The following is a 252024-nucleotide window of genomic DNA, read 5'->3' on the forward strand; positions in this document are numbered from 1 at the left end:
GTCTTCCAGGATGGCCTCTCATTCCAGGCAGGGGTTTTCTTTCCTTTTTCTCTGCTCCCACAGCTCCAGGTTTGTACATTTTTTGTACATCTCATTAAATGAGATAATGTAACCGGAAGGGCCTGTCCTAGAACAGAAACATACGCACCCTGTCTCTCCCCATGAGTTTGTTGTTTAGCTGCCTAAGAGTTCTCAGAAGGGCTGGCTAAGTGTCTGACTCACTCTGATCAGTTCAACCCAGGGCTGGGCACCAATGGGTAGGCTCTATTTATGTTATTCTGGAGGCAACACCCAGACTGGCAATTCTGGGAGGGCCCTGCCCAGCCGCAGGAGCAGTCCATGACCTGCTTCCCTATCTCCCTGCCTGACTTCCCACCCAGCACCCCAGCCAGGCTGGTGAGGAATTCACATCCCTAGAATTCTCTCCCTGGCTGGCCACTGTCTGGTGAGTCCTCCAACTTCCAAAGACTGAGCCTCAGTTATCCTATCTGTGAAATGGGCCCAGTAGAGCTGACCCCCCAAAGCTTAAAAGTATTGCAGCACCCTTCAGAGGGGTGATGCAGGGTTGAATTCAGAGCAGTAGTATCCCCAAGGGAGTAGTTAAAGCCCTTCTGTAATTTATCAGTCACCCCAGATCCTCACTAGGGGAAAATGGTACTTTTCATATGACTGCTACTTCAAGACAGGTGTCCCGCCTCTCCCCACCTTCCTCACCTAGGTGGGAGCTTACACAGGAACTTTTTCTTCTGAAAAAGAGATCTCAGGGTATCTGGCCCCCAGGGACTCTTGATGGAACATAAGGTGGCCCTAGGGGCCACCTGAGATGCCAGCCAACCCACCACCAGCCATCTCAACCCATCTTCCAGAACTGAACAGGGACTCACATTCTCAAACCCCCCTCATCTCCAGGATCCCGGGTTGGGGGGTGCTTACAAAGGCTGTAGACTGTGCCAGCCAGGCCTCTGGAGAGGTAACTCTGTCACCTGTCCAGCATCCGGCATCTGACCCTGCCACTTACCTGGAGCTGTAGCCACAATCCCCATACTTTCCAAATGGACTGGCCACTTCCTGTTGTTCTGAGAAATTTGATCTGAAACTGGCAGAGGGTTTGAAGTCTCCTAGGACAGCTCCTGTCAAGGAACCAGAGGGGGAACGGTGGCCCAGAGAAGGAGTGTGACCTGCTATAGGCCACTTAAGAGAAGAGGGCAGGCTCCTGAGTGCCCAGACCTGGGCTGTCATGTGGGAAGGGTCTCACCTTTCTCGCGAGATTGCTGTACAGCTAATCAAGTTGGCTGTGTAAGGCACTTGGTATCATTCCTGGTACACAGCAGGTGCTCAGAAAAAGATTAGCCACTTCCCCTTCCCCTGACCATTTTCAAGACAAACCAATAATCATTCTTGCCAACTCCCTACATAGTCTAGCGCCCATGGGATGCACACAGCAGGTGCTTCATAAAGCCAAGCAGGAGGATATTTTCTAAGATTTGTTTATTTTTGGTGTGTTGGGCCTTAGTTGCCCCACGTGGGATCTTTTGTTTCAGCCCATAGGCTCCAGAGTACATGGACTCAGTGGTTATGGACCGTTAGCTTAATTGCCCTGCGGCAGGTAAAGTCTTAGTTCCTGGACCAGGGATGGAACCCGGGTCCCCTGCATTGGAAGGCAGATTCTTAACCACTGGGCTACCAGGGATGTCCCCTGAGCTTAGCGTTTAAGAGCAGAGGTTTTAACATTCAGCCAACCTGGGGCTGAATCCTGGCATCTACACTTATAAGCTGGATCCTCTTGAGCAAGTGAGTTACCCTCTCACTGCCTCAGTTTTCTCACCTGGAAATTGGGACTAATACTAGAGCCTACCTCATAGGCTGGGTGTGAGGATAGGATGATTAAACATCAAACATTCAGCTCAGCCTGGCATACAGTAGGTACTCATAAGTATCATGACGATTATGGAAACTCCCGATCCCACCACTGTGCCTGACATTGAGCCCCACTGAGAGGGGGGTGACTGAGCTCTGAGGCTGGGTCCTAAGGACATGGCTAGGGCGGAGTGCCAGGCCTAGCCCTGAATTTCAGGGATGGATGGAATGGCCACCCTTCAGTGGACTGTGGTCACACAATCTACACAATCCACTGAAGTGTGGATTCAGCTCCGGGTTGCTGAGCTGGGGGAATCTGAGGGTTTGCATCCCAGCTGAGAAATCTGATAGTGAGATCGGAAGGTTGGGCTCCCGCACCCCCGGTGGGCCCCACTGCCCAGGACTGGCTGAGTCCCACCCTTGCATCTGAGATGCTGAACCTGGGGCCCAGGGAGGCTCACAGACACAGAGTAAGAGAGGGTTCCTCCTCTTAGAGGGGATCAGGCTTCGACTTGGGCAGGGGGTGCTGGAGGCTGCTTCTGCTGGCTCCTCAGAGCCGGCCACGCCCATGCCTTTCCAACCCTGTGTTCAACGATGCCTTATCTGGAACTTAAATCAACCATGGTAGGAGAATTTGTGCCATGGAAATCAGCAAATAAACACAGATTTTTTTTTTTTTTAATTTGAAAGTCAGTTTAACAACACATTCCTGGGCCCAGGCTGTCCGCATGGCTGTCTAAAAACTGCTCCTAAATTCAACACTTGTAAGATTTTACTCACATTCCCCCCCACTCCCCACTGTCTTTGCCCCGTCTTTCCACCAGGAAAGTCTTTACATTCCTTTTACGATCTACTTCCTGGCTTAAGTCCTACAGATTCTATTTAAAAAATATTAGGAGGGGTGGGGTGAAATAAAGTGCAGACAATGTAAGAGCAATGTCATGGAACACTATACAGCTGTTTAAAAGAATGCTCTTGAAGACTTAAATGACAGGAAAAGTACTTCAAAAAAAAAAAACAAGTCATAGAGAATTCCCTGCCAATCCAGAAGTTAGGACACCATGCTTTCTCTGCTGAGGGCCCATGTTCAATCCCTGGTCTGGGATCTGAGATCCCACAAGCTGTGCATCATGGCCAAAAACAAGCAAACAAAAAACCAAGTCATGGGGAACACGCAGTGTATGCAACCATATATAAGCATAAGCATGATACTGACGCCATAAAGTATTTTATCTTTTTATTTTTGGCAGCAGCACGGGGCATTCGGGATCTTAGTTCCCCAATCAGGGATCAAACCCATGCACCTCGTGCTGGGAGCATGGAGTCTTAACCACTGGACCACCAGGGAAGTCCCCATGAAGTATTTTATATGCATAAAATTCTTTTCATATATATAAGATGTTTACATATTATATATATATATATATATATAATTCTTTTCTTACTTAACAAAAGTGTATAGGGCACCTACTATATACTAGGCAGTGGAAATGCAGTGAAGTACAGACAGCCCAGGCCTGTTCTCTTGGGCCCCTACGAGGATGATAAGTAAGAGGCAGCCAGGAACAGACCTTCAGTGGAAAGCACGAAGTGTCACATAGCCGATAAAGCATGCATGGAACCGGAGGGCTTTCTTTGACATAATGACATGTGCTTCTTTTTAATCAGAAATTATAATCAGAAAATACTTCCCACGTCCTCTGATCTCCGAAAGCCCGCTGCCCCGCTGTGTGTGTTGTCGCCCTGCTGGCGGCCCCCCGGGGAGCCTGGCCAGTGGCACAGGTGGCAGCAACGACCAGCCCCCCTCCCCACTCCCTGCCAGTTGGCCCTTCTCCGTGACCTTGGTCTCCTGTTCTCTTGTTTTGTGGTGATTTACATGCTCGTCTTATCCCCTAAATGTCAGGGACAATGTCTGATTCATGCGGTACCTCCCACACCGCTTGGCACATAAGAAAAACTCAAAACACACTCTCTGGATTAAGTAGAACTCAGTTCCCCTGGAGGGCTGGAACCTGGCCTGTCTCCTGTGATATTGGTCATATTATTATGTATTTCCTTTCTCCCCACAGTGCCTTCACCTCTCTGCTGCACCCCCAACCTCCGAGCGGGAGGCAGATTCCTCCTCTGGTTCTGCAGACCTGCGCATCTCTAGACCTCAGTTTTCCCTGCTGGGAAGTGGCCCCATCTCCTCTGAGGCCAAGACTGGGGCAAAGCGGACCAGCCGCGGGCCAGGTTGGGGGTGAGGAGCGCGTTCTTTGTCTCAGGAACACAAAGTCCCGTTTGTGAGCGCCTGGCACGACTCTGGGCAGGGAGCCACGTGGGACAGGAGGCAGCACTGGGCGGAGTGGGCTGGATTTCCAAAGCCCCATTGTGGGCTGGCTGCCGAGGAAGCAGGCCACCATGTCCCCTCCTCCCATGGCCAGAAGACAAGGTGTCCGTCTGTCAGGCCACACTGCGGCTTCCTTCTTCCTCAGTCCTGCTCCACCAGGTGCCCCTCCCCTGGCCCCCTGCCTTGGAATGGAGAAGTAGAAAGGGGGAGGCTGACCAAGCGTGAGACTGGGGGTGGGGGAAGTGGATATTTCCAGAGCCTGTGGCTTTGTGGCCAAGAGCAAGGCCGGCTGAGAAGCTATGTCTTGTCCTCTGTTGCTCAGCAGCCTCTCCCCGTCCCCTAGGACGTGGGGACAGAGACAGGGGTGAGTCCTACCTCAGCAGTGTGGCAGGGGATAAACCCCAAAAGGAGGGAGCAAAGCCAAAAACCCCAAAAGGAGGTGGGAGCAATGTCCCCATTTAACAGAGAGGAATGCTGAGGCCTTGGCTGGGGGTGGATCCACCGGCCACAGAGCTAAAGCTACAGTTCCAGCTTTCTGAGGACTAGTGTTTGTGTAGGGACTCTCTCCCCACCTCCAAGCCAGGGAAGTTCCAAACCAGAGATGGGTTATCTCTCTATTAACAAACCCCAGGGCCCTGCACCTCTCAACCTGTGTGTCCTTGGAGGAGTCACTTACCTCCTCTGAACCTCCGTCCCTTGTCTGTCACTTCTAATCCAGATACCACCCTTCCACGGCCCTATGCAGTCCTCCTGACAAACTTTGTTTTTTTTTGCTGTGTTGGGTCTTAGTTGTGGCACACAGGCTTCTAACTGTGGGGTGTGGGCTCAGTTGCCCTGCAGCATGGGGTTCTTTGTTCCCTAAGCAGGGATTGAACCTGCGTCCCCTACATTGGAAGGCGGATTCTTAACCATTGGACCACCAGGGAAGACCCCAATCAAACTTTACAATACAGACTTTTGTTCTCTTCTAGGCAGGACATATCCTCCTGCCTCAGGACTTTTGCATGTTCTGTTTTGAAAACTTGGAATATCTTTCTTCTCCTCTACTCATCCCGTCTTGCCCTTCAGGCCTGGATTTATATGTCACTTCCTCAAGGAGGCCTCCCTGCCCCCTTCCTTGCCCTCTGCACCTCTCCTGGCAATCCTGTCAGAGTGTAATGATGTATTTACAGAGTGATTTGACTCATCTGGCCTCCACATTAGCTTCTAAGCCCCATGAAAGTGAAAGTGTTAGTCACTCAGTCGTGTCCAACTCTTTGTGATCTCATGGACTGTAGCCCGCCAGGCTCCTCTGTCTATGGGAGTCTCCAGGCAAGAACAATGGAGTGGGCTGCCCTTCTCTAAGGGATCTTCCTGACCCAGGAATTGAACCCCAGTCTCTGGCATTGCAAGTGGATTCTTTACCATCTGAGCCACCAGGGGAGCAAGCCCCATGAGGACAGTTTTCTCTTATCCACCGCTGTATCCTCACACAGTGCCTGGCACCTAGAAGGTGCCCCCATAGACACTGGAGGAAGGGAATAGACCTAAGAAGGGAAAGATCCAAAAAGGGGCTCAACTTGGGACTTCCCTGATGGTCCAGTGGCTGAGACTCCTCGCTCCCCATGCAGAGGGTCAGGGTTCAATCTCTGATCAGGGAACTAAGATCCCACTTGCTGCAGCTAAGGATTCCTCATGCTGAAGCTGAAGGTCCCCCATGCCTTAACTAAGACCCAACACAGCCAGTAAAATAAATAAATATTTAAATAAAAAGGGCTCAACTGTCTTTGGAATGTTGTGGTTAAAGAGGAGGGACTCCACATACAGATGGCCTGAGTTCAAAACCCACCTTTGACTTGATACCACAAGCACACTCCATAAAAGAAAATGTGACAAAGCAGGACTCATCCCAATTTAAAACTTTACAAAAGACCATCTGAGGAGAATGAAAAGAGGAGCTATAGGCTCGGAGAAGATATCCAACAGAGGACTCTCTGGAACATCTCGATGTATATCTAGAATATTCAGAGAAGTCTCAAAACTCAGTTAAAAAAACCCAGTTAGGACACGGGCAGCAGACAGGAACAGATATTTTGCTGAAGAGGATATACAGATGGCAAATAAGTGCATGAAAAGATGGTCACCATCATTAGCCAGTAGAGAGATGCAACGTTAAACCACAGTGAGATATTGCTACACACCAATCAGAATGGCTAAAACAAAAAATAGTGATGGCAGTGAGGATGCAGAAAAAAACTGGATCACATACATTGCTACTGGGAATATAAAATAGTGCAGCCATTCTGGAAAATAATATGGCAGTTTCTTAACTTAAAAACAAACAAAACTAAACAGGCACTGGCCATATGACCTAGCAATTGTAATCTTCGGCATCTATACTGGAAAAATGAAAACTCATGTTCATACAAAAACCAGGAGAGGAACTTCACTAGGCCTTATTCAGAGTAGCCAAAGTCACAAATCAACCCAAATATCCTCCAACATGAGTGATTTCTGTTTTGGCTCCGCCTCCTCTCAGCTTGCAGGATCTTAGTTCCCCAAGTAGGGATGGAACCTGGAGTCCCTGAAATGGAAGCTCAGGGCCCATTCCTAACCACTGGGCCCTCAAGGAAGTCCCATAATGTGAGGTGCATCCGTCCCATGGAATTCTTCTCAGCAATCAAAAAGAATAAACACCTGTAACAAGCAGCATGGATCTCAAGAGAATGATGTTGAGTGAAAAAAGTCAGTCTCAAGCAGTTACATAGCATATGATTCCAATTGCTGTATAACAGCCCTGACATGACAAAATAATACAGCTGGAGAACAGATGAATGGAAGTAGGGGTTAGGGAGGCAGGAGGGAGAAGGTGGGTGTAGCTATAAAAGGTTGGATTGAAGCACTCTTGTGATGACTGTTCTGTATTTGGACTGTGGCAGTCATAGGAATCGACATGTGATAAAACAGCATAGAATGAAGGAATTCCCTGGTGGTTCAGTGGTTACAACTCTGATCTTCCACTACTAGGGGCCCAGGTTTGATCCCTGCTCAGGGTACTAAGATCCTACAAGCCTCGCTATTTGGCCAAGTAAATAAACAATAGATAACACCACCCTTATGGCGGAAAGTGAAGAAGAACTAAAGAGCCTCTTGATGAAAGTGAAAGAGGAGAGTGAAAAAGTTGGCTTAAAGCTCAACATTCAGAAAACTAAGATCATGGCATCCGGTCCTATCACTTCATGGCAAATAGATGGGGAAACAGTGGAAACAGTGGCTGACTTTATTTTTGGGGGCTCCAAAATCACTGCAGATGGTGATTGCAGCCATGAAATTAAAAGACGCTTACTCCTTGGAGGGAAAGTTATGACCAACCTAGATAGCATATTAAAAAGCAGAGACATTACTTTGCCAACAAAGGTCTGTCTAGTCAAGGCTATGGTTTTTCCAGTGGTCATGTACAGACATGAGAGTTGGACTATAGAGAAAGCTGAGCGCAGAATTGATGCTTTTGAACTGTGGTATTGGAGAAGACTCTTGAGAGTCCCTTGGACTGCAAGGAGATCCAACCAGTCCATCCTAAAGGAGATCAGTCTTGGGTGTTCATTGGAAGGACTAATGTTGAAGCTGAAACTCCAATCCTTTGGCCACCTGATGGGAAGAGCTGACTCTGCTGGGAAAGATTAAAGGCAGGAGGAGAAGGGGATGACAGAGGACAAGATGGTTGGATGGCATCACCGACTCGATGGACATGGATTTGAGTGAACTCCGGGAGTTGGCGATGGACAGGGAGGGCTGGCGTACTGCAGTTCATGGGGTTGCAAAGAGTTGGACATGACTGAGCGACTGAACTGAATTGAAATACACGCACACACACATGCACACAAACAAGTGCATATAAAATGAGGCAGTCTAAATAAGGTGGGAGGATTTTAATCAGTGTCCGTATCGGGTTGTGATCCGGACTGTAGTTGAGTGAGATGTCACCACTGGGGGAAACTAGGTGAAGCAGTATGGCTTCTCTCATTTTATTTCTTAAACTGCACAGGAATCTACAATTGTCAGTAAATAAAAAAGCTGTATCCATTTAGCTATCCATCTTTTAGAATGACTTTCACAAACGTAAAACTGACAGTTCCAATTGCTGGCTAGGAGATGGAGCAATCCAAACTCACATGCATTGCTAGTGTGCATATAAAACAGTGCAGCCCCTTTGAAAACCAGGTTTGCAGTTTTTTGTACAGTTAAACATGCACTTACTATATGGCCCATCTATCATAAGCCTACATATTTGTGCAAGTGAAATGAAAGCTTCTGTTTGCACATAAGCCCTGTGTGTGAACACGGGCTATATTTATAATTGCCCAGAATTAGAAATAATCCAAGTGGAGGACAAATAAACAAACTATAGTATGTTATCAAATACTACTCAGTAGTGAAAAATGCATGTCAATATGTACACGTCAGTATGAATGAATCGCAGATGAATACTGCTCTGTGCAAGAAGCCAGACTTAAAAGGTTGATAATGTATACAAGTCTACTGAAGATATTCTGGAAAAGGGAAATCTACAGGGAAAGGTAATAGTGGTTTCCAGGGGCTGAGTGAGGACAAGGTGGATCACAAAGGGACATGAGGACTTTGGGGGGGTGATGAAAATATTTTGTATCTTGACTGTGGTGGCTACACAACTTTATGCATTTGCTAAAACCCATAGAACTGTATGCTCCGTATACATGGTGCTAGTGGTAAAGAACTTGCCTGCCAATGCAAGAGACATAGGAGACTCGGGGTTCAATCCCTGGGTTGGGAAGACACCCTGGAGGAGGGCATGGCAAGCCACTCCAGTATCCTTGCCTAAAAAGTCCTATGGACAGAGGAGCCTGGCAGGCTACAGTCCGAAGGGTCGCAAAGAGTTGGACACGACTGAGCGTGCACGCAACACAGCTGATCACACAACCGTGTTAGTGAAGTCCTGCCCCACCCATCCGGGAGGAGGTTTGACTAGCCATGGTGCACCAACAGTAGCAAATTCTTGGCCAAGAGACCCACGTCCTGTTCATTGCACCCCAATTTAGATTGGGAGTTCAAGGCTCCTCCAGAAAAGGCAGAAACTGCCCCCTCCCTGCAGCCCCCTCCCTCGTGGGGGGGGGGGGTGATGCGGGGGCGGATTCTCCAGTCCGGAGCTGGCAATGGAATGTTGTGTCGTTGGTTGCCCAGGCGACCAAGGCCTGCTGGGTGGCTGCCTTCCGGGAGTACTGAGCGTGAAAACCGTCCATCAGAAGCCCCCAGGGCCTCCGAGACTTGCGCAAAATTCCAGAAAGCAAGCAAGCCCGGGACAACAGCGGGAGAATGGCAGTGCCCTGGGAGGAATATTTCCAACTGGTTTTGGAAGAGAAGCTGTCTACGTGAGTGGTGTGCAGGGCACACTGAAGCAGGCAGGACGGGTGGGCAGGAGTGGGTTGGTTGGCCCCTTCCTTTCCCCCACCCCTGGATCCTGGCTTCTAAGGGCAGTTCTTGGTAGGGGTTTATGGCCCCACTTCCCAGAGGAAGACACTGAGGCTTGAAGGAAATGGCAATTTTCCCAAGGTCTCAGGGGTAGTTAGGGCAAAGCTGGGTCAATAATCCCGGTCTCTGATCTGTGCCTGAGCCCCACTCCTAGCTGATACTCAGTTGAGATGAAATCGTTTGACCCAAGGTGGGAAGGAATTACTCTCGTACCCTCTCCTTGCAAGCTGCATTTTAGAGGAAGATTGGAAGAAGCTTGTCAGCCTTGTTCAGCACTGTGGCTGGAGGGGGTCCCAACTTCAGTATCATTTAATATATTATTATATATATATATATATATATATGCAGCATGTGAGATCTTAGTTCCCCTACCAGGAATCTGCCTGCAATATAGGAGACCTGGGTTCGATCCCTGGGTCTGGAGGATCCCTTGGAGAAGGGCATGACTACCCACTCCAGTATTCTTGCCTGGAGAATTCCATGGACAGAGGAGCCTGGTGGGCCCCAGTCCTCGGGGTCGCAAAGAGTCAGACACAACTGAGCGACTACTGCTTTCACTTTCACCAGGAATCAAACCTGTGCTTTCTGCAGTGGGAGTGTGGACTCTTTTTTAAGATTTATTTATTTAGTTATTCCTATTTTTTTGGCTGTGGTGGGTCTTTGTTGCTGCACGTGGGCTTTCTGTAGTTGAGCTGAGCGGGGGCTGCTCTTCGTTGCTGTGCGTGATCTTCTGATGGTGGTGGCTGGCTTCTCTTGTTGCGGAGCACAGGCTTTAGGAGTGCAGGCTTCAGCAGTTGTGGCTTGCAGGCTCAATAGTTGTGGTGCAAAGGCTTACCTGCTCCAGGGCATGTGAGATCTTCCCAAACCAGGGATCAAACCAGTGTCCCTTGCATTACAAGGCAGATTCTTAACCACTCGACCACCAGGGAAGCCCGAGTGTGGACTCTTAACTTAGGGGAGTCCCCCAACTTCAGTCTCAGAATCAGTAAAATGGGAGGGTTTCCCCTGGACCAGAGCTGGGCAATCCGAGTATAACTGTAGGACATCCCTCCTGCTCCTGACACAGCTGACCCTGTGCGGCTGGGTCCAGCCTCTCCTCTCTCCTGGAAGCCTGGCTCCAGAGCTCAGTCTCCTAGACCCTCCCCCACAGAGATCAACTTGCAGCTCAGTCTCAACTTCGCCTTACAGAAGAGCTGACCTCCCTGCTCCCCACTCAGCCTGCCATCAGCAACATCCTTCCAATGTCGAGGTTCCCCTTTGAACTCCTCTCTCACCGCCTCATCACCGCATCTGCTCTGCTCTCCAGTGATACCCAGAACCCACCACTCTTTACCTCTCTACAGAGCCACCCAGACCAGAATTGCATCCTCTCCACATTATCCTGTGATCTGTCCTGGGTCCCCTGCAGCTGCCCCACCCCTCTTATTGGCCTTGCCCCCCACAACAGCCAGAGGGGTACCTCCTCTGCTCCAAACCCTCCCATGCTTCCCATCTCACTCAGAGTCAAAGCCAGAGACCCCCTTCATTGCAGCCCACTGCAGTCTGACCCTCGTAACATCTCTGATCTCAATTCCCATCACTCTGCTCCTCCCTCCCTTCCCACCACACTGGCCTCCTGGCAGCTCTTTCTACATACCAAGGTCCTTCTCTTGGGGTCTGGCATTGACTATTCCCTCAGCCTAGAATCTGTTCCCTGCAGCATCAACATGGCTCCCTCCCTCTTCCCCTTCAAGTCTCTGCTCAAATGTCCCTTTCTCAGAGACTTTTCTATCTCCCTATTGAGAGATTTCATTTAGTCTGCTGACTTTCATCTCAGTCCCTACCATGTCCCAGCATTTATTATTTTTTATTTTGGCTGCACCACACAGCATGTCAGACCTTAGTTTTCTGATCATTAGTCAAACCTGTGCCCCATGCTTTGGAAGCCTGGAGTCTTAACCACTGGACTGCCAGCGGAGTCCCTCAAAGTGTGAAAGTGAAAGTGTTAGTCGCTCAGTCGTGTCCAACTCTTTGAGACCCCACAGACTGTAGCCAACCAGGCTCCTCTGTCTATAGGGATTCTCCAGGCAAGAATACTGGATTGGGTAGCCATATTCTTCTCCAGGGGATCTTCCTGACCCAGGGATCGAACCTGGGTTTCCCACATCTCAGGCAGATTCTTTACCAGCTGAGCCACCAGGAAGCCCAGGGAAGTCCCTAGCATTGTTTGTTGTTTGTTAGCTTTCTTTTCTGTGTTCCCTAGTGGGATGCCAGCTCCTGGAGACCAGGGATCTGTCTGTCTTGACCAAGGCTGCACCCCCCACCCCCACTCCCACCCCCCAGTGCCGAGAACAGTGCTTGGCACAGAGTAGATTCTCGAGACAATTTGCTGAATGAGTAAAAAATTCCACAGCCAGGAGGTGGCTAAGAGAGGCATGTTAGGCACCACTGGAGAATTTGGGGGCCCTACCTCTTGCCTCCTTTACCCCCACTTCCTTTTGCACTTCTAGGAAGATCCCAGAGCAGAACACAGACCACGTCCCCCCGGTCCTGCATCTCTTGGAGAAGAGGCAGGAGCTGGTGGATGCAGACCGGGAGCTTCAGGCCCAGAAGGAGGTGAGCCACTCAATGTAGTCCCTGAAACTTTTGGGGGACTCCAGACCCCTCCAAAAAAAGATGAGAAAGTGATGGAGCCAACTTATTACTACAAGGTCTGAGACAAGGCACTGTGCTGAGCCTTGCTTTCCTCATCTGTCAAATGGGGGTCAGATGAGATCAGTGGTTGGTGCAAATCAATGCGCATTGAGCAGCTACTGTGTGCAGGATATACCCTGGGATCTAGAAGTCTCACCACAGCCCCTGCCTTCATGGGCTCAGCCTAGAGAAGAGAACAGACAAGTGTCCGGGTAATGACTGCTGTGAGGGGGGAAGCACTGAGCAGGGATGGCGGGAGCCCAGAGAAAGCCCCTGTCTCTACACAGCAGTGGTCACGGAGGACTTCCTGGAGGAAGTGATGTCTTAAGGATGGCTGAAGGGCAAGTCAGCTTTTCCAGCAAAGAGGGGTAGGGTGAAAAGGGGGAAACACACAGAGGGGACAGCATATTCAAAGACAGGAAGGTGAGGACAAAACACAGGTGAATAAGAGTCTGGAAAACAGTGTTGAAGGAGACAGGGTGAGATGAGGCCCGAAGGAAGAGCAGGGATGCTGTCATGTAGGGGCTACTGGAGGGAATTTGGGCTTCATCATGGATAGTGGGGGGGCCACAGGTAGATATGAGCCAGGGTGCAGCAGCAAGATTAAAGGCAAAAGATGAGCAGAGTTAACTATGAACCTGAAAGCGCTGGATGACTTGAAACCCCAAACACACACAGATACCTACTGCTTACTGGCCAGGTGTTCGAGATCACAAAGGCCTCCCTGAAACAGCGATGGGAACAGTTGGAACAGAAAGAGCAGGAGCTAAAGGGGTCATTCATCCGCTTTGAAAAATTTTTGCAGGTATGTGGAGACTGGTGAGGGAAGGCAGGGCAGAGGTCACAAAGTCACAATCCTATGAGCCAGACCGGTCACGGAAACTTAAAAAGTGGGTTTACCCAATTAAAAAGAATAAAATAAGACCATCTGCAGCAACATGGATGGTTGTCATACCTAGAGATTGTCATACTTAGTGAAGTTAATCAGGCAGAAAAGGAACATTGTATGACATCCCTTATATGTGGAATAAAAAAAAAATCATACAAATTAAATTACTTACTTACCAAACAGAAAGAGACTCACAGACTCAGAGAAGGAATTTGTGGTTTCTGGGAAGGCAGGGCAGGGATGGATGGAGAGGTTTGGAAATGGGTGGGGAACAGATAGTTAGGGAGTTTGGGATGGACATGTACACACTTCTATATTTAAAATGGATAACCAACAAGGACCTACTGTATAGCATAGGGAAATTTGCTCAGTGTTACGTGGCACCCTGGATGGGAGGAGAGTTTGAGGGAGAATGGATACATGCATATTTTATGGCTGAGTTTTTTCGCTGTTCACCTGAAACTATCACAACATTGTTAATCTGCTATACCCCAATACAAAATAAAAAGTTTCGTGTTTTTTTTTTTTTTTTATAAACTGGGCTTACCAATATAAAAGGGACCGGTGGGAAATACACATGCACTGCCTGAAGCATTTTAAAAAGGGTGGGAGAGGAGTGAGGGGCCGAAAAGATTCTAGTTGAATTTGGCCCGCGGACCATCTGTTTGCAACCCGTGACTCAACGTGTGAATATTGGGACGGAGTGGCTGCGGCGAGCTCTGCAGGCTCCCAAGTCTTGGGATTCGTGGCCTTCTCTCCATCCCTCTTTCCCAGGACGCCGAGGCCCGGCGCAGCCACGCACTGCGGGGAGCAGCGGAGGAGCGGCACCTAGCGGGCCGCCGGGAGGCGGAGGCGCTGCGGCTCCGGGCTCAACTGGCCGAGCTGCAGCGGGAGCGCGCGCGGCTGCAGCGCAGGCTGCAGCGTCTGGAGCCCTGCGCGCGTCTGCTGGGGCAAATGTTGGAGCTGCTGCCCGAGGTGAGCGCCCTGCAGGAGGTTTTGGGGTTCAGTGTCACGTGCAGCCCCGGGGGGCCTCAAGGACGGCTTTGGAAGTGTGCACTAGTGAAGCGCTGACTGTATGTCAGGAGTCACCACTTACTTAGCACAAACTGTATGCCAGGAACACGCTTTGTTCTTGAATTCTCCCTAAGGTCTAATGAAGTGAGTCTTATTGTCAACCCCATTTTACAGACGGTGCAACTGAGGCTGAGAAAGATAACCTACTGAAGGACACACAGGCATGTGGGGGAGGGGGAATCCAGGAACTCGGTATAGTTCAACGAAACAATGAATTAACATTAATCACAGGCAGTGAAACTTAGATGGGTTTAACGGTAGAGGTGGGGAGTGAAAGTCGGTTCAGTCGTGTCCGACTCTTTGCGACCCCATGGACTATGCAGTCCATGGAATTCTCCAGGCCAGAATACTGGAGTGGGCAGCCTTTCCCTTCTCCAGGGGCTCTTCCCAACCCAGGGATCGAGTCTAGGTCTCCCACATTGCAGGCGGATTCTTTACCAGCTGAGCCACAAGGGGAACCCAAGAATACTGGAGTGGGTAGCCTATCCCTTCTTCAGCGGATCTTCCCAACCTGGGAATCGAAACGGGGCGGGGAGGGGCGAGAGTAACTAACACTTGGGGCGCAGCGATGTGTGATGCCCTGATTTCACAGTTGGGCTAAGGAGGCGCGGGGTTTGGGCGTGGGGAGGGGAGGGAGCCGCAGGCCGGGTGAGTACCCGCTCCCTGACCCCATCCCAGTTCCAAGAGGTCCCCGAACTGGTGGCGCGCTTCGACGGGCTGGCGGACATGCAGGAGGCGCTGAGGCTCACGGAGCGCCAGCGGCTCGCGGAGCTGGAGGAGGCGCGCGCGCGGCTGCAGCGGCTGCGGGACTCCTGGCAGGACGAGCTGCTTCTGCAGGGCCAGCGGCGAGCGCATCTCCTGGAGCAACTGGAGTCGGCGCGGGAGCGCACGCTGCACTGGGTACCGAGGCCGGAGGAGGTGGGCGTCCGGGACCCCAGGCTCCCACCGCCGGGAGGAGAGCCGGGGTTAATAACAGGAGATGCGGCAACCCTTCTTTCATGGGCAGTTTTCCTTGACAGCCTACTGGGATCTGACTTGTGGGAAGCAGGGGGCAATGGGGCTCCAGCCCTTTTCAGGCCGGCTCACACCTTAATGGGGCAGGGGGCGGGGTGTTCTCCAGGAATCCAAGTGGATTCAGATCCAGACCACGGCGGCTGAGAAGACCTTGCTCCTGGGACGCACCAGGATGGCAGTACTCAATATGTACCAGCTAGTGTGTCAGCATCAGAGACGGCCACCCGCCCTAGACATCGAGGATGCCGAGGGGCAGCTGGAGCAGGTGAGGACCCCTCTGCAGGTCACCTCCAGCCCCCCAACCTTTGGGAACATACGGTACCTGCAATCCCACCTTCTCTGGATTGAGCATGACCCTCTGTGATCAGAGCCCAGTCTCTTAGCTGCATGCCTGCCTAGCCCCCTGCCTGGGAGCCTTGGGTCAGTCTTGACTCTGCTGCTGCGAGGACAGAAGGAAGTCGGACCATCTCTGGCTCTCAATGGCTTCACTGTGCACTAGGCCAGGGTATACTGATGCATACAATACATTTATGCCAAGAGGTCTTTTGTTTTAGGATCAAACAGCGCAAACAAGTGACAACATCGATAAAAACCAGGAGATGGAAATTCACTTTTAATTAGTCCCTGACCCTCTGGCTCCCGCAGGGACAAGCCTTAGCTTCCCCTGGGGAGTGTGAAGACAGGGTTGTACAGTGGTTTTTCTTTCTGCACAGTGGCATCACAAAGGTCATTGTGTCCAAGGATGCCCGGTTTTTCTATTCACTCAGGTTTGTAAGGTGGTAGAACACGTGACCTGGTTTACACTGGAGGGCGGGGGTTTCTAACGTTGGACCCTTCTGTTAGGATTCTAGTGAGTCCCCAAAGCATAGCCCCTTTGAGAAGTGGAGGAAACAAAGTGAGGCACCCTGCCTTTGCCCCAGCCCACCTCACTCCCGTCCTGTACCCAGAGGCCAGAATTCCAACCAAATGCCCAGAACTGGGTCCCCAGAGCCTACCTTAGTGCCACATCCTGAGTCAGGCGGATTCATGTGTACACCACTGTTCTCTCAAGTGTGGCCCAGGTACCCCAAGGGACAAAAGAAGACTCTAGGAGGGACAGAGGCTCCGTATGAAATAACAGGCAAAAGCCAGTCCCTTTTCAACCAACTCTCTGATCTTCCCAAGGAGAAAGGTTCAGTGGGGTTGGGGGGAGTGCGGGGGTGACAATATGCCTTTAACGCCTGGAATACCCCTGGTCTCCAGGGCCTGGGACTCACATTTTTTTGTGGGCAACTGCCAGAATTCAGTAACCTGGTTTCACTTTCATTTTGTTATTCTTCCAGTTACCCCCACTTATGACAAGGGGTAATTTAATCTCTTTCCATTTTTGATGGAGACATAGTTTCCTTGTCAGATGTTTATTTCAGTAACAAAGGTGAAGGAAGAGCCCAAGGTGAGATTACCATCACGTTCTAGGTCTTGGCAGTGGATCCATGGGTGTTCATTAAGCTCGTTTCAATAAACAGGTTAATTTAAACAAAATAAAGGTGAAGATGAGAGTAGGTCAGACACTAATGAATATGACTGATCAAACTAAAAGGAAAAAAAAAGAACTGATGGTAAGTGAAAATACTAGCTCAACTATAATACAGGTAATAACCAACTAGAAAACTGAAAAGTGCCTGTGAATGAATTGCTTGGAAGGCTTGGACTGAGATGTTGGACTGAGGCTTAAAAAACCCGGAAGTGTTTAGACCAGGTTCACTGCCCCTGGGGAGCCAACATCACTGCTATCTAATAGGAGTCCCTAACCGCCACCCCTGCTTTGCATCCTCTGGTGTTTTGGGGGGCAGGGACTGGGCACTCAGGGGCTGGGCTCTGACTCTGGCTGTGTTGGGACCCCAGGTGAAGCTGTCCATTCTGGACCTCTCCGCCATACTGGCCAGACTCCGTCAGGCTGAGTCCACTGCCCCCACCTCCTAACCCTGACCCAGGTGAGCAGTGGGAGAGGGACCCGTTGAGGGACCCAGCCTGAGGACAGGGGGGGTACACATCTCCTGTGGGGTGTGGGCTGAGTGGCTCTCACCAGAAAGATGGGAGGGCTGTGCCCGCTCAGATGGCAGTGGGGTGTACACAAGAGGCACACAGCAAGTACTAAGTAAATGTGAGCTACATGGGGGCCCCAAAACCACATCCACTATGTGGCCTGGTACCTGGTCCTCCCTCCCAGAGCAGTGGGGGCATTTGAACCAGCTGATGTTTGTCAGGTTAGAACGGGGCCTGGCACAAAAATTCTGGGGAATTCTAGATGAGTGTTTGGTAAGTAAAGTAAAATAAAGGACCAGCAAGAGGGTCACATGCAGACACCATTCCCAGGGTGTCTGCTCACAAAGGCTCCTCCATAGTGGACTGGCGTTGAGGGATGGCCAGTCTGAGAACCCAGCTGCAAGATGCAGCCCATGACCTTCCCAGGGCCCCCAGCAGGGGCTGAGGAGCACAGGACTTAGAGGAAAGCAGAGGTCAGGACAGGTTTTGACCTCTGGGTATGGGGTGGACTCTTCACAGCCAAGAGGAGCACTGCATGCTCTGATCCTTGACCCCACATCCCATCTGCCTCTCACCGTCCAGTCCCAGCTGCAAGCCTGTCCTGGTGGGAGGAAAGGGACCCAAGGGCCAACTTCAAGGTCCTCAAACCTTGGCAACCTACCCATCCTCTGAGCCTGACTTTTCTCATCAGCAAAATGGAGACATTGGCAGAACCCACACAGGACCCACCCACACGCTCTCGGCTCATCGGCACTCCAGCTGAAATTCCAGCACCCTGGTCTGTCCCTTCCAACTCCTCAAGCAGACTGTGCTCCTGGTCCACTGGAGATGCTCAATAAAGATTTATTACATTAAAAATACATCACTGGGCCTCAGGCACTCAGGGCTCAAACCCATGGGGCCACCATCTCTGAATCTGGAACACACGAAAAGCAGCAGCGGCTGAGGTGCCAGCTCAGGTTGTGGCCTACCTGGCAAACTCCTATGAACCCTTCAAGACCCTACTCAAATGTGCCCTGTGTCAGGCAGAGGCAGCTGCTGCCCCTCTGTGGCTGTGTGGCACTCCTTTGCATGGGCCAAGGGAGCTCCCCCAGTGCTCAACTCAGGGCCAGGCACACAGCGGTACACGGGGAACGCTGCTGATGTCCACGCCTGGGCCAACTGAGGAATCGCAGGGCTGTGTCACCTTCTTACATCCTCTTCCTCATCTTGCCCTTCTTGGAAGGGGCGCCCCGCCCGAAGGCGCCCTGCTGCAGCTCCTGTGCGCGGCGCCGGTTGCGGGCAGAGAGCTGCTTCAGGCCCCCACGCTGCAGGAAGCGCATCTTCTGGGCTCGGCGCCGCTGCTTCAGGATCTGCTGCTTGGTCTTGAGCTCTGAGCGCACGCGGCCCGCGGGGGTGCCAGGGGTGCGGGGCTGGGATGCACCTGCCAGGACAGAGATGCCAGGAGCTCAGCTTTTGGGTCGACTCCCACTGTCTTCTCCTCCCAGAAATTCCCCTGTCCCCACTCCCATTCTGTGTTCAAGCCCCAACATCTGGGAGATGGTAACTGCTGAATAAGGCTTAAGTTGTCCACTGTAACGGGCAACAGCATGGACCCTCTAGCCCAAACTGCCGAGTTCAAATCCCAGCTGTGACCTCATGGACAATGACATAACTTCTCTGTGCCTCAGTTTCCCCGCCTGTGAATTATGAATAGCATCTACCTCCAAGGTCCCAGAGAGACATAAATAAGTTATTATGTGAGCAGTGTTCAGAACAAGGCCTGGTCCACAGTAAGGCCTCCTAAGTGTAACTATCACAATCAGAAATCACTGAACAAAGGCTTTTCAGCACCTCCTCTAGGCTGGGCACTGGAGACTCAGGCAGACTCCAATCCCTGTCTCTATGGACTGTATTGTCTAGGCTGTAGCTTAACCTTCTTCTGGAAGAAGAGAAATCAGAGGAGGTCAGTGAGGAGAAGGGACTTGTCCATGGTCACCCAACAAAGTGGTGGTGGCGGGCAGGAGCAGTCAGGCACCTGCCCCAGCCCGCTCTCCCAGGTCTCTGGGAGGGCACTCTTACCCCTTGCCCAGGGCCTCCCTGGTGGCTCAGAGGGTTAAGTGTCTGCCTACAATGCGGACACCCGGGTTCGATCCCTGGGTCGGGAAGATCCCCTGGAGAAGGAAGTGGCAACCCACTCCAGTACTCATGCCTGGAAAATCTCATGGACGAAGAAGCCTGTTAGGCTACAGTCCACGGGGCCGCAAAGAGTCGGACACTACTGAGCAACTTCACTTTCACTTTTTCTTTACCCCTTGTCCACCTTTGTCTGTCACCCGCTGGAGGACCCAGGCCGCGCCAAGAGGACCAAGTACCCGAGTTGACCAAAAGTACTACTTGGGAGCCTGGGTTTTAAGGACGACCCTCCCAGGGCTCTTACCTTGCCCTCGGCCACGCTTCCCACCTCTTCGCTCTGGGCCGCGACGGTCAGAAGTTCCTTCTTCTTCTGAGTCACGGTCATCGATTTTCTGTTTCTGTTTCCACTTTTGGTAGCTGGGGGGCTGCATTAAGGAGGCTACTTGCGGCACAGAGACGCCCCTGGCGCTCCTGGGGTGTGACCATGCTCCCCTCCCCAACCAGGACACAGGCCTCACCTAAAAGGGGCCGGGGTGGTTGAGCTAGGCCACGCCCTCCCTGACCCCGCCCCCCCTACAGTGGCTGTGCCGATAGAAAGCGCTTGGGCCCGCCCCCTCTGGTCCCGCCCTCCAGGATACAGGTCCCGCTTGTAAGAGCTGCTGATGTAGCGGCCACTCTCGGTCTTGATCTTTTTCTTGTCCTCTTGTCCTGACTGTCCCACAAACCGCTTCTTCTTCCGGTCCCTGTGGGAGGAGTTGGGAGGTGTGCCGCGGAGGGAGGTGGCCCGCTTCCCCTCCGGGCCTGTGTCCCTCTGACCTCTCATCGGGTTGTTGGGAGGATTCAAGGAAAGCGGCATGCCAGCGTCTGGCATGCAGCAGGTGCTCCGTTAAGGCCCGTTCCCTGACCTTCCTCACCATTCCCTGGCATCCCAGGCCTCCAAAAACAGTGTGGGGGCGTCTGGGGATTAATCCAACCTCGGAGTCTGGGTCAGGGGCACGGGCCCCCTGGGGGGGTTCCCGACCCCTACTTTACCACCTCCTGGCTCTGTGACCCTGGACTGAGTCACATCACTTCTCCAGAACCAGAGTTCAAATGGGCAAACTGGGTGATGAGCCCCTGTCTAGAAAGACTAGCCCCCCAGAAGGGCAGATGACCACATGGGGATTCCAGGGGCAGGGGTGGGGCGGTGTCATGATCTGTGCTCCACAGGATCCAGTGAGGGGTGGGAGGTGACATAATTCTGGCTCTAGGGGATCCAACGGGAGTCAGGACAGTCAGGGGGTCACGTCTGTTGTGGGGACCAAGTGGAGGGCAGGTGAGCATGGAGGGGTGTCCAGCTGGCTCACTCACCACTTGAGCTGCTGCCGGCCCCTGGTCAGGCTCTGGGCTTCGTCTCCCATCAGGTCCAGCACTGCGCCAGCCACCTGCTGCTCGAAGGCGCCCCCATCCCCGCTGATGCTCAGGCTGCAGAGGGAGGGTGGAGAGACACCCTGAGGTTGGGAGGGGGGCCCAAATGCCCACCCCACTCCACCCCCGCCAGGACCAGCAGCCACTCACCCCCGCTCGCTGTCAAAGTCCTTGGGCCGGTAGGGGATGTAGAATGCCTGGTCCCGCTGCCGGGCCTCCTCCCTCCGCCTCTTGGCTCCCTGGTGGGGTCCTGGCTGCTGCCGCTTCCGGCTGACAACTTCTGTGAAGACGTCCTGGTGGACGGAGGCCCAGTGTCACCTGCAGCCCCCAGGGAGCAAACTGGCCTCCCCACTCACCAGCCCAGCTGGGGTCTAGGGCCAGGAGCTTCTGGGACCCTCCGCATCCTCATCAGGACCTGGACTGGTAGGGTGGGGGCGGGCAGGGTGCCGACCAGGGTGAGCCCCACCACGTGCCGGGTCCAGCTCAGGCCTCCAATCACATGACCAAGGCAAAGCCCCCACCCCTCTCTGGGTGGCCTTGCTCTCTATGATGTGGACTAGTCCAGGGGTCTTCAAGCGTATTTTTTGCCTACTGGACCCTCTGTCTGAATCAAGCATTAGAAGAGTAGGCCCAAGGCCTTATCCACCAGGTGAATGGGACACCCTGGACCCCTAGCCATGCCTTTGGCCATGAAGGCCCAGTGCCTGACTCTGTCTGAATCATGCCTCCGCTGCTGCCAACTCGGCCCCTTCCCACCTGCCCGGACCCCAGGCTGAGACAGACGGAGATGACAATGACACGGCCACCTGGGCCTGTGGGAATCCTCCACGTGCCGTCTTCAATCTGCCCAGTGGACCCAGAACTGGGTACCGCGGTCACATGACTGCAGTGCCCTCGACTACCACATTCTGGAAATGAACCTTCCAGAGACTCACTTGGTGGCAAAAGCCGCCCTGAGCCGACAAGAGGCTGTGACTGTCCCCTCAGCATGGGGACCAGCGCAGCTCACTGTGGAAACTGAAGCATTTCACGGCAGTGACACCCCAGACCCTGCTGAGGGTGTGACATCATCCACAGGGGACCCACCGTAAAGACTCGAGTCCTGAAACACACTTGGTGCCCTGGGCTTCAGGCAAGGGATGGTGGATGAGACCATGACTCCCTTCCGTAGATAGGGAGGCTGGGGCTGGGCCACTGGTTCCCCCAAATGTCGGAGGTGACTGGAATCACTGCCTCCACCCCTAGCAATGGCTCAAAGCCCTGAGGTCAGCCCCATGGGCTGCCGGGACTTGACCCTCCTTTCCCCGACCCCAGGCCAGATTCCAGGGTCCCCCGTATGGGGCCTGCACCTCTACACTCTCTCCTGCTGCTTCCTCCTTCTCAGCCTGCTCCTCCTGCGGTGCTGGGAGGCTCGGGGCCAGGCCCGCCAGGCCCTCCTGCCGCTCCTGCCGTCCCTGCTGGAAGCTGGCGATGGCTTTGCGGTCCTTCTCCCGCTTGGCGCGCATCACCTGGCTGCTCAGGTCGCGGCTGGAGGCGTTGATCTCAAAGATGGTCTGGAGAGGGGACATCCGAGGCCCTGACCCACTGGCCGCGTCCTCCCCAACTCCAGCCTCCCCAGCTTGGCGTGCGCTCCCTGGTATTCCTCCCAGTTCCCTTCCATTCATTCCTGGCTTTTCACAATCGTGGAGGGAGGCCCAGAGAAGGCGAGTAACTGGCCTAAGGTCACACAGCTGGGACATGCCAGATCTGGGATTTCAACCTAAGTTCACTGGCTCCCAAACCAGTGCTTTTAGCCATGCGGGTCTCCTGCTCCTTTTTTCCAGGCACCAGCTGACAGGCCTTTCCTCTTTTGTGGGCGGCATCCCAATGGGAGTTAGGAGCTAGGAGCTATGGAAAGCCAGCTCCTCTAACAGGCCTAGGGCGGGTCCCTGCCCTCTGTGAGCCCCAGTCTGCCCAGCTGTATGGGAGGCAGGGATGGTGTACTGGGCCTTCTGCTCTGCATGGGAGGCCTGGGAAACGCGCTGCTGCATACAGGGGTGGTTCCAGAACCAGCAGAACCTTGGCTCTGGAGGTGCTGACACAGCTAGAGCCACGGACTGAGGATTCCCTGCTCGGGGAGTCAGTCCCGCCGGGGAGTCAGGTGCTCAGCCAGACCCAGGCCCCGCACTCACGGCCCGGGAGCGGTAGTTCCTGATGCTGTCCACCAGCCTGAGCCGCTGCAGCTCCTCCTGCTGGAAGCGAGAGCCTGGCAAGCGGGAGGGAGGGAGGGAGGCAGGCGTGAGGTCCGGCAGGTTCTGCGGGGTCCTCCGTCTCCACCCCACACCTGCCCGGAACAGGGACTCACTGAAGAGGGGGTGTAGGCCCAGCCTGGCGAGGTCCAGCTCCTTGGCCCTCTTGATGGACTCGGGCGAGGGCGCCGGCCGTGAGCGCACATACTGCTGCTGGGCGTTGTCAGCCACGCGGCTCAGGCCCCGCAGCTCCAGCGACGCCTCCAGGCTGGTCCGCAGGCCGCAGTCCTCGTCGTCCACCACACCCTGCGGCACCCGGCCCAGTACACCATCCCCGCCTTCCGTGCCTGCTGCCCACCAGGAGCCCCGGTCAGAGACCATCCTCTGCCCATGACCCCTCCGCAGCCCCGCTCTGGGTCCCGAGTCACTAAAATCAGCCCCACAAGGGAAACCATCACTTATCGAGCAGCTCCTCCTGTTTTTATAAATACAGATTTACAGATCACACCCCCCTCTACTCAGGTCTGTATTGTCTGGGGCTAATTTCACACTACAAGGGCACAGGTGTGCAGCTGCCGGGCCTCAGGTGACCTGCAGGGCCCAAGATGTTTACTATCTGACTTTTCAAGTGAAAGCGTTAGTCGCTCAGTTGTGTCTGACTCTTTGTGACCCCACGGACTGTGGCCCACCAGGCTCCTCTGTCCATGGGATTTTCTAAGCAAGAATACTGGAGTGGGTTGCCATTCCTTTCTCCAGGGAATCTTCTTGACCCAGGGAAGGAACCCAGGTCTCCTGCTTTGCAGGCAGATTCTTCACCGCCTGAGCCACCAGGGAAGCCCTTGTCTAGCGCTTTATCTGCCTTTCAAATACAGACATCTTCCCTTGGGGTCAAATTCCAAGCCAGGACAGCGTGGCCCACCTCCACCCCGCGTCCACATCATGAACTCCAGGGGGACCCGGTCCCGCCCCAGCTTCTACTCACCTGAGGGCTCCTCAGGGGGCCGGGCAAGGGTCAGAGCACGGCCCAGGAACAGGTGTAGGTCCAGCAGGTAGGGGACCTCGTCGGGGGCCACCAAGGAGTAGGCTGTGCCGCTTCGGCCGGCGCGGGCCACACGACCTGCAGGGGAAGGTGGTCAGACAGGGACAAAGGCAAAAGACCCCAGAGCCCAGCCCGAGCCCCACGTGCCCAGCCGTAAGGGTGGAGCCACGCCACGGCCCCACCTTACTGAGCAGGGGCCCACCTAGGAAGGGGGCAGGGCAGCGAGTCACTGGGGCTACCTGCCCGAGAGGTTGTGAGCCCACACAGTGCTCTGGGAGGTCAGCAGAAAAAGACGCAAGAGAGACTTCCCTGGCGGTCCAATGGTTAAGAATCCATCTTGAGATGCAGAGGACACAGGTGCAATCCCTGGTCAGGGAACTAAAATCCCACATGCCAGAGTAACTGACTAAGCCCATGAGCTGCAAGAAAAGACCCCGCATGATGCAGCGAAAGACCCTGGGTGCCACAACTGAGACCCCATGTGGCCAAATAAATAATAAGATTTTCAACAAAGAAAGACACTGCTCTTCATCGGTATCAGAGGTCTTCAATCCCCATTATGGGCGATTTTTCCCAGAGAAATAACCCAGGGTGCAAAGATTCAACCGCAGAGACCCCTACTCCCTCTGGAAGAGCAGCAAACTGGAAATCACCTAAAAGACGTAAGGACAGAGGGCCAGTTAATTAGCTGATGACCACCTGGTGGGTACTACACAGCTGAGGAAAGAGGCTGCAAACTGTGGTCTGTGGCCAAACCCAGCCCCAGCCTAACTGTGTAAAGTTTTATCAGCACACAGCTGTGCTCCTTCATTTACATATTGTCTGAGACCGCTTTCGGGCTACCAGAGCTGAGATCTGTAACAGACTACATAGCTCCAGAGCTCCAAGAAAAAATATTTACCATCTGGCCCTTTACAGAAACAATTTGCCAACCCCTGTCACAGAATGGTGTTTAGACGATGAATGAAAAACATGCATGATGTACAAAGAGATAAGAATAAGGTTATAGGTAAGAAGGGCCAGTGTGGGGACTTCCCTGGTGGCCCAGTGGCTAAGATTGCACTCCCAATGCAGGGGGCCTGGGTTCAATCCCTGGCCAGGGAACTAGATCCCACGTACCATAACTCAAAGTTCACGTACCACCACTCAAGATCCCGCATGCCACAACCAAGACCCAGTACAGCCAAATAAGCAAGTTTAAAAATAAGTTGTTTTTTTTTTTAAAAAAGGAACATCCAATGTGATTCTAATTTTGTGTTAAGTAAATCCATGGAGAACATGACACTTTGGCTTGTTTCTGCACCTTGCAAAAACCACATATCACCATGTACAGAAGATTTCGTTTGTGGTGGTCTGATTCACACTGCTGGTCATGTAGCACTTGAGAAATTCCCTTTGGGGGTTTGGAGGTGCCTCAAGGGATGTGCAGGGCCAGCCCTCCCAAAGCAACGGAATCAAGGGTACAGCATGCAGCAGCCAACAGGGGAGGAAGTTCCCTTGAACCCCAAAGGTCCACCCATGGGCAGCCCACCACGGGCAACCAGAATTCACCCATTCGACAATATTCAATTATATGCAAGACAACTGAAACAAACCAGCCCACCAGACACTTCTCTCACACGAACTTACTTACTTGTATTTATAAATATAACACACATATTCACGAGTTAAAAGAAAAAAAAGGGAAGTAGGCTGATGGTTACCAGGGTCTGGAGAAGGGGAAGAAGGAATTAGATTAATGGGTACAGGGTTTCAGTTTGTTAAGACAAAGATGTTCTAGATAAAGAAGGTGGGTGATGGTTACACAACAATGTGACCATACTTAATGCCACTGGACTTACACCTGAAAGTGGTTAAAATGATCACTGTATGTTTATGTATATTTCACCATAATTAAAAAAAAAAAGAATCCTAGACACCCCGCTTTGCTATGTGTGTGACACCTGGCTAGTTCTGAACCTCCCTGCCTCGGTCTCCTCATCTGTAAAATGGAGCCAGTGTGGCTGGTACCCACTGCACAGGGCTGTTGCAAAGACAAAAAGAGCAAGCAGAACACCTGGACCAGCCTCACATGATGAGCACCTGTGGCCATCACATCACCAGTGGGGGTGGGGGACTTCCAGGAGGGGAACGTCCTGCCTTCTAGGTGTTTTGCTCCATTTTCAAATTTTCCTACAACGTGTGGACCTTACTTTTATAACAGAAAGATGGAATGGAATGAGTTGGCCTGGGTGGACTGGGGCCTGACAGGCTGCCTAGATAAAGTAGGGAGTCAGGAGACCCCATCCACAGTTGATGGAGCAGGAGGCAGACAGGGCAAAGGTTACAAAGTTCCCCAGGAGTTTTAGGGAGAAGACTGTAGGGAAGAGGGGTCACATCATCAAGGACCCTGAAGGCAAAGAGAAGCAGAGGACTGGGAAGCCCAGAAAACTCGGGAGCATCACCTCCTTGAGAGTCTGAGGCTGCCGGACAGATCCGCTCCCCAGAGAATCTGACTTATCGGTCCCCTCCTTGGGCCTTGGTTCCCCAGCAGTAGGGTCAGGAGTCGAGTCCTGCGCCCTCAGACCTTGCCAGGACTTGGCACCCCCGTGGGGTCCAGTCCAGCCATGGGCTCCTTACCCACGCGGTGCAGGAAGAGCTTGCCCTTGGCGGGGAAGCTGTAGTTGATGACATTGTCCAGCAGCGGGATGTCCAGGCCCCGGGCGGCCAGGTCAGTCACGATGAGGGCTGAGCACTTGCCGTGTGTGAACCTGGCCAGGTTGATCTTGCGGGCCGTCTGGTCCAGGGCGCTGTAGATGTGGGCACAGCTCACCCCCTGGGTCGCCAGCAGCTGCTCGGAGTGAAGACCGGAGAGAGGGAGAGGGGCTAGACCACGGGCTCTGGAGTCAGGGCCCTCAGTTTGAACCCCGGTTCAGCTGGGTGACCTCAGTTTGGCATCTTCATCAGTATAAAGGGGACTCGTATCACCTCTCACATCTGCAAGGTTGTTTGAGTGTCAAAAAAAGATGACACGTGCAGAGAGGTCTCCCTCAGGGAGGCTGCAAGTGCCGCTGTAAGACACACAAGTCTCATCCTAACTGTGCTAACAGGCTGTGTGACCTTGCCCTGGTTTCCTAACCTCCCTGTGCCTTCCCTTCCTTCTGTAGAACGGGGACAGTAAGCTTCCTCTCTGTAATTTTGTTACGAGGATTAAGTGAGCTACTTTACACACAGTGCTGAGAACAGGGCCCACAACAAGGAAGCACTGTGAAAGTGGGAACTGCTCTTTAAAAACGATTTTGGTTTCATTCATCAGTGACTCCAGCAGCCATAGGGAGGAAGCACCGTTAAATGTGTCATGTGAGTGAAACCCAGTGAACTGTGTCCTCAGATAACAGACCCCAGGTGTGGCTGACCCGAGGCGGCTGCATTGACTCGGGAGGGGCCTGGGCATCCTTGCGGGTTAGAGGACTCCCTCCCTAGGAGGGTGACAGGTGTACACGTGCAGAAAAGTTCATCAAGCTGCTCACATAAGATTAGGGCACTTTATACAGCTTACAGGATGCAGGTTATTTCTCAATTTAAAAAAAGAGAAACATGTGGGATACTAAAACTTATAGAAAAATGATGGGACAGCTGAGATACACTTCAAAATACCCCAGATGGAGTGAGGAATATTAGAGATGAATCAAGGCTGGGTATGAGTTGATAACTGAGTACCTGAGAGTTCATTATGCTATTTTCTGACTTTGCAGTGTGTCTGACATTTTACGCGTGTGTGTCTGTGTGTGTGTTTAGTCACTTCATTCGTGTCTGACCTGCGACCCCGTGGACTGTAGTCCACCAGGCTCTTCAGTCCATGGAATTTTCCAGGCAAGAATATTGGAGCGGGCTGCCTTTTCTTTCTCCAGAAATTTTTCATAACATCTTCAAAGAATAAAAAAAAATGGACAGCGCTCTGGCCGGGCCCGAGTCCCGCTCTGGTGCTGCTCTCTAGTGGCCGAATCCGGAACTGCAGCTCCGAGCTGGCGCTGGAGTAGGTGTTGGTCCCCAGGACAGGAGGGAGGGGATGGGGGCGTCCCTGCTCACCTCGCTGAGATACTCCGCGTGGTGCTTGGTGGCCACAAACACGACCGTCTGGTCCTGGGGCCGCACCACGTTGCGCAGCACGTGGAGCAGCACCGCGGCCTTGGCGTCCTCCCGCACCAGGAAGAAGGAGGTCTGTGGAGAGACGCGGGTTGCTTGGGTTGGCTGGCGGGGGTAGGGGGATGGGGTCCTGGCCCCGCGGGCTGGGGGAGGGGCACGGGTGGAGCCGGCTCACCTTCAGCTGCTCATTGAGTTTAGAGTCCACGTCTAACCGGATGAGCACGGGCTCCGTCAGGCCTACGGTGGGCAACGGAGGAAGATGGGTGGGGAGCTGGTGAGTCAAGACTGCCCACCCCCCACCCCCCAGGTACTGATGAGTTTCCCAGCCCCCAGCCCCGCTCCTGCGGCCCCCTCACCAGCTCGGGCAAACTCCACCAGCAGCTTGGGCAGCGTGGCAGAGAACAGGACAGTCTGGTGGCCCCCCGGGAGGCGGCCGATGATTTCCTGGAGCTGCTCTGCGAAGCCCATTTCAAAGAGCCTGGGAGGGCAGAGGACAGGGCAGGGTCAGGAGAGGGGCTTCTGGTCCAGTGAGTTCCAAATCTGCCATCCTGCCCTCATCGCTGTCACCTGGGCAGGTGCTTCTGTAACTCAGCTCACTTTTTCTCTATTTGACAACCTTATCCTCAGCAGTCATGACCTTGGTACGTGGGGCCTGGTCTCCTTATGCTTTGTTTTGTTTTGGCTGCACCGTGAGGCATCCAGGATCTTGGTTCCCCGACCAGGGGCCAAATTAGGACCCTGAATTAGAAGTGCAGAGTCTTAACCACTGGACCACCAGGGAGGTCCTTGTTGTTTCCTACAAATTCAAATAAATGATAGCAGCCCTCACTCTGGGTCAGGCATGGCTCTATATAAATAAAACTTCCCCTGTGAAGTGCGTGCTCTTTTATTCCCACTTTGTAGCTGAGGCAGGCCACCAAGGTCCACGGATCCTCAAGGATTTGCCCAAGTTCATGGAGCTGGGATCAGCTCCCACCCCTGTCTGGCTCCAGACTGTGCTCTCAGCCTTGTGCTACTTTTTAATCTCTTTGAAATCATGTGTTTGTTGTTTTAACCTTTTCAATATTCCTAAAAGCAATACAAAAGGAGAACTGTTGGTCCAGGGAGCCCCATCAGCTCTCACATGACCTGCAGTCTGTGGCCCACTTTGGGGAAAACACTGCTTCAGTCTGGGCTGCGTAGGTCTCTCCTGGCCAACCCTGACACGAGTTCCCGGGAATGCTCCTGCAGCCTTACCTGTCAGCCTCATCGAATACCACGTACTCCACACTCTGCAGCTTCAGGTTCATCTCCACAGCCACATGCACCAAGCGCCCAGGGGTAGCGATGATTCTGGAAGTAGTTGTGCCGACCAGGTTACCTGGGGCCAGGGTCACCAGCATAGCCCTCCCCTCAGTCCCCAGGCCCTGGCCATCAGGGAAGGGACCCCAGAGCCTCATCCCCAACCCACAAACTCACATGTCAGGATTTTCATGCAAGGCTGCAAATTGGTCTTCCATCCTAGGAAGAAGAGGGGGTATCTGTCAGCTTGATTGAACAGGTTTCTTTTGTCTCTCTCCCTTCCCATCTCCAAATGCCTAGATGAGTCCCACACCTTGACCCCAGGCTTGGAACTGGGAAAAAGCTATTGCTGAGGTACTAGGCAAAATCATTGACCAGACAAGGGCTACAAGTTCAAACATACAAAAGGACTGATAACAACAAAGTTCTCCAAACAGAAGGACTCAACCACAGAATCCATCTTTTACTCAGTTCAGATTGAAACAAATCTGCCTTTGACCCACAGCACCACCTAGCAACTAACCCTGGAACTCCCAGCTCCACCAGGAAGCAGGTTTCCTGGATCTCTATGTCCTTGTTCTCACACCATTTAAGCATACATCCCTAACTTTAGTTCTCCTCTGAAAACACCTCGGGACACCTGTAGGAGCCTGGAGGCAGAATTCTGGGCCAGGTCCAGCTTATGGAGGTATTTCTGACAACCACAGCAATAGAGATAATAAATTATAATGTAGGCAAAAGAGTACTGAAAAGCAAAACATTCTCTCAGTGAGAATCAAGAGTGACTGGTGACAGTGACATCCTGAGAGAATAAAGAAGGGGCTGGCTGCCCTTTGAGGGAGAAAATGTGGGACAGGGGTAGGGACTCTAATCTTAGCTCTACTTCTAGACCACCATGTGGCTCTCTGGGCCCATCACTTCCTCAGTTGGCTCATCTGTAAAACAGGTGTGGTGCCTGTTACCTGAAAAGGATGATATAAGCACATCAGGAAAAATATAGTGTTTTGTAAATTTGAGCTATCAAAAACATCCCTTGATTTGTGTGCATTCCACCTGAAACAGCCCCAAATTAAGCATATTAAAACATATACAACTAAGCAACCCATTTGGGTGACCCTGGTGCTTCCAGCTCTCCTTTAGGAACACTAGAACCTGTGTCTGAGTTGTGTGGGAAATTTCTTTCTGTATTTTACTGGATGTTTCCCCTTGCTGGTATTTCAGGAACGTGTGGAGACACTGCTGTTATTAACAAGCAGCGTGGGCTCTGTCCATCTGATGGGAAAGCCCAGGCAGGCTTGCTTTGGAGGGCACCACGCAGGGCACCGAGGGGGCTCTTACTTGTCCCCACCCAGGATCAGGGCAGTCTTGAGGCCAGTGAACTTGCCGAGCTGCGGGGGGAGAGAGAGAGAGAGAGGGAGAGAGACTAAGAGCTGGTGATGGGAGCTGAGGCTTCCCTGGTGGCTTGGTGGTAAAGAATCCCCTGCCAGTGCAGGAGAGGAAGGTTTGATCCCTGATCGGGGGAGACACCCTGGAAAAGGAGATGGCTACCCGCTCCAGTGTTTTTGCCTGGGACGTTCCATGGACAGAGGAGCCTGGCCGGCTACAGTCCCTGGGGTTACAAAGAGTCAGACACGACTGAGCAACTGAGCATGGGAAAGGATGGGGGCTGACTCTGCCCACTCAGGCCTTGCTGACTGGTCTCAGCTCAGTCTAGCCACCCTGTCCCCCTGCCCAAACACACCTCCTTGGTAAACTTCATGGTCTGCAGGGCCAGCTCTCGGGTGGGCGAAAGGATGAGGGCACGGGCCCCAGTCTGGGCGCTGTGGGTCTTGAGCCGCTCGAACATGGGGATGAGGAAGCAGGCGGTCTTGCCGCTGCCTGTCCGGGCCATGGCCACCACGTCCTTGCCGTCCAGGATCATCGGGATGGTCTGCAGGGGAACAAGCGGGGCAGGGGAGGGTTCAGTTCCTGCACCCACGGACCATGCGATCCGGAGCGTCAGGTCCCAGCAGAGAACCTGGGCATCTCAGCAGAAGGGGCGGGGCCTGTCTCCCAGCCCTGATCCCACTCTTGTTAAAGCCTGTGTGCACAACTCCAGGAGTGAGCGGCCCGTTACCCCCAACTCTTTCGACTTTGGGACACCTCTCTCCTTGCTAAGCCAGGCTCCACCTCCCTGTCTGGTCTTCCTCCTCAGGACCCCAGAGAAACGCTGTCTCCCTCTTGGCTAAATGTCTGAGGACAACTATCATGAGATGACAGTGGGTGATGATGGGGTGTCTGTGAGCTGTCGGGGCAGGGACAGAGCAGGCAGCAACTTAAGTGGCAAAGAGGCCCCAAGTCGGGCATCTGCCCATGCTGGGCCCGACTTTTCTCTGCTTGTGAATGAGCAAGCTCGTGGGGCTTCAGCCAGAGTAAGAGGGGACAACAGATGTGATGGCTGGGACAAGGGGTGAATGTCAAGAGGCCAGATGGACGGGTCGGGTTGGCATCCCCTCCTTCTAACCCGCAACAGCGTCCCCACCCCATACCTTCCTCTGGATGGGTGTCGGCACCTTGTAGCCCTTCTTCATGATGCCTTTGAAGACTGGGTAGCTCAGGCCTGGGAAAGATATGGGAATAGCCAGGGAGCTGAAGAAGCCCCTAATGACACATGGCTGAAAACTACACGGGACAAATGACTGTCTCATCAACAAATAAACAGCAAGGGAAAAAAAAGCAATAGAACAAAGCTGATGGATTAATAGAGACTGAGAAGACAAGTTTACTGATTGTGGGGTATGAACTGCATTTGGATTCTGACATGAACACTCAATGCCGTGGGCTTCACTGGTGCCTCAGACACTAAAGAATCTGCCTGCAGTGAAGGAGATCTGGGTTTGAGCCCTGGGTTTGAAAGATGCCCTGGAGGAGGGTATGGCTACCCACTCCAATATTCTCACCTGAAGATTCCCATGGACAGAGGAGCCTGGTGGGCTACAGTCCATGGGATCACAAAGAGTCAGACATGACTGAGCAACTAATACATATATATGTACATACATAATGCCGTGAGACAATAGGGGTCTGAACACTGATGGGGCCTGGAATGACACCGAGAAACTGGGTTTATTTTAGGCGGAGGAGGGTCCTGCATCTCTTGGAGGCAGGTGGGAAGTATTTAGGGACAGGAGGAGATGGCTTATTTCTTTGCCCAGTTCTCTATCTGGGTGACTGTCTTTTTCTTATTGATTTGTAAAAGCTCTTTATATATTAAGGTTATTAGCCCTTTGTCTCACAGTTGCAAATACATTCCAATATAGCATTTACTTTAACTTAGCCTACAGTGTTTTTTGGCATACACATGTCTAATTACCACTCAGCCCCCAGATATCTTTGCCTGTTCCTGCAACAGCATCACCCAGAGTCTTGCTCTAACTGTTCTCTCATTCTGTCAGGCCCGCTGCCCCCATAAGAAGGCCGTGACTGGCTTGGAGATTATCTGCTGCTTCCATCCACCCAAGCCTACCATAGTGCAGTCTGGAACAGAGCATGGAGGCCATGATGACCCCCTGTGGCTCCCCCGACCCAGGTTCCCAGATGCCTGGCTCACTCACCCATGGACTGGAAGCCTCCTGATTTCTTCTTCTTCTTGTTCTGAGCTCGCACCATCTCCCGCATGTCTGGCTCCACGTCCGAGGTGCATTCCGAGGTGGGGAAAGTGGGTAGGGGTCTGCCAGGCGCCAGCTGGGAGGGAGCAAGAGAGGCAGCATCACTCCAGGTATAGTCAGACCACTAGGGGCAGGGAAGGGGGCTGTCCTGCTGCCAGGCCCCTCCAACCTGCCCTCATTCGAGGTGTGTTGCTCCTGTGAGATCACGTGACTTCTCTGCCAAAAGGCTCTCCTTTGACTGGACAAAGACAGGGCAGTGGGTCTGAGAGTAGGCTCTACAGACTGCCTGTATTTCAGTCTCAACTCTGTCACTTGCAGCTGTGAGACCTCAGGCCAGGGGACCTCCTTGCCCAAAGCCTGTGTTCCCGAATCACGAAAATGGGGATGACAGGAGCATATGTCTTATAGGGTGTTGTGAAGTCTAAATGGGTGTGTGTAAAGCTTAGGACAGTGCCCAGATGGTGGTACCATCATTATTATCATCCAGACCAGTCATTCAGAGCCCTTAAAACTTTGGGAAGCCAATCAAAACATCTATTAAGAATGAGGGAGACTTTTCCAATCTGTCCTGCACCCCTGTCCCTCACCCCATTTCTGATCCATCACCCCTCCCCAGATCTGTTCTCTCTCATTCCTGGCTTCCTGTCTCTGCCACCCACTTGTCCTAGCACAGCTAAATCAAACCCAGACACCTCCCCTGGGGAGCCTTTTTGGACTACAGCACTGTCTTCTTCCTCTCAGAAATAACATTTATAAAAACACTAATTCATAATAATGGCCAAAACTTATATGGCACTTACTATAAGCCAGGTGCTGTGCTGAGCATTCATATAAATTAACTCACTTCTCACAACAACACTGTCAAGCAGCTATTATTATTTAGTCTCTTTTACAGAGAAGGAAACTGACACAAAGAGAGATGAAGTGACCTGGCAAAGTCACACAGCCAGTAAGGGATATGAACCCTGGCTTCAGAGTTTATGTTCTTTCCTATGTGCTCCTCTGTGGTCCAACACAACCTTCTACGTCAGACCTGTACCTGTCTTGTACAGTCCCTGAGATAAGAACGGTTTTTAAATTTTAAAAGGTTGTAACAAAATCAAAGAAGACAGTTATATGACCTTGTATGACCTTGCAAAGCCTAAACTATTTACCATTTGGTCCTTTACAGGGAAAGTTTCCCAACCTACCCCTGCTCTAGATGGACACATGATAACAAAGTGCCTGTAACACACTGGTGCCCCAGCAATATTTGCTTAAGAGTAGAATGTCTGAACACTGTCATTTCCTCCTTTCCACAGTGTTTGAGGCACATAGAATCAACTACTTTCTACCCGTGCAGAAGTTGAGGCACACACAGAGGTTAAGCAATTTCTCCCTCGTGTACTCCCAGAGCCAGTACAAGGTGTTGAACACCTGGCCTTGGCCCATAGTTACAGGGTACCTACTGTGTGAGGCTCAGCTGAGATGGAATAAGGTCCCCATCTGGTCCCTACTTCTGAGGAGCCTAGAGGGCTCTCTTCATATGAATGCCCACTCATTCATCTCTTATATCGAGTCTTCCCTGTGCCAGACATCCGCTAAGTACAAGGTTGGGAAAAACAATAGGCTACAGCTCTTTTGCCCCCTTGGGGCTCACACCTGCCCCCCCCCCCCCCATTTGCATACACTTGGCACTCAGTAGTGGAAATAGCACAGGGCCTGGAACCATGCAGTCCTGGATTTGAATCCTGGCTCTCCCACTCACAAGCTATGAGGTCTTGGTCAAGTTGCTTCACCCCTCCAGGCTTCTGTTTCCTTCTCTGGAAAATGAGGATAAGTACTTAGCTCGCAGGGTTGATGTGGGGATTAAATGATAAGGCTTATAAAAGCTCTTAGCACGGAGCCTGCACACAGTAAGTGATCAACAGACGAGAGTTTAATTTATTATTAGTTTCCCAGAGGTTTGGGGGCGTCGCTGTCTCAAAGCCACGAGGTGCAGCCTTCTCCTAATTCTTCCTCCCAAGAAACCCCAACTCTCAAAAGTCCAATGTTCAGCACCCGCACTTTTCATTGGACGAATGGAAAGGAGGATCCGCCCCCCCTGGCTAGGAGGAAGCCAATGAGAAGCGCTAGACCAAGCGTCAGCCAGGAAGGCCCGCAGGCCCCCAGCTTACCCAGCACCGAGGCTTCGGACGTCTGGACCCGGGGTGTGGGGGGTCCTGGGACACGTGCTCAGGCCGGAGGTCCTGCCCTGACCCCCCTGGCCAGCCGATCTCTCCCCATCCTCAGCCGTGCCCGCTCCCCACCTGGGGGAACTGCCGGGCACCGCGCGGAGCCGGAGCTCGGGCTCCGACGTGTATCCCAGCCCTGCGCTCCCTACCTTCTGGGCCCGGGCGTCATCTTCTGCCCGGATCTCAAACTCGCCGTCCTCCGAGTCGCTGCTGCGGGACTGGGACGCCGCACCCCGGCGCTTCCGGAGCCCCTTCTTCTTCTTCCACTGGGCCATGTTAGCTCTGGACCGCTGTGCGGCCGCCGGGAGCGTGCCGGCAGCCATGCGGGCCCCGGCTCCGGGAAACGGGAGGGGGCGGAGCCCGTGGGGACATACCAACAGCGCCGCGGGGGCAGGGGGGACGCCTCCACGCGGCCCCGGCTGCGTTCCCGCTCCTTCTGCTGCTTCTGGAGGCTTGATCCACATGCACGCACACACTTCCCTTGCTGGCGCGGAAGGTCCCCCTTCCGAAGCTTTGGGGAGCTCCGGGGGGCGTCCGGAATCGGGGGCCTTAACTCACCCCCGAGGAGTGAATGGTTCAGGCCGCCCCGCCCCATCCTGTCACTCACGGGTTGCTGTTGGACGCGCGCGCGCGCGCGGAGCACACGTCGCTAGGGCCGGGCTGCCGGCGCTGAGTCGTTCCGCGCAGAGTCCCCAGCTTGGGCTGGGGCTGGGGGCGGCCTTGGAACTTCGCGGGCTCCCGGAATTCAGAGCTGCCGATTCTGATGTCCGGCGCGCGCCACCGGTGCCCTAGGGCCCCCGCGAAAGAGTCCAGGCCTGGGAGCAGGGGACGCTGAGGGTAACGACCGACGTCAGTGAGCCAAGATGCTCAGGTAGGAAAATAACTCTATAATGCGGGCACATCAGACATCTAAGGGACGTGGACTTGGGGATCGGTGAATGTGGGGCAGCTGGAGGACTGGGTGTGATTCCCTACTAGTGGAATGGTTAAGTGCACGAGCTTTAGACCCTTAATCAGGTTCAAATTCAATTTCCACTGTTCTAGCTTTATAGGTGTGACTGACACTTGTGACTACACCTTTTGAAGCCTCAGTTTTGTCATCTGTAGAATGAAAATAATGGAAGCTACCTCACAGGAGTGTTGAGAGGATGAAATGAGACAATGCTTGTAAAGCTCTTTGCAGGAGGTAGGCTTGGGATCAATCAATGCTGGTTATTATTTCTGCTCCATAAATATGTACAAGATATAGAAAACTGCCCTGTTTCCCCCATCCCCCACCAGCATAGTTGACTTTCTGTTTGGTGCCAGAATAGGCACAGGCCCAAATCTCTTGTTCATCCCCCTAGCGTTCTATAAATATTGACTGAGCACACACCAGTATGCTAGGAATGCGTATTTACTCATTAAATATTTGTAGCACCCCTGTCCCCGTCATTTCTGTGTGCTCAGTCACTCAGTTGTGCCTAACTGCGAATCCATGGACTGTAGCCTGCCAGGCTCCTCTGTCCATGGGGATTCTCCAGGCAAGAATACTGGAGTGGGTTGCCATGTCCTCCTCCAGGGGATCTTCCCAACCCAGGGATCAAACCCAGGTCTCCTGCACTGCAGGTGGATTCTTTACCATCTGAGCCACCAGGGACGCCCACCCCTTAATTACAACAACTCAGAGAAGGTCAAATTTCTGAAATGTTCCCTGGGATTGGCAGCTCCCCTTTGAGGAAGACTGGTTGAGGGAGAATGTGACCTTTTTGGCCTGGGGACAGGGACTTAAGCGATTGCCAGTCTTTTCTGATGACAGATGTTGCCACCCTGACCCCTTTTCATAGGGAGCCCTGGAGGCAGGGCCTGGCAAGCAGAGCACCCCTGCTGTCACCCAGGACTACGGAGAGCATGAAGACCCCGGTGGAGCTGGCCATCAGCGGGATGCAGACCCTCCACGTTCAGCACCGTGACCGGGGTGGCTACCGGGTCAAAGTTAGGCCATCATACGTGGATGAGACTTTGTTTGGCAGCCCTGCAGGCATACGGCCTGCACCACCAGACTTTGACCCACCGTGGATGAAGAAGGCCAACAGAACCAGAGGAGTGGGGACAGGGGTGTCACAGGCCTTGGGGGCCAATGGGAGCTGTGAGTCCACCTCTTCCAGTGGCAGCACCCCAACCCTCACACCAAGGAAGAAGAACAAATACAGGTAATAGGATAGGGAGGTTCCCTGCCGATCACCTTCCGTGTGACCTTGGGCAAGCAGTTTGACCTCTCTGAGCCCCAGTTTCCTCACAGTGGAAAGTGGGATGTAGTGGGGTTATTGAAAAGACTTAAGGGGGTGAGACATGTACAGTGGTTGGCATGGTTACCTGACACTAAGGGATCAATAAATGGTAATGCCATTAGACCGGACTTCTGAGGCCCAGAGGGGTGAGCTGATTTGTCCAACAGAGAGAGAGTGTTAGTCGCTCAGTTGTATCCATTTCTTTGCGACCCCATATACTGTAGCCTGCCAGGCTCCTCTGTCCATGGAATTCTCCAGGCAAGAAGAGTGGAGTGGGTTGCCATTTCCTTCTCTAGGGGATCTTTCCTACCCAGGGATTGAACCTGGGTCTTCTGCACTGCAGGAGAATTCTTTACCTTCTGAGGTACCAGAGAGTCCTTGATTTATCCAAGATCACAGAGCAATTTGCATAAGATTACTAGTGTGCTTAATCCATCAAATGACATAGATGTGGTGATTCCAAACTTAAGCAAGTCATTTTGAAAATGGTTCTTGCTGCATTTCCACCAACAAGTTAGAAAAATGGAATCTAATGCCAGTGGTTATTTTGTAAGGATTATTTAAGTTATTTCAATTAATAGTCTGGAGGGAGGCCACAGGGCTCTATCTTATTGATTGTCATCAGTGTCTTGAACAGAGATATGAAAGACTAGTATATTAATCAATCAGGTTTGTTATATATATAACAAAATACTATAGACTGGGAGGCCTAAACAGCATAAATTTGAGTTTTCACGGTTATGGAGGCTTAAAGTCGAAAGTCAAAATGCTAGCAGGGTTGTTTTCTCCTGAAGCCTATCCTTGGGTTGCAGATGGCCAGCTATTCCCTGGGTCCTCACATGGACTTTTCTTTGAGTGTGTACATTCTTGGTGCCTCTTCCTCTTCTTATAAGGACACAAATCCTATTGGATTAGAGCCTCACCTTTGTGGCCTCATTTGTGTGTGTGTTAGTCGTTCAGTCATGTCCAGCTCTTTGCAACCCCATGGACTGTAGCCTGCCAGGCTCCTCTGTCCATGGATTTCTCCAGGTGAGAAGACTGGAGTGGGTTGCTATGCCTTCCTTGAGGGGATCTTCCCGATCCAGGGATCAAATCCAGGTCTCCTGCATTGCAGGCAGATTCTTTACCACTGAGTCACCAGGAAAGCCCATGGCCTCATTTAACCTTAATTTAATTCAACACAGATTTTGGGAGGAGGCAGTTCAGTCCTTAATAACTAGCCAGTCCTATTTGGGATCCATTCTGAGCCAAAAGGCATGTACGCTAACTGAGAGTGGGAATAGTGCCTATTTAAGAGGATAAAATTCAACAGAGATGAAAGCAAGACCCCATTATTGTCACGTCTGCTTGACAGTTCCCATGGAGCACGGGGCAGGCTCAGGTTGACATTAGCGGCACTGACATCTACAACGTGGCTGAAAGTGCTGGTGTTACTGTAGGCTGCACTAACAGAAGTCTGTGCCAGGGAGGCACCAGCCAGCCCTGTGCTCGCCCGGAGGGTGGAATTTCGTGCTGGATACTGACAGGTAGAGGGTGTCAAGTTAGACGGTGCATAAGAGGTAGAGATGCTATTAAGCAGAAACTTTGGTACCAGACAGACATAGGTATCAACCAAATCTGGGTTTGAACAGTTAAATCAAGTGGCCAAAATGTTGACTTTCCAAAGACTTGCAGTTTGGGAATGGGGAGCACTTTTAGTTCTGGCCTAAAGTCATGGACCTCACATCTCATAGATATGCCGTGAATATTTGTGGGATTAATAAAAAAAAAAAAAATTGCTGAATGAATCTAGTCAAAGGTGAGAGGCCCTTAAGGCATTTAAGTCTGGCTTAGTGATCAAGAGCTTGGGCCCTTGAGTGGGGAGGGGGAGGGGCTGGATTTGAATCTCTGTAAGCCTTCCTTGTTTTCATCCCTGCCTCAGTTTTCTTGTCTATAAAATAGGATTATCATATTGCCATCCTGTGGGTTTTGTGAGAAATAATGAGATAACACAAGTGACAAGCTGAGTCCTGGGCCTATACAGGAAAAGCCCTGAGTAAATAAATATTCAAAAATTTTAAAAGCTACTCTGGTGGTGTGCCAGCTCACAGCACCCTCTACATGCCAGGTGCTTGGCTGTGCAATTTCAAATGCAGTTAGAAGGGCCACATGACTGCAGAGGGTTCGGCTGACAGGGCCACTAGGAAAAAGGTGAAGTGGTGAGTTGAAAGAAAAAGTGAAGGTGCTGAAGACTAAGGTTATATTAGTGTTGGTTGCAAATAAGAGAAGAATTGGGCTTGGAAACAAGTTAAACGGGCCTCAGCAGACAAAGGGCATTTGGGACTTATATAACAGGGGCTCAAAATGTTGTTGGGATTCTTTCCCACACATATTCCAGGTGAGATGGCCACCAGCTCTTTTGCCCTTATATCCTTCCTGCTCTTTCTTAAGCACTCAGAGGAGGAAAGACATTTTTCTCCTAGTAGTTTTCGCAAAGATTCTAAGGAAAACTCCCATTGGGCAGAATGGGTCATGTGGTTAGTCCTGAGCCAATCAGTGTGGTCAGGAGGATGGGGTATGCAAATTGGCCTGGCGTAGGCCAATTGGGCACATGCTCAGGATGGGATGGGGAGGATGCAGGGGGACTGGATGCTCAGCAGGGGGAAAATAGAGTTGAGGATAGTGGCACATGAGGGCTGTGGCTTCCCTGTGGGTACCACGCTGGGATACAAGGACTTCTGGGATCTACAGGCAATCCTCTCGTGCTGCAGGGGCCTGGCCGGGGCAGGGGGAGGGGGCGGGGGGGGGGGGTGAGAAAAGGTTACAGGGCTTATTTCCCCTGCTCATTGTTTCTCTTCCCTTCCCAGACTGATCAGCCACACTCCTTCTTACTGCGATGAGTCTCTCTTTGGCTCCCGACAGGAGGGCGCCGGCTGGGAGGCCAAGTGGATGGCGAGGGGTGATGCTGCAAAGCTCCACGCCCTCTTCTGGACACCCCCGGCTACCCCTAGGGGCAGCCATTCTCCCCGCCCCAGGGAGACTCCAGTGCGAGCCATTCACCCAGCTGACCTCTCAAAGACAGAGCACAGGGTAGTGGCCAGCTCCCGGAGGCTGTCCGCGGATGGGTTAGACACTCCACGCCCTCTGAGGCGGGAGCATTCCCACTCCCTCACCCACCTTAATGTCCCCAGCACAGGTCGCCCACCCGCCAGCAGCCCCTGCACCAGTGGGCCCCGAGATCCCAGGCCTGCCCCATCAGGGGTGACCTTCCGGAGTCCCCTGGTGACTCCCAGGGCGCGTTCAGTCAGCGTTTCAGAGCCAGCTACCCCCCAACAAGGTGGGGCTACCCAGAAGACAAAGCCCCCTTGGAAATGAGTTTCTTGGTCCTTTGTACAGGTGTGCCCATGGGGTCCCAGCGAGGGGCAGAGTTTCAGAGAATGGTGCTGGTGCGCAGGCCTCTGGGGAGAACACAAGGCATTGGTGGAGCACTCCCGGGGACAGAGCGAGGGTGGGCAGTGCCCCCATCTGACCACCTCTGGTTGCTCCCTGTTTTCCCTGCTGATACGGATTGGAGGGTCAACCCTTGACATACCTGTGTCCAGTCCTGTCATGGCCACATGGCCTGTCAGTGCCAACCCAGGGGGTGTCTCCCGGGAGGGTCCCCCACCTCCTCCATCACACCCACAACATTGTCTCCCCACCAAGTGTGAATAAATGGTGTGATCGCCAACCTGGAGGGCTCTTCCTCCCTCCCTTCAAGCCAAGTTCCTGCTCAGGATAAGTTTCCAGCTGAGTCTGGAGGCCTCAGGAATTTTCCCAGGCACCATGTGTGGACCAGCGGGGTACACGAGGACCTGGGTGATATGTGGGTGGACATTTAAAAATTTTAATAGTCATGTATTTATTTTCATGTATTAAATATATCAGTAGCTCATCAAAGCCATGAGTTTTGTTAATTTCTTTTTTCCCTGTAAGGTAAAGACCAGTGTTAGGCCTGAATTGATTTAAGTAACAAAATTAATAATGTTGCAATCACAACCGTGGCAGTGGGGCAACTGATCCTCCTCCCATCATGGGCTTCTAGCTAATGCCACTGATTGGTGGGTTGGCTGGGTCTTCCTGAGTTCAGAATATGGGCTACAGTTGTTTTGAAATCAGATATATAAACATGTATCTGATGTACATTTCCTACCTTTAAAAATGCAGGTCAAGAAGCAATAGCTAAGACTGGACATGGAACAACTAACTGGTTCAAAATTGGGAAAAGAGTATGACAAGGCTGTATAGTATCACCCTGCTTATTTAACTTATATACAGAGCACATCATGCGAAATGCCAGGCTGGATGAATCGCAAGTTGGAATCAAGATCGCCAGGAGAAATGTCAATAACCTCAGATATGCAGATGATACTGGCAGAAAGGGAAGAGGAACTAAAGAGCTTCTTGAGGAGAGTAAAAGGGGAGAGTGAAAAGACTGGCTTAAACTCAGCATTCGAAAAAGCCAAGATCATGGCATCCAGTCCCATCACTTCATGGCACATAGAGGGGGGGAAAGTGGAAGCAGCGACAGATTTTATTTTCTTGGGCTCCAGGATCACTTTGGACAGTGACTGCAGCCATGAAATTGAAGGATTGGAAGAAAACTGCTCCTTGGAAGAAAAGTTATGACAAACCTAGATAGCATATTAAAACGCAGAGACATCACTTTGCCAACGAAAGTCCATCTAGTCAAAGCTATGGTTTTTCCAGTAGTCCTGTATGAATGTGAGAGGTGGACCATAAAGAAAGCTGAGCACCGAAAAATTGATGCTTTTGAACTGTGGTGTTGGAGAAGACTCTTGAGAGTCCCTTGGACTGCAAGGAGATCAAACCAGTTAATCCTAAAGGAAATCAATCCTGACTATTCATTGGAAGGATGGATGTTGAAACTGGAACTCCAATGCTTTGTCCACCTGATACGAAGAGCTGACTCATTGGAAAGGACCCTGATGCTGGGAAAGACTGAAGGCAGGAGAAGAGCAATCACCAACTCAATGGACATGAGTTTGAGCAAGCTCCAGGAGTTGGTGATGGACAGGGAAGCCTGGCATGCTGCAGTCCATGGGGTCACAAAGATTTGGACACGACTTAGCGACTGAACTACAACACGAAAGTTCTTAAAAAGCAAAATCCACAATGATTGGACTTTGCCCAATTGAGGGGTCCAGTAAGACCACAAAGTTACACATGGCACCTGGAGAGCATTCAGGATGGAGCCCTAACTGGTCAGGGCCCACCCTTCCCTGCTCTGCACTGTCCCGGGTCAGGCACCTTAGGAAGAACAGCAAAGCCTTTGCCCTGATGGAGTTGCACCCAAAATTGCAGCATCCCAGTGGGTTTGGTGGAGGCCAGACTTCCAGCTTCTCCTTGTCCCCATTTTCCCATGATGCGCCTCCAGGAAGCACAGAGATTCCAGATAGGCCAGCTGGAGGCCACATCTTGGGTTCTATACCTCTACGCTGGGGGAAAAGATGCGCAAACACTCCTGGGGAACTGTGGGAGGAGCCGACAGTGACTAGGACCAGGGGCCCATGTGCAGATGCCTTTGCAAGTTGGGTGGGCCGTGAGGGAAGCCATCAAGCTGCGCCTTCAGCACAAACACAGCATATTAAACACGGATGTTTAAATTTCCTAGAACTCTAACAGAATTAGTACCCTCCCCTCCTCAGTTTTACTTGAAACTCATTTGCCTTCATTTCCTCCCCCTATGTTTTAACAGACATTGGCCACAAATACCTCTTTCCTCCAAACTGTACTAAAAAAAAGGAAGCCACTGCCCAAGTATGATGAAAAGAGGCAACTGACACTGACGCGGTGAGGGCTGGAAGACAGTTGGGAGTGGAGGGGACTGGGGCAACCTGTCCCTGCCATCCATAGGCATCTATAGGGGGCGCTGCTGCCCATCTTTTGAAGACATGGAGGCCCAGGATATCTGGATGCTGAGTTGTTTCTTTCCAGAAAAGGTATTTCTAAGCAATAGCCTCTGTTTTTTTGTTTTTTGGTGTTTTTTTTTAATGCCAGAAGTGTATTAAAAAGTACATTGTTCGACCCCCCCTGGATACCAAATAAGGCCAATGTGAGGTTGCTGGTTTTTGACCTTGCGCTTTCAGTTTTAAATGGGGGCGAAGTTGTAAACAAATACCCAGAGCAGGAGCTGAGGGCAGCCAGAAACCCTACCTGTCCCTCTAAGAGTTCTCTGCTCGCCCTGCCTGCCTTTGTCGGTGGCTATGACCCACACCCAACTGTCCTGGCCGGTGATGCGTCCATCACAGTCATGGCAACTTGTGGTCTGGCACCCAGGCGGGCAGAAAAGGGGTTGCAGCCTGGGGTGTTCCCCGCCGCACCCTCCCCCGACAATGGACAAAGCATCTGCAGCGTGGACACACACCCAGGGGCCCGGGGAGAATGAAGTTTATCTGTAGGCTGTGTTTGACAATGGTTTTTAATTTTGAAAAGGCGTGAAAGTCATAAACTACGGGGCTTCCCAGGCCAGCTCTCGAGTGAGAGTTCAGATTATGGCGAGCGCGGAGGGAGGACTTACTTCTTGCCCTTCTCTTTGCCCTTGCCCTTCTTCCCGCCTTTGCCCTTGCCCCGCTTCTTCTTGGACTTGAGCATGGAGCGGACCAGGTAGCCCTTCCACAGGGCCTGGATGAGCGTGGCGGCCCGCACCATGCGCACCATCTCCTGCTCGTCCTCCAGCCTCTTCTTGGTCAAGATCTCGCGCTCGGCCTGGATCTGGGAGAACTCTTCCACCAGCACGTCGTACCGTTTCTTCAGCTCCTCCAGCTGGAGCTGCTCCTCTTTGTGGATGACGTCCAGCTCCTCATACTCGTCCTGGGGCGAGAGGCAGGGAGCGGGTGGGCCATCGCCAGGCTCAGAGCTCCGTCTCCACCCTCCTGTGCGCATGCTCCCCGCCTCCCTGCAGGCACTGCCGCCCCCAGCCGTGGCCACCAATGCTAAGCTTGTCTGCATCCCAGGCCCGGATGGGAAAGGGAGAGGTGACGGCGACGGTCCATCCCTAGCTTGCGGTGGGAGGCCCGGCTTAAATAATTTCAGGAATGAGGAAAACACCCAGCTTGTGAGCTGGGCTGACTGGGCTTCTAATCGCTTGGCCGTGTCTTAAGGGGCTTCACCTTGTTCCAAGCCTTCCCTATTTCCTCATCTGAAATGTGGGGACTATTCCAAACCCAGGAGCAGGGGTGGGAACTATTTCCCTGATTAAATGTTGGGCTGGATGCAACATCCTAGATGGTGGTGCCAGGCACACAGTGGGGATGTTTAAAAGAAATGCCAGCCGCTGCCATCCACATGGTCCGTGTCACAAAGATACCCAGAGAGGACCTTCCTCAGGTGACCAAACCCCACAGTTCTTCCCCACCTCTAACTAACCACAGCCTCTCCTGCTGTATTTCACACCTATCTCCCTCCCTCCCTCCTTCCCACCAAGCATCTATTAGAAGCAAAGCACTTCCAGAGGAGGCAGAGCTAAGTGGACACTGTCTTTGCCATCATTAACCCACCACCCTCACTGGGAACAGAGAAATGAGCACAGCCTCCAGTCTCCCCCTTCCTAGAGCACTGGGGATCAGACAGACCCCGAGTGGCCCTTCTCTTGACAGCACGCTTGACGTTGGACCACTCAGAAGCTGAGGTCCTCTCCAGTACTCACCAGGCCTTCCTGGCCCCAAAGTTGGGGCTCTGGGCCACTGATGTTAGCACAGAGCTGAGTGGAGGCCTCAGGACACCCCTGTTTTATAGACTGCTGTTCCCTGAGCACCTACTCCAGGCCAGATCTTGTGTTGTACGAGCTTCACTGAATCCCCACCATGGTCCCAGCCTAGGTGTTACTGCTTATGTTGATCACATGCAGAATCCAAGGTCAAGTCCCTTGCTTAAGGTCACACAGTGACATAAGTGCCACTAGAGTAGAACCTCCAGATGACAATGAGGACTTTCTTCACCACCGGAGGCTGGCACCCGGCCCATCTCAAGCACTTGGTAGAAAGTTCCTGGGCAACTGAGTGAAGTGGTGGAGGTGAACTCGTGCTTGAATCCAGCACAGATGAGTCCTGGCTGGCAGGGCTGCTGGAGGGAGCTGAACAGGAGGGGACAGGGAGCCTGGGATGTTGACCTTAGATGGAGCCGAGATCTTTGGATCTGGTGCCAAACGCCACTTTGTGGCTGGCAGCTTCTGTTTCCTTCCTTTGCCACTGCTCCCCTCACTGCCCCAGACTAGACAAACCCTTGAGCCTAATGAAGGGACAGGGAAGTCACTCTCGGGAGGCCCAGAACTAGGCGTAGACCATGGACCATCCAAGGGCTTCTCTTCCCCTGCCCCCTCATCCCGATTCCTAGAGGATCTTGGGAAACACACTTGAGACAGAATTAGGCAGACAAATACCTGCTTTTCACTCATCTCTGAATCATATTTCTGGATCCAGTTCTCAATTTCTGTTTCCAATTTATATTTTTTCTGGAAAAAAAAATTCAATTAGTCATTGCTTGATGGACTGAAAGTAACAATGAACGGCACCGAGTCTGCTCTGCGTCAGCAGGCAGTCTGTCACGCCTCGCCTACTCGCCTACTCGAATCCACACCACAAGGTAGGTTCTCCATTTCACAGATGAGGGCATGGAAGATCAGGAGTACTGACTCACTGGACCCAAGATTACAGAGCTGATGGGTGGTTAGAGCTCGGATTTGAAGCCAGCTGTCTGGCTCCAGAACATTCTAGGCAGATGGAGCAGCTGGTGCAAAGGCCCTGAGGTGGGAACAATCTTGTGATGTTTAAAGAATAGGCACCTGAGCCTATGTGGCTGGGATGGCATGGCCGAAGGGGAGCATGGTCCCGGTGAGTTCCGAGTGAGAAGCTGTGTCACAGAGGGAGGGTCTGCAGCTGAAGGAGTTTGGTTTCTAGTGTAAGAGGGAGGGGATGCTCGCTGTTGCATGGATTTAGACACAGCAGAGGAATGTGCTCTAATTTTGTCTTTAAAAGATCAGCTCCTGTACATACAATGGAATGTTTAGTTCAGTTCAGTCACTCAGTTGTGTCCAACTCTTTGCAACCCCATGGACTGTAGCATGTCAAGCCTCCGTGTCCATCACCAACTCAAACTCAAACTCATTGCCAACATCCGCTGGATCATTGAAAAAGCAAGAGAGTTTCAGAAAAACATCTATTTCTGCTTTATTGACTATTCCAAAGCCTTTGACTGTGTGGATCACAACAAACTGTGGATAATTTCAAAAGAGATGGGAGTTTACTCAAACTCATCTCCATTGAGTCGGTGATGCCATCTAACCATCTTGTCCTCTGTCATCCCCTTCTCCCACCTTCAATCTTTCCCAGCATCAGGTTCTTTTCCAGTGAGTCAGTTCTTCACATCAGGTGCCCAAAGTATTGGTGTTTCAGCTTCAGTATCAGTCCTTCCAATGAACAATCAGAACTGATCTCCTTTAGGATAGACTGGTTGGATCTCCTTGCAGTCCAAGGGACTCTCAAGAGTCTTCTCCAACACCACAGTTCAAAAGCATCAATTCTTCAGCACTCAGCTTTCCTTATAGTCCAACTCTCGTATCCATACATGACTACTGGAAAAACCATAGCCTTGACTAGATGGACCTTTGTTGGCAAAGTAACGCCTCTGCTTTTCAATATGCTGTCTGGGTTGGTCATAACTTTACTGCCAAGGAGTAAGTGTCTTAATTTCATGGCTGCAGTCACTATCTGCAGTGATTTTGGAGACCAAAAAAATAAAGTCTGCACTGTTTCCACTGTTTCCCATCTATTTGCCATGAAGTGATGGGACCGGATGCCATGATCTTAGTTTTCTGAAGTTGAGCTTTAAGCCAACTTTTTACTCTCCTCTTTCACTTTCATCAAGAGGCTCTTTAAGTTCTTCACTTTCTGCCATAAGGGTGGTGTCATCTGCATATCTAATGTTATTGATATTTCTCCCGGCAATCTTGATTCCAGCTTGTGCTTCTTCCAGCCCAGCGTTTCTCATGATGTACTCTGCATAGAAGTTAAACAAGCAGGGTGACAATATACAGCCTTGACGTACTCCTTTTCCTATTTGGAACCAGTCTGTTGTTCCATATCCAGTTCTAACTGTGGCTTTCTGACCTGCATACAGATTTCTCAAGAGGCAGGTCAGGTGGTCTGGTATTCCCATCTCTTTCAGAATTTTCCACAGTTTGTTGTGATTCACACAGTCAAAGACTTTGGCATAGTCAACGAAGCAGAAATAGATGTTTTTCTGGAACTGTCTTGCTTTTTTGATGATCCAGTGGATGTTGGCAATTTGATCTCTGGTTCTTCTGCCTTTTTTAAAACCAGCTTGAACATCTGGAAGTTCACAGTTCACATACTATTGAAGCCTGGCTTGGAGAATTTTGAGCATTACTTTGCTAGCATGTGAGATGAGTGCAATTGTGCGGTAGTGATTGGATTGGAATGAAAACTGACCTTTTCCAGTCCTGTGGCCACGCTGAGTTTTCCAAATTTGCTGGCATATTGAGTGCAGCACTTTAACAGCATCATCTTTCAGGATTTGAAATAGCTCAACTGAAATTCCATCACCTCCACTAGCTTTTTTCATAGTGATGCTTCCTAAGGCCTACTTGACTTCACATTTCAGGATGTCTAGCTCTAGGTGAGTGATCACACCATCGTGATCATCTGGGTTGTGAAAATCTTTTTTTGTACAGTTTTTCTATGTATTCTTGCCACCTCTTCTTAACAGCTTCTGCTTCTGTTAGGTCCATACCATTTCTGCCCATTATTGAGCCCATCTTTGCATGAAATGTTCCCTTCGTATCTCTAGTTTTCTTGAAGAGATCTCTAGTCTTTCCCATTCTATTGTTTTCCTCTATTTCTTTGCATTGATCATTGAGGAAGGCTTTCTTAGCTCTCCTTGTATTCTTTGGAATTCTGCAATGTTATTCTGCCATAAAAAGGAGTGAAGTGTTGGCAGATGCTATGTGGGCGGGCCTTGAAAAGAAGATGCTAGAAAGACCACATATTTTATGATTCCACTTCAATGAAGAGTCCAGAATAGGCAAATCCGTGGAGACAGAAAGTAGATTAGTGGTTTCCAGGGGCTGGGGGAAGGGGAGTGAGTGAGAAAGTGCTTAATGAGTACAAGGTTTGTTTGGAGGGGATGAAAGTGTTTTGGAACTAGAGAGAGGTTGTGGTTGTACAACACTGTGAATACTAAGTGCCACTGAATAAAATGGTTGTATTTTTTTGTTATGTGAATTTCACCTCAATTTAAAAAAATCAGCTCCTTAGTTCTTACGGGCTTCCCTGGTAGCTCAGATGGTAAAGACTCTGCCTGTAACTTAGGAGACCCGGGTTCGAACCCTGGGTTGGGAAGATCCCCTGGAGAAGGAAATGGACAGTATTCTCCAGTATTCTTGCCTGGAGAATCCCATGGACAGAGGAGCCCGGTGGGCTACAGTCCATGGGGTTGCAAAGAGTCCAACATGACTGAGCGACTAAACACACAGTCCTTAGAGTGCAACAGTTCTTAACTTGCGTACCACACACAGGTTGGCTTCAGGGAGCCTGTGACCCCAGAATTGCCCATCCCCGTGCGCAGATGCCTTTTCATGGGGGAGAGGCCCAGGGCTTCCAGCAGATTCTGGGAAGAGTTGTGATAAGGAAAGGGAGTCCGCAGCAAACTGGGTGCCTGCGGGGCCTGGGTCCTGGCTGAAATGAGGGAGAAGGCGGATGAAGAAAGGATACTTATTGAGCACTACTAGGCACCAGCTCTCCACCCACCATCTCATCTAGTTCTCGTAATAACTCATTAAGGCCTATTCAATCACGATCGTCTTCAAGATGTGGAAACTAAGGCTTGGAGGGAGCGGAGGGATTTGCCAGAGGTTTCCGTGTGCCTTCATTTCCTTTGCAGGATGGGGGGGGGGGGGTGGGGGTGGGTGTCATTCTCTTTGCGGGTCTCAGAGGAGCGTGGGAGCATGCTCAAGGTCACAGAACTGGCATGTAGTGGGACCCCATGCCTCTGCCCCCAGCCCCCTCCCGGCTCCTCTGCCGGGCACCTGGTCCTCGCTGTGCCCCCTCCCGCCCTGGTGGCCCCACTGCCCCCACCGTCCCGCTTCCCCAGGGCACCTTCCTCAGCGCCTGCTCCACCTCCCTGTTCTCCATGACCAGGTTGTGGAACTGCGACTGCAGCACCAGGATCTCCTGCTGGATCTTGGCCACCCTGGCCTGCGAGGCCCGGAAGTCCGCCTTCTGCTGCTTCTCCGCCTCCTGCTTGGTGCGCTGGAGGCTGTTCTCCGAGAACTTGAGCACCTGGTGCAGGTGGTTTTTCAGCTCTTGGATCACAAAGTTCTCCTTCTCCACCTGGACCGGAAAGGGCAGAGACTCTCAAGGGTACCCCCCGCGGTCACGGATCACCGTGGCAGGGGAGGCTGGCGTGCCTGCAGCTCTCAGAGGTGGGGGGGGGGCATTATTATGTCTCCCAATTCTACCCCCAGCCCTGGATGAAGACGGGGCCGCCTGCCTAGAGACGGGAAAATGGAGGGGTTGAGTCTGTCTGGGGTTGTGCAGCTTAACTGGAATTTGAAGCCAGGTCTGTCCCATCTGGAGCCCGCATCTGTGGCCACCACCCTCTATTTCCTGGCATGAGCCAAGGGCTCAGCGTGCCTGAGACAGCTCCATGCTCCTGCCTGAGGCACTATGGGAAGTAGCCAGTTGGCAGAGATACCTGGCGTGATGAATGAAGGTGTGAGATAAACACCCAGCACAGGGAATGCCACCCGGTTCTCCCCTTGAGGGCCTGGCTTGGCTCCTGCCCTCAGTGGGTTCTGAAACAGGAATTAGGGTTGGGGGTGGGGGAGTTGGGGCTGTTCCATAAATAAGCTCCAAAGGCTGATTACAAGCACTAGGGTTTCCCTCTGAACACGCCGGTGCTGTGGCTGGCTCAGCCAGCAGCCTGAGGCTGGGGGGCGGCTGGCAGTGGGGTCGCGGTGGGTCTGAGCTCACTTCCTGGACTCAGGGAGTGGCAGGTGGGGTTGGGGAAGGGGTTTGAGGCAAGCCAATCCTGTGGGCAAGTCTTCAATCTTCAGGTGCTGGGTTTGAAGGCAGGAGGTACCATGAGGAGTCAGAGCTTCTCGTGTGGACCCCGAAACCTGCCTTATTGGTGTCACTCCCTCATTTTACACTGAGAACCGATGACCTGATGAAATCTGCCCACCTGGCAGAAATGAAATTTGCCCAACCAGAGCTGTCCAACACGGCAGCCCCAAGTTGTTCTCCACCACCTGAATGAGATCAGCAGACACTTGGCAGGGTGGGGTCTTGTCCTCGTCCCTAAGTCACACCCCTCCAACCTCTGAGTGACCTCCTCTGACTGAACTCCCGGGAGCCTGTCATCTCTTCACTCACCAAATAATCAGCATGTCTGCTTTTCATGCCAGGTCTGCTGGGGACACAGCGGGGGGCTGAGAGAGACGAGGTCCCTGTCCTCTTGCGGGAGACCCAGACCCCAATCATTTTCATCACACAAGTAGTCATCAACAAGCCCTAGTGAATGCCGAACAGGACCAAGTCAGGAAACCAGTGCAGCAGGGAGGGAGAGTGGCCTTGGTCTCTCATCTGTCACAGGGCGATGAAAAGGTGGCAGCTGTCCCCCAGGACCCCCTCTCCCTGGCAAGGCTGTAGAGCAAAATGTTTTGCTGGGAGCCTGGCCCCAGTTCCAGACCACTTTCCCAGCATCTCTAGCGCTGGCTAAGAACTGTATGAATGCTGCTTCTAGGTGGTGGCCCAAAAGAGCACATCAAAGCCCCCTTCTCTGCTTTCCTCTTTCCTGCTGGCTGGACCAATGATAACATGACTGGGGGAATCTGGAACAGCCTCTTGGGTCCACAGTTTGAAATCTCATGTGGGGGATGTCAGGGAAGCCAGCCAGAAGGAACTTGGGCCCCTGACAAGTTTATGAAGCAGAACTTCCATGCCGGCTCTCTGTTAAACAGAAATCCATCTCCAGCTTGACTAAGCCCCTATTATTTGGGGTCTCTTTGTTTTAGCAGCTAAACCTATACTTATACATCACCTCCAGGGACTTTGTAATATGTTGGTGAGAAAATGTATGTAAAAAAATAACACATAGGACTTCCCTGGTGGTCCAGTGGTGAAGAATCGGCCTGCCAATGCAGGGGACATGTGTTTGATCCCTGATCTGGGATCAAACATGCTGTGGGGCAGCTGAGCCTGAGCGCCACAGCTTCCCAGCCTATGCTCTGGAGTTTGTTCTTCACAAGAGAAGCCACCACAATGAGAAGCTGGCACACGGCAAATAGAGAGGAACCCTGGCTCGCCGCAATCAGAGAAAGCCCGCAGGCAGCAACGAAGACCAAGCTCAGGCCATCAAAAATAAATAAATAGATGAACAAAAATGATTTTTAAAATAAAATAACACAGTAGGTGTACCCAGATGGTTATTAGGTGGGATCATGTTATCTTTTCCCCTCTTAAAAATTCTTCTAGAGAGCTTTCACCCCTCCCACCTGCCCTCAGGACAAGGTTCACATTCCTTGAATAGGCCTCAAAGGTGATCTGTCAGCAAAGTCTTAAACATTTATTATCCAGCCCTGGCCTGGAAGGTCCCTCTCTATTTCACCCGCTTGGTTTACACCCTCTCATTCTTCAAGTCATGGCTTCCATGGCTCTGAGTTCCAAGTTCAGGCCTCCTATAACATTCTCTTATAGCACCCTGTACTTAACCCTTCCTTGTACTTCTCAAGGCTGTAATTAAATCAGCTCTTTAAGACCTGCCTTCCCTCTCATGAACTCCGTGAGGCTGGGACCATGTGGACTCATCATTTGTAAGACCTGGCACCTGGTGAGTGCTCAAAACAATATCTGTGGAGCAAATGAATAAAAACAACTATTTAAACCGCGGAGGGAAGAAACCTCAATTGCCAAAAGACGTGGGGCCTCTCCCCCGGGGCTCCCACTGTAATCTGACCAGTACCGTGTATTCATACCTCCGCATTCCTGTTCCTCACACAGGCAGCCAGTTCATTTTCCAGGGTGTCGATGATCTCTTGGTGCCTCCGATTCCGTCGGGTGATGTCCTGGATGAACTGGATCTTGTCTCTGGCTTCCATGGGACTGGTGAGTAACTTCTCAAATAGGAAACCTCGGAGTTCTACCAGGCTATCGATAAAACACTGGGCTTCCTCGCTCCTGCCCAGGGTCTGCGCTTGCAACAGACTGGCGGCCTGGGGGTTACTGAGCAGGAGTCTCACGACGTTCTTGGTGGATTCTTTGATCTCCTGCATCAGCTGCGGGAGCTGGGATTTCTGCTCGTCCATGGCGAAGAGGCGCTCTCGGAACCACGCTTCGTCCTCGAACTCTTCCGCCTCCTGCAGTTTCCTTTTTTCCTCCTGCAGGTAACTGACTCGGTCCAGGAGGACCTGGCAGAGATCCTCGTGTTCCTTCACTGCCTTGGTGACGTCCGGCCCCAGCGTCCCCTCGGAAGTCTTGGACTCGGAAGCCCCGTGGGACAGCAGGCTCACCAGCTCCACCTTGTGGATGGTCTCATCCAGGACGGACATGATCCTCTTGGTCTCGATGGTGGTGAGTTTGGTCTTGGCGGGGGTCAGGGCTTTAGGTGGGATGGTGGATTTTTTGGTTGTCTGGGCTATCAGCCTTATTTTGTTGATGTCAGGACCTTTGTAGAGGGGGGCCACGGTGAGGACATCCAGAGCCATTTTATGAGCTTCGCCTCTGCACGCCCTGAGAGATTGAGACTTGGGTAGTCTCCCTGGGCCTCTTGCTTTGATTATGTCTGGCTGCCCTGAATAAGGAAGGAGAAGGCAGTCAGCAGGGTCACACTGACATCGGGATGGCTGGCGTGGCCACAGCAGCTGTAAACTGTAAAGTGCTGTTGTGTAAACTATTGATGTGGAGAGATCGCCTTAGATGTTCTGCATCTTTGACCCAGAACCTCTCACAGAAAGTAGTTTTTAGCTCCGTGACAGTGTCAGGGCCCCAAGGATAAGGGGACCAAATGAGGAGGTGGGTCTCAGACACGTGTGTCAGGCAGGGACCAAGCAGGAATACAGATACCATTCTAAGTATTTAAACACACCCTGGGCTTACCAGGTGGCTCAGTGGTAAAGAATTCGCCTACCAAAGCAGGAGACGTGGGTCAGATACCTGGGTCAGGAAGATCCCCTGGAGAAGGGCATGGCAGCCCACTCCAGTATTCTTGCCTGGAGAATCCCATGGACAGAAGAGCCTGGCGGGCTACAGTGCATGGGGTTGGAAAGAGTCGGACATGACTAAGCACACACACCTGTGACATGGGTGATGGAAGAGCTGAGCGGCCAACCAGGGGCAGGGGAAGCCACCCAGCAATTGTCAATGGCCGGAAGTCACAGAGGAGGAGGAGGAGGGGCGGGTCTGGGGATCAGGGTCCCCCGGAGGAAGCTGGAGCCACAGCCATTTCCTGCCCGGGAGTCACTGTAGCCCCAGTGGAGCTGTGGCCTTTGCTGGAATGCAGCCCAAAGCAGAGAGAAGAGGCGGAAATCTGGCTCCTCCCTTCGTCAAGTCTTCCAATCTAACACCAGCACCTCCTCTTGACCAAATCCAGGGGGAAACCAGCTGACTAGGGAGCCTGGGCAATGCGGCCAGCAGGGGTGGACAGCCAGAGACAGAACAGAAGAGAGACAGCAAATAATCGTGCTGAGAGCAAACAGCACTAGGACAAGCACAGTGTATCTTCATTGGCTTTTAGGAATGTATTTTAGAAATTGGGGTGGGGATGATCGATGACTTCAAAGCACAACTTAGAAAACTGTTTTGCTACAGTAACAGACTCACAGACATAGAAAACAAACTTCGGTTTATCACAGGGGAAGGAGGTGGGTGTGGGGATAAATTAGGAGTATGGGATTTACAGATCCACACTACTGTATGTAAAATAGATAAACAAAAAGGATTTACTGTACAGCACAGGGAACTATATTCAATATCTTGTACTAACTTATAATGAAAAAAAATCTTTAAAGTTGTATGTGTATATATATGTGTGTGTATATATGAAACTAGACCACTGTCCCATATGCCTGAAACTGACAAATATTGTAGGTCAAGTATATGTCAATCTTTAAAACTATATTAAAAAAAAATACTGTTTCAGGGACTTCCCTGGTGGTCCAGTGGTTAAAAATCCGCACTCCAATGCAGGGGACTCAGGTTTAACCCCTGGTCGGGGAACTAAGATCCCACATGCCAAGGGGGCAACTCAGCCCATGCCACAGCTAGAGAGAAGCCAGAGTGCCATGATGAAGACCCTGTATGTCACAACCAAGACCTCATACAGCCAACTAGATAAATACTTTTTTAAAAAACGAAAAACTTTTTGCTAGGTGCAACAGAGTATACTGAAATGGCTCCTGGATCACAAGAATGACATTAGTAGGAAAACCGATGATAGGCAAATAAAGTTGATAGTTTAGTTCCTAGCATTATATCAATTTTAATTTCTTAGTTTTGACAAACCATGGTTATGTAAGATATTAACATCTGGGGGAGCTGAATGAAGGTTACAGGGGAATTCTCTGTATTATCTATGCTACTTTTCTGTAAATCTATAATTACTACAAAATTAAAAGCTTAAAAGAAAAGCTTAAAAGCTTTCAGGAAAAAAAATACCTATGGTGGCAGTCAGAAATCAGTCATTGGTGTTGCCTATATGGCTGGATGGCTAAGAGTACTAAGCTTTGCAGCAACCCCATGTGAGTTTCATATCCTGGCTGTGGGACCCTGGGCTGTCTATTTAATCCCACTAAGCCTGGGCTTCCTCAGTCATTAGACAGGTATCCTCACAGGGGAAGTTTCTGGCACAGATCCTGGACATTGTGAATGCTCAATAAATAACAAGTATTATTTTCTGGGGGAAAACGAAATCCTACGCTGAAGACCTCAGTGGTTTCCCAGTCTGCATCTCCCACCACCCTGCCGCTCCCTGGAGATCCAGATGGCCGGGATTGGCTGGACCTCCCAACATACCGTGTCGAAGATGGACCCCACCACGTCTCCACTCCTTGCGTTGTCTATCCAGTACCCCTTGTCTGGATGGTCAGCAATTCTGCCACCCGAATTGCTCAAGCCAGAAACCTGAGTGTCACCCGAACTCTGCCTCCTCTCCCACATCCAACGTACCACCCAGGTATCTGTGTTCACCCTTGAGAGCTCCCAGCCTGTTTCCTTCTCAGCAGCCTCTCTGCCACTGAGCAGGGGCCTTGATGTTGCTTGTTTGATGATTAAAGTGTTCTTTAAGTGGTCTGCTTACATCTGTTGCTGCTCCCAGCAAGAAAGATCGTCCAAGGGGTCACCCATTTGGGTATTTATTGAGCCCCCAGGGCTATTAAAAAAGATGCAAGGTACTTCCTGTCCTCCCAGAACTTATAACCTAGTTTGGGATATGGAACAGACACACGTGAAAGTTCAGCAACTATGGGAGGCGGGGATGAAGTTGTGTTGTCAGTTGCCTAGCTGCCTTTCTTCCTGTTCTTTGGCCCTTTAGGTGTTTCTTGTTTCTTGTACTCCCTCTGCTTCTCTCTGTTTACTCTTTGCTTTGCTGAACAGGAGGTATCTGTTCAATCCTCTCTCTGGTTTTTCTTTTTTTTTTGGCTTCATGCTGTGTAGCATGTGGGATCCGACCCGATTTTGAACACGTGTCCCCTGCACTTGGAGCTCGGAGTCTTAACCACTGGACTGAAAGGGAGGTGCTCCATCTTGCATCTCTTTGATTCCCACCCACTTTCTGCTCCACAAACAATCTTGTGAGTTGCTTCAAGCTTTTCCTGAAAATAACATTTTAGGGATATCCATGGAACTTCCTCAGCCTCTCTAGGGATGAAGGATATCTGCACTCCCCCTCCAACCACAGGATGGATGTGAACAAAGTGTTTCATGAAGCCACGTCTCCCCATCGCCCCCCCAAAGCTTTCAAGCATAAATCAGAACGGTCGAATTCTTTAGTGTGTGGCATCGAATGCAGTGTTGAAGAAAATGTTCCCAATTTGCTTTCAGCCAAATTACCTCTTTTGCTTTAAAGGGCAAACTTGTTTTCTTTGATTATGATGATGCCCATCAGTTCCTGACAGCTCATTTGGGTGAACAAGAAAAAGTCAGTGGAACTGGGACTGGGGGAAACATGTCTGACTTCTGATGACAAAAATCACTAGAGAATTTCTTTTCCTTGAATTCTAATGTGATCACTTCATGTCCTTTTTAATGCCACCAACCTTAATATTTAAATCGCTTCCAACACAAGCCTCTCCTTTTAAGATTCCTGCCCCAAGAGTAAAGCACTACTGTTAATGGAGGGGGAACCTAAATTGGATCATCCCTTTATTTGTCATTAATTCTGCTGCTGAATTTTATAAATGGAAATATATCTTAATCATGCAAATTATACCTCATTTTCATTCAAATGGGCTTGTTGGATGTTGTATTACTTTCCTTCTCAGAACAGTTTGGAGTTTAAAAAAAAAAGGTTTGAGGTAAATTATGTATGTTTCCCCCTGGGGAGAAAAAGGAGAAGAAAATCCAGCACCTATAAGTACCCTCAAATCCAGCCCTAGTCTATGGAGAAGTCAAAGGATGTGAAAAAACAAACTTGAGAGAGAGAGACAGAGTGTTTGTGTGTGTCTGGGTGTGGGTGGGTATGAGGGGCATCTCATTTTAAGGAATGCCATTTAAATACTAACTAACTCTTAGGAACTCCTTGGCAGTCCAGTGTTCAGGACTCGATGCTCTCACAGCCAGGGGCCTGGGTTTGATAAGTGGTCAGGGAACTAAGATCCCACAGGCTGAGTGCAAAACAAAAAACAAACAAACAAACATAAAAACAGCAGGTGAGGGAGACAGACTAAATCAGGGTAAGCTCTGAATCACCTCTTGTTGGTTTTTCTATTTTGGAGTCAAGCGCTCACATGCTTTGGAAACTTTTGTGGTTGTTGCTGTTATTCAGCTGCCAAGTCTTGTCCGACTGTTCGAGACCCCCATGGGCTGCAGTATGCCTGGGTTCCCTGGCCCTCACCATCTCCCGGAGGTTGCCAGAGTTCATGTCCACTGAATCAGTGAAGCCATCCAACTAGCTCATCCTCTGTTGTCCTCTTCTTCTTCTGCCTTCAATCTTACTCAGCATCAGAGTCTTTTCCAATGAGTCAACTCTTCACATCAGGTGGTCAAAGTATTGGAGCTTCAGCTTCAGCATCAGTACTTTCAATGAATATTCAGAGTTGATTTCCTTTAGGATGGACTGGTTGGATCTCCATGTAGTTCAAGGGACTCTCAAGAGTCTTCTCCAGCACTACAATTCGAAAACATCAATTCTTTGGTGCTCTGCCTTCTTTACTGTCTAGCTCTCATATCCGTACATGACTGCTGGAAAAACCATAGCCTTGACTATACAGACTTCTGTTGGCAAAGTAATATCTTTGCTTTTTAACACACTGTCTAGATTTGTCAAAGCTTTCCTGCCAAGAAGCAATGGTCTTCTAATTTCATGGCTGGAGTACCATCTGTAGTGATTTTAGAGCCCAAGAAGAGGAAATCTGTCACTGCTTCCACCTTCGCCCCTTCTATCTGCCATGAAGTGATGGGACCAGATGCCATGATCTTAGTTTTTTTAATGTTGAGTTTTAAGCTGGCTTTTTCACTCCTCCTTCACCCTCATCAAGAGGCACTTTAGTTCCTCTTCACTTTCTTTTTTAAGTTTTTAAAAATTAATTTATGTTTTAATTGAAAGATAATTGCTTTACAGAATTTTGTTGTTTTCTGCCAGATATCAACACTTTCTGCCATTAGAGTGGTATCATCTGCATATCTGAGGTTATTGATATTTCTCCTGGCAATCTTGATTCTAGCTTGTGATTCATCCAGCCTGGCATTTCGCGTGATGTGCTCTGCATATAAGTGAAATAAACAGGGTGACAACAGCCTTGTGGTACTCTCTTCTCAATTCTGAACCAGTCAGTTGTTCCATAGAGGGTTCTGACTGTTGCTTCTTGATCCGCATACAGGTTTCTCAGGAGACAGGTATTATCGGTGAATTACAAAGACACAGCATGTAACTGATGATGACACGGGGAGCACAGGGCAGCCTGATGCCGCAGTGATGGTAACAAGAGATACCTTCATGCCGGCTGGTTCCAACTCCGTGGTGCCCAAATCCCTCTCGCTGGAATGTCAGCTTTGTGATTTCTATCAGATCTCTAGACCAGGCTGTGCTATTATCAACTCAGTTATTTTCTTTAAGTACACTTTCATTCTTAAGTACTTCTCATTAAAAAGGGAACTTTTATATCTTTGCTGTAACTGGAAAATCTGTTTCAACTCATTGAACAGAAGATAACAATGTCTACCTTCTGACGTTATTTCATTCCAGCTAGATACTGGGACCCAGGCAAGATGAGTTTGAGACCAGATCGCTGTCCTTAAAAAGCAAGATTAACAAGCAGTTGTTGTTGTTTAGTCACTCAGTTGTGGCCAACTCTTTTGCAAGAGAAAGTTCCCGTATGGCCATTTTTGAAGGATTACTCAGTCCTCTCTCGTCCTTTTTGAGAACCTGTGTTCCCTGGATGGCTTCCGGCTTGCAGAAGATTCCCGGGCTGGAAGCGGAGCCGTGAACACCGGAAGTAGTAACAGACTGAAACTCATCAGTGGCGATGGCTCCAGTGTTACCCTGGGCCTTGGAGACAGAGGACTCTGAATAGTGTCTGCGGTTGGGACGGAATGCGCTCCGCGGGACAGATTTCCAAGCTGCTGGTTAGGTTTATAACGAATAACTCTCTAGTGGCTACTGGCCACAGCTATAGCCCTGGGCAAATTCACTTAATTTTCTGGGCCCTTATCTCTGAATCTGAACAGGAAAACATGAGCCCACTGCATGGTGATTAAGTTTGGGGGTTCCCATGTCAGACAAATTTGAAGTTCGGTCCTAGGGGGATCACCACTTCCTTGCTTCATGGCTTTAGGTAAGTCTATTAATAGAAGCGCGCCGGCTGCGATGGACCGCGCACAAGCGAGGCCGTGAGGAGCTACCCCTCGCCCAGGGTCGGGGGTAGCAACAACCGAGAGCGTCAGGCTGCCACAGCTCAGGAGCTGCGGCCGAGAGGAGCTTCCCCACGCCCGAGGGCAGGGGCGGCGGCCGAGAGGCGCTACCACACGCCCGAGGGCAGGGGCGGCGGCCTAGAGGCGCTACCACACGCCCGAGGGCAGGGGCGGCGGCCGAGAGGAGCTACCACACGCCCGAGGGCAGGGGCGGCGGCCGAGAAGAGCTACCGTAAATACGCCTTAGGACAGGGGCGGCAGCCGAGAGGAGCTACCACACGCCCGAGGGCAGGGGCGGCGGCCGAGAGGAGCTACCACACGCCCGAGGGCAGGGGCGGCGGCCGAGAGGAGCTACCACACGCCCGAGGGCAGGGGCGGCAGCCGAGAGGAGCTACCACACGCCGGAGGGCAGGGGCGGCGGCCGAGAGGAGCTACCACACGCCAGAGGGCAGGGGCGGCGGCCGAGAGGAGCTACCACACGCCCGAGGACAGGGTCTGTGGCTGAGAGGAGCAACCCCAGTTCCAAGGAGCGGCTGCTGCGGGGCGCAGGAGGGCTGAGAGGAACTACTCCACGTTCAAGGTCAGGAGGGGCGGCCATGAGAAGATACCCCTCCGCCAAGGTAAGGCGCAGCGGCTGCACTTTGCTGGAGCAGCCATGAAGAGATATCCCACATCCAAGGTAAGAGAAACCCAAGTAAGATGGTAGGTGTTGCCAGAGGGCATCAGAGGACAGACACACTAAAACCATAATTACAGAAAACTAGCCAATCTGATCACAGGACTACAGTCCTGTCTAACTCAGTGAATCTAAGCCATGCCGTGTGGGGCCACCCAAGACGGTCGGGTCATGGTGGAGAGGTCTGACAGAATGTGGTCCACTAGAGAAGGGAATGGCAAACCACTTCAGTATTCTTGACATGAGAACCCCATGAACAGCATGAGAAGGCAAAATGATAGGATACTGAAAGAGGAACTCCCCAGGTCGTTAGGTGCCCAATATGCTAACGGAAATCAATGGAGAAATAACTCCAGAAAGAATGAAGAGATGGAGCCAAGGCAAAAACAATACCCAGTTATGGATGTGACTGGTGATAGAAGCAAGGTCCGATGCTGTAAAGAGAAATATTGCATAGGAACCTGGAATGTTAGGTCCATGAATCAAGGCAAATTGAAAGTGGTCAAACAGGAGATGGCAAAGCTGAATGTTGACATTCTAGGAATCAGCGAACTAAAATGGACTGGAATGGGTGAATTTAACTCCGATGACCATTATATCTACTACTGTGGGCAGGAATCCCTTAGAAGAAATGGAATAGCCATCATGGTTAACAAAAGAGTCCGAAATGCAGTACTTGGATGCAATCTCAAATATGACAGAATGATCTCTGTTCGTTTCCAAGGCAAACCATTCAATATCACGGTAATCCAAGCCTATGCCCCAACCAGTAATGCTGAAGAAGTTGAAGTTGAACAGTTCTATGAAGACCTACAAGGCCTTTTGAAACTAACACCCAAAAAAGATGTCCTTTTCATTATAGGGGACTGGAATACAGAAGGAGGAAGTCAAGAAACACCTGGAGTAACAGGCAAATTTGGCTTTGGAGTATGGAATGAAGCAGGGCAAAGGCTAATAGAGTTTTGCCAAGAGAACGCACTGGTCATAGCAAACACGCTCTTCCAACAACACAAGAGAAGACTCTACACATGGACATCACCAGATGGTCAACACCGAAGTCAGATTGATTATATTCTTTTCAACCAAAGATGGAGAAGCTCTATACAGTCAGCAAAAACAAGACCAGGAGCTGACTGTGGCTCAGATCATGAACTCCTTATTGCCAAATTCAGACTTAAACTGAAGAAAGTAGGGAAAACCACTAGACCATTCAGGTGTGACCTAAATCTAATCCCTTATGACTATACACTGGAAGTGAGAAATAGATTTAGGGGACTAGATCTGATAGACAGAGAGCCTGATGAACTATGGAAGGAGGTTTGTGACATTGTACAGGAGACAGGGATCAAGACCACCCCTGTGGAAAAGAAATGCAAAAAGGCAAAATGGTTGTCTGAGGCAGCCTTACAAATAGCTGTGAGAAGAAGAGAAGTGAAAAGCAAAGGAGAAAAGGAAAGATATTCCCATTTGAATGCAGAGTTCCAAAGAATAGCCAGGAGAGATAAGAAAGCCTTCCTCAGTGATCAATGCAAAGAAATAGAGGAAAACAACAGAATGGAAAAGAGTAGAGATCTCTTCAAGAAAATTAGAGATATCAAGGGAACATTTCAGGCAAACATGGGTTCGATAAAGGACAGAAATGGTATGGACCTAACAGAAACAGAAGATATTAAGAAGAGGTGGCAAGAATACACAGAAGAACTGTACAAAAAAGATCTTCACAACCCAGATAAACACAATGCTATGATCGCTCACCTAGAGCCAGACATTCTGGAATGTGAAGTCAAGCGGGCCTTAGAAAGCATCACTACGAACAAAGCTAGTCGATGTGATGGAATTCCAGTCGAGCTATTTCAAATCCTGAAAGATGATGCTGTGAAAGTGCTGCACTCAATATGTCAGCAAATTTGGAAAGTTCAGCAGTGACCACAGGACTAGAAAAGGTCAGTTTTCATTCCAGTCCCTAAGAAAGGCAATCCCAGAGAATGCTCAAACTATCGCACAATTGCACTCATCTCTCACGATAGTAAAGTAATGCTCAAAATTCTCCAAGCCAGGCTTCAGCAATACGTGAACCAAGAACTTCCAGATGTTCAAGCTGGTTTTAGAAAAGGCAGAGGAACCAGAGATCAAATTGCCAACATCCGCTGGATCATTGAAAAAGCAAGAGAGTTCCAGAAAAACATCTATTTCTGCTTTATTGACTACGCCAAAGCCTTCGATTGTGTGGATCACAATAAACTGTGGAAAATTCTGAAAGAGATGGGAATACCAGACCACCTAACGTGCCTCTTGAGAAACCTGTATGCAGGTCAGGAAGCAACAGTTAGAACTGGACATGGAACAACAGACTGGTACCAAATAGGAAAAGGAGTACGTCAAGGCTGTATATTGTCACCCTGCTTATTTAACTTCTATGCAGAGTACATCATGAGAAACACTGGGCTGGAGGAAGCACAAGCTGGAATCAACATTGCCGGGAGAAATATCAATAACCTCAGATATGCAGATGACACCACCCTTATGGCAGAGAGTGAAGAGGAACTCAAAAGTCTCTTGATGAAAGTGAAAGAGGAGAGTGAAAATGTTGGCTTAAAACTCAACATTCAGAAAACTAAGATCATGGCATCTGGTCCCATCACCTCATGGGAAATAGATGGGGAAACAGTAGAAACAGTGTCAGACTTTATTTTTTTGGGTTCCAAAATCTCTGCAGATGGTGATTGCAGCCATGAAATTAGAAGATGCTCACTCCTTGGAAGGAAAGTTATGACCAACCTAGACAGCATATTAAAAAGCAGAGACATTGCTTTGCCAACAAAGATCCGTCTAGTCAAGGCTATGGTTTTTCCTGTGGTCATGTATGGATGTGAAAATTGGACTGTGAAGAAAGCTGAGCGCCGAAAAATTGATGCTTTTGAACTGTGGTGTTGGAGAAGACTTTTGAGAGTCCCTTGAACTGCAAGGAGATCCAACCAGTCCATCCTAAAGGAGATCAGTCCTGGGTATTCATTGGAAGGACTGATGCTGAAGCTGAAACTCCAATACTTTGGCCACCTCATGCAAAGAGTTGACTCATTGGAAAAGACCCTGATGCTGGGAGGGATTGTGGGCAGGAGGATGAGGGGACGACAGAGGATGAGATGGCTGGATGGCATCACCGACTCGATGGGCGTGAGTTTGAGTAAACTTTGGAAGTTGGTGATGGACAGGGAGGCCTGGCATGGTGCAATTCATGGGGTCGCAAAGAGTCAGACATGACTGAGCGACTGAACTGAACTGAACTGAACTGATTAATGTCTCTAAGCATCTTTGGCTTCCTCACCTGTGACATTCCCCGGTGGCTCAGATGGTGAAGAGTCCATCTGCAATGCAGGAGATCTGGGTTCAATTCCTCGGTTGGGAAGAACCCCTGGAGAAGGAAATGGCAACCCACTCCAGTATTTTTGTCTGAAGAATTCCATGGACAAAGGAGCCTGGCAGGTTTATGGTTCAGGGGGTCACAAAGAGTCAAACATGACTGAGCTAGAGTTTCACTTTCACCTGTGACATGGGGACAGTAACAGACCCCACTGTTGGGAGCCATTATGGGAGATCCCACCCATGACAAGGTCATGAAGAGAAGACCTGAAACGCAAGGCTGTTCAGGCTACAAGGGACCCTCCAGGTTGACCCCGGCCTCTACCCCACCCTGTAGCCTCCCCCTCTTGCTGTTGTCCTTGTCCGCCGTCCTGTTGCAGATCTTTGCGTTGCCTGCCGAGAGCTCTCCTGCTCCTCTTTCACTAAATAAAGACCAACATAGAACCCTAATTAATAAATCTCCTGGACGCTGGTTCCCTATGAAGGGGCCAGGAATGAAGGAAATGTTTCAAGTAAAACCCTTTTGCTGGCACTCTGGCTTGTTTGGCAGATGCGTACTAATGCACATGACTGCTCACAACACCTTAATCATAAACAGCATAAAGAGCCTGATCACAAAAGGCCCTGATAGACACAGAGCCCTTTGGGGGGTGAGAAAGCCCTATTAGAGAATACAAAAAATATTATTCTAAGAGTGGTCATTAGATCAACGTTTGATTGCTGTTAATGTGCTGAGGTTGTGCAATAAAAACTATTGTTAATATAGTTAAGGATTTAGAAAAATAAGAGTTTAGCCCTAGTGTGGAAACAATAAGATAATTGTTAATTTTAATCAAGAGTGCTAAAACAGAGGCTGCCTCATCAGAGCCACAGAGTCTTTGTGTGCTAAACCCTTTAGATAAATAGCTGAGAACTTTTGCAAAAAAGGCTGACATTTGCATTAACAGGATTGTATTTCTACTATGTTGCAACCTGCTGTACCATGAGACTGCAACTTTTCTGTTTTCTGCTAAACTCAAGGCAAAATAGAACAATAAAGAATAGACTACGGAAAACAGTTTTGCCTTCACCTAGGTCATAAAATGTTAATAGGCCCCAAGGCCAGAAGATAATGTACAAAGATCCACTATGAAAGAAGACTCTCATGAACAAAGAAGTATGCAGAAAACACCCTGGTTTTGTGAAGGACAAAATTGGTGTAATATTAAACTAAACTTTGTATGCTTATCTTTTACCTCCCCTTGGAAATGTACTAACTTAGGATATAAAAGCTATGGTAAAAAATAAAGCATTACCAGACTCTGCTGCACACCCCGGTCTGGTCTCTTCTCTCTCTGTCTCTCTGTCTCTCTCTCGCACTCGCTGATGCTGTTCATCCTGAGGGTACCCCTGGATCCTGCTGAGGCTGGACCCTGGCACCCCACGCTTGATAAAACTGTTGTGAGCATGACATGAAGTCCGGACTCAATCATGTTGGGCTTTTAGGTGGACTTCCAAAATGATATGATTTAATATTGACATTTGAATACTTCTTAAAACAATGTGCGTTTTTCCTCAAAATAATATATATTTGATTTTGCTCAGAAAGGTTTATAAACAGCCAACATGGATCCATTTTTTTACTCCTTTTTACTATTTCTGTTTTTAATTATGCAGGCTTCTGCATTATTCATGACTTTCTGCAAGTAATGGAGGAAGACAGAGACCGATTAAGCCACTCACCATTTTCCAGGCTCTTCCCCCTTACAAATTAAATCATCACAATTTTTAATTCCTCTTTTGGCAATGTAGCTTTCAAAGTGTTTATTTCTGGTTCTCTGCAACTGTGGATAGTATCACTTTGGTTGTTTCAGACAGAAGGAAGAATTTCTTAGCAGTGAATTTGGATTTTTCTAAAATAGACTTCCCCCACTGAAATATATGTATACATTTAAATTGTAATCTTATCAGATGCAAAATACTGGCTTATCCTGACTGACACATGTTGCAAAAGAGTCTTTTTAAAACTGTGACCCTTTAGTGAGTGGTGTAATCAGTTTGGCTGTTGAGACTAGCATTAAAAATAAATGAAATAGAAAATATCAGAGCACACTGCATGTAGTATCCTTTTATATTTAAACAAGCTTGTGCTGTGTGCAGGGTTGAGGAGGAAAATGTATTTCTTTGTCTGGCTTGTGGATAAAAAAAAACAACCTGCATCCAAAAGCCCATATGTTAAAGGCATTTGATTGGCCATAGGATATAACCTGCTGCTAGGGACTTCCCAGGTTGCTCAGTGGTAAAGAATCTGCCTGTGAATGCAGGAGACACCAGAGTTGCAGGTTCAGTTCCTGGGCTGGAAAGATTTCCTGGAGTAAGAAATGGCAACCCACTCCAGTATTCTTGCCTGGAAAGTTTCATGGACAGAGGAACCTGGTGGGCTACAGTCCGGGGATCAAAAAAGAGTCAGATGGGACAAATAATGTATGCCATTATTTCAAAGCTAAGGTCAAAGAGAATTTCCTCTGATGTTCTGTATTTCAAATGATCTTGATTTTTAATCCCTTTTGCTTTCAGTTCCATTAACTAGGGCTTGAAGGGAAAAGGTAGGGGTGTGTGTGTGTGTGTGTGTAGCATTGTGTGAAAATAACAGTGTAGCACAGAGTTTTTCAGTCTCCACACTATTGTCATTTTGGGTCAGATAATTGCTTGTTGTGGAGGCTGTCCTGTGTGTTGTAGGAGGTTTAGCATCATTCCTGGCCTCTATCCCCTTGATGCCGCTAGCATCCTTCTCTCGCCATTAGCTTCAATCATTTGCAGATGCAGTGCCCCAGTCATTGCCCCATGTTCCTGTGGGGTGGGTGCAGGACTCATTGAGAACCACTGGTTTGAACCACAGTGGCCTGGCTCCCCTGTAAAACTCTTGCCCTCCCATACGCTAAGCCCAGTGCTCTATCCAGAGTCAAAGGAAGGCTTGCTCATGCCTTGCCCACTTGGTCTGATGAGCTGACCTTGATGCCATCTCAAACCACCATCAGTTACAGGATCAAGCTGGGTCTTAGGAGCCCAGGAGGCAGGATCCGCCCCTGCCAGGGGCTCTTGGAATAAGTCTGGGCAAGACCCTTATCTCTTTTGCATGTGGGAACACACACCTGTCACAGGCATCAAATGGGAGCTGGATGGTTTAACAGATGGGAAGGACCTTTGGAGGGTTGAAAGCTCTCTCTCAAGTGGAGTCATTATGATTATTATTATATGCTGAGGGTTAAATCAGGTTATGTATTGACCTCACTGCCCAGAGCTGTTTTCTCCCAGGGAAAAAGGGAACTGTGTAGAGGTGGGGAATTTAGCAATTGAGTAGGGAGAAAGACTTACTTCTTAATTCTTTTTTTTTTTTTTTTTTCTTGTAGCTGCCCTGTGTAGCTGGTGGGATCTTAGTTCCCCAACCAGGGATCAAACCTGAGCCCGTGGTAGTGAAAGTGCTGAGTCTTAACCCCTGGGCTGCCAGACTATTTCTAATTCAATCTGTTTACTCATTATGGGTCTATTGAAAATTTCTCTTTCTTCTTGGGTCAATTTTAATAATTTGTCTTTTTATTTTTTATTTTTTTATAATTTGTCTTTTTAGACCTGAGTGTTCACTGGAAGGACTGATGTTGAACCTGCAACTCCAAAACTTTGGCCACCTGATGCGAAGAGCTGACTCATTGGAAAAGACCCTAATGCTGGGAAAGATTGAAGGTGGGAGGAGAAGGGGAAAACAGAGGATGAGATGGTTGGATGGCATCACCAACTCAATGGAGATGAGTTTGGGTAAACTCAGGGAGTTGGTGATGGACAGGGTGAAGGAGCCTTTGGGGCCTAGAAAAGAGAACAGCAGTCTCACAGGCCCCTTGCCGGATCATCGAACTTCGGAGAAAATAAGCATAACTTTAGTTCCACCCTGATGCTCCAGGCTGGTTGCATCTATCTGGGACTTGTCACCCCCTGTCCGGAAACCTGCCACCCCCTACACCCGCCCAGAAGACTGATCACTTCCTGCCCAACTACAAATGTCATCTCAACAAAAGAATACTCAAAATAACCTGCCTGACTGACGTTTCCCTTATCGCTTCCGCAAACCTCCCTATAAGTATGAAGCCTCCCTGATTCCTCTCAGCTCTCAGCCTGGTGGTTAGGCCAACTGTAGCCCCTCGTTGCCTAAATAAAAGTAACCTACTTCTGTTGAGCTCATCTTTCCTTTTCTGCCTCGCCGGAACTGTACCTTACATTCTTGGTGCCGAAACCCGGAGGGGGCGAGGCACGCGTCTCACTCGCTCACTCTCCCTCCCTCTCATTGTTTTCCCCTAAACAACACCCCCCCCCCAGCCCCCCGAGTCTGGGAGCACAAACTTGTCCTCCATCCTCCAAGCTCACTTTTCTGCCAGGGCTCTTAAGTTCCCCTCAGGGACACCTAGTGGCTCCGTGAGCAGTGCAAGCCTTGAGCTAAGGCTTTACTGATGCTTTGCGTACCCCCAGGCCTCGGCTTTACCCCCTTTTCTCTCTCTCTCTCTCTGACGACTTTCAGAATAGGGACCTCTTGCCATTCGACCGCTCTATATGCTACACTCCACTCAAGCCGGCCCCAAGATTAAGGTAAAATCCGATCTGGACGGAGTTCTAGAGGCGCCCTAGAGCTCAGTCCTCTCCGGGTCCCAGGCACCCCCGGCCCAGGGCCACTCTGTAGGCGATGGTGGGGGACGCTCCACCTCGACACAGAGCTCTCTTCTCATAACTCCTATTGCGACTATGGGTGATGACTTGAGTTCCCAATAGGAGCCTCTGCTTGCCTTTCAATTATGAGGTCTGGCCAATCTGTCCCAAAAGATTCCCCTCTAGCCTGTGTTCTCAAAAATCTCAAACCACTCTCACTCACTGAACTCAAAGCTAACCGTTTAAAGCAACTCTGTACACAGATTTCGCCTCAATACCAATTAGACAATCAAGATTGCTGGCCTGAGGTCAGCACATTTGACTTTAACATTCTCCAAAATCTCACTGACTTCCTCAAACGGAATGGCAAGTGGTCAGAGATCCTCTATGCCCAAGACTTTTGGGCCCTTCGGAGCAGGCCCTCCCTATACCAGGCCTGCTCCACCCACGAGGTCCTTCTATGCACCTTGCCTCCCAAGCAAAAGGGCTCTTCTTCCTCAACTAACTGCAGACTGTGACCTTCCTCACCCTCAGAGTTCAACCCCGTGGACAAGCCCCCTCCCTACCCACCACCCCGCCGCCCCTCTCCTTCCCCTTCATCCAACTCACCTACTGGCCCCAAAACCTCTCCTGACTCCCCCTTGGCCCCGCTATCCCATCTCCCCGACGCTCCTTCCCCACTTCCCTCCCCCTCTGCCACACGGTCACCTACCCAAGCACATGTTTCCCCTGAGAGAGGTGGCAGGACGAGAGGGCCCCACCCGAGTCCATGTGCCATTTTCATTGTCAGATGTGAGCCAGATGGAAGAAAAGTTGGGGTCATTTTCTGAAAATCCTACCAGATACAGAAAAGAATTCCTGAGACTCTCCCAGGCCTATAACCTCACATGGAGTGACGTATATTATATCCTAAACACCACTCTCACTCCAGATGAAAAAGACCATATCTGGCAAGCGGCAAAAGCCCATGCTGATCATTTACGTAACCAAGACTGAGACAGCCCAGTTGCTGATGAGGCGGTGCCTCAGTTAGATCCCCACTGAACTTACCACCCGGGTGACCCAGGTATCAGGAGACTCAATCATATGATCACCTTCATTCTGGAAGGAATGCAGAAAAAGACTCATATCCATGTCAATTATGATAAAGTCAGAGAAATTACCCAAGGGGCAGACGAAAATCCAGCCTTATTCTTGGCACGCCTCACAGAGGCAGTCCAGAAGTATACCAGCCTAGATATCACTACTCCTGCTGGGTTACTCTACCTTCAAGTCCAGTTCATCAGCCAGTGTGCCCCTGATATCAGACACAAGCTTCGGCAACTAGAAAAGGGCCCTGAGAATCTCCCAAAGAGACCTTCTAGAAGTAGCCTTTCAGTAGGTGTTCAGTAATAGAGAGGAGGAGGCTAAGAGAGAAAACGAACATGAGAGAAAAGCTAAATATGCCTTTTTGGCAGCAGCAATTAAGGAAAGAGATCAGCCTGGCCCAAGTCATCCAGAATGGGGCTTAAGACTCCCCCCGGACCGTGCTTCTGATGCAACCAGTCAGGACACTGGGCAAAGGCATGTCCAAACCCGCGGCCCTCCCCAAAAGCATGCCCAACCTGTGGAAATGGGGACACTGGGAGATGGACTGTTCCCAGGGATGCCCTGGCGCCCTCCCAGACCTGGAGAGTGGAATGTCCACAGGGACGCCCTGGCGCATCTGAGGAGATCCCCACTTCTCCCCAAAACCCCAGCCCAACTCTACGAGAGTTGTTCCAATGACGGGGCCTGGGTTCCAGCCCCCCAGCCCTTGTCCTAAACACGAGCTCGGAACTTACGGTAGACATGGTAGTGGCCGAAAAAAAATCTCTTTTATAGTAGACACAGGAGCCACTTTCTCTCTCTTAACTTCCTACTCTGGCCCAACTCAAGACTCAGAATTCACAATCAAGGGGGTCTCTGGAGTTCCCCTAAGGCCAAAAATCAGTCCTCCATTACTCTGTCAATTTGGAAAAGCGACCCTTATACACTCATTCCTCATAATGCCTCAGTGACCAATGGCACTCCTAGGGAGAGATTTGTTATCCAAATTGGGGGTCTTTATTACCATACCCCACCTCGATACAGTCTCTATATTCTGCATGCAGATGGCACCTAGACAGTCCCTATCCCTCTCCCCTGACCTTCCCTTGGATCTACCCACCGTAGACCCCCAAGTCTGGGACACTGATCACCCATCCATAGCCAAACATCATCCCCCAGTCCACATTATCCTAAAAGACCCCTCGACTATAATCACCCAACAACAGTACTCTCTCATCCCGGAGGCCCACAAAGGACTTAAGCCTATCATAGACCATCTTCTTCAAGCCTCTATCCTAATTCCTACCCATTCACCACACAACACCCCTAATCTGGCAGTAAAGAAGGGACCAAACTCTTGGAAACGGGTCCAGGACCTGAGAAAAATCAATGAGGCCATTATGCCAATATTCCCAGTAGTCCCTAACCCTTATACCCTTCTGTCTACCATACCCCCGACTGCAACCCACTTCACAGTATTAGATCTCAAAGATGCTTTTTTCACCATCCCCCTCCACCCCTCTCCCAATCCCTTTTCGCCTTCACCTGGCAAGACCCCGAGACTCACGTGTCCCAACAGCTAACATGGACAGTTCTCCCCCAGGGGTTCAGAGACAGTCCCCACTTTTTGGACAGCTTTTACAAAAGGACCTACAGACACTCGACCTGGCCCCGAGTCATCTCCTCCAATACATCTATGTATTGGATGTACGTATAGGTATTGCCCAAGAGGTGGCCTCCCTGCATACAGGCCATGGCTGCTGTCGCAGCCCTCCTACCCAAAGCAAATAAACTCTCTAGACATGCCCCTTTAACAGTCTGTTCTCCACACACCTTCCGAGACTTGCTATAACATCGGGCTTTCCTCTCCCTCCCCCCTTCCAGGATACAGGTCCTACATGCCTTTCTTCTCGACCCTCAGCTCTCATTCCCCCCCTGCTCTCCCCTTAACCCCACCAGCTTATTACCTATGTCCTCTACAACAGACTCCCTCTTACATAGCTGCAGCCTAACAGTAGATCTTACACAAAACCCCTTCCAACATCTAACAGATCAGCCCATCCTAGACCCAGACACCCCACACTGGTTCATTGATGGTAGCTCTCAAAAATCCCCACCCTTTGCAGCAGGATATGCCATCATCCAGGGACACCTTTGTCACAATCATGGAACCCAGACAATTGAAGCTTCACCGCTGCCACCTCACACCACTCTCAACAGGCAGAACTGATAGCTCTCACCAGAGCTTTAACTCTAGCTAAAAATCTAAGGGTTAACATCCACACAGACTCCAAATATGCCTATAACATACTTCATTCAAACGTCCTAATATGGAGAGAAAGAGGTTTCCTAACCCAAAGGGGATCCCCCATTATTAATTCAGACCTGATCCACAAACTTCTAGAGGCAGCACTCTTACCAAACAAAGCCACTGTCCTCCACTGTAGGGGACCTCGTCCTCCACTGTAGGGGACATCGAAAGGGAAGTCTCATATCAGCCTACAACAATGCCACAGACCGGAAGGCAAAGGAGATAGCCCTGTCCCATGCTTCCCTCCAGTCCCGTCATCTTATCTTTGACTCCACCTGACCCTCCCACCACCAGAGAAATCCTCTCTTATCTACACTCACCTTTTCATCCCTCATCCAAGACACTCCAACAGTTCCTGGGTAACCACTTCCCCATATCCAATGCTGACCAACAATATTTAGATAACCTCACCCGCTCGTGTCAAACATGTCAACGTACTAACCCCAATTCCAACCTTAACCCGCCATCCTTTCCAACCCATCAAATGCGAGGCAGCCTCCCAGCACAGGATTGGCAGATAGACTTTACTCATGTGCCCCGAGTCTGGAAAGTCAGATGCCTTCTAGTCCTTGTGGACACCTTTTCGGGATGGGTAGAAGCATTTCCCACTTCAAACAAAAGAGTCCACACCGTGTCCCACATCCTCCTCACAGAAATTATCCCCAGGTTTGGCCTGCCTGCATCCCTACAGTCTGAAAATGGCCCGGAATTTACATCCAAGGTCACCCAACAACTTGTCCAATTCTTACAGATACCCTGGAAATTTCACATTCCATACCGTCCCCAGTCCTCAGGAAAGGTAGAAAGGATGAATAGAATAATCAAAGAAACCCTTACCAAACTAACCCTCGAGGTATGTCTGGACTGAACTAAACTTTTACCAATGGTTCTCCTCAGAATACGGGCTTTGCCCAGAAAGCCCCTGGGCCTGAGCCCCTTGGAGGTGATGTGTGGAAGGCCCAGGCTCCCTCCTGGACCCCCGCTGAACCTCCTCCCATACCAAGCTTCCTACACTCCCCTCTGCTGGTGGAACTCCGCGATGCCCTCTGGAGATACGGAAACCACAACTTGCCTGCCCCTGACCCCCAAGCCTCCCTGACCCCTTTACAAACTGGGCACATGGTTGATCTGTCTGATAGTCCCCAGGGTGACCTAACCCCAAAGCGGCAGGGACCATTCAAAGTCATCCTCCTTACCCCAACTGCAGCTAAACTTGAGAAGGTCACTTCCCGGGTACACTTCTCTCGCCTAAAACAGGTCACCTCCAATCCTGCGCCGCCCTCCTTAAATGACACCTATCAGGTGTCCCTCACAGCACCCACCTCCTTAAAATTCACCCGGCGACAACCCCTGTCACCATCGGAGAGGACACAGAATGACCTGGACTCTCTTCAACCTACAACTGTTCCTGACCCAACTACTCCAAGACCTCTGGACCAGCACCCCAACAGGAACCTCCTTCAAAGACCTGACTACACTGGTGTCTCAACTGTGGCTCCGGGGAACCTTCTCCAACCTGACTCCACACGAAATTAATTTCTTTACTCTCATTCTCTACATCACTCTACATCCTAATGAGCACTGTTCCTCCTCAGATTCAAACAACTTGGGGCCTTCTGCCCCTCGCCCTGACTGGCCTCTCCCTGTCTCTCTAACTATAAGTGCACTCCTAATCTTAATCCTTGCTATAGGCCTAGTAACTGTCTCCCCTCAGGACTGGCCACCTATCCTTCGTCTTTCCATGGGTATCGCCTACATTGCTAGCTGGGTTCCGCTCCTAGGGCGCTATTTCCTCTGCACTGCCTAACTAACAGCCCATGACTCCCCTGCTCCTTATCCTTGCTGCACTGCCCAGCCTCCTGGCTACTCCCTGCCCCCGCTCAGACATTTATTCCCACGTACATTCCTCATGTTATAACACAGCTCCAAAACCATGCACCATGAACCTCGGGGGCGGGAAGTCCAAATCCCTACTCACTGTCAAAGTTCAAAAGAGAGGGAGTTTCCTGAGTACCTGCCATAAGCCAAATGGAAGAAACATATGTTTCTATCCCATTACCCACTGGGGGTACACAGACGGGGCTGGGGTACTAGATCAAAATCGGGAAAAGAAACAAGAACAAGTCATAAAGAACATAATTTCCCAGTTGCCTAGACCTCCTTTCCCAATTACGGCCTCTCCTAAAACCTCCCTCTGGCAACCAACACCTTACCCGCCTTCTCAACTCTTCCTTCCAATTCTTCCAGTATGCACAGCACCCATCCCAGTGTTGGAGATGCATGTCACTGTCTCCCTCACCACACAGAGCCATTCCCTGACCCTCAACCTGGCTGTCACAGGGCAACTGTACTTCCCCTTCCCAACAGAAAACTACACAACTCATGGGCCAGTCTCTGACAATGTCCTACTCTCAGCCTCTTCAAACCTAACCTGTATTGACTACTCTAGTCCCAACTACACTGGTCTTACAAACTCCACTCCCTCCTTCTGTTCCACTTGGGTTCTCTGGAACAGCACAAATAATTGCACCAATCCAGGAATCTTCATTCTCTGTGGGACCTATGCATTTTCATGCCTCCCCTTAGACCCCCCTGGACCCTGCATCTTGGTCTTCCTGACCCCAGGCCTAACATTCCTCGAAGAGGGAGAGATAGAACAAATAGTCTACCCCCAAGGGAAACTTTCCCACAGAAAAAGACAGGCTGTCATAGCCGCCCCCCCCCCCCCCCCCGCCCCGTGATTGGGACTGGCATAGCAGCAGCCCTAGGTGCCGGGATGGGGGGCATCTCGCCCTCTGCCCGTTTCTACCACATGCTGTCCCAGGAACTTAATGAGGGCATGGAGCGGGTAGTGGAGTCCTTCGTTTCAATCCAAAGACAAAAGAGGCGAGCCCTGGACCTTCTCACTGCAGAAAACGGAGGGACCTGCCTTTTCCCGAAAGGACTGCTGCCACTTTGTTAATGAGATGGGCATAGTCCAGCGCAGAGTCAAAGAACTTAGAGACAGAATGAATGCCGCAGAAATGAGTTTCAAAACCTTTACCCTCCCCAAAACCTGTTCCAACAGATCCTCACTTGGTTGCTCCCTTTCCTGGGACCATTGGTACTTATCATTCTATTTCTCTTATTTGGACCCTGTCTCTTCAATCTCTTTCAAAGGTTTCTCCAAGAACGGATTCGGGCCATCTCTCGAGATCAGGTCAAGACCGTCCTTCTTCTTGAGAGCCTCACCTCAAGCTCAGAAAAAAGAGACCGTGAGCCCTAAGACGATCCTCCATTCGAGACCCAAAACCGTCGCCCCTATCCAGCAGGAAGTAGCCAGAGAGATACGGTGCCCTTTTCCCCATTTTTTTTTATGATTTCAGGGTCTGGAATGAAGGAGTCTTTTGGGCCTAGAAAAGAGAACAGCAGTCTCAAAGGCCCCTTGCCGAATCATCTAACTTCGGAGAAGACAAAGCATAACTTTAGTTCCACCCTGATGCTCCAGGCCGGTTGCATCTATCTGGGACTTAACCTACCACCCCCTATACCTGCCCAGAAGACTTGTCACCCCCTGCCCAACTACAAATGTCATCTCAACAAAAGAATACTCAAAGTATTCCACCTGATTGATATTTCCCTTATCGCCTCCACAAATCTTCTTGTCAACCCCTGCCCAACTACAAATGTCATCTCAACAAAAGAATATTCAAAATATTCTGCCTGATTGATGTTTCCCTTATCGCTTCCACAAACCTTCCTATAAGTATATAGCCTCCCTGATCCTTCTTGGCTCAGCCTGGTTGTTAGGCCAGCTGTCGCCCCTCCTTGCCTAAATAAAGGTAACATACTTCTGTTGAGATCGTCTTTCCTTTTCTGCCTCACCGGAACTGTACCTTACACAGGGAGGCCTGGAGTGCTGCAGTTCATGGGGTCGAAAAGAGTCAGACAACTGAGCGACTGAACTGAACTGAGGAATTCATTCATTTTATGTAAGTTGTCTTTTTTTTTGGCATGAAGTTTTTCATCATTTTCCTTATAATTCTTTAAGTTTCTGCAGTTTTGATTTTGGCAATTTGTGCCTTTTATTTTCTTGGTCAGTCCAGCTATATCTTCCTGGTGTATTAGCCTTCCTATCAATATCAAATGGTCCCTCTTTGTTCTAGTAATATTTTCTTTTTGCCTTAAAGGCAATTTTGTCTGATAGTAGTTTAGCCTTTCCAGCTTTCTTATGGCTACTACTTCCATGGAGTCCAATTTTTTTAATCTTCTATGTCTTTTAATCTAAGATGAATTTCTTGTAGGCAGAATGTATTTGTCTCACTTATTTATTCACTTATTTTAAAGCAGTTCTTTCTCTTTTCTTTTTTTTGACTGTGCCACACAGCTTATTTCCCTGACCAGGGATTGAACCTGCACCTTTGGCAGTGAAAGCACTGAGTGCTAACCACTGGACTGCCAGTCTCAGTTTTTATTTTATTTTATTTTGTTTTCCAGGCTCATTTTTAAAATCTAGTCTAGCAATCTCTATTTTGATTGGAGTGGTTTTTTTAAATTTAATAATTTACATTAAATTATTCATATAGTTGGATTTACATCTGATGTTTTACTATTTTTGATTTATTTCATCTCATGCCTTTTATTTTTTGTCCCCATGCTATTTACTGAATGCTTTTTATTTTGTTAAATGTTTTTAGTCCATTCTTTTGATTATTCCATTGATTTTTAAAATATTTTTTGAGGTTTTTTTTTTTTTAGTGGTTGATTTAGGGATTATAATGTACACCTTAATTTATCATAATTTATTCTGGGATACTAAATATTTTCTATTTGATGAGTCATTGTTATCTTGTCTTCTTTCAATTATTTAAACATGGTTTCCTTAGTTCTTTGATGGTATTTATAACAGGTTCTTTGAAGTCTTTGTCTGCTGAAACCAACATCTGGGGATACATAGAGACTTTCTGTTGACTGCTTTTTTCCCCTGAGTATGTTTACACACATCTCACAATTTTTATTGAACACTGGAAATCTTAGACAGAAGAATTTTTTTTGGTAGCAACACAGTATTTTTTTCTTCCTAATGATTGCTGTTTTTGTTTTGCTTGGACAGTTGGTAATTTACTTCCTGGACTAAATCTGTCAAGTCAGTCTCCTCCACGGTGTGCAGCTACTGATATCTCTGCTTAGTTTTTTAAAAAAATATTTTTATTTTAAAACGTGGCTTCCTAGGGGTCACCTATGTGTCCACATAGTTGAATATTCAGCCAAACATCAGTCAAGGGTTGTGCTCAAACTTTGAACCAGTAAGGCTCCTATTCTTGGATGGCAAGTACTATATACACTCAGTACACCTGTCTACACAGGCTTCTACAGCCAAGGATGTCTAAGTCGCTGGGGCCCAAGCAGGTCTCTGCTGCACATGCGCATAACCTCTAGTCAGTCAAGGTAAGACAGAGAGCTCATCAGGTTCCTCATGGATGCCCCATTCCCTGTAACTCTGAGCCTTCGGTCCACTGTTGGCGCCGAATAGAACCACAACCTTGGACTGCTACACCCGCCGGCGTTCCCTGGTCTTATCCCACCAAGACTGCTACTTTAGCCAACAGTCCTCCAAGTCAAGTGAGCCCCATCAGACAGCGACAGTGAAGCGCTTGGTTTTCAGGGGACTACCCGCCCTGGTTGAACTATTAAACGAGATAGAACTGAGTATGGGGAAATCAGAGAAGTCTCAGGTAAGTACAGAACGAACCTGAAGTTCGGTGGTTTTATTAATAAAAGCTCTCAGTTTGTTGTATGCCTTTGGCTGATTTTCAGAGTGCTAATTTAGCAATAGATGGTTTTGTCTAGCTTTATAGTTGGTTTGAAAAATTATTATTGTGTTAAAATATACATAACCTCAGAGGTAAAGAATCCACCTTCAGTGCAGAAGACCAGGTTGGAATCCTGGGTTGGGAAGATCCCCTAGAGGAGGGAATGTCAATCCACTCAGGTATTCTTGCCTGGAAAATCTTATGGACAGAGGAGCCTGGCGGGCTACTGTCCAAGGGTTTGCGGAGTCAAGACACAACTGAAGCGACTGATTTCGGTTGAAGCAACTGAGCGCGCATGCAGGCAACATAAAGTTTACCACTGGAACCATTTTAAATTCAGTGGCAGTAAATTGTTGCATTCATATCTATATGCAGCCATCACCACCATCTGCCTTCCAGAACTTTTTCATCATCCCAAATTGAAACTCTGTACCTATTAAGTAATAACTGCTCCTGTCCCACTACCCCAGCCCCTGGCGACCATTATTCTACTTTGTTTTAGTCAATACTTGCAACAAACCCTTCGTCTTGAGTATGTAAATGAAATTATATTTTTAAGAACAGGGATGGAAGTTAAGGTCTAAAGTTATTATAGCACAAAAGGCCAACATTGGTACAAAGGTACATAATTTAAACATTCACTTTCATTGCATGCTCACCTTGGGATGTATAAGCTGTTGATGGAATGGTAGGGGGCTTGTAAAACTACTCTCTCACCCCTAGCACCTATGTGTGACTTGAAAGTAGTTTAACTCTGGTGTGATTCCACTTGGCTAGTATCATCCGCGTTTTACGGATGAGGAGGTGAGCCGTGAAGTGGACAAGAGGAGGGGCAGAGTAGAGGCAGAGACACCAAAGAGGATGCCCAGTCGTCTTTACAGAAGGCCGAGAGGGAGGTCCAGACTGAGGAAGGGGCTGGAGATCAGGCTCCTGAGTTGGGGACTCGCTCGCGGTGGGGGCGGGGGGGCGCTGCTGATTCCTCAGAGAGTCAAAAGATATAGGGCTAGACCCCATTCAACATCTCCCCATCATCTCCAGCCCTTCCCCGCATGATCACTCACTTGCTCGGTGGTCTTTAGGTTTTTCTATCGTTGATTACCACAGCTGTACCTGCGTTGCTAGGTTACCCATCAATCTCAGAAGGCGGGACTTGGTGTCTGATTAACTTTCTTTTTCACCATTCGATTCCTTATTCTCCTCGGTTTGGTCCGCCTCCTGAGAACTGGCCAATCAGAAATACGGTGTGTGTAACTCTCCACCAATTGGAAGAGCCGGGCCTCCCTCAGGGTTAAGCCGAACGAGTAAGGCGGGGAGAATGGGAAGGCAGGGCGGGCAGGGAGGCTTGCATTAACTGGGGAAGGACGTAAGAGCTGGCCAATCAGAGGTCATCATGACGGCCGAGGTAGCCAATGGGGCGCGGCGAAGGGGGGAATGGGGCGGTGCCGGCCAGACGGAGGGGACAGTAGGCGGTGGATGGGAGAGCTGGCGCAGCTGCCGTGGTGGCAGCGGCTGAGGTGGCGGTTTCTGCGGCGGCTGCTGAAGCTGCAACAGCTCCAAGCTCGGGGCTTTGGCGGCTGCGCCGGCGGGCTGTGCTGGCTGTGCGGACCCCGGCGGTCGGTCCGGGTTGCTGGGGCGGCGCGTGTAAGAATTCGAGGCGTGTGAGGGATGGCCAGCGGAGAGGGCAGGGGTCAAGGGGCAGGGGGCTCGGAGTGAAAGGTTGCGACTGGGCGTTTGGGTGTGGGAAGCGGGCAGGTCGGGCCAAGAGGGGCTGCGGGGTTCATTGCTGCGCTTCTCTCCCTCCAGTCCTGGTCGGCGCGCGGGGCGGGGGGGCGGCAGTGTGGGGACCGACCGAGGAAGCCCGGGGCCGGGAGAGGGGGCTCAAAGTCGAACACGTGGAGTAGATCCCGCACGCCTCTTCGCTTCTCCTTTTCTCTCAAATGCTCATCTCCCTGGCGCCCTCAGGCCACCCCCCCTGCAAGAGACTCTTGCCTGATCAGTCTGCCCGACTGGACAGCGGGACGGCCTGCCGGCTTTCCCTGGGACCTTTCCCTAGGGGTGACCCTTCCATTCTGGGTCCTCTCTAGAGGGAGAAGCACTGTGACCTTAAGTAAGTCCCTTCTCTTCTCTGAGCCTCAGTTTTCCCTCTCTAAAATTATGGGTTTGAATTCAGATGAGGAGACTGGTCTGGGAAGAGAGGAAGGGTAATGGTTATCAGGGAGTGTCAGACTGCCTGGGTTGAAATCTGGGCTCTATTACTTCCCTGCGGTCTACTTACCAGAGGTAGGTTAATTTAACCCCTCTAAACCTCACTTTCCTCATCTGTGAAGGGGGGACATCAGCTAAGTAAATTTTCCTAACAGCAACACTATTTACATTTTGAGCCACATATGTCTCTGTTGTGATCACCCCCGCTGAGAGCCACAAAACTAAGGCATGCATTACAAGCAAACAGTCATATATTATACAGCTAAAATAAAAGCCAGTAGCTACTATAATAGCAATGATACAATTTTAAAAAGCTCTTCTTGATGAGTTGAAAAAGTTAATAGTCTCTCCAGCCTACAAAATAAATACTGGCTGGGACAAGATGTTAATAATTGTCAGGGCTGAGTGATCAATACAAGGAAGTTCATTTACATATTCTCTCTACATTTGAGTATATTTGAAAGTATCTGTGATGAAAAGTTAAACCAGAAAGAAAAAAAAAAAGACATAAAATGCTTTAAGACAGCCAAATGGTAGCATCTCATTTGGAATTTCCTTTTCTGTTTTCCCACTACTGAGATTTAAAAGTAAAATGAATCCCTAGATCTGGAGGAAACTTAAAAAAAAATCTCACAGGAAGTTTGCTGAGCAGAGCGCTGCAGGCTTAGCAGCAAAGAATAGTGCTCACTTTAAACTGCCTACTTTTTAAGAAGCTATTGATGCACAGGGCCCCGCCTTAAATGGTCGTGGAGGTTTCTGAAGGAGGTAAATTGCTGGGTTGCCTTTCAGTGGGTTGGTTTGGAGGAAAACTTGATTGAGACCAGAACACTGCAGTTTGAGGAAGGAACCTGCTGCTGTTTTCAAGTTCAAAGGTCTGCTGTTAGATCTGCTGAGTGCTTGCATTTCTTTTGGTCCTCCTCAGCGGAAACGGGAATGTGTATAAATAGGAACTGTAAAAGGCTAGTTCTGACGGTTTTGAAATGGAAGTTCCAAATAAGCATTTCACTTAAAAAAATATTCTAGTCTCTTCCCTTTCCTCCCCAAATACCTAAATCTAGGAGAGCAGTGCCTCTGTTAGAATGATATGGGTACGTTTAGATGACCTGGCACACTATTTATAGGTTATTGGAGCTAAGTGCTGCCTAAATGCCAGGGCTGGACTTGAAAGAATTGTAGCATGGTGGCTGGGAGCACAGGTCTGGAGTCAGATTATGTAGTTCAAAGCTTGACTTTCCTGCTGTGGGATCTTGGACAAGTTACTTAACCTCTCTGAGCCTTAAGTCTCCCCTTCTGTAAAGCGGGACAATAATGCTACTTACTATTATTGAGTTTCAATCAACTTTATGTAAAAATTGCTAGAAGAGCCCCAGTATATAGTAAACACTCACTGAGTACTAATTACTATTATATGAACGGTCATATATGTAACGTACAGTTCCAGCGAGGCAGAAAGGAAAGACGACCTCAACAGAAGTAGGTTACCTTTATTTAGGCAAGGAGGGGCGACAGTTGGCCTAACAACCAGGCTGAGCGCCAAGAGGGATCAGGGAGGCTTCATACTTATAGGGAGGTTTGTGGAAGCGATAAGGGAAACGTCAATCAGGCGGAATATTTTGAGTATTCCTTTGTTCAGATGACATTTGTAGTTGGGCAGGGGGTGACAAGTCTTCTGGGCGGGTGTAGGGGGTGGTAGGTTTCCGGACAGGGGGTGACAAGTCCCAGATAGATGCAACCGGCCTGGAGCATCAGGGTGGAACTAAAGTTATGCTTTGTCTTCTCCGAAGTTAGATGATTCGGCAAGGGGCCTTTGAGACTGTTGTTCTCTTTTCTAGGCCCAAAAGACTCCTTCATTCCAGACCCTGAAATCATAAAAAAAATGGGGAAAAGGGCACCGTATCTCTCTGGCTACTTCCTGCTGGATAGGGGCGACGGTTTTGGGTCTGGAATGGAGGATCATCTTAGGGCTCACGGTCTCTTTTTTCTGAGCTTGAGGTGAGGCTCTTGAGAAGAAGTATGGTCTTGACCTGATCTCGAGAGATGGCCCGAATCCGTTCTTGGAGAAACCTTTGAAAGAGATTGAAGAGACAGGGTCCAAATAAGAGGAATAGAATGATAAGTACCAATGGTCCCAGGAAAGGGAGCAACCAAGTGAGGATCTGTTGGAACAGGTTTTGGGGAGGGTAAAGGTTTTGAAACTCATTTCTGCGGCATTCATTCTGTCTCTAAGTTCTTTGACTCTGCTCTGGACTATGCCCATCTCATTAACAAAGTGGCAGCAGTCCTCTCCTAGGAAAAGGCAGGTCCCTCCGTTTTCTGCAGTGAGAAGGTCCAGGGCTCGCCTCTTTTGTCTTTGGATTGAAACGAGGGACTCCACTACCCGCTCCATGCCCTCATTAAGTTCCTGGGACAGCATGTGGTAGAAACGGGCAGAGGGCAAGATGCCCCCCATCCCGGCGCCTAGGGCTGCTGCTATGCCAGTCCCAATCACAGGGCGGGGGGGGTGGGGCGGCTATGACAACCTGTCTTTTTCTGTGGGAAAGTTTCCCTTGGGGGTAGACTATTTGTTCTATCTCTTCTTCTTTGAGGAATGTTAGGCCCGGGGTCAGGAAGACCAAGATGCAGGGTCCAGGGGGGTCTAAGGGGAGGCATGAAAATGCATAGGTCCCACAGAGAATGAAGATTCCTGGATTGGTGCAATTATTTGTGCTGTTCCAGAGAACCCAAGTGGAACAGAAGGAGGGAGTGGAGTTTGTAAGACCAGTGTAGTTGGGACTAGAGTAGTCAATACAGGTTAGGTTTGAAGAGGCTGAGAGTAGGACATTGTCAGAGACTGGCCCATGAGTTGTGTAGTTTTCTGTTGGGAAGGGGAAGTACAGTTGCCCTGTGACAGCCAGGTTGAGGGTCAGGGAATGGCTCTGTGTGGTGAGGGAGACAGTGACATGCATCTCCAACACTGGGATGGGTGCTGTGCATACTGGAAGAATTGGAAGGAAGAGTTGAGAAGGCGGCTAAGGTGTTGGTTGCCAGAGGGAGGTTTTAGGAGAGGCCGTAATTGGGAAAGGAGGTCTAGGCGTTTATAAGGCTCAGGGGTCGCCTGTAACCGGGAAATTATGTTCTTTATGACTTGTTCTTGTTTCTTTTCCCGATTTTGATCTAGTACCCCAGCCCCGTCTGAGTACCCCCAGTGGGTAATGGGATAGAAACATATGTTTCTTCCATTTGGCTTATGGCAGGTACTCAGGAAACTCCCTCTCTTTTGAACTTTGACAGTGAGTAGGGATTTGGACTTCCCGCCCCCGAGGTTCATGGTGCATGGTTTTGGAGCTGTGTTATAACATGAGGAATGTACGTAGGAATAAATGTCTAAGCAGGGGCAGGGAGTAGCCAGGAGGCTGGGCAGTGCAGCAAGAATAAGGAGCAGGGGAGTCATGGGCTGTTAGTTAGGCAGTGCAGAGGAAATAGCGCCCTAGGGGCGGAACCCAGCTAGCAATGTAGGCGATACCCATGGAAAGACGGATAGGTGGCCAGTCCTGAGGGGAGACAGTTACTAGGCCTATAGCAAGGATTAAGATTAGGAGTGCACTTATAGTTAGAGAGACAGGGAGAGGCCAGTCAGGGCGAGGGCCAGAAGGCCCCAAGTTGTTTGAATCTGAGGAGGAACAGTGCTCATTAGGATGTAGAGTGATGTAGAGGATGAGAGTAAAGAAATTAATTTCGTGTGGAGTCAGGTTGGAGAAGGTTCCCCGGAGCCACAGTTGAGACACCAGTGTAGTCAGGTCTTTGAAGGAGGTTCCTGTTGGGGTGCTGGTCCAGAGGTCTTGGAGTAGTTGGGTCAGGAACAGTTGTAGGTTGAAGAGAGTCCAGGTCATTCTGTGTCCTCTCCGATGGTGACAGGGGTTGTCGCCGGGTGAATTTTAAGGAGGTGGGTGCTGTGAGGGACACCTGATAGGTGTCATTTAAGGAGGGCGGTGCAGGATTGGAGGTGACCTGTTTTAGGCGAGAGAGGTGTACCCGGGAAGTGACCTTCTCAAGTTTAGCTGCAGTTGGGGTAAGGAGGATGACTTTGAATGGTCCCTGCCGCTTTGGGGTTAGGTCACCCTGGGGACTATCAGACAGATCAACCATGTGCCCAGTTTGTAAAGGGGTCAGGGAGGCTTGGGGGTCAGGGGCAGGCAAGTTGTGGTTGCCGTATTTCCAGAGGGCATCGTGGAGTTGCCCCAGCAGAGGGGAGTGTAGGAAGCTTGGTATGGGAGGAGGTTCAGCGGGGGTCCAGGAGGGAGCATGGGCCTTCCCTACATCACCTCAAAGGGGCTCAGCCCCAGGGGCTTTCTGGGCAAAGCCCGTATTCTGAGGAGAACCATTGGCAAAAGTTTAGTCCAGCCCAGATGTACCTCGAGGGTTAGTTTGGTAAGGGTTTCTTTGATTATTCTATTCATCTTTTCTACCTTTCCTGAGGACTGGGGACGGTATGGAATGTGAAATTTCCAGGGTATCTGTAAGAATTGGACAAGTTGTTGGGTGACCTTGGATGTAAATTCCGGGCCATTATCAGACTGTAGGGATGCAGGCAGGCCAAACCTGGGGATAATTTCTGTGAGGAGGATGTGGGCCACGGTGTGGACTCTTTTGTTTGCAGTGGGAAATGCTTCTACCCATCCCGAAAAGGTGTCCACAAGGACTAGAAGGCATCTGACTCTCCAGACTCGGGGCACATTTGTAAAGTCTGTCTGCCAATCCTGTGCTGGGAGGCTGCCTCGCATTTGATGGGTTGGAAAGGATGGCGGGTTAAGGTTGGAATTGGGGTTAGTACGTTGACATGTTTGACAGGAGCGGGTGAGGTTATCTAAATATTGTTGGTCAGCATTGGATATGGGGAAGTGGTTAACCAGGAACTGTTGGAGTGTCTTGGATGAGGGATGAAAAAGTGAGTGTAGATAAGAGAGGATTTCTCTGGTGGTGGGAGGGTCGGGTGGAGTCAAAGATAAGATGACGGGACTGGAGGGAAGGATGGGACAGGGCTATCTCCTTTGCCTTCCGGTCTGTGGCATTGCTGTAGGCTGATATGAGACTTCCCTTTCGATGTCCCCTACAGTGGAGGACGGCGGCTTTGTTTGGTAAGAGTGCTGCCTCTAGAAGTTTGTGGATCAGGTCTGAATTAATAATGGGGGATCCCCTTTGGGTTAGGAAACCTCTTTCTCTCCATATTAGGACGTTTGAATGAAGTATGTTATAGGCATATTTGGAGTCTGTGTGGATGTTAACCCTTAGATTTTTAGCTAGAGTTAAAGCTCTGGTGAGAGCTATCAGTTCTGCCTGTTGAGAGGTGGTGTGAGGTGGCAGCGGTGAAGCTTCAATTGTCCGGGTTCCGTGATTGTGACAAAGGTGTCCCTGGATGATGGCATATCCTGCTGCAAAGGGTGGGGATTTTTGAGAGCTACCATCAATGAACCAGTGTGGGGTGTCTGGGTCTAGGATGGGCTGATCTGTTAGATGTTGGAAGGGGTTTTGGGTAAGATCTACTGTTAGGCTGCAGCTATGTAAGAGGGAGTCTGTTGTAGAGGACATGGGTAATAAGCTGGTGGGGTTAAGGGGAGAGCAGGGGGAGAATGAGAGCTGAGGGTCGAGAAGAAAGGCATGTAGGACCTGTATCCTGGAAGGGGGAAGGGAGAGGAGAGCCCGATGTGATAGCAAGTCTCGGAAGGTGTGTGGAGAACAGACTGTTAAAGGGGCATGTCTAGAGAGTTTATTTGCTTTGGGTAGGAGGGCTGCGACAGCAGCCATGGCCTGTATGCAGGGAGGCCACCTCTTGGGCAATACCTATACGTACATCCAATACGTAGATGTATTGGAGGAGATGACTCGGGGCCAGGTCGAGTGTCTGTAGGTCCTTTTGTAAAAGCTGTCCAAAAAGTGGGGACTGTCTCTGAACCCCTGGGGGAGAACTGTCCATGTTAGCTGTTGGGACACGTGATTGTCGGGGTCTTGCCAGGTGAAGGCGAAAAGGGATTGGGAGAGGGGTGGAGGGGGATGGTGAAAAAAGCATCTTTGAGATCTAATACTGTGAAGTGGGTTGCAGTCGGGGGTATGGTAGACAGAAGGGTATAAGGGTTAGGGACTACTGGGAATATTGGCATAATGGCCTCATTGATTTTTCTCAGGTCCTGGACCCGTTTCCAAGAGTTTGGTCCCTTCTTTACTGCCAGATTAGGGGTGTTGTGTGGTGAATGGGTAGGAATTAGGATAGAGGCTTGAAGAAGATGGTCTATGATAGGCTTAAGTCCTTTGTGGGCCTCCGGGGTGAGAGAGTACTGTTGTTGGGTGATTATAGTCGAGGGGTCTTTTAGGATAATGTGGACTGGGGGATGATGTTTGGCTATGGATGGGTGATCAGTGTCCCAGACTTGGGGGTCTACGGTGGGTAGATCCAAGGGAAGGTCAGGGGAGAGGGATAGGGACGTCTAGGTGCCATCTGCATGCAGAATATAGAGACTGTATCGAGGTGGGGTATGGTAATAAAGACCCCCAATTTGGATAACAAATCTCTCCCTAGGAGTGCCATTGGTCACTGAGGCATTATGAGGAATGAGTGTATAAGGGTCGCTTTTCCAAATTGACAGAGTAATGGAGGACTGATTTTTGGCCTTAGGGGAACTCCAGAGACCCCCTTGATTGTGAGTTCTGAGTCTTGAGTTGGGCCAGAGTAGGAAGTTAAGAGAGAGAAAGTGGCTCCAGTGTCTACTAGAAAAGAGATCTTTTTTCGGCCACTACCCTGTCTACCCTAAGTTCCGAGCTCGTGTTTAGGACAGGGGCTGGGGGGCTGGAACCCAGGCCCCGTCATTGGAACGACTCTCGTAGAGTTGGGCTGGGGTTTTGGGGAGAAGTGGGGATCTCCTCAGATGCGCCAGGGCGTCCCTGTGGACATTCCACTCTCCAGGTCTGGGAGGGCGCCAGGGCATCCCTGGGAACAGTCCATCTTCCAGTGTCCCCATTTCCACAGGTTGGGCATGCTTTTGTGGAGGGCCACGGGTTTGGACATGCCTTTGCCCAGTGTCCTGACTGGTTGCATCAGAAGCACGGTCCGGGGGGAGTCTTAAGCCCCATTCTGGATGACTTGGGCCAGGCTGATCTCTTTCCTTAATTGCTGCTGCCAAAAAGGCATATTTAGCTTTTCTCTCATGTTCGTTTTCTCTCTTAGCCTCCTCCTCTCTATTACTGAACACCTACTGAAAGGCTACTTCTAGAAGGTCTCTTTGGGAGGTTCTCAGGGCCCTTTTCTAGTTGTCGAAGCTTGTGTCTGATGTCAGGGGCACACTGGCTGATGAACTGAACTTGAAGGTAGAGTAACCCGGCAGGGGTAGTGATATCTAGGCTGGTATACTTCTGGACTGCCTCTGTGAGGCGTGCCAAGAATAAGGCTGGATTTTCGTCTGCCCCTTGGGTAATTTCTCTGACTTTATCATAATTGACATGGATATGAGTATTTTTCTGCATTCCTTCCAGAATGAAGGTGATCATATGATCGAGTCTCCTGATACCTGGGTCACCCAGGTGGTAAGTTCAGTGGGGATCTAACTGAGGCACCGCCTCATCAGCAACTGGGCTGTCTCAGTCTTGGTTACGTAAATGATCAGCATGGGCTTTTGCCGCTTGCCAGATATGGTCTTTTTCATCTGGAGTGAGAGTGGCATTTAGGATATAATATACATCACTCCATGTGAGGTTATAGACCTGGGAGAGTCTCAGGAATTCTTTTCTGTATCTGGTAGGATTTTCAGAAGATGATCCCAACTTTTCTTCTATCTGGCTCACATCTGACAATGAAAATGGCACATGGACTCGGGTGGGGCCCTCTGGTCCTGCCACCTCTCTCAGGGGAAACATGTTCTTGGGTATGTGACCTTGTGGCTGGTGGGGAAGGAAGTGGGGAGGGGGAGTCGGGGAGATGGGGTGGGGCTGAGAGGTAGTCAGGAGAGGTTTTGGGGCCAGTAGGTGAGTTGGATTAAGGGGAAGGAGAGGGGCGGCGGGGTGGCGGGTAGGGAGGGGGCTTGTCCGCGGGGTTGAACTCTGAGGGTGAGGAAGGTCACAGTCTGCGGTCAGTTGAGGAAGAAGAGCCCTTTTGCTTGGGAGGCAAGGTGCATAGAAGGACCTCGTGGGTGGAGCAGGCCTGGCATAGGGAGGGCCTGCTCCGAAGGGCCCAAAAGGCATGGGCATAGAGGATCTCTGACCACTTGCCATTCCGTTTGAGGAAGTCAGTGAGATTTTGGAGAATGTTAAAGTCAAATGTGCCGACCTCAGGCCAGCGATCTTGATTGTCTAATTGGTATTGAGGCGAAATCTGTGTACAAATCTGTTGCTTTAAGCGGTTAGCTTTGACTTCAGTGAGTGTGAGTGGTTTGAGATTTTGAGAACACAGGCCAGAGGGGAATCTTTTGGGACAGACTGGCCAGACCTCATAATTGAAAGGCAAGCAGAGGCTCCTATTGGGAACTCAAGTCATCACCCATAGTCGCAATAGGAGTTATGAGAAGAGAGCTCTGTGTCGAGGTGGAGCGTCCCCCACCTTCGCCTACAGAGTGGCCCTGGGCCGGGGGTGCCTGGGACCCGGAGAGGACTGAGCTCTAGGGCGCCTCTAGAACTCCGTCCAGATGGGATCTTACCTTAATCTTGGGGCCGGCTTGAGTGGAGTGTAGCATATAGAGCGGTCGAATGGCAAGAGGTCCCTATTCTGAAAGTCGTCAGAGAGAGAGAGAAAAGGGGGTAAAGCTGAGGCCTGGGGGTACGCAAAGCATCAGTAAAGCCTTAGCAGAAGGCTTGCACTGCTCACGGAGGCACTAGGTGTCCCTGAGGGGAACTTAAGAGCCCGGGCAGAAAAGTGAGCTTGGAGGATGGAGGATGTTTGTGCTCCCAGACTCGGGGGGGGGGGGGGGGGGGGGTTTGTTTAGGGGAAAACAATGAGAGGGAGGGAGAGTGAGCGAGTGAGACTCGTGCCTCGCCCCCTCCGGGTTTCGGCACCAAGAATGTAAGGTACAGTTCCGGCGAGGCAGAAAAGGAAAGATGAGCTCAACAGAAGTAAGTTACCTTTATTTAGGCAACGAGGGGCGACAGTTGGCCTAACCACCAGGCTGAGAGCTGAGAGGGATCAGGGAGGCTTCATACTTATAGGGAGGTTTGTGGAAGTGATAAGGGAAACAGGCGGGATATTTTGAGTATTCTTTTGTTGAGATGACATTTGTAGCTGGGCAGGGGGTGACAAGTCTTCTGGGCGGGTGTAGCGGGTGGTAAGTCCCAGATAGATGCAACAGGCCTGGAGCATCAGGGTGGAACTAAAGTTACGCTTTGTTTTCTCCGAAGTTAGATGATTCGGCAAGGGGCCTTTGAGACTATTGTTCTCTTTTCTAGGCCCAAAAGACTCCATACATATATATACATATAAAAGTATTTAATATCTTTATGAAACACACGAACAAGGGTTAAGAAGGGTGGAGATGGAACATATTAGCCATAATCTCAATCTGCAAACATAATTACGCTTAACTTTTTAGTATGTGTTCTTTTAAAGTTCCCGCCCCATCTGCCATATTTCAGTGCTATTATTGGCTCAGACAGTAAAGAATCTGCCTGCAGTGAGAGAGACCTGGGTTTGATTCCTGGATTGGGACAATCCCCTGGAAGAGGGCATGGCAACCCACTCCAGTATTGCCTAGAGAATCCCCATGAACAAAGGAGCCTGGCGGGCTACAGTCTATGGGGTCGCAAAGAGTTGGACGTGACTGAGCGACAAAGCACAGTACAGTGGCACATCCTGGGATACTCTTTTTTTTTTTTTTTACGATTATTAAGATACAATTTACATTACTGTAAGATCCACCATCTTAAAAGGTACCATTTTTAGTATACTTGTAAAGTTATGCAACCATCACCACCATCTGATTCCAGAACATTTTCATCAGTGGTTGTATTATGATAATTGTCTTTTTCTTTTTTTTAATTCCCCACACCCTAGAAGATGCCACTGATGGGGGAGTTTCTGAGAAGCACCTCGGGGCCAGTAGCTTTGACCGGGAGCTCAAAGGAGAGACTATTTAAAGCCTTGGACATCACCTCCTGAGGGCTGCAGAAGAGAAGAACATGGCCGTGAGTTTAGATGAGGACGTTTCCCTCATCCTGACCTTGGATGAGAGTGGCAGCACCTCACTGGCTCCCTCTGACGACCTGGGCCCGGATGATCTGCCCAGCAGAAGTAAGATGGTAGGGTGGGCTGGGGGAGGGGGAGAGTGCATCTTTTCTGTTTTGTTGTGGGCTTGGTGGTCTGATGGTAGATGCATGTACCTGAATGCCTGACTCCACGTTTGACCCCCAAGTTCTGACACATAAGCTAGTGGGAGACTAATTCTTTGGGGTCCTTATCCTGCACCCCCAGTTTAGGGATGTTCACCAGGACTAGCCTGCCAGGCTTCCCACAGCCCTGCCCCTCCCTTGCCACCTGCGGTACTCTGGTTCTCTTCGTGGATGCTTCGTGGAGACCTCAGGCAAACCTGCTCCTTGGCTAGCATCCCTGTCCCATTCCTTGTTAAAAAAAGAAACAGATTTCAACATCAGCCTCCGTCTGCCTGATCTTTGGCAGGAAAGTGGCGTTGACTGCTTCTCCCCGCTGGCATTCAGTCCCTGCACCGCCCAGGACAGCGTGGAGTGGAAGAGGGCAAGCATTTGTCATAATCCATTGATCAGAGGGTTTGGGGTTTCACTTTGTCTTCCTTTAAACCAAAGCCCAGAAGCACAAAGTGAACCCAAGAGAGGTGATGAGGTTTAAATTTTTTAGATTTTAAGTGTGTTTCTGGCGGGAATGAGAGGTCTTAAAAAGCCTTTCTTGTCCCAAAGGCATTTGTTTCATTTGCTCAGGCCTTGGGTCCAGGAGAGCTTAAAATAACTTGCCTTCTGGAAGGTCCTAAGATGTCAGGGGCTAGTGCTTTAGGGTCTCCTTAGCAGATGGGAGTTCTACCCACCAGGCATGCTCCTCAGCCAGGACAGAGGGGTACTGCTTGGGTTCAGGGAAAGGCAAGCCTGGCTCACTTATCTCCTTTGTCCAGAGAGAATACAGTTGGCTCATAGGGAACTTAACAGCCTGCATTTGGAAGTGGTGAAGGACAGCATTGTTCCCATGGATGGGAGTGCAGTGGGAGGCCTGGCTCCTCTAAACTGGCCTCTCTCCACTTTAACCCGTTCACCCATCTAGAGTGGCAGAGCTGGGTGATCCAAGAAGCTTAGAATAGAGACCAGATTTTTCCCTAAGTGCCATTCAGGGCCAAAAATATCAGTGGCTGTGATTTCAGGCCCACTTCTTAAATACCCCAGAGTCAGCAAGCTAAGTGTTAGGCTCCTTCTCACCTGTTATCTGAACTAAGATCCTCTTGGCAAAGTAGGCAGTATTATCCCTAGTTTACAGAGGAGAAAACTGTGAGTCAGAGAGGTTAAGGAACTTACCTGACATTGCATAGCTGAGTAAGCAGTTTTGCAGAGATTTGAACCTAAGACTGTTTGACCCCAAAGTTCTTCCCTCCCTCTTTTTCCCTTTTTCCTTCTCCTCCCCTCTTCCCTCTTCTTTTCCTCCTCCTTTTTTCTTCACAAGCCCTTAATAAATGTAAGTGCTGGCCCTCAGCATTTACATAATTATTTCATCATATAACCTTAGGATGGAGTTATTGTTATCATCCATATTTACTGGGGAAGAAAAGCTTCAGAGAGGTTAGGTAACTTGTCCAGGGTCACACAGCTAGCAAGCAGCAGTGCCTCGCTGATCTTTCCCCATCACCCTGTGTAAGGTGCCTTGGGGAAGGGGATGTAAATGAATGTGACATAGTCTCAGCTTCAGAGTAGGTTGCCCACTAGAGAGGGAAGTGGTTACATCCATGGCCAGTGAGGGACTGGGCTGGAGGGAAAGTGGTTGACATCCGAGGGTGTGGATCATTCTGAAAGTAGCCAGGTTCAAGGTTCTGAATTGGACTCTTGATTATTGTTGCGGGTGCCACCTTTAAGTCCTCCCAAGTGTTAGAGCTAATGGCAGGGTGTCTAGCTCTCCTGCAGGATCAAAGTGGGAAGAGTGGCCTAGTTCTATGTCACGATCAGGTTTTGAAGCGATGGCGGTGCTTGATGACTAGGAAATAGGCCAAGTAGACAATAAAACTAACCTTGGATCAGCTGCTAGTGAGGCTGTCCCTTTCTTGGCAAAGTTGGTGGCTTGTTTTAGTTTGTTTAAGAAAAACAGGATAAACTGACAGGGTCCAGGGAAATTATGCTTTCTGGGAAGTGCGTTGGCGCATCGGTTTACTCTCTCACCCTCTTCCTGGGATATTTGCTAAAACCTCTAAAAACTAATGGGTGTAACCCGCCCAGCTTGGCTGAGAAAAACAACATCGCCTCTTGGAGAAAAGGAAAGATTTCAGAGGAGGCCTGCGTGCTCCACCTCCTCTGCATGGGTTTTTCTTTCTCTCTCTCTCTTTTTTTTTACCTTGTTAAACATCAATTCCTCTTAATATTTTTACTTTTTTTTTTTTTTCCAACTTTAAACTTTTTATTTTGTATTGGGGTATCTTTCTTTTTTAAAAAAAATAGTTTATATTTGGCTGCACTGGGTTGTGGCATGCAGGATCTTTCACTAGGGCTTCTCCCTAGTTGCGTCATGCAGGCTCAGTAATTGAGGTGCATGGGCTTTGCTGCTCCATGGCATGTGGGATCCCAGCTTCCTGACTGAGGATCGAACCTGTGTCCCCTGCAGCGGAAGGTGAATTCTCAACCACTGGACCACCAGGGAAGTCCCCGTCTGGGCCTTTCTTATTTCATGCTTGGATCTTGGCACTGACTTTCTTCTCAAAGTCCGCCTCCCACTTGTCTGAGTGGTCCATCTAAAACACAAATCCAAGCAGGCATGGTGTGGGCATACTTGTTTTACTGTACTTTGTGCATACTTTTCTTTTTTCCCCACAAATTGAAAGTTTTTGGCAGCCTTGCATCAAACAAGTCTCTCAGCACTGTTTTCCCAACAGCATTTGCTCACTTCCTGTCTCTGTGTCACATTTTGGTAATTCTTGCATTATTTCAAATCCTCCACCAGCAAAAAAACATTGTGGTTCACTGAAGGTTCAGATGATGGTTAGCATTTTTTAGCAATCAAGTATTTTTTTAAATTAAGGTATGTACATTGGTTTTTATAGCAAAATGTTATATAATGCTTTATAGCATATATATACACACATACACACATATATTTTTCAAATTATTTATTTGACTGTGTCAAGTCTTAGCTGCAGCATGCGAACTCTTAGTTGCGACATGTGGGATCTAGTTCCCTGACCAGGGAACGAACCTGGCCTCCCTGCTTTGGGAGCATGGAATCTCAGCCACTGGACTACTGGGGAAGTCTGTAGAAATAAATTTTTTATGCACTAGGAAACCAGAAAAGTCACGTGACTCACTTTATTGCCGTCTTCACTTGATCATAGTGGTCTGAAATTGGACCCGCAATATTTCTGAAGTCTACCTGTGATTTCCCCAGCTTGCCCAGGTTCTCAAGACCTTCCTGTGCCCGGCAGGATTCAGCTCCTTAGCCAGCATATGCATGTTCTAGCGTCTTCTTGCCTGACCAGTTCCATTTCCTGTTTTACCCCACACTTCTAGTTCTCTGAATCCCCGGTACATTCTCAGACCTCTCTGCCTTGCTGGTAACTGTCTGGCATGCTTTTCCCAGGCGCTTGTTTACTCATGAGCTTCAGTTCTGTCTTGATAATCCTGCTGATAATCCCATCACTTTGAAGCCTTCACTGAACCACTATTTCCTGATGGAGCTGACTACTTACCACCCTTTTATGCTGTGGTATCTGATCTAGGCTTCCATTATTATTACACCAGCTTACTGTGCGGAAGCGACAGTTTAACCATCTGATCACCTCCTAGGCCCTGAGTATTCATTCATTGACGTATCACATAGCTCAGTGCCTACTGTAGGTAGGCATTCAACAAGCATGGTCTATGGAGTAGGAAATGGCAACCCACTCTAGTATTCTTGCCTGGAAAATCCTATGGACAGAGGAGCCTGGCAGGCTACAGTCCGTGGAGTTACAGAGTCAGATGTGACTAAGCACAAACAAACAAATAAATGCCCACGGTAAATCCAGGGTGATCTCAGCTCAAAATCCATGGTCACATGTGCAAAGATCATGTCACCAAACAAGGTCACCTTTGAAGGTTCTGGCGGTAACAACTTGGGCATACCTTTGGGGGCCACTATTAAGCCTGCTGTAATCTGGTAAGAAAAACAAAAAAGTCATGGTCCAGATAAACCTAGTTGGGTTTCTGGAACCTCAGAGCTCATGGGAGGGGCTTCCCAGGTGACTCAGAGGTAAAGAATCTGCTTGCCAATACAGGAGCCATAGGAGATGCAGGTTTGATCCTTGAGTCAGGAAGATCCCCTGGAGGAGGAAATAGCAACCCGCTCCAGTATTCTTGCTGGGATAATGCCACGGACAGGGGAGCCTACTGGGTTACATTCCATGGGGCCTCAAAGAATCGGAAGTGACTGAGCAACTAAGCACAATAGGTGTCTCAGGTCCCAGGAGTGGAGGGGCTGTCTGAGGATCCCATCAGAGATAAGTGGCATCCCCTCCTGCCTCTGCTCGCCAGTGGTTGGGGCAGCTACATGGGCACAACAGCCGCTGAGAGCTAAGCCAGCTGTCTGAGGTTGGGAGCCTTGAGTGAGCCTGGGCCTCCACCCCGACCCGGCAGCTGTTCCTAGCGCCTCCCCCCAGCTGTGTCCCACACCCCCTGTCCTGTGCACTCGGGCTGTCAGGACAGAATTCTGTGGCAGTGAGATTGTATGGGCTCAGAGTTCTGGAGGCTGCAAGCCCGAGAGCAACGTGTCAGCAGGGCTGGTGTGTCTGAGGCCTCTTCTCCTTGCCTCTTTGGGACAGCTGCCGTCTCACCGCGTCCTCAGTCTGTGTCCTGATCTCTTCGTATAAGGCTACCCCTCCTGTTGGATTAGGGACCACCCCTATGACCTCATTTTGCCTTAATTACCTTTTTAGAGGCTCTGTTCTTTGAATACCATCACATTCTGAGGCCCTAGGGGTGAGACTTTCAACACAGAAATTTTAGGGAGACGTAAGTAATTCAGTCCATAGCACTCCTGCCCTTTCCTTAGATGAGGTCCCCAGGAGTCTGACTGTGCTGCCTGTGACCTTTGACCCTATGCTAGGGATGCTCCAAGCTGGGGAATTGTCTCTACAGGAAACCAGGGGGCTTGGATCTTTTTTTTTTTTTTTTGGGCAAGGATGGATTGTATCCAAGACTTAAAACTTCTCTGGGCTATAAACATAGCAACTGAAATGCTAATGAATGACTCATAGGCAGGAGATGTCAGGTTGATAAAGGAGGCAGGTATGAGCAGAGGTATTTAAAGCCTAGAAATTAGGAGTAACCTTGAAAATAGTCAGTGGGGTTGGCATTTGACAGTGTGGTTTAGAGATAGCCTGCTGTCTGCACTGCGCATCAGTCAGTGATCTGGACCGTCCCTGGACTGTAGAGTATGAATGTGGTGGGCCATACAAAGTATCTTCTTGGGGAGTTCTGTTCACTCTTAGCTTTCACCTTTTTATTGCCTTTAAGCCTGACCGCTGCCTAAGATGGGCCTGTACTATCGGGTGATAGTCTGGGTGCTGAAGGGATTGTGGGCAAGGCTGGGGCTGAGGCTGGAGCAGGGTACTTTGTCTCATGCGATAGCTTGGCACTGGGTGGTTCATGGTTTCCTGGTGACAAGTCATGTGGGGATAAGACCTAAGGTGATAGAGTAACAGGACCCCTCTGCCTCCTTCACCCTGATTCCTAAGACTTCATCGGCACTTACCCAGGACCCAGTACAAGGTGGAGGACCACTGCTCCCTTGCAGGGGCCGACATACAATGGGCACCCTGGCTCCCTTTCCAGAGTTTTCATGCAGCCAGAACCAGCTGGCACCCATTTCCATCATGTTGGCCCCAGGGCAGACATGGCCAGCCTGAGCTGGGAGAGAGCGGTGGGGCTATATAGCCAGGGGAGACCTAACCCTGAGGCAGGCTCTCCATCACAGAAATCAGTGTCTGTGGTTCTTTCTCTGACCGAGCTTCCCCAGCACACTCGCCAGAGAGAAAGTAAAGCCCAAGGACCCAGGTAGCTTTTGTCGCCCGTGATACCCTGGGCGGTGGAGTGGTTAAGCGTTTGGGCTCTGGAGTTGAACTGCAGGCTTCCTGTCCTAGGCGAGTACAGGACTTAGCGTCTCCGAGCCTCAGCCTCCTCATCTGTAGGGTGGGATCACGATAGCATCTTCCAGTAGAGCTGTTGTGGGGACTTAGTGAGATCACAGGTGTGACGCCCATGGTGGGCGCTCGGCCGGTTCTAGGCGTTATTGTCATGCCCAGAGACTGGGCCTCTTGGGGTCCTGAACCCAGGCCAAGAACTGAGTCCTTTGCCTTGCTGCTGGCCCGGCAGGTGGCCACCACCAAGCGGGGAAGGGGAGGCAGCACAGCAGCTGGAGACCGAATAGCACTCAGGTTTTCCCAGCCTCCCAGGGAGCTCGGGCATTTGGCTCTGCTGGAGTCGGCCCCCTGGCTTTCCCAGGGCCTCGCTGAGACGGGATGTTGTGTCTCCAGGCCAGCGGAGGCACCAATTAAAACGCGCAAGCACCCAGCACGCCGGTTTCCAGCCAAGCCTTTCACTTCCTCCCCTCTCCGAGTCTTGGTGGGGATCCTGTCTGTTGCCTCGGGCCCCCTGCCGTGACATGCCATCTCCGCGCTCTGCACGCAGAGAAGCTGCCGCGTCGGAGTGGCAGCAGTGGCAGCTGGGCGCCGGCTGGAGCCAGGGCTCCGTTGCTCTTTCCCCGTCCCCTTAGGGGGCTTACGTCCACATTTGCTCCAGGAGCGCTTGGTGAGGCGGAACAGTCAGCTTCTCAGCTTCCGAGTCAGGGAGGGAGCAGGGGCCGTGGGGCTCTGATGGCTCCTGGCTGCAGTGTCCTGCCCGGGGCTGCCTCACAGATCCCGGCTCGGTGGACCTGGAAGGAAACCCAGACGAAGCACCAAGGGATCACCTCTGCTCCACCGGCCCATGCCCCCCCAGGCCCCTGGAGGAAAGTTGGTCCCCAGGCCGCCCCATCCCCCCATGAAGGGAGCCCCCTGGACTCCCTTTGCTGGCTGAGTTCTCTGATTGTTTCCTGACTCTCCCTTCTCTCCCCCTCAGTCCAAGCTGCGCAGGGTCGTTCACAGTAAAAATAACAGCTCGCGGGTACTAAGCCCCTATCACGTGCCGGGCAGCGTCTGAAAGCACTTTGTGCTGTCTGTCACTGGGTCCTCCCAGCAGAGCTGTGCTGTTGGTTCAGCATCTGTCTCTGACAGCAGCGGAAATGGACACCCCGAGAGGCTGAAACTTACCCAGGACCATGCAGCCGGGAGGTGTCAGCCGCGGCTCTGGAAACTTGCGCTCTCCTGATCGGGGAAACTCAGGTTCTGGGTGCCGAGAGATTCAGAACTGGCTGGGGGCTCTCATCCCTGCCTCTTGGTGCTTCACAGAAGAGAGACCAGATTTCATTCAGCTTTACAATCAAGCCAGATTGGGCATTTTTCTCTTTTTCTGTGTCTGTCTTCCTGCATTGGCAGGCGAATTCTTAACCACTGGACTGCCAGGGAAGCCCTTGCATCTTTTTTTTTCAAGGCAAGATTTAGGGGCTTTGTTTTTCCCTGGAAGAATCAGTTATGTTCGGGGAGTCTCCCAGGTGAAGGTATGGTGGCTCAGCCTGCATTGGGACCGACACATGCAAGTATCTCCCTTTACTGTTCTGTGGGTGCCACCCCTGCGTCCTGGCTCAAAGATCCAGAAGCTGCAAATCAGGGCATCTATTGTACCACCTCAAAGTAGAAGTCCTCCCCAGAGCCAGTCTCGTTTCTCTCTTGTCGTAGGCAGCAACACTGTAAACCTATTACAGTTTTAAAAAATATTTTTATTTATTCATTTGACTGTGCCAGGTCTTAGTCGCTGCATGTCAGCTCTTAGTTTCGGCAAGTGGGATCTAGTTCCCTGACCACGGACCAAACCCAGGCCCCCTGTATTGGGAGCATGGAGTCTTAGCCGCTGGATCACCAGGGAAGTCCTAAGCCCTATTACAGTTGATTGCAATTGGTGACTGTGTGCGCAGTAATGTTTACATAGATGGTGGCTCCAAAGAGCCCTTGTGAAGTGAGAGTATCCCCATTTTTCAGATGTGTAATTCAGGGGTGGGGCGGGAAGTGACCTTCTGGGGCGGATAGTGGGGCAGTGGGCCTCGTTCATCGTCGGTGTTACTGGATTGCTGCGTGCCCAGTGCATGTCTGGGCAGGCGGGCCCGTGGTGCCCTCTTGGTCTCGGATCACAGACCTGCCATTTCTATTTTCAGGCCTTGCCCAGAAGGAATGTTCCTCCCTCCAAGCTCTCAGGTCAGTCACTCAGTTGTGTCCAATTCTGCAACCCAATGGACTGCAGCATCAGGGTCTCCTCCTCCTCCTACAATCTTTCCCAGCATCAGGGTCTTTTCCAAGGAGTCAGTTCTTTGCATCAGGTGGTGAAAGAAATGGAGTTTCAGGTTTAGCATCAGTCCTTCCGATTAATAGTTCAGTTCAGTCGCTCAGTCGTGTCTGACTCTTCGTGGCCCCATGAATCGCAGCACGCCAGGCCTCCCTGTCCATCACCAACTCCCGGAGTCTACCCAAACCCATGTCCATTGAGTCAGTGATGCCATCCAGCCATCTCATCCTCTGTCATCCCCTTCTCCTCCTGCCCCTAATCCTTCCCAGCATTAGGGTCTTTTCAAATGAGTCAGCTCTTCGCATCAGGTGACCAAAGTATTGGAGTTTCGGCTTCAACATTAGTCCTTCCAATGAACACCCAGGACTGATCTCCTTTAGGATGGACTGGTTGGATCTCCCTGCAGTCCAAGGGACTCTCAAGAGTCTTCTCCAACACCACAGTTCAAAAGCATCAATTCTTTGGCACTCAGCTTTCTTCACAGTCTAACTCTCACATCCATACGTGACTACTGGAAAAACCATAGCTTTGACCAGATGGACCTTTGTTGGCAAAGTAATGTCTCTGCTTTTAAATATGCTATCCAGGTTGATCATAACTTTCCTTCCAAGGAGTAAGCATCTTTTAATTTCATGGCTGCAATCACCCTCTGCAGTGATTTTGGAGCCCAAAAAATATATTTAGGGTGGAAATATTTATGATTTCCTTTAGGATTGACTGGTTTGATCTCCTTGCAGTCCAAGGGACTCTCAAGGGTCTTCTCCAACACCACAGTTAAAAAGCATCAATTCTTCAGCACTCAGCTTTCTTTATAGTCCAACTCTCACATCCATACATGACTACTGGAAAAACCATAGCTTTGACTAGATGGACGTTTGTTGGCAGAGTAATGTCTCTGCTTTTTAATATGCTATCTAGGTTGGTCATAGCTTTTCTGTCAAGGAGCAAGTGTCTTTTAATTTCATGGCTGCAGTCACCATCTGCAGTGATTTTGGAGCCCAAAAAGTAATCTTTCACTGTTTCCATTGTTTCCCCATCAATTTTCCATGAAGTGATGGGACTAGATGCCATGATCTGAGTTTTCTGAATGTTGAGTTTTAAGCCAACCTTTTCACTCTCCTCTTTCACTTTCATCACTTAGTGAGAGTTAGGCCCAATTCTTGAATCAATTGAAAATGAAGCCCTTGAAGGCCAAGCCCTCTGATCCACCTTCCCAGCCTTGCCCCACCCACCTGGCAGTGGCCCCAGCACTTTCCAGGCCACGAGAACATCCCTCTCAGTTATAACCCTGCCTGACTGGCCCCTGTTCCTTCACTCCACCTCCTCAGTAATCAGAACAAACAAGCAAAAGTCTTAAATGTGGGGCTCCTCATACCATCTCATTTATTTGTTTACTTTTTGGCCAAACCACACATTGTGCAAGACCTTAGTTACCTTAGCAGGGATTGAACCCATGCCTCCAGCGTTGGAAGCATGGAGTGTAAGTTCCACTGTCATCTCATTTGTTTAGCGATCACACAATCTTGCTTTTTTTTTTTTTACTTGAACCACTTTCACTACCAAAACTCCCCATTGGCTACTGTCTCTTGCTCCTGATCCATCCCCGTTCAGCTTTCTCCAGCTGAAGATCTGGTCCTCTGTTTCCATGGAGCCTTCCGTGACCCTCCCTAACCGACCAGGGTCCCGACTGCAGTTCCACACCTTTGAATCCTCGAGTAGCTGCGCGGAGGCCCACTCCCTCCCCAGCACCTGCATGTGATAGATTTGATTAATGTCTCATGTACTGAATCGGTTTTCTTTGTGCCATGACGGATTCCTAAAGGTTATGAGAAAATGAAAATTTGGTGAAGTAGATGATTTAAAATATGAGCAGGACAGCTGAGTTTGGCAAAGCACCTTTCATAGTATGGTTAATACCCCTTAGTTCATCCAGTATTGAGATGGGTTTTGTAAACCATGTTCCTTTTTTTTTTTTTTACTTTTCTGGCTGCTCCATGTCTCAGTTGCAGCATGTGAGGTCTAGTTCCCTGACCAGGGATCGAACCCAGGCTCCCTGTATTAGGAGTCTCAGCCACTGGACCACCAGGGAAGCCCCCAGCCATGTTCCTTTTAATCAGGGATTAACCTGTTGGTGGATTTCTTTCTCGTGTCTCCATGATGCCCGTTTGGGGTGGGCTGGTTGGACAAGACAGGAACGTCTAAGTAGGAGCTGTTGTTTGGGTCCTGATGTGTTGTGCCTCTTTCCGGGAGCACACGTTTTTGCAAAAGCACGGACCATATCTTTCCTGCACACACCCCGGACACCTAATAGACAGACACATGTGAAGTAAGGGATCTGGGAGTGAGTCACCAGGTTCTCTAGACACCCAAGAGACTGTTTTGTTATATCTTAAACCAGCCTGTGGAAACCACTGGCTTGACCAGAAGACTCATCCCCAGTGATCAGGTCAGAAATAACCCAGGTGGATCCTGGCCTCTGCCTCCCCTAGGAGCAGCCAGCCTGGGGCATGTCTTTGGTCTCTGCTTTCGGAACTCTCCAGGGCCCCACATGGCCCATAATTTCCATGTCAGCCCAGGTCTCACCTTCCCCCACCTCTGAACTCACCCACCACCACTCCTCCACTCATAAGCTGCCTTTCCCTCTTGCTGATCTCTCTTGTTGTTAGACTGGGTTTTTATTTATTTATTTTTCTTATGCTTTTAGCTCTTGCTGGAAACCAGCTCGGGCAGAGCCATTGTGCTCAGCACTGGCTAATGGCCTGGAGCCGCTCCAAGCTGCCGAGTGCCTTGGCTTTCACTCGTGGGTGACAAGTGTGATGCCGTCTCTCTGTGACACCCCAGGGTCCCCTCTTGCCAGCTCTGCTGCTCGCACTTGGCCGGCCTGCCTTGTTTCAAATGGCAGCTTGTACTGCGCACCCCGGAGCCCGTCTGCGTACCCTGGAGCCCGTCTGGTTGCCTCCACGGGGCTCAGACTTTCTCAGTCACAGAGCTCACTCAGCCTTGAGGCCGCTTGACTGTTTGCTTTTGCTGCCTGTTTCCTTTTGGAGTTCAGACACTGCCCTGGGGTGGCCAGGAGCTCCCCAGTCTGGAGACGGGGAAAGGGCTTGGGAGAATCCTCAGATGGTTAGAAATGTGTATGCACTGGTGGAGTGATAACACGGGCTGATAATCTAGTGCATTCTAATGTTTCTTCAGGGTCTCTTGGTCTACAGCAAAGGATGGGGTTGAATTTCCAGTGTCCTGTCTTAGCAAGTGTCCAACCTTGAATGAGGAACTAAGCTTCGGTTTCTCCCTGAGTTTCAGTTTCTTCGTCTGTAAAATGGGGATAAAAATGTCTCCATTCAGGGTTGACATGGGAAATTTCAGGTAACATTCCAGGTACCAACTCAGTAAGTGGAAAACCTCTTAACAGTAAAGTGTCAGGGTTTCATTTTCAACAAAATAGTAATGACCCCCCTCCTTGAGTCCATGAGTAGATAATTTCCAGTCTCTCTGAGTCAAGGACTTGAGCTTGCCCTTCCTTTTATTACATTCCTCTAAGGATTGGTAGTTGGGGTTTGGATTTTCTTAGGGATGCTGTTGTGGCGTTGAGGACTTGAGCTTGCCCTTCCTTTTATTACATTCCTCTATGGATTGGTAGTTGGGGTTTGGATTTTCTTAGGGATCCTGTTGTGGCAAATGGGGAAATATATGTTAACTTCTTCGACCATCCAGGTGCACTGCAGGGACAATTCACCTCAAGTAACTCCACCTCCTGCCTGCTCTTTAGGATGGCTTTTTGGCCTTTATTGTATTTTTCTTTCTTCACAACGTCCCTTAAAAAAAAAAAAAAATTATTTATTTGCTTGGCTGGCCAGGTCTTGGTTGTGGCACACGGGATCTTCGTTGCATCTTCAGGATCTTTCTTTGAGGCACACGAATGCTCTAGTTGTGGTTCATGGGTTCAGTAGTTGCAGCCGCAGGCTTAGTTGCCCCTGCAGGATCCTAACTCACCAACCAGGGATCAAACCCATGTCCTCTGCATTGCAAGGTGGAGTCTTGACCACTGGACCACCAGGGAAGTCCCCGCGATGCCTCTTTTGAGCTGTTTTCCCCACTCGGTGGAAAAGGAAACTGAAGAAGAGGAAGAGAAGGCTGAGACCAGGGCCTGGCCACTGACCACTCAGACTCTGAGGCCCTGCCGGCTTCCCTGGGAGCAGCGCCAGCCAGCCCAACCCAGGTCCCTGGAGAAGTGGCGTGCCCAGGCCATCCAACTCTGCAGGACGTAGACTTCCTCCCAGCTGTCACCCCACCAAGGAGCTCTGTGTCTCCCGGCTGGCCACTTTGCCCCTTGTTGCTGCTCTTCTGAGCACAGCCTCCTGCTCACAGCAAATCCAGATGCTGGGGTGTGGCCAGTGGTCATGGGATCTGGGTCTAGCCAGTCCCCCAAGTGTTCCCAGGCACGGGCTAGAGCAGACCTCTGATCAGTACCCCGAGTAGAGAGGGAGTCTTACAGACAAGGTTGTTCCTCTGAGCACTGCTCATCCGCTGACCCCCTGCAGAGACCCAGGGAGCCCCAGCTTGCAGTGGACAATGCCTTTGTCTCCATTTAAAAAAAATTTTTTTCAGTGGGGCTTCCCAGGTAACTCAGTGGTAAAGAATCCACCTGCCAATGCAGGAGATGCAGGTTTGATCCCTGGGTTGAAAGGCCTCCTGGAGAAGGAAATGGCAACCCACTCTGGTATTCTTTCCTGGAAAATTCCATGGACAGACGAGCCTGGCAGACTACAGTCCAGGGGCTCGCAAAGGGTTGTTGGACATGACTGAGCAACTAAACAGCAGCCACAGATTACAATATCATAGCTGTCTGTCAAAGCTTCCTCCAACCTAGTAATTTGTTGAGACGCGTGAAAACAAAAAGTTACAAAAGTAAAAAATTTTTCAGTGGGTAAGCACACACTTTGTTTAAAATAGAGGCCTCATTTTATTTTACTTTTATTTATTGTTAATATTTTTTGGCCACGCCACACAGCATGTGGGATTTTAGTTCCTTGACCAGGGATCAAACCTGCACCCCCTACATTGGAAGTGCAGAGTTTTAACCTCTGGACTGCCAGGGAAGTATGCCTTTGTCTCCATTTGCTCTTGTACTGCTCCTGGCCCCACCCCTGTGCATTTCACAATTAGCATTTCCAGTGCTTCCAAGTGAATGCGGGACAGATGTTCACACAGGTGCTACACTCTTTCTTGGATAAACACAGGGGAGTTTGCATGTTTTTCTGTGTGTGTATGTGTGTGAGTGAGTGTATGTGTGTGTGTGTGAGAGAGAGAGAAGCGTAGGTCTTTGAGATCGATGGAAACTTTACAGATGTTTTCTCAAAGCATCTCATACACTCTGCACATGGTAGGTGCTCAATAAATGCTTTGTGATGAGTTTTCAGTGGGAGTCAAAGCCTTCTGTTTCATAATAAACCCAGTGGACCAGGCTTAGGAAGTACAGTTCCTGTTGAAGTACAGTTGTACTTAGAAGTACAGTTTCCAAGTCAAGCCTTGAAATGCACAGATTCAAGGAGTTGGAAATCATTTCCAGCCCCACCAAGAGACTATCTGCCGGCATCTGGCAAACCCCTCCCTCTGTCTCTGCCTCGGCAGAGGGTGGTGGTGGGTTGTGGAGCGGCCAAAAGAGGTTTTCTCCATGGGCAGGTGGTGAGGACCATCAGACAATGGAAGTGACCCCGGGGGGCTCCTGGCGAGTTAACTGCTCTGTAAATGTGAGCCCACCATGGGTCCCCTGGGGAAAGGACCCTGCCTTTTTGCCTGCGCAGAATGTAGATGGAGTTACTGTGAAACCAAGGCAACCTGACTGGCCCGCATATCTCCGCTCATCACAACCAGTCCAGCTGCTCTCTGTTAAAACCCAGCGACTCAAGTCCAGTCTCGCTATCATGGCTCACCGCCTGCCCGCTGCTCCTGCTTCACAAAGGAGCCAGGCTGCTGCGCTCGAATCCAGCCTCACCTCTTCTCACTCTGTGACCTTGGGAAAATCACTTAGCCTCTCTGGGCCTTAGTTTCCTCCCTTCTGGAAATTGGAGATAGTAATAGTCTCTGGTTCATGGGGCTTTTTTATACTTAGGGGAATGAACTGAGTGTGAACTGCTATTCTTGCCCTAATTTGTATGTATCAGCCTTATATCTTTTGTCCTTTAAGCTTCAGGATTACTGAAACCTCTGCAGTTTCCCATGAACAGAAGAGCTTGGTGGGCTACAATCCATGGGGTCACAAGAGTAGGACGCAGTTTGGTGACTCAACCACCATCACCACACGTGTCCTGCTATTCGCTTTTCTGTGCTTTATGCATGACCTTCCTGTTTTTGGAAGGTAGCCCTCACCCCATCCCCAGCCCTTTTTGGAACACCTTTTCATCCTTCATCCTTTAAAACTGGCATGGATATGGCCCCTGAATCTCTGTCTGCCTCTTCCCTCCAACCCTCGTGGACAGTAGTTGCGGTCACATCGTTTTCTAGACTGCTGTAATAAATGCCTTTAATGCCCCAGAATCATCCCTTCTTTTGCCTCCTGACTGTGAGCTTCTTGAAGACAAAGCCCATGGTTTTACTTTTTCAAATCTAACACCTAACCTAGTGCCTGGTATACTGTAGGTAAGAAATAAATGTCTCCTTACATGAAACCACATTTATCTGCATCTAGAAGGTCAGCCTTTTAAAAATGTCTTTCCCACTCTTTCTCTCCCAAATAACCACATGATTTATTAAGACCAGAGACTTGCTTTCAAGGTTTCGTTTGCAGCCTCAGTATGCGAGTGCCCTGTGTGGCCAGTTTGGGGGTGGGCCCCTGGGACTGCCATTGCTACCCTAAATTACCAAGGGGTGCTTATTTTCCTGGAAGAGTCTGCCATTTCTAATCTTCACCCCTCCTGCCTTTTCACTTCCTCTGTTTACAGCCGCTGCTCTCAACTTTCTCACCAGCTCCACACCCTTCCATGGCAGGCCTTGTGTATCTACAGGGAATCCCCCTGGATTTGGCCACTTAGGTCCCTGTGAGCTGGCCGGAAACAAAGTTGGAGGTGGCACAGGGTGTAATCCTGGCTGCTTCCAAACCAGGGCTTCCTCCTTCTAGAATAATGCCTGACCGAGTACTGGCCTGGGTGAGCCTTTCATCTTTCCTTTCCTCCTCTGGCTAAAGCCTTTGGCAGGACAAGGTTTGGGCCTGAGGCCAGCGATTCAACTGGAAGGGCTGTGCGCCAGCTCTTGCCTTTCTGGAGGTCGGTCTGTTAGCCCGGGATTCTGCCAGGGTTCACAGCCTTTCCTAACATGCCTGGATGACATGGGTCTACCTCCCACACCATCGTGCAGTCAGTCACCAGCAGAGAAATCCTGAGCAGAAGGAAATACACGCTCTGCTGTCTTTTGGCACGGTGTCTTTTGCCTGATTTTTATCCAGGGGTCCTTTAAAGAGCCCACACGGAAGCGGGGTGGCAACGCGTGCCTGGAAAATTCATCAGTGCCACTCGGGTTGGCACTGATGAAAAAAGCTTTTTTACCCCCATGGAGTGGGGCTCTCAGCGACAACTGGCAAACGGTTGGGCAGTGGCTCGTTGTCATTCTGGTGGGCGCCAGTATCTGGAGGGCTACAAGTGCTTGGTGGGTTTTTGCATTCGTCTCTGAGATGCCGAGAGCACAGTTGGCACAGGTCCCTGGTTAATGGATGAAGAAGCTGAGCCTCTGGGGATTAAGATCGTGAACCAGGGGCGGGGAGGGGCACAGATGGGAGAGAACTTGGATGTTCAGGGCCCCGTTCTTTTTTTTTTTTAATTTGGCTATGCTGGGTCTTAGAGTTGTGCCATGCAGGATATTTAGTTGAGGCATGTGGGATCTAGTTCCCTGACCAGGGGTTAAATCCAGTCCCCCTGCTTTGGGAGCATGAGTCTTAACCACTGAACCACCAGGGAAGTCTTGGGGCTACGTTCTGTCTTGTGCACGGTATATGCATGCCTGTGTGTGTGTGTGTGTGTGTGTGTGAGAGAGAGAGAGAGAGAAGGGTGGGGGTGGGCGGAAATGCATGAGGTTGTGTACATGTAAGAGAAGGAGAATAAAAGGAACAGGATTGAAAGGAGAGAGGGACCTCAGTGTTAACCTGCAAAAGAACTGTCACCGCCTCACATCCTTTCTGATCAGAGCTGTCTCGCACGAGGAGCTTATATGCCTTTTATCCAAAGCACCCTCTTGCCCAGGCCCTCAAGGAAGGCCCCAGTGGCCTACCCAGCCCTAGTGGACCCTGCGCTTGCTGGATTTGGAGGGTGGGTCACAAAAGCTCTCCGTTCCCGCCTGTCCTTTCCCCGTCCTCCCTGGCGCGGCTTTATAGCCGGCATATGGAAACTGTTTCTGTTTACCCAGAGCCACTTCGATGCTGCTGCACGCTGTGCAGCGAACGGAAACCCTGGATTCCCCGCAGGGTCGTTTGAGAGGCTGCATGCAAAGCTGCCAGCTGTTTTGCAGGGAGCGTCTGGGCCCTGTTACATCAGCGTGGAGGAAGCATTACCATCTGTGCAAACAGGTCATCCTGGTTTATCTGCCTGTCCTCTGTGTGGGGAACGCCTCTCCTACTTGGAGGCAGCTTTTGTTGTTGTGGTTGTAGTTACGCTGTTTTGTATTCCACCACCTGCCAATTCAGCCGTTTTCTTTCTGTTCCTTATTCTCCACGTTCAGCTCCCTGGGCTTATTGCCAGGATGTAGGGAGGGGAGTTTAGGAGTAGGTGTTGCATAAATGTTTGGTGGCGAAGGTCGGCGGGGCCTGAAAAGGCTGCTGACTGGCTTTACAGGAGAGCTCTTTGCCCAGGACACCCAGAGTACAGAACAAAGTGTTTTTCTCTTCAGGGGCTGGGGAGGGGGCGACTTTTCCCAGAGGCGCAGAGTGGGAAGTTCCTGGTTGCCAAGAGTGTTCAGCTGTCTCTGGCCCTTTTCAAACCTCCTGGGAGCGGAGAAGCTGGTTGGCTTCTAGGAGCCAAGAAGTTAGCCAGGAAGACTGCCGCTCCCGCCCTGTGCTGCTGTGCATCTTGTTCCCCCACTTCTTTCCTCCCGGTGCCAGCTGTCTCCCAGGAAAGGCGGAAATGCAGAGGCGAGGGCCAGCCGTCCTCTTCCTGGAGGGGCAGCGGAGGGCCAGCTCCCCGACAGCCCCGTGGAGAGGTCATCCCGTCTCCTCCAGCTGGGCCCTTGCAGTATGCCTTGCCCTGGCTGTGGGTGAGTGTGGCACCAAAGGTGGTGCCAGGATTGGAGATCAGACATGTTGATCCTTACGGGGTCTCCAATGTAATCACCGGTGTGAGGGCAGATCCCTGATCGCAGGCCGGGGTGGACCCGGCAAGCTGCGTGAGAGCCCTCCCGACGGCTTTGTCCGGTCTCTCCCTGTGCAGGAGATGCCTCGAAAGTTGCCTCACCCACTTTTTACCTGGCGATGGTGGCAGGGTGGGTGGCGCTGCTTCTCCCCAAAGTGCAGATTCAGCCCAGGTGGTTAGGAATGGGCCAGGGCCGGGCTCCAGGTCTCCAGGGCAGGTGGGCGCTCACCGTCAGCGGGGTCTGAGGCTCCCCAGGTGTGACCTGGAGCAGATCCAGTAGGCGTGATGTAGGGACCTCCACAGTGACACGGAGACAGGCTGTCCCCTGGGACATTGTGCTCAGTAGTGATCAGTCCAGGGCCCCTGGGATTCCCAGACAGCCTCACCTCCTGCTCCAAGGGAGTTCGCTCCGAGGAAGCCCGCAGGATACATGCCCCCTGTCTGAACTACAGGCCCACAGCCTGACCTCTGACCTGCCCCCCTTGCACCAGCCCCCTCCCCTCTCCTCTGATTTACCCTAGCCATATTTCTTTTTGGGAGGCCGCCGACCCTCTGAGCATTCTTCATCCTCAACAAGAAGGCACTCGAGGGCTGAAGGGTTTCCACTGCCTCTTTGGCCACTTCTCCAGCCTGGGAAGTGGGAAAAAGGGAATGGGGCAGGGAATTTGGAGTTAGCCATTCCCCCTACCCCTCTCCAGAAAAGGTGAGGTGGTTCAGTGGCTCTGGACTTCCATTGCAGGAGCCCCGGCTTCCATCCCTGGCCAGGGAATTAGATCCCACATGGCACAAACTAAGACCCTGTGCAGCCAAATAAATATATAAAAAAAAAAAAAAGAATTAGGTCCCACAGTCCCCAACCCCCTCCTCTTGGTAGCGCAGGGAAGATGCTTCCGGTCTTGGCCACTGGGCTGCCCACCGCCTCTGCATGAAGACTGCATGTGCAAGGAGCGGGCTGGACCATGGCCCCTGCCTTCACGTCACCCTTTCCGTGATCCCTAAATGTGGCTCCCCAGCTGCTCCTGCCTGGATCGCGTGGGGGCGGGGGGGGCTCTTGGAAGTCACCTGTGGCCTTCTTGAAACTCCCTGCAGCAGCCCTTGTCACCAAGGGCCTTTCAGCCCTATCCCCGCATCACAGTCACAAACAGGTGCTCAGGCTTTGCATCTGGAAAGCCAGCTAAGTTCTGTGTTCTGAGCAAGGGGAAGGTTGACCAATCAGAAGCAATGAACAAAGTTCCCCCCCGCTGGAGGGAAGGATTCTCTGTTCTGTCCCCTCAGCTCTTTGAGACCTGTTTCCTTTTTCAAGGTTCTGCCTGAATTACTCTTGTGCAAAATTGTCCCTCTTGCACAAATCCTCCTAAGAAGGATCTTTGGAAAAGGCAGAGAGGTCATGTCATACCCCTTCTTACCACCCGAGGGCGCTCCCCACTCTGCTCCGGACGAAGTCTGCCCACCACGGTGGGTGTGCTTCTGTCATCTTTGGGGCATCTTTCATTTCATTTCTGTTCAGATATGTGTGTGGAGCTTTTGCACATCTTTCCTGGCCCTGTACTGGGCTCTGGGGATACCACAGTGACCAAGACAAAAGCCCATGGAGCTGATCCTCCAGACAGGGAAGCAGGCACCGGGCAGGCCCACGAGTAAAGTCTGTGCTCCCCTCCCAGGCGGCAATAGAAGCTCGGGAGGAAGCCAGGGGCCAAGTGAGGGGGCTGGGGCATGGCGGTGTGACCGGGGAGGCCAAAGGCAGCCTCTGTAAGATGACCTTTGGGTGGACACCTGGGAGACGTGACCAGGCCAGCCATTCAAAGATCTGGGGGCAGGGCTGAGGGCGCAGCAAGTGCAAAGTAGAATGTTCCAGGCCCGTCCCAGGAGGACAAGGAGGCTGGTGTGGCCAGCGTGAGGGGTGACTGGGATGAGATGAAAGCAGAGATGTCTCAGACCAGGTTTCATAGGACCTTCTCCCCCCAGAGGAGGACTTCCGAGTTTTCTCAGGAGCTGGAGGCAGGAGTGGCATGTTTTGGGCAGAGGAGTGCTACCACCTGACTTAGGTTTTTTAAGGATTACTGTTATACTGAGCTAAAAAGGTTACTTAAAACACGTGCATACACACACCAAAGGATTTCTCTGACCGGCGTAGAGAAGAGATGGGCAGAGAGGGGCAGGACGGGGAGCCAGATCAGCAGCAGGGGCTGTGCCCGGTGGGGTGAGGGGCTGGGAAAGTGCAGACAGTATATGGGGGAGTCACTCCACATGATGAGTGAGGGGGGACGTGAGGGGATGAGCCTCCTGAATCCCTGGGGCCTCTCCTGCCCTGGGGTTCTCTGCCTATACTGTGCTTAGTCGTGTCTGACTCTTTGTGACCCCCATGGACTGTAGCCTGCCAGGTTCCTCTGCCCATAGGATCTCCCCGGCAGGCATACTGGAGTGGGTTGCCCTTTCCTCCTCCAGGGGATCTTCCTGACCCAGAGATTGAACCTGCATCTCTTGCAATTCCTGCATTGGCAGGTGGGTTCTTTACTAGCACCATGTGGGAAGCCAAGGTACAGCCATTCTGTTCAGCACTTGTAGGTCAAGAAAAATATTCCCCAGCCGATCAAGACCTTCCGCCTGTCCACCGATCACTCATGCCCTCACTGGCACATCCCAAGAGCTCTGGCCAATGGGAATGATGGTCTGCGGAGGCCCAGTCACTTATTCTCTTTGGTTTGTCTCACTCAGGGCTGCACACAGCAGTGGTTACCCTGTGGCAGACCACCATCCACATTACTCTAGTGAGGGGTGAGTGACCAGAGTTTGTGGTGGGGAGACGACCTCTAGACAGGCGGCCAGAAGGCCCAGGTGCTAGAGCTGGCTCTCTGACGGGTCAGCCCCAGTACACAGGTACTCTCTGCTGTGACCTCCGTCCCTAAGAGATGGGCATTCAACTAAATGGTCTCTCCAACCCGTTCCAGACCTGAGTGTCATCCGTTCTAAGACCCTGGACCTGACACTCATCCTTTCTATGGTGGACATAGAAAGTCCTCCAGAGTCCATGGAGGGAAACCTCCGTAGTCCATTTTTTCAGTCGCTAAGCCCTGTCTGACTCTTTGCGACCTGGTGGACTATAGCATTCCAGGCTTCCCTGTCCTCTACTATGTCTCGGAGTTTGCTCAAATTCATGTCCACTGAGTCTGTGATGCTATCTATCCAACCATCTCATCCTTTGCTGCCCCCTTCTCCTTCTGCCTTCAATCTTTCCCAGCATCAGGGTCTTTTCCAATGAGTCGGCTCTTAACATCAGGTGGCTAGAGTATTGGAGCTTTAGCCTCAGCATCTGTCCTTCCAATGAATACTCAGGATTGATTTCCTTTAGGATGGACGGGTTTGGTCTCTTTGCAGTCCCTGCACTTTCGTTAAGCTTGGGGATTCTCAGCATAGACCCTGCTGACCTTATAAATGTGTGAAGCCTGGGTGAGTTCACAGGTCTCTCTGGGCTTCCTGTACCTCATCTGTAAAATGGACACGGTAATGGTAGCTACTTCATAGGGTTATTGTGAGGATGAAATTTACAATGATAAATATATCATGCTGAAAGTAGCCTGGCACACAGAATATGCCCTGGAAGTGTGTTTGTTATTTCAGCAGAAGCCAGATTGATGAGGTTTGGGCTACATAGATTTATAGGGCTGAGGTTCGTTAGGGTGGGGGTGAGACACGTGTGCTAAGACAGATCCTTGTCACCCGCTACTTCCACCATGGCAGCCTTGGTGGAAGGCTTCCAGTAGTCAGCAGGAGCCAGGCGGCTGGGCTCCACACCAGCTGTGGCAGGGCTGGCCCCACCGGTAGCTCAGTTTGCTTTGATAACCCACCCCCTGCCACACACACACACATGAGAGGAAGGGCTGGGAGGGCTCACACTGGGGGATCTCCAAGGCAGGGGCTCACGCAGATGCTTATATCTAGCTCAGGCTGGGAAAGCGGCACTAACGTCCTCTGCCATCTGTGCCAGCCATCGCCACCCACCCTGCACCAGCACCGCTCTGTACTTAGGACTGCTGTGTCCCGGGCACCAGCTCCTGCCGTGTGGAGGGCATGGAGGATTCAGCGCAGGCACCCAAGATCCCAGCGCCAGCCAGCTGCCTGCCTGTGTTTTTCTCCTGCTCAGGAGTCACGTTTGGGCTCACGCTTTCCTGATCCATGTGAGCGGGTGGAAGAAGGTGGTTTTGACCTTCCCCTGGCTCCACCTGGGGCTCAGTTCTTTCAGAAATGGGCATGGAGCTCAGAGTTAGGAGATCCTGGTGTTGGGAGAGCAGGACCAGGATGAGAAGGGTCGACTGCAGTCAGGTGTGATGGAACAGCTGCCATATTTTTAATCCTTTCAGCCATACCTTGTCCTCCTTCTTGGGTTTCCAATTCTTGAGAGGCATGCTTGCATGGTCACTTCAGTCATGTCTGATTCTTTGTGACGCTATGGACCATAGCCCGTCAGGCTCCTCCGACCATGGGGTTTCTCCAGGCAAGAATACTGGAGTGGGTTGCTGTGCCCTCCTCCAGGGGAATCTTCCCAACCCAGGGATCGAACCCGCATCTCTTACATCTCCTGCATTGGCAGGCGGGTTTTTACAGCTAACGCCACCTGGGAAGCTCCCTGAGAGGCATTCAGTTCAGTTTAGTTCAGTTCAATTGCTCAGTCGTGTCCGACTCTTTGCAGCCCCATGTACTGCAGCAGGCCAGGCCTCCCTGTCTATCACCAACTCCCAGAGTCCACCCAAACCCATGTCCATTGAGTCGGTGATGCCATCCAACCATCTTATCCTCTGTCATCCCCTTCTCCTCCTGCCCTCAATCTTTCCCAGCATCAGGGCCTTTTCCAACAAGTCAGCTCTTCACATCAGGTGCCCAAACTATTGGAGTTTCAGCTTCAACATCATTCCTTCCAATGAATACCCAGGACTGATCTCCTTTAGGGTGGACTTGTTGGATCTCCTTACAGTCCAAGGGACTCCCAAGAGTCTTCTCCAACACCACAGTTCAAAAGCATCAATTTTTCAGTGCTCAGCTTTCTTTATAGTCCAACTCTCACATCCATACATGACCACTGGAAAAACCATAGACTTGACTAGACGGGCCTTTGTTGGCAAAATAATGTCTCTGCTTTTTAATATGCTGTCTAGGTTGGTCATTAACTTTCCTGCCAAGGAGTAAGTGTCTTTTAATTTCATGGTTGCAATCACCATCTGCAGTGATTTTGGAGCCCAGAAAAATAAAGTCAGCCACTGTTTCCACTGTTTCCCCATCTATTTGCCATGAAGTGATGGGACCAGATGCCATGATCTTAGTTTTCTGAATGTTGAGTTTTAAGCCAACATTTTCACTCTCCTCTTTCACTTTCATCAAGAGGCTCTTTAGTTCTTCTCCACTTTCTGCCATAAGGGTGGTGTCATCTGCATATCTGAGGTTATTGATATTTCTCCTGGCAATCTTGATTCCAGCTTGTGCTTCCTCCAGCCCAGCGTTTCTCATGATGTACTCTACATATAAGTTAAATAAGCAGGGTGACAATATACATCCTTGACATACTCCTTTTCCTATTTGGAACCAGTCTATTGTTCCATGTCCAGTTCTAACTGTTGCTTCCTGACCTGCATACAGGTTTCTCAAGAGGCAGGTCAGGTGGTCTGGTATTCCCATCTCTTTCAGAATTTTCCACAGTTTGTTGTGATCCACACAGTCAAAGGCTTTGGCATAGTCAATAAAGCAGAAATAGATGTTTTTCTGGAACTCTCTTGCTTTTTCAATGATCCAGCGGATGTTGGCAATTTGATCTGTGATTCCTCTGCCTTTTCTAAAACCAGTTTGAACAGTTCACAGTTCTGAAGTTCATGGTTCACATATTGCTGAAGCCTGGCTTGGAGAATTTTGAGCATTACTTTACTAGCATGTGAGATGAGTACAATTGTGCGGTAGTTTGAGCATTCTTTGGCATTGCCTTTCTTTGGGGTTGGAATGAAAACTGACTTTTCCAGTCCTGTGGCCACTGCTGAGTTTTCCAAATTTGCTGGCATATTGAGTGCAGCACTTTCACAGCATCATCTTTCAGGATTTGAAATAGCTCAACTGGAATTCCATCCCCTCCACTAGCTTTGTAGGGATGCTTCCTAAGGCCCACTTGACTTCACATTCCAGGATGTCTGGCTCTAGGTGAGTGATCACACCATCATGATTATCTGAGTCGTGAAGATCTTTTTGGTACAGTTCTTCTGTGTATTCTTGCCACCTCTTCTTAATTTCTTCTGCTTCTGTTGCTGCTGCTAAGTCACTTCAGTCGTGTCCGACTCTGTGCAACCCCATAGACGGCAGCCCACCAGGCTCCCCCATCCCTGGGATTCTCCAGGCAAGAACACTGGAGTGGGCTGCCATTTCCTTCTCCAGCGCGTGAAAGTGAAATCTGAAAGTGAAGTCGCTCAGTCGTGTTCGACTCTTAGCGACCTCATGGACTGCAGCTGATCAGGCTCCTCCATCCATGGGATTTTCCAGGCAAGAGAACTGGAGTGGGGTGCCATTGCCTTCTCCATCTGCTTCTGTTAGGTCCCTACCATTTCTGTGCTTTATTGAGCCCATCTTTGCATGAAATGTTCCCTTGGTATCTCTAATTTTCTTGAAGAGATCTCTACTCTTTCCCATTCTGTTGTTTTCCTCTATTTCTTTGCACTGATTGCTGAGGAAGGCTTTCTTGTCTCTCCCTGCTATTCTTTGGAACTCTGCATTCAAGTGGGTATATCTTTCCCTTTCTCCTTTGTACAATGTCACGAACCTCCATCCATAGTTCATCAGTCACTGTGTCTGCAACCTTCCAATTAGGAGCCAACCAGCCTAGTTTGGTATCCAAGCCCTGCTTCTCACCGACTGCATGACCTCAGGAAGGTACTTAATTGAAGTATCTTGGAGGAGAAAGGCAGGAGAACAAAGAACAGGTGGGACAAATATGCAGTAACTGCAAGATGATATATTTATGCCTAACCATATTAGTAATTACATTAAATGTAAATAATCAAAATACTCCAATTAAAAGGCAGAGTTTTTCAAGCTGGAGGAAAGAAGCAAGACCAAACTATCTGCCTACAGGAAACAAAGTTTAAATAAAAAGACACAAAGAGATTAAAAGAATGGAAAAAGCTACAATAATCAGTAACCCAAGGAAATAATCAAAACTGGAGTAGATATTATAATCAAAGACAAAGATTTGTATATTTATAGACTGCATTTTATATATATATGCATATATGTGACTCAAAATTTAAAAAAAGAAGAAAATAACATAATAAACAGGTAAGAGTTGGAGACACTTCAATTAAGTTGTGCAAATGGCAACTAAGCATATGCAAAGATGCTCAGCATTATTAGTCTCTGGGGAAATGCAAATTAAAAGCATTGGAATTAAAACAATGCAGTAACATCACAATATTTTAGGATAGTTAAGACTTAAAGCAGTGAGCTTATCAATTGGTGATGCAGAAGTGGAAGGCCTAGAACTCTCATTTACTGAGAGTGAGAGTGTAAATGGTACAATCACTTTGGAAAACAGTTTTGCAGTTTTGTGAAAATGGATGATCTAGCTATTTCACCCCTTGGAATTTACCCCCAAGAAATGAACACCTACATCCATACCAAGCCCTGTACATGAATGTTCATAACAACTTCATTTGAAATAGCCAAACATTGGCAATGGTCTAAGTGTCCGTCCATGGGACTTCCCTGGTGGTCCAGTGGCTAAGACTCCTCACTCCCAATGCAGGGGGCCCAGGTTCCATCCCTGGTTGGGGAACTAGATGCTACATGGCACAACTAAAAATCCCAAGTGCCACAACTAAGACCCATCTCAGCCAAATAAATAAACAGTAAAAAAAAAAAAAAACAAAAAAAAAAACCTTAAAAAAATAAAAAGCTGAGACTTGTTTGTCGACGCCATGGCATGTATCAGCGGACATACTTGAGCGCTGTAACTAGCCCAACTCAAATAGGCTTAGGTATAAAAGGGTCTTTGTGGGCTCAGAGTTTGGAAACGTTCTGAAGTAAATGTCAGGCACAGCTCGATCCCAGGGGTGTAACTCAGGCATGTCTTCCCCACTTGGTGGCAGAGGCAGCCTCCAGCAGCAATAGGGAAAGAGCTCCCCAATCCCTCCACACACACACACACACACACACACACACACACACACCTTTCTAAACTGGTCCTGGAGAAGTTCTAGGCTCACCCTCGTTGGCTAGACTTCGGTCAGCACCACTGGCTGAACCAATACCTGTCTGGGGTGGGACTGGGGGCGGAGGTGCGGTGGGGTCGGGATCTCAATGCACTGGATCAGCTGCCAGGGGTGGAGTTGGCCAGAGCTGAAGAATAAGGACAGAAAGTAGGGAGTGGACACTCTTCAAAGACAGACAGGACTGAGTTACCAGAAGGAAAGGGCATGGGTCTCAGCAGGGAAGAGCCACGGATGACCCTGCACCAGGGAACAAATCCAGTTATTCTTATTTTTCTGACAAGGTAGTATATTAACATGCTTCCACAAGTCAAAAGTCATCAAAAAGATCACTCCCTCTGAGTGACTTCGACCCTGTTCTCTCCATCCATTGTAGGTAATCAATTTCATCAAGTTCTAATTTCCTCTTCCTATTTCTTCCGTTAAGATAAGTAAATATCTCTGTGCTTTCTTGTTTTTTTTCCCCTTATTTACACAAACGATAGCACTGGGTGTATGCTTTTTTATACTTGCTTTTTTCACCTAACAGGAGAAAGAAAAATTTAACTGAGGTATGGTTGATATACAACATTCTATGTTTCAGGTATATAATGTAGTGATTCACAATTTTTAAAGGTTATGCTCCTTTTATAGTTATAAAATATTCCTTTGCTGCACAATATATCCTTGTAGTTTATTTATTTTATACATAGTAGTTTGTGCCTCTTAATCCCCTCCCCCATCTTGCCCCTCCCCCTTCCCTCTCCCCAAAGAAACCACTGGTTTGTTCTCTTTAACTATGAGTCTGTTTTTGTTGTTGTATTCACTGGTTTGTTTTAGTTTTAAGATTCCACATCAGCATAATACCCTCAAGATCCATCCATGTCAGAAAAACATTTTTGCTAGACATACTATTCTTGCTGTCATTAGTATTGGGTTGGCCAAAAAGGTCATTTGTTTTTTGCCAAAATATGTTACCCAAACGACCTTTTCAGCCAACCTAATACATGGGATCACATGTAGACTTATGTGTGCTTAGCTGCTCCGTCATGTCTGACTCTTTGGGACCCCATGGACTGTAGCCCGCCAGGCTCCTCTGACCATGGGAATTCTCGAGGCAAAAATACTGGAGTCGGTTGCCATGCCCTTCTCCAGAGGATCTTCACAACCCAGGGATCGACCCCAGGTCCCTTGCATTGCAGGTGGATTTTTTACTGCCTGAGCCACCAGGAAGCCCAAGTGTATACAAGATGGTAGTGACTTATATAATAGGATATGAGTGAGAGCATGTGCGTGACTGCCAGCCTTCTCTCTGGTGAATGGTGTCTTTTTATTCTCTCAAACCTGGGTTGTAAGTGAATCTCCTCTTGCAGTTGGAGGCAAATATACCGTCCACGACTCCCAGGCCCCCAGTCTGAGCTTAAAGGGCGAAAACTCCCCCTCCAGCCCCACCGGACATGACTGGGAGATGATTTATCAAGAGGCAGCAATCTACCTCCAGGTGAGTCTCTCCCGGGCAGCACCTGGCCCTTCTTGCCATGTGTTGGTGGATATAGGGAGCCAGGCTCTGTTGGATGCATGCCCAGAAATCCAGTTCTGGCTCTCGTGCTCCGTGTGTGAGCTTCTCATTTCATAAGATCAGGCCGGGAGAGCCCACCTGACTGTGCCCGTAGGCTTGTTCCCAGAACCCCCAGTGTGTGGCCCTGCCTGCCCCCAGGTTCCCCGAGTCTGTCCATTTGGCCTCCCCCTGCCCTGCTCCCTCTTCTGGAGAGGCCGGTTCTCAGGAGGGCATTCTTCTTTTATCTACTGAGTCCAGCTGACTTACTGTGAGGAGTCCGGAGATGTTTATTCCTTCCTGTTTATCCTGCTGCTGCTTTCATATTTGCTATTCCATGCTTGGTTTTTGTTTTTAAACAAATTTTAAAGTCTTTATAACTCTGTCTGGTAAGTCTATCTTAATTTATTTAACTATCCTGATAAGTTTGGATATTTTCTCTTTTTATGTTTCCCTTACTGTATATTATGCATTTCCCTGTTATAAATTATAATATGAGGACAATCTATGTCTTCAGCTATTTCTCTCTTTTTCTCTTTAATATCAAGGATTATTTTATTAGGAAACACTCCAAGAAGTAGAATCAGTGGGTTGAAGAAATCAACATTTTTTAGGGCCATTGGTATATAGTATTGAATACTCTCCAAAGGGAATATTGCCTGTTAACTGCTAATCTCACTATCTATGATAGTTTCACCTTAATCTTGTCATTTTTGTCATAAGATTTCAGCTTCTGCTGAAATTTCAGCATTGAGTAAGGGTTTGGGTAAGGAAATGGGATTTTTCTTAAGTTCACTTGAATGATCACTTTCCCCTAATCTTTTTCTTCTTTGAAGTAGCTCTCCCTTGTAATTATTTGCTATTTTAAAAGAAAATTTAATGAAATTCAGATACTTATTTGATAGCTGTTCAGGTGTCTGTGTGTTTCTCACGTTTTATGGCTGTACTCCTCAAGGAATGCATTTTGATTCAGGTTAAGGCAGAAATGATTCAGGTTAAGTAGAACTGTTTTAGGGAGATTTTAGCAAGCGTGGGCATGCCCGTTGATGCGGCAGGATCACCCTGTACACTGTCACCCTCTCTAAGGTTGAACAGGTGCTAGATAAGAGGCCAGGATGGATCAGAATACAGGATTAGAATCATTGCTTGGTAATTCCTTCTTTCCTTAAGCAGGTGAGAACATTAGTAATAAAAATAGCTATCATCAATAATAAATGCTGGAGAGGGTGTGGAGGAAAGGGAACTCTCCTACACTGTTGGTGGGAATGTAAATTGGTACAGACATTAAGGAAAACAGTATCTAAGTGTCTTAGAAAACTAAAAATAGAGCTACTGTATGATCCAGCAATCCCACTCCAGGATATATATTTGGAAAGAAAAAACCCTCTAATTCAAAAAGATACGTGCATCTCAGTGTCTATCGTAGCACTGTTTACAATAGCCAAGGCATGGAGACAACCCGAGGACCAGGCGCCCCTCAACAGACAGTGGATTTAAGAAGATGTGGCATATAATACACACACACACACACACACACACACACACACACACACACACGAGCAGGGGAATGTTACTTAGCCACAATAAAGAATGAACTATTGCCATGTGCCATAGTGTGGATAGACCTAGAGAATATGATACTAAGTCAGTCAGCTAGTGAAAGAGAAATATTATATAACTTCTAAGTGGAATCTAAAAAATAATACAAATGTATCTATATACCAAAGAAAGACTAAGTTAAGTATGTACTTACTGATCTTTCTAACAACCTTACCAAGCAGTTTGGTCATCTTCCGATTCATATACCTCAGATTCCCAGGGGCTAGTGAGTCCAAAGCCAGACAGCTAGTAAACTGCCAAGCTTGGATTTAAACCGTGTCCATCCAGCCTCCAGATGATGTTCTTTCTTCTCTACATGGTGACCACGTTTCTGTACCTGACCCCATGTATTCACTCAAAAATGGACTGTGTCTTTGGGGAAAAGAGGTTACAGAACACAAGGTGTCATATGGTGACATTTAATACATAAGTTATATATAATTTATATAATATGCATCTGTAATATGCACAGATACCCATTCAGATCTGGAAAGTTATTTGTCAGAATATTAAAGGTGATTATTTTTGGCTGATGGAATTTTTACTACCTTATAATTTTGTGTATTACTTGAATTTTTTTTTTTTTTTTACAAAAAAGATCCATCCTCTTGTAAAATTAAAACTAAAAGCAGAACTTGAATCCCCATGGATAATAGTTTCTGGCTGTGGAGGGTGGTGTTAGCGGGTGTCCAAGAGCTGTGTTCGCACTCACGGATGGGCTGCAGCACAGCCCCTGAGCCAGGCTGTGGATGTGCCTGGATAACTGGCCCCTCACTGCTTTGAGGCTATCTGGTGCCTGCGGTTTCCTCTCTTCCTAAATTTTGCCTGTTAACTCACTCACCCACAGGAGCCGTGTGCTCGGAGCTCCTGTTGCCTCTAAGACCGTCCTAGTTTTCTGGGTGGACTTCTGCCCCAGGGAGCAGAGATTAAAGGCGTGGAAGTCATGTACAACCAGCCTGCCTTCTTATTTTTCCTAATCATGACTTTCCTAGTTCGTGATCAGCAGCTAGGAAATAAGGCCAGTGTTCTCTTTAGTGCGTGCGTGCTCAGTCGTGTCTGACTCTTTGCGACCCCATGGACTGTAGCCCACCAGGCTCCTCTGTCCTTGGGATTTTTCAGGCAAGAATACTGGAATGGGTTGCCATTTCCTCCTCCAGGGGATCTTCCCAACCCAGGGGTCAAACCCACGTGTTTTGTGTCTCCGACATTGGCGGGTGGATTCTTTACCACTGCACCACCTGGGAAGCCTTAGCATCTGGGTCAGGATAGAGACTCAGATCCTATTTCACCCTGTCCTTGCTGGGGGAGGCCTCATCTTCCATCTCCCCTGAGGCAATTCCAAGTCCCCGAGGTCAGATCTGAGAGCTCCATGTCAGTGGTTTCCTCTTGCCAGACCTTCATCCCTGGCTACTTGTTGGAAGAAATTACCCGAGAATTGCATTTTCTAAAAGTCCAAGCCAGAAGCTTCCCAGGCAACCATGTGTGACCCCTGTGGCCAAGGCGGTGGAGGTGAAAACCACAGCCTGGCACAGATCACAGGGCGGGGAGCGAGTCTTGCCCAGCTTGCCCTCCGTGTGACTTCCAGGATGTTTGTTCCCTGCCCTGTCCAGTCTGTGGTTTGCCTTTTATTTATTTTTTTTGATCATGAGGATAGTGATGTATCCGGCTTCAGGGAAGTGACTCGCTTGAAGTTCCGTTGCAAACCACAGCCAAGGTCAGAGCTCCCAGCCGCCTCCCAGCTACTAGACAGTCCTCGGGCCCGGCAGGCGCTTGGAGAATGATCTCTTGCAGAAATGCCTCATCTTACACAAACATCTATTAAACGCCCACTATATGCACCAGGCACTGTGCCAACTGAGGTCTTGACTATGTCTCTTGCTCTCCCAGTTCTCTGTGACAAGCTTGGTGAGCTGAAGCCACCTCCGGCTAGCATAGGAGCCCGCTGCCCAAAGCTCCTTCCATGGCACCATGTGCCACCTGGCCCAGAGACACTTCTTCCTGTTAGCCTGGCTTTGCAACTTCTGCGTGAATCACCAGGCACGTGTGTTAGTTTCACTTTTGCCGGAATAAGGGTTTATGAGGATGGTTGCATGTGGCCTCATCCCAGAAGGGCCAAATATTGGAATAGTTGAAGGTCAGCCTGCATTCCAGAATATCCGGAATGCTTTTGGAAAGGGGTGTCCCTTCCGGGGCTCTGACCCTTTTCTCCTCTAGAGATTGGAGCCAAGGGCAAGAGCCTCTATTCTGAGTGTCTGTGCTGAGAATGAACAAGACAGGTTCTCCTGACTCAGAAGCATTGGTGTTTGGGACCAGTTAATTCTTTGTTGTAAGGGGCTGCCCTGTGCATTTTAGCAGGTTTAGCAGCATCCCTGGAATTGACCCTCTGGATACCAGCAACATCCCCCAGGTGTGATAACTACACATGTCTCCAGCCCTGGGGTGGAGTCAGGGGAGGGCAGGTGGTCAACACTGCCCCCAGTTGAGAAGCACTGAAGCAAGGCGATGTGTGGAAAGTAAATGCTGTCTATGTGTAGGCTGTTGGATGGGGTACCGAGGTGATGAAGTTGATGAGGTGGGACCTCTCTTACTTTGACCTGTGCCCACCAACCCCAGGGAGGCAGTGAAGATCCCCCACCTCCCCCAGAAGGCCGATCCTAACAGGGAGGGTCATTGGCTTATATTCTCAAGGGCTCCATCATTTGTTTTCTGCACCATCAGCAGGAGGCCAAGAGTAGATAGAACAGGGCTGCTGGAATCAGGCTGCCTGGCTCTATGGGCTTGGATGCTACAGAAGTTCCCTGTCATTGCTGTCAAGTGAGAAGAAATAGAAGCACTTGCCTGGAAGGCAAGTTGTCAGGACTGAAAGGAGTGTTGGGGCTTAGTGGAGGGCACTCAGTGGGGGGTCAGCCACTGTCTCATTACTGTTGAGGTGAAAGCATCAAGGGGTTAGAAAGTTAGGTGGAAATAGAGTCAGTTAAGAAGTGGGGGGACTTCCCTGTTGGTCCAGTAGTTAAGAAGACTTTGCCTTCCAATGAGGGGGTGCAGATTCCATCCCTAGTTGGGAAGCCAAGATCCCATATGCCTCATGATCAAAAAGCAAACAACAACAACAACAACCCACATAAAACAGAAGCAATATTGTAACAAATTCAACAAAAACTTTAAAAATGGTCCCACATCCAAAAACTCTTTAAAAAGATAAATGGGATGGGGAAAGCTGTGTAAAGCAGGATTCTGATAAAGGGACCCTCAAGCTTTGCCCTCAATGTTACTAGCTTAAAGTAAATAATAACAGGTCACCTCTTCAGGGAGCTTTCCGTGTGCCAGACGCTGCCCTAAGAGCCCTGGGAGTAACTACGGTCTGTAAGCCACGGATGGTTGTAAAGGTGAAAGAAGTTTCCCTGTTACCCAGGGAGAAGGGGGCGGAGCCAGGACACTCCTGGCTAGTTTACCCCAGACCCCGATCACTTAGCCTCCCACACCTGAGAGGGAGACCTTGGTCTCAGAAGGGACCAGATGCGCCCTCTTCCCTTTGATCTCTTGGGCGTTTTATCCTTTGATTCCTCGGAGTAGTTTTGGAAAGAAGCAAGTCTTTGGAGCCCCATCAGCGGCAAGGGTGAGACCTGTGGGGTGTGCTAAGCTGTGAAGATAATACTTAATTGTCCGTCCTCTCTGGCCGGAAGCTCCACCCACCTGCCAAGGGCCCGCCCACCGCACATCCCACATCCCAGGCCGCTTTTGCGTCCCAGGCGCCCTGCTTCGCGCGGGCGCACGCACCACCGCGACTCTTGCTTTTTCAGGAAGGCGAGAATAACGACAAGTTCTTCACCCACCCCAAGAACGCCAAAGCGCTGGCGGCCTACCTCTTCGCACACAACCACCTCTTCTACCTGATGGAGCTGTCCGCGGCCTTGCTCCTGCTGCTGCTCTCCTTGTGCGAGGCTCCCGCCGTCCCCGCGCTCCGGCTGGGCATTTACGTGAGTGTCCCGGGGCCGCGAGCTGCGGCTCTCTGGGGGTGTCGGGGGTGGAGGTGGGGCACAGTAACTCAAGGCTGAGAGGGAACATTCTGGAAGGGGAGACACCCCACTGATTTCAAACGGGGAGGCCCCGGGAGTAGCTGGCTCACCAGTCTTGCCTGGGGTCCCCGCCCAAGGGAATGCACCACCCCCAGTCTCCCTGGGATTCCGTTCCCTTGTTACTTCCAAGGAGGGGCGGGGGACGCCCTCGGACTGCCTCACTTAGGACCCGTGGCCACGCTTTGGCTCCAGGTGAAAAGCATACCTGATCAGCAGTCCCGCCCACTGTCTCCAAAGAAAAGCCAGCAGGTGTGCTCACTTCTCCGACTGGGGAGTGGCTGATGACGCTGCATCTCCTTCACGCCCTGTGGCTGCAGGTCCACGCAACCCTGGAGCTGTTCGCCCTAGTGGTGGTCGTGTTTGAACTCTGCATGAAGTTGCGGTGGCTGGGCCTTCACACCTTCATCCGGCACAGAAGGACCATGGTCAAGGTGATGTGTCCATCTTTCTCCATCATTTCCTTGTCAACGTCAAGCGTGTATTGTCAGTTCAACTGCAAATCCCCCATGGGCCTAGTCGTGCACTGCGAAGCGTGACTCTGGGTCCTGGACTTCACCATGCTTCCAGCTTTGCTCTGGGTGTCACGGTGGTACTCACAGTAGCTAACATGATCCGGTATTTAGTTCGGGCCAAGCACCAGCACAGTGACTTTTGTGGGAAATGTGTAACTATTCCTAATTTACCTCCAGCCAGTTGCAAGAGAATGGGATCTGAATCCTGGAGAGCTGGGATTCCAAACCAGCCTGGCATGGCCTCCACACTCATGGCAGTCAGTGCTGTATGTGTCCGCTTTCTCTGTAGCAGAGACAGGCATCAGTTGGGATGTGTCAGAGTGGTATTTAGCAGTGTCAGAAGTGCACACACTTGATGGGGAGGATGTGCCCAAGGAATTGGAGATCAGGACATGCCGAAGACCCCAGGGCGAGCAGGGAGAGCTGGAACCAGAGGGTGGGTGGCTGTGGCTTGCAGAGTGGTGGTTTTGTTCAGCGGGTACCCTCTGATGAGCTGCTGGGAGCACTGATCGCCCTGGAGCTTGTTATCCTGTCAGCAACCAGTGGACGTCTCCCTGCGGCCTGCCTGATGTTGGGGAAAGTGAGAGAGGACGAGGGAAGGGCTTCTCCGGGCTCCCCTCGGGGATGGGGAGGGATGGGGGGCCAATATCTAGCTGGCCCTCTGGCCAGGGCATACAGGAGGGCCTGGGGTACAGGGGCTGACGTGCTCCTTGCCCGGCCTCCCCCAGACCTCCGTGCTGGTGGTGCAGTTCGTGGAGGCCATCGTGGTGTTGGTACGGCAGACATCGCACATGCGGGTGACCCGGGCTCTGCGCTGCATCTTCCTGGTGGACTGTCGGTACTGCGGCGGCGTCCGGCGGTAAGGCCTGGGGAGGAGCTGCTCACTCAGGCGCTCGCCCGGCCCGGCCCGGCCTGGCCTCCTGGGTCTGTGGTGGAACAGCAGTGAGTCACCTAGTGATAAGGTCCCTCCTGCACTTGGCTAGGGCACAGTCCTGATCACTTCCCTCTGCCATTCGACCCCTACAGAGAGGAGGGTGGTCCTCCCACTGCAGTTCAGATCTCTGTACTCCGGGTCCAGGGTGCTCTCCCATCATTACCTGTGCCCCTCTGGGGCTCCTGGCACAGTATCTGCCCAAACACAGCCTGCGGCAGTAACTCAGTGAAGTCCACGCAACTCAGCAGGCGGTCCTGACACTTCCCCTGGGACTGGGGGACTGAACTCAAAACAGGCCGTTGACCTAAGATCAAGCTGAGTTTTTGTTTTCTTTTCTTTTTTTTTTTTTTAATGCTAGTGTTGATTTTTTGTCAGTGCTGGGTCTTCACTGCTGCACGGGCTTTTCTCTAGTTGCAGCGTGAGGGCTCCTCGTTGCAGTGGCTTCTCATTGCAGAGCATGGGCTCTAGGTGCTCAGGCTTCAGTAGTTGTGGCTCTCCAGCTCTAGAGCACAGGCTCAATAGTTGTGGTGCACAGACTTAGTTACTCCAAGGCATGTGGGGTCTCCCAGACCAGGGATCACATCCGTGTCCCCTGCATTGGCAGGTGGATTCTTCACCACTGAGCCACCAGGGAAGCCCCGGACTGAGTTTTGAGAATCCATCTAGAAAACCTCTTGGCTGGGGTCCTGTGAATGAGCGCGGGCTAGCCATTCACTCTTGGTGAGGTTGCTCAGTCGTGTCTGAGTCTTTGAGATCCCATGGACTATGGTCTACCCGGCTCCTCTATCCATGGAATTTTCCAGGCAAGAGTCCTAGAGTGGGTTGCCATTTCCTTCTCTAGGGGATCTTCCAGACCCAGGGATTGAATCCAGGTCCCCTGCGTTGCAGGCAGATGCTTTAACATCTGAGCCACCGGGGGAGCCCACGGGGTCACTCTTGGTTCCCTGTCCGCAAAACTGGAGACACATGTCCTCAGACTGAGTAGCCCTGAAATGTCTTCCCGCATTCAAGACTGACCTTGGCACCCGAGGCCATGCACCCGGCTTTGGCCTGCCTGCTCCATCCCTTGCAGGCACTTGCCTGCTTGGGCTCAGTAAGCACCACGCCTGCCCTGGTTCTTTCCCCATCACCCCCTGAGTGGAAGTCCTAGGAGATCACTGAGCATGACGTCACAAGCCAGGGTGCAACGGGATTTAGTGTTCCAGGGCTTGGGAGCACCAGGCCCCCATCTCAACAAAGGCCGCCCGCACTGAGGAGCCCCAGACCATGCCCCCTGGGCCCCAGCCTGCCACCCACCGCCCCTCACCCCTCCTGGCCCTGTCTCTCTCCCCAGAAACCTGCGTCAGATGTTTCAGTCCCTGCCACCCTTCATGGATATCCTCATGCTTCTCCTCTTCTTCATGATCATTTTCGCCATCCTCGGTGAGTTTTTTCCTGAGCTCCAGTATGCAGGCACTCTGTAAAAGCAAACTTATCATTGAGAAAAAAGGCACTTTGACGGTTTTAGAAATTCAGGAAGGTTTTCAGAACGATAGAAACACTTGTGGACTCCAGCTTAGGAAATGCAGTATTGGGGGGAAAAAACAATAGAAGTCACCTTTGTAACCTTTCTTGATCTGAGTTCCCTTTTGCTCCCAGGGAGTGCCCCCGGCCTTTATTCACACTGATGCATGGCAATGCAAGCCATTCGTTTTCACTGCAGTGTCGTGATCCAATATGTGAATATACCCACGTTTATCACTTCCTCCGTTGGTGGGCATTTTCCTCTATCGCAGATCACATTGATGTGAACATTCTCCTGCCTTTCCTGGCGTGCCCTCACGGGAGTTTCTCTATAGCATATGCCTGGGACCTTAGGGTTGACATAGTTCAGCTTCACTAGGTGTTAAAGCAAGGTCACGCCCTTTAAAACAGTGGAGGAGGCCTTGCCTCTTCAGATAAGATCAAGTATTGATGCAACTCCCACATTCAGACATGGGCTTTAGACAGTGGAGGTCTCAGAACACGGCAGGGAAGCCCAAGGTCCCTTCCCTGGTGCTCAGATGGCAGAGACAGTGGAACCAGAGGGTGGTGACTCTAAGGCCCCCGCCAGTGCTGAAACCCCCGGGCCCTTGTGACACTCTGTTCCCCGAGCCATTGACTCCCACCTACCCCACCCCACTCTGGATAGAATTTCCTTGGTATTCTAAGGGGCTGACTTCCCTTTGGGGCAGAGTTTCAGGATTTCAAGGACTCAGGGGAATAGCCCATTCCAAGAGAGAGGAAATTAATGGTGCCCCCAACCTTGGACCCTCAGCTGCAAGAGAACAGTGGGGTCCCTTTGAAGTTGTTACCTGGCTGTCATGTTCTCAAAACCAAAGATTGCAAACCAGCAGTCTGGGTTCCAGACCCAGCCTACGGATGAGTTTTGTTTGGTCTGAAAGTGTTGAGCCAGCATTTTATGTTTTATTTTTTTAAGATTTTTCAGATGTGGACCATTTTTTAAAGTCTTTATTAAATTTGTTACAACATTGCTTCTGTTTACATTTGTTTGGTTTTTTGGGCACAAGATAAGTGGGATCTTAGCTGCCTGACGGGATTGAACCTGCACCCCTTCCACTGGCAGGTGAGGTCTTTTTTTAAAAAAAAAAAAAAAGCTAATTTTAATTTTTATTTAATATTTATTTTAAAATACTTATTTATTTGGCTGCTCCAAGTCTTAGTTGCAGCATTTGTAATCTAGTTCCCTGACCAGAGATCCAACCTAGTCCCCTGCATTGGGAGCTGAGTCTTAGCCACTGGACCACCAGGGAAGTCCCTTGAGCCAGCATTTTTAAAACTAGATTTTTTAACATGAAAATACAGATTTCCAGCCTTAAAATCTTAAATTTTTTTAAACTTTTGTTTTTTTTAAAAATTGACATGTAATCGACATAGCACTGTATTAGTTTTAGGTGTACAGCATAATGACTTATTATGTACATACTGCAGAATGATCCCCATAATAAGGTTAACAACATCATCTTTATACATACTTATAGTTTTTTTTTCCCCCTTCTAATGAGAAGATCTACTCTCCTAGCAACTTTCAAACACACAATAACGGTATCATTAACTAGAGTCCCTGTGTTGTGCATCCAGCCTCTGTGTTTTTTGGCTGCACTATACAGCACATAGGATCTTAGTTCCCTGACCAGGGATCAAACCCCAGCCCCCTGCAGTGGAAGCACAGATTCCTAACTGCTGGACCACCAGGAAGGTCCTCAACTGGCCTCTTTTAATAATAGCTTCAGTGGTGCTCGGATCACATTCCCGAATGGCAGCAGTTACCTGGTGCCTTCGGCCAGAGCATGTGCTGTGTTCTGCCGTGGCCCCCACTACTCGCTACACTTTCCCTCTGCCCACTGCACTCATTTACATTTATCAGTATTTGTCCAGTCCTCTTGACATCCCGGTTTGGGACTTCTGCTCTAACCTATGTTTCCCACCACCTTCTAGGTTTCTACTTATTCTCCCCTAATCCTTCAGACCCCGTAAGTAATCAACACGTTTGTCTGTGTCTTCCTGTATGTGGGGCCTTTTCACTTCGGGCCAGGTGGCTGGACTGACCTTCCCCCCACCAGCCGTATTAGGAAGGGATGCCCTTCTTGGTTTCTCATCATCGCTTATGGCACCTGAACGTTCATTTCCTTCTTCGAGCGCCAAGGGGATTCCCTGTCCTCTCATTGAGAGGGGTGTTTCCAGGATCAGATCTGGAACACTGAAACATTTTGGCAGAGGAGTGGTGGAAGAGAGCCCAGCTCATTGTGCAAAACATGTGATTCTCTGGGAGACAAGTCCCGAGGCCAGGTGTCTGCTTCTGTCAGAAGCATTGAGCTCGGGAAAGAGGAGGCCTTGGACTCCGAGTTTGCTTGTTCCTCTGCCGTCCTTAAGGGATGCCGCGGGAGGAGTGGGTGGGTGGGGTGGGGGAGGACAGGGCTCTGGACGTGACCCACTGCACACAGCCTGTTCCCGGTGGTGTGTGCCCTCCGCCTGGCACCCACGTGTCCTCTGGCCCTCCTGTCCCCACAGTACTTCAGCACCCTGGAGAACAGCATCATCAGTCTGTTTGTCCTTCTGACCACCGCCAAGTAAGTCTGGGCTTCTGCCTGCCCTCTGGTAGTGCCCAGGTTTCTTTCCTCTTTTCAGCCAAGGGTGTTCGACGTCTTGGCTCATACAGGTGCTCAGGGCTACCATGAGGGATGGGAATGGCCTGGTGAGCTGAGAGTGGGGGAGGCGGAGGGGGCTGGGAAGGCAGAAAGAGGGACGTCCTTAGAGAAAGCAGAGACTGGCAGACATGGGCCTTGCAGGTAACACTCTGCAAATACAGCTTCCCAGATGTGATGATGCCCTCCTACTCCCAGAACCCCTGGTCCTGCATCTTCTTCATCGTGTACCTTTCCATCGAGCTGTACTTTATCATGAACCTGGTGAGTGGCCTTGGCTTGTGTTCTGTGGACCGGCCCCAGCCGTCGCTGTGCTGGGCATTGTGGGGATAAAGTAGGGGTGGCCATCCACCTCCGAGGGCGGAACATAGGGGAAGGAAGTCCTAGACCCTAGGCAGGTGTGGTGTGACTAGAAATTCCCTGTCAGGACTTGAGTTCAGCTGGTTACCAGCAGTAACTAGCCTCTTTGAGTTAGTACTGCTGCTGCTGACAATGCTAGAGCCTGTCATTTGTTCATTCACTTTTTCATTTATTTGACTGCATTGGGTGGGTCTTCATTTCGGCATGTGAGATCTTTAGTTGTGGCATGCGGGATCTAGTTTCCTAATCAGGGATCAAACCTGGGCCCCTCTGTATTAGGAGCATAGGATTAACCACTTAACCACTGGACCACGAAGGAAGTCCCAGAGCTGGAATTTAAACCAAAACTACCCTGGAACCTTTTCCTTCTCACGGCAAACAGATAATAACTGGAAAAGCTGACACTTATGAAGCCTTAGTCAGGTACTATGCCAAGTGCTTTATGGATAGGGGTTCAATAATTTAACACTCAAACCCTAGATGTCTTATTATGATTCTCAATTTATAGTTGAGGAAACTGAGGATCAGACCAATAGGGTGAGTCACCCTTGCTTGCACAATTCAGGTGGCCAGATGAACTGGTCTGATTCCAGAGCCCTGCTCTTAACCACCCCATCCCACTGCACCCACATGCCAGGAATGTCCTGTATATTTCTACCCCGTTTATTATGAACCCCTGGGAAACCCAATACAGAACACATTCCTTTAAGGACAATGTGTAGTCCCCATGCACACTGGGAACTTTGAAGGCTCAACTGGCCACCAGGAGTGTTCCTGCCATCAGCAGATTGCCTCCTCCCAGACCATACCATCAGGCTGGAGCTGAGACCACATGAATGCCAGAATTATAAGGAAGAGGACTTACCAAGTCTTGCATTTATTTTTATACTTCTGATGAGTGTCCCCACACCAGTCACCACAGTCAGACCCAGGTATAGAAATGGAAAACCATTTCTCTGGGGGTAGACTTGTGCTACTGCTGCTAAGTCACGTCAGTCGTGTCCAACTCTGTGCGACCCCATAGACGGCAGCCCACCAGGCTTCCATCCCTGCCTTAAAATGGGATGTCTTAAGCAGGAAAATATTTTCTTTTTTTTAATTTCTCAAGACCCAAAATAAGTATGTTGGATATCTGTTTGTACATCTTAGAGTTCTTTTATACTGTTGTTAGTTTAGAATCCTAAAAATATCGTTATGTGTAATTATTTGCTTTAACAGGTATTTTGAACTGTGAAAATACGGGTATGAGTCAGCCACTGGGGCCCAAACCTGGCCTACCACCTGTTTTTGTCAATAGAGTTTTATTGCACATGGCCACGCCCATTCATTTGTATATAGCCTGACTGCTTTCATGCTACACCTGCAGGGTTGTGTGATTTCTACAGAGACCATCTTGCCTACAGAGCCTAACATATTTGCTCTCTGGCCCTTTACAGAAAAAGTTTGCTGACTCCCTTATCTAAAGGGAAATGTGTGTGGGGGGGGCAGTTTGAAGGGATAGAGAGGCAAAGAGAGTCCCCCTCAAAATATTTTTGGAAGAAAGTGTCCTCCAAAAAGTCTTCTTTCAAATTCTGCTCCCGCCCTCCCATCACCCTCTGATAACACAGGCTGTGTCGTTCACACGCTGACTTTGGAACTGGGCAATTCCAGAACCTTGTGCCCTTGGGTGCAGGCCCACCTCTCATCCCTCATTTCTGGGGGCCACATGGGGACAGGGGAGGAAGGGACAGCGATGTCCCTCCCTGCTCTGAGGTTGGGAGGGCATAGGATGGACACACAGCCTCCCTGGCCATCACCCAGAGCTAAATGGGGCAAAGGCCCCAGCGTGTTCCCCTCACCGCTTCTCTCCCCTTATAAAACTGCCCAGGCAGGGATTAGCCACAGGCAGAGAAGAAAAACCGCGGGAAAATGTAATAGTGTTTTCACGAATCTGTAGAGGGGAAATTTATAAGCAGCAACGAATGACCTTCCTCTCCTAAACTTGGAGATGAACTTCCTACACCACCTGGCCAGGGGAGAGGCTCTTCTCGACCCGTTTCTGGGGTGGCTGGAGGAGCGCCCTCTGGAGGCTGGGGAACTGTTCCCTCAGGAACTCCCTCCCTGAGGCCCAGTAGGCATGGGCACCAGGTCTCTGCTCTTCCCTCTCAGCTCCTGGCTGTGGTATTTGACACCTTCAATGACGTCGAGAAACGCAAGTTCAAGTCTTTGCTGCTACACAAGCGAACTGCCATCCAGCACGCCTACCGCCTGCTCGTCAGCCAGCGGGTAGGGGTGCCGGGGGCTGAGCCAGGGAGGGGGGTTGGTCCTTGTTCTCCTGCCCTTCCCCCCCACCTCCACCACACCCCCAATATCTCCTAAGTGTAGAAGGGCCAGCAGCTTCAGAAACCAGGGGTCCTGCCCTTGGGAGAACGAGAGAGAGCAGGGCACCCTGGGATCCCACGTGATGTGGGACATCGGGCGTGGCTCCCCCCAAGGGAAGGGGCAGCTGGACTCTGAGTTTTCCCGTGTTCCATGTGGCCATCTTCCCTCTCTCCCCAGAGGTCCGCCGGCATCTCCTACAGGCAGTTCGAAGGCCTGATGCGCTTCTACAAGCCCCGGATGAGTGCGGGGGAGCGCTATCTCACGTTCAAGGCCCTGAATCAGAGCAACACGCCACTGCTCAGGTGAGAGGATGACAAGTGGGTGCAGAATAGCCAAAGGAGGCGTTGATAAGAGGCCCTGGGGTGGATGGGTGGGCAAAGATGCTCTTAGAGACTTTGTTTTCTTTGCAGAGCTTTTTATGCACATAGACCCTATTGCTCAGGATTCTTTTTACAAATGACAAAGTCCAACCCACGTCCAGTATAAATTCAACAACAAGAAAGGAATGTACTGGCTCGTGAAATGGACTGGCCCAGCTGCTCACCCTCAAGCCCTGAGCAAGCTGGGGTAGTTGATGTGAACAGATCCATAGAGCAATGTGAACAACACACACAAACTCACAGCCCTGGCACAGCCTCAGAGAACAGGGCCCGACCTCTCTCTGGTCAGTCTTGGTCTTCTGACTGCTGATGACCAAAACCCTTTTCTTTTCGATTTGAGAAGCAACAGCCGTGCTGTAGAGACGAGGGTGAGAGAGCTCAGTCTGAGCTGACCTCTCAGCCCCTGTTGTTCTAGGTAGTCCTCTGCTAAAGGATGCTCCGCCCTTGTCTGTCCAACAGTGGTGGTCATTTGGGGGCTGGCTCTCTGGGGGACGCAAGCTGGTGGTAGTCAGTGAAGACCGAGTGGATGAAGTATCAGTAGTCTGGGGGGAGGAGGAGATGAAAAGCCAGCAGGCACCTGTCCCCTGGGCCCCAGCGGGCTGGGACCCCCACATGTCACCCCCTCCACCTCTCGAAGGTGACCACAGGCAGGCGGGTGTGAGAACCACTGAAGCTCCGTGGGAACGTGCCCTGATTTTTTTTTTTTTTTTTGCCCTTTCTTGTTGGTTATGACAGCCTGAAGGACTTTCATGATATTTATGAAGTTGCTGCCTTGAAGTGGAAGGTGGGTGCTCTCTGGGGAGGGACCGGGCCGACGGTTCCATGGGAGGGGGATGAGCCGGTCCAGCTCTCGGCTGGGCGCCGTGCATTGCAGAGGAAACAAGTGGCCCCCGGCCCACACTTGCCCATCCACCTGCAATGTGGTGTCCAGGTTAAGAGCCCTGAGTCTCAGACCCCATTAGTCACCGTGTGACATCCGGCAGGTTATGGAACCTTTCCAAGACTTGTCTCACCTGGGAAATGGGGTCATGAGAGTCCGACCCTGCTGTGGTATTTTCAGGACCATATAAAAATAATGCCAGTGCACAGCACACTGAAAAAGATCAGCAGACCTGGCTGGCTTGGTTGTTCTGTAGATCCCCGAGTATTTTCATGGTTTCCCAAGTTAGTCAGAGAGCAGGAAAGGAAAGCGGCACCCTGGCCCCCAGGGCTGGGTTTCCGGTCCCTGGTTCTAACTTCCTCTCTCCCACGGCCCTGTTCCTCGGTCAGGCAAAGAGAAATAGAGAACACTGGTTTGATGAGCTTCCCAGGACAGCATTCCTCATCTTCAAAGGTAAGGCTGACCTGAACATGGCGTCCTGACAGCTGGGGACAAATGGAGGTTTCCAGAGGCCACTGATGAGCATTTAAAGAACATGACCAGAGTGTGTGTGTGCGCACATGCATATGAACTGGGTGTGTAAAAGAGTATGATGACCCTAGCAGAGAATTAGTATTGGACTAGGGAGGGAAATCAGTAACATAAAAACCAAACAAAAAATAATAGTGGATTATTTCTCGAGCTATTATTGATTAGTTCAATCAATATTGAACTATATGAATAGTTATTCATTGAAGGAAATGGATACAAAGTTAGATAATTAGAAGAAAAGGAAAGTCTCCCACACAGAGATAATCAGTATTAATTTTCTGATCTGTTTCCTTTTGTTACAGGTTATTTTCTGTGCCTTTTAAGAACAGATTAAAAAACATCGTAGATTCTGTTCTGAAACATGCCTTTTTACCTAATAATAGACTTTTTACCTTCCTGTTGTATCAGGATATATAGCTAGTGTATCTGATCTCATAGTGATGCTTGTATCATATAAAATTCAAAATTTTAACATGAGTCCACTGTATCATTTACCTAATAGTTTTCCCTGAATTTCATGCCAGTTTTGAAGTTCCCTGTGCTTAGCTCACAGGGGTTACAGTTCAACTATTTTGAACAAGAGTTAAAATGGCCAGACCCCCCTGGCGGTCCAGTGGTTAAGATGCGTGCTTCCAATGCAGGGGGCTCAGGTTCTGTCCCTGGTTGGGGAAGTTCCCCGTGCTGCTCAATGTGGCCAAAAAAAAAAAAAAAAGAGTTAAAATGGTATATCCTATTTTGGGATTTCTCCCAAGATAGGATAGAACTTTGAGCACAGCTGTTACTATTCCATGTTCTTTAGCGAGTTTTCCATCCCATTGGGAAGATAGTTATTCAAGAGGATGAGTAAACAGGGCCGGGTCTAGGCCAGGAGCAAACTTGAAGTTTTAGGAGCAGCCAACAAAACCTTGTTCTGCTGTCATGGCTCCAGGTTGCCCCGGCTCTTCCCAGAGCGGCTGTTGCCAATGCACTGTTGTCCGGGGGCATAAGAATGGGCGTTCCTCTGAGAGCAGGTCCTTCCTTTTTCATCCCCTGGACATAAACACCCCATTTGCTTACATGCATGACATATGTGGTTGGTGATCATGTATATACTTATGTGTGAAAATTTCACTGTTAGCATTTCTTCTCTTCAAATAGGAATTAATATCCTTGTGAAGTCCAAGGCCTTCCAGTATTTCATGTGTAAGTGCAAAATGTCACAGCTCTAGGTCTCTTTCCTCCTGAGTCTTACTGCTCCAGAAGGTGGAGGGGCAAGGGATAAGTCATGCCGTTGGCTTTTTATCATAGAAAATTCCAAGCATGTGTGAAAGTGGAGGGACTGTAATGAGCATCCATGTACCCATCCCCCAGCTTCAACAGTTATCATCTCCTGGCCGGTCTTTCTTGTCCATCTAATCCCCTCAGTCCAGCTCATCACCCCTTCTCCAGACCTGGGGTTTTAGGAATCAAATCCCAGAACCACAGATTGTGGTTGGTTGACACATCACTTTGACCTGTTTTAATCTATAGGTTTCTCCTCCATCCATTTTTTCCCTCTTCCAATATTTAGTTGAAGAAACAGGATCGTTTGTCCTTCAGCCTTGTGTTTGCATGTTCCTCTGTTGCTTATGTCCTGTAGTTTGGTAGTTAGAGCTAGAGCTGTGTTGTCCAACATGGCAGCCATTAGCCACATGTGGCTATTTGAATTTAAGCCAACTAAAATTAAAAATTCAGTTCCCATCACAGTAGCCGAAGTTTGAGCACTCAGTAACCACATCTGGCTAATGATGACCAATGGGACTGCACAGATGCAGACCGTTCTACTCACCCAGAGGATTGGTGGGATTCACCCTTTCTAAGGAGCTGTGGTTCCATTTAACGGGAAATGGTGTTTAGAGATCACAGTTGGAGATGCTAACAGTACGCGTTGCTTGGAGTTGGTTATTGTTTCCAGGACTTCCCATGGACAGAGGTAGGATTTTTTTTTTTTTAAAGGTAAACTAGCTTGTGAATTTTTCTTGATATTCTTAATTGAAATTTTGGACTATAGGTTTTTACCTAACTCCATCATTCTTTCATATCTAAATTCCCAGTCTTAAAATCCTAGTTCCCAGCAATACTGACACAACTGCTCACTTGCTGTATCTCACAGTCCACACTGTCTCCACACGTAGTCTCCAAAAGAACAATACCAACACAACCATTAAAATTGTTAGAAACACCACCGCAGGGATAAACATTTAGATGACTATGTCTTAAGGTCACCCGGAATAGTTTTTCTCCATGTGGGTATGTCACCATCTAGATGCATGTTTAAGATTTATTTCATTTTTTTATTTCAAAAAAATTTTGTTTTTAAAATTTTTCCAATGTTGTGTTGGTTTCTGCCTTACAATAACACGGATCAGCCATAATTATACATATATCCCCTCCCATTTGAGCTTCCATCTCCCCCCCATACCACCCCTTTAGGTCATCATAGAGCACCAGACTGGGCTCTCTGTGTCATATAGCAACTTCTCACCAGGATCTACTTTATACGACAATGTATATATGTTGTTCTTTCTCCATTGGTCCCACTGTCTGCCTCCCCCACTCTGTCCACAAATCCATTCTCTATATTTGCATCTCCATTCCTTCCCTGCAAATAGGTTCATCAGTACCGTTTATTTCATTTTTAAAAAAAAATTTTAGGGGACTTCCCTGGCGGCCCAGGGGTGTTAAGACTCTGTGCTCCCACTGCAGGGGACGGGGGTTTGATCCATGGTTGGGGGAACTGGGATCCCACATGCTGCGTGGCATGGCCAAAATAAAATGAAATGATGGAGCATTTAAACATTATTTTAGAGATGGCTTCTTACATTTAATTTTGCTTTATAATTATGTAAAAATATATATATATATATATGATTACAAGTCAGATCTACCAGACAAAATATATTCAAGGAAGTCTCATTTAATCCTGTCACCGCCCCCACTGTGTAACTTTTATTATACTTTATCCTTCCATTTTTAAAAACTATAAGTAGATGCATATATGCACATTTTCCTGTCTTAAATAAACTAACACAGTTTATACACTTTTTTCAACTTTGCTTTTTTCAGTTAACAATATGTTCTAGAGACCACATCTTATTAATACAGAGATGTTCTTCATTTTTTAAATATTTAACTGTCTAATTGCTGATGATCATTTTTTTCTTTCTTTTCTATGGATATTATACATGTACTTCATGAGTTTTTTTTTTTTAATTGTGAAAGTATGATAACACATTTACAGGAGACTTGGAAAATACAGAACAAAGTTATGTATGGTTCTATTATATATTACATTATATATATTACAATTAAGTAGATACATTAAGATTTTTAGTTGGAGTTTCAATATCAAACTCTTCAAAAATTTAGTGATATAGATAGAAAAGTAGAAGGATATAGTAGACCTGAAAAGCCCTATGAATCAGTTCAACATAATTAAGATTTATAGTTGACAGTATACCATTTTGTGAATGTATCATAGTTTACTCATCCAGCCTCCTGTCCATCATTTAGGTTGTTTCCAGTTTCTTTGCAATCACAAATAGCTCTTCAGTAAATAGCTTTCAGAATACGTCATTCTGTGTTTTTGCCAATGTCTCATTGGGGTGGATCCTGTAAGTGGGATTGCTAGACGAAAGGCCAAGTGCATGTGCAGTTTTGCTAATTAGTTCCTGGTGTCATTGACGGATCAGATGTCTCTAGGGAAAAACAGATGTCAGTACTCAAACCCTTTGTATGTGGTCCATCTTATACATCAACCTGGAATAAGCTGCAGGTTTTACGGAAACAGTTTTTAAAATTTTTATCAATTAAAATAGTCTAGTTGCTTTACAGTGTTGTGTTAGTTTCTACTGTCCTGGAACATCTTTTTTTTTTTTTTTGGTCCTGGAACATCTTAACTGGTATCCCTACAGTGACATAGAGCGTGTCTTTAGGAATCTGTAGCTGTTTTCTAAGTGAAACCACTGGTCGATGTAGCTCATGGTAACAGCCTTAAGCAGGAAGTCACCTGTTATCTGGGTGTACATGGAGCTGCCCTGCATTCTCTCAGAGTTGCCTATAAACTAAGCAGGGGCTGCAGCTGTGACCTGTGGATTTCCACACCCACCTGTGCTCATGAGCCTGTCTGTTGCAGATTTGGTGGTGGCGGTCAACGGGGTCTGGATGCTTGTGGAGACCTTCATGCTGAAAGGTGAGCCCAGCAAGGGGACCGGCCTGGCCTGTGGGCGCACCTGGCCCACCTGTTTGTTTTTTTTTTTTTAAAGATATATTTATATATTTATTTGCAACTATGCTGGGTCTTTGTTGCTGGGTGCGGGTTATCTCTAGTTGTGGAGAGTAGGGGCTTATCTCCGTTGCGGTGCACAGGCTTCTCATTGCAGTGGCTTCTCTTGTTGTGGAGCGTGGGCTTTAGGCACACGGGCTTCAGTAGTTGGGGCACGTGGGCTCAGTAGTTGCGGCTCCTGGGCTCTTCAAACACAGGCTTAGTTGCTCCGCTGCATATGGGATCTCTCCCGACCAGGGATCGAACCCATGTCCCCTGCGTTGGCAGGCAGATTCTTAACCACTGGACCACCAGGGAAGCCCCTCGCCCACCTCTTCAACTGCTGCTTCTCTTACAGGTGGGAACTTCGTCTCTAAGCACGTGCCGTGGAGTCACCTCGTCTTTCTGACTAGTAAGTTGCTGGCATGGCCTTGCTCGTGTGCTTGTCCTCCTTCTGGGTTAGGGTCTCATGGCTCCTCTTTAAAGCAGGAGAGTGTCAGGGGCGGGAAGCAGGAGTAGGGTCCGATTCTCCCCTGTCCCGATTCTAAACTCTTTGGTGGTTGCCCACTGCCCTCCAGACCAAGTCCCTGTGCTGGGCGTGACTCACAGGGCCACGTGGGGCCCCTTCAGTCTGCATCTGAGGCCTCATCTCTCACCAGCACCACCCCCCAGCCTTGTTCCCCTGAACGCATCCTGCTCCACAGGACCCCCTGCCCTCTCTTACCCTGGTGTCTCATCTGCCAGTGCACTCATCGCCTCACCACACCCCTCTCCCCCATCATGTCTAAACATTAGACATAACTAGTAACGCCACATCCTAAATTATTTTCATTCTTCTTAAAAAAAGTAGGACTTCGACTGCCTTCATTAGTGCCCTCTGGCATCTTCTGCAGAGTTCAGAGTAGCATAGGGATTCAGCGCACACACTCGGGTCAGAGAGCCCTGGGGGTCCATTCCCGGGTGTGTCTCTCGTGTGACCCGAAGTCCCCTCCACAGCTCCCCCTTCACCTCCTCCTTTCATCATGTTCCAGTGACTCCCACCTTCCTTCCGCCTCTCAAGCAGACCAAGATCACATTCAGGCTGGCCCGATTGTTTCAAATGTAATACCTCCCCCAGTGTAACATCCTCGTTCCCCGTCTTCCTCTAAACTCTAAGCACCCAGTGCAGGGCCTGGCACCCCCCAGACAGCGGGATCGCGTGCTGGTCTTGTTAGTAGGCAGCCCTGGTTGGCCAGCATCTGGGCCAGGTCCTGCCCCAGAGCCCACCCTCTCACTGGGGGCGCAGGTGGGACGTGGGTGTCCACAGCGCACGCGACCAGACCTCAGGAGAGTCCTGAGAAAGGAGCCAGGCCAGGTGTGGGGGAGGCTGCAGCAGGGCCCCTGCTCATTGCCTCCTCCTGCACAGTCTACGCGGTGGAGCTGTTCCTGAAAGTTGCCGGCCTGGGCCCCATCAAGTACCTGTCCTCCGGATGGAACCTGTGAGTACAGAGCATGTATCTCTGTTTTAAAAAATATATATTTGATTATTTATTTGACCATGGCGGGTCTTAGCTGTGGTGCCCAGCGTGTTAACTCTTTAGTTGCGGCACATGGGATCTAGTTCCCTGACAAGGGATCGAACCTGGGTCCCCTGCCTTGGGAGCGAGGAGTCCTAGCCCCTGGACCACCAGGGAAGTCCCCAGAGCATGTGTCTCAACCATGTCAGAGACTCTGATGAAAGCCAAGGGCCCTCTCCCTCTGCACCCACCACCAGAAGGTCCGAGGCCAGCTTGGGTCTCTGTCTTCTGGAGGGGTTCTGCCTGTGGCTCTGGGCACCCCCAGAGGCCTTCATCTTCCTCCCTGGGACAACCCCCCCAGTCCCTCCTGGAGGAGGCCTCTTGGGGGTCCTTAGGCCGGCTGGCTCTTTCTGAGTCACTGAACCCCACACCCCTCCCTGACAACTAAGCTCTCTTATCCTCCCTGAAAACCACAACGCTCACAGAGGAGGTGGCACGCAGCCTGATGCATGCTCAGCATCGAGCTGGAGGCCCCTCTCCCTGTTTCAGAGACCCCGAGAGGTCGCTCACCACCCACGAAAGTTAACTCACCTGCAAAGTCAGGCCACGCTCACGTGGTCTCAGGTCCCAAGAGGAAATAGGTTAATAAGTAGAGAGGAGCTGGGCAGAGCAGCAGGGCGTGCGCTTGCAGTTGGCAGGTGCAGAGCCTTAATATATATCTGGTGGGGGATGGGGGGTGGGTCCTCTACCCTGCGTGGGGGTAGCTGGTCTCCAGACGGGCCTCCACTGTGGTCCTGCCCCACCCCGAAGTCCCTTCCCCAGGGTCACTGGTGTATCCCGTGTCTGCCATGAGACCAGTGCGGGACCTTCAGGAAGGGGTTTCCGACCCCTGAGGGGTGTGCTGCTGACTGAGAGGCCCAGCCACGCCAGCCTCAAGGACACCCGACGGCAGCAGGAAGCTGGCCGGCTGTGGGCCCTGCGGGGCCTGCGGCCGCCTTTGCAGTGGTTTGGTGTGTGGGCTCCAGCCGTCATGTGTGCTGAGTCATAAACCAGAGTGCCGCAACCTCTGAGGGTCCACGGGGCCCCGCTGAGCCCCTACCACACCCCAGCCCTGATTTTCTGAGTCTCCTGTCAAGAACAATCCTCCCTCGCTCTCAGCTTTCCCTGGCCACCACCACAGGAAACGAGCACACATGTGTAGAAGCCTACGGACGTTGTGGGGGTGTCCCTGGAGCAGGGGAGCCCCGGGGGGCGGGCTGAGCAGACCACGGCTTCTCTTCCTCAGGTTCGACGTCTGCGTCACCACCTTTGCCTTCCTGGGGCTGCTGGCTCTGGCCTTCAACACTGAGCCCTTCTACTTCATAGTGGTCCTGCGCCCGCTCCAGCTGCTGAGGTGATGGCAGGGCCGGGCCTGAGGTGACGGCAGGGGCCGGGTCTGGTGGGCGGGCAGCGACCAGACGGAGCCCAGGGCTCACCGGCCGCGTGTCAGAGGTGGCTCGCCCCTGCAGGAGCTCCCGGGGTGGGTGCTCGGGCGTGCTGGGGGCCTCGACCTCCTGTGCAGACTGCTCCCCGCCCACATCTTGGGACCCGTTGCCTCCGACCGTGGAAGAGAACCATGGCTCAGGGCTCTGGTGAACTTGGCCTGTGCTGGTATCAGCTGCAGCCACAGAAACCCATGTGCTCAGTCACAAACCAGGGAGCCACAGCCCCCTGAGGGTCCAGAAAGACCCTTTGAGCCCCTACCGTGCCCTAGGCGTGATTTTCTGGCATAGTCCCTTGTCAAGAAAAACCATCACTTGCTCTCAGCTTCCCCCCCGGGCACCAGTGTATGAACCTAGCACAGATCTGTAGAAATCTATGGATGTTGTCCTTTACCAGTTTAAGAGGTCTCCTTGTGTCCTCTGAAGCCTCGTTTTCCTCTAGAATATCCAGCTGCGAGCCCATTCACGGCCATCCGAGTCTTGCCCTGAATCCCTTCACAGAGGGGCCCAGCCCGTCGCGCCCCCAACATCCTGGCACCGCCACCACCCTTCCCAGGGTACCAGTCACCTAAGCCGAGTGCCCAGCTGGCAACTCTGGGGGAGAGGAGGCGCTCAGGTGGCTGAGAGGCCCCAGGCCTGCCGTGCCCCCCAACCCCCTGGTGCAGTGGATGGGCCGAGCTGCGGCCTCTGTAAGTGACCCGGCTGGCCTCCCTTTTCCCTCGCTCAGGTTGTTTAAGCTGAAGAAGCGTTACCGCAACGTGCTGGACACCATGTTTGAACTGCTGCCCCGGATGGCCAGGTAGAGCCCTGAGGCTTGTGCCCCCTCGGGGCGGGCAGCTGGGTGGGTGGTCGTGGCGGGGCGAGGAGGAGTCCCGGAAAGGACGGACATCGAGGGTCTGACGGGTCTTCAAGGAGCCCGAGGTCTTGACCACCACAGGTCTCCCTGGCTCCCCTTGTCTTCACTGAGCCATCTGATATAGTTAATAGGGAGGGCAGGGAACTGTCACCTTCACTTACCACCTATGTCTACATTCACAGGTAAGGGTCACCTGTGAGTCTACCTTCACAGGTAAGGGGTGAATTGCTGGTAGAGGGGCGTCTGGTGCGAGAGTCCTCACCCGAGCCGTTCTTCCACCCCCTAACCCGAATCCGAGGCCCCCTCCCCTGCAGGCACTCTCCAGCCGGCGCACCTGGCTAGGGGCACGCATCTCCCCTCGGTCAGCTCGGGGGTCTGTGGTGCCGGGGCCGCCGGGCAAGCTGGGCTCTCCTGCCGGGCCCTCGATCACCCTGTGCCCTCTGACCCTCCTCCCCAGCCTGGGCCTCACGCTGCTCATCTTCTACTACTCCTTCGCCATCGTGGGCATGGAATTCTTCTGTGGCATCCTCTACCCCAACTGCTGCAAGTGAGTTCACGGCAGGGGCCCCCCGGGGGCAGCCTGCGTTCCTGGAGGGTCCCAGACGGGACTGGCACCGCCAGCTGACTCCCCAGGGACCCGACTCCCAAAGCCACCGTACCCGTTACAGCCCTGGGATCCCGTGCTGAGCTTCCAGGGCTTGTCAGTCCAGTGCAGCAGCTAGGGGAGGGCCCTCCCTGAAGCGAGGACATTGAGCCAGTTGCCCTGTCCCCCAGGCAGGCTCTGGGAGCCTCTCTGCCACCAGGCCTCCATCAGCTTTCCCTTCACGCTGAACACTGGAGGCTGCTCCACTGCTGGAGTGTGGGCCAGGGCCCCGGGCAGACAGGTCAGCTAGGGGTGGCCTGACAGGATGAGACAGACACACGCGGGAAGGACAGAGCAGGGAACACAACCTCCCGTGATCCCTTCCTTCCTCCCAGGCCCCCATGGTGCATCCAGGATTCTCTTTAGAATCTATCCTTGTAGCTTCAAGCTCTGATAGATAAAGGTCCCAGAGACACCGGCAGTGTGTTGGGCTCAGAACCAGAGCCCATAGCGGTGGGTCACAGATCTTAGAGCACACCAGAACCCCCAGGGCAGCTGCTTAAAAGTGCAAACTCCAGACCCCACCCTGTCAGGATGCTGCCCTCTGAACAAGCTCCTCGGGGGCCCAAGGACCAAACATGTCAAACCATCAGCATGAGTTACAGCAGATGAGCCATAAAAGGCTGGAAGGGAAGTAGCAAGTAAGCTCTCAGAACAGGAGCAACTGATTAGAACAGGAGAGAATACAACACCCAGCAGGTGCTGGGGAAGCCCCATGACGAGGGGGCCTCTCTCCAGGCTCTGCTGGCCTCCAGAGCACACCCCAGACTGGCGGGGGTGGGGACAGGGGCGGGGCAGTTGCCTAGAGGACGCACTGTCTTTCCCCTCCTCCAGCAGCTGAGAGGGAGGTCTCGGCTGGCAGCAGAGAAATGCCAAGTGGAGGAGGATGTGGGGGGCGAGTCCGGGGGTTCCCACCAGCACCCTGGGGACTCCCCTTGAGACAGGAAGACAGGCAAGAGAGCCGGGGGCTTGGGGGGGGTGGGTGCTGGGCAGGAAACCAGGCTGGTCCAGGCCAGATGCTCCTTGGTCAGACCTTGGTTTGTTTAAATTTTCTGTCCTCTGTCGAGGTGACCAGTTGTCTTGTGACCTTCCCCCCACCCTTCTGTCTCCCTGGCCAGTACAAGCACAGTGGCAGACGCCTACCGCTGGCTGAACCACACTGTGGGCAACAGGACCGTCGTGGAGGAGGGCTACTACTATCTCAACAATTTTGACAACATCCTGAATAGCTTTGGTGAGTGCAGAAGTGCAGGCGGGCCATGGCACCCACAGGTCCCAGGTGCCGGGGAGTGGAGCTGGCCGAGGCCTCCCCCTTCCCAGGGCGTTTGCCACAGTCACTCGAGGCCTGTCTGGCCCCCATGGAGCCTCTGCTTTGCCCAGCTTGGGGGTGCAGCCCAGGCCAGACCCCAGGGCTCACTCGGTCGCCAGGTTTTACTGCATCTCCTGTTCCTTTCTCAGCATCGGGGAGCAGCAGAGCTTCACGCTTGGCTGGGAGGGGTACAGCCTGATGCAGGGCAGGCCCCAGCCACCGTACCCTGCACCACCCAGGCCAGGCCCACACAGCTCTGCTCCCGGCTTCCACGGAGAAGCTGGGAGGGCAGAGGGCCATGGAGGGAAGGGGCCTTGCCAGACGCAGCTTTCTCAGAGCATCCCCTCATGACATCCTAGACCGAGGAAGGTCTGGGGGGCTCTTCCTCAGCATCCTTACCCCAGCCCTGGTCCCCACCCCAGCATCTCGAGCTATTGAGGCAAAAGATGCATGCTTTTGGGGCCAGGCCAAGATGGGACCACTTCCCATGGGGTGGGCGCTCTGGAAGGGTCTTGGCCACTCTCTCTGGAGCGCGCAGCCCAGGCTGGCAGACAGGTGCCTGGTACCCAGAATAGATGGAGAGAGGTCACTGACCCCACTCTGCAAAAGCGGGTCTGATTAAGACGCTTCTGTGTCTCCCTTTTGTTTGGCAGTGACCTTGTTCGAGCTCACGGTCGTCAACAACTGGTACATCATCATGGTAAGGACCTCCCTGTCAGCTCCTGGGGGTGTCCACCCACCATTCGCTGCAGCCAGGTCTCCCCTCGCCCAGCCCAGCATGGGGTGCTTTGCTCTCCTATCCCCCGCAGGGGGTGGGGTTCTGCGGGAAGACCAGGATATGGGCTGAATCCAGGGGCCACCCCACCATTAGCTGAATGTGGCCTTGCTCCCCACCCTCTCTGCACATCCCTCACCAGCCAGGAGAGGCCAGGCAGCCTCTGGTCTCTGTCCTGCTCCCACCACTGGGGGGGGACCTGCCAATCAAGGAACAGTGTGGCCAAGGTGCTTGGTTGGTTTTTCCTAGCCCTTAAATTCTTCCAAAGGCTGCCTCCATCAGTCCTGAACCGTTAGCTCTGGGCAGGGAGGCGTCCAGGCCTAAGGAGCACAGAGGAGCTTTTATACTCAAGGAGCCAGGTTGGCCTCCTTTGTCTCCACAACTGAAGGCAGAGCAGGAAGGGTCTGAAAAGAGCGGGGGCCATGGAGAAGTCTGCGTAGACAGCGCATCCCCGCCCCCAGCGCTCGCTCACCGCCTGCTTCCCTCCGTTCGCAGGAAGGTGTCACCTCTCAGACGTCGCACTGGAGCCGCCTCTACTTCATGACCTTCTACATCGTGACCATGGTAGGTTGGGGGCTGCAGAGTGCCCGCCGTCCTGTCTTCACAAGCTGCCTCCTCACTGGGTGCAGCTCAGGGAGGAGGGGGCCAGGGACACATCTGGCTGGGCTCTGGGGCCCCACCGCAACTCACAGTGCCCCATTCCTCTCCCCTCCTCTCCCTGCGCCTGGCCAGGTGGTGATGACCATCATTGTGGCCTTCATCCTCGAAGCCTTTGTCTTCCGAATGAACTACAGCCGCAAGAACCAGGACTCAGAAGGTCAGTGCAGGTGTCTGCCAGCTGCTGTGCTTCTGTCTGTCCAGCTGTCAGCTTTTCAGCTGTCTGGATGTCCAGTCTCCTGGCAGTACTGCTTACCAGTCTGGCTCATCTTTCTTGACCTCTTATTTGCATTATTTTCAAATACTTAATGACAAAAAAAATGCCCAGGATCTCATCTTAAAAACCAGAACAATACAGGTCAGAGATCAAGAAAAACCACAGGCCGACTATGACCCCAGCAGCCCTCTGCCCAATCTGCTCACCCCTTAGCTGTTTCTTTTAGTTACCGTCCCTGTGTTCCTAAACATGTTTGTCCTCTGGTTCTTGATTTTAAACTGTAAATACTGTGGGCCACAGAGCCCATAGCAGCTTGACAGGCCCCCGGCTTCAGTGACTGCCTCCCTTTTCCCGGGTTGCATAGCTTTCTGTGTACTGATCCTCTGTTCTTTCCAGATTCTCCATCAAAACTGCCACATCCCTACTGCTACTTGTTTCCAAATCTCTGTCCTCTCAGGCTACCTAATCGTTCTCTTTTGGCTTGGGGACAGCCTTCTGCAGCCCTGTGTCCCCTGTTCGCTGCTGGCCTGAGCAGCGCTCCTCACAGCACCTGTGAAGGGCAGGAAAGGGGAGGGACGGGAGTGCTAGATGGTGGGGGCGACGTGGGGGTTGTATCCTGCAGATCCAGGGAACCTTAAGCTCCCCATAGGGGCAGCAGGGAGGCTGGCTAAACCAGACCATGCCAGGCACCTTCCCACCGCCGCCCTCCCCTCCCGCAGTGGACAGCGGCATCACCCTGGAGAAGGAGCTCTCCAAAGATGAGCTGGTTGCAGTTCTGAAGCTCTACCGGGAGGCAGAGGGAGCCAACTCAGACATCGCCCAGCTGCTCAAGATCCTCTCCCAGATGGAGAGATACGAGGTGGGGAGCCCCAGGGCCTCGTCCAAAGGAGCTTAGTGCAAACCCTCCCCCACTGTCCATCCCCTCAAGTTTTTGTGTGTGTGTGTGTGTGTGGCTGTGCTGGGCCTTAGTTGTGACGTACAGACTTAGTTGCCCCGAGGCATGTGAGATCTCAGTTCCCCAACCAAAGATCAAACCCATGTCCCCTGCATTGGAAGATGGATTCTTAGCCACTGGTTGTTTAGTTGCTCAGTCATGTCCAACTCTTTGCAGGCCCATGGACTGTAGCCTGCCAGGCTCCTCTGTCCATGGGATTCTCCCAGCAAGAATACTGGAGTAGGTTGCCATTTCCTTCTCCAGCTTAATCACTGGACCACCAGGGAAGGCCCCTGTCCACACAAGTTTTAGTGACTTTTTTTTTGGTGGGGGGGCACCTTTGCAGAAGCCAGAGGAGCAGGTGAGGCCTGCTGAAGCTGGGCACCAGGGCCCAGACTCAGGCGGGTCCCTATAACCTCTCCCTTCTTCCCTAGCAAAATACCTTAGTGTTTCTGGGACGGAGATCAAGGACCAAAAGTGACCTGAGCCTAAAGATGTACCAAGAGGAGATTAAGGTAGGAGCACCCCAACTGTGCTGCAATCTCCTCCTACCCGGGAGTCCTCCCCACTACCGGGTGGGGGCCAATCTCCAGTGTCCGTCTTGAGTTGTGGGGAGTGCTCAGTGGGGAGCTGTGGGATTATCTGTTGGAACCACCACCAGTGGTGTCTGGGACTCAGGAAGGGGTGCTTCAGGCCTCAGCCTTGAACCCTTGAAGCATTAGGTGGCCTCCCTATCTGCTCTTCCACATGTCACTGACCTCATCTCATTCTCATCCTGTGAGCCAGAACCGAGGAGGACACACACAAGGCAGAGGGAGCCTGGGGGGTGTGGGGGGTCCTGGCCCTCTTGCCAGGACCAGCCTCTTTGAAGAGGGGAGTTAGGAGGTGCACTGAAACTTCACACAACTTTATACAACTTGTGAACTCCAGGTTTTTCGGGTGTAAGATAAGGACACCCAGCTCAAAGGGGATACATCCCTTTGTGAACCACACAGATTATGTTCACAAGTAAAGGGTGATTACTACTACCTGGGCCTCATTTACAAAGAGGATTGTATAAAGCACGCTGGACAAGGAGGTTTGCACACCTCTAATTAGAAAGGGAAAGATTGCTCAGTAATTTTTCCACTTAGGGGAACAGTCAACCTTCCCAGCAGGTCTGGGGTAGGGGTGGTGTTCGGTCCCAGTTGGGTGGTGCTGGCAGCAGACTCCCTCCGGCCACCCACAGCAGGTGGAGGGCCCAGAGCTGCCTGGCCTGGGTGACCCCCGTCAGGCTGGGGTTAGCTGGCAGGACTGGGGCGGGGACCCACTCAGCACGCTGTCTGCTCTCTCGCTTTAGGAGTGGTACGAGGAACACGCCCGCAAGCAGGAGAAACAGCAGCGACAGCTCAGCAGCTGCACGGTCCCTGCCACCCAGCAATCTCCAGGCGGTCGCCAGCGCTCCCAGACCATCACCTAAGCCCAGCCTGCAAAAGCCATCTCTTCTATGCAATAACACAAATAGTATTATTTTACTACAATGTATCAAAGTAATGTATGTGTATATATGTATATGTTATACATATATACACATCCATATATATATATATATATGCACATATTTATATACAGAAAGGAGAAAAAGGCCGACAAGATAGGGTTTGGTTTATAACCGCCTTAACCCTATTTAACCCTGGAAGTCAGCTTCATCTTGGGAGCGGTCAGGCCACCAAGAGCGGCTCTTAACATGAAGGCCCCAAGAGCACTTGAATGGACCTGCCGATCTCTGTAGGTCTGGCCTTCACAGTGGGCCCGCGTGCCTGTCCACGCCGTCTTCCTGACACTGCGCTCAGAATCCTTCCCCGCCTGGCAGCCTCCCCACTGACCTGCCCTGCGGCCCCCGGCCCAGGGCTCCTGTGTCCTGCTTTGGGGACAAAACCACTTAGGAAGGAAAGAGCCCACATCCTCGGGTTGGTATGTCTCCAGATGTGATGATCATGGAATGGGTGTTCCCTTGGGAAACCAGTACTCAGCAAGCACCTACCGGAACGTGTGATCCGGGGCCATGGGCACTGCGCATGGTCAGATCTCAGCCAGCGCCCGGTGGCCAGAGATGCTGTATCCTGGCTCCATGAGCCTTCGCACCTACCATAAGTTTCAACCCTTGTTGCTGAAAATGCTTCTAAGATGGCCCATAGGAGGAGAACAGGCCAGAGGCCAGGCCGGTGGCTACCACCCCAGACCAAGTCCTAGAGTGAATGGGCTTTCTCCTTAAATCCCTTTGCCTTGGGATTGTCCTCTTCAAACAAAAAGATGTTTTGGTTAATTCAGGATTCTGCCAAAGACCGTAGCAAGTCATTCACACATGTGCGTTCTCTGGAAATGGGAACAAAAGGCATGGAAGCTGACCTCAGGTCGTCCACGGCCACCTAACTCGTTGGTCCCCTTGGCTGGCTCTGCCCTCACCTTGAGCGAGTCACTCTCCGTGGACTTGACTGAGGTGGGAGTGGGGACTCAGCTCACTCCAAGGTCTCCCCCTCCCGGGAGGAGGTTCAGATGGCCTCTCAGTTTCCTGGGGACCTTGGGCGAGTCCTCTGAGATCAGAGCGCCGCTGGAGCGTGACTGCACGGCAGGGCAGGGTCAGCAGTGGTGCAGCTGCAGGGTGCAGCATGCAGGGACGACGGGGCTGGGGGAAGAGCCCCCACTGGGCGTCCTGCTCCAACCCCAGCTCTCCAGCTGCCTCCAAGGCCTCCGTGAGCTAGGGCGGGGGCGGGGGCAGAGACTCCGCCCTCCCCTCGTTCTCTTTCCAGCGGGACAGGACCCAGCTCCCCTACCCCATCTCCACGGCCAAGTCTTCTCGACTGCGGCCTTGGATGGGCTGATCACTAGAGCCAGCATCCCATAGCTCTGCCCCTCATCAGGGGAGGAGTGGTGATGTTTCTTTTTTTTTTTTTTTTTAAAGCACAGCCCTTTAGGGAAACAAATCACTAAGAACCACTGAGGTTTCCACCAGGAATCAGGAGATGGACATTGTCCTCCTGATCTCTGGGGAGCGACGGGCTGCCACGGGCAGCTTGACACCAGGCCCAGTCCTGGGCCCCTTCCCTGCTCCAGAGAAGGAACTTTATTTGCACAACTGGGTGCCTTTTAGCTTTTGTGTATTGAAATGGGCATTCTGGAAGCAGGAGGCAAGGGGCAGCCTTGAAAGGAGGGCATGAGTCCTCCTACCTCAGTATCTGCCCTCAGAAAAGGGGTGCCAGGGAGGCTGAGTGCACCGGCCCCCCCGCCGGGGTGACAGCTGCTACCAGGAAGAGTGGGGTTAAGTCCAGGCTTCCCAACCCTATCCTGCGAAAGGGCCTGTTTTTAGTCAGGGACAGGACGGAAGCCAAGTGGTAACAGCGCCAATGGCCCAGACTCCAGCCCACTGGCGGGTGCCCTCATCACTGAGCCTAAGGACAGCTGCCCCCGTGGGGTCAGTGGGGTGGACCCTCCAACTTGCACACAGGCCATCGAGCAGGGAGCGGGTGTCACCAGGCCTGTGAGCTCCCCCAGCTCGGATGCCCTCTCGCCTCCCACATCAGCTCAGTGACGCTGACACAGGATGCGCAGGCCTGCTCTGGGTGCCCCACCGCCTGTCAGTCAGCGTCCGAGGGCCCTGTGCCCCAACCCAGCTCTGGGAGGGGAACGCCCTCCGGCCCCTCCTCCTCGCTTCCCGCCCCTACCTAACCCAGCCTTACTCCACACCACGTGACAATCATTTTGTATCGGTAGCGGGAACGACGCTGTAAGGTTTTGTACGTTGGCGATTTGTAACCGAGAAAACCCACCGTGTCTGCGGATTTCTGGTATATTAATAAAGAGTCTCCGCTTTGTACGTGTGGCTGCCGCCTCGTGACTTCCAGCAGGCACCACTCGGTGGCCTCCACGATTGTGGAGAGCAGGGACACCACCTCAGCCCCACCCCTAGATGCGCCACAAAGTCCAGATCCATCAGGCCCAAGAACCTTTGGCCCTGGAACCAACCACCTGTCACCCTGGCCAAGAAGAACTAGTAACAGCTTGGGTGTACGTTATTGTCTGTATCCTTGAAATATTTAATAATTATGTTCATTGGAAGAAAAGACAGTCGAATCCCTTTACTGCTGGCCTAAGGCATCGAGCAAACAGAAAAGTGGCTTATTAAAAAAGGGGTCACTGGCTGCCAGCAGGAAGGCACCCAGGAGTGCTCACCACCCTCCCAGAGCTTGCAGGCAGGGGAACCGCAGCCCAGGGCTCCCCCTGAGGTAGGCGCAGGGCGCTGTCAAACTGACTCCTGTTTCGCAGATAGGGAAACCTCTGAAGCCGGCAGACAGTTCTAGAGGCAGAGCCTGGAGCTGCACCATCCAATATGGAGCCGCTGATGGGCCATTGCCACTGGCTGCCATTGTGGAACAATATGTATTGTGATTAATTTCTCCTTTTTCTTTTGGCTTTATTAGCATGGCGACTCAGAAATTCACAATTAGGGTCATGTCTCCTATTTCTGCTGGACGGTGCAGCTCCAAAACTCAGAACACTTTCTGTGCTGACCCGACATGGGCTATCTGCCAGGTCCGAGTCACCCTGATTCCCTAAACCCTGGTTTGGCAGCCCTCTGAGCCCTGAGACACATTGCAGGAAGGCAGCAAGGGGTGACTAACCGCCTCCAGCCCTGAAGTCTTTGGGGTCTTCCCAAACCAGCCTGGAAGGCACCCAGGCTTCCCCTTCCACCCAGACCCCAACCTTCAGAAGAGGCTCTGGAGGTAATGCAAGGAAGTCTTCCACCTGCTGCCTGGGACTCTGTCCACAGGGAAGCCCCATCGGCACAGTCCCAGAAATGAGGTTTGACTGTCGTCACTGCACATTACAGTGACCTGGAATCTTGGCAGAGAGTGTGGCCCCCATGAGCCCACCCCACCATTCACAGTCAGGGCCGCGCACGCGGGGTTCTGCAGAAGGCACTTCATCCTCCGTCTCACGGCCTGCAGTGACACCTCCCGACCACCAGGCGGACCCTGACGCAGCTTCACTCACACAGTTTTCAAGTGAATCACTCCAAATTCAGTGAGCAAGGCCACCACGAGGAAGGTCAGGTAGAGGAGGAGCAGGCAGCAGCCGTAAACTCGGCTCAGCTGGAAGCACCGCAGCGGGACCAAGACCAAGGAACAGACGAGGCTGAGGCCCAGGGTGCCGGCCAAGACCCACACCAACAGTCCGTCCGGCTCCAGCTGCGGGGGGAACGGGGAGAGGCTGCGTTACTGCAACCGACAGCCACACCGAGGTCTGAGGGCCCCTCGTGAGGGGCCAGGGAGGGACTTTGGGCCTCCCTGAGACGGCTCCCCCGGCTTGAAGTTCAATGTTTTTAAACCACCTGAGCATGGACGTGCGCGTGCTCAGTCGTGTCCGACTCTTCTGCGACCCCATGGACTGTAGCCCCACAGGCTCCACTGTCCATGGGAGTCCCCAGGCAAGAACGCTGGAGTGGGTTGCCATTTCCTTCTCCAGGGGGTCTTCCTGTCACTGAGACTGAACCCAAGTTTCCTGAGTCTCCTGCTTGGCAGGCGAGTTCTTTACCACCGAGCCACCTCGAAGTCTCCTGGTATTCGGTAAACTAATTTATATATACATATATATATATGTATCTGCATATTATATATACATGTATGTATGTATGTATATAAAATACACTTGTTGAAAAATTCTCCAGCAACACAGAAGAATAAAAGGAAATGAAATAGTCCCCTTCCCACTTCTTTCCCCTCCAGGCTTAGCACCTATCTAACATATATGGAAGGCTTAACCCTAGGCACTATGCTAGGTGTTTCACACCCACCATGCCCTTTCATCCCCTCATCAGGTACGGAGACCTTCATGATGATCACCAATCCACAGTCAAGGAAAGCAAGTATGGCTGACCCCTGAACAGCACTGGTTAGAACTGCGTGAATCCACGCATGTGGATTTTTTTTCAACCATAGTATCTGTATCTTCATTTCACAATGTTTAAGCCTGGGGGAAAAGTCCATGTTGGCTTAGAGATCACAATTTGTGGAATCCAAAGAGCTAGGGTTTGAGACTTCCTGCTGGTCCAGTGGCTAAGACTCTGCACTTCCAAGGCAGGGGGCCCAGATTTGATCCCTTTCACTTTCATGCATTGGAGAAGGAAATGGCAATCCACTCCAGTGTTCTTGCCTGGAGAATCCCAGAGACGGCAGAGCCTAGTGGGCTGCTGTCTATGGGGTTGCACAGAGTCGGACACAACTGAAACGACTTAGCAGCAGCAGGGAACTAGATCCCATATGCCACAATAAAGAACTGGTATAGACAAGTATTAAAAAAGAAAAACAGCTAGGGTTTGAGTCCTGATTCTATCCAAACTCTTTCAGTATCCTGCCCCTGGGCCATTCAGTTATCAATTCCTTTGCTTTTGACACTGGAGAAGGAAATGGCAACCCACTCCAGTATTCTCGCTGGGGAAATCCCATGGACAGAGGAGCCTGGTGGGCTGCAGTCCATGGAGTTGAAAAGAGTTGGACAAGACTGAGTGAGTATCACTCTTTCATTTGCTTTTGAGGCAGACAGCACTATGCAGATTTGTGACATGTGGGGTGGTCAGCACCCCTAATTCCTGCATCGTTCAAGGGTCAACCATAGTACGTGACAGAGCCCAAATCCAAAGTCCAAGCTCTTACCCTCCCCTGCGTCCTCATACAGCAACGTATGTCCACACAGATGTGTGGGTACACATGTGCACCGGAAGTCCCATGTATTCCGTAACCAGACACGGGACTAGACAGTAGGTACGTGTTTAAGAGCAACCTGTTTTTCAGCCAACAGTACAGCACGGACTTCCTTCTGTGATGACCTCTCTTGATGCCCTGTGTCTTATGCAATTAACTGCAGGAGCGTTTTCTAAACTCAGCACAAAGGCAGAGGAAATGCAGACACATACTCTGCAAGGAGCCAGAGGAAAGAAACAGGGCCCCCAGGGGGGCCAACCCTGAAGTCTCATTATCTGGAGCTGTCAGGAATGAAAGGAACCTATTAAACCCCTGAGAAGTATAAACAAAATCTGCAGAGAGAGGGTGTTTACCCCTTAGAAAGGCAACTTTTCAAGCAGAAGCTATTTGGCTTATGGGCGCGGCCACTGTGAAAGGCCGGCCCACAGCCAGTTCATTACAAGTCAGCCACGCGTGTATTCAAGAACTAGTGGCCTCCTGGAGAAAGAGGTGGGCGACATTGTTCCCATGAATGACTCCATCATTCAGCTGCACATTCCAAGTGCTTCCACGCAATTGGCCTTAAAACCGTCCCTGGGCCACATGCCCCATCCCATCTTCACCCTTTTCTGGTTTGGCCTCGGAATTTGAGTCCCTGGCAATGTATATGTGTCCAAATCTGGGACACATCTGCTTTGTATGGGGTGCTGTCTGACCTGTGCAATATTTCCAAAGAGAAGAGCTCACCTAGGAATCCCAATTTCATCTCAAAAAAAGCTGGATGATCTGGCCATAGGAGGCCCATCCAAGTTACCCACACAACTGGATTACCTGCACAAAGTAGTGTTTTCAACCTTGCTGGGGACCTGTCCCTCAAGGGTCCTAACGTTCATATATCTCCAGGGAGTGTATTTTAAAATGCAGATTTCCAGCCCACCACCCCCTGGAATGTCGGGGTCAAGAGGTCTCAATGCCCCCAGGGAATTTGCAGAGCCCCTTGAATCCACACAGCCTCTTCTGCTCAGTACATTTCAAATCTGTGGAGGTTCCTCCCTTCTGGGGCTGTCGCCAACTCTCTCATCCTGGCCTGTCCTCTCCCGACAGTGGTGGGATAAGGTGTTCAGCCTGGCCCTTATCTTGTGTGTGCTTATCCAGGAAGTTGGGGGGTGGGATCAACCCATTTCACAGGTGAGGAAGCTGAGGCTTAGGGACCCTCAGAGTTCTACTTCAAAGTCCTATAGCAAGACACTTCAGTGATGAGACCAAGACACCAGTCGAGAGCCTTCCTGCCCCTTTCCCTCAAAGCCACATCTTATTAATAATTACTCCATGACTTTGCAAGGAAAACTTTTAACCCTATATGCAAAATATTTTAAAGATATGCTACAAGTCAGATGTCACACATCTAGACAAGTCCTCTCCCCAGTAAGTGTAACCTACTGAGATGTGAATGGTCTCTGCTCTGGAGCAGGGAGGGGAGGAGGAGAAGAGACCCTTATGAAGAGGCCCCTCGTTGAGTCATCTGGTACCCACCTTCACCTCCATGTGGCCCCTGGAGATGTGGAGCAGGCAGCCCAGCCCCACTCCCACCAGCATATCTGTAGTCCAGTTCAGGAAGTCTGATGGAACATAACACCCCATAACCCCGACACACAGCCCATTGACTTTCTTTCTGATCTGTGACTGCACCCCCTTCCCTCCCCCCAAAAGCCCTGAGAGGCCTTATCCAGTTTTAGCACCTCTAAGAGATTGTCCAGTGTACATTTTGCCTCACTCTGTAAGGATCACAGGAAGTGACAAACATTTGGTGCCTGGTGAGATGGAGAAACAGAGGTAATGTGAGGTGACTGGGAAGACGGGTGGTGGAACATGGCATGGGGGGCACTGCTCCAGCCAAGGCTCAATCCTTCCCAGCCCAACCTGAGAGCTCAGGACAGGCCACAGCCCGACAGCCAGGAGCAGGGCACGGTGGGCAGTGGGCCGTGACACATGGCAGGAGGCATCTGCACACAGGTCACATAGCTGGCACATGGCAGGGCTGGAACTGGGATCCAAGGCTGCCCAGACTCCAAGCCCTGCCTTTTCCATAGCCCCAGGCTGCCTGACCCTCTCTTTTCTATATAGACCAGGCAAATGAAAGCCTACAGGACAATCCGGCCCACTGTCTGCTTTTATTAATAAAGGTTTATTGGGACAGTCAGGCCCATTCGTTCATGTATTGCCCATGACTGTTTTTACACTTTAGGAGAAGAGTCGAGGCGTGGCAAGAGAGTCCTATGGCCCACAAAATCTAAAATATGTACTGTCCGGCCCTTTAAGGAAAAGTTTGCTGGAATTCCCTGGTGGTTCAATGGTCTAGAGTCTGCTTGCTAATACAGAGGACGTGGGTTCGATCTCTGGTCCAGGAAGATTCCACATGCTGCAGGGCAACTAAGCCAGCATGCCACTGCTACCAAGCCCACGCACCCTAGAGCCCATGTTCTGCAACACGAGAAGCCACTGCAATAAGAGGCCCGTGCACTGCAACTAGAGAGGAGCTCTCACTTGCTGCAACTAGAGAAAGTCTGTGCGGCAAAAAAGACCCCGCACAGTCAAAAATAAATAATTAGGGGAAAAAAGGAAAAAACTGCCAACCCTGACATCTACAGACCATGACATCTATAAGAGGGAGAGATCTTCCACAAGCTTAGTGTGTGGGCACCTACTGATAATACCTCTGCCCTAACAAGATGAGTATCTGCTGTCACTGCTGTTTACCAAGCACTTCTGTCACTTCATTCGATCTTTACAACAACCTATGAGGTCAGTCCTCTCAATATCCCCATTTTACAGGTGAAAAAGCTGAGGCTCAAGCAGCTGAGTCACCTGCCCCAGGCATTCCAGTGAAAGCCGATCCCAAGGGGGAGGAATACAGCCCACCCTTGGCTCCCAGCACCGAGGGAAGGGCAACCGCAGAAAGGATACTGAAGATGATGCCACCGAAGCAGGCTGAGAATGCCATCCTCGGGTAGCCCTGGCGGGCCAGCGTGAAATCTGAGAAGACATCTGTGTGGACACAAGAGAAGGCCTTGAGCGGTGCGGGACTTCCCTGGCCCTTGTTGGCCACTAGTGCCTTCATTCTTACCCACAGTCATTCAGTCGACAAACTGATGAATGTCTGCCTGACTCTGGCACTAGCTTGTCCGGGTGCTGGGGGAGGCCACATTGTCCCATAAGACACAATTCCCTCCTTAATTCTTTCCACCTGCTTCTTTCCCACCAGGGGCAACCTTGTGGGTGTGACAAGCCAGCACCAGTCTTTCACCCATGTCCTGTCCCCTGCTCACACAGTGCGTCTATGCTACATCACTTCAGTCGTGTCTGACACTGCAACCCCATGGACTGTATGTAGCCTGCCAGGCTCCTCTGTCCATGGAATTCTCCAGGCAAGAATGGAGTGGGTTGCCATTTCCTCCTCCAGGGCATCTTCCCGACTCAGGGATCAAACCTGTACCTCTTGTGTCTCCTGTATTGGCAGATGTGTTCTTTACCACAAGTACCACCTGGGAAGCCCCAGTATACACAGTACCTCTGTGCAAATTAGGAAAAGGGGCCCAAAAAGGTGAGTGGAAGGAGAGCTAATTTTGGGGCCCTTGACCCCTTGTCAGCATGCCCTTGGGCAGTGTACAACCTGACTAACCGTACTTGGCAGCTCTAACTAAAGAAGCATATATGTATTGGATTGACCAAAAAGTTCATTCTGCCTCTTCTATACTGTTGAGTGGAAAACTCCAAATGAATTCTTTGGCTAACTCAATGTATGCATGAATGCCTACCCATGCCACACCTATGGATATACTCTGCTGGTTGACTGCAATGAGCTCCATGTCCTGCCTGAACTCTGGGGAGCCATCAAGTATCTGTGCATCAGTGAGTGGAGAAGAGACTGGAGCTTCTACAGAGTCTCAGGTACAGTCCAGACCATCCCACTCGAAGCCCAGTGATGGTCACTCCAAAGACAGTAGGCAATGAGCGCTGCTGAGGGTGGATGCCCTGGAAGTCCGGCCCACATGTCATTCTGGCTGGCGGGTGGGGGAGGTGGGAGGGCGGGTAAAGAGCAGTGAGGTAGCTGTGCTCATTCCAGAAGCCCACCCGGCCCCGAGTCACCTCCAATGCTGTTCCCCCAGGCCAGCAGCGTGAGCCCCAGGACGGTGTTGCTCAGCCGGAAGACCACGCCCAGGGACCGGAGGATGTTCACCACCTCTGTGGCAGCTGCGTTGATCCACAGGGCACTGGTCAGGAAGCCCAGGAAAGCAAAGAGCTGGGGGAAGGAACAGGAACATAGCCTCAGTTCCTCAGCTATAAAATGGGACGCTCATAGTACCTACTCGTGAGGTAGTCATGAGCATGAGTTGGTTGACGCAAAGCAGTTAGAGCCTGGCATACAGTAAGTGCTCAATAAAATGCTAGCTCAGCATTACCATTTTGTCAAAAAGGGGTACATCACAGCTCTCATCAGGCTTCTAGTCTATGGACCAAATGCCACCCCATCACCACAAAAAGAAACTCCATACTCATGAGCAGGTGCTCCCCAGCCCACCCAACCTTCCTCCCAGCCCCTGGAAACCACCCTGCTTTCTGTCTCTCTGGATTGGTTTATTCTAGACACATCATAAAAATGACTTCATACAGTATGTGGGCCCTTGTGACTGGCCTGTTTCACTCAGCATCATGTTTTCAAGGTGCATACATCTAGGAGCATGTGTGAATACTTCAAAGACGAGTAAGAAACACTGGCTAACGTTTCTCTGGGTTTCCCTGGTGGCTCAGTGGTAAAGAATCTGCCTGCCAACACAGGAGACCCGGGCTCAATCCCTGGGATGGTGGGAAGCTCCCCTGGAGAAGGAACTGGCAACCCACTCCAGTTCTTGCCTGGAGAAACCCATGGACAGAGGAGCCTGGTGGGCTACTACTGTCCATGGGGTTGCCAAGAGTTGGACATGACTGAGTGACTAAAAAATAGCAACATTTCTCTAAATAATCAATTTGCTGAAAATTCAAATTCCTTTGGGTTGGTATATTCATTCAGAGTTTCTGAAAATAAAGACTAGAATTTTTAAAAGCAATAATTAGTTTAAAAAATTTAAGTAAACTTTAGGAAAAAATTCTCTGGACAAACTGCCTAAAAAATTATTTAGTGTCCTGCAGAATGGAGAGAATGGTGCAGGGGGGAACACTCCCAAAGACCAAACAATTCCACCACTGGGATGTGATCATTAGGAACTCAGGTGCTTTCTAGTTACAGTGGTGGAAAAGTCTGGTAGATCTTCAAAAAAATGAACATACAGTTCACATTTGACCCACCAGTTTCACTCCTAGGAAGAGAAAGGAAGACACTGAAGAGAAATGAATCATTTCTACACAAAAAGTCCTAAACCAATGGTCACGGCAGCATTATTCATAATATCTAAAAAGTGGGGGAAAAAAAAACCCCAGGGTTCATTCATGGATGAATGGATAAACAAAATATGCTATGCCTGCACAATGGAATAGTATTCAGCCATGAAAAGGAATGAGGTCCTGACACATGCTACAGCATGGATACACTTGAAAAACATTTTGCTAAAACTGCATATTGTGTGATTCCATGTATGTGAAATATGCAGAACAGAAAAATCTGGAAGGACTAAAAGCAGACTGTGCTGGCCAGGGGAGGACAGAGAGTAGTTGTTAACGGGTACAGGGCTTCTTTTTTGGGGTGATGAATCCCAAATTGTGGTGATGGTTGTACAACTCTATGAATATAATGGAGTTGCCATTTCCTTCTCCAGGGGATCTTCCTGATCCAGAGATTGAACCCAGGTCTCCTGCATTGCAGGCAGACTCTTTACCATCTGAGCCATCAGGGAAGTCCTATGAATATAATAAACACAATTAAATTGTACACCTCAGATGGGTGACTTGTATGTGTGTGTGAATTGCAACTCAATAAAATGAAGTTGTTACCAAAAAAAAAAAAAAAAAAGGAACTTGCACAGGCATAAAATCTCTTAAAAGTGGCCATAAAGACCTGTTATCATGGAAAGTGATCAGTGGCCTAACAGTCCCAGGATATCTGCCTGGGCATCCCCCCTCCCAGTTTGGAGAGCCGAGGTTTCTTACCCAGTGAAACCTGGGGGGCTCGCTGTTGGACGTGGCAAAAAAGGTCACTGCAGCCAAGGCCGTGCCCGCAATCACCACCACAGCCCAGACGGGAAAGAGGCCACCTATCTCATAGACGCCATCTGCAGAGGGATGAGAAAAGGAGCTGGTACTCTCCACGGCTTCAACTTGGCACCTCCTCCTGGAAGCCCCCTTGGCATGATGGAGAGGGTGTGAAGGGGATAAAACCTACAGATAAAACTCAAATAACTGTTTGGATATAAGGTAGAGACCTCCTGTGTGCCCAGCCCTGTCCTAGGCACTTCAGAGAGACAGAGAAATTGAAGACATAGCGCCTGCCCTTGAGCTACTCACACTGGAAAGACAGACATGAAAAACAGACTCTCCAGCTTGGAACTAAGATAGGAATGGCTAAGACCACTCACTCCTACTGTCTTTTCCCATGCCCAAGGCAGACATCACTAATCAACCATGATGCTTTGGTCCACCTGAGCTTCAAGGGAGCACCCTCCAGCCAGGCATTACCAATGGATAGGCATGGCTCCATGATATGGCCTGTACAGTTGAACTCAACCTTACTAATTCTGGCTCTCTTGAGAAGTCTGCTCTATGAACCAATCCACCACAAAGTTACAAAGGTTTTAGAGGTTTCATATTAAAACACCTAAGGGAGGAAACCCTGCAGGCAGGTAGAATACTCTAGAAAGTTCCATATACCATCCTTTCATCACGTCTTAAAGATAATGGATGATTCAATTGCCCAGACACATGTAACAAGACTTTTTTTCTTTGTTTAGTCCAGTTCACGGGCTCATAACATCAGTGCACTAAGGAGAACATAAGGGGATGAATATATAAAATCGTGCACATAATACATGGCAGGAGATTTTTGGGGGGCAATTTTGACGGATGTGACTTTCACTTGCAGAGCTGGCTTTGGAACTTGACACCTGGGTGAGAGGTCCTTTCTCTGTATTTCTCAGTCCTGTGCTGGAGGAATTTCAGGAGGAGACAGGGGCATGGGGTGGTTAAGAGGGTCTTCTTGGAGGCTGAGGATGTGAGCTGAGTTGTAAATAGAGTGGGGCACAACGGTTCCATGGGCAGAGGAAAGAGATGGAAGGGAAGAAGTTGAGCAGATCTGTGTCACTGAAAGTAGATAAAGAGCTGGGGAAGGTGGCTGGCTCGGGATCTCAGAGATCTCGAAAGATGGCTGGGGGACATGGCCTTTTTCCAAGAGGCACTGGGGAGCCATGGAGGTCTTAGAGTGGGGGAGTGACCACAACATGTGACAAGTGGCACTTTAGAAAGATGGCTCTGGGGACTTCCCTGGTGGTCCAGTGGGTGAGACTCTGTGCTTCCACTGCTGGGGGCATGGGTTTGATCCCTGATTGGGGAACTAAGATCCTGCATGCTATGTGGTGTGTGTGGGAAAAAAAAAAGAACGAGGGCTCTGAGGGTGGCCTTGAGAAGATAGATGGAAGTTGACAGTGAGATTGGGAGGTGAGATTGTAATGCCTGGCTGGAGGGTGCTCCCTTGAAGCTCTGGTGGACCAAAGCATCATGGTTGATTAGTGATGTCTGCCTTGGGCATGGGAAAAGACAGTAGGAGTGAGTGGTCTTAGCCATTCCTATCTTAGTTTCAGGCTGGAGATTCTGTTTTTTCATTTTGACTGGCAGACATGTCTCCTCCTTGGGCAGGTGACCCCCTGCTGGGCTGACCCCTAGATGGAGAGAACCCCCTTGGGCAGGGAGCCAAGTCTGGGGCTTCTCTCTATGCAGGGGTCAACCTAGAAGCAGTCACAAATGCTTTAGCCTGAACCAGTCTTTCCCCCGCATGGACCTGCTACCACTAGACGGTGTTGGGGCAGGTGGACAAGACACTAAATATCATAGAGTCACATCTCAGGAAATGGATTCCCTCTTCAGTACTCTCACTGTAACAGATTTAAATATCTTAAGTGTACTGGAAACAAGGCTGGTTTCCTATTGATGCCGGTGAAAGACATTCCTTTCCAGTACATTGAAGTTAAAAAAAAAAAAGAACTGATTAAAGAAAAATATCAAATACAACAGTTTAGAATGGAAGAAAAATCAAGACGTTCTTGAATGTTGAACGCTTGGGATCCCTTCTCTTGAGAAGCCACAAGAATGAATGAACCAAGTCCCTGGGGGACTGGAGAGGCAGGGCTGTCATGAACCAGCCCACTGGCACCACTAGGGGGCGCCCTTCCCATCTCTGGGGTCACACTGACCGACTCCTTCCTCCGCGACCATGTCTTCCCATAAATTGGAGGAGAAACAGAAGTTTGGCAGCCTTTTCATCCTGATGCTCATTAGCAGGAAAAAAAAAAGCCACACTCAGCCCTGTATTTGCTACCAAAATCCTACCGCCACCTCCAGGAGATGCCCCTGGGTTGAGGGGCAGGAGCCCAGGGGACAGAGAGTGGACTGGGCGGCATGAGATACTCAAATCGGACAACAGGAAGAACCTGAGCAGGAGGACTCAGAAGACGCCTGACAAGACCGGGCAGTGCTCGAGCAAAATAGGTCAGAAAAGGAAAGCCTGGGGCAGACGGGGAAGGCTCAAGGCCAGCGGGGATCACCCAGGTCACTCAACAGGCAGTGGAAGGGTTTGTGAGGAGCTGGTCAGGGGGCGCCAGCACGAGACGGGGCAGGGGCAGGGGTGCCTCTTATCAGCTTCCACCAGTTCTGCTGTTAGGAATGTGGCTCAGATTATCTTGAGAAATCCAGCCCTGGATTTTGACATCAACTCTGTGAATTTGGTAACGCAAGCAAATGCGCCAGAGGGCGGGATTTGGTCCACGGGCCACCAGCGCGTCGCTCCTCTCTGGAGCCAGTGTGACCGATGGACCACCGGAGGCTCGTGGCACAAGCACATATTAAGCGTCTGCTGTATGTCCAGGACAGCCGGCTGGTCCAGGGTCCCCTGGGGTGGCTGAGAAGAAAACGTCGGGAATGCGCGGAGGAGGGGGTGGGCCGGCCCGGGGGCAGGTACACTCACAGGCCCCTGACTGCAGGGTCAGGGTCAGGAACAGGGGGCTGATGACCAGGTGCAGGCAGTTGAGGGGCCGCTTCCAGTTCCTGTCCTCCTTGTCGGGGTCCATGACGGGGACGGTGAGGAGCAGCAGGAACTCCACGGGCAGCTGTCAAGTGCGGGAAGGCAGGAGGGTGAAGGCCGGGAGGCCTGTGCTTGGCCGCCACGCCCTGAGCTCAGTCACTCAAGAACCAAGCTGGACATCCCCGGTGGCTAAGAATCCACCTGCCAATGCAGGGGACACGGGTTCGGTCCTGGGTCCGAGAAGACCCCACATGCCATGGGGCAACCAAGCCTGTGCGCCCTGAAGTCCGAGCTCCGCAACAAGAAGCTCCACGCTTCTCACTGCATGAGAAGCCCACACACTGACTGGAGAGTAGCCCCTGCTCGCCACAACTAGAGAAAAGCCTGCACGGCAGTGAAGACCCAGGACAGCACCCAACCAACCAACCAATCAACAAAAGAACAAGGCGTTACTGCCGAAGCACCCACTGGGCGCAGACCCCCAAGCACTTCTGACTGCGGCTGTAACACACTGCCACCGACCGCGTGCCAACACTGACAGCACCCTGAACAGGAACTCTTAATTTTCCTACCTTTTGGATTAAGAAACTGAGGCTCAGAGAGGCTAAGAAACGTCTCCAAAGCCACACAGCAAGGTATATCAAACCAGGATACAGGGCCAGCTCTGACGGACTTGATACCTGATTTTTCACTTCACTTGTGTTTTCAGCCAACAGCTAAACTCCTAATAACACCTGTGGAGTGCTTACCATATGCTAAGCACCACAGCCAGTCCTTCACACAGATTAGTTCATCAAATTGTCACAACCACTGTGGCAGGCTGGATACGGTCCCCAACTCTTCAATCCCCCCTCTATCTGTAACAGAACTGATCACCCCCACACTTTTGTCAAATGACGAGTCTGCAGAATATATTTCCCTGTCCCACTGATGTTGAACTTGGCCATGCCGCTTGCTTTGGCCAATGGGCTGTTGGTGAATGTGATGTGAACAGAGACATAAATTGGGCTTGGGGAGTCTGCCTTGGTCTCTTCTGCCAAGAAAACAGCATACTCCCACTGGCCCCAGAAGGAGATATGGGGCAGACCTGAACCTCAAACCAGAGTCATCTCAGAAGACTGGATGAGAATAAATCTTGTCATCATATGTCAGTGAGATGTTTGGGGCTGTTTTTTACACAGCACTGCTGCAGCACTAACGTACTGATACAAGGATTCCAGAAGAAAGGCTCTATCATTATCCCCATTTTGCAGTGGAGGAAGCTGAAGCTCAGAGCAGTGAAGTGACTGGCCTGAGATCATGATACAGCCAGAGCTGTCATGGTGTATAAATATTAGTTGTTCATTATCTGCCCCCTGGGTCTGAGGAGGCCTGAAAGGTATCCACACTGGAGGGCTATAAGGTGAGACCTCTGACGTTTTGGGTCTGGTTGGTGGAAAGCACTGCAGTCCTGCCTCATGGAAACCGGCCTGCTCATATCCAGACCTCAGGAGATAGGTAGCCCAGGGAAGCAGTGAGCACTCAGAAAAGGGCTATTTTGATCTCATTTAGACTTACTATGACCCACACTCTCGCCTTCCCCAGTTCCCGGCTCTTAGCGGGTCAGGAGGGGTCCCTAACCTCCTCTCTCTCTGTCCCTGGGAAGATGCTCCCCTTCCTTCTTTGCGGGGAGGAGTCTGAGCCATGCTCCCTGACTCACATTCCCCCTGGAGTACCAGCTCATATGTATTTCCCCATCAAGTCCTCAGCAGAGCCCCCCACCCACCCCCAACCTCACTGCTCAGGAGGCGGCAGAAGGGCCACTGTCCTGTGATGTCACCAAGTCAGAGGCCTGGCCCCAGAGTCCCCCCTGACCTTGAACACCTTGAGGACCCTCCAGTACACGGGCTTGGTCCTCCACTTCCTGTAATCCAGGGGGTTGAGGGCCTGCACCAGGATCTGGGCCGTGGTCTCCGGGTACAGGAGCAGTGGCCGGTACTCCTCACCTGGGGGCGCAAGCGGGGAGGGGCAGGTGTCCGTGGCTGCCTCGGCCTCTAGGAAACCCTCTCCCTTCCCTCCCACCAGTACCCCCAAGCCCCGGGAAGAAGGAAAAGGCCCAGAGCCTGGTAAGGGGCGGGGAAGGCAAACCCAGCTCAGCCTGCAGTGAGAGGTGTTCACTGCCTCCTGCCTGGGCTGGGGGGTGTGGGGTTGCTGGATGGTCCCATCACCCAACTCTCCAGCCCAGTCCAGCTGGCACCCCCACCCCAGCTGGGCACAGAGTCCCCGGACTCACCATAGTCATAGCTGTTGGTGTTAGAAGACACCCGTTCCTCCTCGGAATCTGACAGCATCTCTGTAGGAGTTTCCCATGAGCCAGGTGGGGCGCCCAGGCCCTCCCACCACTATTCTAGGGTAGGGCACCTCTGGGACCACTTGGTATTCAGGGTGCAAGTACCCAGGCCCCCTCTGTATTATCGACTTGTCAGCAATCACCCTGTATGCTCAGGAATTCTTACAGACTCAGGAAGTCTAACTTCCAAAACATTTTCAAATGTGGTGATGCGGCAGTAAGGTCAAATTTAATACAGCCGTCTGAAGACGAAACTCAAACATTTGCTGATTTCCACGTTGCACCTTTCAGAACTTGGAACCCAACATATTTTTCTTTTCCAGTCTGAAACTTTTCTCAAGAGTCCTCGGGATCAGAGGACCGAGCCCTGCAAAGAAAGGCTTCCCAAAAGGAAAACGGCTGTTCTCAAGTGAAGAGTGCTAGCCCTGGTTCTGCCTCTGTGCGACTCTCCAGGCCTCATTTTCCCCTTCTGTTCCAGCCCAGCGGGCTAGGATGGGTTTAAAAGAGGGCACAGGGTACTATGTGCTGAACTCTGAAGGCCCAGCGGATAGAGAAGAGAGCAAAAAGCACGGGAGACTTCCTGTAGGGGGAGTTACTAACACCCGTGCCAGGACCTCAGGAAATGATACAGTCCAGCCCTCTGGAAGCTCACAGTCCAACAGACAGAAACATAAGCAAATTAATAACAGAATGAGGAGATAAAGGCTGTGCTGGGGTGAGTCTGAAAGCTGTGCGAGCCCAGAAGAGACACCTGGGGGTCTCTGCAGAGCTCCCTCCAGGCTGAGTCCCTAAGTTTTTTCAGAAGAAGGACACACCAGGGAAAAGGGACAGCACACGCGAAGCCTGGAGACAGCCAGGGGGAGCGTGGCATGTTCAGGGAGGTGGGGCTGGCCCTGCACAGCTGGGGAGTGGAGGCTGGGCTACGAATGAGTTTGGAGAAGAAAGCTGAGGCCCAGCACAAATGGCAACAGGTCAAGAGCAAGGTTCTCAGGCTCACATGCCAAAGAGGGCCAAGCATGTCATGGGAACAAGTGAAAGAGGCTTAGGGGAGAATTCTGGTTTCCCAACATAATCAGGTCTGTCCACGTCGGGGTTGACGACAGAGAGCACTGGGGACTGGGGCAAATGGGGGAACCATGCCTTTTCCTAAGGCAGAAGCCCCATTCAGCTCAAGACATGTAACTGTGTGTGTGTGTTTGTGTGTGCGTGCGTGCGTACACGCGCACACGCTCAGTCGTGTCCGACCCTTTGCAACCCCATGGACTGTAGCCCGGCAGGCTTGTCTGTCCATGGGATTTTCCAGGCAAGAATACTGCAGTGGGTAGCCATTTCCTTCTCCAGGGGATCTTCCTGACCCAGGGATCAAACCCACATCTCTGGGGTCTCCTGAATTGGCAGGTGGATTCTTCACCACTGCGCCACCTGGGAAGCCTGTGGGTTGTGTATGTGTGTGTATTTGTATGTGTTGTGTGTGTGTTATGTATGTTCATGCTGTTCATGCATTTGTGAATGTGTGAGTTGCGTATTTCTGGATGTGTGTGTGCATGTATTTGTGGATGTGGAAGCACCTGGCAGGGGGCACATTCTGGGATGTGGGAGGTGACAGTTCTTAGGAAGATCTGCCCCAGCAACAGGCAGGAGCACGAAGAACTAATGAACTTGGACAAGCAGATGATGATGAGGCTTTAGCAACACAAGCGAAACCATGGAGGGGGGACCTTGGTAGAACAAGTATAAAAAGCAGGAAGAGGAGATGGCTGGCACAGGCCTCAGGAGACAGAGGTGGCAGCTTCTGGGCACAGAGGGCGCCAGACCCAGGGGTCCTCCCGCGGGGGTCCATTCAGACCTTACCTGGAGTGCCTGGCATGGAGCAGACCAAGGATCTCCTCCGCTGCCACTGGTAGATCCAGGTGCAGAGAACCACGGTGACCACATAGAACATGTAGAAGCCCAGGTAGCCTGCAGACAAGGGCACACCATCACCAAGCGGCGTCCTGGTCGCAGGGCCCACAGACCAAGGGCACCCAGTTCTGTCGCTGGCACCTGGCGGCAGTGGCTGTCTGTGTGCCCAGCCCAGCCGGCAAAGGGCCATTTCCTGGAGCGCCCCCCCTTCCCCTCTTTGGCCCATATTTTCTCCCTACCAACCCCGCCCCTGCCTTCCCCCCACCCGACCAATCCATCAATCAACAGTGGGTGTGATGCCTGGCGCAGACAGTGGCCTCCAGGACACAGTTCAAGTGCGAAGGGCTAGTGTCCTGTCTGTGCCCTGGAAGGCCGAGCCCCTGCAGCATATGTCCCCCAATCTCTGGCTGCCCTGGGCCTGCCCACAGAGCCCCAAGAACGAATCAGAAGGCGGCAGGGGAGGGTCTGGGGCACCCCCTCCCTGCTGCGGGCCCTGTCTCTGGCAGGACCCGTGACCTTCCGCAACTCTCAGGCTGGGTGACCCCCGGTCTGGGCCTGGAACCCTCCAGCACACTCCTGGAACCCTCTGCCCCTTTCAGGGGCTCCCACTGCTGCTGGCCCCTGGTGTCTCTGCATCGCAGCCCCCCTCCCTGGTTTTTCTCAACCCTCTGTAAGCCGCCCCTCCATCCATGTCTTTGGAACCATCTGGATGGAGTGAGATGCCGCCGGGACCCTGAGGGTCACAGTCAGCATTGCGGCTGTACCGCTCGTGAACGCTGGAAATTGTGAAAACCCAGAACATCGCCCCAACTTCGCCCTGCCCTCTTTGGTGATCGGAACCACTTTCATGCCCAGGCCACCATGGTTCCAAGCAGCGCTTCCATCACTCGGACCCAAAGGTGACTCTGCCCTGCAGACCAGCCCCTCCCACCACCCCCGCCCCGCGCCTCCCAGCCATCAGCCTTGGCGATGACCCCGCCCCGGTCCCGCAGCCGCTTACCCAGGGCCCACGCCAGCGTGACCCTGCCGCGGTAGAGCGCGGTGAAGATCAGGAGCACGGCCGCCATGTAGAAGACGATGTCTCTGAGGAAGGGCCTGGAGGCCGCTGTGAAGGGACGCAGGATGGCGATCCCGCCGGCCACCACGGTGGTGACCAGCACGCCCGCGCCTGCAGGAGAGAAGGCCAGGCTCGGTCCCCGCGCGCCCACCTCCGGCTGCCCTCCCAGCCCCTCACCCGCAGCTGGGGCCGCTCGCTCGTACCAAACAGGGCCCCGAAGGCCAGGCCGGCTGTGCGCGGGTCCGAGAAGGCCACCAGGGCGCTGAAGATATCCGGGGCCCCGTTCCCAAACGCCAGGAAGGTGACGCCATGGGGGGACATGTCAAGGGGCTCAGGGCAGGCGCTCCGGCTGGCCCATGCCCGTCTCCCAGCCCCTCACACCCTCCAGCCCTCCCTCCAGGGTACCAGAACTGGACCAAAAGGATACTGCCACGTTGTGCGAAAGCTTCAGTGTGGTGGAAATGGCCGACAGGTTAGGGCAGAAGCTAGGAGGAAAGGCCAGAGGTGAGTGTTTCCATGGCGAGTGGCTCCTGCCCGGGGTCCTTCCCAAGTCAACCTCCCCCCTCCCCGGGACCCCCGCTCTCCCGCCTACGAGCTGGACATCAGGCCAGGGCCAAACTCACAACTTCGCCGCGGTGACTCCCAGAATCAGAAACAGATAAAGCAGCCAGAAAGCCTGGGCAGGGGTAGGGGGGGAAGCCAGAGAGGGGGTTAAGAGCATTAAGTCCTGCTGGGGCCACGGGCCCCTCTCACCAGCACACCCCCCCAGGGCAGGGCCTCACGTAGAGGGTGATGGCCAGAGGGAGGAGGCGGGCTGGGAAGTGGCAGAAGATGCCCTCGAGGTAGTCTAAGTAGCCCCCGTCACTGCGGCAGTCGGGGTTGGTGCGGATGAAGGCGCAGCGGTCAGAGGCGTTCCGGCCACACACTTCTCGACACTGCGGAAAGGGAGGTAGGGTGGGGACATCAGAAACCACCGCCCCGTGACCCACTGGGCCAGCCCCACCTAAGCAGTGAAGACAACCTCCTTCAGCCTGGTCCCTAAAACTCCCAGGCTCCAGCTGCACGCTTTCATGTTTAAAAATAAACCTGTACTTGAAATGAACACAAGTCAGTCATGAATTTGTTGTTCAGTCACTAAGTTGTGTCCGACTCTTTGCAACCCCAAGGACTGTGGCCTGCCAGGCTCTTCTCCCCATGTGCTTTTCCAAGCAAGATCACTGGAGTGGGTTGCCATTTCCTCTTCCAAGGGATCTTCCCAGCCCAGGGATCGAACCCATGTCTCCTGCATTGGCAGGCGGATTCTTTACCACTGAGCCACCTGGGAAGCAAGTCATGAATACACATATTTAAAACAAAACAGGAAATTTCCTGGTGGTCTAGTGGTTCGGACTCAGAGCTTTCACTGCCAGGGCCTGGCTGGGCTCAATCTCTGGCTGGGGAACTCAGATCCTGCAAGTCATGCAGCATGGCCAAAAAAAAAAAGAGAGAGAGAGAGAGAAACAATATGTAATGATTTCTAAATTCTCCTTCGTCATCCCTGCCCTCCATAATCCCACCTCTCTCCTGCCATGATCAGCTTGAAACAGACATTTCTCAGTTTAATGACATTTGTAGATACATCTTAGTACAGAGTTTGTTTTGTTTTATAGAAATGGGTCTGTCCTAAAGTTCTTGTTTCTGCAACTTGACTTTTACCACTTCACAGACATGCCATTTATTAACATATTGACAGACATAATGAAGAAAGTAAAAACATTCTGAGTGATTTCTATATGCCAGGCAGAGTGCTGAGCTTAAAAGGTTACCTCAGTTAATCTAAACAATGATCTTACAAAGGAAGATAAGATTATTCTGCCCATGATACAGATAACGAGACTTAAAAGACAGTATTTCAGGGCCCACTCAGTGGTAGAGAAAGGGCTGGAATCCAGGCAATTTGAGGTTCTTCTCAATTTCCTGTCCTTGACCATTACTGTCCCATTCCTGGCCCACTGTAGTCTCAGGATTTCATACCATGGATGACTCGTAATAGAGGGAACATTTCCCTAATGATGAGCAATTGAGTGTGTCTTTCCGTTAGTGCCAACAGTCAACTTCCTTGCACATGACCCATCTGGGCACATGTGAGAATGTTTGGTCAGAGAGATTTCTAGAAGTGAAAGTGTTGAGTCAGACAGTCTTACAGTCTGAGTTCCTCCAGAAGCGCCCAAGAGACAAGGATTTCTAAGCAAGCAGCACATTCAGGAGGTGTGGAGCGCATAAGCACCAAGACAGGGAAGTGAGTCAGGGATGGGAGAAGCAACTGCGAAGGCTCGGTGGAGATGGTTCCCACCATAGGCTGGTAATCCCAGGGGCAAGGGAGCTGGGGTATTTATACACCAACGCCTATCAGTCAGCAGGTGAGCAGAGCCGGGGAAGGAGGTGCTAGGTCCCCAGCACTTCTGGCCTACCATGCTTGTAGGTGGTTTTGGAAAAAGATGCTGGTGACCTGAAGTCAACAGAAGCCCACCAAAATGGTAGGGTCAGAAACTGCCTGATGGTCCAGTGGTTGGGACTCTGCGCTTTCACTGCCAAGAGCCTGGGTTCAATCCCTAATCAGAAAACTAACATCCTATAAACTATACAGCATAGCCGAAAAAAAAAAAAAAAATAGGGTCCAAAGGATATGGCAGATAGTGTCTGTTGCAGAGGGAGAAATTTCTTAAACCTCTGAGGGATTTTGCTAAAATGCCCTTCCCAAAGCTCTACCCGGGGCTTCCCAGGTGGCACTAATGGTAAAGGACCTGCTGACAATGCAGGAGACGCAAGAGACGCATCAATTCCTGGGTCAGGCCTGTACAGTGGAAGTTATGGTTTTTCCAGTAGTCACATATGGATGTGAGAGTTGGACCATAAAGAAGGCTGAGTGCCGAAGAATTGATGCTTTTGAACTGTGGTGCTGGAGAAGACTCGAGAGTCCCTTGGATGGCAAAGAGATCAAGCCAGTCAATTCTAAAGGAAATCAACCCTGAATATTCACGCTGACAAGTGTCAGAGAGGCTGGGGAGAAATGGAACCCCTATACAACTCCTGTTGGGGATGTAAAAATGGTACAGATGTGGTGGAAAACAGCAGGGCAGTTCCCCCCTTCCCAAATTAAAAATACAATAACCAGTTCTAGGTATGTACTGTACAAAGTGATGACTATAGTTAACACTGCTGGATGGTATATATAAAAGATGTTAAGGCAGTAGATCCCAAGAGTTCTCATCACAAGGAAAAACACTTTTCTTTTGTATCTATAGAAGATGATGGATGTTCTCTAAACTTACTGTCATCATCATTTCATAATATAAGTAAGTTAAAGCATTATGCTGTGCATCTCAAACTGACATGGTACTGCAGGTCAAATGTATCTTAACAAAAACTGGGGGGAAAAAAATAGAATTACCATACGATCCAGCAAATCTACTTCTGGGTATATATGAAAAAGAATTGAAAGTCAGGTCTCAAAGAGACATTTGCACACCCATATTCATAGTAGCCTGATTCACAACAGCCAAAAGGTTTAGAAACAACCCAAGTGCCCATCAGTGGATGAATAGGCTAAGCAAACTGTGGCATATCCATATGATGGAATGTTATTCAGCCTTAAAAGGGGGAAGAAAATTCTGACCCAAGCTACTACATGGATGAACCTTGAAGACAACATGCTAAGTGAAACAGAAAGTGTTTAACGCTCAGTCGCGTCCAACTCTTTGTGACTCCATGGACTGTAGTCCACCAGGCTCCTCGGTCCATGGGATTCTCCAGGCAAAAATACTGGAGTGGGTAGCCATTCCCTTCTCCAGGGGATCTTCCTGACCCAGGGATCAAACCTGGGTCTCTTGCATCGCATGTAGATTCTTTACCATCTGAGCTACCAGGGAAGTCCTAAATGAAATAAGCCAGTCACAAAAAGACAAATATTGTATAGTTCCATCATTATTTATATACGAGGCACTTGGGAGTAGTCAAACTTACAGAAACAGAAAGCTGAATGGTGACTGCCAGGGGCTGGAGGAAGGGGGAAATGGAGAGTTATTTAATGAGAAAAGTTTCAGTTTTGCAAGATGTGAAAGTCCTGGAGGTGGATGGTGGTGATGGTTACACAATGAGAATGTCTTGAATGCCACTGAACTGTTCACTTAACAGTTCTACCCCCTCCACAAGCCCTCTCTGAACTTCTACCTACGCCAAGCTGGAGGTGAGATTTCTGGTAACCTCTATCCCCTGCTTACTGGCTCTCTCTAGACACTGCACTGTTCCTTCTGCCTGGGGCACCTCCCTCAAAAAAAAACCACTCATTCATCCTCCAATCCTCAGATGCTTCTTCCAGGAAGTCTTCCTTGACCACTCTACCCAGGACAGGGCAGATCCTCCAGTTACAAACTCTCTTCACCCCTGGTCTTCCTTTTCAAAGTGCTTCTCTCGTGTTTTGAAATCCCCCATTATTTGTAGGATCACAGACTGACTTAATGTTCACCACCCCCATCAAAGTCTCGCACACAGTTGGGACTCATAATTTTTTGCTGGACCCCAACTCGCCCAGTCTTCAAAACAGACCTAGTACAATTGTTTCCACTTCACAGATGAGAAAACTGAGGCACAGAGAGGCAGAGAGACTCACCCCAGGGCACACAGCCTGCCACTGCCAGCTGGTTTCAAACTCAGCTCTGCCTGAAAGTTACTAACTGAAGCTCCCGAGGAAACAGCCCACCAGGAGCAGGGGCGGCCTCTTCCTCCTGCCTTCTTCCCCACCACCTGCCCCGGGCTCCTTCCAGTCCTCAGAGTCGGCCAGGGAGAAAGCAGGAGACACTCCCAGCCCAGCTCCTCTCCATCGTCCTGACAGCACAATCAGCCAGCAAGGCGGGTACCCCCAATTCTAGCCTCCTAAATCGCAGTCCTGCCTGCCCCCGTGCCCCAAGCTGGCCATCCCCTCCCTTGAAACTCATCAGGAGCTGAACTTAGCTCTGCCCAGGGGGCGCAGAGCTAACGTGGCTCTGCTCTGAGTCCGGGGTGGTGAATCCTCAGTCCGTCTCCTTCCCCTCTCATCCTCTTCCCTGAGTAAGTAAGGATCCCCAGGGAATCCAGACAGGGTCAAATATTTTCCACTCTGTGGGTAAGTTTTAAGGGTCAGGATGGACAGGAGAGGGTTGCAAACGCAATGCCCTGGGGACCAGGCAGATTACACAAATGTCTAAAACCACCGGGGCTGCTGGCAACGGTGGTGATGAGCTGGAGGGGGCGTGTCCTGCTGAAAGGCATCCACGTTATAAAACCAAAGGCTGCAAGGAGATCAAACCAGTCAATCCTAAAGGAAATCAACCCTGAATATTCACTGGAAGGTGTGATGCTGAAACTTCAATACTTTGGCCACCTGAGGTGAAGAGCCGGCTCATTGGAAAAGACTCTGATGCCAAAACACTGAAGGCCAAAGGAGAAGGGGGCGAGAGAGGATGAGATGGTTGGATGGCATCACCGACTCAATGGACGGCTTGAGCAAACTGCAGGAGAGAGTGCAGGACAGGGAAGCCTGGTGTGCTGCAGTCCATGGGGTCACGGAGTCGGACACAACTTAGTGACCAAACAACCACCACCCCACTCTACCAAAAACCAAATAAAGCCAAAACCCAAACCACGGCAGCTGGACTAGCCCACGGGCTGTCAGTTTTCAATCCTATACCGGTAAGACTGGTGTGGAAGACAGGTAGCTGAGAGGAAAGGCAGCCTGGAGTCTGAGCCCCAGCTTTGCTACCCGCTCACTGGGTGACCCCTGCTGGGCTGTGTGCTTAGTCGCTCAGTCGTGTCCCACTCTTTGCGACCCCACGGACTGTAGCTGGCCAGGCTTCTCTGTGAGGGGGCTTCCCCAGGCAAGAATGCTGGAGATTATCCCCTTCTCCAGGTGATCTTCCCAAGCCAGGGATCAAACCCTGGTCTCCCACGTTGTAGGCAGATTGTTTACCGTCTGAGCCACCGGGGAAGTGGCCTCTTTAAGGTGTCTGGACCTTGCCTTCCTCACCTACAGGGCAGTCTTCATCAAACCCCACCTGGCCACCAGATCTTGGTGCCACATGTTTTGCTAAGTGCTTCTGCACACACCCTTTATAATTGACTATCAAACTGTAGACTGGGGCTTCCCAGGTGACTCACTGGTAAAGAATCCACCTGCCAATGCAGGAAATGCAGGAGACCTGGGACAGGAAGATCCCCTGGAGGAGGAAATGGCGACCCACTCCAGTGTTCTTGCCTGGAGAGTCCCATGGACAGAGGAGCCTAGTGGGCTACAGTCCAGGGGCTTGCAGGGTCGGACACAGCTGAGCACGCACGCATGCACAAAGACTGTAGACTACCAAAGTCCACGCTGCCTCCATTAAGAAGCCAAACAATTCCACAACTCCAGTACCAAGGGGACAATTCTAAATTGCTTCCATTTTTTACTTGGGGCCCATCAAGAAAGGCTTGGGTTTTCATTACCTGGATGCTCTCTCCAAATGTTCAGTTCAGTCGCTCAGTCATATCCAACTCTTTGCGACCCCATGAACCACAGCATGCCAGGCCTCCCTGTCCATCACCAACTCCCAGAGTCCACCCAAATCCATGTCCATTGAGTCAGTGATGCCATCCAACCATCTCACCCTCTGTGGTCCCCTTCTCCTCCTGCCAAATGTTGTTACCTGCAGCCCAAGGCACTTCCTTGTGCATGGGCAGGACGGGGTGGCTTGGGAGGGGTGAGGGGCTGGGAGGGGACAGCATGGAGTCACAAGCTCCTGGATCATCCTCCCTGGCTGAGGAGTGATCCCCAAAGATGTCCAGTCCTTAGAGCCTGGGTGAAGTGTGACCTTACGTGGCAAAAGGGGCTTTGCAGAGGTGATTAATTGAGGCTTTTGGGATGGGGGTATTTTCCAGAATTATCTGGCGGGCTTGAGATGTCATCACAGGATTTTTATAAGAGGGAGGCAGGAGGGTCAGAGTGATAGAAAGAGATGCACAGAGGTCCAGACAGTGAGAGAGACAGTAAGTGAGAGGGGGAGAGAGGCAGATGGGGGGAGCAGGGGGAGGGGGAGGGGGAGGGAGTAAGAGAAAGATGCTAGGCCAGTGGCTTTGAAGATGGAGGAAGAAGCCAAAAGCCAAGGAAGTAATGCAGGAAGCTTCTAGAAGCTGGAAAAGGCAAGGGAATGGAACTTCCCCTGGAATCTCCGGAAGGAACACAGTACTGACACCTTGATTTTAGTCCAGTGAAACCCATTTCGGGCTTCTGACCCCCCCAGATGGCAAATGTGTGCTCATTTTAAGCCACTAAGTTCGTAGTAATTTGTTACAGCAGCAACTGGAAACGAAAACACTCATCTAGAGTCAGTTACCTGCAGACATTAAAATACTCTCAAAGACATCTCACATTTTTAACCTCACTGACCAGCTCCCACAAGAGGAGCGGCAGATGTGACCTGGAGTGGAAACTCTGCTTTCCCGGCTCCTGTAGGTACACGTCCTTCTATTCTCCCAACCCCACAGCTGAACCCCAACAGGGCAAGTCCTCCAAGGAGTGGAAAATCACAGGTCTCCCACCAGGACCCCAACCCAGGAGCAGAAAGCACTGCTATTTTCCAGAAGCCCCTCGGCCTTGTGACAACTGCTCAGCAAGGCCAGGTGGTACACTGCTTAAGACAGAGCTCTGGAGCCATGCAGCCTGGGTTCAAATCCTGCTTCCCCACTCATAGCTGTGCGACGCTGGACAACTCACTCAACTTCTCTGTGTCTCGGTTCCCGCCTTTATAAAACGAGGAAGGGGTCAGCAAACTATAAAGGGCTAACTGTTTCCCCCTCTGTGGGCCAGATGTTCTCTACTGAAACCATTTAACTCTGACTGATCATGTGAAAGCATCAGCCGTAGTAACAAACAGGCATGACTGCATTCCAATAAAGCTGTACTTAACGGACACTGAGCTTTGAATTGTCATGCGTCACAAAATAATGTTCTTTCAAAAATTTTTTTTGATCATTTGAAAATATAAAAACAGTTCTCAAGAACTTCTCTGGTGGCCCAGTGGTTAAGAACCTGCCTGCTAACACTGGGGACATGGGTTCAATCCCTGGTCCAGGAAGATTCCACACACCACATGGGGCAGCTGAGCCCGTGAGCCACACTGCTGAGCTCACGAGCTCTAGATCTGCCCCAGATCTAGATCTAGATCTAGATCTCTGCTCTAGATCGAGAGAGAAGCCACGGCAGTGAGAAGCCTGCGCCCCTCAACGAGAGAGCAGCCCTCCCTCAGCACAATGAGAGAAAGCCTGTGTCCAGCAACAAAGACCCAGCTCAGCCAAAACTTAATTATTTCATCAAAATACATAAAAAACATTCCCAGCTCTTGGACTGGACAACACCCAGCAGTGGACCTGATTTGACCTGCGGGCTGAACTTTGCCAGCTCCTGAAATGAAGGGCTAAATGAGCTAAACCATGTGCTTCAAACAGTGCCTGGTACACACTCAGAGCTCGGTAACACAAGCATTGATTACTATTTTTTTCAGAGGTGAAAATTGAGCGTAGAGATAAAGAGCTCTCTGTACCTGTTAGCTTGTTCCCCTCGGGGCCGCGAGAGTCAGCCCTAAATGTCCAGTCTCTCTGTCAGATCTGTGGAGATTTTTTTTTTTCAGACTCCTTCCTCCGAAAAGCAGCATCCTGGAATTACTGGGCCCTGGTAATCTGATGCCAAACAAGTCTCTGGCCCTCTGAGGTCACACTTGGAAGGATGAGGGCATTGAGCACTGGGTGCCTGAGTCCTATTTCCCCCCCACCACCAACAAAAAATCTTAATTTGGACCCTTTCCCAAAGCTACCACCATCATCTCCCCCAGTGGCTTTGCCAGCCTGCTCCCTGCCTCCGCCCCTTCCAGTTGATTCTCCCACTGCAGCCAGTGGGATCCTTGTAAAAACGGAAATCAGATCATGTCCCTCCTGGGGTCTGCCCTGACAGTCCAGTGGTTAAAACTCCACACTTCCCCCTCAGGGAACATGGGTTCAACCCCTGGTCAAGGACCTAAGACCCTGCATGGCACACAGTGTGGCCAAAAAACTAACAACAATCAACAACAACAACAAAACCAGATCATATCCCTGCTGTGTTCTAAATGCTAGCAAGTCTCCCATCTTGTGCCTAGGAATGGACCCACTTTGCACAGTGGTCCACAAAGTGAAAGTGAAGTCGCTCAGTCCTGTCCGACTCTTTGTGACCTCATGGACTGTAGCCTACCAGGCTCCTCCGTCCATGGCATTTCCCAGGCAAGAATATTGGAGTGGGTTGCCATTTCCTTCTCCAGTGGTCCACAAAGCCCCAGGCAATCTGGCTTCCCTCTCCTGTTTCCTCGTCATCCTTCACCCCCCAGGTCACTGTTCTAGCCAATTTGGCCTCCCAAAGTTTGTGACATGACATGGCCTTCTGCTCCTGCCTCAGGGCCTTTGCATGTGCTGTTCTGCTATATATTTGCAAAGTTTCAAACCTCCCTCTGTACACAGAAAGGCCTGTCCCACCAGCCCAAGGCAAAGCGGTCACCTCTCTCCATCTCACTCCATCACATCCCTACCCTGTTTTGTGATTCTCGTCGTTCAGTGAAATCCTGTGGATTTACCTGACCTGTGAGCCTGTTTCTCATGTGTGTCCCCAACTAGAAATACAAGCTCCATGAGGGCAGGAACTGAGTGATTTACTCCTCACATGTAGCACAGTTCCTGGCACATAATAGGTGCTCAATAAATATTTGTGGAATGAGTGACTACATAAAAGGACCTAGGTGAGGAGTGGGTGGCCTTTCCCAGCCTGCAGGCTCCCTGGCCAGAGGCTGGCAGGACTCCCAAAAGGCCAGCCGCCTGTGTAGTCCTGGGAGGCGGTAAGCCAAAGATGGAGGATCTGGATTCAGTCATGAGTCCACGTCCTGGCTCTGCAAATTCCCTCATGGCCAACTTCCCCTCCCTCAACCTCAGCATCCTCAAGGGCAGCATAGAAATCATCAGACTCATCTCGGGGGTTTGAGGGCAGGATTTGGTGAGCACTGCACAGCGCTGGCTGAAGAGCTCAATAACTCAGAGAGATTATCTGACCCAAGCCACAGATAACCCCCATTTTCCTGCCTCCAAGAGGCAGCAGTCAATTTTATAACCTACAGTAACCGCAAATCACTTTCCCATCTGTAAAATAGGCATAATTACCTGTTTGCCTGGTTCAAACAAGGGGCATGAAGGTACTCTGAGGCCCCATAAAGTTGGTGTGGGTGCCAAACACACTCTCAGCTGTCCGTTCAGGTGGGGAGGAGCTTGTTACTCCGTTTATCCTCCCATCGAAGAAAATATGAAGTGAGAATCCAGCTGCCCTGCCTTCAGATTTTCACTCTGGATCCACTGCAACTTCCCCTCCCCTTACAGACATCAGAACAGAATGATGAGAGTTCCCTGCAGCCGGTCTCCACCATCTGCATACCTCCCTGCCTCAGAAGGAAGCCTCCTTGCTCTCATCACCGCTTCTCCTTTGGTGCATCCAAGTCAAAGGCACTACCATCCCCCCACCCACCAAGACACTAAGGCCAGAAATCTGGAGCCATCTTTGACTCCTTTCTTCCACCACTTTCCCCTCCATCCAAACCATCAGTACCTCCTGCTTGTTATGCTTCCGACATTACTCCAAGTCCTGCCACTTCTTTCCTCTCTTGCACAACCATCACCTGGGAAGCTGCCAGAGCTTTCCTGCTGGTCTCCCTGCTGCTACCCTCAATCCATTTTCTCCAGAGAAGCCAGAAACATTCTTTGAAGAAATAGATTCTGATAACTCCCTGCTGAAAACCTTCCATGGGCCCCCCACTGTCATTAAACAAATCCCACCTCCTAGCTTCAGCTCCTAAGGTCTTTTGTAACCTGACCACCACCACATCTCCATCTTCATTCTGAACACTCTCCCCCATGACACCCTGTTCCAGCCACTCCGGCCTCCTCACAGTTCCAGAGATCCACTAAGCTTGGTCCTAACTCAGGCCCTTTGCATATGCTTTTCTTTCCACCTAGAATGTTCTTCCTTCTGGTGTCTGTTACAAGTGGCTTCCTTTCTCCAGGCAGGGCTTGGCTTAAAAGGTCACTTCCTCCCAGAAGCCATGTGTGATCACCCAATCGGAAAGAGTTGTAAATACTCCCTGTACCTCATAGCCTCCACTCTGCAATACCACTTCATCCTCTTCATCTGTAGAGCACCTAGCATCTTACTGCCTGAAATCTACAAGTTTATTCTGCCATCCTCCTAGGAAACTGCTCACTCCATCAGGGCAGGGACTTTTGTCCACAGTATATGTTCCCTGGCATATTCCAGGGCTCATTTCAGTGCTTGGGACAGTAGGTGCTCAGTAAATACCGGGTCACCTGAATGCGTTCCCACCTGATACCAGTGCCCTGGGTGGATACTCACGTCTACCACGCCGGTCTGGCTCACACCTGAGGCTGGAAACTGGGAGCTAACGTGGGCCCCTGCAGATGGGGCCCTGGCCCCGGACACTGTCTCCACCATTCGCAGCACACAGAGCAAAGTCAGGACCCAGTACACATTCAGCAGGCCTCCGGCCATCAGCCCCCAAGGGGCCCAGCCCTCACCCGATGCTTCCCCTTCTGCAGTGCTTCAGTTCCAAACAGCTGGCACCTCCAGTGGCCTGCTGGGTAGGAGCGAGAAAGGGACAGTGTCATGGAAGGCCAGACTGCAGGACCCAACAGGAGGGGCCTGAAGAATGCCCCTCCCCCATCTCCCTCCAAAGGAAAGCCATGCAGAAGCCACATTCTGGATGGGCCTGACTCATCTAGCAAGCAGAGTACATAGCCCTTCCTCCTGAGCCCCCAGTAGCGTTTCCATGGAAACCCAGGGCAATAACCGCCTCTGATGGGGAAATCAAGGCCCAGGGGGAAATGAATTGCTCAAAGTCAGACTGCCCGTTTACAGTAGAGCTGGGCCGGACTTTAGCATCTGTCTTTTCCCTCAACACTAGGGAAAAACCAGCTTAATTTTTCTCTCAAAGAAATTAAACTGGAAAGGGGAAAAAGAAAAAAAAAGTCCCTGGAATACTAGTTTTCCTCTTTTGGCTCTTCCACGTGTTGCTAATGAGCCTGTTTTGCCTTCAAGAAAAACAAAGCCCAGAGAACAAGGTTTCTCTTTTTTTTGTAAATCTTTGCTCAAAGTCCTGGTGGGGTAGGGGGTGCCTGGGGGAAGGAAAAGTGGGCAGAGGGCCTGTCTCAGCACTCTTTCCTCACCTGTTGACAGGCTCTTCCCTCCTGCAGTTTTCTGTAACTGCACTTGGCACTGACTTGGAGCCGACACTCCAGGTCTGCAATACAGTCTTAGCCACCGGGGCGCTATGCGGCCTTAGGGCGGTCACTCCACGTCTCTGAGCTTCTGATTCTTCATCCGTAAAATGAAGACAAACGCTGGCGCGTCAGAACAAACAATAAGGGTTCATTTAACAAGGGCTCACGCCCTCAGGTGTTCCCAACTTAAGGATCAACACGAGTCTCCTCTCTATCGGCCGCCGATTTCTCGTGCTCACTCACAAGGGAGCATTTATTGAGCGCGACTGTGCGCTTGTCCGAGGCTAGACTTTCAGACGCTCCGAAGATCTGCAGACTTGATAGGGAGGAGCAGAGGCAGGAAATTGGGGTTACGATCACTTCTGCGGCTGCACTTTCTAGGTGCGAGACCCCGGGAACGTCCAAGTGCTCCGTTTCCCAATCCTGGCGGATGTTGAGCAGACGAACTCTGGGTGCGTGATCCTCCCGCCGCGCAGGCGGGCGGGGAGGCTCCTCTTACCTCCGGCCGGGCCTCGGACCCGCAAACTCCGTACCTCGACCCCGCAGGGCTTCGCGGCCTTTCCAGCCTCCGCCTGCCGGCTCGCGCCGCCCGACCTTCTGCCCCAGACGTCTCGGACTCGCGCCCCTCTCGGGCAGCCGCATCCGGGTCCGGTCCCCCGGATAGCCCCAGGCTCTGCCCCGGCTCTCCCCGCGCCGGCCACGCCCCTCATACAACCCCGCCCAGCGGACACGCCCCCAAAGGCTCGCCCCTTCCCTTAAAGGCACAGGTGCCCTGCGCGGTCCCTAGGGTCTTCCCCACTCTCCGTCCTGTTCTCAGTCACCTGCAGGTCGGTTCTGCTTTCGCTGAAAAAGCAGAAGCTGAGATGAAACTTCATGCATATAAACCATAGGAGGCCGGAGAGGAACTTTTATAGGGTGAAACTAGGGGGTTCTCTTCTCAAGGGAGAGGTGGGCGAGTCAGCGTCAAAATTCTTCTGGTAATCAATGGTGATAAGTATCTGAGAAGGTACAAGGTTGGTAAGATTCCTGGAGAAGGGAATGGCTGGAGTCTCCAGTATTCTTGCCTGGAGACTCCCATGGACAGAGGACCCTAGTGGGCTCGAGTCCATGGGATCACAAAGAGTCGGACACAACTGAGCAACTGACTCAGTGAACGCTCTGCCTTGCACACACAAACTCTGGCTGCCTTGCCTGAAATGCCTGTTTGTGAGATCTCCTAATTGGGTTCAGCGTTTCCATCTAGTAGGCTGGTCTTTAAAAGAAGAACATGGCGGGGAATTCCCCTGTAGTCCAGCGGTTAAGACTTTGCCCTTCCACTGCAGGGGTCACCGGTTCCATTCCTGGGTGGTAAACGAAGATCCTCACAGTAGGGCCAAAAAAGAAGAGGATGAATATGGCAAATAGGTCGAAACAGGTGACTGGTCTACTTGCCCTGAAGGCTCTAGTTCCCCCTCCCCAGTTTCCCAGCCTCCTTTCCTTCTGTTGGGGTGGGGTAATTAAGTGTTAGTCGCTCAGTCGTGTCCAACTCTTTGTGACCCCGTGGACCATAGCCTGCCAGGCTCCTCTGTCCAGGGAATTCTCCAGGCAAGAATACTGAAGTGGGTTGTCATTCCCTTCTCCAGGGGATCTTCCTGATCCAGGAGTCCAGCCCTCTTCTCCTGCATTGCAGACAGATTCTTTACTGTCTGGGCCTCCAGGGAAACCCCTGGAGTGGGGCAGGGCACCGAAAGAGGGATCTGGGGTTTTCCTCCTCCAACAGCCTCCACCACCACAGGTACACACATCTCATCTCACCGCCTCCTTCTCCAAGTCTGTCCTGTCTCCTCATCACCTTGAGGACCAAGGCCGAACACTGAGCCCAGCGACCAATCGAAACCCTTGGCCGTCTAGCCCGAGCTCCCTTTGCTGATTTCATCTTTTATCTCCATCTCCACTCCCTGGGTCGGGAAGATCCCCTAGAGAAGGAAATGGCAACCCACTCCAGTATTCTTGCCTGGAAAATCCCATGGACAGAGGAGCCTGGTAGGCTACAGTCCATGGGGCCACAAAGAGTCCGACACGACTGAGTGACTTTACTTACTTTACCACCCTCTCCTGCTCTAGCCAGGGAAATAGGGGACTTAACAGTCGGCCACACCTCTGCTCCTTCAGAGCCGCCTGCCTGGGTTGCCAGCCCTTCCCTTGTCTCCCTGACAGACTCTTTCTTAGGTGCTAGACCCTGCTTGAGAGCCACTACCTCTGGGTGGTCTTTCATTCTCCTCCCTGCCCACCCCTCCCACCACCCTCACGTTCCTTGCCTTTAGAGCACTCTAGCTCCCCATCCTAGAGAGGATGACGTTGTGGTCTCGAGCATATCTTTGGAATCTTGGCCTGTAGATAATAGTGATTCACAGAGTACCCTTTCGTAGGTGACAGTGTCCTTGTGCTTGTCCCATTTAATAGCCCTGTGGATAGGGACAGAGGAAAGGGGCAAAGTAGGTGATTAAATAGTTAATCCTCTAGGGGATTGTAAGTAAAGAAAACAGTATGGGAGACTCCTGGAAGTTAACAATCACTCTAGAATGCAGGCTTGCTTAACCACAAAACCAAGCAGGTTTGTTTAGCAACAGAGCCAGGAGTCACGGCCCCAAACAATAAAACAAAGGTGGCCTGAGCCCCACATCCTGCCTGGTGAGCTCAGAGTTAATGACCCCTAGGACATGCTCTCTGCACATGTAAAAAACCCAGTAATTTATGAAAGGTGACATTTCAAAGTAAAAGACCATCATTGTATTGAGACCTAAAGTAATTTTTCCATAGTTCGGTAAGAGTCCTCCAGGGAAGGTAAGAAAACTCTCCTGCCCAACCTGGAGGAGGAGCTGATGATGGAAGCATGACCTCTACTCAAGAATGAAAAAGGTGGTGGTCTTTTCCTCCCTCCCCACTTTTGATTATAAAACTGTAGCCCGATAAGTTCTTGGGGTGCAGCACCCTCTCAGTTGCCTGAAAAAATCACCTCTTATCTATCACTTTGCCTCTCGATGAATTCTTTCTATGCTGAGACATAAAGGAGCCCCCCTGAAATTCCACCTAATGGTTTCACTGTGGGGTGAGGGCTACAGAGATCCCCATTTCACAGATGAGGGAAATCGAGGTTCAAGGAGATGAAGCAACCTGTCCCCAAGGCACCCAACAGGAAGTGGCAAAGCTTTGCACCTAGGTCTGAGTGACCCCAGGTGAGTCCCCTTCACCACAACGGATTGAATGTCCTGCATCACTCCACAGTAAGGCTAGATCTAACATTCAGCAGCTGTATTCAGAAGGCCCAGGGCCTGGGTGGTGTCAACTGAAAAAAACACAACCTTGGCATCTTGGTTTCACTGGGACCTTACTGAGGACAATAACCTCTCACATAGCTCTGAGGAGTTGCTCCAAAGAGGTGGAGGAGAAGCCAGTATATATATAATCTTTTTAGACTGGAAAATACATGTAGTCAAGCATACATCTTGGTGAAAATTTATTAATGACAGAAATATAGACATCTCAAGTTAATGATTGTAGTGCTTTTCTAAAGCACTAAAATGGATGGGAAGATGCAAAAATCTGGGGTCATTGAAATCTTCCCTTAGTTATACATCTTAGCTTTCTGGGGGCCATAGATCCAAAACCCAGAATGCTCCCTCCTGTTTTTTCAACCCTAAATGCTCCGTAGGGTGCACTGCAGTGGGTCATGATTGAACCCTTTGCAGAACTGGAAGATGAGCCAGAGTCTGTTCTTTTTATCGACAGTGGCAGCTTCAGGAACAAAGCAAACGTTTGGGGAAAGTGTGAGCAGAAGTAATAGGCTCAGAGGGGAACTTAAAAGAGGAAAGAGAGAGAGAATTAGAGCTTCCAGTCTTTACTGAAGAGGCCCAAAGACTAAGAAGGTGCCTTAAGCCTACCTAAGTCTCATCTGCAACTAATGCAAGTTCTCTCTTGATCCTAGCAACCCTGGGCAAAGAGTCGTAGCACACCTACTTGAACTCCCCTGGGGACGGGGTGCTCATTACCTCCCACGGCAGCCCAGTAACCAGCAAACAGTACCAACTTCAAGGAAGTGTTTTCATTGTCATTGCCAGGAGTTTGCATGGGAATAATCCTTCTAGAATGGGACTTGGCCATTGATAAATGTCAATCTTGAGAGCCTTGAAAACACACGTGCCTCTTGTGCCTCAGTTGCTCCTGGAGCTTTTCTGAAGAGGAGACCATTTGGACAACACTCTAAGCCTGAGAATGTTTACTGGTCATCTTCATGCTTGTGCCAAGATTGAAAATATCCTAAATCTCCATCCGTGGTGGACTAAGGAAATAGTTGATGAATCTCCTGTGAAATACTGTTGTGTGGTCATTTAATACCCTGTTGTTCCTTTTTTTTTTTTTTAAGAACAGAGGGATTTTATTTATTTTTACTCATTTATTTGGGTCTCGCTGAGTCTTCACACTGCACAGACTTCTCACCGGGGCAGCTCCTCTCGTTTCGGAGCATGGGCTCTAGGCACACGGGCAGCTGCAGCCCAGAGGCTCATTAGCTGTGGCTTGTGGGCCCTGCAACTCGCTGGCTCCGTAGTTGTGGTGCGCAGGCTTAGCTGCTCCGAGGCACGTGGAATCTTCCCGGACAAGGGATGGAACCCATGTTCCCTGCACTGGCAGGTGGATTCTTATCCACTATACCCCCAGGGAAGTCCCTGTGGTGGTGGTTCTCCTTTTCCTCCTCTGCCTCCTTCAGAGAGATGAAATCTGCTTTTCTAGATCATGCATATCTTAGAAGCTTTTCTTCTAAGGAGCAAGCGTCTTTAAAACTCGTGGAAGCAGTTTAGATTGCTCTGTGGTATCCGGAAGTCAGAAGAACTCTGAACTAATTGAGGGGAGAAGGGATGAGGCCAGAGATCAAGCCACCCCCAGGTCCTTGACTTCTCCTTGGCTGCTCCCCAACATCGTACTACAGAACCCCCTCCTGTTCCTGGAGAACATCCAGTTAACCGCCACCAAGATATTACAGATATATTCTGCTTCATCTCTCTATGGAGGCTTATAACTTATTTTTGCTTGCTTGCTTAGTTTTTAAAAATGTTTTATTGTGGACCGTGTTATATTTGCAAAATGAGGCAAAACTTGCTTACAGTTTGTTGACTGAAATAAAAATGCACAACATTAAAGTTGTGTTAGGTTTTATAGTATTAAGTCCTCACTGAGGACTGTAGCCAGAGAGACAGCCTCTCAGATAGCTCTGAGGAACTGCTCCAAAGAGTTGGGAGGACTCAGAATATATATAAATTCTGTTGTTGTTCAGTGGCTAAGTCGTGTCTGACTCTTTGCGACCTCATGGACTGCAGCAGGCCAGGCTTCCCTGTTCTTCACTATCTTCCGGGGTTTGCTCAAACTCATGTTCGAGTCAGTGATGCCATCCAACCGTCTCATCCTCTGCCACCCCCTTCTCCTCCTGCCCTTAATCTTTCTTAGCATCAGGGTCTTTTCCAACTAGTCGGCTCTTCACATCGGTGGCCAAAGTACTGGAACTTCAGCATCAGTCCTTCCAAATAATATTCAGGGTTAATTTCCTTTAGGATTGACTGGTTTGATCTCTTTGCTGTCCAAGGGACTCTCAAGAGTCTTCTCCAATACCATAGTTTGAAAGAATCAATTCTTCAGCACTCAGCTTTCTTTATGGTCCAACTCTCACATCCATACATGACTACTGGAGAAACCATAGCTTTGACCAAATGGATCTTTGTTGACCAAGTGATATCTCTGCTTTTAAATATGCTGTTTAGGTTGTCATAGCTTTTCTTCTAAGGAGCAAGCGTCTTTTAATTTCATGACAACAGTCACCATCCTCAGAGATTTTGGAGCCCAAGAAAGTAAAAAATCTGTCACTGTTTCCACTTTTTTCCCATCTATTCACCATGAAGTGATGGGACCAGATGCCATGATCTTAGTTTTTTGAATATTGAGTTTTAAGCCAGTTTTGTTTTTTTCACTCTCACCCTCATCAAGCTCTTTAGTTCCTCTTCACTTTCTGCTATTAGAGTGGTATCATCTGCCTATTTGAGGTTGTTGATATTTCTCCTGGCAGTCTTGATTCCAATTTGTGATTCATCCTGCATGGCATTTCGCATGATGTATTCTTCATATTAGCTAAATAAGCAGGGTGACAGTATACAGCCTTGACATACTCTTTTCCTAATTTTGAACCAGTCTATTGTTCCTTGTCGGGTTCTAAATGTTGCTTCTTGACCTGCATACAGGTTTTTCAGGAGACAAGTAAGGTGGGGGCTGAGAAATACAAGTAGTCGAGCATTCATCTTGATTGCTAATCACTAAAAGCAGACATCTCAAGTTAATGATTTTAGTGCTTTTCTATGGGTGAGAGATACAAGAATCTGAGGCCACTGAAATTCTTCCCTAGATATGCATCCATCTTGACTTTGTAAGGGCCATCTACCCAAAACACAGAGCACTCCCTCCTGTCTTTCTGCATCCTGAATTTCCCTCAGGTGCACTGGAGGTGGGCCGCTGCAGTGGCTGATGACTTGATCCTTATAGAAATGGAATGGCAGCAACCTTTTTTCTTAACCCAAGTTTAAAAATAATGAAATGAACAATGCCCTTAAGTTAAAAAAACAGAACTATCAGTAACCTTGAAAGTGATGTGGAAGCGTTAGTACTTCAGTTGTGTCTAACTCTTTGTGACCCCATGAACTGTAGCTTGCCAGGCTTCTCTGTCCATGGGCTTTCCCAGGCAAGAATACTGGAATGGATTGTCATTTCCTTTTTCAGGGTCCATCTCTTTTTCCAGGGGATCTTCCCGAAGCAGGACTGAAGCTAGGTCTCCTGCATTTGCAGGCAGATTCTTTACCACCAGGGAAGCCTTTTCCCTGGGAAATCACCAAGGAAGCCCTAGGAGTCCCTGAAATCACCATTAGACTGCTGATTGTAAATCATTCCATCACTATGTGTGTAAAACTTTCTTTTGTTCTATAAACATATATATTCACACATATCATGTATGTATGTATCCTCTATAAGATAGTACCTATATATAATACATCTAATATATATTATATATGTTATAATGTATGGTATATATTATATATACTATATAGCTATATAGGATATATAATTTTATATACTTTATATATCTATTAATAGATATATTGTATACCTATTGTATTATATATCTATTTATCTATTTTATATACCTATACATATAGCTTTACCACTATGTAAGTATTCCTAAGTAGGCTTCCCTTGTGGCTCAGCTGGTAAAGAATCTGTCTGCAATGTTGGAGACCTGGGTTCAATCCCTGGGTTGGGACAATCCCTGGAGAAGGGAAAGGCTACCCACTCCAGTATTCTGGCCTGGAGAACTCCATGGACAGTACAGTCCATGGGGTCGCAAAGAGTCGGACACGACTGAGTGACTTTCACAGGTAAGTATTCCTAAGCAATGACTTGGGCTTCCCTGGTGGCTCAGTGGCAAAGAATCTGCCTGCAATGCAGGAGACCCGGGTTGAATCCCTGGGTCTGAAAGATCCCCTGGAGAAGGGAACGGCAACCCACTCCAGTATTCTTGCCTGGAGAATCCCACGGACAGAGGAGCCTGGCGGGCTACAGTCCGTGGTGTCGCAGAGTCGGACACGACTGAGCGACCACAGCAGCAGAAGCAGTGACTTGTTTTGTTTTGCCTGCTTCTGAATTTTATGTAAATCAAAGAGCACTTTATGTATTCTTCTGTGACGTGCTCCTTTCTTTCATCATCCTGTTTGTGAGCACCATCCCTGTTGTCTCTGTGCTGGCGGTTTGGGCATTTTCTGTGCTGTGTAATAATTAGTTCATGGCATGACTGCACGGAGGTTGATCTCTCCACTTTTTTCTGTTGATTAACATATGTGTTGTTACCAGGTTTTTGCTACCCATGACATCTCTTTGTGTTTCTTCTGGTACATTTATAAAATAATTTTTCTAGGGTATTGTTTTGGTCAGTGTTCAACCAGAGAAACAAATAGTAGGACATACAAATTTAAGAGATTTATCACAGAAATGTAAGAGTTGATCATCACTAGTTAAAAAAATATTTTTTTATAGCAAGAAATGAATTTCTGTGACTGTGGGGGTGGCTAGGCAAGTTCGAAATTCACAGGGTGCCTAGCTGGAAATTCTGGGGCACCAGCCAACCACAGGGGGATCCGCTTCTTCCCAGAAGCCTCAGCTCTGCATTTAAGGCCTTCCAACCAATTGGGCTAGGCTTCCCAAGTGGCACTAGTGGTTAAGAATCCACCTGCCAATGCAGGCAGCGCTGGTTTGATCCCTGGGTCAGGAAGATCCCCTGGAGAAGGGAATGATCACCGACTCCAGTATTCTTGCCTGGAGAATCCCATGGACAGAGGAGCCTGGCAGGCTGCAGTCCATGGGGTCATAAAGAGTCGACAGACTAAGCGACTAAACCACCAACCAAACAGTTGGATCAGACCCACCCAGAAAATCTAGAATAGCCTCCCTTACATAAAGTCAACTGATTACAACTTTAATCACATCTATAAAATCCTTTTACAGCAACACCCAGCTTAGGGCTTATTCAATAACTGGGGACTGTAGCCTAGCCAGGTTGACACCTAACACTGACCTTCACATTTATAAGGAAGGGTAGTAAGTGTGCATCTTTATACACAATATCCTGTCATTTGTTACAAGTGTCTTCCCTTTCTTATTGGAAGGACAGAAAAGCTTGTTAAAGTCTGAAAATCAATAAAATAATGAACACCGCTCTCTATCTCCTTCTAAGGACCCACCGCAGACTCTATGCAAATACACTCAGAGGAATTCTAACTTGGATTTCATTCTACTTTTGTAAAAAGTAGGCTTATATTACTGACGCTGTTTTGCAACTTGTGTTTTTAAAAAAATTACTACTACTTCATGGGAACCCCTCGTTCTGGTGCATTTAAGTCTAAAATCACTCATTGCAGGGAATTCTCTGATGGTCCAGTGGTTAGGACTCAGTGCTTTCAATGCCAGGGCCTGAGTTCGATCCCTGGTTGGGGAACTAAGATCCTGCAAGTTTTGCAGTGTGACCAATAAAAAATATAATTGTTCGTTATAATAGATGCTTGGTATTCTGCGGGATAAGGGAAGTTGCCATAACTTCGCAAACTTTCCCACAAAAGTGGGTACTTGCTTTGCGTCTGGGTTCCACTCCCTGCAAACAGTGTTCTGTCCACATCCTTGCAGACGTGCTTTAAGGCGCAGGTGCTTTTGTTTCTGTGGGACAGAATACTGAAGCGGAGGGCAGACTAGCAGGTCTGCAGATCTTAAATGTCAACAGCTACAGCGACTCCCTTCTGTAAACAGCATAGCAAGTCACACTCCCACAGCAAGGTCCCATCAGGGAGTATCCATTTTCCTGATTTCTCACCAGCACTGATTTTTAACAACTGGGTTAACTCTTGCCCACCCAATGAGTTTAAAAAAAAAAAAAAACCCTTTCTCATCATTGCTTTGATTTGTACTTTTCCCTGTTGGCTAAGTTGACAAGTTATCATCGGCTTAGTAACCATCTGCATTTTCTTTTCTGTGAACTGTTTGCTGATATTCTTTGAGTATTTTTCTATGGTGCTTAGGCCACTGTGGGCTTCCCTGATAAAGAATCTGTTGGTAAAGAATCTGCCTGCAATGCAGGAGACCCTGGTTCGATTCCTGGGTTGGGAAGATCCCCTGGAGAAGGGATAGGCTACCCACTCCAGTATTCTTGGGCTTCCCTTGTGGCTCAGCTGGTAAAAAATCTGCCCACAATGTGGGAGACCTGGGTTCAGTCCCTGGGTTGGGAAGTTCCCCTGGAGAAGGGAACGGCTACCCACTCCAGTATTCTGGCCTGGAGAATTCCATGGACCGTATAGTCCATGGGGTTGCCACTGTGTCATTAACAAAATTGTTGGATCAGTGTTGGTTGGACTTTGAACACTAAAGCAATTCCCATCTGGGGACCCCTATATGCAGCGGGTAAGAATTAGGTCTTTGTATCGGCGAGATCCAGGACTCTGCTCACTTGAGTTTGTTCCTGGGGGACGTTACCTCTCTTCTTGGACTCCGTTTTATTTATTTAGTTTTTGTCTTTAAAACAGGGTTTTATCTTTCTGGCTTACTTTGCTCTGTATGATGTTTCAAGAGAACAGCATTGAAACATGTATATTATCTAGGGTGAAACAGATCACCAGCCCAGGTTGGGTGCATGAGACAAGTGCTCGGGCCTGGTGCACTGGGAAGACCCAGAGGGATCGGGTGGAGAGGGAGGTGGGAGGGGGGACCGGGATGGGGAATACATGTAAATCCATGGCTAATTCATTTCAATGTATGACAAAAACTACTGTAATGATGTAAAGTAATTAGCCTCAAACTAATAAAAATAAATGGAAAAAAATAAAAAAATAAAAAAAAATTTTTTTTTAAAGAAAACAGGGTTTTAAGGGTTTCCTGGATCTCTTAGTGTTATTGTGAAGATTTAAGGAGAAAAGGCGTGTCACGTGCCCGGCGAGTGGATGTCAGGTGTCGTCACAGGGGGTTAAGTCTAAGGAGCATGACTTGCTTGGTGGTCACATGCGGACACCTGCGGTGCCTGGTCAGCAGTGGCCCCGGGGGTCACATGGCCCATTGGAATGGTCAAAGGGCGTGTCCTGGGACAATGCTGTCACAGCAGAAGGGCCTGCATCATGCTCACCGGGTCATCCCTCGTGCTCTCTGCCCAGGAGTCTATTCTCTTAAGTGATGCGAACTTCAAAAACTGGCTGGAACAGGGTAGACTTTAGATAGGGGAAGGGGGGAAGGGGAGAGTACAGGCCAAGATCCTGAGGACCTTAAGGTCTGCTCCTTTGCCTGGGGCCCCAAGTTAGCTGACGGACCCAAGGAAGTGGCCTTGGAGGGTGGGATGGGAGAGGCTTCCATGTCTTCTGGGTTTCTGTAGTGCCTGGCACTGCACACAGCCCTCTCAACAAGCCCACATGGTGCAAACGACCATGATCACCTTTTTACTGGGGCTCAGAGAGGTGAGGTCACTTCCCCAAGATCACACAGCCAGCAAATGATGCAGCTGGGATTTGAACCCAAGTCTGTCTGAACTCACAACGCCATGCTCCTTCCTACCCATTACCCCTCACTGTCTGGCTAATGAGAGAGGGAACTGCCCTTGTCTTCAGAGGGTCAGTCCACAGAGAACACACAGACCACATCCAATGGGAAGTGTCACCCAGAATTCTCCATGGACAAGCAGTGTGCTTAGAAGGCATTAGTGCTGAGAAGTAACCTTCACCGAGTGACACGGTTTCAGCTGCTGTGCCAGGGTCTTATTTAATCCCCTGCAGTGCTATGAAGTGGTAGGTCCTGTTCTTGGCCCCTTTATAGAGATGAACAAACTGAGGCATGGAATGGAGCCAACGCTTCGGATAAGGACCCCGAGGGATTAAGGGTTGGGGTGGGGACACAGGTCAAAGTCTGCCTTTGTATCACTTTTCTGAGGACAGCAGAAAATTGTATTAATTGGAAAAATAGTTGGGAATTGGAGGAGTGCGCCCTCTGGTGGCCGTCTTGATGGGCAGCGTCTATAGAGCGGTGGAACTGAACTCAAATCCCCATTTGGACATTTCCTCATGTGACCTGGGGCGTGCCTGGTGGCTCAGGCGGTAAAGTGAAGAAGTGAAGTGAGGTTGTTCAGTCATGTCCGACTCTTCGCAACCCCATGGACTGTACCTACCAGGCTCCTCGGTCCATGGGATTTTCCAGGCAAGGGTACTGGAGCGGGTTGCCATATCTGCCTGCAATGCGGGAGACCTATTTGATCCCTGGATTGGAAAGATCTCCAGGAGCAGGGCATGGGAACCCACTCCAGTATTTACCCCTGGGTTGGGAAGATCCCCTGGAGGAGGGCATAGCAACCCACTCCAGTACTCCTGCCTGGAGAATTCCATGGACTCAGGAGCCTGGCGGGCTACAGTCCAGGGGGTCTCACAGAGTTGGACACCACTGAAGAATGAAGCACAGCTCAGCACAGCATATGACCTAAGCAAGTCACATCACACGCTTGTGCCTCAGCTCCCCCATCTGTAAAATGGGGGTAGTAATAGTAAGGACTTCTTGGGTAGCAGTGAGGACTCCATAATGGAAAGTGTTCACAGGTTATGATTAATATGGTTAACAATGACAGTTATTCATGCCAAGGGAGTGACTCCTTTCCTGGTGGGAAGGGGACTAGAGTGCCCACTCTGCTCCAGCTCACCAAAGGAATGGGGAGTGATGGGAGGGCATCCTCAAAGCTTTGAAAAGTTACTCTGGGGCAAATCAAGGGCATCCCATTACCTCCAGTCACCCTCTCCCCTCCTTCATGGGACACCTTTCTATTCTTCCAAGACCATAACAGCCAGGACGTGTCAGAGCAGCCTGACACATCAGCCTCCCCCATCTAGCTGTTACCACATACCACGTCTTGGCTAATCTCCCCCAAACCCTGCCTTTCTCATGCCCTTCACTTCCCAGCTCAAAAACCATGCATGGCTCCCCATAACTCCCCAAATTCACTGCCCACCATCTACCGTCAACCTACCCTTTTGAACTACTTCTTGCTCTCACCCTCCGCTCACAGCAAGTCTACAAGGCACACGGTTTCAGAGGTGCTGAGCTCTGAGCCAGGCTCAGGGCAGGCAGAAAGCTGAAGATAGGGCTTATCGTCAGATCCAGTCAAGCTGCTTTACTCTCTGCCCCAGAACCAGCCTTGTTTAGGCTGTACCCACTGCTGAGAAAGCCATCTTTTCTCTTTGATTCTAATGTCACTATCTGAAGTTAGAAACAGCAGAAACCAGCTGCAGGAAACCAGAGTGTGATCGATATAACCTACCACTGCTTAAAGATGTGGATGCAGACTTTGACATATGGATAGACATTGGGTATAGACATATAGAAAAACATAAGGATAGACAAATGGATATACCTGTAGACATATAAAGAGGCACACACCTATTATGATCCTACCAGCAGTCTGCAAGAGATTCTTCACATCCTCTCCAACATGTTATTGTCTTTTTTCTTTTTAAAATTATAGCTACCCTAACTAATGTGAAGTGGTATTTCACTGTGATTTTGATTTGCATTTCTCTAATGACTAATGGGGCTTCCCTGACAGCTCAGACAGTAAAGAATCCACCTGCAATGCTAGAGACCTGGGATCTATCCCTGGGTGGGGAAGATCCCCTAGAAAAGGGAATGGCTACCCATTCTAGTATTTTTGCCTGGAGAATTCCATGGACAGAGGATGTTGAGCATCTTCTCATGTACTTACTGGGCATTTGTATATCTTCTTTGGAGAAATGTCCATTCAAGTCCCCTGCCCACCTTTTAACTGGGTTTTTTGTATTTTTGTGGCTGAATTGTAGGAGTTCTTTATATGTTCTGGATTTTAAACCCTTATTAGATGTAGTATTTGCAAATATTTTCTCCCATCCTGTGGGTTGTCTTTTTACTCTCTTAATGGTATCCTTTGAGGCACAAAAGTTTTTAATCTTAATGAAGTCTAATTTATCTATTTTTTCTGTTGCCTAAGCTTTTGGTGTCACATGTAAGAAACCATTGCCAAATCCAAGGTCAGACAGGTTTTCCCCTAGGCTTCCTTCTAACAGCTTTATAGTTTTAGTTCTTAAAATTTAGGTCTTTGACCCACTTTGAATTAATTTTTGTATATGACATAAGGAAGAGGTGGTGGTGCTCAGCACCATTTGTTGAAGAGAACATTTTTTTCTTCCTTGAATAATCTTGGCACCCTTGTTGAAAACCAACTGACCAAAGAGGTAAGGCTTTATTCCTGGGATTTCAACTCTGTTCTATTGGTCTACATGTCTGTTCTTCTGAAAATACCACCCTGTTTTGATTACTTTCACTTTGAACCAAGCTTTGAAATCTGGATTCCTTGAAACTCCATATGGATTTCAGGATGAGTTTATCCATTTCTGTAAAAGAAATACTATTGGGATTTTGATAGGAATTGCATTGAATCTGTATATCCCATTGGGTAGAATTGCTATCTTAACAATATTAACTCTCCAAATTTGTGAGCATGACTCCACTTTTTTTTTAGAATCCTCTTGTTACCATTTTAATAGGGGATCCTATTAAAGTGGTAATGCCTGCAGAACTCAAAGACTTGAATCCCTGATGGTCAAATTTGAGGCCAATGAGAAAGACTCATTTCTCTAAGAAACAGCACAGAATGCTTTCAGAAATACCACAGATCAATTCAATAGGATCTATCCAGTGTCCCTAAGCTTGGGGGAAGCTGAACAGAAAGACAAAGGTTGTTTCAGAGTCTGGTCCACGATTCCTCCTGTATGTTGACAAGCAGTGTGTGAGAATGCCAGCCTGCTGAAACATGCTTTACTCTCTGGATCACGACTCAAAATGAACCTCCCCAGGTCTTCCCTGGTGGTCCAGTGGTTAAGACGCCACGCTGCCAATGCAGGGAGCTCGGGACTGATCCCTGGTCAGGGAGCTAGACCCACATGCTGCAACTGAACAAAAAGAAAGAAAGATCCAGCATGCCTCAACTAAGACCTGGTGGAGCCAAACTACCGCCACCGCCGCCCAAAATGAACCTTCCTCCCCCGATTGGAGCATTCTGAAACTTTCTTCCAGGACCTGCCTGCCTTCTGCACAGGCTAATTTAATTCTCTCGAAGACCACAAGATGACAGCAAGAGTGGAGCTGCCAAGAGGTCAGGAGGAGAGGCAGAGATCAGGGAAAGGAAAGGGGAGCGATGCCAGGGTGACGGTGTGGGCAGCACAGGTGTGCTCCGTGGATGGTGCCCCCTCCTCCCAGTCACACACGTGGTGGGTCTAGGATACTGACTGTGAGCGGGAAGCTGCCCGATACCCATGGGTGGACATGCTCAAAGTTAAAATAGATAACGAAATTGTTAGCACACCAGCATTTTCATATTATATACCTGTAATTGATATAAGATTGTACATCAACTATGCTTCCATTTATAGAAAGAAACAGAAGTTTATGTATGGAAAGATGTGCCGTGGCAAATTTTTCAAAAGGGAAGATATTTTTCAAAAATGTTCAACAAAAATGAAAGACTAGGACATGAATTGCAGCAAGATCTTTTTTGATCCACTCCCTAATGAATGAAATGAAAGTGAACATTTAAAAATGGGATCTAATTAAACTTAAAAGCTTTTGCTACAGCAAAGGAAACCATAAACAAGACAAATATCATATGGTATCACTTATATGTGGAATCTAAAAGAAAAAGGGTACCAATGAACTTATTTACAAAACAGAAGTAGAGTCATGGATGGAGAAAACAAACTTAACGGTCACCAGGAGATAAGTGGATGGCTAGGGCCAAACTGGGAGATTAGCATTGACATAAACACACTGCCATATACACAACAGGCAATGAATAAGAACTTGCTATACAGCATAGAAAACTGTATTCAATACTCGGTAATGACCTATATGGGGAAAGAATCTAAAATTGAAAAAATAAAGAGTGAATATACATATATGTATAACTTAACTCACTTTGCTGTACCCCTGAAACTAACACACATTGTAAATCAACTATCAGTTCAGTTCAGTCTCTCAGTTGTATCTGACTCTTTGCAATCCCATGGACTGCAGCTCTCCAGGCTTCCCTGTCCATCACCAACTCCTGGAGCTTGCTCAAACTCAGGTCCATTGAGTTGGTGATGCCATTCAACTATCTCAACCATCAAATCAACTATACTCCAATAGAAAATTTTTAAAAATCAAAAAAGGAAATAAATAGTCTTACTCTGGCCAGTATAAGTTATTAGATATTCACACTTAATACTTCTAATAATATTCACTTATCTAAAATAACCCCTTAATTGATAGGGTAAAAAAGCAAATAAATAAATAAACAAACCTGCAAGAAAATGACTAACATCCCTATGATGACATACCCGTATGATGGGACACAGTGACCTCCATATAAGGGAATATTACAGTTGTTTCAAAGAACATTGGATGACATGAGAAAATACTCATGATTCCATACTAAGGGGCAAAACCAAGGCACACTATAATATATGCATGTTGACTCCATCTTTGTAAATACACATGTGTTTGTGTGGATGCAAGGAAGAACAGATGGAAGGTTAACTGAGATCATTCTTGGGTGGTAGGGGTTAGGGGTGACTTTTAGAAGCAGATTTCAGGGACTTCCCTGGTGGTCCAGTGGCTGACTCCTCCTTCCCAATTCAGGGGGCCCCAGTTTGATTCCTGGACTAGGAACTAGATCCCACTTGCCAAGACTAAGAGTTTGAATGCAGCAACTAAAAGATTCTACATGCCGCAACTAAGACCTGGTGCAGCCAAATTAAAAAAAAAAAAATAGTTTTTTTTTAAATGGAAAAATATCAGTTAGAAAACGTGGGTTTCATTTTTTCAAAATTCTCTAATATGCCTGAATTAAATGCATAATCTGAAAAAAATACATATACACATGCACATAGATACACACATACTACACACACATAAGAAAACAGCATTTTCCTTTAATACTGGGGATGGAGGAAATGAGGGGGAAATCAGGGATAATAAAGATCTCTCTCTCTCCCTGGCCCCCCATCTCTCTTCCCCTCATGAGAAGACACATCAAGAAGACAGCCACCCTCAAGCCAGGAAGAAGGCCTTCATCAGCTGGCCTACATCAGAGTTGTAGGCTTTTATAATAAACTGGTAATTAGTAAATAAGCTGTTCTCCTGGTTCTGTGAGCCATTCTAGAAAATGACTGAGCCTGAGGAGGGAGTCCCGGGAAACCCCAGTTTATAACTGGTTGGTTAGAAGCACCAGAGGCCTGGGGGCTTCCCTGGTGGCTCAGAGGGTAAGGAATCTGCCTGCAATACAGCAGACCTGGGTTTGACCCCTGGGTGGGGAAGATCCCTCGGAGAAGGGAACAGCAACCCGTTCTAGCATCCTTGCCTGGAAAAGCCCATGGACAGAGGAACCTGGAGGTCCATGGGGTCACAGAGAGTTGGACATGACTGAGTGGCTGACACTTTCACACTGGAGGCCTGGACTCTGAAGTGGAGGTGGGGGCAGCCTTGGGCGGACTGAGCAAAGCCCCCAAACCCCAGCTAACCAACCAAACAGAAAGCATGGCGACTGGCGTCAGAAGTACTGAGGGCAGAGGAAGAAAACAGCTTTCCCTCTTGTGTGGGAGTTGCTTCCCCTGGACGCAGGCTGGGCAGGATGGACTAACCGGGCCTGGAGTCGGAGGAGGCCGATTCTCCTCCAGGCCCAGGCCCTGAGCTGCTTACCAGCCCCTGCCCGAACAGATTAGCACACATTTAGCAGCTCAGAACCATGCAAGTGACTTATCTCACGTTTTGTGGTCAGAGGCCCAGCAGGCCTGGCTGGTTCCCCCGTTCTGGGCCCCACAGGGCTGAAATCTAGGTGTGGGCCGGGCAGCGTCCTTACCTGGAGGTTCCGGGGACAGTCTGCCTGCAGGGTCACTCCACCGGTGGGTGAGCCTGGTCCCATATGCTGTAGGATGGAGGTGCCTGCCTCTTGGCGGGCGGTGAGCCCCCAGAGGCCTCACATTCTCCGAGAGCAGCTCAGACGCCTTGCCTGCCTCCTCTGTAGCTGACCCTCTCTGACCTCAGGTGGAACCACTTCTCTGCCTTTAAAGGCTCGCGTGGGATTCAATTGGACTCACCTGGATCCTCTCCCCACCTCAAATCTTCAACCACATCTTCAGTGTCTCTTTTGCCATGTCAGGCAACATATTCACAGGTTCCAGAGAGTCATCTCATGGTTTTATCCACTGACAGTCTCTGCTTAAACCATCTGTTTCATCAGAGGTTGCAAAAGGGTGGTATTTCTAACTTGTACTTTCAACAAACATTATGTAGGATTTTCCACTTAAAAATTTTGTTTCTTTATCAGTCGTGGCCGTTTGTTTATCCTGAAATAAAGTTTGTATGAGAAAGGCTGGGTTTATTTCTTATTCATTGTTTTCTGAAAAAAAAATACAAGGGGGAAAAGGTACCCTAGGTACTTTCAGTGATGATCTGTGACTACATGTTTCTTTTTTTTTATTTAAAAAACTTTTAATTGTAGGAAAATTGCTTTACAATGTTGTGTTGGTTTCTGCCATATAATAAGCCAAGTCAGACGATAACCAGGGACAATTTTGGGGTACCTGTTGACGGAGGAACTGGTGGGAGAGCCAAGTACACCTGGTGGCAGGTATCTTGGAAGGAGGTGGAGCTTTGAACAGGTGTGGCAGGCACTCTTGGTTGACTGACCCAACCCCCACCCATGGCTGTCTTCACCGCCCCCCTTCCTGGAGTCACTTTTAAGCTGCAAGCAATGCTATGACGACGGATCCGGGTAAGGAAACCTAAGACTTTGCTGGATGAGGCTTCGAATAAGACACCCTGTGGGTAGGTGTCCTCCACCTTTCTGCTCCTCCAGCCTGACGGCGAACCTGCCACCCAGAGGGGCAACAGCTACTTCAGTGCCAGGAAGACTCAACTAGACAACTAAAGAGGGTGGAGCCAGAAGGAGCTAGGGATGAGCGTGCCCCGAGTGACACTCAGCCATCTCTGGAGACAGTTTTCTTAAAAGAATTGATTTACTTATTTGGCTGTGACGGGTCTTTTGCATCGTGGCACACAGGCTTTCCAGCTGTGTTGCATGGGTTCCCGAGTGCGTGAGCTTAGTCGTCCTGCAGCGCGTGGGGTCTTAGTTCCCCGACCAGGGATCGAACCCACGTGCCCTGCACCGAGAGGTGGATCCCTAGCAGGGAAGTCCCTGGAGACGTTTCGGCTACTGCCCTTGGGGGTGGTGCGCCCGCATCTCCTGGGCAGGGAACTAGAGGCCGCTGCTCAATGTCTGACGCTGCTCACACCATGAAGAACTATCCAGGCCCGGACACCAACTGCCATGGTGGAGACAATCCGCTCCCGGGGAAAGCCTGACGGAGCTGTTGAGTGACTCCTGGATTGCCTGCCTTAGGATTTCATCAAATGGGACCAAAAAGACCCAATCATTTAAGCGCCTGAGTTGGGCTACCTGTAATGTGTGGCTGAGTGAATCTCAGCTTCCTAGAGCAGAGAAAGCTCTTGGATGGAAGCCCATCCCAGGGTAATCTTCAGAAGACACTTTAGAAGGATGATTCTGTGGGCACTTTCCACGGTTGTATGGGACATCCCAACTTTTCTCTGAAGCAGAGAGAAGACAACCATTCAGTCGCTTCTTTCGCTAGAAGATGCCAACACCAACAGTCCCCTCCACCCACGTCGCCAGTAGGATCGGCTGGGTCCAAGATTACAGGCCTAAATGAGAGGTTAGGAGTCATTAGAGGCAAGCATTTTCAGAACCGGTGGCCTCAGAATTAGGGGCCCATTCTCTTTTCCATGATTAAAACAATGTGTCTTTCTAGCTTAGATGTCAGTCATTCCAATGTACTGAAACAGTTCGAAAGGATTTCCTAGAATTAAATCATATTGGTCAGAAAAGTTTTGAAAGCTATTCATTATTATGCACAGGAAGGCATGGTATAAACATCTCCCCATGCTGGTGCAATTGAAGTATGATTTATCATTTAATCAACAATATTTCCCAGGTGGCTCAGTGATTAAAGAGCCCGCCTGCCAACACAGGAGATGCAAGTTGGATCCCTGGGTTGGGAAGATCCCCTGGAGGAGGAAATGGCAACCTACTCCAGTATTCTTGCCTGAGCAATCTCATGGACAGAGGAGCCTGGTGGGCTACAGTCCATGGGGTTGTGAAGAGTCAAACACGACTAACTGAACACTCACTGTCAAGCTGGTCACACCCACGGCTGGCAAGCCACGGTATCTTTTTCTCTTTTTTTCCTCTCCTTCCTCCATTCTTTCTCAGTGTTCCTCTATTTTTTCTCTTCTCTCTTCTCTTGTTTCCCTTGTGTTGGTTCCCTGCTGCTGGCACTGAGTGCATGCACTAAGATTCCTTCCTATTCTTGAGGAGAACAGTTTTGTAGGATGGAGCTGGGAACCCAATCTAATAAATAACCTGCAGGATCCTTCAGCAGTGAATAATAGCATTATTTCTGAGGGACACTCTTCCAACTCCCACACCTTTTAGACCTGCTAATGAATCCCTGCTTTTCCTTCTGACCAAGAAAGATGAAAGCAACTCAGGACCTGGTACCCTGGTCCTTCCCACTCTGTTCCTCCTGGGTGGCATTTCCCCTGCTTCCCTGGAGACCGAGGGAGGTTCTGATGGTCAGCACAGTTCCCTTCTCAGTTTCATATGAGGAATAATGAATCAGCGCTCCTGGGAGGTGAATTCTGATCACCGAAATAGTGTTGGAGGGAATAAGGTTAAGAAACGGAGGGGTTTGGAGCACCTGGTTCTCTTCATCTGGTCCAGAAGGAAGTTCCTCAGAACTTTGCTCTCATCATTCAAACTGTAGTTGACCAACCAGAAGATACAGAGATGCTGATATTGTATGACCAACTCCAGGACCGTCCAGAAACCTTCAGCCAAGTCAAAATCCTGTGCCCTGCTCCCCTTCTCCCAGGCATAGATGGTGAGCAACTCCAAGGCATACTTGGGGGGCAGAGACCCCTTTTGCTTCAGTTTGCATTCACACTGAGGGAAGAGCGGAAACATCAGCGATACTGGTTAAAGCAAGGAGGTGACACGCGCGTAGCAAGAAGATACACACAAAGGATGCTGTGGCCACAGTGGGACAAACTGCGTCATGAGACACAGCCTTGGGGGGACTGGTCTGCTGGTGGCCTGAGAAGGGCCAGTCTGCAGCTCAAAGGCAGCCACGCAGGCTTCTTTGTTGAACTTGGCTTTATGTGCCTTCCCAGAGTTATAACGTAGTCTTGTCCTGGATTTCGGTGGCTCGGACAGTAGAGAATCTGCCTGCAATGAGGGAGACCCGAGTTCCATCTTTGGGTCAGAAAGATGCCCTGGAGGAGGGCATGGCACCCTACTCCTGTACTCTTGCCTGGGGAATCCCAAGGACAGAGGAGCCTGGCAGGCTACAGTCCGTGGGGCCGCAAAGGGTCGGACACGACTGAGCGACTAACACTTTCATCACTTCCTAAAGCCCCACTCTGTGCTAATTATGTGGCCAGACATTCCACCTGCATCATTCATTCCTCATTCTCCAGCAGGCGGAGGTCACCGTGACGAGGTCATGGGGAAGCAAAGTCCTTTCTCAAGGTCACCCGGGAGCCCTGAGCGCTCTGAGCACCCCGGGGCTGAGTGTAGAGCGGGAAACCACAGAGTTCAGTCTTTTCCAGTTTCAGGAATCTGGACACAGAAAGGAAACATCTCCCGAAAGAGCAGCTATCCTGTGGGGGCTCAGAAAATGCCCCCATGAGCTGATGGAAGTGAAGGGAGGTAAATCAGTCCAGAAAATGCAGCCTGGTGCTGCCTGTCACTCCAACCTGCCTTCCAAGAGTAGCATCTGTGTGTGTTATGGGTGCCCATCAGTAGGTAAGCCATGCTGGCGACTTGTAGGCATGCACATCCCAACTTCATCCTCACTTCAGTTCCAGAATTCTTTGGGTGTCAGAGCAAAGGCAAAATAAACCACATGTATAGCAGCTTTGGGGGTATGAGGGGCTTACATCTGACCCAACTCAATGGGGTTAGTGATATGAACACCGCAAAGACACTCAGGTTAAGAGCGGGAAGATTCCGTAATGTGGTTCGGTCCCCACCCAGCATGGGCAAGTGTGAGCACCTGGTGAGTGCTGGTTTCGTGGTCACAGAGTACTGATAATATAAAGGCCAGGACTTCGCTGGTGGTCTGGGGGTAAAGAATCCGCCTGCCACTGCGGAGGACTCGCATTCAGCCTCTGGTCTGGGAAGATCTCACAAGCAGCGGGGCAACAGAGCCCCAACTATTACTGAAGCCTGCATGCCCAGAGCTGGCGCCCCATCACAAGAGAAGCCACCGCAACGAGAAGCCCGCACACCGCAACTGGAAAGTGGCACCTGCTCGCTGCAGCCAGAGAAAGCCCGCGTGCAGCCCACGCCCAGCGCAATCAAAAATCACCACGATAAGGGCTTCCCTGGTGGCTCAGTGGTAAAGAATCTGGCTGCCAGTGTAGGAGACACAGGTTTGATCCCTGGGCTGGGAAGATCCCACATGTGATAGGGCAACTGAGCCCATGTCCCACAACTACCGAGCCTGCGCTCCAGAGCCCGGGAGCCGCGACTTGTGAGCCCGTGTGCTGCAGCTGCTGAAGCCCGCGCACCGACAGCCCGTGCTCCACAAGAGAAGCCACCGCAGTGAGAACCCGTGCACCGCACTAGAGAGCAGCCCCCACCTGCCGCAATGAGAGAAAAGCCCGAGCGGCAACCAAGACCCAGTAAAGCCAAAAATAAATGAAAGCATTTTTAAAAATACAATAAATAAGTAATTAAAAATAATAATAGTGAGGTGGCTCTAGGACAAGAGCTGTCATACCCATTTGTACCAGTGCTTCACCAGGCGAATTAAATCCTTCAGTTTGGGGGGCAGGGAACGAACAAAATTGTGCTGTAGCTTCGTGAAACACGCAGAAAATTCTCCCCCCAGGGAAACATCAGAAGATTTATACAAACTGATGAGTTCAGCATAGGTCCTGGGGCTGGGTGTGGAGCCAGACATCAGTTCACCGAGCATGGGCAAGAAATTTACATTATGCTATTGTCTCTCCAGACAGTAACAGATCTCAAAACACTGTCAATACAATTTAATTCTGGGAAATTACTTTGAACTCTATTAGAGTATGTAAACTACTGATGTCTAATATCTCCCGAGTAATGAGTTATTAAAAATTATATGGTTTATATGACTATAGATGGCATTATTAAAGTGTTATCTAGATCTGCACTGTCCTATAGGGCAGCCATCAGCCAAGATGGCTATTTGCATTCAAACTCATTAAAGGAAAATTGAAAAATTTAGTTTGTCAGTAGCACTAGCCACATTTTAATAGATACAGATACACATTAATAGATTAATTATTAGACACCTACTAATAGATAAATAGATACACATTTAATAGCCACATTTCCATAGATACAGAACACAGATATAGGACATTTTTGTTATTGCAGAAAGGCTTTCTGGACAGTGCTAACCTGAACTTTGGAAACTATGGCCCCCAGATGACATCTGGCCCCTTTCTTGTTTTTATAAATAAAGCTTTATTGGAACACAGTCATGCTCACTTATTAATGTATTGCCTATGACTGGTTTCAAGCTACAAAGGCAGAGTTGAGTAGTTGTGATAGATACATTATGGTCCTTAAAGCTGAAAATATTTGCTCTCTTATCTTTTATAGGGCTTCCCTGGTGGCTCAGATGATAAAGAACCTGCCTGCAATGCAGGAGACCCAGGCTTGAAAAAGTTAGCTGACCTCCAATCTACATACTGTCATTTCCTCTCTAAAGACACTAAGAACCATTCAGAAGGAAAGTACCAGAGTCTTCTTGATTTTGATTTGGAAAATGCCTGACATGCCCTTGGTTTCTTTTAATACGTCATTGTGTATCTGTCACTTACAAATTGAATTTCTAAAGGAAATTTTTGCCTATGATTGAAGGTGAACACCCAGATTTCCTGTTTTTGCCTCAGAATTTCTCCCAAAGTCTATTTTAAAAATTTCCTCCCATGATACTTGAGGCATTTTATCTATAAATGTGTACTGAATTCCTGTGTACCTCATTCTCTGATAGACTCTGCGAGTGATACCGTGGGAACATATGATGCCGGTTCTGGCTGTTGCTGTTCTTGTTGAGTCGCTAAGTCACGTCCGACTCTGTGACCCCATAGACTGCAGCCTTCCAGGCTCCTCCGTCCATGGGATTCTCCAGGCAAGAGTACTGGAGTGGGTTGTCATTTCTTCCTCCAGGGGATCTTCCCAACCCAGGGGTCGAACCTGCATCTCCTGCATCGGCAGGTGGATTCTCTACCACTGAACCACCAGGGAAGCTCTCTGGCCTTCATCGGGATACTTAAATGAGAATGAAAATGCACACAGGTGTAAGATGTTGGTGTCATTATGTCACCTGTTGGGGCACTGGACCCCAGACTGATGAGTAAGTCACGTGACTTTCCCTCTACCCCGCCCCTGCCTCCATCACACCAGAATCCCTCTTCCTCTTCCAGAGGCTCAAATCTTGGGAGTCTTACCCAGGGCATTAAATGCAGGCAGCACATCAAAGTCAACGCTTTCACTGAGGACTTTGGATTTCAGAGTGAAGCTCGGCACCCAGCGAGCCTTCCATTTTGAAATCTCAAACTTCACTTCAAAATCCTTCTTCTGCTGACAGGCTTCCAGCTGCTTCTGGATTTCCTTGATGATGTTGCATCTCTCGTTTTGGGGGGAGGTGTAGCTTTTCAGCGAGTCTGCGAACACTACGAGGTTGGCATCGGAGCCAGTCTTCAGAGCCGTGCCTTTTGCAGTTGACCCCCCCAGGGAAGAAAGGCAAATCGAAATACAGCATTTTCTAAAGCTTGAGCCCCTCACCCCTGTGGGCTGGCACCTGTTGGGCTAATTGATAAGGTTGCCAGGGGTAGTCCCAAGTTTGTGTCTCCAATTAGGGCTAAGTCCTAAGCAGGGTGTTTCATTTTCCCAAGAAATAGAATCCTCTGATTCCAAAAATGGTTTGTCTCACACTTTTTGATGTGTGAATTTACCCACAAACAATGGATGGGTTAGTTTTAAATTACCTACTTCTCAAGTCAACGTCCTAAATACTTCTGGTAAAGATGCATTTATATTACATTATCTTAAACAATTGCGAATCACTATATTATACACCTTGTGTGTGCTCAGTCACTCAGTCGTGTCTGACTCTTTGCGACCCCATGGACTGTAGCCCACCAGGCTCCTCTATCCATGGGATTCTCCAGACAGAACACTGGAGCAGGTTGCCATCTCCTACTCCAGAGAATCTTCCTGGACCCAGGGATCAAACCTGAGTCTCTTGCATCTCCAGCATTGGCAGGTGGATTCTTTACCTCTGTGCCACCAGGGAAGCCCGACTGTATGCCTTACTGTGCCTTATATGATATTGTACAGCAACTACACTTGAAATCAATAAGTTTAAAAAGAGACCAGAGTGAGAAAAAAATATCTTCAACTAGTAGTAAAAATCTAAAATTTTCCCACTACAAGTGATACACTACAAGCCAAGGATGGGCAGGGATGGCCAAGCAGCAATCCTTCACCTCTGTGTCAACCTTGGAGGTTAACGCAGAATCAGAAGTCTATCGTGAATGGGAATTCCCTGGTGGTCCAGCGGTTAGAACTCAATGCCATAGGCCCTGGGGTTCGATACCTGGTAAGGGAATAGAGATCCTTCGAGACACACCATGTGCCCCACCCCAAAGTCTCTCGTCAATGACTTAAGCGGTGCCTCCGCATCCCCCACTGAGAGCTGGGGTCTCAGGCATTGATCTCCCCAGCTTCCCTCCCGCATCCTTTCCCTCACATTTCCGGTGGTCACATTTCTGGTGGTCACAACCCTTGCCGAGACCCAGGGACTGCTTAGTTCCCCGCCAAGAGCAAAGAAAAAGGCCAGGGTTCACCTGGATAACTTGAATCTTTGTAGTTGAATGTCAAAAGCAATTTTCTTCAAGGAATGAACAGATGGTTTTAAGAGCCTTCTTGATCTGGTCTTGGAAAGTCTGGTCGGGCTGGAGAAAGTCCTCGATGAACTTATCTAGCAGATGGCCTGGGGTCATATAGAGTGGTGCAGGCTGTGGAAGGAGCCAGCTGTGAGATGCCCCCTGCCAGCCACCACCTCCCATCCCGCTTCCTCCCCCGCCTCCTCTGTTCCACCGACCCTTCCCTCCTGCTCTCCAACCCTCCTGCTGGTACCTTTGTCATCTTGAGTTCTCATATCGACGTACCCTGAGTTTCAGGTGGTAGCCAAGATCCGCCTGAAACAAAAGCTGCCCTCCTTGCCCCGCCTTACCCCCAGGAGGGATCTGGCTCCTTCTCCCAAACAGGTTTGTGACGCCCCGGGCTCTGAATCACTCTCCAGTTTGCAGTTTCTGTTCTGGCTTCGTCTGCCAATGGCCAGTACCTCCTATGAATAGCTTCTCCTACTGCCGTGTTCCTTCCTTACCTTCCCACTCATTGTGGGTATTGTTGACTCCTGATGATCACACTCATTCCTTTTTTCAAGGTCCTATCAGACTCTGTTAAACACCCTGTGCCCAGGTGGACTGATTTCCAGGCGCTGCTGTAACAAACCACGGTTCTGGAGACTAAACACTTGAAATCAAAGCGTGGGCGGGGCCAGGCTCTCTCCAAAGGCTCCAGGAAGAATCCTTCCTCGCATCTTCCAGCTTCTGGCAGTCCTGCCGTCTTCCTTGTCTTGTGGCAGCACCACACCTACCCCTGCCTCTGTTGTTATGTGACCTTGTCCCCTCTGTGTCTGGCCCTGAGTGTCTTATAAGACCCAGTCATTGGATTCAGAGCCCACGCTGATCCAGGGTGACCCCTTAACCGATGATACCTGCAAAGACCCTGCTTCCAAAGAAGGTCACACGCTGAGGATCTGGGGGGATGTGAATTTTCTGGGACACTATTCGACCCTTCAAGGTAGGGGATGTTGTTCCCTCTAAGTGTGTGGAAGAGAGGGATGTCCTGGGGTCGGAGGGGCTGTGTGCTCATTCTGAAGGGGACAGTTCCCTGCTCTCGAATCAAATGGGGTTGTGGAGGGTGGGACCTGCTCACTCCCTCGCACCTGTGGTCGCTTCTGGAAGGAAACCATGCTCTGATGGGTAAAGGGGGTCTGACACCCGCCCAGAAGCGTGGTTCTCTCCTCTTCAGTAGAAAACGTCAGGTAGGATGTGCACTGTGGACCACAGCTCAAGACACCTCACCCGAGCCTCTTCTCTTTGCTCTTCTGCTCAGGCCTCAGTCTGCAGAGGCAGTTTGCTTCTTGCTCAGGGGACGGAAAACAGCAATACCCCTCCCCAGAGTCAGCGTCCTGCTCTGTGACTCTGCCTACCTTATGTGGCAGATGGGACCTTGCAGATACGATCAGACTTGTGTGGATCGATGAGCTTCTCCTTTGAGGGATGGGAGAGGGGAAGTCAGTGCATCTGGCTGTGTCATTAGTTTCCATCTCCAGCCTCACTTCTCACTCTCACCCCCACCCCCACCCCCATAGTGTGTGAAAGGGGCTAGGGCCTGATCCAGCATCTGCTGGGGGGGCCACCACCCACGTCTCCTGGGCTCTGCTCCATTTCACCTGTCACCACCTTCTCACCTGCTTCCTCTCTTGCAGAAACTAACCTCTCGTCTGCAGATGCCCTGTTCCTCTTTGTTCAGCTTTACACTTTACCATCATTTTAATGGGAGGGAAGGCCCCTAAGGGTGTGTGTACAGACTGAACCGTGTCCTCCTAAAAACTGCATTGAAGTCCCAACCTCTAGGCCCCATGCATGTGACCTTATTTGGAAATAGGGTCTTTGCAAAGAGGTAATCAAGTTAAGGGGCCGCCCCTGGTGGTGCAGTGGTAAAGAACCCGCCTGCTAATGCACGAGGTGCAGGCTTGATCCTTGGGTGAGGAAGATCCCTTGGAGCCGGAAATGGCGACCCACTCCAGTATTCTTGCCCAGGAAATCCTGTGGACAGAGGAGCCTGGAGGGCTGCAGTCCGTGGAGTCACAAAAGAGTCGGACAGTGAGCAAACAATGAAAAGAATCGAGTTAAGGTGAGGTCTTGCCTGTCGGCCCTTATTCTGTATGACCGGTGTCCTTATAAGAAGAGCAGAGAGACAGAGAAACAGACAAGCATGGAGGGCAGACACTGTGAAGACACAAGAGAGGTTCGCGTGACAACGGAGGTAGGGACTGGAGTGACGCTGCCACAAGCCAGGGGTTTCTGGCAACCATGAGAAGCTGGAAGAAGCATGGAAGCACCCTTCCTTGGGGACTTCAGAGGGAGCACGGTCCTCCGATGCCTCGATCTTGGCCTTCTAGTCCCCAGAACTGAGAAGGGATACATTTCTGTTGCTTTAAGCGACCAGCGCATGGTACTTTGTCACGGCGGCTCTGGGAAACCAACTTGGGGTGATCTTGGAGAGACTGCAGTCCAAGTGGCAGGCGGGCCCTGTCTGCAGCAGCGGTGCTGGGAAGTCCTCTCACCAGAACATTCCAAGATGGTCCAGGCGACTCGTTCTGCCTGAGAGAATGCAACCAGTTTTGAGCTTCGTTTTTTAGCAGTGGCCAGGAGATGTTATCTTTGCTCATATTATTGGTTGGGTCAGTTGGATCCAAGATTACCGGCCTATAAATTCCATTCGGTTAAAAAAAATAATAATCAGTTGGGTTGCTTGTGGGAGAAGAAGTCAGTTTAAGGGAAAGAGGGCTGGATTGGGCACTCAGGAATCTGTATTTTACCTCCTGCAGTTCCTCCCAATTGCTGAAGTGCTTTGTCTAAGATGTCCAGCCTCTCTGGTCTTGTTTACTCTGCTTCATAGACATGTTCCATTCATAAAATAATAAAACGATCTCCTCTTTTTGCTGACCCGTCTTCTTAGCCCCTTCTATGATGAGAAGTGCTTGCTTTGCGGACAAAAGGTGACAATGGTTTAGAATGTGAGAAATGCTGAAGCATTCCTCTTTCAGACAGACCTCTCTTTGCCTCCCTAACCACTGCAGCTGGTGTTCTTTTGACAGATCCCCTGGCTGGGGAAAGTGGGGATGGACCCTCATTCTAAGGGGGCACAGCCTGGCATGCAGATAAAGAGGGAAGGAGACACGGAAGGGGAAGCTTGGTACCTCGGGGCTTGGAGCTGGCTCAGCAGGATGTTGCAGATGGTCTCACCTCCAAAGCTGTAGTTGACCGTTCAATAGACACATAGCTGCTCCTGCTTCTCGATGAGCCTCAGAACAGTCCTGACACCTTCAGCCATATCAAAGTCCTCCGCTCCACACCCCTGTTCCCAGGCATTGACCGTAAGCAGCTCCAGTGCGTATGGAGGCAGCAGGGAGGAATTGTCCAGCTTTTCCTGGCACTGTGAGAGGAGAGAAGGCTGGCGGGTAACTCAGGACCCGTGCCAGGGTTCTGAAAGCAAGAAACTAGAAGTCTATAGGAAGTCACCATCCCCTGCTAGTGACCGAAGTGATATTGTGGCTAAAATTCCATAGAGTGACAATGGCAAGTTTTGGCAAGAATGTGCATCACCTGAAACTATCATACACAGCTGATGGGAGTGGGAATGCTATTCAGCTGTATTTACTAAAGTTAAATTTATATCTATATAGTCCATATATTTATTCATATATGCCATGTGTATATGTATACACATATACATACATATTCATATATGTAGCTAAGTTGCTTCAGTCTTTGCGACCCCATGGACTGTAGCCCACCAGGCTCCTCTGTCCGTGGGGATTCTCCAGGCAAGCATACTGGAGTGGGTTGCCATGCCCTCCTTATTTATATATAATAAATATATATTACATATGTAAGGTATGTGGACTTCCCAGGTGGAGCAGTAGTAAAAGGTTCCACCCCACCTGCCGATGCAGGAGAAACAGGAGAAATGGGTTTGATCCCCAAGTCAGGAAGATTCCCTGGAGGAAGAAATGGTACCCCACTCCAGTATTCTTGCCTGGGAAATCCCATGGACAGAGTAGCCTGGTGGGCTACAGCCCATGGGGTCGCAAAGAGTCAGATACAACTGAGCAACTGAGCATGCATGTGCGTGCGCACACACACACACACACACACACACACACACAGTATACCTTATAGCAAAGCGGTTTCACTCCTGCATTTTTACCCAAGAGGAACTGACTGCTTAAAGTCACCAGAAAGAAAGACATGTAGGGGAATATCCATTGTAGCCTCATTCATGACAGCCCCAATGTGGGAATGACCCACATGCCCCTTAGCAGGGGAATGCATCCAAGTACAGTGTATCAATGCAATGGAATAGTATCAAACAATGAAGAACCACTACTCCCTGCAACAACACGGAAAAACCTCTCAGGCCTAATACTGAGCAAAAGTACGTTTAGTATGATTCCACTGCCACCGAGTTTAAAAACAAAACTAATCTGTGGCGACAGATGTTAGGACAGAGGTTTGTTTGGGAGCAGTATGGACTGGGGTGCAGGAAATGTGCCCTATTTCGATCTGAGGATTGCCTAAAGGCTATAAGAATGCATCGAACTGTATTCCTTTGTGTGTGTGTGTTTGTGGCACATGGGATCTTACTTCCCCTACCGGGGTTTGAACCTGCACCCCCTGCATTGGAATGGTGGTATCTTAACCCCTGGGCCAGCAGTAAAGTCCTGAGCTGTATTCTTGAACGTGAACATGTTAGTCACTCAGTCATGTCCAACTCTTTGTGACGCTGTGGACTGTAGACCACCAGGCTCCTCTGTCCATGGGATTCTCCAGCCGAGAATACCAGAGTGGGTTTCCTCCTCCAGGGGATCTTCCTGACCCAGGGTCTCCTGCATTGCAGGCAGCTTCTTTACTGTCTGTGCCACCATTCTTAATAATGTTGTATTGACACTTTACCCAGGATGAATCATCTCAGTCAAAGGGAAACAGATGATAGATAGCAATAGACACACAATTTGAAATTTACCTTTTGACACCAGTACTTTACCAAGAGGATCAAATCCTTTAGTTTGCTGGGGTAGCTGCTAAAAAACTTCTCCTGGAGTTCAGTGAAGCAGACTGAGAACACACCGGGCCCGGCTTTCACCGTATCCAAGGATCTTTTGAGTTCTCAATAGCTCCAGAGGCTGAACTTCTCACTTAAGCCTGGTGTGAAAGAGAAGCAGAACGTCTGATTTTCAGGGAGCCTGGCCTTGGAGAGCCCACAAAGAAGGCTCGATGCGGCTAGATAGCACACGTTCACTGCTTCATCTGTAAGAGGATGGGGGTATTTGCATAAAAGGTGAGGGGTGGTCTGTCCTGCTAGATAATAAAATGTAGGTAGGCTAATATTTAGTAAAGAATGTAATTTAAAAATTCCCCTGTAGGTTCCTTTTCTCAGAAATGAAATGAAATGAAATGTCAGTCGCTCAGTCGTGACCAACCATCTGAGCTACCGGGGAAGCCCTGCTTTTCTCAGAAAGCAACCACTATTGCATAGTCTAAGGAAAAAAAAAAAAGAGAGAGAGAGATTCAAGTTTGGAATGTGTCACTCTGCCGCCATCTCGTGGAAACTTGTGGATACTTCATGTGAGGAAGACCTGGTCTTTCGTTCTCACATCATTCTTGCATGACGGGGTGAAGCCAACAGAGGGCGCTCTGGCCTTATCTCCAGCCACTGTGCTCTGAATCAGAGGCGAGAACATAGGATTTCCTACGAATTCTGAGTCACAGTTATTGTTTCGTCTAGGGAAAAAGAAAAAAAAGACAGAGAGATTCAAGTTTGGAATGTGTAACTCTGCCGCCATCTCGTGGCAGCTCCTGGATACTACATGTGAGGAAGACCTGGTCTTTTCGTTCTTACATCATCCTTGCATGACGGGGAGTAGCCAGCAGAGGGCGCTCTGGCCTTATCTCCAACCGCCCTGCTGTGACCCAAAGGAGTTCAGTTCAGTTCAGTCGCTTAGTCTGTCCGACTCTGCGACCCCGTGAACCGCAGCACGCCAGGCCCCCCTGTCCATCACCAACTCCCGGAGTCTACCCAAACTCATGTCCGTTGAATCAGTGATGCCATCCAACCATCTCATCCTCTGTCGTCCCCTTCTCCTCCTGCCCTCAATCTTTCCCAGCATCAGGGTCTTTTCCAGTGAGTCAGCTCTTCGCGTGAGGTGGCCAAAGTATTGGAGTTTCAGCTTCAACATCAGTCATTCCAATGAACACCCAGGACTGATCTCCTTTAGGATGGACTGGTTGGATCTCCTTGCAGTCCAAGGGACTCTCAAGAGTCTTCTCCAACACCACAGTTCAAAAGCATCAATTCTTCAGTGCTCAGCTTTCTTTATAGTCCAACTCTCACATCCATACATGACCACTGGAGAAACCATAGCCTTGACTAGATGGACTTTTGTTGACAACGTAATGTCTCTGCTTTTTAATATGCTGTCTAGGTTGGTCATAACTTTCCTTCCAAGGAGTAAGTGTCTTTTAATTTCATGGCTGCAGTCACCATCTGCAGTGATTCTGGAGCCCCCAAAGTAAAGTCAGCCACTGTTGCCACTGTCTCCCCACCTACTTGCCATGAACCAGAGGAGAGAACATAGGATAGAACATAGGATATCCCACGAATTCTGAGTCACACTGTCTCTTCACCTTGTCTCCAGCCCTCCTGCTGAAATGGTCCTTGCCTCCTCCCACCCCCACCATGTTCTCTGTCTGCCTTTTGCCTGTGAAAAACTTTAGTCAAAGGATAAGTGTAACCAGAGAGATGAGAACATGCAGAAATAAAGGAAAAGAGTCAAAGGAGACCAAATAATAATAATGAAGTCATTAAACATAATTGAGCTACAGTCCATGGGGTGGCAAAGATTCAGACTTGACTAAACGACTAACTCAACATTAAGCTTAGCCAAGGACCTTTGAGAGTTTCCTTCTCAAGGATTATAGATAACATTCTGAGCCATATCTGTGAGCTGTCATATAGATACTAAAACTCCAGGTGGAAGAACTTAACTACACGATGACCAGACTGTACCCATGACATGAGCTGCCACAGTTCTGAGAATGGACCCCAAAGAAAATGGAAATAAACCGACCCTGGAACTGAAGATAAACTGCACCTAAAACTATTGAGATGATGCTGGTCAGATCACTGATGACCAATATGAAGATGACTGTCAGAGCTGACTGCACTTTTTCTTCATGTAGCGCCCTCCCTTGGTCTATAAAAGCTTGTCTCCACTATCAGCGGGAGGAGTCAACCTTTGGACAGATGTCTGCCCTCCCCCAAAGTTGCTGGCATCTGAAATAAAGCTAACTTTCCTTTCATCAGCTTGGCCTATTTATTGACTTTAGGACGGTGAGCAGGTGGACCCACACACCTTTCAGTAACACTTTGAGTCAGGCATGTATTCTCAATTCTTACTGTCTGAAAGGCCCTGGAAGTTAGCTTTTTCTAGCTTTGATCTTACAGTTGGACAAAGGTGGGTTAGTAGTAGGATCAGGGTGAGAATTCAGGGCTGCCTGACTCACAAACTGCTGCATTTTTTTCTCTGAACTAGGTCACCTTTCTGTGAATGTGAGTCATCAGGTTGTGTGTGTGTGTGTCCACTTTGAAGGCACCAGGCCTGACACTTAAAAGACTCGGGCTTTTATTCTATTTCTGTCAGTAACTGGGTGTGTGGCCCCGGATACAGTCATTTTTTTCTGATTCCATTTGTTTAATGAGGGGTTGGATGTCAACGCTGATATTTAAGTTTGTGATAATATATGTACCTAATGCTTGACACTAAGCTGTGACTATGGTGAGTCTTATTCACTCAATCAACCAACCATCCATCCATCCAGTCAACCATCCTTCCATCCATTCATCCATTCATCCATCCAGTCAACCATCCTTCCATCCAACCACGGATCCATTCAAACAGTTGCCCATGGAAGAGCCTTGCCTTGATGTTGACCTGATTAGAGGGCAACTCCAAACCTGCTCTAGCTGAACTTTTCTCAGATGTTTTCCCCATTTTCTACCTCTAACCAGTGTTTATTCTAGTTTACATCTTCACTATGATCCGCAGAGCAGCAACCACCATGAAGCTGGATGGAAATATAGAATTCTGGACCCCAATCTCTTGAAGCAGAACCATCATTTTAACAAGTTTCTCAGGGGATTTGTGTGCATATCACAGTTTGAGGAACTCTACTCTAGGTTTCAGAGCCTAGAACATTTTCTCCAAAGTCAATTAGGAGTTAAAGAAGAGGTTCTAAAGAACAGAGTAAGCTCAAGGTAGGAGGAGTCTTCTCTGGTGGCTGAAACAGTAAAGAATTTGCCTGCTCTGCAGGAGATGAGGGTTCGATCCCTGGCTGGGGAAGATCCCTTGGAGAAGGGAATGGCAACCCACTGCAGTATTCTTGCCTGGAGAATTCCATGGACAGAGGAGCCTGGCAGGTTACAGTCCGTGGGGTCACAAAGAGTAGGACACAACTGAGCGATTAACACTTTCACTTTCTTTTCAATTTCAGTGGTATTTACTCCATCCCCAAGCTACTCACCACCTCTTTCATTGGCTTTGTTCTCCTGACAAGCCCTTCCAGACCCACACCTCCAACCCTCCCACCACCCTGCACACACCCGGAGGCTCACCCAGAGCATTGAAAGGGATGCTCTGCTGTTTTGTGGAAAGCTGGACAGCGACCCTGGAGCTCCTGTTGGTGTTCTGGAGCTCCATCTTGGCTGCCAGATTCAGCGTGCACTCACAGTGTTTCATCTGTGCCCAGATTTTCCCGAGAAGTTCATATTGTCTCTTTTCCTGGTCCTGGAATTGCTCAAGGTCCCCGAAGAAGGCGACAAGGGTACCATGGGAGTTGCCTCTCAAGACCGTTCTCCGGCCACAGGAGCCCCCCTACCAGCAACAGAGAAGCAGATGTGAAAGTCTGAACCCTCTGAGGTCACTGGGCACCCCACAGGCAGGCGTATTTCTCAACTCGAGCAGAAGTCCCACACGTCACCGTCCTCTAAGAGCTGAGTGGCGGTGGTCATCTGTCCACCCAGGGAGCTGAATCAGGGCACCCACAGCAGCCCTTTCCCTACGAGCCCCGGACAGGAGGCCACTTGGATGACCTTCAGCAGTAGAGTGGACAGGAGTGGTGTGCCCACACAAGGGAATACATGGCAACAACGCAATGAGAAAACAGCTGCACACAACATACGTTTCATCAACCGGTGGGTCAGAAGCAAAGCCCGCACATTAATGCCACACCGTGCATGATGTCTTAGACAGGGAGACCAACCTGCTCAGTTTTAGCCCTGAGATGTCCATGTCCCAGAAAACCCTTCAGCCGCAGACAAACCTGAAAGGTTGGTCACTCTATACAAAGTTTAAAAACAGGCAAAACTAATCTATGCTGTTTGAAGTCAGGAGCATGGTTGGCTGGGGTTGAGGGTAATGACTAGACAAGGGGCCCAGGGACTCTTGGGTGGGGGCTGGGAAAATTTTATTTCTTGATCTGGGTATAGGTCACACATGTTATCTTGTCTGTGGCAATCCATCAAGCTGTACACATATGTGCACTTGTACATATTATTTTAATGAGAAAAAAGTTAACAATATTGAGAGGTAGGATTGCACAGTGGTTAAGGGTGCATGCTCCCAAACACATTGTCGCCACTGTTTAGTTGCTCAGTCGTGTCCAATTCCGCGACCCCATGCACTGTAGCCCACCAGGCTCCTCTGTCCATGGGATTTCCCAGGCAAGCGTACTGGAGTGGGTTGCCATTCCCTTCTCCAGGGGGCCTTCCTGACCCAGGGATCAAACCCATGTCTCCTGCCCTGCAGTGTGGACTCTACCATGGAGCCCCCAGGGAAGCCCTCCCAAATAGATTCCCAGAGCTTAAAATCCCAGGTCGAATGCCAACTAATAATAACTTCCCCAAGCTTCATTTTCCTTATCTGGGCCAAAACAGGAGACACCACGTGCCTATGTGTCTTTACTCCTAGGGCTAGTGGGTGTGTGAAAGGGCAGAGGCCAGAAAGTACATGACCGTGACCGCAGAGAAGTGCGATTCCGGTGCTGGAGAGCGTGAGGGTGGGGCTGAGCAAACGTAATCCCCTCCCCACCCTAGGGTCCTGGCACCTTCCCAGCATCATTTCTTCCTCAAAATTCCAGAATCTTCAGCCTCCACCCTAGGGTTTGTGCCAGAGCACCAAACATGTCTTAACTGATGAGGCCTCCCACCTCCTTGGAGTTGAGAAATCACAGAACATCCTCGAATAGTTTTACTGAACTCTTGCAGGCTCAGTTTACTTGTCTGTAAGATGGGGAGGATAAAAATGATACAAGTAACCACAGCTAATTTACTGCTGTAGCTTTGTACCAAGCTCTTGCCAGAGCATCATGCGTTTAAGCCTCTTAACACTTGGCACTGAGTATTATTCCCCTCCCATTTTACACGATCAGACACTGAGGCACAGAGAGGTTAAGCAACCTACCTCGGGTCACACAGCAGCAAGGGGCAGAATCAGCGCTCTCCCAACGTGTACCCCTAAACTCTACACCCTGTTCCATCCTGTCACTCGCGTGTGGGCTTAGACAAGGTGATGTCTGCGCGCCCAGGGCCCAGAACACAGCGGCTGCTGAGCGCCAAGTCCTCCTTCCTCCCGGGTCCCAGAAGCACCGAGCCCAGCCATCTACTCACCTTGGCCACCCCTGTCGCGGTGAGGGATTGGCAGGGTTTCTGCAGGACTGCACAGATGGTGTCCACTGACTGGTCGATGTCTTTCTGACAGTCTTCAGAGGGCCTCAGGTAGTTCTGGATAAACTCCTCCAGTTTCTCAGAAGGCTGTTCGTAGAGGTGGGCCTCCCAGCTGCCCATGGCTCTGACTGGCTGCTGAGATGACAGCTGGAGGCAGAGCGGGAGGCTGAGAATAAGGAACTTCTGTGTGCAGGGGAGGAGAGGGGAGAAACCCGAAACTTACACCAGGGGAAAAGGAAACTCACAGAGTTTTCCGGCCCAATCCAGGCTTCAATCCAGGCCTTGCCCCCAGCCTTTCCGCTGCTCTCAAGGGAGGCTTGTAGTTAAAAACATGGCCCCTTGAGCCGGATTATGAGGGCTTGATATGGGTTATGTCTGTGTCTTTGAGCACACTGCCAGCCCTTTTTGTGCCTTGATTTCCCCATCTGTAAAATGGGGGTAACAATGGTACCTATCTCACAGGCTTAATACAAAGATTCAAATACTTGCAAAGTGCTTACAACAGGACCTGGTACATGACTAGTGCTGTAAAGTGTTTGTAAAGCAAATAATTTCACAGGGGGCCAGAGGTCGTCTTTTTTTTTATATATAATTGAAGTATAACTGATTTAAAATATTGTGTTAGTTTTCAGGAGTATAGCAAACTGATTCAGTTATATTTACATCTAAACATATAATATATATAACGTAAAACTTACTTTCCCAGAGGTCATCTTTTGAGGCCCTTTCCCCCTCTCCCTGTTCCCAATGGCTTGGGAAGTCAGAGTTGATGAGAACAGTGAGGAGAAGAGACCAGAGAGGGCCCTGACTTGTTTAGGGACACACAGCAAGGCAACGGCTCAGCCACTCGGGTTCCAGTTCTGCCCCTGAGCAAACACAGGTCCCCAGAGGCCTGCTCCTGCGGGCCCAGGCGCTCGGCACACACGTGACCACCTGGCAGGTTTCGTCGGGCATTGAGCCACACCCAGCAAGGAAAGAAAACATGCCCAGTAGCACACAGGCCAGAGAGGAGACAGACGTGCACCTCTTGCGTCCAGAACCATGAAAACGAAACTCCTGGGCAGCTCCCACTGGCTTCCTCCGTAACACAGAAGGCAAACATCTCCAAGGGGGACAGGAACAGACCCCTTTCTCTGCTGTGATGATTAATTTTATTATTATTATCTTTTTAATGGTATTTATTTATTTGTAGTTTTCGGCTGCGCTGGGTCTTCATTGCTGTCAGCGGGCATTTTCTAGTTGCAGCGAGTGGAGGCTACTCTCCAGTTGGGGACATGGGCTTCTTATTACCTTGAATTCTCTTGTTGCGGAGTTCGGGCTCCAGGGTATGCAGGCTCGGTAGTTGCGGCACATAGGGCTTAGTTGTTCTGTGGCCTGTGGGATCTTCACAGACCAGGGATTGAACTTCTGTCCTCTGCATCGGCAGGCAGATTCTTAACCACTGGACCACCAGGAAAGTCCTGTGATGATTAGTTTTGTATGTCAACTTGACTTTGATCATGGTATTCAGATATTTGGTCAAACATTCTTCTAGAATTTTTTTTTTTGGAGTATGTTTTTAAGATGAGCTCAACATTTGTAAACTTTGGGGAAAGCAAATTGTTCACTATAATGTGGGTGGGCCTCGTCCAATCAGGTGAAGGGATGAAAAGGAAAAGGTCTGCTCTCTCCCTGAGGAGGAGGCAATTCCACAAGCAGATGCTTCTTTGGGTTTCCAGCCATCCTGGCCGCTCTACCCTGCAGAATTTGGACTCACCGGCCCCTGCAGTGGCATAGCCAATTCCTTAAAACAAACTTTTCTCTAAATCTAGATTTATAAAACCAATTGGTTCTATTAACCTCAAAAGTAAAGCAACCATTGTTTTACCAGCAAAATGGGTTTATTTGGGAACAGCAAAGAATTTCATTTTTGGACAAGCAGGCAATAGCAAAAAGCCACAGGCAAGTCCAGCCAACAAAGAAGAGGAATATTACTTTATAGAGAAAAAAGAAGAAGTTAGGAGGAGTTGTTTGAACACATGTCCGTTGGAGGAAAGCAAGAATTCAGGGTGATAATGGGTTCTCATTGGCTCAGTTGCCAGGGGAGTTGGCTTCCTCCAGGAGAGATGCAATGTACATCTTTCCTGTCCTGGCCTGTCATTGATGATTTTTCCCTGTTGATCATTCTTCCTGTTGGGGGTGTCTTAATTAACTTGTCTTTCCTGGGATTGACCTCAGAGGTATTTGAGGTGTGAGAGGTCCCTCTCTGGTCTTCTAACTCCATGAGGTTTCTGTTTGTGAGTTCATTTCCACAGTTTGGTTTCTCTGGAGAAACTTGATGATCGCTCCTGTCCATAAAGGGCCCTTCCTTGCCCTTATCTGACTTCTAAAACACCTAGAGGTAGGCTGGGCTTAGGTCATAAGGCTTCTTTTCTAAATGAAAATATAGAGGCTCAGAGAGCTGAAAAATATTTGTCCGAGGTCATACAGCTTGTAAGTTATCTAGCTAGCTTCTAACTACCTGCTTTCTAAAGTCTGTGCATTTTTACTTAAAAAAATATTTTATTTTGAAATCTTCTGAAACACAAAGAACTCTCTTATATTCTTGATCTTGAATATTTCACCATATTTGCTCCTCATTCTCTGTGTACATTGTATTATCAGTATTATTATTACTGAGTCATGTGAGTTGTATGTTGCAGGTATTATGTCTCTTTACTCTTAAAAATATATATATATACATATATATATATAAACTTAGTTTTTCAGAGTGGTTTTAGGATCCCAGAAAAACTGGGCAGAAGCCAAGAGATTTCTTATATACCCCACTGCCACCACCCCACCACAACCACCATCACGCCAGCCTCCTCCCACCCCCAACAACATTCTGCAGTGGTATTTGAGCTGAGCCCCAAAGAATTGATGCTTTTGAACTGTGGTGCTAGAGAAGACTCTTGAGAGTCCCTTGGATTCCCAAGGAGATCAAACCAGTCCATCCTAAAGGAAAACTGTCTTGAATATTCTTTGAAAGGACTGATGCTAAAGCTGAAGTTCCAATACTCTGGCCACTTGATGCAAGGAACTGACTCATTGGAAAAGACCCTAATGTTGGGAAAGATTGTGAAGGCAGGAGGAGAAGGGGATGACAGAGGATGAGATGGTTGGATGGCATCACCTACTCGATGGACATGAATTTGAGCAAGCTCCAGGAGTTGATGAAGGACAGGGAAGCCTGGCTTGCTGCAGTTCATGGGGCCGCCAAGAGTCGGACACGACTGAGCGGCGGGACTGAACTGATCTGAGAGGTGAGAGCGCCCCCTTCTGGTCTCCTGGCTTCACTTAAAACGGGGTTTCCCGTTTCCAAGTTCAGGTTCAGTTTCACATCAGTATCCCCTAGCAGGGTGGGACACTTGTTAACAACCGAGTAACCCACACGGACACATCATAACCCCCCAGACTCCTTTAAGTTCAATTCAGTTCAGTTGCTCAGTCGTGTCCGACTCTTTGCGACCCCATGAATCGCTGCACGCCAGGCCTCCGTGTCCATCACCAACTCCCGGAGTCTACCCAAACCCATGCCCATCGAGTCGGTGCTGCCATCCAGCCATCTCATCCTCTGTCGTCCCCTTCTCCTCCTGCCCCCAATCCCTCCCAGCATCAGGGTCCTTTCCAATGAGTCAGCTCTTCGCATGAGGTGGCCGAAGTACTGGAGTTTCAGCTTCAGCATCAGTCCTTGCAATGAACACCCCGGACTGATCTCCTTGAGGATGGACTGGTTGGATCTCCTTGCAGTCCCAGGGACTCTCAAGAGTCTTCTCCAACACCACAGTTCAAAAGCATCAATTTTTCGGCGCTCAGCTTTCTTTATAGTCCAACTCTCACATCCATGCATGACCACTGGAAAAACCATAGCCTTGACCCGGCAGACTCCTTTACTCTTTAAAAAAAAAAAAAAAACCACTTTTATCTGTTTATTTGTTTGGTCGTGCTGGGCCTTTGCTGCTGTGCAGGCTTTCGTCTGGCTGCGGCGAGCCGGGGCTGCTCTCCCGTCGTGGTGCTGGGGTGTGCGGGCTTCTGGCTGTGACACCCCCTTGTTGCAGAGCACAGGCTCTGGATGCGCGCAGACTTCAGCAGCTGTGGCCCGTCGGCGCTAGGCAGCAGTCTCAATAGTTGTGGTGCCCCGGGGCCTGGCTGACCCGAGGCATGTGAGATCTTCTGGGACCAGGGATCGAACCCGTGTCCCCTGCCTTGGAAGACGGATTCTGAACCACTGGACCACCAGGGCGGTCCCTCGCTAGCATATCCTTTATGGCCTCAGTAGAGCTGTATTCTCTGCTTTTCCACGGGAGATAATTTGGTGGGGTTTTTTGTTTTTTTTTTCTTTCTGGATTTATACAGCACATCGGCCCCCAGCACATCCACTTCCCTGACCTTTTCATCCCATCTCCCACCATCTCTCATGGGAATATCACCAGGCAAAGGCTCGCATTTGATCCGTTCTAAGAGCCTGGCTAAGAGCGAGTCTGCGCCTTCTCCTGGGGTCCTTGCCAGGGTGTGAAGTTCTGCAGTCCAGGAGGGACTTCCAAATCAATAAGCTGTTGGTCATCTGATCTGACCCTGCCGCCCCTTGATAAAGTGCCCTTGGGGTCACTCCCCCACACACCCACCTGCCTTGTGCTGGTACATGCTGCCGGGTCTTCCGGCTGTTACGGATCCAAGTCCATTCCTCCCTCAACAGGCCCAGCATGCCCCCAGCTGGGCTGTGTTGGACTTGACCATACTTACAGTCCTAGTGGGCAGGAGGGGAGATGGATACTGCTCCTCGGAGTTGGGGGGTGTCTTACGGGCGAGAAGCCCTTGCCCGGGGGCAGATGCTAGCTTTTAATAGCAGGGGTGGATAGGATAGTTCTGAACCAGAAACCTTGCTTTACTGTTTCTTGTGGTCATACAAGCAGTATAAATTACAGCCCAAAATTAATAATAATCTGAAAACTCAGGAAAGTATAAGGATGAGCACCTCTCGGTTAGGTTCAGCTACATCTCAAGTACTCAATAGCCATCCGTGACTAGTGTCTACTGAATTACACAGGGGCAGTTCTAAAATTTTTCCCAGGTAAATAATCAGAGATGTGGACAAAGGATGAACTAAAGATGCTTGTCTCAGGATTATCTGTAGCTGAGAATTGAAAGGACCCTCATCTCTCGAATAGTAGAGTATTCCACAAAATGTCAGCTCCACGAGGCAGGGAGTTTTGTCTGCTTTACTCATTGTTAACCTCCAATACTTTGGCCACTTGATGAGAAGAGCCGACTCATTGGACGAGACCCCAATGCTGGGAAATATTAAAGGCAAGAGGAGAAGAGGGTAGCAGAGGATGAGATGGTTGGATGGCATCACCAGTTTAATGGACAAGAATTTGAGCAAACTCTGAGAGATAGTGAAGGACAAGGAAGCCTGGCGTGTTACAGTCCATGGGGTTGCAAAGAGTCAAATACAACTCAGTGACTGAACAACAGTGATCCAGTGGCCAGAACAATGCTTGGCACAGAGCAGGTGCCCAATTAATATTTTTAATTGAATCAGTGAATATGCTCACACACACACAATATGTAGATATACTTCTTGGCACTGTACCTTGAGGTTAATTAACACCCAACAAATGGCATTTGCTACCATTTTTGTTACTATTGACAATAAATTAGACCATCACCTTTCCCCCCAGGTTCACAGAAGAAAGTCAAGGCTGGGATTCCACTCTTTTGCCTGAGTCTCTCCTGGTGTCTCGGAGAGGCTATTGTCAGGCTCCAGTGGGGAGCGGGCTGTCTATGAAAGAAGAGAAAGCACAGAATAGTGGGAAGGCTGGGGGTCAGGAGACTTGGGTTCTGGTCCCAGGTCTGACATCAGTTCACGGCTGTCTTTGGATTCAGGCCCCCTAGCCCTAGACATGAATAGGGCTGGCCCAGATGGCTCTGGAGACCTTGCCTCCAAGATACTCTGGCGTTCAGAGGATGGTACATGTCCAGTTCTCTTCCACCTGGGGAGGGGCTCCTTCGTGGAGCTGGGTTCTTGAAGAGGATCTATAAGGCTGTCTAAAATCATAGGCCTGGAACATCAGGTTGCTGTGTTCTTGGGGCTGAAAAGAAGCAGGTGGTCACATTGGAGAGCTGGGCCTCCCCGCTTGGCACGGGTCTCAGTAAGCATTCCCGGTGGACGCTGTGACCTGCCGCCTGGATGGCCTTCGAGGAAGGTCACGCCCCCTCCTGGGTTGTCCACATTCAGCAGCTGACCGGTGTTGGGGCTATAAAGGCCTGGCCACCTCAGTCTTCTGTAGGACAACTCTGGAGGCTGTTGGGGCCCACAGGACTCCCTGGGGGGATGGTCTGAGATGGCCAGCATCCCGGCCGCCCCTCTCCTCATGTTGGTACCTGCCTCGCTCCCCTCCTTTACACAGGTGTCGGTTCCAATGGTCCTCCCCAGAAACCTCCTGCATGTGAACTTCATCCCAGAGCCTGTTTTCTGGGAAACCCATCTCTGGCATCATCAGCCCTCCCCACTCCAGCTTAAAAGATCCCTACTCTTGGAGTGGAAAGATGAGGCCCTCAGCCCTGACTTAGCTGTGTGATACGCTCACATCCTCACTTACTCTGAGTCACTCGTTTGTCGTGTGATATGGAGGGGGGAGGGGATACAAGGCAGGCTGTTTAGCTCAGCAGAGTAAGCCCTGGCATTGGAGTCTGCTGAGTGGGATTCCCGGTTCTGGGGCTCCCTAGCTGAGTGGCCTTGAGCAGGTGACTTCACCTCTCTGAGCCTCCTTTTCTCATCTGTAAGATGGGAATAAAAATCAGGGCTCATGGGGTGTCGTGAGGATTTAATGAAACAATGAAATTTAAGGGGCTAAGAATGGAGCCTGACCCCAAAGCAGGTATTCATTAAGTGGTGGTTGTTACTCTTTTTCTTCTTAGTGGAGTGAGCCAACTGGAGCTGTTAAAAAAAGTTACTTCTGGCCAAGGAGGCATTAATTAAAGAATAAGCTCTGGATAGGGATGTGAGAAGTCTAGGAACCCTCTGGGGTGAAGATGACTATAAATCAGGGAGCATAGCCTGGCATGATGTGAATGGGAGTGACCTCTGTGAAAGTGAAAGTCGCTCAGTCGTGTCTGACTCTTTGCAACCCCATGGACTGTAGCCCGCCAGGCTCCTCTGTCCATGGGGATTCTCCAGGCAAGAATGCTGGAGTGGGTTGCCATTTCCTTCTCCAGGGGATCTTCCTGACCCAGGGACTGAACCCAGGTCTCCTGCATAGGCAGGCGGATTCTTTACTGCCTGAGCCACCACGGAAGCCCTGGTGACCTCTAGTAAGAGGCGATTTCTTTGGAAGGAATGGTCTCTAGCTACACACCCCATGCTGTGTGGAAGGGATGGGGGCAGGGCAGCAATAAAGAAGCAGAAGTTCTCACCGACACATTCCAGGAGCCCACTGGAGACCCGTCCCATTTCTTAAAGCATGGGTAATCCAGCCAGACCAAAGCTTCTTGTGCCAGCCGCTTCCAGCTATATAGGTCTCCACCAGCAACATTTCCTGTAGGGTCCGCCGGGTCCAGAATCACAGGCCTGAAGAGTAATATTTAGAGAGAGAGAAATGAGAAGCTGGGCTCTCTCTGGTGGGTGGTCTAGGTGCTCCAGGAAGGGCAAAGCAACCAGCCTGGCACAGGCTGAGACTCAGGCAGCATCGGGGCTCCAGCAAAGCACCACTCCCTAGGGTGTGTCCTGGTGCCCTGCTCCAGGGAGGACAGTGAACGGAAGGAGGAGCCTTGCATTGGGGCTTTGATAAATGCATGTCACCTCTGCCTTCTGTAGAAGTGTGACCTTGGGTAGATGTCTTGGTCTCTCTAAATCTCAGTATGCTCATCTGTGAAATGGGCAGATTTGAACATCCCTACTTCAAAGGATATTCTATGAGGATCTAGATAAGCAACATGGAATACTCAGCACAGGAACTGGGCCATCGTAAGGGGTTAGTGCATGACAGTTACAATAATCATAATTTTTACTATACTATTAGAGTGTGTTAGTCTTATAGCAAGCTCTTACTTCCTGGGAGGAATTATTATTGTTCCTGCAGCTGTTGTTATTTTAGTTGAAATTTCAGCTGTTTCACTCATTTTCTGTTAGGGTTTGAACTAGCTCTTTACTGCTCAGAATCTTGGTTTACTCATTAGTGAAGCAATTAACATAGTGCCTGCCTCGCATGGTCGTTTGCACGTTGTTTTTAAAATTAGATGGTGGTAGTAAAGTGCCCAGTGGCATGACAAGTATCAGAAGATGATCAATAATTCCTTCATTTCTGGGTGATGCAGCTGTAAGCAGGGGTCCATTTACGTGGGGAGCTGAGCCATGAGGGGATGGAGTACCTGGGTTTTGCAAGTTGACTTCTCAGGTATTCTTCAATAATAGGGTTTTCGGAGTTATAATTCCTTTTCCAGTAGATGCAAAGCTTCTGATACTTCAGGACTAATTCCAAGACAGTCTGAAATCCCTGAGCTGTGATGAATCCTGTTTCCTTGCACCCTTGCTCCCAGGCATAGACCGTCAGAAGCTCCAGGGCATATTGTGGGGGCAATGGCTTTCTAAGCTGCTCCTTACACTGAGTAGACGGAAAACAATCAGAAAAATGGGCTTGTCTAGCATTTGTGTAAAGCACATTTCTCTTGCATCAAATTCAGCCTGCCACTTGTTTTAGGGTATAAAGTTTTCTGAGAGCAAATCCACACCTATCCATTTAGGTATAGTCTATGGTGGCATTCACAGAGCTATTAACTCACTTGTTCAAAGCCAGATGGCTAGGAAGTGAACAGAAGTGTGTGTGTGTGTGTGTGTGTGTGTGTGTGTGTGTGTGTGGTGTTGGTGGAGGATATAGCACTCATTAATTCACCTAACAATCATTTTTTGAACTCTCATGTGCCAGGCACTGTTCTAGGCTCCTGTGATACAGCAGGGAATCAAACATATAAATCCTTCTGTTCTTGTACATTTATAGAGGGGAAAGTGAAAGTGAAGTCCTGTCTGACTCTTTGCAACCCCATGGACTGTAGCTCACCAGGCTCCTCTGTCCATGGAATTTTCCAGGCAAGCATATTGGAGTGGGTTGCCATTTCCTTCTCCAAGGGATCTTCCTGACCCAGGGATCGAACCTGGGCCTTCCACGTTGCAGGCAGGCGCTTTACCATCTGAGCCACCAGGGAATAGTGGGGAGACAGACAATAAATACGACTACTGGAAAAACCGTGGCTTTGATTAGCTCTGAACAGATGTGAGACTTGCACCATAAAGAGAGCCGAGCACTAAAGAACTGATGCTTTTGAACTGTGGTGCTGGGCAAGACTCTTTGAGGGTCCCTTGGACTGTAAGGAGATCAAACCAGTCAATCCTAAAGGAAATCAACCCTGAATATTCACTGGAGGTTCTGATGCTGAAGCTGAAGCTCCAATAGTTTGGCCACCTGATGCGAAGAGCCAACTCATTGGAAAAGACCCTGATTTTGGGAAAGATTGAGGGCAAGAGGAGAAGGGGGCGGCAGAGGGTGAGATGGTTAGAAAGCATCACCGACTCAATGGACAGGAATCTGAGCAAGCTCTGGGAGAGAGTAGAGGACAGGGGAGCCTGGCACGCTGCAGTCCCCGGGGTCACAAAAAGTCAGACATGACTTAGTAACTGAACAAGCCTGAGACAATAAACAAACAAATAGGCACATGCAAAGGCCCGGAGGTTGGAGTGTAGACTTTTTCTCCAGGAGGACTAATGAAGAGAAGAGCATGGCCTGAGGGTGGTGGTGAGGGGGCAGAGATGGGGGTTCAGAGAGGTCAAGGGCAGATCCTTTGAGCCTCCCAAGATGATCTGGACCAGGGGGTAACAGAGGTGATGACCATGGATGACTCATAAATATATTTTAATATGGACCAACAACATTTGCTGACTAGTTGGATGTGGGTGTCTGTGAAGAAGCCAAGGATGACCCATGGTTTGGCCACAGTAACTAGAAGGATGGATTTGTGATTTCCCTTCCTTCCCCTCTGCTCTCCCCTCCCCTCTGTTACCTCCCCCTCTTCCCACTGCCTCATCCTGGCTCCTCCCCACACCTCTCCCTGCTCCTTGCCTCCCTCCACGCCACCCCTCCCTCCTCTCCCCGCTCACTCTCCCCCTTCCCCTCCTCGGCTCTGCCCACATGGGGCCGGCCATACCTGTTGGTACCAGTGCTTCACCAGGCGGATGAGGCTCTTCAGCTTGGTGGGACGCTCCTTCAGGAAGTCTCGCTGCAGCTCCGTGAAGCAGGGGGAGAACTCGCCTTCTTTCCCCAGTTTCTTGCACTCTTGGATGAGCTGAACGTAGATTTTAGGATCAGGTCTGTAACCTTTGGTCAACTGACCTGTTGGGAATGAATTCAAATTTAAATGTCAGCTCTTTTCTGAGTTTCTTTCTGTCGCCCCGGGGACACAGACTCACTGGCCTTGGGAGGCAGTGAGGAGGTCAGCAGGCCCAGAGCCAGGAGGCCTGAGGTCCATCCCCGGGCCTCCCTTCTCCCGCCTCCACCGCCGTCACCCATCGTCTCTCACCTGGACTCAGCAGAGGTGGTGGCACCCTCCTCCCTGGATCCTCCACAGCCCATACAGAGGCCTTGAAACCTGATGCTTCCACTTCTTGCTTCCCAGGACCTCTGGGTACCCAAGTCCTCACAGTGGCCCACCTGGATGGTGAGACCCGTCTCCTCCTTCGTCTTACCTCTTGCCTCAATCCCTTTGCCACTGACTCCCCTGGTTGCTTCACTTCTTCAAACATGCCACGTTCATTCCTGTCTTTGCACCTGCTGTTTCTTCTTCCTGGGAGGTCTTCCCACGCCTGGTTCTGTCTCATTGTTTGGGCCTCAGGCCAGAGGTCACCTCTCTTGTCGCCCTATCTACTAAAGTCCTCTGATCCCCTTTGCTCTCCATCGAGTCACCATATTTAGTTGTGGTCACAGCGAGTTACCACTTCCTTCCTGGTGTTCTTATGGTCAGGCTCCAGGAGAGAGGTTCTCTGTCTGTCTCGTTTAGGGCCATGGAACACCTTGGCCTTGCACCTCCACGTCTGTGTTCCTGCTCAGTCGCTCAGTCCTGTCTGCCTCTTTGCGACCCCGTGGACTCTAGTCTGCCAGGCTCCTATGCCCATGGAATTTCCCAGGCAAGACTACTGGAGTGAGTTGCCATTTCCTTCTCCAGGGGATCTTTCCGACCCAGGGATCGAACCTGCATCTCCTGCTTGGCAGGTGCATTCTTAACCACTGAGCCACCAGGGAAGCCCCGCATCTAAGGTAAACACTGGAGTTGAGCCTCAAAGAATGTATTGCCTCCTGTCCCAGTGTTCCTGCACGCTATCTCTAGATTCCAACCCCAGTATAAGTTTGATATGGTTGCCTCACATTTTGCATAAAAAATGAAATTAACATATTGAATTTACCCGAGACCTCATTTTTAGAAAGAGAACATCACACAGTTTGCAAAAAGTCAAACTAATAAGCCTGGTAGATGTTCTATACAAATATCTTGACCCCCAACTGTACCAGTTTGTTGTTTAATGTCATTTCAGTGGCTGAATGAGACCCTAGGCATTCTTGTCCCAGGAGAGATGCTTGGGTTTCCTCCCACTTGAAGGGATACCTTGGTTAATAAGACATTTTATTTCTGCTCAGAGAAAAAAAAGAGAACAGAAGAAGCCCTGACATAGGACAAAGTCTGTAAGAACTTGTGGCTGGGAGCACTCACCCAGGGCATCAAAGGCAGGCAGGACATCGAACTCCACCGCCTGGTTGAGCTTGGGGGACCTCAGCACAAAGCTGAGAACGCGGGGATTCTCCCATCGTTTCTGCACCTCAAACTTCACTTCAAATGTTTTCTCTCTTTGACAAGCTTCCAGCTGTCTCCTAATTTCTTCGATGAATTCTCCTCGGCGCTCAAACTGTTCCTGAAAACTTGTGAGATTGGTGAGGAAGACGACGAGGTCAGCATCTGATCGTCCTCTGAGGGTCGTGCCTTTGCCTGAGGAGCCACCCTAAAACAGGTAATAAGAATGAAACTGACATTTTTCATTGAGAAGAGCCTCCCTTAATAAAATGCTGAGAACAATCACTAACATTTTGAGTGCTAGCCACTGCTCTGAAGGCATCAGCAGCTGTAACTCCTAGAATGCTCACAAGAACTCTGGGATCTAGCTACTGTTATTATCTGTTGTTATCTTCCGGTTGGGGAAACAGATGCTGAGAGATCATGTATCAGTCCAGTGACACAGCTAGTGGGTGGCAGAGATACAGTTCACATCCTGGTTGTCTTTTTCCAGGGTCCATATTCTTCACTCCCTGTAATTTACAACCTTATGTGATTAATAGCGTAAACTAGCCCATGGCTGACTTTACTTGATCTGCAAGCCCTATAAGGTACCAAAATTTATAGGTAAGGAAACTGAGGCACAGAGAGGTTAAGTGACTTGCCCAAGATTTCACAGCCAGCAGGTGCTATCTGCTTTCAAAACGTATACTCTTAACCAACTCGAGACTCTGCAGAAATAGTGAGATCCCACCCAGGTGCTATCTGCTTTCAAAACGCATACTCTTAACCAACTCAAGACTCTGCAGAAATAGTGAGATCCCACCCAGGTGCTATCTGCTTTCAAAACGCATACTCTTAACCAACTCGAGACTCTGCAGAAATAGTGAGATCCCACCCAGGTGCTATCTGCTTTCAGAACGCATACTCTTAACCAACTCGAGACTCTGCAGAAATAGTGAGATCCCACCCTGGTAAAGATTAGTGAGCTGTAGATGCTGCCAGGATTCAGCTTGCCTATCTCCAAAGCAGTCGTGACCTAGGTGGTTTATACACTTCCCCAGGGAATTTGTTAAAAACTTACAGATGGATGCCCTCTCCCCAGAAGCTATTTTCACAGATGTGGTTATAGTTCCGGCATGGATAAATCAGAACCAGCCCCAGAGACCTCAGCCTCTTTCTCTCTGACTGTCCCTGTGCAAACACTTGCAAACCAGCCCCCCTTCTCCCCAGCCAGGCAGTTCTGGACTCACCTTCACAACTTTGGACACTCGAACTCGGTGAGGGGCACATCGGAAACACCTCTCCTTCAGGAAAGTGCAGATGATGTCAATGGCTTCTTTGACCTGAGTGCCAAACTCCTCGTTTGGCAGGAGGTGGTCTTCAATGAACTTGTCTAGAGACTTGGCCGGGGTATCGCTGAGCCCCATCGTGACGCTGGGGACTGGAGAGCCAGAGGCGGCAGAATTAACTGCGTCCTGAACCTGTGAGCTTCAGTTTCCTCTGCTGCCTGCGTCTCAGTTCAGTTCAGTGCCTGCGCCTAGGGAGCTGTTAAGTTTCATTTCACAGGCAGGGAGGAGCTATGCTGCTGCTGGTTTCGGTTCCTTGAATGGGAGGAGTTTTGTCTTGAATCTTTGTTTCTAGTTTGCCTCTCTGCAAATGAAACAGCTCCTGCGAGCAAATGAAACGCTCCTGCGACCCCACAAACCTGTCAGATCTCTCATCTCTTTCCTCCAGAATCCCAAAATTACTCCCTGCCTTTAGCAGGCAGACTAGAATATCTGGTCTGTTTCAGACTATACTCTGAAAAGCTGCTTTTAAACCTACCTTAGTACTTCGCCCAAGAGGAATCACAATTACAGGTAGATTTCTGGTTTCCTTTTCTTCTTTTCACTGTGGACGAAATTGTTTTATAGTCTCCTGTGATCCTGGCAGCAGGACATGTATATTGCAAACAGAAACAGTCAGAAAAATCCAGAAGCATTGTTTAGTCCACCCCTAATCCTAAACCTCAAAGATGATAACTATAACTACTTTGGGGTAGTCTTGTGAGATATTTTTCTAGGTTTATGCACACATACACACAAATATAATTTCTCTCTGTCTTTTTTTTTAATGGCATGAATCTATACGTTGTACTTTTTCATGAACTTTAGTTCTTTAGGTCGACAGAAAAATTGTGAGCTATCCCTAGCTGTGCAGCTTTGAACACAAGTGTAACTGGCACGCCTCTCTGTCCTGATTTGTAAAGAGGTCTTTTGACCTGAAAAGTATTCACAGCATAAAAGTTGAGTTATGCTTTATTCGATGGGAATTTTTAGCACTTTAAGCCAGGGAGACAGCCTCTCAAGTGACCCTGAGAAGACTGCTCCAAAGAGGTGAGGCGAGGAGCCAGGTTGTATAGAAGTTTCACAACATAGGTCAGGTAGTCTGGACATCAAAACGTCTTGGGTAAATTAGAGAAAGCCAGATATCCCATTGAGGCAAAAGGGGAAAAAACAACAACATAAAATACAGGAATGAGCTTTTTTCTTTCCCTTTCCGGAGAACAAAGAAGATAAAGAGAAGAGTGGGCAGGCCTGAACATTCTTAGTCTTTCTACTTTGTCAGTTCAGTTCAGTCACTCAGTTGTGTCTGACTCTTCGGGACCCTGTGGACTGCATGCAGCACACCAGGCCTCCCTGTCCATCGCCGACTCCCAGAGCTTTTTCAAACTCACGTCCATCGAGTCGGTGATGCCGTCCAACCATCTCATCCTCTGGCATCCCCTTCTCCTCCTGCCTTCAGTCTTTCCCAGCATCAGGGTCTTTTTTTTAACTGAAACTGCTCCTAACTCTACATGTCTGTAAATTTGCTTTTCTGCCTCCTAATTCTGCAGGAGCCACAGCTTACCCCTATTTCCCTCTGTGTGCGTGTGCTCGAGTGCTGAGTCAATGCCAACTCTTTGAGGCCTGGTGGGCTAAATGTTTCAGGTGTTTACGCCTGCAACACTCTTCCCCTTAAAGTTTTTCTTTTTATATATCAGAAAGACGGCCGCAGAGCCGCCAAACTGCCAGACTCAATTACTGGATTACTGATGCCAGCCTATGACTGTGTCTGAAACAGCGCAAGAGGAACAAGTCAGGATCCTGACACCTTTGTTCCTCATCATTGATTCCTGACTGGAAGCCCTCATCTTATAAAGGTCCCTGGACCCCTCATGGTGGGGGGCACAGTTCTTAAGGCATGAGTTTACGGAGCTCCCCTCTCTGCCGGCTGAGAATTAAAGCCACCTTTCTGTTTCCTCCAAACTCCATCTCTGTATTTTTTATTTGGCTTTGCGGGGCTGAGAACGCCAAGATTTAGGCCAGCAACAATCCCAAGTTAAGAAATAGAGTGCTCTTCTATGTATGGGAAGATGTCAGAGTCAGGGCTCACTGAAATCATTCCTTTGACATGCACCTCAGCTGTCTGGGGCTAGTGTTGGGAAGATCCCTGGAGAAGGGAATGGCTCTGCGCTCCGGTGTTCTGGCCTGGAGAATCCCAACCCCATGGCTGCAGTCTGTGCTGTGTTTAGCCGCTCAGTCATGTCAGATTCTGTGCAACCCCATGGACTACAGCCCACCAGGCGCCTCTGTCCATGGGGACTCCCCAGGCAAGAATACTGAGGTGGGTTGCCAAGCCCTCCTCCAGGGGATCTCCCAACTCAGGGATCGAAGCCAGGTCTCCAGCCTTTCAGGTGGATTCTTTAACGACTGAGCCACCAGGGAAGCCCAGGTTATAGTCGTGGGATCACAAAGAGTCGGACCCAACTGAGTGACTAAGCACACACGTCCTGCTCTCACATTTAGAGCTTCCTTTCCTCAGGGCACACCTTTCCGTCCTGAGTTTCCTCAGGGCTCAGCAGATCACATTGAAGGGTTGTAATTGCTGATGACTGGAACAACCTTGTTTACTGATATCCGTTCAGTTGAGTTCAGTTGCTCAGTTGTGTCTGACTCTTTGCAACCCGATGAACTGCAACACACCAGGCTCCCCTGCCCATCACCAACTCCCAGAGCTTACTCAAACTCAAGTCCATCGAGTTGGTGATGCCATCCAACCATCTCATCCTCTGTTGTCCCCTTCTCCTCCTGCCCTCAGTCTTTCCCAGCATCAGGGTCTTTTCCAATGAGTCAGTTCTTTGCATCAGATGGCCAAAGTATTGGAGTTTCAGCTTCAGCCTCAGTCCTTCCAACCAATATTCAGGACTGATTTCCTTTAGGATGGACTGGTTGGATCTCCTTGCAGTCCAAGGGACTCTCAAGAGTCTTCTCCCACACCACAGTTCAAAATTGCCAACTCTTCCATGCTCAGCCTTCTTTATAATCCAACTCTCACATCCATACATGGCTACTGGAAAAGCCATAGATTTGACTGGACGGACCTTTGTTGGCAAAGTAATGTCTCTGCTTTTTAATATGCTGTCTAGGTTAGTTGTAACTTTTCTTCCAAGGAGCAAGCATCTTTTAATTTCATGTCTGCAGTGATCATCTGCAGTGATTCTGGAGCCCCCACAAAATAAAGTCTCTCACTGCTTCCATTGTTTCCCCGTCTATTTGCCATGAAGTGATGGGACCGGATGCCGTGATCTTAGTTTTCTGAATGTTGAGTTTTAAGCCAGCTTTTTCACTCTCCTCTTTCACTTTCATCAAGAGGCTCTTTGGTTCTTCTTCACTTTCTGCCATAAGAGTGGTGTCTTCTGCATATTTGAGGCGATTGATATTTCTCCCAGCCATCTTGATTCCAGCTTGTGCTTCATCCAGCCCAGCATTTCTCATGATGCACTCTGCATATATAAAAGTTAAATAAGCAGGGTGACAATATACAGCCTTGATGTACTCCTTTTCCTTTGGAACCAGTCTGTTGTTCTATGTCCTGTTCTAACTGTTGCTTCTTGACCTGCATACAGATTTCTCAAGAGGCAGGTCAGGTGGTCTGGTATTCCCTTCTCTTGAAGAATTTTCCAGAGTTTCTTGTGATCCACACAGTCAAAGTCTTTGGCATCGTCAATAAAGCAGAAGAAGATGTTTTTCTGGAACTCCATTGCTTTTTTGATGATCCAACAGATGTTGGCAATTTGACCTCTGGTTCCTCTGCCTTTTCGAAATCCAGTTTGAACATCTGGAAGTTCATGGTTCATGTACTGTTGAAGCCTGGCTTGGAGAATTTTGAGCATTACTTTGCTAGTGTGTGAGATAAGTGCAATTTTGTGGTAGTTTGAGCATTCTTTGGCGTTGCTTTTCTTTGTGAATGAAGTGAACAGACCTTTTCCAGTCCTGTGGCCACTGCTGAGTTTTCCAAATTTGCTGGCATATTGAGCTGGCATATCATCTTTTAGGATTTGAAATAGTTCAGCTGGAATTCCATCACCTCCACTAGTTTTGTTCATAGTGATGCTTCCTAAGGCCCACCTGACTTCACATTCCAGGACGTCTGGCTCTAGGTGAGTGATCACACCATTGTGGTTATCTGGGTCATGAAGATCTTTTTTGCATTGTTCTTCTGTGTATTCTTGTCACTTCCTCTTAATATCTTCTGCTTCTGTTAGGTCCATACTATTTCTATCCTTTGTTGTGCCCATCGTGCATGAAATGTTCCCTTGGGATCTCTAATTTTCTTGAAGGGATCGATAGTCTTTCCCATTCTATTGTTTTCCTCTATTTCTTTGCCTGGATCCCTGAGGAAGGCTTTCTTATTTCTCCTTGCTTGCTATTCTTTGGAACTCTGCATTCAGATGGGTATATCTCTTCTTCTCTCCTTCGCTTTTAGCTTCTCTTCTATCCACAGTTATTTGTAAGGCCTCCTCAGACAACCATTTTGCCTTTTTGCATTTCTTTTCCTTGGGGATGGTCTTGATCTCTGCCTCCTGTACAACGTCACAAACCTCCGTCTATAGTTCTTCAGGCACTCTGTCTATTAGATCTAATCCCTTGAATCTATTTGTCGCTTCCACTGTATAATCGTAAGGGACTCGATTTAGGTCATACCTGAATGGTCTAGTGGTTTTCCCTACTTTCTTCCATTTCAGTCTGAATTTGGCCATAAGGGGTTCTTGATCTGAGCCACTGTCAGCTCCTGGTCTTGTTTTTGCTGAGTGTGTAGAGCTAATGGTCTATTGTTCCCCTTTTCACAATGGTCACCAGGGCAGCTCTTTGACTGGTAGCCACTGTAACTCCTTTTCCTGGGGGGTTGGGTAGATGGGGTGGTAGGGGAGTTGGTGAAGAAAGCAATTTGCATGTGACTGGGATTTACGGAGCCCAGGAGCTAATGTTCTCTATTGGAATGTATGAGAAATTACACCGAATTGTAAACAATCAGACTCATTCCTGACATATATATTCTTTTTGAAGGAACTTTTTATTTGTAGAAAATCTGTTGTCTCGTCTACACTGGACTGATTCTTAGACATGACCTCAAGGGAAGCACTGTTTTCTATTGACAGAAGCACTGTGGGGGCAGGGCATGGGAGGGAATGTCGACAAGGCTGGATTGTCGTTGTTCGATCGCTATATCGTGTCTGACTCTGTGCGACCACATGGACTGCAGTATGCCAGGCTCTTTTGTCCTTCAATATCTCCTGCAATTTACTCAAATTCACATCCTGCATTTAGTCGTTGATGCCATCCAGCCATCTCATCCTCTGTCATCCCCTTCTCCTGCCCTCAATCTTGCCCAGCATCAGGGTCTTTTCCAGTGAGTCAATTCTCCCCATCAGGTGGCTAAAGTATTGGAGCTTCAGCTTCAGTATCAGTCCTTCCAATGAATATTCAGAGTTGATTTCTTTTCAGATTGACTGGTTTGATCTCCAGGCAGGCAGTCCAAGAGACTCTCAACAGTCTTCTCTGGCATCACAATTTGAACCAGGCTGGGGAGATCATTAATAAACACTCTTTGCTATGAGTAAGATAGTGATGGTAATTATTTATAATCATTATGGCAGGCATTAATTGAGCACTTCCTTTGTATCAGATCCCACAAAAGTACACCTCTAAAAAAAAAGAAAAAGAAGGGTACCTCTCAGGTCCCCAACAGCAGAGGATCAATCTATGCTGCCCCGTTGTTAGAAAAATAGCGTTCACACACTTTGCCATTAAATCAAACAAGTAAGGCTGGTGGGGGTTCCATAAAGAATGTCTGGTCCCCAAATTGTGCCAATTTACCATTCCTCATTGCCTGCTTGGTTTAGGCATAACTGTCCCAGGGGAGATACGATGATCTCTGCTCCACTTTTTAGAGACACCTCACTTCAGTAAGGCTCTCGAACTGTGGGAGACATGCTCAGAAACATGAACAGAGAGAGACAGAAGCCCTGAGACCGGACAGCTCCCATGGGGCTGGGAGCCCCGAAGGCAGGTAGTAAGCAGACTGCACTCCTGCTGGGGCTGGGGCACCTGACAGGATGCTGAGCCTCCAGGCAGGCTCGGAGAAGCCCACGCTCATCTCTCCAGCTCCAACCTCCGTTCTTCCCGGTTTCCTTTCCTCAGCAGGAAGTGGCCCAGAGTGGGGGCTCAGCTCTGGGCAATCAGGCATTTATGACTCGGCTGTTTCAGATTTCATCCAAGCATGTCCATCATCCCTTGCACGCTTTCTTCCCTGTTGATGAGTCTGATGGATTTGTGGTGAACCAGCAGCTCTGAAGTGCGGCACCCTCGAGTTTTCTGTTACCTGTGTCTGCCAGCTTTGACCAAATCATCACAGCTTAGCTGAGAAACACTTGTCAAAAAAAGTTTTGGAAGAAATTCGCTTTATTGTTTCTTGTAGTCATACAGGATATAGATTTACAGCAAAATACAATAAAACCACAAAATTCAGAGAAGTATAAAGCTCATTCATTATACTATAATCCAACACATCCACTGAAAACATTGAGGTCTTCATGAGATCAACATTACAAATGAAATTAAAGAAAACTTGCTAAGTACACTAATATAAATATGGATATCTAGGAATAATATGAGAAAGCATATGTAATAGCAATGCAGGGAAAAACTATAAAATGTGGTTACAGAGTAATTAAAGAAGAAAATTAACGGAAAGAAGTTCCAAGTTTGTGAACTGGAATTCTCAATATTACATGGATGTCATTTTCCCTCAACTAATTTATAGAATTCCAATCAAATGCCTCCCTGTATTTTGGGTGAAAATTCGCAAACTGAGTATAATATTAACATAGAAATAGAAAGAGCCAAGAGAAGACATTAGTTTGGATAGAACACAGTTTTCTACAAGACACTGAGAATTAATATCAGGCTACAGCAATTAGTATAGGTAGTATTAAACCAAGGACACAAAAATTGATCAACGGTATAACACAGGCTCACACACACATGACTCTGGACATATGTCTGAGGTGGTTCTGCAGAACAGTGGGGAAGGATGGTCCCTTCACCAAATGCTGCTGGAATATTTGGCATCCACATAGCAGAACTAGTATGCACCACCAACTCACCCCCATTTGTCTGTGTTTTGATATGATATTCATAAATTCATTGCCAAATCTATGTCATGAAGCTTTCTCCCTGTGTTTTCTTCTAGGAGTTTTACAGTTTCAGCTCTTATGTTTAGGCTTTTATCTCTTCTGAGTTGATATTTGTGCATGCTGGAAGAAAAGGTGTGATTTTATCCTTTTGCATGTGGATATCCAATGTTCCCAGCTTGATTTATTGAAGAGACTGTCCTTTCCTCATTGTATATTCTTGACAACTTTGCCAAAGTGTAATTGAATGTGTAAACAAAACACTGACAATAGAAAAAAAATAGTCAAAAGGGAGCTAATCCAACTAAAAAGCTTCTGCCCAGCAAATGAAAAAAGACACAATGAAGTGAAAAGGTAACTGATGAAAAAGAATAGATATACGTAGAGCTGAATCACTTTGCTGTACATTCAAACTAACACAAAATGTAAATGAACTATACCCCAATATAAAATAAAAATGAAAAACAGGTATAAAATGAAGGGAGAAAAGGGAATGGAGAAAAGGGAATGGAAGTGGAGAAAATGGTTGCAAACCACTATCTGAAAAGGGGTTAGTGACAAAATAATGAGGGCCTTGGGCTTCCCAGGTGCCTCAGCTGATAAAGAACCTGCTTGCAGTGCGGGAGACCTGGGTTCGGTCCCTGAGTTGGCAAGATCCCCTGGAAAAGGAAAAGGCTACACACTCCAGTATTCTGGCCTGGAAGAGTCAGACATGACTGAGCGACTTTCACTTGGACAACTCACTAGCTAAAGGACAAATAACCTAACTATATGATGGACTAAGGATTGAATTTTTATTTTTCTAAAGAAGGTTTACAAATGGCCAACAGGTATATGAAAAGATGCTCATTGCTATTATTATTATTTTGGCCACACTGTGTAGCTTGCCTGATCTTGGTTGCCCAACCAGGGATTGAACCCTGGCCCCAACAGTGAGAGTGCCCGGTCCTAACCACTGGACCACCAGGGAATTCCCATACTCAATATTATGAATCATCTGGGAAATGGAAATCAAAATCATAAGGCATTGCTTTTACCTGTTAGCATAGCTATCACATGTGATAAAGGACACTGGTGATGGTGAGCATGTGGAGGGCCTGGAACTCTTGACCACTCTTGCTGAGAATGCAATTCAGTGTTGCCACTATGGAAACAGTATGAGAGTTCCTCAAGAATTAACAATATGATATGATATCTACCATATGATCCATGTGGCTCTTCAGTTAAGCAACTATTTAGCAATTCAGTTAATCGTAGGCCGTGACATTGACTGAGAAGAGGTGATGGCTGAGGATGAGCAGGATGGTGCCTCGCGTCATCATCACAGCTAGGATTTGCTGAAGAGCCCACACCTACCTTGAGGGTGGTGGCAGAGGTGCTTGTGTGGGTCTGGGTCACTCTAAGGAGCAGATGCCAATGTGAGATTAAATGCGGCAGATTGTTTTTTGGGGAAACACCCAGGTGAGAGACAATGATCAGGGCTCTTAAAGAAGCTGGGAAAGCTGACAGCCCTGATCTAATCTGACTCTGGGTGAAGAAGGCAAGAAGGAAGGACAGTTGGCTCTGCAGTCAAGACAAGGTCCAGCAAGGTGGTGGAGAGTCCTTTCGCCAATGTCCCATGTCGGAGCTTCCCCTGACTCTCAGGGCTGGGGCGGCCTGAGTGTCCTTGGCACCCGCGGTCATTGTCTGGGAGTTGCAGGTAGGCAGCGTGGCTTTGCTGTCAACATGGAGATGGGTCGGAGAGGGCAGCAGCTGGGACCCTCAGCCGAGTATGTTCCCTCCATTGAAGCTCTGCTAGATCCCTTCTCATGGTCCCCAAATGGGAAACAGAAAAATTCTGTGTACGAAGACACATGGAGAGCAGCGACAAAGAGCAGGAGCTTCACAGGAAGAAGGACCAGAGTTCAACTTCACACCCTCATCTCTCACTCACCAGGGGACTCTGAGTGGCCACCTCTCAATGTACTATTATGAGAATCAAAGTAAAATTCATCTCACGGGAAGGCTGGAGGCCTCAAAGGAGGAACAGCAATATGGAGAAGCCAAAGGCTGTCATCCAGCCACTTAGGTGACCAGTGACTCAGGCGGTAAGAACATCTTGATCTTTTGTGCATCCTTATGGGAGTTTTTCTGGAACAGACTTTTGTAAATGACACGTTGGTTTTGGGACCAAGGCAGGGTGACAATGTAAGTTGGTAAGCCTGCTGTCTAACCCAGTGATTCATTCTGGGGCAGACACAGGTGTAATTCTACATTTTCTAGTAACCATGTTGAAAGAATACAAAGACCAAGATGAAATTCCATTTGGTTTACGTAGGACTTCTAGAAGTCGTTATTTCAACACGCCATCAATATCATTTACTTCTAGGAATCAGGAGGTGTCACCGGCGCATCCCAGGTGCTCACTGGAGTCCCATCCAAGTTCTTGCAGCACGGGTACCTCAGCCAGACTCTAACCTCCTGTGCCAGCAGCCGCCACCTCTGTGGCTCTTCCAGCCACATTTCCAGTCGGGCCAGCCGGGTCCAGAATCACAGGCCTGGAAACAACAGTCAGAGAGGACAGGTGAGTACATGGGCTGCGTCTGGGGTGTTCAGAGCTCCCGGCAGGGCAAAATACCAGCCTGGGCAGACGGTGTCTGGGGGCAGCAGAAGGGCCCCATGTGACACCCCTCCCTGGGTTGTAACTTGGGTGCCCTGCCCTACAGTGGGCATTGAAAACGAGGTGAAGGGGGCTTGCATTTGGGCCGTGAGAGACCTGGTTTGAATCTCACCTCTGCTCTTTAGTAGTGGTGTGTCTTTGGGAAGGTCAGCTGAATCTCTAATCCTCAGTATCGTCATCTGTGAAATGGGCAGATTTGAACACCCCTCCCTCAAAGGATGTGGTATGAGGATCTAGAGAAGCACTTGGCACGCTCCCAAAGTAACTGAAACATAATAAGGCGTCCATACACGACAGGTTTAATAACCAAAATTCCACCACTCTATCAGAGTGTTTTTGTCTTACCTCCAGGAAGCAAGCTCTCACTTCCTGGAAGCAATTATTATTATTGCGGTAGCTATTGTTATGTCAGTAAAATTTCAGTTATTTCACTCATTTTCTGTGAAGGCTTTGAACAAGCTCTTCTTTCTCCAAACTTCAGTTCATCTCTGGGATGGTTAGCACAGTGCCAGCCTCACAGGGTTGTAGGTTATTATTTAAATTTATTATTTGAATTGCATGGTAAGAGTAAAGCGCTCAGCATGATTGACAACAGCTGATGACCAAAAATTGGGAACCCTTCCTCCTCCTACATTTCCAGGGTGCCACGGCTGTAATCAGGGCTTCATTTATATGGGGATCTAAGCCATGTGAGGATAGAGTACCTGCGTTTTGCAAGTTGTCCTCTCAGGTATCATCTAATAGTAGGGTTTTCAAAGTCATAATACTTTTTCCAGTAGATGCAGAGGCCCTGATGCTTCAGGACTAACTCCAAAACAGTCCAAAATCCCTGAGCTGTGCTGAACTTTGGTTCTGAGCTTCCTTGTTCCCAGGCATAGACGGTCAGCAGCTCCAGGGCATACTGTGAGGTAGTTTTTTCCCATGTCTCTTCTTACACTAAGAGGAAAAAAATTAGAAACATGAATTTTTCAGCTTTCGTGTGAAGAATTAACGAGCTGATGCAAATCTCAAACTATTCCAGAAAAGTGAGAATAAAGAAATGATTTCAAACTCATTTTGTACCAAAACCAGACAAATACAGCACAAAAAAGAAAATGATAGGTCTGACGATCATAGATGGGAAAATCCTCCATAAAACACTAGCAAAGTAAATTCACCAATGTATTATAAGGTCATAGAGCATTATCAAGTTAGATATATTCCAGGGATGCAAGGATGCTTCAGTGTCAGAGATCAATCAGTTGATACATTTATATTAAGAAAATAAAGGATAAAAAGCATATGACCATTTCCCCAGATACAGAAAAAACATTGGAGAAAATTCAATAGCCATCTGTGATACAGACTCTTTCCAACGTGGGTATGGAGAGAACATAACTCAATATAAGCCATATATGACCAATGCACAGCTAAAATCACACTTGGTGGTGAAGGCTGAAAGCTTTTACTTCAAGATCGGAAACAAGACATATATGCCCTCTCTCCCCACATTCATCCAATATAGTATTAGAAGTCTGTTCATAGCAATCAGGCAGGAAAAAGAAACAAAATACATCCAGAGTAAAAAGGAGGATATTATACCATTGCTATTTGCAGATGACATAATATTATACATAGAAAACCCAAAAGACACCACCAAAAAACTTAAGATAACCAAAAGCTGAATGCAGGAATACAAAAATGTATTGTAGGATACAAAAATAATACACGGAAATCTGTTGTACCTCTATACACAAATAACAGACTATTGGAATGAGAAATTTAAAAACAATCCCATTTATAATTGCATCAAAAAGAATTTAAAAACTAGGAATACATTTAACCATAGAGGTGAAAGACCTGTACCCTGTAGTGTATAAGACTTTGATGAGAGAAACTGAAGATGACAAAAATAAATGGAAAGATATAGTGACGATGGATTTGAGGAATTAGTTGTTAAAATGTGCAAATTACCCAAACAAACCATATGCACGTCATCATGGTACATGATTTAGTGTTGCTGGGACATGTTACTCTTCACAAATGAGAAAACGGGAGGCACAAGAGGTTACTTCATTTGCCCAAATTCAGACAGTCAGGAAGTGAACAGAAGAGTGTGTGTTGGGAGGTGGGGAGTAGGGGTTTAGCACTCATTAATTCATTGAATAATTACCCACTGAGCACCTATTGTATGCCAGGCAATATTCTAAGTTCTGGGGCGACAGCAGTGAATAAAATATACAATATTATATTGTATATTTATACAATATATATAAATAAAATATATAAATCCCTTCTTTTGTGGACATTTTTAGTGGGGAGATCGACAATAAGCAAATAAGCTCATGCAAAGGCCCTGAGGCTGGAGTAGAGTTTCCTCCTTGGAGAACTAATGAAGGGGAGAGAACAGCCTGGGAGTGGTGGTGAGACGGCAGAGACAGGGGTTCAGAGAGGTTGAGGGCAGATCCCGTGAGCCTCCCAAGATTACGGATGGTGCGGGGGAGGGTATGGGGGTCAGTGGAAGTTGATGATAATGGGTATATTTTAGATACAGGACAAAGCCACTTGCAGACTGGTTGGATGGGTGTGTGTGTGCGTGTGTGTGTGTGAAAAAGATAAGAAAGACCCACGGTTCTGCCCAGCATAGCTGGAAGGATGGAGCCCTCCTTTCGTGATATGGGAAGACTAGGAAGAATAAGATGTCGCTGGCACCCGTCCCAGGCCTTACCTTTTTGGCCCCCTAACCTTCCCCCCTCCCTACAACCTCTACCCCTCCACCTTCTTCCTTTCATCCTTTCCTTCTTGTTTCCTGCCCTCTCCCCTCCTCCACGCCCTTCCCTCCTCTGTTGGTCTCCCTCCTGCCTCCTGCATCCTTTCTGATTCCTCCCCTCCTCCTTCCTCTCCTTCCTCTCCTCCCCACGCCTCTCCCTGCTCCTTGCCTCCCTCCACGCCACCCCTCCCCCCTCTCCCCCCTCACTCTCTCCCTTCCCCTCCTCGGCTCTGCCCACATGGGGCCGGCCATACCATCAGGTACCAGCGCTTCACCAGGCGGATGAGGCTCTTCAGCTTGGCTGGGCGCTCCTTCAGGAAGGCTCTCTGCAGCTCCGTGAAGCAGGGGGAGAACTCGCCTTCCTTCCCCAGTTTCTCACACTCTTGGATGAGCTGGACGTAGATTTGAGGGTCAGGTTTGTAATCTTCAGTCACATGACCTATGGAGGAGACATCCAGAACTTTAAGGCATCAGCTCTCCTCTGAGGTTCTTTCATTCCCTCTGAGACAACAAGCTCACTGGCCTTGGGAGGCAGTGAGGAGGTCAGCAGGCCCAGAGCCAGGAGGCCTGAGGTCCATCCCCGGGCCTCCCTTCTCCCGCCTCCACCGCCGTCACCCATCGTCTCTCACCTGGACTCAGGAGAGGTGGTGTCACCCTCCTCCCTGGATCCTCCACAGCCCATACAGAGGCCTTGAAACCTGATCCTTCCACTTCTTGCTTCCCAGGACCTCTGGGTACCCAAGTCCTCACAGTGGCCCACCTGGATGGTGAGACCTGTCTCCTCCTTCGTCTTACCTCTTGCCTCAATCACTTTGCCATTGACTCCCCTGGTTGCTTCACTTCTTCAAACATGCCACGTTCATTTCTGTCTTTGCACCTGCTGTTTCCTCCTCTGGAATCCCAGATCTTTGAGTACTTGGCCTCTTCTCATCCCTCAGGCATCAGATCAGAGATCACTTCCCTTGTCGCCCTGTCTGTGAAAGTCCTCTGATCCCCACTCTCTCTTTTGGATCCCCATATTCAGTGTTTGTCAGAGAGAGTTATCTCATTGCTGGTGTTCATACTGTCAGGCTGCAGGAGAGAGGTTCCCCGTCTGTCTCATTTAGGCCACGCCTTGCGCCTCCAAGGTACACAGTGGGAACTGTGCCTCAGAGATGGATTGCTCCCTGCCCCAGTGATCCTGCAGATTGTCTATAGATGCCAACGCTCAGCATAAGATTGCTGAGGTTCCCCATCTTTGAGAAGTAGCTGAAATTAACATTCTGAGTTTACATTAGATCTATGCTGCTTCATTTTGAGGGATGGGATTTATCTATTCTTGGGCTTCCCTGGTGGCTCAGATGGTAAAGAATCTGCCTGCAACGCAGAAGACCCAGGTTCAATCCCTGGGTGAGGAAGATCCCCTGGAGAAGGGAACGGCAGTCCAGTCCAGTATCCTTGCCTGGAGAATTCCAAGGACAGAGGAGCCTGGCGGGCTACAGTCCATGGGATCACAAAGAGTTGGACACAGCTGAGCGACTAAAACTTTCACTTATCTCTTCTTATTTTATTGAAGTCATTTATTGACAATATTGTGTTGGTTTCAGGTGTCCAGCAACGTGATTCAGTTATAATTAGATAAGATATACTATAAGATACTGAATATAGTTCCCTATTGAAAGTGAAGTCACTCAGTCGTGTTCGACTCTCTGGGACCCCATGGACTCTAGCCTACCAGGCGACTCCATCTACGGGATTTTCCAGGCAAGAGTACTGGAGTGGGGTGCCATGGCCTTCTCCAATAGTTCCCTATGCTATTCAGTAAATCCTTGTTGGTGATCTGTTTTATGTGTAGCTTCTTCATTTTTAGTAAGGTAAGATTCACATACTTTGGCATAAGTAGAACTAGTAAGCCTGGCTGTAAGAAACATCTTACCCCGAAACTGTACCAATTTGCTGCTTAATATTGTTGTGGTGGCTGAGTATGATCCTAATTATCCTGCTCTGAGAGAGATACTAAGATCTCCTCCCTGTGTTGACAGGATGCTTTAAAAGGCTCTTGAACTGAGGGAGATTTCTGCTCAAAACTGTGAAAAAAAAAAAATAAAGAAAGAATCTCCGACATAGGACAAAGACTGAAATACCTTGTGGCTGGGAATGCTTAGCCAGGGCATCAAAGGCGGGCAGGACATCAAACTTTACCCCTTGGCAGAATTGGGGGGACCTGAGCACGAAGCTGAGAGCACGCAACCTCCTCCTTCGCTGCTTCTGGACCTTAAACTCCACTTCAAATGTTTCCTCTTCTTGACAGGCTTCTAACTGTCTCCTGATTTCCTTGATGAATCTTACTCGGTGCTTAAAGTTCTCCTGAAAACTTGTGAAACTGGTGAGGAAGACAACGAGGCCCTTGAGGGTCGTGCCTTTGCCTGAGGAGCCGCCCCAAATGAGAACTGACGTTTATCATTGAGAAGAGCCTCCCTAAATAAAATGTTGAGAACAATCACTAACATTTTGAGTGCTAGCCACTGCTCTGAAGGCATCAGCAGCTGTAACTCCTAGAATGCTCACAAGAACTCTGGGATCTAGCTACTGTTACTATCTGTTGTCATCTTCCAGATGGTGAAACAGATGCTGAGAGATCATGTATCAGTCCAGTCACACAGCTAGGAGGTGACAGAGATGCAGTTCACACCCTGTTGTCTTTCTCTAAAATCTGTGCTCTTTACATCTTGTAACTTATGACCTTATATGATTAATACTGTAAACTGGCCCATGGCTGACTTTACTTGATCTGCAAGCCTGATGAGGTGCTGAAAATTCTGGATAAGGAAACTGAGGCACAAAGAGGTTAAGTGACTTGCCCAAGATTTCACAGCCAGCAGGTGCTATCTGCTTTCAAAACGTATACTCTTAACCAACTCGAGACTCTGCAGAAATGGTGAGATTCCAACCTGGTCAAAGATTAGTAGACTGTAGATACTGCCAGGATTCAGATTGCCTAGATTCGTGACCTAGGTGGTTTATACACTTCCCCAGGGAATTTGTTAAAAACTTACAGATGGATTCCCTCTCCCCAGAAGTTATTTTCACAGATGTGGTTACAGTTCCGGCATGGATAAATCAGAACCAGCCCCAGAGACCTCAGCCTCTTTCTCTCTGACTGTCCCTGTGCAAACACTTGCAAACCAGCCCCCCTTCTCCCCAGCCAGGCAGTTCTGGACTCACCTTCACAACTTTGGACACTCGAACTCGGTGAGGGGCACATCGGAAGCACCTCTCCTTCAGGAAAGTGCAGATGATGTCAGTGGCTTCATTGACCTGCTTTCGGAACTCCTTGTGTGGCAGGAGGTGATCTTCGATGAACTCGTCCAGTTTGTTGGCTTGGCTTTTTCTGAGTTTCTTCATGATGCTCAGGCAGGAAGGGGCAGGAGAACCAGTGGAGGGAGGCAGAACTGATAGCCTAAACCTGTTAGCGTCTGTCTTTTCTGCTGCCTGGGACTAGGCTGCTGTGAGTTTCGTTTCCTTGAAAAAGGTGGAGCCTTGCCGGAGTCTGGGCAATCATTGCTTTCATTTCTTCAGAAGGGAGGAGCCATACCCTTGTTCTTTGCATTGAAGAAATTAAGCACCTCTTTGATCCTGACATTTGTCTCCCACCTTTCTCTTGCTTTCTGAGACTTTCTGTTTTTAACCAGCCTGCTAGACAGCAGTCCCCAACCTTTTTGGCACCAGGGATGGATTCTTAGAAGAAGATATATGAATTCTTGCAGGGCATTCAGGCAGCAATGTGAAAAATGGGGAGCCCCAATGAAGCTTTGCATGATTGCCAGCCAGTTGCTTCCTGCTGTGTGGCTTTGTGTGGCTTTGTTAGGGGAAGCAAGCTGATTGAAACCGCCCACCCTGGCCAGGCACCATAGTAACCATTTGCATGAGCTGTTTTATGACAGGAGATCCTGATAAGGAATACGGAACTAATAAGCCACCACCCATTGAAACATGTAAATTATCATATGTGAAACGAATTGTCAATCCGGGTTCGATGCATGATACAGGATGCTCGGGGCTGGTGAGCTGGGATGACCCAGAGGGATGGGATGGGGAGGGAGTTGGAAGTGGGGTACAGGATGGGGAACACACATACACCCATGGCGGGTCCAAGTCAATGTATGGCAAAACCAATACAATGTTGTGAAGTAAACAAAGAATTTTTTTAAAAAAAGAAAGAAAAGAAAGATTCTATCCCCCAAAAAAACCAAAAATAAAAACAAAAAAATAAGCCACCACCAACCAGAAGAGTTCTGGAAAGGTCGAAGGTAGACACTCTATGTCCATCCACTTCCCAGAATCCCTAGCATCCATCTTGGCTGAGCGATGCGTGCGCCACCAGGAAAGAATCTGAATTAGAATGATTGGCCAAAGACCACCCAGAAACTAATCCCATCACCATAAAAGCCGAGACTGCGAGCCACGTGGCAGAGCAGTTCTCCTGGGGTCCCTTAGCCTACTGCTCTCCACCCGGGTGCCTTTCCCCAATATAATCTCTTGCTTTGTCAGCACATGTGTCTCCTCGGACAACTCATTTCCGAGTGTTAGACAAGAGCCCAGTTTCGGGCCCTGGAAGAGGTCCCCCTTTCTGCAACAGCCTGGTTGGGACCCCTGCCCTAGAGCATTAGGCCTTTCTTCAGACTGTTCTGAAAATGTTGCTTTTTAAACCCAGGTTAGTACCTCACCCAAGAGAAATTGTAAGTAAAAACAATTTTGGGAGCTTTCCTTTGTCTTTTTGGTTGCCTACCAAACTGTTTTATAGTCTCCTATGATCTTTGCTGGAGAAGGAAATGGCAACCCACTCCAGTACTCTTGCCTGGAAAATCCCATGGATGGAAGAGCTTGGTAGGCTACAGTCCGTGGGGTTGCAAAGAGTCGGACACGACTGAGCGACTTCACCTTCATGATCTTTGCAGCACTACCTGCATATTTCAAAAAGAAAAATGCCAGGAAAATAAGAGAGTGTAAAGGCCATCTAGGATCCCAAACCTCAAGAACTACATCTATAAGCATTCTGGTGTAGATATTTTCAGATATTTTTTTTTTTCCTAGGTTAATGGGCAATTGTGTGTCTCTTTTTTCTAAATGATGTTGTCCTGTTCGTCCCCCCTTTTTGATTAATAGACTTTATTTCCTAAAGAAGCTTCAGGTTTATAGAAAAATTGAGTATAAGTACAGAGTTCACTTATGTCCCCATCATTTCCCCTATTTTCGACTTTGGTGTGGTAAGATGAATTGATACTGATATGTGAAATGTTGTTGCTGAACCTCGAAAGACACTGGGATTCTTGGCCCCCGGAGGAGAAGAATTCAATCCAGGGCCAGGGATGAGGCTTGATTGCTCAGAGCTTTTGTGCAATAAAGTTTTATTAAAGTATAAAAGAGATAGGGAAAGCTTCTGACATAGACATCAGAAGTGGGCAGGAAGAGTGCCCCCTTCCTAGTCTTTAGCCAGGTATTATATAGCTACTAGCAGTCTGCTAATTGAAGAAAGGAAAGGTCTCAAAACTCAGAGAATGGCACCAGGCCCCTCACCCACAACATGCACTTTGAGATAACCTTGGCACCAGGGGAGTCATCCGGGCCATAAATCTTGAAGAAAGGCAGATTTCCATACAAATATATACTTTCATTAACACAGATTAGGAGAACAATGTATGAGTATAACATATTGGTTTGTCAAGTTGGTTTGAGCCTTGGGGTAAATGCATAGCACATTAACATAGCTTAGATAAACATTTCCATAAGAAAAATGCATTGGTTAATTCAAGGTTTGAGAGAAGTTAAGTTCAGGTGGAAAGTGAAAGTGAAGTCGCTCAGTCGTGCCCGACTCTCTGCAACCCCATGGACTATATATATAGCCCACCAGGCTCCTCCGCTCCAGTATTCCTGCCTGGAGACTCCCATGGACGGAGGAGTTCAGGTGGAACCAGGTGTCATTATGGCAATACAGAATTTTAAGAAAAACCTCTTTTTAAATTTGTATGTTATAGCCACGCATTTTGGGAAACAAACTCACTCAGAAGGACAATGCAGATAGTGGAGTGCAGTTTATTACACCAGCAGAGTCTCCTCTTAATACAGAGTCTCCTCTTAGCCAAGGACCCCAGCCAACTTTTGTGAAAACCTTATATACCTTAAGTGTACTGCTTAAGCCCACTTCCCCAAATTCCTTAAACCTAGCCTGGAAAGTGTTAAAGGGAGATACAATCAGGTTACAGCCATGATCCATAATCAGAAGGGTCAGCTGGTTATACACTGTAGCCTATACCAACGGGGGCCATAAAGATTACAAAGATGATTGACTGCATAGGGGTTATTACATTCTTTTTGGCAATGGGAAATCTTGGTATGGAATCTGGTGTGTATCAGTCCAGGCGGCCAGTTCAGCTGTAGGTATGTTATCCCCATGGCTACCAGGCACATGGTCCAAAGTTCACTGAAAGTGCAAGATGGAGTTTCCTTCTTTTTCAAGATGGAGCCAGCTCAGCCTGTTCCTTTTGTCAGGCGAGTGTATGCTCCTCAGTTCTTTGTCTCATCACAACAAAGATTTGGAGTGACAGACACTCACGCCCCTCGGGGTGTCACAGCTCTCGGGTCTTGGACAGACCATGTTATAGCTCTCAGGTCTCGAATGGACCGTGTTATAGCTCTTAGACAAATCAATGTTACAGCTCTATTTTATTTAGAAGATAGCAGGAAAATCCATCTTCAAGGTATGAGGGCACGTTGATCCAAAGACGCGAAGCAAAGAGACTCCCAACACGCAGGGGAGAGAGCGAGAGCTAGCTTTGGCTCCTCTATTTATATGTTTCTCTCTCCCTGGGCCTGTCCTATGTAAACTGGGCCAGTCAGGAGTGCTGTTTGTTTTACCTGAGGTCCTCACTCCGGTCCTCGGACCTTCCTTTGTTATATTTTCATGGGCTTTTCCCTTCCAGGTCTTTTAGCCACCACCATTCTGGACTCATTTTTCTTATTCTAACTACCTAACATTTTCCTCCCTCAGTATAGAGAAGGGGAAAATATATAACACTAGTTTGTTTCCTCCTGACGCTTTAGAGAGAGATGAAAAATGTCTGACGCTTGCAGCCTATTTCCTCCATTTGGAGACCCCCGGCCTTCCTGTCTATTACCCTCTCACATGTTATTATTAAACAAAGCTCAAAGTTTACTCTACAGTTCACTCTGTTGTACATTTTATGACTTTGCCCAAATCATAATGTCTTATCTCCACTAATTATGAAATCACCCCAGAATGTTTTCACCTCTTGCTCCACCAACTCATCTCTCTCTGAGTTTAGATGTTTCTCTTCTTCTAATATATGTATTTAGTGCTAAAAGTTTTCCTCTAAGGGCTGCTTTCACTGCATCTCAAGATTTTAATTGGTTGTTTTTTTTCTTTTCCTTGAGTGCAAAATATTTTTTCCATGTCTGTTAGACTTTTGGACCCATATGTTAATTAATCTTCAAAGATGCTGGAATTCTCCAAGTATCTTTCTTTTCTTCATTTCTTGTTTAATTCTGTTGTGGTAGACAGCATACAAGGTATGCTGTCTATTCTTCTGAATCTGTTAAGGTGCATTCTATGGGCCCAACAGTGGTCTTTCTTGGTGAATGTCCCACGTGAGCTTGAGAAACATGTGTATTTGACTGTTGTTGGGTAAAGCGGTCTATAAGTGCCAATTAGCTATCTTTCTGAATCACCCTTGTCTTAACCAGCTCATCAATTGACACTCCCCACTTCTTCTGTGTAACATATTGACTTATGCCTAAGACATGTGGAACCATAAAGGGGATGGGTATCCATCTATGTAACATTCTGTACATACATTCGGAATATATGTTTATCAGAGATTGTTTGCTCCCAAATGACTTTTGGGCAATCATACATATTAATGAAATATATACTTTTGACAAAATATATGTAAACAAATCCTTGTTGTTGTTCAGTCACTAAGTCATGTCTGACTCTTTGTGACCCCAGGGACCGCAGCATGCCAGGCTTCCCTGTCCTTCACTATCTCCCGGAGTTTGCTCAGACTCATGTCTATTGAGTCAGTGATGCCCCGAGTGCAAAAGAGATCTGTCCTTAGAAAACCAGCACTGAATTCTTTGGTGAGATGTAATAAAGCCAAGTTCCCTGAAACACTGCGTAGAGTTAAGTACGAGGGAGACAACTGTGAAAGGACTGAGGGCATAGTTGGAAAAGTCCAGAATTAAGACCTCACGCTTTCGCATGTGGCTTTGTGTCCTTGTTTCCTTTAAAGAAACAGGCACAGGAAATCACAGATGGCTCATTCTCGTGGGTTTTTTTTTTTTCTCTCGTGTGTTTTATGTGAGACAGATTATACAGGAATTCAGTCAGGGGGTCTGCCTTCAATGAGATGGTCTAGGTCTTCTTTGAATGACTGGGAAATGAAGACACATCTGTGGGCCTGGGAAACCAAGTGAGAGAATCAGGACACTGATGTCCTGCCTACAGAGTTGAAGACCCATAGAAGGAAGAGACTTGCTCAAGCTCATGAAGCAAATTTGGGCCAGAGCCAAGCAAAATATTATACCTGTTACGTGCAGGGACAGCCATTTCTGTTTCCATGGTGCTTGCATTATTATTATTAATTAACCTTATCAGGCAAGGCCCCTGGCAAGTCTGACTGAGCTGAGGTGGGGCTAGCCCAGGGGGGTTCAGAGACCTGGGTGTTTAGTCCACTTGGCTTGTGCCCAGCTTTCACCAGGAGCCACCAGTCCCTCGACCTTCACCTTTGTCAACCCGGAGGGGAGACCAGACCTTGACAACTTGGCCTCACCTATTTGAGGTCTTTATTATTGTCCCCATTTTCCACGTGAGGAAAATGAGGCTCAGCTGAAGTTCCACAGCTAGGAAGTGACAGGATCTGAATGTCACATTGAGAGGATTAAATAACTGGTGTGCTTTCCTGGTCTGGTGATTTTTAGGACACAGCATCCCCTCTTATGATATATTTGGTTTCAGTGGGGACAAAGAAAATTAGTCAAGTTAGGTGTACTGATACATATGAAAACTTTCCTCATGTATATTCATCTCAGCCCGTTAAGGGTGTCCCATGCCCGGATAAGGAGATGAACCATTTTAGAGGTGGAAATTAGGCTTCTGTTCAGCTGCTTAGGACTTACTGGTGGTGGATGCCGGGTGTAGACTGCTGTGTTGAACAGGACACAGATGCTGCTCGTAGGTTCTGTGGAGAGTGAGTTAGTTCAGTCACTCAGTCATGTCCGATTCTTCTCGACCCCATGGACTGCAGCATGCCAGGCTTCCCTGTCCATCACCAACTCCTGGAGCTCGCTCAAACTCACGTCCATCGAGTTGGTGATGCCATCCAACCATCTCATCCTCTGTCGTCCCCTTCTCCTCCTGCCCTCAATCTTTCTCAGCAGTAGTGTCTAGTGGTGCATCATGAGTTCAGGAAAGAGTGGTAACTCAGGTCTCCTGCCATTCCCGAGAAAGCTCTGCGGCCCTAATGGACACCTCTCTCCACCTGGTGGCAGCTGACGGGATCAGAGACAAAATGATGGACTTTTAGGGCAGAGGTTTGCAAAGTCATGATGGAGGTCAGAAGACCAAGCCATCAAACAGGAAATGTTTTCAAATACATCTCCGGTCCCCAGGGTGTAGCAGAATCAAGGGAGCAGAGAAGGTGGCAGGGCAAACAACTGTAGTTTGAAAAAAAAAAATCTCCCCAGGTGATTCTAATATGCCAGCTTCTGTTCCCAACCTTGAAAACCACCCTTTTGGGGATGAGAAAAGGAAACTGCCTCAAACTTGGCATGGAAGAGAAGGTTCCCTTGGATGGAACTGTCAGCTCCTTCTGAGAGGTAAACAACCTTCCTGATGAGTTGCTTAAGCACTTTTGGTGTAAGCTGAAAAATTTCATTTGCAGGGAGTTTCCAAATGCTTCTGAAAAGTTAATTTACTTACTGGCTCACATTCAGGACCAATGAGAATCTCAAATGAGGGGTCCTCTCTGAAAAGGCTCACCGCAGGATGGAAAGTGCTAGAATAAAAAGGAGGTGTTTGGTGAGTTGCCTCTTTGGATTGGTGCGTTAAGAGCAGTGCACACGGACGGAGTCCACTGATCTAGCTCCTTTCCTGGCATTGCGGCCATGAGACGTTGGGTGTGCCATTCCCTTCTCCGGACTTTGGGTTATTCATCTGTCAGATAAGTGAGTTGACTGAACTAGACTCTGGCTCAACTCTACAGTCTCTTTCAGCCTTGACATTATCTGATTCCACA

The 252024-nt window shown here is 49.6% G+C and overlaps 8 protein-coding genes across 18 annotated transcripts; 3 read left to right on the top strand and 5 right to left on the bottom strand.

Annotated features, from left to right (window-relative positions):
* The first annotated feature begins 9362 nt into the window (after nt 1-9362).
* On the top strand, nt 9363-18207 carry CFAP73 (cilia and flagella associated protein 73). 3 transcript variants are annotated; one of them, XM_070475347.1, is made up of 8 exons: nt 9363-9570; nt 12160-12265; nt 13044-13148; nt 14007-14207; nt 14985-15224; nt 15427-15585; nt 17205-17293; nt 18037-18207. In XM_070475347.1, the coding sequence occupies exons 1-7, from the start codon at nt 9515-9517 to the stop codon at nt 17280-17282; spliced, it is 945 nt and encodes a 314-aa protein (XP_070331448.1). In that variant the 5' UTR covers nt 9363-9514; the 3' UTR covers nt 17283-17293; nt 18037-18207. The 3 variants fall into 3 exon arrangements, with proteins under 3 accessions (XP_070331448.1, XP_070331447.1, XP_070331449.1); XM_070475346.1 differs by having other exon boundaries at nt 9364-9570; nt 17205-18207; XM_070475348.1 differs by having other exon boundaries at nt 9364-9570; nt 14985-15206; nt 17205-18207.
* DDX54 (DEAD-box helicase 54) lies at nt 18173-35758 on the bottom strand. Of its 2 annotated transcripts, none has more exons than XM_070475335.1 (20): nt 35550-35758; nt 33134-33263; nt 32069-32139; nt 31282-31470; nt 30879-30928; nt 29718-29759; nt 29496-29591; nt 28616-28737; nt 28435-28496; nt 28203-28334; nt 26754-26964; nt 24078-24212; nt 23212-23442; nt 23039-23112; nt 22217-22420; nt 21018-21160; nt 20811-20924; nt 20099-20203; nt 19765-19877; nt 18173-18768 (listed from the first exon to the last, which is right to left on the bottom strand). In XM_070475335.1, the coding sequence occupies exons 1-20, from the start codon at nt 35721-35723 to the stop codon at nt 18536-18538; spliced, it is 2631 nt and encodes an 876-aa protein (XP_070331436.1). In that variant the 5' UTR covers nt 35724-35758; the 3' UTR covers nt 18173-18535. The 2 variants fall into 2 exon arrangements, with proteins under 2 accessions (XP_070331436.1, XP_070331435.1); XM_070475334.1 differs by having other exon boundaries at nt 23212-23445.
* Nucleotides 35759-36010: 252 nt separating this feature from the next.
* On the top strand, nt 36011-41588 carry RITA1 (RBPJ interacting and tubulin associated 1). 2 transcript variants are annotated; one of them, XM_020887843.2, is made up of 4 exons: nt 36011-36271; nt 36445-36586; nt 37227-37592; nt 40517-41588. In XM_020887843.2, the coding sequence occupies exons 3-4, from the start codon at nt 37291-37293 to the stop codon at nt 41022-41024; spliced, it is 810 nt and encodes a 269-aa protein (XP_020743502.2). In that variant the 5' UTR covers nt 36011-36271; nt 36445-36586; nt 37227-37290; the 3' UTR covers nt 41025-41588. The 2 variants fall into 2 exon arrangements, with proteins under 2 accessions (XP_020743502.2, XP_070331450.1); XM_070475349.1 differs by having other exon boundaries at nt 36508-36586.
* A 2528-nt stretch (nt 41589-44116) lies between these two features.
* IQCD (IQ motif containing D) lies at nt 44117-79140 on the bottom strand. 4 transcript variants are annotated; one of them, XM_070475343.1, is made up of 7 exons: nt 78728-79140; nt 65120-65259; nt 52702-53516; nt 51101-51238; nt 49823-50056; nt 46090-46161; nt 44117-44522 (listed from the first exon to the last, which is right to left on the bottom strand). In XM_070475343.1, the coding sequence occupies exons 3-7, from the start codon at nt 53428-53430 to the stop codon at nt 44226-44228; spliced, it is 1470 nt and encodes a 489-aa protein (XP_070331444.1). In that variant the 5' UTR covers nt 53431-53516; nt 65120-65259; nt 78728-79140; the 3' UTR covers nt 44117-44225. The 4 variants fall into 4 exon arrangements, with proteins under 4 accessions (XP_070331444.1, XP_070331442.1, XP_070331445.1 ...); XM_070475341.1 differs by lacking the exon at nt 65120-65259; XM_070475344.1 differs by lacking the exons at nt 65120-65259; nt 78728-79140 and adding an exon at nt 78326-78716.
* Nucleotides 79141-79180: 40 nt separating this feature from the next.
* TPCN1 (two pore segment channel 1) lies at nt 79181-149864 on the top strand. Of its 3 annotated transcripts, none has more exons than XM_070475336.1 (28): nt 79181-79307; nt 89875-90111; nt 117363-117490; nt 122944-123120; nt 123537-123650; nt 124460-124590; nt 125999-126087; nt 128143-128177; nt 128716-128774; nt 129014-129113; nt 131358-131474; nt 131748-131872; nt 132686-132734; nt 133220-133283; nt 134499-134543; nt 137515-137571; nt 138002-138055; nt 139049-139121; nt 140425-140532; nt 141348-141419; nt 141934-142023; nt 143238-143353; nt 144082-144128; nt 144699-144767; nt 144936-145020; nt 145797-145936; nt 146446-146526; nt 147351-149864. In XM_070475336.1, exons 2-28 carry the CDS (start codon nt 90000-90002, stop codon nt 147468-147470), a joined length of 2457 nt encoding a protein of 818 aa, XP_070331437.1. In that variant the 5' UTR covers nt 79181-79307; nt 89875-89999; the 3' UTR covers nt 147471-149864. The 3 variants fall into 3 exon arrangements, with proteins under 3 accessions (XP_070331437.1, XP_070331438.1, XP_070331439.1); XM_070475337.1 differs by lacking the exon at nt 79181-79307 and adding an exon at nt 87604-87760; XM_070475338.1 differs by lacking the exons at nt 79181-79307; nt 117363-117490 and having other exon boundaries at nt 90023-90111.
* A 192-nt stretch (nt 149865-150056) lies between these two features.
* Nucleotides 150057-180273, bottom strand: SLC8B1 (solute carrier family 8 member B1). Of its 2 annotated transcripts, none has more exons than XM_070475340.1 (16): nt 179530-180273; nt 178700-178937; nt 168018-168170; nt 167859-167911; nt 167662-167720; nt 167439-167543; nt 167179-167346; nt 166128-166235; nt 164220-164279; nt 163802-163932; nt 161891-162032; nt 158869-158990; nt 156874-157027; nt 155692-155772; nt 154261-154325; nt 150057-151236 (listed from the first exon to the last, which is right to left on the bottom strand). In XM_070475340.1, the coding sequence occupies exons 2-16, from the start codon at nt 178853-178855 to the stop codon at nt 151039-151041; spliced, it is 1755 nt and encodes a 584-aa protein (XP_070331441.1). In that variant the 5' UTR covers nt 178856-178937; nt 179530-180273; the 3' UTR covers nt 150057-151038. The 2 variants fall into 2 exon arrangements, with proteins under 2 accessions (XP_070331441.1, XP_070331440.1); XM_070475339.1 differs by having other exon boundaries at nt 178700-178940.
* A 17413-nt stretch (nt 180274-197686) lies between these two features.
* Nucleotides 197687-229401, bottom strand: OAS2 (2'-5'-oligoadenylate synthetase 2). Its single transcript, XM_070475351.1, is given in 15 exon segments — nt 197687-198948; nt 200004-200248; nt 202089-202284; nt 203808-204086; nt 205205-205374; nt 207777-207918; nt 208413-208648; nt 210239-210417; nt 213887-214145; nt 215939-216142; nt 223433-223586; nt 224387-224619; nt 226214-226398; nt 227771-228056; nt 229081-229401. Coding segments are annotated over 15 exon segments (3117 nt in total). The 5' UTR covers nt 229258-229401; the 3' UTR covers nt 197687-198776.
* A 6174-nt stretch (nt 229402-235575) lies between these two features.
* On the bottom strand, nt 235576-245562 carry OAS1 (2'-5'-oligoadenylate synthetase 1). The gene is given in 7 exon segments (XM_070475352.1): nt 235576-238815; nt 238817-238861; nt 239688-239889; nt 239892-239919; nt 241987-242171; nt 243856-244161; nt 244933-245562. Coding segments are annotated over 7 exon segments (1077 nt in total). The 5' UTR covers nt 245117-245562; the 3' UTR covers nt 235576-238688.
* Nucleotides 245563-252024: the final 6462 nt, after the last annotated feature.

The sequence above is a fragment of the Odocoileus virginianus genome, chromosome 12, assembly GCF_023699985.2.
Source record: "Odocoileus virginianus isolate 20LAN1187 ecotype Illinois chromosome 12, Ovbor_1.2, whole genome shotgun sequence".
Taxonomy (NCBI): Eukaryota; Metazoa; Chordata; class Mammalia; order Artiodactyla; family Cervidae; genus Odocoileus; species Odocoileus virginianus.

Bases quoted from the DNA above. Each gene is read 5' to 3' on its own strand.
- CFAP73 (XM_070475347.1), top strand. From the start codon at position 9,515: ATGGCAGTGCCCTGGGAGGAATATTTCCAACTGGTTTTGGAAGAGAAG. The intron at 15,225-15,426 runs GTGGGCGTCCGG...GGTGTTCTCCAG, and splicing joins GGGTACCGAGGCCGGAGGAG to GAATCCAAGTGGATTCAGAT. The intron at 15,586-17,204 runs GTGAGGACCCCT...TTGGGACCCCAG, and splicing joins CCGAGGGGCAGCTGGAGCAG to GTGAAGCTGTCCATTCTGGA.
- TPCN1 (XM_070475336.1), top strand. From the start codon at position 90,000: ATGGCCGTGAGTTTAGATGAGGACGTTTCCCTCATCCTGACCTTGGAT. The intron at 90,112-117,362 runs GTAAGATGGTAG...CTCCTCTTGCAG, and splicing joins GGATGATCTGCCCAGCAGAA to TTGGAGGCAAATATACCGTC. The intron at 140,533-141,347 runs GTGATGGCAGGG...TCCCTCGCTCAG, and splicing joins CGCCCGCTCCAGCTGCTGAG to GTTGTTTAAGCTGAAGAAGC.
- RITA1 (XM_020887843.2), top strand. From the start codon at position 37,291: ATGAAGACCCCGGTGGAGCTGGCCATCAGCGGGATGCAGACCCTCCAC. The intron at 37,593-40,516 runs GTAATAGGATAG...TTCCCTTCCCAG, and splicing joins AGGAAGAAGAACAAATACAG to ACTGATCAGCCACACTCCTT.
- SLC8B1 (XM_070475340.1), bottom strand. From the start codon at position 178,855: ATGGCCGGAGGCCTGCTGAATGTGTACTGGGTCCTGACTTTGCTCTGT. The intron at 166,236-167,178 runs GTAAGCGGCTGC...CCTTGTCTGCAG, and splicing joins CACGCTGGCGTGGGCCCTGG to GCTACCTGGGCTTCTACATG. The intron at 164,280-166,127 runs GTAAGGTCTGAA...AAACTCCTACAG, and splicing joins CTCCATGCCAGGCACTCCAG to AGATGCTGTCAGATTCCGAG.
- IQCD (XM_070475341.1), bottom strand. From the start codon at position 53,430: ATGGCTCTGGATGTCCTCACCGTGGCCCCCCTCTACAAAGGTCCTGAC. The intron at 50,057-51,100 runs GTGAGTGAAGAG...TTTCCGGTCCAG, and splicing joins GCAGACATGCTGATTATTTG to GTGGAGAAGGAGAACTTTGT. The intron at 44,523-46,089 runs GTATTTGTCTGC...CTCTCGCCCCAG, and splicing joins CAGAGATGAGTGAAAAGCAG to GACGAGTATGAGGAGCTGGA.
- DDX54 (XM_070475334.1), bottom strand. From the start codon at position 35,723: ATGGCTGCCGGCACGCTCCCGGCGGCCGCACAGCGGTCCAGAGCTAAC. The intron at 29,592-29,717 runs GTGAGTTTGTGG...AACTACTTCCAG, and splicing joins TTGCATGAAAATCCTGACAT to AATCATCGCTACCCCTGGGC. The intron at 20,925-21,017 runs GTGAGTGGCTGC...CTCCCTCTGCAG, and splicing joins GACTTTGACAGCGAGCGGGG to CCTGAGCATCAGCGGGGATG.